At 38.5% G+C, this 288,358-nt stretch overlaps 1 protein-coding gene, 2 long non-coding RNA genes and 2 other non-coding genes across 7 annotated transcripts; all 5 read left to right on the plus strand.

The window, feature by feature from the left end:
- The first annotated feature begins 8,434 nt into the window (after positions 1-8,434).
- LOC130541230 (uncharacterized) lies at positions 8,435-23,970 on the plus strand. Its single transcript, XR_008955272.1, has 2 exons — positions 8,435-8,507; positions 20,572-23,970. It is a non-coding gene; the product is annotated as an uncharacterized LOC130541230 (long non-coding RNA).
- A 23,106-nt stretch (positions 23,971-47,076) lies between these two features.
- Positions 47,077-139,227, plus strand: LOC130541229 (uncharacterized). Its single transcript, XR_008955271.1, has 3 exons — positions 47,077-47,181; positions 80,697-80,799; positions 130,590-139,227. It is a non-coding gene; the product is annotated as an uncharacterized LOC130541229 (long non-coding RNA).
- MIR216 (microRNA mir-216) lies at positions 105,320-105,429 on the plus strand. The gene has a single exon (NR_106579.1). It is a non-coding gene; the product is annotated as a microRNA mir-216 (primary transcript).
- MIR217 (microRNA mir-217) lies at positions 111,296-111,405 on the plus strand. Its single transcript, NR_106580.1, has one exon. It is a non-coding gene; the product is annotated as a microRNA mir-217 (primary transcript).
- A 35,474-nt stretch (positions 139,228-174,701) lies between the features above and the next one.
- On the plus strand, positions 174,702-232,469 carry EFEMP1 (EGF containing fibulin extracellular matrix protein 1). 3 transcript variants are annotated; one of them, XM_003830849.5, is made up of 12 exons: positions 174,706-175,379; positions 176,155-176,195; positions 176,647-176,734; positions 180,827-180,875; positions 181,043-181,429; positions 217,339-217,461; positions 221,209-221,328; positions 222,329-222,448; positions 224,017-224,136; positions 227,961-228,084; positions 228,169-228,364; positions 231,843-232,469. In XM_003830849.5, exons 1-12 carry the CDS (start codon positions 175,038-175,040, stop codon positions 232,002-232,004), a joined length of 1,872 nt encoding a protein of 623 aa, XP_003830897.3. In that variant the 5' UTR covers positions 174,706-175,037; the 3' UTR covers positions 232,005-232,469. The 3 variants fall into 3 exon arrangements, with proteins under 3 accessions (XP_054963889.1, XP_003830897.3, XP_003830896.3); XM_003830848.5 differs by lacking the exon at positions 176,155-176,195 and having other exon boundaries at positions 175,160-175,379; XM_055107914.2 differs by lacking the exons at positions 221,209-221,328; positions 222,329-222,448 and having other exon boundaries at positions 174,702-175,379.
- Positions 232,470-288,358: the final 55,889 nt, after the last annotated feature.

Genomic DNA, 288,358 nt, shown 5'->3' on the forward strand with positions numbered 1-288,358 from the left:
GTGGCTGACCCATGGCTGGACCAAGATGCTCAACCTCGGTAGATAAAGGCCAACAGCAAAAATATGCTGGTTATTTTTTTTTTCAATTCTCAAACGTTCCTATTCTTTTTTTTTTTTTTAATACTTTAACTTCTAGGGTACATGGGCACAACGTGCAGTTTTGTTACGTATGTATACATGTGCCATGTTGGTGTGCTGCACCCATTAACACGACATTCACATTAGGTATATCTCCTAATGCTATCCCTGCCCCTTTCCCCCACCCCACAACAGGCCCCGGTGTGTGATGTTCCCCACCCTGTGTCCAAGTGTTTTCATTGTTCAATTCCCACCTATGAGTGAGAACATGAGGGGTTTGGTTTTCTGTCCTTGCGATAGTTTGCTGAGAATGATGGTTTGAGCTTCATCCATGTCCCTACAAAGGACATGAACTCATCCTTTTTTATGGCTGCATAGTATTCCATAGTGTATATGTGCCACATTTTCTTAATCCAATCTATCATTGATAGATGTTTGGGTTGGTTCCAAATCTTTGCTATTGTGAATAGTGCTGCAATAAACATACATGTGCATGTGTCTTTATAGCAGCATGATTTATAATCCTTTGGGTATATACCCAGTAATGGGATGGCTGGGTCAAATGGTATTTCTAGTTCTAGATCCCTGAAGAATCGCCACACTGTCTTCCACAATGGTTGAACTAGTTTACAGTCCCACCAACAGTGTAAAAGTGTTCCTATTTCTCCACATCCTCTCCAGCACCTGTTGTTTCCTGACTTTTTAATGATTGCCATTCTAACTGGTGTGAGATGGTATCTCACTGTGGTTTTGATCTGCATTACTCTGATGGCCAGTGATGGTGAGCATTTTTTCATGTGTCTGTTGGCTGCATAAACGTCTTCTTTTCAGAAGTGTCTGTTCATATCCTTTGCCCACTTGTTGATGCGGTTGTTTGTTTTTTTCTTGTAAGTTTGTTTGAGTTCTTTGGAGATTCTGGATATTAGCCCTTTGTCAGATGGGTAGATTGTAAAAATTTTCTCCCATTCTGTAGGTTGCCTGTTCACTCTGATGGTAGTTTCTTTTGCTGTGCAGAAGCTCTTTAGGTTAATTAGATCCCATTTGTCAATTTTGGCTTTTGTTGCCATTGCTTTTGGTGTTTTAGACATGAAGTCCTTGCCCATGCCTATGTCCTGAATGGCAATGCCTAGGTTTTCTTCTAGGGTTTTTATGGCTTTAGGTCTAACATTTAAGTCTTTAATCCATCTTGAATTAATTTTTGTGTAAGATATAAGGAAGGGATCCAGTTTCAGCTTTCTACATAAGGCTAGCCAGTTTTCCCAGCACCATTTATTAAATAGGGAATCCTTCCCCCATTTCTTGTTTTTGTTTTGTTTTGTCAGGTTTATCAAAGATCAGATGGCTGTAGATGTGTGGTATTATTTCTGAGGGCTATGTTCTGTTCCATTCGTCTATATCTGTTTTGGTACCAGTACCATGCTGTTTTGTTTACTGTACCCTTGTAGTACAGTTTGAAGTCAGGTAGTGTGATGCCTCCAGCTTTGTTCTTCTGGCTTAGGATTGTCTTGGCAATGTGGACTCTTTTCTGGTTCCACATGAACTTTAAAGTAGTTTTTTCCAATTCTGTGAAGAAAGTTATTGGTAGCTTGATGGGGATGGCACTGAATCTATAAATTACCTTGGGCAGTATGGCCATTTTCACGATATTGATTCTTCCTGTCCATGCGCATGGAATGTTCTTCCATTTGTTTGTATCCTCTTTTATTTCATTGAGCAGTGGTTTGTAGTTCTCCTTGAAGAGGTCCTTCACATCCCTTGTAAGTTGGATTCCTAGGTGTTTTATTCTCTTTGAAGCAACTGTGAATGGGAGTTCACTCATGATTTGGTTCTCTGTCTGTTATTGGTGTATGAGAATGCTTGTGATTTTTGTACATTGATTTTGTATCCTGAGACTTTGCTGAAGTTGCTTATTAGCTTAAGGAGATTTTGGGCTGAGACGATGGGGTTTTCTAAATATACAATCATGTCATCTGCAAACAGGGACAATTTGACTTCCTCTTTTCCTAATTAACTACCCTTTATTTCTTTTTCCTGCCTGATTGGCGTGACCAGAACTTCCAACACTACGTTGAATAGGAGTGGTGACAGAGGGCATCCCTGTCTTGTGCCAGTTTTCAAAGGGAATGCTTCCAGTTTTTGCCCATTCAGTATGATACTGGCTGTGGGTTTGTCATTAATAGCTCTTATAATTTTGAGATATTTGCCATCAATACCTAGTTTATTGAGAGTTTTTAGCATGAAGAGCTGTTGAATTTTGTCAAAGGCCTTTCCTGCATCTATTGAGATAATCATATGATTTTTTGTCATTGGTTCTGTTTATATGCTGGATTACGTTTATTGATTTGCGTATGTTGAACCAGCCTTGCATCCCAGGGATGAAGCAAACTTGATCATGGTGGATAAGCTTTTTGATGTGCTGCTGAATTCGGTTTGCCAGAATTTTATTGAGGATTTTTGCATCGATGTTCATCAGGGATATTGGTCTAAAATTCTCTTTTTTTGTTGTGTCTCTGCCAGGCTTTGGTATCAGGATGATGCTGGTCTCATAAAATGAGTTAGGGAGGATTCCCTCTTTTCTATTGATTGGAATAGTTTCAGAAGGAATGGTACCAGCTCGTCTTTGTACCTGTGGTAGAATTCAGCTGTGAATCCGTCTGGTCCTGGACTTTTTTTGGTTGGTAGGCTATTAATTATTGGCTCAATTTCAGAGCCTGTTATTGGTCTCTTCGGGGATTCAACTTCTTCCTGGTTTAATCTTGGGAGGGTGTCTATGTCGAGGAATTTATCCATTTCTTCTAGATTTTCTAGTTTATTTTCATAGAGGTGTTTATAGTATTCTCTGATGGTAGTTTGTATTTCTGTGGGATTGGTGGTGATATCCCCTTTATCATTTTTTTTTTGCATCTATTTGATTCTTCTCTCTTTTCTTCTTTATTAGTCTTGCTAGTGGTCTATCAGTTTTGTTGATCTTTTCAAAAAACTAGCTCCTAGATTCATTGATTTTTTGAAGGTTTTTTGTGTCTCTATCTCCTTCTGTTCTGCTCTGATCTTAGTTATTTCTTGCCTTCTGCTAGCTTTTGAATGTGTTTGCTCTTGCTTCTATAGTTCTTTTAATTGTGATGTTAGGGTGTCAATTTTAGATCTTTCCTGCTTTCTCTTGTGGGCATTTAGTGCTATAAATTTCCCTCTACACACTGCTTTAAATGTGTGCCAGACATTCTGCTATGTTGTATCTTTGTTCTCGTTGGTTTCAAAGAACATCTTTATTTCTGTCTTCATTTCGTTATGTATCCAGCAGTCATTCAGGAGCAGGTTGTTCAGTTTCCATGTAGTTGAGCGGTTTTGAGTGAGTTTCTTAATCCTGAGTCCTAGTTTTATTGCACTGTGGTCTGAGAGACAGTTTGTTATAATTTCTGTTATTTTACATTTGCTGAGGAGTGCTTTACTTCCAGCTATGTGGTCAATTTTGGAATAAGTGCGATGTGGTGCTGAGAAGAATGTATATTCTGTTGATTTGGGGTGGAGAGTTCTGTAGATGTCTATTAGGTCCCCTTGGTGCAGAGCTGAGTTCAATTCCTGGATATCCTTGTTAACTTTCTGTCTTATTGATCTGTCTAATGTGGACAGTGGGGTGTTAAAGTCTCCCATTATTACTGTGTGGGAATCTAAGTCTCTTTGTAAGTCTCTAAGGGCTTGCTTTATAAATCTGGGTGCTCCTGTATTGGGTGCATATATATTTTGGATAGTTAGCTCTTCTTGCTGAATTGATTCAGTTACCATTATGTAACGGCCTTCTTTGTCTCTTTTGATCTTTGTTGGTTCAAAGTCTGTTTTATCAGAGACTAGGATTGCAACCCCTGCTTTTTTTTGTTTTCCATTTGCTTGTTAGATCTTTCTCCATCCCTTTATTTTGAGCCTATGTATGTCTCTGCACGTGAGATGGGTCTCCTGAATACAGCACACTGATGGGTCTTGACTCCATCCAATTTGCCAGTCTGTGTCTTTTAACTGGAGCATTTAGCCCATTTACATTTTAGGTTAATATTGTTATGTGTGAATTTGATCCTGTCATTATGATCTTAGCTGGTTATTTTGCTCATTAGTTGATGCAGTTTCTTCCTAGCATCGTTGGTCTTTACAATTTGGCATGTTTTTGCAGTGGCTGATACTGGTTTTTCCTTTCCATGTTTAGTGCTTCCTTCAGGAACTCTTGTAAGGCATGCCTGCTGGTGACAAAAATCTCTCAGCATTTGCTTGTCTGTAAAGTACTTTATTTCTCCTTCACTTATGAAGCTTAGTTTGGCTGGATATGAAATTCTGGGCTGAAAATTCTTTCCTTTAAGAATGTTGAATATTGGCCCCCACTCTCTTCTGGCCTATAGAATTTCTGCCGAGAGATCTGCTGTTAGTCTGATGGGCTTCCCTTTGTGGGTAACCCGACCTTTCTCTCTGGCTGCCCTTAACATTTTTTCCTTCATTTCAACTTTGGTTAATCAGACAATTATGTGTCTTGGAGTTGCTCCTCTCAAGCAGTGTCTTTGTGGCATTCTCTGTATTTCCTGAATTTGAATGTTGGCCTGCCTTGCTAGGTTGGGGAAGTTCTCCTGGATAATATCCTGAAGAGTGTTTTCCAGCTTGGTTCCATTCTCCCCGTCACTTTCAGGTACACCAATCAGACATAGATTCGATCTTTTCACATAGTCCCATATTTCTTGGAGGCTTTGTTCATTTCTTTTTACTCTTTTCTCTCTAAACTTATCTTCTTGCTTCTTTTCATTCATTTGATCTTCAATCACTGACACCCTTTCTTCCACTTGATCAAATCAGCTACTGAAGCTTGTGCATGCATCACGTAGTTTTTGTGCCATGGTTTTCAGCTCCATCAGGTCACTTAAGGTCTTTTCCACACTGTTTATTCTAGTTAGCCATTCATCTAATCTTTTTTCAAGGTCTTTAGCTTCTTTGTGATGGGTTCGAACATCCTCCTTTAGCTCGAAGAAGTTTGTTATTACCAATCGTTTGAAGCCTTCTTCTCTCAACTCGTCAAAGTCATTCTCTGTCCAGCTTTGTTCCATTGCTGGCGAGGAGCTGCATTCCTTTGGAGGAGAAGAGGTGCCCTGATTTTTAGAATTTTCAGCTTTTCTGCTCTGGTTTCTCCCCATCTTTTTGGTTTTATCTACCTTTGGTCTTTCATGATGGTGACGTACAGATGGGGTTTTGGTGTGGATGTCCTTTCTGTTTGTTAGTTTTCCTTCTCACAGTCAGGACCCTCAGATGCAGGTCTGCTGCAGTTTACTGGAGGTCCACTCCAGACCCTGTTTTTCTGGGTATCACCAGCAGAGGCTGCAGATCAGCAAATATTGCAGAAAAGCACATGTTACAGCCTGATCCTTCCTCTGGAAGCTTCGTCTCAGAGGGGCACCCGGCTGGATGAAGTGTCATTCGGCTCCTACTAGGAGATGTCTCCCAGTTAGGCTACTCAGGGATCAGGTACCCACTTGAGGAGGCAGTCGGTCTATTCTCAGATCTCAAACTCTGTGCTGGGATAACCACTACTCTCTTCAAAGCTGTCAGACAGGGACGTTTAAGTCTGCAGAAGTTTCTGCTGCCTTTTGTTCAGCTATGCCCTGCTGCCAGAGGTGGAGTCTACAGAGGCAGGCAGGCCTCCTTGAGCTGCGGTGGGCTCCACCCAGTTCGAGCTTCCTGGCTGCTTTGTTTACCTACTCAAGCCTCAGCAATGGCAGACGCCCCTCCCCCAGCCTCGCTGCCACCTTGCAGTTCAGTCTCAGACTGTTGTGCTAGCAGTAAGCGAGGCTCCTTGGGCGTGGGACCCTCTGAGCCAGGCACAGGATATAATCTCCTAGTGTGCCATTTGCTAAGAACATTGGAAAAGCGCAGTATTAGGTTTGGAGTTTCCCAGTTTTCCAGGTACCGTCTGTCATGGCTGCCCTTGGCTAGGAAAGGGAATTTCCCAACTGCTTGTTCTTCCTGGGTGAGGCGATGCCCTTCCCTGCTTCATGGGCTGCACCCACTGTCTGACAAGCCCCAGTGAGATGAACCCAGTACCTCAGTTGGAAATGCAGAAATCACCTGTCTTCTGCATTGCTCACGCTGGGAGCTGTAGACTGGAGCTGTTCCTTATTGGCCATCTTGGAACCTCCCCCCCCTTTTTTTTTTTTTTGAGACAGAGTCTCGCTCTGTCGCCCAGGGTGGAGTGCAGTGGTACCATCTCGGCTCACTGCAACCTCTGCCTCCCAGGTTCAGGTAATTCTCTTGTCTCAGCCTTCCCAGTAGCTGGGACTACAGGCACATACCACCACATCTGGCTAATTTTTGTATTTTTAGTAAAGACGGGGTTTCACCATATTGGTCAGGCTGGTCTTGAACTCCTGACCTAAGGTGATCCACCCACCTCGGCCTCCCAAAGTGCTGGGATTACAGGCATGAGTCATCACGCCCGGCTCCTATTCCTTTTCACAGATTTAGGTGGGGAGGTTTGGAGGAAACAGTACGTGGAGCAAGACAGTACATTCTATGAGTTCATTAGAAAGCAAAAAAAAAAAAAAAGGGATTTGGGGAGGGACAAGGGCGCAGAGCAGTGGTAGGACAGACAGCTCTTCAGGAAAATATTTGCATAGCTTAGTACTTTACACCTGTACCTTCTTGGCCCTCATAGCAATGCTTGAAGTTAAGGGGAAGAAGTGTACATATGGATATGGTCTCCACTTTGCAGATGGCAGTGGCTCGGCCCTGTAAGGGGTTTCTTCAGGGTCCTTATGCTAATAAGGAGTGAGAGTGAGTATGCCAAGCCAGTCTGCTCACCCTAAGGTAGTACTCTTTCTTATACCCCAACCTTTCAAATATAAAGCCATCACAGCCCTAAATGTATTTGGCAAAAAAAAACAAAATCAAAAAACAAAAAAGCAGAGAACCTGAAGAAACACAGTAAAAGATTTTAAACAAGTATTTCCAATTTCCCAGTCCAATGCAGTGAAACCTCTGTCTCCTGACTTGGGACCTGTACCTCCTTCACCATAGGCAGCATGCTGTCCAAATGCCTCAGGGTTCTCCGCAGGCAGCACAGAGGGCTCTACTAGAGCCCCTTACAGATGACCCAAAATAGTGCATGGGTTGGGGGAGTGTCTCACATAACCTGCTCATGAGTCCTTCATTCCCAATCCTTTCATGTTCATATGTATACATCTTTATTGTCCTTGCAGCTTTGTGGGACTAACTGGTAGGTGTCATGCTATTGCGTTTATATCTAAAGAAAAGAATAATGTGTTTAGAAAATATTGATATGCTATAGACATCTCGCCTCCTATGGAGACTGCAGTTCTGTCAGTCTGTCCGAGTATTCCTTTTACACAGGACTCCATTGGCTAATTTCCTCATTTACCTTCATTGATGTCATCTGTGGAAGTGTTAAGCCGGCATGTAATTGTAATAATGGCAGCTCACACTCCTTGAGCACGTACAGCTGCTGTGGTGCTTAGTGTTTTGTCAGCATTATCTCATTTAACAGAATTATGATCCTAATATTTTAGATAATAGAACTGAGAATAAGAAGGGTTAAGGAACCTACTCCTAATCAGACAGAATTTGTATGAGGGGAATCAGATTTAAGCCCTGGTCCAGTGGATTCTCAACCTTTATACTAGCACCCTACATACTTTCTCTGGTTTTCATCACGACTGAAGAGCACAAACACCTGCTGAATGCCTGAATAGCCCCATAGAGAATAGCTATGGAAAAGCTTTATGGCAAGGTGTCATTGTGGCTAAAAGTTTGGAGTTAGGAAGCCTCAAGGTCAAATCACAGCTCTGATACCTAAAACCTGTTAATATATTGGAGCCTCTGCTTCCCTGGTGAAACAAAGGTAATGATAGTACCAATATTATAGTTCTGAAAACTAAATGAGAAAATATCTAAAACACACTTAGCTTGATGGCTGTGGTGCTGCAGAGACTTGGTAATGTTCATTTTTGTTTCTATTAAGCCAAAATAAAATAGACTACTCCTTTCTGGTCACCCCCATTAGCAACTTATGGAGACAGAAACTAATAAGAGTTTACACATTTTAAAACCATTGGCTGAAATAGAGTCATCACTTTTCAGAGCTCCCACCTTTCTCTAGCACATTTAAATGTCTACACTAAAATGACACTGCAAAGACTGCCCAGTAGGTAAAATGAGGAGCAGATATTTATGAAGCACCTAATATTTGTAAAGCTCTTTGTGACATACAAACAATTATAAATCTAAGATGTTTCCCCCATAGAATTTTTGGGCCTCGTTATGTAATAATAGGATGTTATGCAACAATAATAACAACTGCAATGCAAAAAGACAATTCAATACAGGAGACCTTGCAAAGCAGTGTTTGATAGATCCCATTTGGTGGGGTAGAAATATCACTCTTAGCTAAGGTAAGATCTTGCAAGCCAGAAAATATGTAAAGATTAAGAGGGAAGAAAGGAATTTAAGAAAAGGGTAAAGACTGTGAAAAATAAACACAGGGTACCCGGTGATGCAAAATCAAGGAAGCGAGGGGATAGAGGCGGAAAGGCAGATTGTATGTAAGTGGCAATAATGGATCATGTGTGAGGATGTGGTGGAACAGGAGGAAAGTAGATAATGAGCTTCTCACACCCCTTCTGCTCTTTACTCAGGGACCCAGCTAAAGAGCAGGAGGAAAAAAGAGCCCTATCATAAAGGGAAATAATTAAAAATCACTTTCTTTGAGAAATCTCAGCAGCACTGTGTCTTGAAAGAGACTTAGGGTGACAACTGCTCACCACCTTAAATCTGCTCTGAATTTGGAATTCATTAAGAGAAGACATGAGGCAAATAGTGAAAAGCACAGTATCAGTTCGTAAGACTGGCTGGAAAATTGGGCTAGATCTATGACCACATTTTGAAACTAATGCCCCCTTCCTACAAATTAAGGTTATTGGCCAATTAGGGGTAAAATTGTACAACCACAGGCTCCCGCCCCACCTCACCCCATTCCCCTTCCAGGACAGGTCACTGCATGCTGCAGAGAAGAAGACCATACACATAGCTTGCTCAGGTGGTTCTGAAAATAAAACAGAGGAAGGTCTCAGTGCTCCTCTCCTCCTCCCAATCCCACCAGTCAGCTATGGAGCCAGGAGAGAAGGACAGATGTTTCCCTCCCAATATTGGCCCCTGTTAGGGAGTGAAAAGTATCTTTTATAGGCCTAGTAGACATCCAAGGAGGTAGAAAAATAAGTCTGTCTCTCTGTGTGTCCCTCTCTCTGTTTCCATCTCAATAAAAGTTTGATATTGCAATAAATAACAACTAAAAGAAATACTACTTTCTGTATTTTCCCTAGGGATTTATTATTGAGGTTTTGTTTGTATCAGTTAGCTAGTATGTTTTTTAAATGCCCTTCTGTGTTCTATGGGGGTTGCATTCATTTCTGCTATTTTTCTTTGAGTCAACATCTCACTCGGTCACCCAGGCTGGAGTGCAGCAGGGCAATCACAGCTCACTGCAGCCTTGGCCTCCCAGGCTCAAGCAATCCTCACACTTCAGCCTCCCAAGTAGCTGGGACCACAGGCACATGCTACCATGCCCAGCTTATTTATGCTATTTTGAATAAGCATCACAATTTCACTTTCTGGAAAAACCAAAGTTAGTGGAATTGCAAGTGCTGTTTTTTATGCCTCAGACTTTGCAGGTTTTAATATGTTGAAATTGGGGATAACATAATTTTTGGACTTTATAAAGAGAGATTGGAAAAGAAATCATGATATATTTGAATACCAATGGTACTTGAGGATTAGCGGCTAAATTTGAACCAAATTTCAATATCCCTCCCAAAGATCAAAAGGAAATGAAATCTATCAGTGTGAATAAGCATATTGTTTTTGGTTTGTTTAGAAAATGTAACTAATGTCAAAAACCTACGCATTTATCTCTTCTTTTCCCTGTTTTCTCCTCCCTGCCCAATTTGAAACTTCACTGTCTCAATTACCTCAGCTAAGCATTGATCTGATTCCAGCTAACATTATCGAGATGACTGGTCGACAGCCCAAATAGCCCAATGTACATTTACATTCCAATGATGCACTTGTTCACTCAAGTGACACGGATGGATGGAATGTTGATCACTGGACTTAGCTAAGCTCTCTCCCAGTGTAGACCACAGTGACTCTTCTAGTCACAAATCTTCCAGAAACAAAAATTTCCTTTTAATATTCCAGTTGCTCAGGTCGGTGCCAGGGTCAGCTAAAAGAAACAGCATGGTCATGCCATTTCAGGCACAGGAACTTCAGCCTGAGACCCAGGTGGTCTAATCATTTGATTTGGGGAACTTCTTATGGTCTGGCCCTCATGAGCTTCAAGCCTCTGAACTGGGAAATTCGAACATTTCAGGTGCCTGAGGGGCCAACCATTAAAAGACGTATTTTGGAAAGAGACCCTTACCCATTTGGCTTAGATTTATGAGTATCCTGAATTATCAATCTCATTAGTATTAATATTCCAACAATATGATAATATGATAAATTAACTTATTCCACAAATATTTATTAAATGCCTACAACAGTACCTATTAAATATTAAGTATTCTGAAACTATTTATTGATGTGTAAAATATTTCTGGAGAACTCACTATATGCATACTCAGTACTATGTTCCCTGGATGAAATGATTCCTAAGTAGAAATGGGAGCCCTTACTCTGACTATGAAATCATTTGCATACCAAGAGCCTCTTCCTTCCTCTACCCCTAACCATTCCCACCACTTCTAAAGAGACAAGTGGTCTAAAAGCTTGAACATTGTGCCCATAAATCTACCTCTAAAGCTCTGCTCAACAGTGTGTCCTCCCCTGGGCCCATTACAGGAAAATATGCACCATTTGAAACCTGAACCATCCACTGTCATAGAGAAATACATGAATCAAAAGCAGCTGGCCCTCAGCAAAATCTAATGCTTGCTGGCTCAGCCTCCACATAAGGCCAATCACTGTTGCCATATTGGTTTGCTGAAGAGTAGAGTCATCAAAAGCTGCAAGGACAAAAAAACCAAACACCGCATGTTCTCACTCACAGGCGAGAATTGAGCAATGAGAACACATGGACACAGGAAGGGGAACATCACACACCAGGGCCTGTTGTGGGGTGGGGGGAGTGGGGAGGGATAGCATTAGGAGATATACCTAATGTTAAATGACGAGTTAATGGGTCCAGCACACCAACATGGCACCTGTATACATATGTAACAAACCTGCACGTTGTGCACATGTACCCTAAAACATAAAGTATAATAAAAATAAAAATAAATAAATAAATAAAGCTACTGCCCAAATAGTTCTTGTACTGCTAGGGAGCTTCAAGATTAAAATATTCCTAGTACTTCCCTCAAAAATCTTCTCAGCTGGGAACCTTCCCTGACACTCTCTTCCCCCTTTTCTTCACCAGGAACCCCTTTGTTCTTTGCACCTTCCCCCCACACTTTGAAAAACTGTCAGTAATACTACTTATCACATTCAACTAAAATTAATAGTTTGCATGCTTACCTGAGCTTCCTGAGAGCAGTTACTCTGGCTTCCTCATCACTGAAGCCTTAGCATCTCACATAATAATAGCCTAGCACGTGGAAGGTGGTGAATAAATGATTTTCAAGTAGAATTTCTTTGTTCTTAATGAGTCAGTAAACAAAATATCACTTAGCCAGAGCCAGTATACTATATAAGCATTGGAAGTCTCTGTTCAACCTGCTGTGTACTCCCCAGACAGTCCCAAAATCCTTGTCATAGTTCATCATTATATGCAAAACCTAGAAAATATTTTGCCCAGTTTTTCTATAAAATAAAACCACATAATTTTAGAATAGGTGTGTGACCTTGACAATCTTATACAAATCCCCTAATTTCACAGATAAGAAATCTGAAGTCCCAAGTAGGTAAGTCAAGGTCATACAGCTAATAAATGGCAGAAAAAATGATGAAATCCAAGGCTCCTTACTCCTTTGCCCATGCCTGGTTACTAGTCCATGATCCAGATTCAGCTTGTTGAAGTCCCATTTCTTCAGGGGCTTATGAAAGGACTTGGGGGAGCAGTGGTTGTTGAGCTGGATTCAGAAAGATCCACCAGTTGCTCTAGTTCTTTTTTCTTTCCGGGGCATTAACAATGGACAAAAGCTGTCTTAGTACAAGGAGCAAGAAAGGGAAAACGTGATGGAAATTCAGCTAATGAGATATAAGGAGGCCTTTTAGGACAGTTTCAGATTTGTAATCTGCATTCAAGATAGACTACCCTTGGGTCAGATCTTCGGTAGTGACTGAGCTTCAGAATAGAATTTTTGAATTTATCCTGGTCTGAATCTGTGTCCCTGAAAAGTTCCAGTATACTCCCCGCCTACACACACGGACACATGTGCACACACACGCGTGCACACACACACACACGTATCCCTAGCGCTCTAGCACTCAGGATCTGACACTCACTGCTAGCATGGTGCCACACAGAACCCTAAACTGACCAGAACCCTAAACTGTCAGTGCATGACTAACACTGCTTAGGCATCTCCAGATATCTTGCCCTGTGTCCTCAAAACAAAAAGAAACCATGTCCAAATGCTATGAAGCTCCGCAAAGGTCAAGATAAACACTGCCACAGAGCAGAGGAGAAATTGAGCAGCAAAAGCACTTAGGCAAGAGAAAAGACAAATTAATTTCCTTACCAAACTTTCTCCTCCTGGATAGAATGAATGTGATAGATTCTCACAGAACTAAGAGTTATTGCTTCTCTGCAGGTACTAATCTGTGATTCCAGACGTGCTCACAAATTGGTACTATATTCACAACAGTTTCGGAAGTTGAGTATTTCACAATGTTAAACAATTCATATTACTCTTAAATTTGTCTTTATTTAGCTCTAGACATAAAATACGTGGAGAATACAAAAGTTTTTTACATTGGCAACCAGATGAACTTTCAGTGTCAGAACTGTGAATAATTTTATATTTATAAAAATAGAATTTCAAAATAAATGGCAAATGTCAGTTTTACCTAGAAATTTTATGAGCATAACAATTATTTTGTTATGCCTATTGTATTTGTACTTTGCCTATTATTTTTAATAATGCTTTGATATTTTAGGAGAAATATAACTTTTAAGACATATATAATTTTTTCATATTTATATGTACTCTATTTTTGAACAAAATATAATCAAATTGTATAGTTTGCATACAGATACATTTTAGTTTTAATCCTTTAGCTCATTTCTATAAACAATTAAATTATTAAAAATATTAAGTATAACAACAAAATTAATGATTTTGCTAAAGAGAAAAAATAGATCTTATGGAATAATGCGTAATAATTAATTAACTATGCATGTTTTTTGTTTTTGTTGTTTTTTTTGAGAGGGACTCTCGCTCTGTCGCCCAGGCTGGAGTGCAGTGCACGATCTCGGCTCACTGCAAGCTCCACCTCCCGGGTTCAAGCCATTCTCCTGCCTCAGCCTCCCAAGTAGCTGGGACTACAGACGCCTGCCACAACGCCCAGCTAATTTTTTGTATTTTTAGTAGAGACGGGGTTTCACCGTGCTAGCCAGGATGGTCTCGATCTCCTGACCTGGTGATCCACCCACCTCGACCTCCCAAAGTGCTGGGATTACAGGTGTGAGCCACTGTGCCCGGCCTAACTATGCATGTTTTTTATTACTCACGCAAACAATAATGGCTTATCTACAGAATACCAAGGCATAAACAATAATAATTAAACTTAGTCATCTTTAGTGTTTTTCCAACTTTCTATTATATAAAAACCATAGCTTCACCCACATTATTTTTATTTCTTCATTAGGAATGTATATCTGTCAAAGAGGAAAGTCAGAACATGTTTTATTGAAATCGGTAGCTTGATTTAGAACTTTTATGTGTATAGACATATGGTTTGTGGGCCTCTGTTTGTCCTCTCATCCCAGCTGCTGAAATGTTAGGAGCGGCCAGTGTATGAGTCACCAAAAGTTAACATAAAGTGATTGAAGCCCCAAAGTAAGCCAACAAGGAAAGTAGGAAAATAAGTCTCTTCCCTTCTCTTGAAGTCAAGACTCTGTTTTTGTTTTGTTTTTCTTTGTTTCTGTTTGTTTGTTTGTTTTTTTGAAAGCTCCTAGTCTCAGGTGGAAGCACACAAGCACATAGGCCATGGTGAGTCAGTGTTACCATCTATGAAGTCAGTATCCAAGAAAGACCTACTGAGCTTTGCCAAATGTTCCTAGGAGAACTGGTCTGTTTGGATGGATGTTGTTTGTATCTGTGTTTAAGGGCTCCAGAAAGTACAAGGAATACAAAACAACAATGACACTTTTCATGTTTAGAGGCCCTGCCTGTGGCTTCCATGTCTTGATTGTCATGGGGACTTGAACGTGCTCTGCCCAGCAAATTCCCTGCCTGCATGTGACTGGATGGTCTCAAGGGTGTGACTCTGCAGTGTGTTCATAACGCTGTGGTGAAACATGACTGTTCTATTTTTGGTTTTCATTTCAGAGCCCTCAAAGAGAAATGCATTAATCTTTCATCTGTAGATTAATGTCTTACTTTTTATTTATATTTTATAAATTTTTTGCCATATCTTTTTGCTTCTTCAGTCTCCCAAAACAATCTTAATCGTAGATTTTACATTATTCTTCAAAAAATATAAATTATTAAAATCTGGTAAATGTTCTCTCCTTGATAATTTTTAGAATTATTTTAAACAATTGGGGCTGCCTGTGTCTGTCTTCAAATCTTATCATCTTGTATTATTAGAAGAGTCTTGTATTATTAGAAATCCATTTACCTTGAGAAAACTTAGATAAACAACAACAAATGAAGAGAGTGACAGCATGAGCAAGAAGGGAACCCTATTTAAATAGTGCAGGTGACTCCCCCTGACCTACCCCCAAACCACCCTCAACTCTGTCCCACTCACAGAGCGCATGCCTCAGTGAACTTGAGTTGGGAGCCATGAATCTGCCATGTCCTGGGAACCAAATATGATTCCAGTATTTAAAGACGTACCTTCTTCAGGCATTACCCCTAAATGTAAGCCAGCCACATTTGAGACTTAAACAGAGTCAGGATTCAGTCCCAAAGTTAGAGGAAAACAGCTAGTGCTGGGTGTTTGGAAGGCAGCATGTTGCTCTCCAAAATACTACCCTCCTCTGCCATTTTCCAAAGGTAATTTTGACTAGTTATGATTTTTACCACGTACACCAACTTCAGAAGTAAACCTTTATATACGGTATGAATTATAGTTTTACATTCAGCCCTATTCTTAGTCAGTATCACGTTCATGTTTGATTCATCTATCATATCCCTTGCAGCCCCCAGTGCAGTGCCTCAAACATGAGGTGTTTGAGAAACTGTGAATAAATAAGTTTCCAAGGATTGAGAAATACCTCTCTCTGATGGCCCCTGTAATCCATGTAACAAAGAAGTCACCAGATGGCTACTATCATATTGATACTAGCTAGTTTCTCCAAGTGTGGTGCCCAGATCATCTGCTTCAGAATTAATCAGGATTAGTTAAAAGTATTAAAAGTAAATTCATGGGTCCCACCCTATGTCTCTTGATGCAGTTCCTCTGGGAATGAGGCCTCAGAGCCGGGCCATCAGTGTATCTCTAAAGCTCCTGAGATGATCCTAACGTGCTTGCAGGGCTCAGAACTATTGTGTCAGACATTCTTTCTTCCACTTTAGCCCATTTACAATCTGTAGTATTAGCTACATTCAGCTAACAGTAGACGCTAGGGAAGAAGGGGAGAAGATCAAGGAAAGCAAAACAACGTACAAATGTCAGGTCTGTGGGAGAGCTAAACCCTGGGCAAAGTGCTGCACAGCATGTGCTTTCAAAAGCAGTCAGCATCAACGTCAAAATAACTGGCTCTCACCAGGCTGGTAAGAGAATGACATTTGATGGATGTGTCAGAAAGAGGCTCTTTGCTACCTCATGAGTATCGCCTATTAGCAATTTAAATTGAATCCATGTTGCTATTCCTAGGACTGGCTCATGGTACACCTTATTAAAGTTAGAAGAAGATAAATTAATTCCTTGTTTTAGAGAACAAAATGTTTGACTATTCCCTGGAAGAAATAATACCTATTTTGAATAAGTTACTTATATAAAACTATGTCTATTATCTGTTATATGCTTCCCAATAACTATGTTCCATAAGTAGGAAACCTACTACCGTCCTCATGTTAGACAGGGTAGAGCTGGGTGGAAAAGGTAAAGTAGCCTCCTCAAGCCACATACCTGGTAAGTGCAAGATCCCAGGTCTTCTAACCCAAATCCATTTTTTTTCTCACTCAAGCTCATCAATACAATACTTCCTGTAAAAAAGAAAAAAAGATTCGGATTACATGGAAAACTCTCATCTGCTTGCATCTCTCTTATGAAACTTATTACTTTCTCTTTTATATTTTACAATTACTTACAGAGCCAGATATTTCTGACTCTTCTACTTAAAGAGGGATGGTATATGTCTGATTCACTTTTATATTCCCCACAATATCCAGCCCTGAAAAACGGTAGGTAATGAATAAGTGTTTCCTGGGTAATTATATGAAAATAAGAAACAGATATATTTAATATTTCACTTTGTGAAACTTTATTTATTTATTTTCTTTATTTATTCTTTAAAAAAAAAGGGATACATGTACAGAACGTGCAGGTTTGTTACATAGGCATACATGTGCCATGGTGGTTTACTGCGCCTATTGACCCATCCTCTAAGTTCCCTCCCCTCACCCCCCACCCCCAACAGGCCCCGGTGTGTGTTGTCCCCCAATCTGTGTCCATGTGTTCTCAACGTTCAACTCCCACTTATGAGTGAGATCATGCATTGTTTGGTTTTCTGTTCCTGTATTAGTTTGCTGAAGATGATGGCTTCCACCTTCATCAATATCCCTGCAAAGGACATGATCTCATTCCTTTTTATGGCTGCATAGTATTCCATGGTGTATATGTACCACATTTTCTTCCTCCATTCTGTCATTGACAGGCATTTGGGTTGGCTCCATGTCTTTGCTATTGTAAATAGTGCTGCAATAAACATACACGTGCAGGTGTCTTTATAATAGAATGATTTATATTCCTTTGGGTATATATCCAGTAATGGGATTGCTGGGTCAAGTGGTATTTTTGGTTCTAGGAATCACCATACTATTTTCCACAATAGCTGAGCTAATTTACATTCCCACCAACAGTGTAAAAGCATTCTTGTTTCTCCACAGCCTTGCCAGCATCTGTTGTTTCCTGACTTTAAAAATCACCATTCTGACTGGTGTGAGATGGTATCTCATTGTGGTTTTGATTTGCATTTCTCTGATGATCAGTAATGTTGAGCTTTTCTTCATATGTTTGTCGGCCAAGTAAATGTCTTCTTTTGAGAAGTGCCTGTTTATATCTTTGGCCCAATTTTTGATGGGGCTGTTTTCTTTTTTCTTGTAAATATGTTTAGGTTCCTTGTAAATTCTGGATATTAGACCTTTGACAGATGAGTAGATTGCAAAAATTTTCTCCCATTTTGTAGATTGCCTGTTCACTCTGATGATAGTTTCTTTTGCTGTGCAGAAGCCCTTTAGTTTAATTAGATCTCATTTGTCAATCGTGGCTTTTGTTGCAATTGCTTTTGGCATTTTTGTCTTTAAGTCTTTGCCCATGCCTATGTTCTGAATAATATCACCTACGTTTTCTTATAGGGTTCTTATGGTTGGGGTTTTACATTTAAGTCTTTAATCAATCTTGAGTTAATTTTTGAATAAGGTGTGAGGAAGGGGCCCAGTTTCAGTTTTCTGCATATGGCTAGCCAGTCTTCCCAGCACCATTTACTGAATAGGAGATCCTTTCCCCATTGCTTGCTTTTGTCAGGTTTGTCGAAGATCAGATGGTTGTAAATATGTGGTGTTATTTCTGACATCTCTGTTCTGCTCCATTGGTCTATATGTCTGTTTTGGTACAAGTACCATGCTGTTTTGGTTACTGTAAACTCGTAGTATAGTTTGAAGTCAGGTAGTGTGATGCCTCCAACTTTGTTCTTTTTGCTTAGTATTGTCTTGGCTATACGTGCTCTTTTTTGGTTCCGTATGAAATTTAAAATAGTTTTTTCTAATTCTGTGAAGAACGTCTATGGTAATTTGATGGGAATAGCATTGAATCTATAAATTACTTTGGGCAGTATGGCCATTTTCATGATATTGATTCTTCCTATCCATGAGGGTGGAATGTTTTTCCATTTGTTTGTGTCCTCTCTTATTTCATTGAGCAGTGGTGTGTAGTTCTCCTTGAATAGGTCCTTCACATCCCTTGTTAGCTGTATTCCTAGGTATTTTATTTACTTTGTAGTGATTGCGAATGGGAGTTCCATCATGATTTGACTCCCTGCTTGCCAGTTGTTGGTGTAAAGGAATGCTTGTGATTTTTGCACATTGATTTTGTATCCTGAGACTTTGCTGAAGTTGTTTATCAGTTCAAGAGGTTTTGGGGCTGAGATGATTGGGTTTTCTATATATACAGTCATGTCACCTGCAAACAGAGATAACTTGACTTCCTCTCTTCCTGTTTGAATACCCTTTATTGCTTTCTGTTGCCTGATTGCCCTGGCCAGAACTTCCAATACTGTGTTGAATAAGAGTGGTGAGAGAGGGCATCCTTGTCTTGTACCGATTTTCAAAGGGAATGCTTCCAGCTTTTGCCCTTTCAATATGATATTGACTGTGGGTTTGTCATAAATAGCTCTTATTATTTTGAGATATGTTCCAACAATACCTAGTTTATTGAGTGTTTTTAACATGAAGGGATGTTGAATTTTGTCAAAGGCCTTTTCTGCATCTATTGAGATCATCATGTGGTTTTTGTCTTTGGTTCTGTTTATGGGATGAATTACGTTTATTGATTTGTGTATGTTGAACCAGCCTTGTATCCCAGGGATGAAGCTGACTTGATCGCGGTAGATAAGTTTTTTGATGTGCTGCTGGATTCAGTTTTCCAGTGTTTTACTGAGAATTTTCGCATCAATTCATCAGGGATATTGGCCTGAAGTTGTCTTTTTTTGTCTCTTCCCAGTTTTGGTATCAGGGTGATGTTGGCTTCATAAAATGAGTTAGGGAGGAGTCCCTCCTTTTTGGTTGTTTGGAATATTTTCAGAAGGAATGGTACCGGCTCCTCTTTGTACTTCTGGTAGAATTCAGCTGTGAATCCATCTAATCCTATGCTTTTTTTGGTTGGTAGGCTATTAATTACTGCCTCAATTTCAGAGCTTGTTATTGGTTTAATCAGGGATTCAACTTCTTCCTTATTTAGTCTTGGTAGGCTGTATCATCCAGGAATTTATCCTTGTCTTCTAGATTTTCTAGTTTATTTGCATAGAGTTATCCTGATAACAACTGGCATGCCCTTTTCTTTAAGAGCATCCCTCTCTGTTCCTCTTACAGTGCCACTATAAACAAAATCATTACTAACCTTGTTGCCAGTCCAGATTTTAAACACAAATGGGAATTGTATACCAGGAATCAACTACGGCTTAAGAAATCAATGTTTCAATTCCAGATCAAAATGTTCTTTCTTTTAAAGTGAAGGGACAAATAGACCACAGCTCTATCCTTAACAAAGAAAAAGGTTTAAAAAAATTATTTTGGCTGGGCACGGCGGCTCACACCTGTAATCCCAGCACTTTGGGACACTGAGGCGGGTGGATCATGAGGTCAGGAGATCAAGACATCCTGGCTAACAGGGTGAAACCCTGTCTCTAATAAAAAAAAAAAATCAGGATTTTTTTCACTGGGAGGAGTGATGAGTAGGGCTAGAAGGGGGAGTTGGAAATGATTAGTTTCCAGATTTGAATGTCAAGTACAGAGTGTACTCACTTTGTAAAAATTCATTGAGCACTTTATATTGAACTTAAAGTTCACTCCTAAAAAGAAGTGAGACTCTTGGCACCATTTAACAATGGTGAATAGTACACTGATTCAAACAAGCTTCTACTGGGTATGATGTGGGGGATCATTTCTCCACAAATTGGAGATTTTAACAGCCATGTTTCACATCTGGTCAGAATTCAGGTGCTTGTGAGATGTTCCTTTGATCTGGAATTTTTCTATATTCACATCTCACTTTCCTCTGGGTTTTTACCTATTATAAAGAGTCTCTTGATACTATCCATACTCAGTCCTCTTATTATCTCACTCACCCATGCACCAAACACTCCTCAGGGCATGGACTATATCTCTTTGGTTTTGTGATCTCTTCACCCAGCTTGGGGTAAGCCCAAATTAAGTATTTAATAAATGTTAAGATTCTGAGATCTTCAAGGGCATGGACAACATCACTGTCTGTAGAGAGACTTGTTCTTCTGTACCTGGCCAGCCGCAAGACAGGCAGATATCAGAAAGCCTCCTTTCACCTCTGGTGCCATTATCCTCTAAAATCATCAGGGCCCACAGTTCATAAATAATTCTTTCTGTTTCTTTCCAGAACCACAAAGCATTTTCAGAATTCATAAATGGATAAGTTCTTTCAAGAACAATATGAAGAATATTCCTAATCCAGTGGCTCCACATGCAAACTTTGCCTCCTGACCACCCAAGGCATCATTTTAGTTAACTACATCTCCTTCTGGAGCCTAACTTTAGAAAATGCTTCCCACATTGTCTCTTTTAGAAGACAATTTTGATACATGATGTTAGAGGAAACAACTACCTCAACAAGTTTGAAACTCCTTCTAGAAATTGCTCAGCAGCAACACATACTGCTTTTCCAGTAAAAGCTCCTATTTGACAAAGGCGAAACTCCTTGGCCCCACCTGGTGGTTGCTGAATCCAGCAAATTCACCTTTTGCATTTAAGACCCTATCAGAAGCTGTACTTTGTCCTTTGACATCTATGGGGTTATAGACATTGAATCTCCTTGGATGATGAAGTGAGGTCTCATTCCAAGTGCTTAAGATAATGAAACCTGTATGAGGACAGATGATGCAGCATCAGCAATTTTTGCAGTGCTATGAATTTCAGGTGGCGTCTTAATTCGAAGTAGGTTACGAGATAAAATACATGAAAAAGATACTCCAAATTTAAAACAGGACTTTCATGCAATAAGCATAAATGCTTCCTCTCTAAGTTAAGATCTGGGGCATAGTCTGTAAATTTTAGATGCACATTTTCCTCTTTTGATACCAATTTCTGACTATAGTAAACCAATAATTCTGAGGGCTCTGATTAAACACATTGAACCTAGCAAATATTTGTACTTCCCTCTCTTAAACCCATTGAAATGACAGTAAAGATATGCAAAAGGATAGGATATGAATAGGTGAAATAATTAGGAAATTCTCTTAAAAATGCATGGCATATGGGATTACACTAACAGATAAAATAGAACAGAGAAAAATAACTATTCAGAGTACAAGAGAAGCCGCAAGAGAAGCTGCAGTGAAGGTGGAATCTGTTACTCTATGAAGAGACCCCTGGCATTGGGAACCTGAAGGAGAGCAGACACTAATAATGCATCTGGCTAAAGAATCTGTTGGCTGGCTTTGGGTGGTGCATAATGAAGAAGGTTTATGTTTCCGATGTCAGTAAGAAAAATTAAGGGAAACTAGAAATTCCAGGAAAAAGAAAATGCTGTACAAAAATTCATGATGAAAATATGAAGCATTATTATAGGAATTATGGAGTCTAAGAAAAGAAAATCTTGACTTAGAACTTGAAATATTCTACTTTAAGTAGATCTGATTTATGAATATAAATTATATCTCCTCTACAGCTGCACTCTGGTTCTGCAGTGAATAATATTGAACAATATCATAATATTATAAATGATGTTTATCTATTTTTGCTTCTCTGAATCAATATATAGACAAGGCGATGAATACTTAATTAAAATTTCCATTCAAAATGTAAATGTTTTAAACCTTGGCAATATAAAAGTAGTGGTAGAAATGATGAACAGTAGGAGTTAGAGGTGGGAAGGAGAGATGGGAGAGCGTGTAGGAGTGACCGACTCCATATCATACACCATGATATGTCTGAAGTTGACAGAACAAGAAATAAAAGTCAAACATATTATTTAAAGTATAATCAATAGAAGAACAAAAAGAAAAAATGGGAGCAGATACAGGGAAAAACGAAGCAGAGTGGTTGCTATGAGCTGAAATAGTAATCTTTTACAGCAAAGAGTTAAAAGACAAGCTTAAGTTGGTAAGACAAGAAATAGATATTAATGTTGTATGAAATAGATACTTCGAGTTATAGTGATAATCCCTGGAAGAGCTAAAGACAGAAAACATCATGGGTGGTAGCCTCTTGAGAACCAGGCTATGGATAGTGGAACTAGACACACTTTTCATCTGGCACCCTTATTTTCTATTGAAATTTTATTTCCATGAGCATGTACTTCTGAAATTCTGATTAGCATGCTGACATTATAACATCCCAAGTTTTGAACCTTTTTGATTTTCTAATCCTCAACCAATGAGGCAGTGACTGTATATAATGATCAAAGCTTGACAGCAGGTTAAATTTCCATGGTCTTCAACTCTAAGGTGAGTGGCCCCTCACTAGAGCTCTCCAAGTCTGACATATATTGCCTTCAGAACTGTAGAAGCAAACATTTCTGAACTATTTCCAACTACCTACTTGCTTGTCCTTCCAAGATTACCAGTTTTCTGTGGATGTCATCTTCTCTTACAACCAAGCATCATAAATCCCTCATAGATCTCCTTCATGAGGTGTGCTGTTCAAGTCCGAGAATGCCTCACTTTTAATGATCAGAAAAGAAAAAGCTGACAGAACTGAAATCTTGACAATAGGAACTTTCAACTTTCAGCTCTAGCAGAGGGTATTAATTTCACTTCTGGAGCACTCATAATCTAAGAAACTTCTGGATCCTAATGACAAGGATGGAAACAACAGTTATTAAATCCCGTAAATATCCCCTCTGCCTAATTATATAGCAAAGCCAAATGCTGAAGAATCACAGGATAAAATATAATGCTATGCATTCCACTTCCAGAGATATGAAGCTGCCATTTTTTCCTTCACTCTCTGTCTTCGTCCAGCCTCCAAGCACACCCCTAGCTTCACTTGACCTTACTTGGTTCAACATATCCCCAGGATCACTTCACTTTGCTTGCTTTAACATGTTTTCATACCACGTCACCTTACTTGCTGTAGCACATAATACTGAGAGATGAATAAAATGAAAACTGCAGCTGAAATGATCAAAACTGCTTAAAGGAAAAAAAATACTGAAGTTTGCCATAGTAAGAAAAAAAAGAGCATAAATTTTGAAGTAATACAAAGCTGTTATAGGGTTTCAAACTAGGAAGTTCAAGTACCTTGCGTAAGGTCACACAGCTTGCAAATATTAGAGTCCAGCCCACAGTTGTTTTCTTAACTAAATAATGATTAGGCATAAGAGAGATGATCATCCTCGAACCTATAAATCTACTACAAACTTAATGAATATTGCCTGGCCTGAAAATTGATGAGGCACAAACTTTTTTCTGCATATTGGCAAATTTCTACTGAGGTTTATTCTAAGCCTTGATGAGGTACTTAAGTTCAGGAAAATAAAAATATGGATTTTTTCCTCATATAAACCACAAGGAGATTGGGACAAAAATCATTCCATCTAATTACACCAATCACTGAGAAGAGTAAATATAAGAGTGTTTTATTTCTGAAAAATTAGAATTATTTTAAAGGTAACCTATTTTGATTCCAACATTACAGAATTAACATAAAGTATATATTCCCTAAAACACATCAAACTTTTATCCGGTTGTCTTCTTCTTTATATAGCTAAATGTGAAAATGTAAAATATATTAACTATTAAGGGGTGCAGTAAAAAAAATTAAAACAATGCCTTAAATCTATACTAGCCACTTCTATATTAGCTACACTATTTTACCTCTAACCTTGGGATTTATATTGCTTGCTAGAATTAATCTGCAAATAGGTTACATCTTATCAGGCAATACCAACTGGTATTAAGCTGATATTAGAGCTTCACTAATAGAGCTGGTTGTTTGGAGCACTATGTTAAGAAGGAGTCTGATGTTGTCCACGTTTAGTGGCAAGGAAGACCCTAATCAATTAACAATCTTTACTATGGAAGCAAAAAGAGAGAATGACAGTAGGTGCTTATTATCCTTGTCAGGTGCTCAAATCTAGCACATTTTAAAACTCTCAGTAGTTTTGTATTTTTTAAATTAAAGCAGTCTTACAAGTTGAAATTCTATAATATAAAAACTCTCCTTAGACTCAAGAAATTACCAAAATTAGCAAACTTGTCAGGACTACTCAAGCTGCCCCAGGAAGAAGATGGATATATTCCAATACAAACAACAACGTGTCATTTGGAGTTCTGGAGGGAAAAATCAAAGGAATCAAATGACTTGGTAACCAAAGTTCTCTAACTTAGCACCATCCTTCTCTAAATCCAGTCAATATTTCTAGGAGTCATAATTATACATAGACTAGAAATATTTTCTTTAACATTTTCTTTTTAAATAATTGAGTAAACAGAATAGACAGCTCAGTAACAAACCCATATGAAACATGTGTATATAAAGTTAACATATAATCAAGGAGAGATCATGAATCAGTGGGAAAATGAAGCATGATTCTGGGCCAGCTAATTACCTATTTACATTTTATAAAAAAAGTTCAATTAGATCCTCATCTCACACATATGTCAAAATAATTTTTAGGTGGATTAGAATCCATGGATTCTATGGATTAGAGCATGTCTATTATACATTTAAATGTAAAATGTTATATCTTTTTTGAAGCCTACAAAAAAGATATAAAATTTTAATGCTCTCTGACTAGATAAATATTTAAGTTTAAATGCAATGGAAGTAATGACAAAGAAAAGATCTGAGCTATAACTACCAAAAAAAATGTAAACATATGTATATTTTAAAAACACTTGAGCTATAACTACCAAAAAAAATTTAAACATATGTGTATTTTAAAAACACCAAAGCAAAAATTGGAAGAAAAAACTAAAGGAAAAAAACCCATTTAAGTAAACTGCTGTAGTAAGAAATGTTTTGATTACCAAGAGCAGGCATCTATTCAAATGATTTCCCTGTGAAAAACTTATGGAGAATCTGACTGAGACAAAGTATAGGAAGCATAGCTGTATCTCATGAGAATAGGAAAATGGTTAGGCAGCTACCGTCTCCATCTCCATTCCTCACTGGTCCACATGGTCTCTTTTCTCTGGACCTGCGCACACTTCCTTCTTTCTTTCTCCTGAGGAGAGAAAGAAAACCATGCCTGATCCTCCTCTACAACTTTAGTTTGCATGTGGCTTTGACTGGCTTTAGTGCCAAACCTGGCTCCAGAACCCAGCACCATCTTATTGACACAGTCCTTCAGGGCCTTAGTCCCAAACTTCTGGGAAGACAATATAATAGGCCCAAATTGGGTCAGGTGTTTACATATGGTTCAGTTAGGTGCGACCACTGGGGAAGGGGTTGTCCTATGGACATAGAACTGGTAAGGCCTACCTGCTTCTCAGCAGGTCTGGGTGCAAAGCATCTTCAGTGAATGGATGTAGGAGGAGCAGACAGCAAAGACACTACACATTTCACGGAATATAATGAAGTCCACATGGAGCTTCATCATAAGAAGTTAAGTAAGAAAAGCCTACTGTAAAGTCTTATGGTCAAAATTCTCTCTGATATGTGGAGGGAGAGAGGCATGGATATGCCAGCCATACTAGACAACAGTAACTTTTGTTAATCTGATGTATTGCATTCATTTGTACTTTCCAAAGTTTTTACCACAAACATGCAGAACTCTGATAATCAGAAAAGAAATAAAGTAAGAGACCAGAGGAAGAAAAGTCAAAAGTGTGAAAACTAACTGCCAAATATACAATTTAGGTTGAGTTCTCAGGTCATTTTTTGTGACATGTTGCAACTTTCAATCCCATTACTCCCCTCTACACTTATGGCTAGACTCTAGACTCAGTTAATGACAGACACTTCCCTGAAGACCCCACCAACACTCACTCCACCATTCTTGTGGCCATGTTGACCAGATGTCCTTCCAGGCTTTCTCTGTTCAGTGGCTGCTCCTCATCCCTCATGGCACGAATGAAAGTCAGCCTTCCTCAATTGCCATTACCCCAACCCAACTCCTTCTCCTCTGTGTCTCTCAGCCCAGTCTTCCTTGGCTGTGCATGCCTCTGTCCTTCCAGACATAGTTGAAGCTGAGTTTAGGGAGATAGTCAGTCATATGAATGTTGCTTCATAAAGAAGCTAGCACAGGACATGAGCAAAAGTAGGTTCTCAATGAATGTTTTGCTGAATAAATGCTGAAAGTTTAAGGAATTATTTCTGTATTTCAGATATTTCAAATTGTCCTTATACTAAAAAAGCATTTTACCAAAAAAAAAAAAAAAAAAAGTTTGTGGCATACTCAAAAAATCATAGACTTCAGAGCCCAGCATATCAGTTTTGAATCCCAACCTCAACTCACTAGTTGGGTAAATTAAGCTTTTCTGAGCTATTTCCTCATCTTTAAAATGCAGATGACAGAGTGGCATCAGAAACATGACAGAAAAGGAAGCTCCTGACTCTCCCTCTGCCCATGGATGCACCAAATAAACATCTACCACAGACCAATTCCCTTTAACAAAAGGTCTGGCTGGGCGCGGTGGCTCACACCTATAATCCTAGTACTTTGGGAGGCTGAGGCAGGCGGATCACAAGGTTAGGAGTTTGAAACCAGCCTGACCAGCATGGTGAAACCCCATCTCTACTAAAAATACAAAAATTAGCCGGGCATTGTGGCACACGCCTGTAATCCCAGCTACTTGGGAGGCTGAGGCAGGAGGATTGTTTGACCCTGGAAGGCAGAGGTTTCAGTGAGCCAGGATGGCGCAACTGCACTCCAGTCTGGGTGACAAACTGAGACTCCATCTCGAAAAAAAAAAAAAGAAAGAAAGAAAGAGAAGGTCCAAGACCAACAGAGAGGCTCCTACCCACTGACAGCTGAGAAAACATCTACACTGAATCTGAGGCACACTCAGGCATGGACCCCATCCCAGGCACTGCACCATAAAATTTGGAAAGGAATCTCCCACACCCAGTCTCTCCCTGTGGAGAGGAGGATCTGGACCCCCAAAATAGGGCTCTAACAGTAAGTTTTCCCATGGTTTGACTCTTAATTTGCCAACTATGGGAGCCGAGGGGATTATACACACACATCCCTCTAGACTTAAAAAAAAAAAAAGAAAAGAGGCAAGTGCACACCAACTCCAGAGACTTCAAGCATCCCTCCAGCAGCCACCTGTTGGCCCTGTTTCTAACTAGCTTACAATGGGCAGTTAAAGGGACAGTCAATTATTAAACCACCACTAGCCTAGGATAAGTCTGCATTCACACCAAGTATCCTAACTTTTTTTTTTTTTTTTTTTTTTGAGACAGGTCATCACCCAGGCTAGAGTGCAGTGGTGCAATCTCAGCTCACTGCAACTTCTGCCTCCCAAACTCAAGAGATCCTCCTGCCTCAACCCCCCAAGTAGCTGGGACAATAGGTGCCTGCCATCACACCTGGCTAATTTTTCTATATTTTGTGGAGACGGGGTTTCGCCTTGTTGCCCAGGCAGGTCTCAAACTCCTGGACTCATGCAATCTGCCGGCCTCACCCTCCCAAAGTGCGGGGATTATAGGTGTGAGCCACTGTGCCTGGTCTAGCCACCCTAACTCTTATAACATCTACCTAAGGGATTGCAACCTAAATCTCCTAGCTCTGGGAGCAGAAGAGACTGGCATATACACGTATCTCTAAACAACAGGAAAAGAGTTGTGTTTTTAAATGGATATGCAAGCATCTCCAGGGATTTCATCTCCTTGCAGAGAAGGGGCTTAAGACATAATAAAACTCCCTGTTTCTCCCCAGAAGGGATTTAGGATACACATTGAAAGCTAATTTTTAAAGCTATCTCCCAAAGGACTCCATCCTAAACCTAGTAGCTCTGACAACAGAAGGGACTATGCATATGTGAGTCTCCCTTGATCATGGAACAAAGAGGTGGTTTTAAAAAGGCATTCAAACACTTCTAGGGGCTATACTCTCTTGGAGCAGTTCAGAAAAGGGGCAGGAATGTACAGCTCTCACTTTCTCTTCAATAAGGGCTTATAGCCACACTTTGAGTGGCTCCTTGAGGACTTGGTTTCTAATCAACTTGCATTGAGAGCTAATAGAGCAAACAAGCAATGGCCTTTAGGTAGCCAGAGCCAGAGCACGGTACTTCACAAGACCTTCCTCTAGCTCACTCCAGAGACAAATCCAGGCCTATTCCTTCCTTCTGGAAAGAATTGGCCATGTGGCCAGCCCACAACCTGCATAACTCCCACTCAAGGGACTGTCTCCTTAATGACCTAGCTACAGACTTTGCAATCCTAAGTGACCCAAGACCACAGAAAACCAACAAGTGGATGTATAATTATCCCAATATTAGCAACTACCCCTCTAGGATTAGAAGGTAAATCCTGACTGTGAGAATAGACATTTGCTGCAGATCCTCTCTTCAACTTACTGTACCTGCACCCAGTCACACCATGAAGATACAAAGAACTGGGATACACATCTAACACCCTAAACTTTCCAGCTACATCTTAATAACCTGGGTCCTATCATACCAGTCTCAGGTTACTATCAAGATGTGGCACATCATAAGCTCCAGTGAGCCACCAAAAACAGAGATAACAGTCTGGATAAACACAAAGATTTGAGAGGCACCTTAAAATCTCTGGCCAGACAGATTGGTGAAAACTCATATACAAAGTCAGTCTAATAACATGAAGACAGAGATAGTTATCTAATGCTCAGAAACAAAAACAGAGAATCAAGGAAGTGAAGAAACAGAGGAATATATTTCAAACAAAAGAACAAAGTAAATCTCCAGAAACCAACTTGAATGAAGTGAAGTTTTATGATTTGCGTAATAGGGATTCAAAATAATGGTTATAAAGATACTCACAAGGTCAAGACAACAATAAAAGAGCAAGCTGAAAACTTCAAGAAGAGACAGAAAGTATAAATAATTACCAAATGGAAATCATAGATCTAAAGAGTGCTATCACTGAACTGAAAATGTAAATAGAGGGGTTCGAGAGGAGACTAGATCAAGCAGAAGAAAGGATGAGTAAACTTGAAGACAGATAACTGGAAATCATCCAATCTAAAGAGCAGAAAGAAAAAAAAAGAATGAACAAGAGTAAATATAGCTTAAGAGACTTCTAAGACACCATCAAGCAGAACAACGTATGCATTATTGGCATGCCAGAAGGAAAATAAATAGAGAAAGGGAACGAAAACATAATCAAAATAATAATTGCAGAAACTTTCCCAAGTTTGGGGAGGGAATTAGAAAGCCAGATGCAGAAAGCCCATAGCACACCAAATCAGATAAACTCAAAGAGACCCACACCAGGACACATCATGGATAAACTGTGAAAACTTAAAGACAAAGAGGGAGTGTTGAAAGCAGCAAAGGTAAAAGCAAATTGTCACATACAGGGGAGTCTCTATACAAATTGTTACATGCAGGGGAGTCTCTATAAGACTATCAGCAGACTTCTCAGCAGAAATTTTGCAAACCAGAAGGAAGTGGGGTGATATATTCAAAATCCTAAAAGAAAAGGACTGTCAACAAAAAATATATGCCCAGCAATCCTGTCTTTTGGAAAACAAGAGGTGATAAGGACTTTCTCAAACAAAAGCTGAGAGAGCTTAACACTACTAGATCTGCATTACAAAAAAAATGCTAAAGGAAGTTCTTCAATCTGAAGGAAGGGCTGCTAATTAGTATCATAAAAACATATGAAATTATACAACTCACTAGTAAAAGTAAATACACTGTCAAATCCAAAACACCCTAATACTGTAATGGTGATAGGCAAATCAATTATGTCTCTATTATAAGTGTCAAAAGGCAAAACTACTAAAAACAATGCAAGCTTCAATAATTTGCTAAGGGATACATATTACAAAAAGATGTGAAGTGTGACATCAAAAACATAAAATGTGGAAGAAGGGGGAGTAAAAATGGAGAGTTTGTGTATATAATAAAAATTAAGCTGCTATCAGTCTAAATAAACTAGTTATACATATAAGATGTATTATGTAAGCCTCAGGATAACTGCAAAGCAAAAGCCTATAATAGATACACAAAAGAGAAAAAGAAAAAACTAAAGCATACCACTATGGAAAGTCATCAAATCACAAAGAAAGCAAGCAAAAGAGGAGGTAGGGAACAAATGATCTACCAAACAATTTGAAAACAATTAACAAAATTGCAGGAGCAAGTCTTTATCTATCAATAACAACCTTGAATATAAATGTATTAAATTCCTCATTTAAAAGAGGTAGAGTGACTAAATGAATTTTTAAGAAGACTCAACTATATGCTACCTACAAGGATAGTTGTCTCACTTTGTAAGGACACACAGACTGAAAGTAAAGGAATGGAAAAAGATATTCCATGCAAATGAAAACCAAAGAGAGCAGGAGTACCTATACTTATATCAGAGAAAATAGACCTTCAGGCTAAGACTGTTAAATGAGACAAAGAAGGTCATCATATAATGATAAAGAGGTCAATTCAGCAAAAGTATACAATAATTATAAATATATATGCACCTAACACTGGAGCACCCAACTCTATAAAGCAAATATAAATAGACCAAAAGGAAGAGATAGACTGCAATACAACCATAGTAGGGAACTTCAACATTCAACTTTCAAAAACAGACAGATCATCTAGCAGAAAATCCACAAAGAAACATCAAAGTTAAACTACACTCTAGAATAAATGGACTAAGTGACATTTATGGAATATTTAATCTGACAGATGCAGAATACACATTCTTCTCATCAGCACATGGAACATTCTTCAGGATAGACCACATAATAGGCCACAGAGAAAGTCTCAATACATTTTTAAAAATTAAAATTATATCAAGCATCTTTTCTGAACACAATGGAATAAAACTAGAAATCAATAAAAAGATAAACTTTGGAAAGTGTACAAATATACGGAAACTAAACAACATGCTCTTGGAGAACAAATGAGTTTTTTGCTTTCCATTTGCTTGGTAAATCTTCCTCCATCCCTTTATTTTGAGCTTGTGTGTGTCTTTGCATGTGAGATGGGTCTCCTGAATACAGCACACCAGTGGGTCTTGACTCCTTATCCAATAAGCCAGTCTGTGCCTTTTAATTGGGGTGTTTAGCCCATTTACATTTAAGGTTAATATTGTTATGTGTGAATTTGATACTGTCATTATGAAGCTAGCTGGTTATTTTGCCCATTAGTTGATGCAGTTTTTTCATAGTGTTGGTGGTCTTTACATTTGGGTTTGTTTTTGCAGTGGCTGGTAGCAGTTTTTCCTTTCCATGTTTAGTACATCCTTCAGGAGCTCTTGTAAGGCAGGCCTGGTGGTGACAAAATCCCTCAGCATTTGCTTCTCTGTAAAGGATTTTATTTCTCCTTCACTTACGAAGCTTAGTTTGGCCAGATATTAAATTCTGGGTTGAAAATTCTTTTCTTTAAGAATGTTAAATATTGGTCCCCACTCCCTTCTGGCTTGTAGGGTTTCTGCCAAGAGATCTGCTGTTAGTCTGATGGGCTTCTATTTGTGGGTAACCCGACCTTTATCTCTGGCTGCCCTTAACATTTTTTCCTTCATTTCAACCTTGGTGAATCTGACGGTTATGTGTCTTGGGGTTGCTCTTCTTGAGGAGTATCTTTGTGGTGTTCTCTGTATTTCCTAAAAATGATATAGGGGATATCACCACTGATCCCACAGAAATACAAACTACCATCAGAGAACACTATAAACACCTCTATGCAAATAAACTAGAAAATCTAGAAGAAATGAATAAATTCCTGGACACATACACCCTCCCAAGACTAAATCAGGAAGAAGTGGAATCCCAGAATAGACCAATAACAGGCTCTGAAATTGAGGCAGTAATTAATAGACTACCAACCAAAAAAAGTCCAGGTCCAGACGGATTCACAGCCAAATTCTACCAGAGGTACAAAGAGGAGCTGGTACCATTACTTCTGAAATTATTCCAAACAATAGAGAAAGAGGGAATCCTCCCAAACTCATTTTATGAGGCCAGCATCACCCTGACATCAAAACTGACAGAGGCATAAAAAAAAAAAAGAAAATTTCAGGCCAATATCCCCGATGAACATTGATGCAAAAATACTCAATAAAATACTGGCAAACTGAATACAGCAGCACACCAAAAAGCTTATCCACCACGATCAAGTTGGCTTCATCCCTGGCATGCAAGGCTGGTTCAACATACACACATCAATAAAGGTAATCCATTACATAAACAGAATCAATGACAAAAACTACATTATGATCTCAATAGATGCAGAAAAGGCCTTCAATAAAATTCAAAACCTCTTCATGCTAAAAACTCTCAATAAACTAGGTATCAATGGAACATACCTCAAATTAATAAGAGCTATTTATGACAAACCCACAGCCAATATCATACTGAATGGGCAAAAACTGGAAGAATTCCCTTTGAAAACTGGCACAAGACAAGGATGCCCTCTCTCATCACTACTATTCAACATAGTACTGGAAGTTCTGGCCAGGGCAGTCAGGCAAGAGAAAGCAATAAACGGCATTCAAATATGAAGACAGGAAGTCAAACTGTCTCTGTTTGCAGATGACATGATTGTATATTTAGAAAACCCCATCTCAGCCCAAAACATCCTTAAGCTGATAAGCAACTTCAGCAAATTCTCAGGATACAAAATCAATGTGCGAAAATCACAAGCATTCCTATACACCAGTAACAGACAAACAGTGAGTCAAATCATGAGCAAACTCCCATTCACAGTTGCTACAAAGAGAAAAAAATACCTAGGAATACAACTTAAAAGGGACGTGAAGAACCTCTTCAAGGAGAACCGCAAACAACTGCTCAAAGAAATAAGAGAGGACACAAACAAATGGAAAAACATTCCATGCTCATGGATAGGAAGAATCAATATCATGAAAATGGCCACACTTCCCAAAGTAATTTATAGATTCAATGTTACTCTCATCAAGCTACCATTGATTTTCTTCACAGAATTAGAAAAAACTACTTTAAATTTCATATGGAACCAAAAAAGAGCCCATAGAGCCATGACAATTATAAGCAAAAAGAACAAAGCTGGAGGCATCATACAACCTTACTTCAAATTATACTACAAGGCTATGGTAACCAAAACAGCGTGGTACTTGTACCAGAACAGATACTTAGACCAATGGAACAGAACCAAGGCCTCAGAAATAACACCACACATCTACAACCATCTGATCTTTGACAAATCTGACAAAAACAAGCAATGGGGAAAGGACTCCTTTGGGAAAACCAGCCAGCCATATGCAGAAAACTGAAACTGGACCCCTTCCTTACACCTTATACAAAATTAAGTCAAGACGCATTAAAGATTTAAATGTAAGACCTAAAGCCATAAAAACTCTAGAAGAAAACCTAGGTAATACCATTCAGGACATAGGCATGGGCAAAGATTTCATGACTAAAACACCAAAAGCAATTGCAACAAAAGCCAAAATTGACAAATGAGTTCTAATTAAACTAAAGAGCTTCTGCACAGCAAAAGAAACTATCATCAGAGTGAACAAGCAACCTACAGAACGGGAGAAAATTTTTGCAATTTATCCATCTGACAAAGGGCTGATATCCAGAATCTACAAAGAACTTAAACAAATTTACAAGAAAAAACAAACAACCCCATCAAAAAGTGGGTGAAGGATATGAACAGACACTCAAACATATGAAAAAAAGCTCATCATCACTGGTCATTAGAGAAATGCAAATCAAAACCACAATGAGATACCATCTTATGCCAGTTAGAATGGTGATCATTAAAAAGCCAGGAAACAACAGATGCTGGAGAGGATGTGGAGAAATAGGAACACTTTTAACTGTTGGTGGGAGTGTAAATTATTTCAACCATTGTGGAAGACAGTGTGGCTATTCCTCAAGGATCTAGAACTAGAAATACCATTTGACCCAGCAATCCCATTACTGCATATATACCCAAAGGATTATAAATCATTCTACCATATAGACACATGCAAACGTATGTTTATTGCAGCACTATTCACAATAGCAAAGACTTGGAACCAACCCAAATGCCCATCAATGTTAGACTGGATAAAGAAAATGTGGCACATATACACCATGGAATACTATGCAGCCATAAAAAAGAATGAGTTCAATTTCCTTGCAGAGACATGGATGAAGCTGGAAACCATCATTCTCAGCAAACTAACACAGGAACAGAAAACCAAACACCACATGTTCTCACTCATAGTGGGAGTTGAACAATGAGAACATATGGGCACAGGGAGGGGAACATCATACACTGGCGCCTGCCAGGGGTGGGGAGTAAGGTGATGGATAACATTAGGAGAAATACCTAGTGTAGATGACGAGTTGACGGGTGCAACAAACCACCATGGCACATGTATACCTATGTAACAAATCTGCATGTTTTGCACATGTATCTCAGAACTTAAAGTATAATTTTTTAAAAAAAGAAAGAAATCTAATTTACAATAGCTACAAAAACAAGATAAAACATCTAGGAATAAATTTAACCAAAGAGGCAAAATATCTCTACAATGAAAACTGTAAAACATTGATTTAAAAATAATCAAAGAGGACACACACAAAAAATAAAAAGATATTCCATGTTTATGGATTGGAAGAATTGATATTGTTAAAAAGTCCATAATACCCAAGGTGATCTACAGATTCAATGCAATCTGTAGAAAAATACAAATGACATTCTTCTCAGAAATAGAAAAAAAATCCCAAAATTTGTATAGTATCACAAAAGACTCCAAATAGCCAAAGCAATCTTGGGCAAAAAGAACAAAGCTGGAGACATCCCACTACCTGACTTTAAAATATAATACAAAGCTATAGTAACCAAACAGCATGGTACTGGGACTAAAATAGATACACAGACCAATGGAACAGAATAGAGAACCCAGAAATAAATCTATGTATTTACAGCCAACTGACTTTCAATGACGGCATCGAGAACAAAAATTGGGGAAAGAACAATCTCCTCAATAAACTGTTTTGAGAAAACTGGATATCTACATGCAAAAGAATGAAATTAGACCCTTACCTCCCACCATGTACAAAAATAACTCAAAAGACATTAAAGATTTAAACATATGTCCCAAAACTATCAAACTACTAGACAAAAACATAGGGGAAATACTTCAGGACATTAGTCCGGGTAAAGACTTCTTAGATTCATCTCAAAGCACATGCAACAAAAACAAAAATAGGCAAATGGGATTATGTCAAACTAAAAAGCTTCTGTACAGTAAAGGAAACAATCAACAGAGTGAAGAGACAACCTAAAGATTCGGAGAAAATATTTACAAACTGTCGATCCAACAAGGGATTAATATCTAGTGTATATAAAGACTCAGACATCAGTAGCAAAGACAAAAAAATCCAATTAAAAAATGAGCAAACACTCTAAATACACATTTTCTTAAAAGAGGCCAACAGGTCTATGATAAAAATGCTCAACATTTTTTGTTGAGGGAAACGCAAATCAAAAACACAATGAGATATCATCTTACCAGTAAAATGGCTATTATAAAAAAGACAAAAAATTCAAATGTTGGCAAGAATGTGGAGAAAGGGGAACTACTATGGACTGTTTATGTGAATGTGAACTAGTACAGCCATTATGGGAAACAGTATGGCTGTTAGCCAAAAAACTAAAAATAGAAATATAATATGATCCAGTCATTCCATTACTGGGTGTATATCCAGAGGAAAGCAAATCAATATGTCAGAGCTACCTACACTCCCCTGCTTATTGCAGCACTATTTACAGCAGGCAAAATATGAAATAAACCTGTGTCCATCAATGGATAAATGGACACAGAAAGTGTGGTATATATACACAATGGAATATTATTCAGCCATGGAAAAGACTGAAATCCTGTCATTTGTAAAAACACAGACGACCCTGGCAGACACTGTGTTAGTGAAATAAGCCAGAAAGACAAATATCACATATTCTCGCTCATATGTGGGAGCTAAAAAAGTGGATTTTATGGAGGCAGAAAGTAAAACAGTGGTTACGAGAGACTGAGAATGGAAAGAGGAGAGAGGGATAAGAAGAGATTGGTTAACAGCTACAAAATTAAAATTAGTTCGGAGGAATAAGTTCTAATGTTCTGTAACACAGCAGGGTGACTGTAGTTAACAATAATTTACTGTATATTTCAAATTAGCTGGATGAAAGAATTTTGAATATTCCCAACACAAGGAAATAATAAATGTTTGAGGTGATGGATATACCAATTAACTTGACTTGATCATTATACATTGTATATAGGTATCAAAATATCACATGTACTCTATAAATATGTACAATTATTATGTGTCACATATTCTCATTTATGGGATCTAAAAATCAAAACAAATTTTTTAATGCAGGTGACAACATCTTGCAGAACTGGTTTAAGAATTTTAAGTGAAATATATACAGGCAAAACTCATTTTATTGCTCTTTGCTTTATTGCACTTTGCAGATACTGTGTTTTTTAAAAAGAGGTTTTTTACAAAGAGGTTTGGGGCAACCTTGCATCGAGAAAGCCTATTGGCACCATTTTTCCAATAGCATTTGCTCATTTCATGTCTCCGTGTCACATGTCGGTAATGCTTGCGATATTTCAAATGTATTATTATTATGATGATGTCTGCTTTGGTGATGTGTGATCTGCAATCTTTGATTTTACTATTACAATTTTGGGGGTGCTACAAACAGTGCTCATATCAAGTGCATCATATTAAGATGGAGAACTTAATAAATACATGCTGTGTGTGTTCTGATGGCTCCACCAACTGGCCATGCCCCTGTCTCTCTTTCTTTCTTTGGGCTTCCTATTCCGTGAGACACAACCATATTGACATTAGGCCAATTAATAATCTTCAATGATCTCTAATTGTTCAAGTGAAAGGAAAAGTCACATGTTCCTCACTTTAAATCAAAAGCTAGAAATTATTAAGTTTAGTGAGTAAAGCCTGCTGAAAGCCAAGATAGACCAAAGCTAGGCATCTTGCAAACAGTTAGTTCTGAACGGAAAGAAAAAAGTTCTTGAAGGAAATGAAAAGTGCTTCTTCAGTGAACACACGAATAATAGGAGAGCAGAGCAGCCTTATTGCTGACAGGGAGAAAGCTTGAGTGGTCTGGATAGAAGATCAAACCAGGTACAACACTCCTTCAAGCCAAAGCTTAATCCAGAGCAAGGTACTAACTCTCTTCAATTCTGTAAAGGTCAAGAGAGGTAAGGAAGGTGCAGAAGAAAAGTATGAAGGTGGCAGAGGTTAGTTCATGAGAGTTAAGGAAAGAAACCTCTCCATAAAATAAAGTACAAGGCGAAGCAGCAAGTGCTGATATAGAAACTGCAGCAAAATTTCCAGAAAAATCTAACTAAGATAATTGATGATGACGGCTACACTAAACAACAGATTATCAACATAGGTAAAACAGCCTTCTCTAGGAAGAAGGTGACAGGTAGGATGTTCATAGCTAGAGATGAGAAATCAATGCCTGGCTTCAAACCTTCAAAGAACAGACTCTCTTTTTAGAGGGTAATGCAGCTGGTGACTTTAAGTTTAAGCCAATTATCATATGCCATTCAGAAAACCCTACAGCCCTTAGGAATTATGTTAAATCTACTCTGCCTGTGCTCTATAAATGGAATAAAAAAAGCCTGGATGAAAACACATGTGTTTACTGCATGGTTCACTGAATATTTTAAGCCCACTGTTGAGACCTACTGCTAGGAAAAAAAAAAAAAGATTCCTTTCGAAACATTACTCCTCATTGACAATGCACTGGTCATCCAAGAGCTGTAATGGAGGTATACAAAGAAATGAATGTTGTTTTCATGCCTGCTCACACAACATCCATTCTGTAGCCCAGGGATCTAGAAGTCATTTTAACTTTCAAGTTTTATTATTTAAGAAATTCATTTTGTAAGGCTTTAGCTGCCACAGATAGAAATTCCTCTGATAGATCTGGGCAAGGTACATTGAAAACTATGGAACGGATTCACCATTTTAGATGCTATTAAGAACATTCATGATTCATGAAAGGGAGTCATATCAACATTATCAGGAGTTGGAAGAAGTTGACCCAACCCTTATGGATGAGTTGGAGAGGTTCCAGATTTTACTACAGGAAAAACTGCAGATGTGGTGGAAATAATAATATTAGAATTAGAAGTGGCGCCTGAAGATGTGACTGAATTGCTGCAAGCTCGTGATAAAATTTTCACAGATGAGGAGTTGCTCCTTATGGATGAACAAAGAAAGTGGTTTCTTCTGATAGAATCTTCTCCTGGTGAAGATGCTATAAAAATTGTTGAAATGACAAAGGATTTAGACTATTATGTAACTTATTTTATTACATAAAATTAGTTAATAAAGCAGCAGCAGGGTCAGAGATGATTGACTCCAACTTTGAAAGAATTCTACTGTGGGTAAAATGCTATCTAATAGCATTCCATGCTACAGAGGAATCTTTCATGAAAGGAAGAGTCAATTTATGTGTCAAACTTATTTGTGGTCTTATCTTCAGCAGCTATCACACTGATCAGTCAGCAGCCATCAACATCAAGGCCAGGCCCTCCACCAGCAAAAAGATTATGACTCATTGAAGGCTCAGATGATCATTAGCATTTTTCAGCAATATTTTTAACTGAAAGTATGGTCATTATTTTTTAAAATATAATGCTATTATGCACTTAACAGACTAAAGTATAGTATAAACATTACTTTTATATGCAATTGGAAACAAAAAATTTGTTTGGCTCACTTGTTTATAGTGATCTGGATCCAAACCCACAATATTTCTGAGGTATGCCTGTAAAGTGACTGGTACACTGTAGGCACTTAATGCATGGCAGCTATTATTCATATTGGACCTACTAACTTAATTGATGAAATAGCTAGGGAATACCCAGAGAGTCATGTACTTGTAGAAAATGTGTGATATTTGAATTACTTGCCAAAGATGATTTTAAAAAATTTCATCACCAAAAATAACCAGTATATTTATAGATGTATAGAAAAGCTAGCACCTCTACAATGTGCAGAGCTAAAAATATTACGTGAAATCCTAGAAATGCTAGGATCTACAAGGGCTGTCTGACTACATTTTAGCATTCAATACATCATTTCGGATTATCTTCTAAAGCTGAAAGGCCATTAATCCATTAAAACACATTATTTTAAACAAAACTCCGATCATCAAACTGCACTACTACTGTGCCATTCTGGTAAGCGGGGTCAGATTTTTTCCTTTTTTATTGGCCTTTTTTCTTGGTTTCTCCAAAATGAAACATGACTATAAAGTAAGATAATGGGCTTCCTTATGTGATGGTAAACAAGTTCCAAAGAGTTCCTAAGATGTCTCACTTAATACCAGCACAACTGAAATGGAAGTAAAACTTCCAAGAATGACGACTCATGACTTAGTTGTGGAGGCTGGAGGTTCTGGCATGTTCATTTTTAAAGACCAATTTCAGCACTTTATAGTTCCATTTACTAGAAATAGAGTCTGAGAGACCCTATGGGTCTTATGGAGGCAGGTGGGGCAGGGGATTGTAGGGAGGCCTCCTCTAAATTATTCTGGACAGTCCATCATGCAATAGATTGACCTTCATGTCAGCCTGCAAGTAGACATTTTGAGGGTTCACAGATACAGAGCAAAGTACTTTCAGATGTTAGGAATTAAAAATCCTCAAGATATGCATGTAAATAATATATGCAGACAAATGTATCTTGGTTTGATGGTTTTTTCTCAGAGTCCCAGAAAATAAATTACTTAGTAAGAAATCCCAGCTTATAATGTGGTCTTTTAGAGTAAAAATATCTGAATCTAATCCTCCTAGAGTCAAAATTGTGCTAAGCACTGTTTATATCTAACAATATCATAAGTCTCTAATCTGTTGTATATGATATTCTATTGCCAGGCCAACTCAGTATTTATCAATTAGAAATTGGGAAAAAGCAGATTTTATTTTGCCTTTAAATGACTCTTTGCATCCAGTTCTTCCTCCTCAACAAAATTTTGCACTTTGGGGTTAGTTACAAGATGTATTTCCTCCCTAAAGCTCCACCAGGTTGCCTTCTGGTAGAAACTGTTTCTTCACGTGCCACAGACCCTGGAGGGCAGGACATCCAAGTTACAACAGTTCAAGCCAAGTGGCTGCAGGACCCATACAGCTGTGACTTCTGTCAGCTCTTAAATAAAACATTAGACGTGTGTCTATTGTTTGTGAACTGTCCATGGTCCCTTTTCAGCTGGCTGGGGTTAAAGGTATGTAGATTAGTAGGCCAGCTGTTTGGTAATTGTCACAGCCAGTTACTCAGTAACCTATAGGACAGCATTCTCTGGAGGTAATGTCTTTGTTGCTAAGCAATGAATTCAGGTAAAATGCCTTTCCCTGGTTCTTTTTGGTCCAGTTTTAGAACACAGGGTATTGGTTACATTGTCTTCTCCCACAGCCCATTCACACCTCTTTTGTTTTTCTACCCAGGCCATGAAATGAGTGCCGATAAGTTGGGACAGCCCTGTTTACTGGGACTTATCAACTGCTAATGCAGTCCAGGAGTAAGCAAATGGCTGGGCAGCAGTATTTCTTGGGATATGCTCTAAGGTAGCCACTGTCATAATGTCCCTTCCAGATCTTAGTTTGGGAATTGGCCAGTATATCCATCAGATGGGCACAAAGAAGAGCAAAAACAATGGCAGGAATGTGATGAGAAGAAAGGTAAATGGATGCCTGGTGATGTGTGCCCACGTCAGTTACCAACTTTATTATTATTATTATTTAGTTTACATTTTGAAATACATACTTGCCCTCAATACTTAAGCATAAATGTTCTGTTACAGAGACCAAGAGCACTGGGTAAGAGGGGACTCTGGCAGGAAAACCTCGGTTTAGTCCCCTCAGAATAGGTTTGAGCCATCTTCCTCCTCTAAGGAGTTTGCTGCAGACAACATCGACAACCAGCTTCTCAACTACATTTCTTCCTACCTTAAAATTTTGAAGCCATTATGACCTGATGTTACAGGAGATCATCTAAGGTAAGCCCCACTCACTATGTTGTTTCCCCAGCAGTGTTTCAGTAGAAGAGATAAAAGAAAGAGTGGTGTTTGGGTTCTCGGAAAAACCTATTAATTCAACTGAGCATTCTTACCACTTTCTGTGGAAAATCACGGTTCCTCAGAGCAGGGTGTGGGTTCTATTTGGGACTCTCATGTGCTGGGGCCCTGCCACCATCACTTCTTCCATGCGTGAGCCTCACATTAGCTATACCACACCAAATAGTTAGCAGGTAGACATTTTCCTCCCAAAAATGATATTCATGTTCAAAAGCGTTCACAAAGAAATTCCTTTCAATGGCAATCGCTATTAGGAAATTTTAAAGATTTCTTTTTTTCATAGTGAACCAACGTATACCGACAGAATATGAAAATCATGGGATACAATGTGCTTCAAGTCCAGCACAGAAGCTATGCTCTTGCTGAAGCTCTTGCTCAAGACTCCCAGCTGGCAAAAAGGGCCTCTGCCAGGCAGCCACTGCCCCACCTCACTGGGTGATGGTTAACAGCAACAGGGTCTGAAACACAACTCCACCTTTGATTTGCAAGGTGGCCTTCAGCAAATTACCTGGCCTCTCTCTGCCTCAATGCCCTCATTTTTTAAAATGGGCATAAAAATAAGGTTGGTTAAAAACAGGGTTGCTATGAAATAATACATGAAATAATACATGTGACCCCCTAAGTGCATAATAATTGCTAGCCTTGGTTATAGTTACCTCTCCTTTGGAGCCCACACTGTACCAAACTAAACAAACAAATGCCTGTTTAGTGTCCACTGTGGGCAAGGCTCTGCTTGTCAGTTAAAATCTTGTTAGAGTGAATGAAAATAAAACATTGAAACGAAGAGCACTTTTGGTATTCATTACTTAAGGTTCTTATATGATTTTTCTAGAGAAACAGACCTATAGAGAGTACTAGAGTTACACAGCAGAAACCTATACCGTGTGTGACATGCACCTCTACTTGCGCAGAAGTTTTTATGCCTGTATGTTTGCCCAGTGAGCCCACTGCGTTTGGAGGAGGCATGGGCGTTTAGCTCTGCAGCTTCCCCTCGGCCCAGCGAACCACTGGCAACAACTAATGGTCAAGAAAGATGTTCAAGTTGTTGACTTAGGAAAGGATGAGGCAGAGAAAAGAAAAAAGTAAAAAGGTCAGGTTCAAAGCGTTGCCTATGGTTTTTGTCATTTTCTTGTCTGTTTCCTTTCAAATTCAAAGTGCTCAAAGTCCTTTAGGAACTCTTTCGCCATCTAGGTAAGTTGACAGGCAATCTTACTCTCCCCAGTACGTGGATATGAGATGATTGAGAAAATAAGCAGTGGGCTGGAGCCCCAAACTATAACAAACAAACAAAACAATGAAACATTAATATCTACAAAATTCCATGCAGGTTTTCCTAAGGCCTTCTCCCAAATCTTAATTCACGGTTTCCCTTGAAATGGCAATTTAGATAAACCAGCACTTAAATGTAAAAAGAGAAGCTCTGGGTGCTTCAATAAAAGGGATTGATAAAGAGAAGAGAGATGAGTAGTATTCTGTGCATTGAGAGGCTAAACACCCAAAGGGCTGGCCACAGCTCTAACCTGCGTTAGCAGGTTGAGCCCCTCGCAGCTCAACTCCGCAGAATCCTCTGTTGGGCAGAACTTACCATAAACATGGATTAAGGACCAAGGGCCGCAAAGTAAACTCACAGACCAAAAAGACAAAAAGAATCCTCCAGCACAACTTTTGTGAAGAAAAAAAAGGAGAAATCATAGTCTGACTTCTGAGGCTTCTGACAGTTTAACTTTAATGGACTCTGTTTATGTAAGGAGTAAAGGCTTGGGTTTAAAAGAAATGTTTTAACTTCATAAAGTAGGTTAAAGAAGCCATTACACTTCTCACTTGCATGGTAAATTTATTAGTTGACAGCTCTAAGTAGAACACAAAAGAAAATACCCTGCCACCGGAGGCTGAAGCGGGCAGATCATGAGGTCAAGAGATCGAGACCATCCTGGCCAACATGGTAAAACCCTGCCTCTACCAAAAATACAAAAATTGGCAGGGCGTGGTGGCTCACGCCTGTAATTCCAGCACTTTGGGAGGCCGAGGCAGGCAGATCACGAGGTCAGGAGATCGAGACCATCCTGGCTAACACAGTGAAACCCTGTCTCTACTAAAAATACAAAAACAAAATTAACCAGGCGTGGTGGTGGATGCCTGTGGTCCCAGCTACTCAAGAGGCTGAGGCAAGAGAATGGCGTGAACCCGGGAGGCGGAGGTTGCAGTGAGCCGAGATGGCGCCACTGCACTCCAGACTGGCAACAGTGAGACTCCGTCTCAAAAAAAAGAAAAAAACACAAATACCCTGTGTAACTCACTGAATTGTTTTGTTCTTAAACTTCGCCCTTTCTTAGATTAATAATCAGTTGTGACATAGGCTCATAAAATGAAAATGGGTTTTTACCATCTTGCCACATCTTATATTAGCACTATCACCTTCTTATAATGATTTCCTCGTTATAACAATTTCCTCATATATTGGGATGCTCCTTTGGACAGCATTACCTCATAAAGAAGTCATTTTGATATTTCAGGAATAAAACCCCTTTGGATAGAGTCCAAGAGCCACTATCACTTTAAAACAAATGGCTCTTGGTGACAAATACGAAGACTCCTGTGTGTTTTAACTTAGGTTCTGAAGAATTACGTCAGAATCCTAAACTAAGACACATTTGCTTTTTTGCTATTTCCCGCCCCTGAGTATTACAAGACACAGTATTTTGACAGTGTTTTACATTTATACTTCACACAAACAAGGCGCAATTGAACATTTTATCACCACACAAAATAAACCTGGGCAAACATCTCTTTCTTCCTGTCTCGTATGTTGTCATTTGGCCATGAGGCATCATGTTTGCCTCTTTATTCCTGTTTTGTGAGTGAGTTGTGTTTTAACTAAACTTTCTTTTTTTCCTGGAGTTAGCAGTGATCAATTAGTTGCCTCCTTACCCTGAACAATTAGAGAGGATCTCTCTCTGGGTGTATCCTTCCTACTTCCTTAGCCCAGAGCTCTCCACCACTAGAAGCAATTCTTATTTTTTTTAATTTTGAGACAGGAGATATTGGGAACATGCAAATAGACAGCAAAAGGCCTCCCAAAAGTATGCTGTTTTTAGAATGCACTTATCATCAGCATGGTACACATCTACCTGATTATTTCTTATCTAGACAAAACTCTGGTGAGGGTTTTTTTGTTTGCTATGGTTTGGTTTGGTTTGGTTTTTTCTTTTTCTGTCTCACAAAAACCAAGTGTTCTCCAGCAATGAGGCAACGGAAAAAATCAATACTTGCCATGTACCATGTAACCAATAGAATAAGGGGAATGATTTATGTATGGTTGGATGCAGCCTGAATCAGCTGGGGCCTCGTACAGAGAGCAAGAAAAAGAGGGAGGAAGAGACACAGAGAGAGAACAAGAGAGAAAAAAAAACAGGGGGAGATAGCAGGGAGCTCAACTGCAATGATTATTTCTACGGTGTGGCCAGATTTTTTTTTTTTTCTGCAGCAATAATCCCCCTTTCCGGCACTACAGGACACAGGGAAAGCCTGCAATTTATGGAATATCTGATGGCTCAGCTTTCCCCTCCTTTCCTCAGAGTCATGATGCCATGTTCACATTAAGGTGCACTGAGAAGGGGAGAATGATGTATGGCCTGCAGTCCTTCAACCTTCCAGTCATCTCCACCCTAAGAAACGCTAGTGATGAGTCGGCAAGCATTAGTTGACAGACAGTCAAATTATCAACAGGATTAAAAATAAATAAATAAAGCGCTCCAGCAACGCTTCCTAAGAAGACCAGCGGGAAGGGCTTACAGACGAGAACTACTCTATACCCCAGGAGTTTCTGCTGGAAATATAGTTTGGTTAACTGGAAATCCAGGGCGCTGCAGCATTTAAAGGTATTTCATCCTGAAGGTAACTTTTAGGGTAGCTGATATTCTTACTCAAAGCTTAGATATGAACTGTAGTTATGTGCTTGTGGTGGGGAGGTGGAAGTAGAAAGCCCTAAGCCCAGCTACTTCACAGCTGGATACCTGGTACTATTGTATATTGAATTCTAGTAGTTGTGACTTTTAACTGGGTTAATCGTTTGCTTCAGGATGACATAATATATATGGAGAGAGATATATATATGTTTATTAAATAACATAATCGTTTATAAAATTCCTACTCCCTGCTTCAACCCAGGATGAACCTTGCAGGACTTGATGAGAAGCAAATTTGACTATTTCTTTGGAATATCTTTGTTTTCTGCGGTGTATTTAAATGGATCTAAATTTGTTTTCATGAGTTACCTTCTTTATACATTGTGCTTGAAAATGTAGAAAGGTTGACAGCATTTCATTTCCATCAGTCTGTTGAACAAGACTGAATTATGTCCTTTGATGAGGAACACTGATGCCATATAATTTTTTATGATGTTTTCACATTCTTTAACCCAGACACAGTACTAACACCACAGTTTGATATTCCGCTAAAATATCCTATATTCTATATATGATTCATTACACCACACGTAATCCATGGAAAGATATTTTAAAGACTGAGTATGTCAGAATAATGTCACGTCGTTAATGTTTGCTTAATTTGGAGCTGATAGTGTTAACACACAAAAACTGTTAAAATAGTTTTTCCCCTTTCAGTTGAAAGTGTCTATTCAACCCAATATTATCATAAACTCTCTTGACAAAATGCCATGCAATTTTAAAAATTTGTATGTTTGCCTTATATAAATTATCTTAAACTCTACTGACAAAATACCATGCTGTTTAAAATATGTAATGTTAACCCTATAAAAATTATCTTGAACTCTCTTCACAAAATGCCATGTTGGTTTTTTAATACGTACACTCAAAGTGTAGTGGCTGGCAATTTTTGGCATTTTTCCACACACATATTTATCATCTAATTTTTGCTTTCATTTATGACATAATTATTTTTGTGATTCTTACATTCTGTATTTAGCTCCTCATTTACACTGAAGAGTTTGTGGATTTATTTCATAGTTAAGTCTGCACGCATAGAATAAAAGATTAAAAATAAAGTGCAGATAGCTACAAAAATATAAAAAACTCTTCTCAGTAGTCCTTGTCTTTTAAATTGCTCGTCACACTTTAATACCATTTTTATAGGTGTCATTAAAGAGCAGTTAAGTTGAAGCTTTATTAGTTATAAATCAGTAAATACTCTCATGTCTGCACTTAAATATCTAGTCATTGAGAGATTTGATCTACCTTATTCCTTACAAAATTATTTTGGCAAGATTTCTATGTAAACTTCACTAAATATATATAATTTTTTTCCTCTGAACAAAATTAAGAACAATAAAAATGTAGTCCATAAGTAAACTGTACATAATTAAATATCTTTCCATAATTATAATACAGAACTGATTATCCAAACCAGCAGAAATTATGCATAATCGTTTTAAATGGGGGAGACCAGGTAGATATCTGCTGCCTCTCTCTATGTAAGGAAAGATTAGCACTGTTTTTTACATTTTGATCTTGATCATCATTCTCCCTTTCATTCTTCTATTGGCCCAAACAGGTAAAACAACAGAAACCCATTACCATCTTTACTTTTGGTTCCGCTGCCTCAGCCAAGCCATCCAGGTGAGAGTTAATAAACAGAGAAAACCTGGAGAGGTTCCAAATAAAGTGAGAACTATAAAGACGAAGGCCAACGCTGCAAACATCTCAGCCAGAAAGAACACTCTTAGCACCCTACAAGCAGGTATGTGCTTACCAGCAAACTAAAGCAAATGGAAATTAAGAAGCATGATCGCCACCAGCAAGGTGCTGCTGAACTATAAGGTAAGTACAACTAGGACCTTATTGTAGATGTATTTTTAGAGCTATGTTGCTGCCACTTAAGAAAAACTATTATCTATAGCAGAGAAAAAGCTTAAAAGCCTGCCAAAGGCCACAGAGAGAGTTGAATGAGTCTGGCCAAGTCTATTATATTATTTGAGATGGGCCTTCCAACCACAGGTACCTGGGGGGTTAGCAAACAGAATCCTGGCCCTAACCATACCAGAATCGCACCAAACGAGTAATAAACTAACTGCAGAGAGCAGATGGGTAAACAAGAAGCCCAAGAGCTGGATTTCATTGTTAGTTAACAGAATTTCCAACACATGTCCCTTTATTTAAAAAGTTTATTTCTACTAAATGTAAACTTCCCAAGTTCTAATGAAAGCTGATAATGCTTCCCAGTATGAGATTAATTTCCTATCAACATCTGGAGTTAAAATTCATAGGTTCATATATTCATGGATAAAACTCATGTTGGCATCTTACGCTGTGACAGAAAAACATATCTTCTCATTGTAAGCAAGAGTCTTCAGTGAACGCCTACTATGGTTTACATTCTCCTTCATCGGTGGTTAAAATTTCACTGATGAAATACCCCTTAAAGAGAAAATCAATGTCTGAGCTTAACCACCTGCTTTGTTTTAGCACCACGAATTATTTTAAAAACTGATTAACATGAGTAACTCACTATTTAGGAAATACAGAAAATAGTGTTTCATATTGCTATCTGTCATGCGAAAAAGAAGTTAAGTTGACATACAGTCCTTTGCTCAATAATTAATTAATCCACTTAATACAAATAAATGAAAGAACTGATCAAAAAATCCACATTTTTAAAGTCTAATTTCATCTTCGTATGATGAATAAAAATGAAAACATTCTCATGTTAAAAATAAAAATATTATTACTTTTAAATACGTCTGCTTCTACCTAAGAGATAACTTGTAGGTTCTCCATAAAGGAAGTATTTCTCACTCCATTTCTTTTTTCTGCAATTAGTCTATGGCACCCAGAGCATCATGGATTAGTCTAGTTTAATCTGAACATAATCGGATAGCAAGCTTCTATTTTCTGATCTAAACAAGCTCACGTTAAAAATACATAGAACTTGGATTCTATTTAACAGAAAGGCTAAATAAGCAGAATAAAATATGACAACACAATTCTGTACTGTTAAAATGTCATTACCTGTACTTTGCAGCCCTTGCCAAGGCATGAAAGCACAGGCAACAGTCTACTGAAAATATGAAAAAGACGTATGTCCAGACCCACACTTCACCTGGTTCCCCGATAGAATGAGGTTCTTTGGCCCTCGTCCTGGCTGTTTGCGTTTGCATCTTTATAGATTATGAGGAGATATAGATCCTTCCATCTCTCACAAAGCTGTCCAATTCTTGTCACTACTTAGAATGGTTTTACTTTATGGGCTGCCTCATTTATGCAAGCATAATTTTCTCTCATAAGATCTAAATGAGAACACATCTTCCCTCCCTACCCCCAGGGAATAATCCAAAAGATGGGAGGTTCTTAATAGAACAATTAATTGTGATAAATTTCTGATTTTTGCTCCTTCGTCCAGGGCTATTTCCATGGCAACATCCTCTCATCCTATTGTTGGGTTGTTCTTCATTCACACAGCAGGTTAAGCCCAGGGCAACCAGGGCAGGCTGATGGTCAGCTTTTATTTTCTCTGGCCCTTCAGCAAAGGTTAGTTGAGGTCATCAGAAGCCGTAGGGTAATTACTTTTCCTCCTCAGGGTTAAAGGTACACAGATTGCTATTGGGACAACTGTATGGATGACTTTCAGCTTTTAATGTTCAATCTTCTTTTCTTTCATCAGAGAACGAATAAGTATAACAATCATGATGCAACTCTCATGCCTAAAATTCCAAGTAGAAAGCCAATTTTTATTGTGTAAAATTACTACATATTAGGATAATATACTCTTGAAATCAATTTGGAAAACCCAATGCATAAAAAGGTTTCCTATCTCTTAAATTTAAAAAAAAAATCCATGATAGAAAATTGCAGCTGTTCACTGGTTTTCCTGTTCAATTAATCTGATATTCATAATTTCCCAGGCTTCAATCATTTCCTGAGGGTGCGTTAAGGCTGAGAAGAAAATGGAAGCCTTCCTGGCTCCACTTGGGGGTCTATTTTTTTTTCCCTTCAAACACCAATTGTGGCCTTAGCCCCCTAAACTGACTAAGAGTACATTAGATTAAAGTGAGTTTCCTCTCTTTGCTTCTCTATTCTCAGAGAAAATCAGCCTCTAAAATAATTGGAGGAGGTGAGTGGAATCTTTCGAGATTAAATGCTTAAAACACATTGCCCCACTCATTTGAAGAGCCACTTTCAGATTTCAGTTCTCCATTTCAATCTGGAATTTTAAAGGAATAATTGTTATGGGTTCCAAAAATGGAGCCAGACATCGGCCAGAATGCATGTGTCATTGTTCTACCACCAGGCAAAAGACACAGCTCCCTGAACACGATGGGTTTCCTAATAGTTCATCTCAAAAAAAGATGCACAGAAGGGAGCCTGAGCCCCTTCTGCAGGGAGGGGCAAGGGCCATCTGAAAAGGACCACCTGACCCACTCTAAAGCCTTACCTAGAGGGAACCATCCCTCCGAGTCTCTTCATCTTTATCCAAGAAATTGCCTAGATGAGGGAAATGAGAGCAGACCCTCCACACCCACCCTGAAAGAGGTGGAGACATTATTTCTGCCCACTTTGTCAGACTCACCTGTGTATGGCTGGAGATCAACCAGACACTTTATTTCCCTCCAGTCCCCTGTCTCCCTCAACAGCCCTGACCCAGCTGTCTGTCCAGTGCCAATTTCACAGTCTTCATATGGAGTCATCCTTCTGCCCAGGAGCTTACTGGGAACCTTCCATATCCACACCAAGGCTGCCCCTACAGATTGCTTCATCAGCTGCTCCCTCCACCTGGCTTGAACTTCACACCCCCAGCCTCGCCCCTTTGGCCACTGTGCCTTGTTCAAGCAGCCTGTAGCCCCCTCGTGTGTGATTTCCCCCTCCATGAGCTTATGCCATCCCCTCTAAATGGCAATTTTCTCTTTCAATACCTGCTTCTTCGAAAGGTTGGTTTACAATCCAGTTCCTTCAGAAATTCCTCCATTTTTATCCTCTGCTATATCTAAATTAAATAAATACATGTAATAAATATACATATGTCATATACCTGTTACATATAACATATATACATATATACACTGAAGCTATAGAAAATGCATCTAAGTATCTGAATCCTGTTAAATAGCAACTTTAAAGAAAAAACCCAATACCTTAAATTATTCCCATTTACAAATTCTGGGGCCTCTTACAACACTACTCTTTTACATATTTTACATACAAGAACAACTTAGTATTCATTTTGGTAATTTTTTTTCACTTTATTTTTTATTGTCCTTTCTACAGCTCTACAAAGTCCTCTGTGAGCAAAATATTTTGGCATCATTGTATCATAATATTCCCAAATTGTCTCCTTTTTGTTCTCAATGACCATCAATTAGTATCTGCTAAATTATTAAGTCATGTTTAAGGAAGACTACAGAAAATAAAATATGATCACATGCAGCTATATTTCATATTATAAGTGATTTCTGAAGTCTTCAAGACTCATAGAGTACAATTACAGATGTGGATGGTAGGTGATGGAGATATTTGGAAAAGGAGATCAGAAACTGAAGGAGGCATATGTCAGGGTCTGGCATGTGACCTGGCTGCATATTACCAGGTGAAGAGAGGAAGATCTAGCACTGCCCACAGCTGGTTGGCAGCAATGGCCCACTGGTAAAAGAAATTGCCCTTTCCTCAATCACAGACCAAAGTCAAAGGGACCAACTGTGTCTCTGCTCAGGGTTCTCTGACCAGGGGCATTTGATGAAGGCAGGGCTGTCAACTCTAAAAGTTGGCTCTGGTCTGGTTAGCTGGAGCTTCACAAAGTATTAGAAAGAGTGATGGATTCACACAAGGTAAACCTTAAGAAAGTTATTATTTTCCTTTCTGCAAAGTTTCCCCTCTTTCCAATCTCCACCCCAATATCCCCACATGCTCCAGTTCTCCAGAGTCCCATCTCACAATGGGATTTTAATGTCAATAGGCCATATTTCCCCAGATCTGCTAGGAAAGATGCCTGGATGAAACATTTAGACATAAGCAATGCATCTCTAACAATGGCGTTTCAGGCATTTTAATGACAGAGATATCTAGAAGTAATTATTAACATTACATTTGTGCAAAAGTAATTGCTGTTTTTGCCATTAAAAGCAATGGCAAAAATTATCTTCCTGTATTCTGTCAGATCGCTCTATGAGTGCTTTTTGAGTCACCAACAAATTAAAAGCATAGTACCTGGGATGTATTAGGTCAAAGCATCTGGCAACACAACAGGTTGTATATTTTCACTCATTTCAAAGGGGACACAAACATTCTTCCTCTTTAGGCAAGAGATTCGACCACTTGCCCTTGGCTGCTTCTGTTTTTTAAAGCTCCTTTATTTTCCCTTGATATCCAGAGACATTGAGTTCTGTGTCCATAGTAAGCTTCTCTCTTTCCTATTTTGTAGTAAAAGTGTTAATGGAAGGTTTAACATGGAGGTATTTTCACAATTACAATTGATTCTTCCTCATACTCCAGAAATAGACGTGAGTTGTCATCCCTTCTGATCATTGTCTTCGCATACAGAATGTAAGGCTCTTTCCTAAAGAGCCTGAGAACCTTCTTTAGCAGTTGTTGAGTGGTTACAGAAAATGGTAGGGAAGTGGCATGGCCCACAGCATCAGGCCCCAGTGCCAAATAAGTGATAAGTGCTCAGTTCCTGGCATCTCTGTCCTAAAGCTTGGGCTCTTCCAGGGCTAACACAGAATGGGACTTGGGAAGAAGGCTTGTAGCACAGTGCTGCTCAAATTTTTGCATGCAGAAGAAATACAGATTTATTGACCTCACCACTAGAGATGTTCAGTCAGTAGCTGGGACTACAGGCACACGCCACCATGCCTGGCTAATTTTTAAAAATTTTTTATCAAGACAGGGCCTCACTACTTTGCCCAAGCTGGTCTCAAACTCCTGGCCTCAAGCGATCCTCCTGCCTCGGCCTCCCAAAGTGTTAGGATTATAGGTGTGAACCACCTTACCCTGCCTTCATTTTTAAATAAAGATAATTCATCCAACCTCCACGATTGTTATGAGATATAAAAATATAGAAATTTAGCCAATGACTACTACAAATAGTATTATTATTTGAAATACTGCTTTTTATCCAGCTGTGATCTGGAAACTCTACATTTGTTCCAAGTTAGGATGCTATGAAGGCTATTTGAGAGATGTTGTCAGTGAAAGACCAGACGTTCTCTCCTCAGTGGCCCACGTGCAAGTCAAAGGACAGATTTTACAGAGGTCCTTCTGAGAGACCCTTCCTTCTCCCTGAAGTTCCGTGATTTTTTTCCCCATTGAAAACACCTGAAAGATTTTGGCATAATTTTCTTCATTTAAACATTTTTACCAAAAGCAAATTACGCTGACTGAATCAACAGAGAACACTGAGAGGAAATAGAAAGATACTGACCTGGGAGTCAGGAAACACATTCTAATGTCCTGGCCCTGCCACTGGGCAAATAAGTGCCTTGAGCAAGTCAGTTCACCTCACTAGATTTCTGTTTCCTCATGTGAAAAACAAGTCAGTCGAACTAGCTATCACGGTGCGTATGGTACTTATTACACACAGCTGCTGTTCTCAGGGCATTACACATACAAACTCAAGCTCACAACAATTCTATGAGCTAGAGAGCATTTTTCACCCCCACTTTATAAATGAGGAGACTGAGGCACACAGAGGTTAAAATAGTCTTGTTCAAAATCATGTAACTAGTAAGTAGTGGAGATGAAATTTGCATCTACTGAATCTATTTCAGCATCTACACTCTTAACCACGATGGTGTGCTGCCTTTCACCAAGGGGAGTTTAGATGGTACTAAAGTCCCTTTCAGTGTTTACATTCTATGGATCTATGAGTTTAAAATAACCCCTAGAGTCTCAGATTCTATATTTTAGACCAGTGGAGCAAAGAGCTTATTAAAAAACCTGTAACTTATGACTCACACTACCATCTTACACCAGTACCAAAAAAAAAAAAATGTTGCAAGTGCTTTCACAGACATGAGCACCTTAGATTGTAATTGGATCTTGTGTATGTAGGGAAGGTAATAGCACCATGCACAAGACCAGAAAAATGAGGCCCAGATTGTTCAGGACTTGACTATGTCACTCAGTAAAACTAGAGATGAGTCTTACTTCTCCAGTAAGACCAGAGGTCTGCAGGCTGGTGGTCTGGGGTCCATCCAACCTGAGTCACACATTTTTCCTAGGACTTCCTCTTGGACTCAAAGGAGAGTCACTAAATTTTGAGGTGTGACAGAGAAAGGAGCCTTCCCTTCTAAGGTTCTCCTATGTTTCCCCCTAGTCTAACCTCTCACACGGACACCAAGATGTCTGGCCTGATATTAAGGAAGTCAGCTCACACAACCCTTCAAAATTCAGAAGAAAATATATGGGGGTTGCTGCAGAATGAGCTGCCCTGTCTTTCAACTCCATTTCAGGCCTTCTGAAGAGCCATCTGACCTTGCAGCCTCTGCCAGTTCTTTTCCTCCTCCTTCCTTCACTCTTACAGGTGCCTTCTGCCCTGAACTGGAAAAAAAAAAAAAAAAACAACAACAACAACAAAAAAACTGCTCTCTCAAACATCACCTGTAACTTCCGGTTCCCAGAACCAGCTGCTTGTTCCCTGGATGCACCTGGTGCTTTCCCACCCAAGCCTCTGCTCACATACTTCCCTCCCTCTGGAACAGGCTTCCCACCATCCTACCTTCAAATCATATGCTTGTTTACAGATTTATCTCACACGTCACCTCTTCCAGGAAGTCTGTCCTACTCCTTCCAATCAGACACTATCTACGTTTTTCTTTGATCACTCACAGTACCTTTCTTGTGCCTTTCTCATGGCATGCTCAAGTTCTGCTTTTTCCTGCTGTTGGGTTTATACTTTCTTATTTCCCATCAGCTTCTTCATACCCAGACTGCTTTTTACTCCTCAGCGTGCTGAGAGCAGTGCCCGGCACTGATAAATATTTCCTTGACCTTCAATTAATCTTCAATTAGTCTTTTATTCTGTAGGATTCACTTTGTGAGAATATATAGCAAAGAAACGAGATCATTAGACTCTAGCATCTTTCCCAAATTTCACCAATTGTTGCAGGAGGTGGGGGGGGGGTAAATGTCTTAAATAAATTTCTGACTGACAGAGCTCATCCCAGAGGCGAGAACATCCTTTCTGTAACTGCCATGTAGCCTGTCTCCAAAGAGGTTTCCAAGTGTGAACACGTCAGCCCGAGACTCTGTTAATTGGATCTTCAGCTGCTCAGGGTCCTCACTGCACAGCTGCTGTTTTACTCCAGAAATGGCGAGCTGGGGATGAGGAAGCACAGGAGACGGCCTTAGGAAAATCCTCACTCTTCCAGAGAGCTCCATTTTCACTTCTGCTGGTCCTCACCATGGGAGAGTGTGGGATCAAGAGACCAAGGAAAGGCCAACTGATGTGTTTCATTCTTCTTTTTCCCCTTCCACTTTAGCATATTAGAGGAGTGTTATTTGGAATTTTGACATTTACAAAGAGTTTAAGGTTAAATTATTCTGGTGGAAAAGAAAAATGCCAATCCTTTCCCCTAAAGACAGCAAAACTGGTTAGCATGAAAATGCTCCCAGGATGTTCAAGTCTTTTGGAGTTTCTCCTTACCAATAACTCTTCATGAACACCCCTCTGTGAAGTAGCTTGAAACAATGCAACTGGTGTCTGAGTGTTTTTCAAATAGGCATATGGATCTGGAGAACTGGAGCTAGAAGATGCCATCTATGAACCAGTGCTTTAGAGATCAGGCTTGGTGGAGGAGACAGCTGGGTTGCCCAAGCCTCCCTCTTTGCCTGCAACAAGGCAAACACGGGCACCTTTGGGACTTAGACGTGATCTGCCAGCACAAGGGTGTCCATTGTTCACTTGGCCAAATCGGGGGCTTTGGAATGGTTAAGAAAAAAAGCAAAGCGGCCCTCCTTCTCCATCACACAGCAGTATACATCAACTTTTTAAAAATTATATCCCCCCTGCCTTGGAGTCTTTTTAGCCTTTTTTCTAATTGCTCCCCCTTGACGTTGTAATGCCACAGATACATTGTTTATATATCTGTTTATGTACTGTGACCCTTTGAAAGGCCACAAGCCATTGTCATGACTCATATTTTTTTGCTCCTCAAACACTGATATTTGTACCCCTTCCCTACTCAGAGGTGGGCGGGGGGGCGATATCCCTCCATGAAGAATGCATGTTGCAGGCCCACCCAGAGGGTTGACAGGACACTTCCTGACCACCACCCAGGGTTTCTTTTCATCTTTTCTCTCACTCCCCTTCAGATTTGGTAGGAGCCTGTACCTTGTAGAGCACAGAGCTAGAAGGCCCAGGTTGAGCAGGTGGCTGCTCTATGGAATGCCATGGCAACATGAGAGAATCAGGGCAGAGAGACTGACAATAGTCTCAGAGAAATGGTGTGTTTCATGCAGTGAAATATTAGGTTTCACAGTAGTAAGTGTTGAGCTAATAATTATTATAAGACATGGATTTAATGGGTAAAATTTTCAGCAATAAACGTATCCAAAGAATAGCATTACAAGAGTTCAGAAATTAGATATTCCATTGCCCCTTTTACCAGCAAAAGGGTATGAAATTGGATTTTTCCTTCAATATAATTCGCTTTTCCAATATTATAATTAACTTGACAAATAGACCTCGACTTCTGCACCTTCCCTTTTGCCTGAACACTTTATAGGCACAACATAATGATTCTAGTTATTAGCTCACTTTAGGCTAAAAATAAGAGGACTAACAATACATTAACATTTCCATTATCAATCAGAAAATGGTAGGTCAGCTCCTTGAATGATATGTTGCTCAGCACATTAAATCCTTGAACTCAGCAAAAATATATAAATACTTTTGCTCCTGAAGTTATGGTTTAAGAGAGTCATGTGGCAACATAAATTGGAAATGAGGAGGACAATCAATTTGGATTGGTCTAAATGGAAGAATAATGGATTGCTAATTTTTTTTCCTTTATTTAGTATAGAAACTGAGCACCCATGCTATCAGTTTGGTATCAAAGAGGAAGCAATGAGTAACCAATCAAAAACAAACTTCTACTTGCTTTTGTGCTGGTACCATCTGCTATACACATATCACCTTGTGACAGGGCCAATGGACATCTACCAACTGATACCATTAAAACAGAGTGAAGAACAAAGTATTCTCCTTTCACTTGGGCACCAGAGGACCTGGTTTTTCTGCTTAAAGCTAGTGCCAATGCTGTGTTTCAGTCACTGCAGATTCCACAGATTTATCATCAATCTCCTCCCACATATTCATTACTGCCAACACTTTGAAACTTCAATAGTGCCTCCATAACACTAGCTTAATAGTGTCTATAACTGGAGAAAGAATCTAAGAACTGCAGGCTAGATCCAATCATGCCCATTTGTCTCCGGCTGTTTTCCCTACAAGGGTAGTGCTGAGTAGTTGCAACAAAAACTGGCTTTTTGAACTGCCAAAATGAAAAATAATTACTGTCTGGCTCTTTACAGAAAAAGTTTTCTGACTTTGGTAACATGGATTTAAAAAATAAATAAATAAAAAGAAAAAACAAAAAAATCCTTTTCTTCTACAGTTTTCAGAGTTTTCTTAGATAGAATTGAGAGTTTAATATTATTTTTAGAGCAAAATAATTTATACTTGTTTTTCTACTCCTAGGAATGAAATTTGGAAATATAAACTCAGAAACGTAGTAAAAGCATTATTGATAATGATATGGATTTTATATTGGCCATCTGCTATTTTTATTAAAAAGTAATATTAAATTTTCTCTTCAAACAATAACTATGGATGTTCATTATAGAAGAGGCTGGCATTTCTCCAAAGCACAGTTTTCTTAAGTAAGGAAGCATATTCAAGAAATGGACGTAGGCCAGGCGCGGTGGCTTACACCTGTAATCCCAGCAATTTGGGAGGCTGAGGCGGGTGGATCACGAGGTCAGGAGATCGAGACCATCCTGGCTAACACGGTGAAACCCCATCTCTACTAAAAATACAAAAAAAATTAGCCGGGCATGGTGGCAGGCGCCTGTAGTCCCAGCTACTCGGGAGGCTGAGGTAGGAGAATGGCGTGAACCCGGGAGGCAGAGCTTGCAGTGAGCCGAGATCGCACCACTGCACTCCAGCCTGGGCGACAAGAGTGAGACTCTGTCTCAAAAAAAAGAAAAGGAAAGAAAAGAAAGAAATGGACGTAAAATAGAATTTTCACACATGAATATAAATTTAACCCTAATATCTCAAATGACCTCTTAAAGAATAGTAAGGCAAAAAAATGTAATTAGTGCTATATGGTGCCTGAATGTGATATCAGTTAAGGAGAACCAGAAATCAGAGAACATGAATATGGCAATTAGTGATTGCTCTCACCCATATGATAGTATGTTTATATCTAAATTTTAAAAATATATCTGGCCAGGCGCTGTGGCTCACGCCCATAATCCCAGCACTTTGGGAGGCCAAGGCGGGTGGATTGCTTGAGGCCAGGAGTTTGAGACCAGCCTGGCCAACATGGCAAAACCCTGTCTCTACTAAAAACACAAAAATTAGCCATGCCAAGGTGGCACGTGCCTGTAATCCCAACTACTCGGGAGGCTGAGGCACGAGAATCGCTTGAATCCAGGAGGCAGGGATTGCAGTGAGCCATGATCATGCCATGTACTCTGGCCTGGGCAACAGAGTGAGACTCTGCCTCAAAACAAACTAAATTTTAAAAATGCATCAACATATCCAATCTACTAATATTTATTAAATATCTACTATCAAATATAATAATGATATTAAATATAAGTAAGTATATAAAATTTCTACTATACAGTACTGAGAAATAAAGCTGTAAAACGCATAGCCCCTGCTGTCAGAGAACTTAAAATCTATTAGGTATACTAAGATTTGCAAACAGACTCCTTAAATTCTGCTTTACATAAATTTTTAAATTTCAATACGTTATTGAACATATAGAAGTAAAAAAACCTTCATGCTCGATTTAGACAATTATTTGATTATTACAACTCAAACAGCATGAAAAAAGCCGACTGCATGCACCTCCCAAAAAAATTACCTTCCCTTCCCAGGTATCGCAGTGACTGAAATTCTACTGAATTTTAGGAAGTCATCCCTTTAGGTTAAACATTTCCCCAATTTCCTTCCAATACCAATGGGTCATTATTTAGATTTTCCTAGGCTTATTTAACTGCTGGTATTTTAAATATAAGAATCACTTAAATAAATTACTATAATAGATTACTTTTATTTTTCTAGTAATTTTAGACCAGGCTGCCCAACATGAAGAAACCTTGTCTTTACTAAAAGTATAAAATTATCTGGGCATTGTGGCGCATGCCTGTCATCCCAGATAGTCAGAAGGGTGAGGCAGGAGGATCGCTTGAACCGGGGAGACAGAGGGTGCGGTAAGCCAAGATCACGCCATTGCGCTCCAGCCTGGGCAACAAGAGCGAAACTCCATCTCAAAAACAAACAAACAAAAAGAATTACCCCAAGATGATTTAACATGTTGTCATATCATTTATCTGTTAGATCACTTTCCACCATGGGAAATAGTACCCCTTCCCCATGAAGGCATGAGGAATTTGGTGTGAAGGATCACTGATTGGGGACCATTAAACAAAGAAGGTTGAAATCCCACAAGATAAGCTTAAACCCCTCACAATCTATCAAGACTGGGCATGTGTAAGGAGTTAATGTTTCCAAGAAAATCGAGAGTCAACAACAGAGAGAAGGCGGTCTTCTCAGTTACAGCCACACTCCTAAAAATCAATCACAGTCAATAGTCACATCGAAGTGAGATGATGGTGATAAAGGGAAAGAGGAAAAAGAGATAGATACTTCCCATAAATTCTGCGTTATTGATGACTGACCACACAGAGGCTAATGTTCACAATAAGAATGAGCATTTATAAATTCATGTGTTAAAGCCCCGTTACATTCTAATGCAAAAATAACCCTTTGTTAACTTGAGATTTTTATGTCTTGATCATAGGGAAAGCCACATGCAGTTATTTACTTTCTATTTTGTTTGCTGTATTTATGCATAGTTGACCTAATACATGTCATAATACATAAACATCTTGCTGTGATTGCTTTTCCTTTCTGTCTTTCTTTGTGTGTGTTTGTGTTTAGTTCTGTGAAATTTGGTCACATGTAAAGATTCATGTACCTATCATGTAGCTATCACAATCAAGATACAGAACTGACCCATCACTACAAATAATTACCCGTTTACCCCTTTATAGTCACGCCATGTCCCTAACACCTGACAACCACTGATCTTGTCTCCATTTCTATAATTTTGTCATTTTGAGAATGTTCTATAAATGGAATCAAGAAGTATGTAAAATGGAATCATACAGCATGTATCTTTTGAAGATTCATGTATTTTTTGAATACATATGGCTCATATACATACAATAACATACATATGTTTAATTGGTATATTCTTGCCTCAAATTTTATAAAAATGTTTGAAGTTCAATTTGATCCAATCTATAAGACATTAAAGACAGCCCCGGGGGTAAGTTTGCCAGAATGCAAACTGAAGGGTGAATCATTTCATGACGACAGCATAGCTCTGTGTGTTTAAAAGGGCTCAATAGCTCTTAGGGCTGAATTCCATCTTGAAGCTCAAAAGTAGTTAATATTAGAGTATTTTGGAGCAAATCTCTGCAGCTTCAAACTGTCTTCGGGAGGTGTCACTGTAGAGAATGCACAACGGGAAGAAAGGCAGCTTTGCTCTCCAGCTGCCACGTCCAACTTGCCTTCACTCTGGTTCTCTAGCAACAGAGAAACCCCAGGAGGGATTTTGCTAGACAAGATGAAGTTAAAGAGTTAATGACTCCTATCCAGACCATAAATTAACCTGTATTTTTAAAAATCTGAAGGAAGAGGTGTTCCAGAGGACTAATGAACACGTATGTCTAAAAATAACTCGTTTAATTAACAGCACGCTTCACAGTCCCTCTAATTAAAACTGCTGGCCAGACTGAGGATAATCATCCACATCTTTCACAGGCATCATAAAGTTCAATGAAATCATTTGAGCTTTATGGGGAAATAACATGTAGGCTACTGTGGAGAAGGGTATCAGAGGGGGATATTAACTTCATTTAAGCAAGGAAGAAGCAGTAGACAGGAAGCCAAGCTGTGCAAAAGGTCAGGTGAGAAAGGGAGGGACCAAGGACAGAACCAGAGTGGCAAAAAGCTGATCTCCAGTTCCAAGTAATTTCTACAGTTGATCTATGAAGTGAGGAGGTCCCCCCACCCCCCACCCACAACAGAGAGTAACCACCTCTGCCTTTGGTAGGCTAAGCCTGGAAGAAGAGTAGTCAGCTATCTGAAATGGAAGGATTTCAGGACCTTACTCTAAATAACAACAGCCAACATATACTGAGTACTTATTTTGTGCCAGGAATTGCTAACACTTATTATTTCATGTATTACCATAAACCATCTTACAGATGACAAAACTAATGCTTATAAAAGTTTAGTTACGGCGGGGTGCGATGGCTCACGCCCGTAATCCCAGCACTTTGGGAGGCCGAGGCGGGCGGATCACATGAGGCCAGGAGTTTGAGATCAGCCTGGCCAACATGGGGAAACCCTGTCTCTACTAAAAATACAAAAATCAGCAAGACATGGTGGTGCACGTTTGTAATCTCAGCTACTTGGGAGGCTGAGGCATGAGATTCACCTGAACCTGGGAGGTGGAGGTTGTAGTGAGCCAAGATCATGTCACTGCACTCCAGCCTGGGCGACAGAGTGAGACCCTGGCTCAAAAAAAAAAAAGTTAAGTTACCTGCCCAAGGCCCCAGAGCAAGTCAGCAGAGAAGCCAAAAAAACAGACCTAGGCAGACTGAGACACCACGCTGCCTCACTGAACAGGGACAAAACCTACTTCACAGGACCGCTGTGACAGCTCAAGAGAACCTGACACCTGCTAGGTGCTTAGGATATATTCCCCAATAATCTACCCCAATGGCCTGCATCAGACCTAATGAAATCTACCAGTGAAATCTCTTCTCTTTGGGTAAGGCTTCGTGTCTCTAAGAGTACTCTGAAAAATAAACAAGTCAACAAAAATACAGGCAGAACATTTTATATGCATATAATATTCCTGAAAACTTTATCAGATTTGAAGATGGAAAAATGGAACGATAGGCTGATACATTCTAAGAGCAGTTCCATTCTGAGAAAGCTAAAATGTTAGAAAATACACTTCCTCTTATGGACCTGGCCTTTGATGATTTGTTTCCTGCATTTGACATATACTCTTTAAGTTTCCAGCTTAAATCCCAGTGAATGACTGAACGAGACTAACAAATATTGCGCTGAGTGACATCAAACTTTATAACACTGATATTAGCACCTTTCTCACCTCCATTCATTTTTATAACATTTGAAGTAGAAAAAGCAAAAGTCAGATACAGATTCAAACTTTACCCAAATACTGACATACGAAAAGATAGTAATACTCCCAAGTCTACACTGGCAAATAGTACTACTGTGAGTCGGCTTGAAATGCCTGTTCATCACCTTAACCCAGCATGAAAAAGACAGTTAATGTACGCTAATGCTTAATATATGGGGAATGTGAGAAAGTCACAGGCTACATTAAGCCACTCCACCAATTACTACCTTTTGGGATTTAAATTTGTTAGGTCACAAAAGTAAATGATTATAGGGTCCAGACAGGAATGCAAATAATATGGCAGCCTGGTACAAGGCGTGATGGGTGAGGATTATGGTGAACTGGAGCAGCACATGCCCGTCTGGAGAGGACAGCTGCTATTCAGCTAGTGGCTGCCATTAGGAAAGGTAGGGCGCAAAGACACACACCATTTCTCAGTGTGTGTGTGTGTATGAAATTTCCTGATGTTTAAAACTAAGTAACTAATAATTTTTTTTAAAAAATTAAACATTGTGCCAATCAAAGAAAATACTTCTGAGGTTGGATGCAACCTGCAGACCAGGAATCTATACCCTCTGGGTACAAGGCAGCAAAGGGTAAATTTTGATTGGCTGAAAAGAAAGTAAAGGGTCCAGGGAGTGGGAGCCTGAATAGGCAGAGTGGGCAGTGCCAGAGACACAAGTGCGAATGCGAGGATCTCCTCACTCAGTGTCTCCAAAGAGGGGCATAGAAGGTGAAAGAAATAGAAGGTGAAGAGACAAAGGAAAGGGGCTTTGCTTTCTTCACATTGTGTAAATTGTTAGCAACGGCTTGGGATGTGTAAAGGAAAACACAGAGCAAAAAGGCCTGAGATGTGCGTGAGCATGTTCAATATTGTGAGACACAAGTCAAATGAGTGTGAGTAAGCACTCACTTTCACCACCCTTGGGTGGTGAGCTGACAACAACCACAGTGGTCGATGCTTCTAGACATCATGGGCTGTGTGGTTTACAGGGATGATCACACATTTAATCTTGACAACAAAATCAAATAGTCATACTGTCCCCACTTTTCAGATAAATAAACTGAGTGTTAGAGACATTAAGTATCTTGCCCAGGGTCATAAAGCCGGTAGGTAGCAGAGGAGGCATTTAACCCTGGACTATCCGACTCCAGTGCTGAGTTCTTAACCAGTGTCCACTGTTGTGTCTCTGCTGGGCTTGATATGGGGCCACAAGTCCGAAAAATGAAGTCCTTCTGAAATGTCATGGGTGCTCAACCTTCAGGAGTTTCAAACTCTAGAGAGAGCTAAGGAAGCTCATGTTCTCCTTTTGCTGACAATGGCCTTCTATTGGTGGCAGAGTAAGGTGGTGGTGAGAACGGTGGACCAACATTCATGTTCCATTAGCCTCCACTGCATTTTCTGTGCTGCATGTTAGCCAAGTCACCAAAGCTCTCTCTGAAGCTCTCCAGGATTCAGTTCCTCGGCTGTACAATGAGGACAATACTGCTTCAGCTGCCAAAGAAAGGAAGCCTCAAGAGGATTTCTCAAAGCCCCTCCTAGCACGTTTGTTTTCAAAAAATGTTTTCTATGCAATGCCAGCATTGCTAGATTCCTTCAGCATTTTTCTCTTATTCTTGAATGTCCCAGAGAGTTCACCGCAGTGTTCCCAATTCTCAGGCTCATGATCAAGAGCCCCTAACCCAGTCTGTACACACTTCTAAATTTGTGGGTTTTAGCTTTTCCCTCTTCTAACCAGAGGGATGGTAGAAAGTTTTACAGAGAAAATAAAATCCCAAGGTCCATGCCCTAAAGATGAAGGCTAACAATAAAGACACATATGTAAAATTGGTTTTTAAAAGTTCCTTTTAAAATTTTTTGCTATCACACTAACCAACAGCAAAATATTCACTTCGCCACACAATGTTTGATGTAAGGGAATGAGATTTTCAGAGAAAATCACTCTTAAACCTTCACAACTAGACCTCGGTGGTAACCGAGAATAGTGACAAACCTAAGTAAACCCCAAAATAGGAGAATTCTGATAAATGTATGTTGATGGCAATTAGGATAACTAACTCTATAGTTTAATTAACATTAATATATTGTGTTGTATTTAAGCTTGAGTTGAGTGAAAGGGGTTGAAGGGAATTGCACAAACCACTCTGAGTTCCTCTTGCCAGCCCCATACGTGAAATGACTCAGGCTCACCTACCCTGCTTTGCATTTGGGAGACTTCCATCCTGGAGGCACCTTTCTTCTACATATGGTTGTAATACGCAGATGTGCTGCTGAGTTTAGGAATGCATTACCCTGATTCCTGATCTTCAAAATTCTGAGACATCTGGTATATTCAACAACATCAGCAGTTTTGGGGAGCCAGATGTATTCAGCACTGCAATTTTAAAAGTGGCTTTAAGGAGCAGAGCCTCCCTTTGAGCCTCCATTCTCCTATGCCTGACAGATGCTGAGCTGCAGATGCTCATTCCCAAAAGCCCACACGTGCATCTCCACCTGAAGGATGCTCTGAAGGCAGAGCCAACTCACCTCCAAAACTGGACTTACCATTTTTCCAACCAAAACCACTTCCCATTCTTTATCTTAGTTATCGCCAGCCCTAGCCACCCACTGGCCCAATCTATAAACCTGAGAGTCATGTTCAAAGTCCCCCATCTCCCTCAATCCTCACATCCACCTACTTGTCAATTCTAGGCCAGAAAGCCCCCACCTGCCAGCGCATCAACAATGAACTGGCCTAGACTCTGAGCGCTTCAGAGGAGAAAGGGAGGCGCAAAGGGCCTGCTCCTCACTCAGCCACATCTAAACAGCCCAACCGAGGGCAGTAAGGTGCAAGGACAAGAAACTACAGGGGAGAGCATATAACGGGAAGTATGCCACTTCGAGTGACGGTATCTCTAGCCTCTCTGAGGGCCATGGCACTGTAAGACCAGGCCGAGCATAAGCCTAATACCCATCCACCAGCGAGCCCAAGCACATGATGAGAATGTCTGTCAGCCAGAGAGGAAAAAACCTATCCCACAATAGGACCAAACCACAACCTGCAGACTCCCAAAATAGAAGAAAGAGAAATGCTGAGCTGTTCTAATGGCAAAAGGAGACATTGACAAAATGTAAAAATAACAAGGAGAATAATAGTCATAACTTAATTCCTGCCCACAAACATCATCTGAATCTATGTGACAATGGTACCCATGACTCATCCCTACAAGTCAAAGTTGGAGCCAAATGGGCAAAAGAAAAAAAAATGGCATTTGATGGGAAAGATGCTTGCAACACAATTAATTTTGCATAAAGAATGTATAATTTTCCAAGGATTTGACCTAAAGCATTAAGCCAGACCGTATATTGTTCCAATCAATTAGGCCTTCCTGCATCAGCACTTTTGCCTTGCAAGCAACTGAGGCCATCATGCTCTCTAATCGGGAGGAAAAAAATCATACTGATTCATTTATAACCGTTTGTGTTTATTATTTTTCTAGGGAAAAAACAGAATAACTCTAAAACAGATTTGAAGGTCTCTGCAGCTGAAAAAGATGTTGTCATAAAATTATACCCATTTGAAAGGAGAAATAGCTGGATGCTACTTAGTGTTTGTCTTGGGGCTTTTTACCATTTTGAGATTTTAAAATGTGAATTTTCCTATATGAGAAATGCCATTCAGAATTATCCAAGTCAAAAATGGAGTCTTCAATACTGTTCTACTATCTTAGATTTATCAAAATTACAGAAGTGTATATAGTATAGCTAGAATGAGCTTGGATATAATATGTTCCATCCTTTACAATCTCCCTATGGAAATGTAGCAATTTCTGTGATAGGATCTTTATAAATAATGATAATACTATTAATTGACTATTTATTGAATACTTAGTTTGTGGCAGGCACCATGCAAAGCTCCTTATATATTTTATCTCATCCAGTCATCACCAAATCCTATGATATCGTCACAATTACTAACCCAGTTTCACGGATGATAAGACTAAGGCTAGCAATTAATGCATTTTCTATTGACTGCCTCAGTGGATGTAAAAGTATAAGGGCACTGAAATAAAGACCCCAGTACAAAATCTTTAGAGAATTGCCTTAGTCCTATACCCAAAAGGAATAACAACTTACAAGTTTCCATCTCTTAAGCCTGCGGAAAATATCTCTATTTTTAAAAAAGCTGGCCGGGCACGGTGGCTCACACCTGTAAACCCATCACTTTGGGAGGCCGAGGCGGGCAGATCACGAGGTCAGGAGATCGAGACCATTCTGGCTAACACAGTGAAACCCCATCTCTACTAAAAAATACAAAAAAAAAATTAGCTGGGCATGGCGGCGGGCGTCTGTGGTCCCAGCTACTCGGGAGGCTGAGGCAGGTGAATGGCATGAACACGGGAGGCGGAGCTTGCAGTGAGCCAAGATCGTGCCACTGCACTCCAGCCTGGGCGACAGAGCGAAACTCCGTCTCAAAAAAAAAAAAAAAAAATTGCATCCAAATACTTTCCTAAGAAAATTATAATTCAGCATCTTATTCAGTGTTTAGGTTACTTCATTACGTATTAGACTCTCCAGAATGTAAAAATACAAATTTGACTGTTTGTTTAATGTGGAGTGTCAAATTATACTAGATATTTTGTGAGTTTAATTTATTTTTCACAAGATAATCATGAGATGCTTAGTATCTTTCATATTCCATGGGTATAAACCCAGAACAAAGAGACAGACAGCTGATAACGGTTGAGACTGGGATTTAGACGCATGTCGTCTAATTCCTAAAGGAGGGTAAGGGACTAGGAGTCCAGTTAATTGGCTTGCAACTGTGGAAAAAATATTCTGTGACAAAAATACATTGAAACAAAGAGCCAAAGGGTAGATAGTTTATTGAAGGCTTTTAACTATTTGTTTGATTCCTGGATCCAGATGACAACACATAGTATATTGTCATGGTCCCACATTTCTTTTGAAAATTTCAACATGGACCACATGAGAGGTAAATCCCTATAACTGGAAACCCAGTGCTCTTGCCTTCTGCAACATGGAGTCATCTGCTCCTTGTTTCCATCCAAATCAGCATCAGGAGCCATAGAAAATGGGCCTCACATTTAAAGCAAAGAAAAAGAGAAGTGGGAAATCACACAAATGGGAACACTCACAATTCCGTTCACCGTTTTTTAATCTGTGATTGTGCCCAACACTATTATCGTGGATTTATAATTCAACCAATGAAGTCAGTAATGCTGGATGACTTACATTCTTGACAACTTGTGGCAAATGAATTCAGCATTCTGCACTTCTAATAGCAGTAGCAGCAAATACTTAGAAATGTATGGCATGAATGTATTCACTAGTATCTTCTCATTCTGAATCCCCTGAATTGCTCTCCCAGTTTCAAAAAGTGTCCCTGAACCCTAAATAATAGGTGAACCATGCAATGTAAATCAATAGATTTTTCACGTGCAATAATTGTTTCTCTCTGGGAGATTCCCATTAGTCCCAGAAGGAAAAATATTTTGATTGACCTCAAGGAACACAGCAGATGTGGATAAGCTGTGTGTGCTTCTGACCTTATCAGAAGAAAACCAGGCCTTGAAAATCACAGGGGAACACCCTGGACATGTGCATATTGGCTGTGGGAAACCAAATGGCTGGTCAAGTGTGTGTTCTGCTTCAAAACCAACCAAACCAATACATGCAGACTGTGCAAGGGAAAGGAGAAAAAATGATGTGTGAATTAACAACATTTCTTTATGTTTAAAACAGTCTCATGAAATAATAATATCAAGGGAAAAAATGGTATGTTGTGAGCATCTGGGAATCTTTGACCCATTAGTAAAAAGATTTTCTACATAAACTTCTGGAAACCGAGTTGCTTAAGCCCCTGAGTACAGAGGAGAAGTTTACTCTGTTACCTTTGAATGCCACGTTTCCTGCTCTGCTTGGGGGTTATATGGCCAAATAAGATCACAAGAAGAGGGTGAAAAATCAGCAAAATGTATTTTTCATGGAGAGTTCCAACCCAGGGGAATAGGTTAAAATACTTGAGAGAGAGAAGGAAGAAAGGGAGAAAGAATTTAGGGGATATTCGGAGAAGTCTTTACTTTGAAATGGGAGGAGTTCTTAGTTCCACTAAAATCACTTTCTAGTACCAATAAGGCCAGATCAGCCTGGGGTGGGAGCAATTCCTTGTCCCCTGCCAAGAACTAGAAGAAGTAGAGCACATTGCTAGTATAAAGGAATCTCAGGCCACTGCTCCCTGACATTTCTGAGAAAGCAGCACACTACTGGGCAAAGCACAGTGAGGAGAGTTTGTGAGGTAAGTTTTTACAATCTGAGGTTTAAATTACACCTATTGTGCATCAAAACCAGTGCACTATTGGACAAATGGAACAGATGCAGGAAACAAAAGATAAGCCTCGATTCATATGCCAGGAGAGGACTTAGAAGAAATCCAGGATGCCACCTAAAAACCCACAGCAGGTGTGGCCTAGGGGGAAATTTTAATCGTCAATGCTCCTCTTATAAACTTCTCATAAGTTGGTTAAAGGCCTAGAATAATTTTCATTTATTCATTTATTCAACTAGTATTTAAGTCAAGCCTCCTATGTGCTGAGTCAGTGTAGCTAAATCTTTGTGTACAAAGTGGAGAGTGGATAGATGGGCTGGACTGATAGACAGGAGCTAGACTGGGGTGGAAGCCTGATGGCTGGGGAGCCAAATTTGGCAGAAAGGAGAATTTTGCTGACCAGCATAGCGTTTATTACAACTTTGATCTTCAGTGCCTCCAAACAAGTCATGCACATTTTTCCAGCAAGCATAGGGCATACTATTCTGAATTCCCTTACACTGAGGCAGGTTAACAAATTTATGTTATCTGGCTGGCCTCTGGCATCATAAGCATTTGTGTTTATGATCCCTGAGCCAGGTCACGGCCAAGGGAAATACTACCTTCCCTTACAGGTCTACTGCAAACACATGAGGATGTTTTGAGTCATTCAATAACTGGCAGGTACTACTGGAAGTTGTGACCCAGAACCAAGGAAGCTCAACATCCTGCAATGTCTGGGAAAGCTCCTCACAGGGAAGATTTGCCTGTCCCCCAAATACTTAAAGCACCTCCTTTGAGAAACACTGGGCCAAGTAATGTCATGGTACAAAACGTGCACTTTAAATCTTAATATTTATTGTCTGGTTGATAATACTAGTCAGTATTATCAATTCAAGTAGAGTCCTACTTGAATTATTAACATTTCTAAATTATGAACAAGAGAACACAGATTACAAAAAGAATTCAGAAGAGAATCTTGATTTGTAATTGATGCTGAGAAAGAGACAACATGTTTTGCTATATTTTAAAAGAGGGCGATATTTTCTTCCTTGAAATAGTAGCAGTATCTGGCTTCAAAATAGAGAGTCTCTGTAAAAACAAGATGTTCCTTCCACTGCGATTTCATACAAGCACCTAATTAGAGAAACCGTAGGGAGAGCTAACCAAAACCACCTTAAAGGGGTTTAACTTTTAAATGTGAAATTTCTGTATTACCTTCCTTTGGATGGTAGGAAATGCTATTGGGATGTGAGGGGCTGCTTACTGCACACATCAAGAACCAGAACTATGTCATGGAAATGTTTCTGGTTGGCCTCGCAGGACACAGACCACAATGGGGTGGTTCAGCACCACCCATGTCGACACACTCACTCTTTCTTTCTATGTTCTCTATCCTGGTGTAATGTCCAGGAAAAGAAATTATAATGCTATAGGCAACTTCAAAGACTGTGTAGAAAAGGACAGAGGACGTGTTTCCTGGGATCCAAAGCCTATTTGCTGGTACTTTATAGGCTTTCTGACTCCACAGATATTGACAAGGGAAGGCCTGCTCCCCCAAGGATGATCCTGGGAAATTACTACCCAGGAGTGCACCCCGGGTGAAATGCATAACGGCAGATGATAATTCTGTGGTCAAACCATTACTTCGGTGTTTAAGCAGATCAAATCGATGAGAAAATGAGCCAGAGATGGGTCTTCACATAATAATAATCGTTAAAGAGGAGCAAGGGGGCATTCTTCCATTGCAAAAGAGGAAGGTTCCTGTTAGGTTTTCTGACGAAAGCATAAAACCTTAATTGCTATTTCTCCTGCCCCTGCTTTCCTTACTGTCAACCTTCTTGAAAACTGAGCCCACTCTTGATGCCCCCATTCCCTTATTCCCACTCTTATCAGTCAGGCTGGTAAGAAGATTCTCCCACCACATCCACTAAGGAGCCATCCTCCAACCCAACAGCCTCTTCCATTCTCACTGTCCCTACTGCGTTTTCTCAAATTCATTCATTCATTCACTGAATTTTTATTAAGAAACCACTGCATGCACCATTACTCCAGACCTGAGTGGAAATGGCAGTGAGCAAAAGTCCCTGCTCTCCTGGACCTTAGAGTCTAATGTGGCAGAGGGGATAGGCAGATAATAAGTGAGGGGAAGAAAATGAGTTGGATCATTTCAACTAGCAAAAAAAATGCTACAAAGAAAATCAAATAGGCACAGTAACCAAGAAGCAGACTATGAAGGAAAAAGGAGACTGTCTACTGGGGACAGACCATCTGGGTTCATTTCCTTACTCTGACACTAATTAGCTGTAGGTGATTGCATCACCTCCTTGTGCCTCAATTCCCTTGTCTGTGAAAGAAAGGGAAATTGAAATAATAATAAAATGTACATGCCTCATAAGGTTGCTCTAAGGGTTAAATGAATTAATAAGTGCTTTCTATACGTGTATAGAACAGAGTCTGGCATAAATTAAGAGCTTCTTCTGCATCTGTTGATATGATTATATGATCTTTAAGGCCCTTTCCAGTCCTGCAATTTTGTATCTCTGTTGAACTGAATTTCCACTAGAGGTGAAAAATGGATCTAGGCCAGTGGAGCTACAATATACTTTATATAAAGCCATATCCTTTCTTTCTTTATCCTGTTAATGGGTCTGCTAATTAGAAAATAGTAACCTTCTCAAGCTACATTGCTATGTTAAAGTACAAACAACAACCAAAACCTGTCTCCTCTTAAGACTCAGATTTTACCAAAAAAGAAATCTCCTCTTCTGGTAAATATGAGATTCAACTGGGAGGTTTTTCACTCCTTCCTGTGTGCAATTAACAGCAAACACCTTGTCACAAACATTTTTGAAAGGTCAAAGATGGCAACAATTTTGCTAAAGACACAAATAGTCAAATAAAACCCTATCCTCGTAATTCCCAGGGTTCAAAGAACAGCATAACTCTGATCAATAATGAGACACACAAAAGGGATTGTGGGATAAAGGGCGGGTCTAATTTGAAGTATTAAAAACTTGTGTAAGTCCTTTTTACCCCCAGCATACCATGTGTTACACAGCAGATACTGAAGCTGTAAACAGTAAATTCATACTTACGATGTTAGAAAAACAAGATTCTGATTATGAAACAAAAGGTTGTTTTCAGTTGAAGAAGTAAATAATAGTAAGAATAAGGAATTTTGCAAAAGCCAAGGTAAGAATATTTTGCCTCTGTAATAAGTCAATTACTGAGTTCAAATTTTGAATGTATTTTAATAATATTTTTATTATTGCCTTTTACCCTTATCCTAATGCAAACCATAAGTGTTTAAAGAACACTTATTTCTAAATATATATGTTTATATCTTTCATGTGCCTTGGAAATAGCATTTTTTATATATTTGCTATCTATTGTCATTGTCTTGAGAGTAAATTTAACTTTTCATACATTGAAGAGACAGGTTTCCTTTCTAAAATTTTCATTGTATGTTTTAATTTTTTTTAATGCAGGCATTTGCAGCCCTTATGGCAGATTGTATATTCCTGGCAAAAGTATTTTATCACTTAAGTTGCATTACACATTGATTATCTATTATCTGCTCATATTAAGAAGCTTCTATCATCAGTTAATGTTTACTAAACAATCAATACAATCTAAGTGAAACAAGAATAGACTCAAATAAGTGGGCTGAAATTCAGAGAAAATTGAGACCGTGTGCACTTTGGAACAGCAGTCTTTGTGAGAACTCATTTCTGCTTAAAAGATTTAATTTATCTGTTTTAATGCCATCAAAGTTAATAATGGATGACATGTCTTATAGCTTCAATGATGCAGCAATTTGTCAATAAAACAGAGAATTTAGAAAGCAATTCATCAATTCATGATTTTTAATTGGACCATGGATGGTTAATTTTAAGTCATTAGACTCTCCAATAATAAAACCCTAGAAAGGGAGAGTTAATTAATACAGAAGTGAGTAACTGTTTCCTGTCTCTTCAGTGAAGAACTGAGTTCCTATTCCACCCCTATAACAAGTGGCACTTTTTAATTTAAGCACCTTTGCGTGGGATGAGGATTAGGTGTGTGGAATGGGAAGGAGTAAAGTAGAGAAAGAGAGTGGCCTATGTGTAGTGTGTGTGTGTGTGTGTGTGTGTGTGTGCGTGCGTGCGCATGCCTACTTCCCAAATATCTTTCTCCCAGAGACCCAGAATAAGTCCAATATACTCTAGGCAAATAGGAAAGAACACAAATTTCCCTTAAATCTTCCTCTGAAGTGGGGGGTAAAGTGGCCAAAGGATTTCCCCACTTCTCAGTCTTGCACTTATTGGTAGGGCTGCATGTTGCTCATGTGTCTGTCTATTGATATTCCATTATCCATTGACTGTCCAAGCTGAAAGGGATCTTGGTGATTATCTGGTCCACCTGACCCCCTTTTACAGCTGGGGAACCAGGAACCAGAGGTTCAGGAATACTTAGAGACCTGTCTGTAGTCACACAGTTACAGACAGCGCCAGTCATTCTTACAATTTACACACCCAGCAATTATTCCACTCCACCGCACTTCTCTGATCTCTCCTGCCTAAGAACACAACTTCTCATGCTCACAATGGAGAAATTAATCAGTCTGCAAGTTAAAGATTCATTTTAAACAAATTGGTTCATTACTATTTAATTGAGGCAGCTTTGGAGCAATAAAAGCCTTGCTCACCAAAACTGAATAAGCAGCTCATGAAACATTGAGCTCAAGAAATGCAAAAACTGTCACGAGTCAATATGTGCTGCCTTTCTGTTTGATAAATGCCACCCAATACTTCAGAAGTATCAGAAACTAATGGTGTCCCAGCATTCCATAGGCATACATTAATGGGATCAGGAGCATAAAATATAAACAATAATGTACATATCGATTGCTCTGGACACTTGAAGCCCAACAAACATTTGAAAGGTCAGTCATTTTACTTGCATCAAATTACAGATAAGTCATTTGCTTGAAGCTGGAAACTTGCCTCTCCGTGTAAATTTATCTCTTGACCTATAAACTTAATCGTGCCATACTTCTACTAGCTTCCGTAGGTTGTCTGACGTGAAAAATGTACCAGAAGTGCTTAACCCCATAAAGCATATACAAATAAACAATATGCAGAAAGGATATAGTGTAAGAGAAGTCCATTCTATAAGCTAAATAAATACAATGAAACAGCATTTTACTCTGATAGAACATGTTTCAAGATTTCTGTAAAGTCAATTACTACATGAGCTTACAAATGAATATGTATGCTTTCAGAATGTTAAAAACTACAAATTTATGAAATGCAATGTTACAGTTATTTTTACTTTTTTTTTTTTTTTTTTTTTTTTGAGACAGAGTCTCGCTCTGTCACCCAGGCTGGAGTGCAGTGGCACGATCTCTGCTCACTGCAAGCTCCGCCTCCTGGGTTCACGCCATTCTCCTGCCTCAGCCTCCCGAGTAGCTGGGACTACAGGCGCCCGCCACCACGCCCGGCTAATTTTTTGTATTTTTAGTAGACACGGGGTTCACCGTGTTAGCCAGGATGGTTTCCATCTCCTGACCTCGTGATCTGCCCTCCTTGGCCTCCCAAAGTGCTGGGATTACAGGCGTGAGCCACCATGCCCGGTCAGTTATTTTTACTTTTACCTAAAAAAAACTAAATTTGGTTTGTCCAGTTTGCATTGGAGTTTATCTTTGGGCAATTTTTTTCTCCAGAAAAAGATTTCTTTCTTTTCAGAGCCCCTCCAAAACAGAATTTAAAAGCTCATTTGAAAGTTGTCTGGATATCCATGTAGAGATGTTTCTTTACTGACATTCAGCACCAAAGGCACCTCTCCCCTAGAGTTGGGCTTCTCTCTAGCAGTCTCTCTGATGCTCCTACATATGGACAAACTGGATATCAGGGGATAGTTCACAATCCTGCAGCCCCAGTTCCTTCCCTGAAGTGATAGCGTTCCTCTTTGGAGTCAGTATCCCACTACTGAGTTTGAAAAGGGTGAGTAGGACACTGAAGGGTTGAAAGAAAAGCTTGCAATTTATGTCCCCTTTATGAGAACAGCAATTTTACCTTTCCTCTGACAATGCCTCTAACCATCCTAAGCTTGGAGAGTTCCCCCATTCACTACTAAGTAAGAATATCAGAGTAAGAACCAAGCTTGCAAAGATGTCACCGACTAAATAGCCAAAGCAGGCAATGTCCTTCATTAAGAGGGCTTACAAAACGCTTAGTAGAATTTCCTCTGGCAGAAGGCATTTCTCTATGTGTAAGTGAATGAAACTACATCTGCCCTTAGGTTGACAGCTTTAATCCTAAGCATTTTCAGCTGTCTTGGTTGAGAGAAGGTGACCAGATATCCTTTTTCTGAATTTTGCATTATAGATCTTTTCCAACATTCTACAACAGCCTAAAACTAGCCATTTTGAAAATCAGATTTCTTTACCCTGTGAATCATAATGTTTTGAAAAACACTTTTTAAACTCTTGTTCCTTTAGTTTAACAGTTAGTAGCCATTGTAAAATCATATACTTGCAATTTACATTAAAAGACCATAATTGTAATAAGGAATCCAACAGAATTAAAAACCACAAAGGAAAATAATGATTTATTTGGTAGCCAAATGACCTGAAGTTAATGTTTAAAACATCATTTTATTATTCTCCAAAAAAAAAAAAGTCTATGGAAGAGATTATTCTATGTTATACTATACATAGAACCTTAAATGGACTAAAATAATAAATATCATTTTAGACAAAACCTAATTATTATACTTGGTCAAAAGAGGAAGACCATTTCAAAGACAGACAGCTTGGATTATTGTTTTTCTGCAATTTAAATTTTTAAGAGCTTCAAAAAGTGGCTCAGACATTTTTTATCACAATCAAAACTCAATTTGGTCAATAATATTAATATTTTTTGAGTGAAGATAACTCAGGACCAGAATAGTGATTATGTCTTTGATAAATAAGTTTATTCCGAAACCCAGACTGTAATTTCATTTTGTGCTAAAGCTGTTAGGAAGGAGTGTTCATGCTAAAGAAAGACAGAGATTTTTAATTGCAAACGCTATCTTTTTGGCATATTAAAAATGCACCTTTTATTGTATTAAGTTTTAGTCACATAAGATCTGCAGGCTAAACATTCCCTGAAAAGTAGTTCTCTGTATTTCAGAAGCTATTTTCTGACTTTTAAATTTTAAACTGAGGCTTTGATGACCAATAAACAAGAGACAAAAGAATCCTACTTCTCTTCTGCTTATAATAAGACAATACAAAAAAATGTTAAAAGCCATGTCTTTGTTATATTAAAAACTGTTCAAGCATCCTAAAATCCAAGCTTATGGTGACAATTAAGGGCAGAACCACTTGTCCTATCAAGCTGAAGTAACTATATGCAGCAGCTCTATCAAGGATATCTTCAGAGCAAAAATTAAAGGACATTTATCACATTCTCTCTTTGACTATTTCCTTGAAAGCTAGGCTTTCAAAGCTAAGGCCTAACACATAAACTACTTTTCTTCTACTACTAACCTAGGATTCTTTCTTTCTTAAAATGTACCATCCACCTCTCTAGACAATAACTCCAGAAGACCTAATGATTGTGTTCCAAATCCCACTCGTGGCATTTCAGTTTTAGAATAATGAAACTAGGCTATTGATGTCACCTGAGTTTCAAAAGACTGTTCTCTGCCACAGTTCCTAAACTCAAAAGATTTCCTTTTGCCGTCAGGTGTGTGGTGATGTGAAAGGGGAAATGAGAGTTCCTACTGGGACGGTGTACATCCTCACATTTGTGAGACCAACCGCCACACTCCCAGCTTTTCTTGTTCCCTGACAAGGCTTGTCCCGACCCTCTCCTGGGACGCTTTTGACGGCAATTGCAAACAACAGAAGCCAGCAGGAATATGTAAGAACAGGTGCTGGGGCCTCCTGGATACGCCTGTGCTCAGAGAAAGGGCCTCCACAGAGCTGTGCCAAGATAGCCCACTTCCAAGTTGCCCTCTTGCCCTTCGCCATTGCAGGATTTTTGCTCCTTTTCATGCGGCAGATGTTTGGAAAGATTTGCCACAAAGCATTATGGCTTCTAAGGTGCTTCTGCCAAATTTTCTTGGTCAGCTTTTAAGGGACCTTGGTTGGAATCTCTGATAATATAAAATAAGAATGGAAAAGGTCACTCTTGGGTTTGTGTTCAGATAAGGGAAATGATAATAAAAGGCCAGTACTTTTCCATATTACTCTATTATTCCAGGTGGCTGCTTTCCACTTCCTCCCACATCTCAGGAAAAGGGACATTCCTAGGTTCAGAGGATCTCTAGCATCAAAGAGGAAACAGATCACATAATACTTCCTCCACAAACAGGTCACAATATTCGTATACTCCTGCATAATAGACACCACTTTGGGAGCATCTGGCTGACTACTATTAATCCCCATCCTTTATCCACTGATTAAAATTGCTCTGTGATTAAGGGTGCTCTGTACCATGGGGACAGTCATCCATGCAACTCAACAACCACTGATACTCAGGGTGGCTGCTTCTAAAAGCACAGTCCCTGGACCAGCATCATCATCAGGATTACTTGGGAGCTTTTTAAAAATGTAACATCTCAGGCCCACCCCAAACCTATTGAAACAGAATTTAAAGAGATCCAGAATGTAACAAGATCATGTCTAAGAAGCTCTATGCTACAGCTTCTTAGAGCAACTCAGTGCTCAGGATTCAGAGAGTGAGACAATGCCCTTCTCCAGTGCAGATTTACACTGTTTCAAGAGCACTTTGGTGCATTCTTTAAACCTCACACTCTCCAGGAAATATGGGCAAGAATCAATGAATCTATGTTATAGTTCATTATTAGTGGTAGCAGGACTCGAACTCAGAACTCCCAACTCCCAACTCCTAGACTTCTGCAGTTTCTGCTCCCTCAGCAAAGGAATGCAGAGGAATGGGTGATTCCTCCACATCTTAACGTTGGGAAGTTTTTCCCATTCGCATTATTATTATGGTGTAGTAAAAAGAGGGCTTCAAGTCTTGGGTCTACCATTACTCATCCCTATGACTTTGAAAACAATCGCATCTTTAAAAAAACAGATTAGAAGCCCAAAGACATTAGGCCAGACACTGTAACTCATGCCTATAATCCCAACACTTTGGGAGGCTGAGGTGGGAGAATTGCCTGCGGCCAAGAGTTTGAGACCACCCTGGTCTATATAGCCAGATCCTTTAACTATAAAATAATAATAATTTTTTAAAGGACATTTATAAAATAAGGTTAATTAAACAAAAATAGAAAAGTGGGGCCATGATTTAGCAGTAAGTAGCAAATACTACAAAAATATACAAGTTCTAATCTAATTTGTAATCTAATTTCTGAAAATGTAACCTAAAAAAACACGCCCAAAGAAGAAAATGTTATATGTACTAAAATGGCCACCAGAATATTATTTATAACAGAAAAACTGAAAGCAACCAACAAACTCCATCATCAGGATATGGCTAATTAAATTATGGAACATTTAATCATTTAAAATGATATTTACCAAGAATTGGTAGCCACATGAAAAATTCTGGTACGATGTCAAAAGGAAAAGCAGGGTATAAAATTGTAGTACATTATGATTCCAACTATGTAAACAAAGGTACATATCTAGAAAATAAGAAAAATATTTGCAAAATGCATCATATTTTATCAAGATAAGTAGAATATAGGTAATTGTTTTATAAATTTTCAGTAGTTGTTAATTGTTTCTATTAGCTCCTTACAAGAAAAAATTTATGAACAGGAAATGAAAACAAATTAGTAACCATGAGACCTAATACAGTTACTATAAATTGTCACTAAATCTGGCTCTGAACTCCATGGATGATGATAACAAAAATGAACAATTATTGACCACTTGCTCTATGCTCAGGACTTGTACTAAAGGCTTCAACATTGCTCATTAAATCCTCTGCTGTCTGTAATATTATCACCTGTATTTTACAGACAAAAAGACGGGGCTTAAAAAAAAATCAGGATTTAGATAAACCACGGAGTAGGTTTATCTGGGTCTGTTTCTTCATCTCTGTAAGGAAGGGTTAGACTAACTGACCCTTAACATTACCCCAACTCTGAGATTCTGAGATTCTGAAAATCAAAAGCATAACAATGACAATCAAGAAAGTCTACACAGGCATTATGTAAAGCAAGGCTATGCATGGACACTTCAAGCAGCCCTCCTTAGGTAAAACCTTAAGGAAGACCAACTTTGCCTCCCTGTCTTCGCCCCTTCTCCATCTGGAGGTGCCTCCCCTCCTGCTCTCCTTTGCTTCTCTTTGCTTTCAGAATAACTGTCAGCAAGATTAATTTAGATCCACGTGTTCCCTCTCCCTGGGGCATTTGCCTTTCTTTGAATCTTCTCTCAATGCAGTGAAAGTTGTGTCCTGCCCCCTTAAGAAAGGATTTCAGGCATAAGCACACTGGTGGAAGAAGTGTTTACCAATCAGGGACCCTGTCTGCCAGCAAAGGCAGCTTCCTTCCTCAGCCGCTCCTGGGCTGAAGGGCAGATGAGGAAAACTAGGAGAAGGAGCAAAGCTCCAACTCAAACAGTACCTATTGAGACCTCTTTCAGATGCATTCATGCATATATACAGCTGAAGTTGTCTTGCAAAACTGATGGACAAAATTCAACCTTGTGATATTAGAAACTGTTACTTACGAGTTAGCTAGTTTTCACATTGCAAATAAATCACCACCTGGTCACTTTAAATAGCAAAATCACCTTCTGGACGTGCGATTTATAAAAACTATTTCACATAAAGCATTTCAGGTGTTTATACACAAGGTCTCTCAAATCCCTGCAAAATCTGCACACATGGAACATTCAGCAAAATGTAAAAAAAAGTACACACTCGTATGAATACAGTAATTAATTTAATAATACTTCTTCACAGCGTCTTCTTGACAATGTAGTTAACTACTAAACCATTAACAATTATTTGCTATGATATAGTATATCTAGTACATATATATAGTATTCTCATGAAGCAATATTTTATAACTATTTTCAGCATTTGGGAGAATTGGGAAAAAGAAACATTACTATTTCAAGTAGAATAACTAAACATTAAAATTAGGAATAATTCTGCTAAAAAGATCTCAGCTTTTTTCAGCATTTTAATTCTAAGTTACTTTTTTAAATTTGTGTTTATGGAAATGTTCTCTACATTTTTTAAGGAACTGTGTGCTAAAAATGGTATTCCAAATTAATGATTTTTAAATTGTATCTAAATTTTTTCATTAAATATATGTAACTTTTAAATGCAAGCAAAATAAATTTGTACTTTAAAAAATATGTAGCATTTTTGTAGTGGAAAGGAATGCCTTTGTGAGCTCCTTTATGTTTCAATTGATATACTGTCTTCTACACAAGTGCCGCATGAGCTATACCACACTTGATTTAATTGACTTTATTATTATCAGGCCTGTTAATGTTTTAGAATTGCTTATGCCAGGGAGAAAGGGAAAGAGTGTTTGTTCTGAATGAGATTTATTTTATAAAGCACAAGTTCAACTCATCAAAATCTCTATTTTTTAGAAAGAAATTAATTTGTTGTTCTTGCACATGTTTAATTAAACTACATTAAGAAAAAAAAAAGGCCTTAGAGTTGAGAACTTTCCAAACCATTTATTTTAGCTACAGAATTGGCAAAAACATACAAGATGATGTGCAATTTCCTTATTTTGGAGGATTAGTTGTTTGGAGTGTGGTTACGGAGTTTCTCAACCCACACTTTTTCAACGTTGATAACCATTAAGAAAAGACATAGAATACTCAATTCTGTTCACTCAAATTTGGTAGATTCTGGGAGTGAGATTCTTACCCCAACATTAGTGTTACAATGCACACGAGTTTAACTGTAGTTAGCTACTTTCATTCAGGGCTCTTGTTAGCATCTTATAGTAAAGGCGTGGATGAGGAGGGGGGAAAATAAAGCTTTGACAGATGGTACTCAGCGTTTGACTCCTGCTGAGCTCAGCAGGACCTGTGGTTTCCAAGGTTAGGGCTGTCAAAATGGCTCTGTCTATCAAGTGAATAACAAAGTGTAGACTGCCTGTCTGTTTCCTATACAAAACTTAGATTTCATTTGCCATTATTGTTGGCCTTTCTGCTGATTTAATAACTTCTAAGGAGAAGAACTAGGGGTTCTGATGCAGCCTCACTATTTAAGAAACTACTTGGAAAGGGAATTCTCAAGGGCTGAAAGAGGTAGGCCGCGATCTGATCTCTTTCTCTTTGGTTTCTCTCTAAGGCTTCAAGACTTAAAAAGGATTCAAAAGACACCAAAGGTTCACTTTTGGCTAAAAGCTAAATGTGAACCTTTCAAAATGAACTCATTGCTGTCTTCCTCTCAAAAGGGTAAAATTTTTTTTATTAAGAATCCTTGGGATAGTGGATAATTATTCAACTAGAAATATTGAGAATGAAAATGGAACTGTTTCTATTATGAAATACATGGATCTGTTTAGATGTGTTTGTCAGGGCCTGTTTTTCACCTTTCATAGCTCTTAATATTAAAAACTCTCCCATTTTTTTTACCTATTTCTAAAGCCTTCAGATGGTCAGATAAAGTACCTGATGCTGAAAAACAGGAAATTGAATCATGTCTCCAAAATTTGCCTTTTGTCATGCACTGTTACAGCTATATTTCTTGGTAAGTCTGATGTTCTCCTTTATGCATATTTTGTGATTACAAGATTGTTATTGACCTCTTGGGATTTTAATAAAAAGCTTGTGGATTCATAAACCCAGGCTTTCTATTAAGATATGCTGAAATTAGGATTGGGGTTTTGCTTCTGAATAAACTAATTATACTTCAATATTTATATTAAATATTAATACACTTAAATTTAAAACACTTAAAGTGAAACACCTGATTGTTATTTCAAAAATGTGGCATTTAAAAAATGACAGACTTAGACTTTTGTCCTGTCCCAAAACTAAGAATTTTAGCTGTCATTTTTGAGAAGCTGATAAAGGGAAATCTCGTCTCTTTTCGATGCTGGCTTGAGCAAACATTTCCACTAGTGTAGTGATTATTCCCAACCAGCATATCTGAAAAGATGACAATCTCCCTACAATATAGATGAAGAAATTTCTTCCGCAAATATTTAGTTTATATAAATCCCATAATCATAAAGGGAATGTTATTTGGAAGAATGGCGATTTATTGTGATTTTTAGCACAGTTCAGTATTTTGAACATTAAACTTAAAAAAAAATTAGGCTTTAAAATATTTACCTTCTTTTAAAACTTATTTTAAAAACCCTAACCCAGTGTTTTTTCTGAGACACAGGGCCTATACTACATATTAGGTATTCAGTAAATGTTATTGAATTGAAATAAAAAGGATAATGACTATTGAGTAAAAGATGAAAGGAATTCTTGAATTGAAATAAAAGGGAGACAACTTTTACGTCAGATTATTGTAAGAAATTATCAAATGCCAATTTAGCATGAATCCTTTTCCATTTGTGCTTGGGTTTTATCCTGGAAATGTTTGATGCTTTTAATCATCTCTGTAGATAATAATGATAATTAAACAGAAATTTCAAAAAAAATTCTAAACTAAAAAGCAGTTTTCTTCTCCCATTTTATCTCTCTGCCTTTAGCTTGCTTTGTTCAATAGGGCAGTTTCTAGGCTTCTTTCTAACAGCCTATACTATCACTACACCATCCCTGCCCCAAAGGAGGTTTTGTTAATGGTAAACTTGCTGAATCAAATTTGCTTTTTATGTGTTTGCATTTTTTGAAGAGTCTCTGAGGGGTTTCTTCATGTGTCTATGGGGAAAATGTGCTTCTGTATTTTCATCCAAGTTCATAAACTATAAGGCTCTGGAAATTAAGTCCATCTCTGGCAGGAAATCAGCAATCCTGGAGGAAGGAAACAGAACTAAAACAGATACAATGTTTGAGCACTATGATCACATACCATACTTAGTCTCCAACCAAATCCTTTCTGGTTCTAACCCACAGCACTGGCCCAGAGCTCTGGGACCAAGAAGTCAAAATATCCACTACTAACTAATATAACTAATATGTTCTAAGTGCACTAAGCCCTTCAATCATTTTGTCGTTGTTTTTAACTGTAGTAAAATACACATAAAATTTATCATCTTAATCATTTTTAAATGTACAGTTCAGTAGTGTTAAGTACATTCACATTATTGTGCAGCTAATCTCCAGAACTGTTTTGATCTTACAAAACGAAAACTCTGTACTCATAAACAACACTCCCCCATTCCCCTCTCTTCCAGGCCCTTGGGAAACACCATTCTACTTTCTGTCTTTATGAATTTGAGTAGTCTAGGTACCTTACATATAAATGGAATCATTACAGTAACTGTCTTTTTGTGCTGGCTTATTTCACTTAGCATAATGTTTTCAAAGTTCATTAATGTAGCATGTGTCAGAATTTCCTTCCTTTTTAAGGCTGAGTAATATTCCATTGTATGTATATGCACCACATTCAGCTTATCCATTCATCTGTCATTTGACACTTGGATTGTGTCTACCTTTTGGCTGCTGTCAATAAGGCTGCTATGCACATGGGTGTACAACCTTCAGTCGTTTCAGAATGTGATTACTACATGCTGCAGAGTAAATTAAGACATACCGGAGAAAATACTTGAGAAAAGTAGGCAGAAAATTGCAATAATAAAAATAATAGATAACACTTATTGAGAGCTTTCTATGTACCGGGCACTGTGCCACACACAGCACTGATCTTAACTTTCTGAGATATGCACTATTATTACCCTCATTTTGTAGAAGTGAAAACAAGCACAGAGACGTTGGTTAACTAGTCCAAAGTCACTCACCAAGTAAGTCACTGGAATGCAAATCCGGGAAATGGGGCCAGAGTTTATTCATTTGGAGGAGGAAAGAAATTACAGAATCCGTATTCATGGAGCCACAGCCAAGTACCCTTAGGGAAGATCTCCTTGACCACTGCACAGAGCATGACCTGAGCAAAAGGGCACTTTTGAATAAGAGCCAGAGAAAACAGCTCTGTCACCTGCTAGCTGCAGGACCCTGAACAAGACAACTGCCCTTCTGGCTTAATGTTTCGTCAGTGAAAGGAGAGACTGAATTGAGTGTTCTATGGCCTGTGATGTTCAGCATCCCTCATTCCACGTGAATTGTTATCTAATACTTTACGACTTGGTTATTTTACCTACTTGAAGATAAGAAAATAATTTAAAATTTTCAAATATATGCTTAAGTCTACAAATTTTGATAATGACTAATTTTCTGATTCTCATTTCATTGTATTCAAATTATTCCTTGATATAAAAAAATATCGTTTTTACTCCTCTAATGAATCTAAAAAGAAAGAATACAATGACATGGTACCAACAGGAGTGTGTGAGGTAAAATGTTTCTCCTTCAGAGGGCCCTGAGCTATGCCTGCCTCAACAAAAGCGAAGTAGAGAGTTGCAAACAGTGTTCTTTAATATATATTCAAATAATCAGGGTTATGTGACCCCCTCCCCTTTCACCCTGCCACTGAGAGAAACAAGAAGGATGAGCCTGAATTAATGTTTTCCTCTTCACAGTAAAAATGCATCACTTCATTGTATCTCTAGAAGCACGGACTGTACATAAGTATCCTTATTATAAATAATTTTACTAGCTCTTTTGGTTCTATGGTTATGAGTTTAGGTTATGATTTTTTTGTGTTCACTTTCAGAGCACAACCCTAATTCTGGGTGTAGTGATTGAATTGGATCCAAGGAAACAAAGGAAAAATATTTTTAAATAAATGTTTTAAATTTTTTTTTTAATTCTGAGTTCCTGGAGAAGAGTATTTGAATGCCACTGATCTAATTTATAAGTAGGTGCATGTTTGCAAACCCATGAAGAACACTTACCAGAAAGAACCTTGCAAATCAGGCTCAAGAGAAGACTTGAGTTGCACTTTTGTTGTAATGCTGTACAAATCAAGTGGCAAATGCTTATTTGACCAAAGTCCAAGTGTTTCAAGTAGAGTACAGTCAAGTGATTGATCAGGTCTGCATTTTTTCAGGGATGTCTGCAGATAAAGTTCAATATTAACTTAAGGGAATGTTTTCATTTTCTTTTAGCCAGCATTTATGGCAAGATAGACAATTTTATTTTAAACCAAATTATTACAATGGAAGCGCTTTCCATATTCCAATACATGAATTTGTTATTCTTCATATAGTAACTACATTCAGCCTCCAGCCAAGATAAAGAATTATGTGATACATACTTCATCTTCCATCACTGCTTTCAAAAGATGTGAATTCTGCAAACCAGACAGAAGAGGGAGCTATCCATCTGGAAATTAACCAATCCTTTCAAAAACATGTCAAATAAATATAGAAGAAAATTCTAATATAATCAAGTCTTATTTAGTCTTGTATTTTATAAAAATACTATAATTTTTCTGGTGCATTAAAAATGACAAAGAAAACAACCAGTAAAGGCAAAAACATTGAGTTAATTAATGAAAAGGCAAAATATACAAACGATTAAAAGGCCAATTAAAAATACACTCACATTTTATGGTTTGATCTCACATTTTATAGCAAAATGTAAAACCAGAACACACCTCCAAAAAGGGCAAAATAATACTCTGCTGCTATACATATTACTAATATCACCTTCCTATAGATCCTGTTCTTAAAATGGAATGCTGACTTTAAAATTGATAACATCTGGAAATAATGGCAAAAAGGAAAAACTGTTGGGCTGCATCTGTCTTGAAAATGCTATGTAATAAGATTTACTTAATATATTTGAAAAAGGAAAAATGTTTTGTTCCCCAATTTGTTGCAACATCTGAAAGTTCACGAGGTTATGACCCCTCTTTAAGAAAGCATCTCCCACCACCTGCAAATACCCCAGGAAAAGCAGTTGGAAACAATAAAACACGTGCTAGTTAACTGTTACCAGGGAAACGGTTCTGGTTCACCAATCAGAGCGCCTGTGCTTCCCAGTGGCTTTGTCCGGGGGAGACATGCGCCAGCTGTTAGTGAATAACCATTGTTATAGATCATCAGGAAATCACAGTCAGCAGGCAACCCAGCCCCACTGGAAGTTTATTTCTCATATTTGTTCATCACCAGGGCAATTCTCCACCTTTAAAACATCCTCTTAGGCTGGGTTAACTAAATAACACCCTACATGGGTAAGGTCATTTAAAAAAGGCAAGTTGCAAAATGGTCTTTTTGCTAGCAAACAGATTTCTAACTTTGATTCCAAATGCATCACCCTCCTGTCCCCTTCACTTTCCAGTGGCAATTTTAAGACTGATATCTAAAGTCTGTGCTCCTTTGAGTGCTGTTCCTCCTTCACCTAATTGGCACTCCAGGCACCAAGAGCTTTCACACCATACCCTCCAAGACCTGTCAGAGATCATTTGGCAGTTCCCATGCTGGAAAGACAGTGTGATTTGCAAACGGAGAGTTCTGAAGAGGCTGTTTGGGCTGTCATGAGGAAAGGGGCTGAGAGGACAAAACCCTGGTTCCCTCCCTCGCTAACACACACAATTCAACCAGAATAGCCCCACTTTATCAATTTTATTATTTTTATAAATTTATAAATTCATATATTTTTTGAAATAAGATGGCATTACTTTTTAAAGTTTAAAAACCAGCTCTCAACCTATCCAATCATCAGACTCATCTTAAAAAGTAAAGTCATCAAGAGTTTTAGTTTCAGGTCCAGCATGTTAGGCTCTTAAGAAGTCACCACTCTAACAACAAGTAAAAAAGCCAAACAAACTGAAAAATCAATAACTCTTCTTAGATCTGTCAGAGAAGTGAGGCCACAGGACAAATCACTGTCCCCCAAATTGGAGAGACAGACAGACAAATAGAATCACAACTTACTAGAGCAGAAGTCTATGAGTAGTCTCTTTCTCAGGAGTCAGTGCCAGGGTTAGAAAACCAGAACTGCAATTGCTAGAAGATCAGTGTGGACAAGTTTAAGAATTAAAACTCAGGAGGACCCAGACATAGTGGGTCCAACACACGTTACCAATAGAGAAGCAAAAATAAGAATTACACCTGACTGGTCCTCAGAACATGCAAGCAAGAAGAGAGTGGTGTAAAATATTTAAACTATTGAGATAGAAACTACCAGCCGAGAACTCTATACGCTATGAAATTATCCTTCAAAAGTAAAGAAGAAATAAAGGCTTTCTCAGGCAAAAATTGAAAGTATTTGTTGGCCAGTAGTCCTGCCTTGCAAGAAATTCTTCAAAGAAGTTCTTCAGAGCAAAAGAAAATTATATAGGTTAGAAACTCAGATCTACATAACGAAAGGAGCAATGGAGAATCAATCACTGAAAGTGAAATAAAACTTTTATTTTTCTTATTCTTAAATGATTTAACACAAAACTGTTCAAAATAACAGCAATGATATATTCAATTATGTATACTTATGTTTTATATATATGTGCACACACATAAACATACATATGTATGCTAATGTATGCTTATATGTAAGTGAATGAATAATGGCAATGATACAAAAGAGAGAACAGAAGAGTTAGGAATATTTTGTTATTATAATGTACTTGCACTGCTCATAAAGCAGTATATTGTTAATTGGACTTGAATTCATTATAAATGTCTATTGCAAACTTTGGGGAAAAACTACTAAATTTTTTTTAATGTGACTTATGTCCTAAGAAAGAAGAGAAAATGAAATCATATAAAATGCTCAATTAAAACTACAAAAGCAGAACAAGTGTAGAAGACAAAATAGGAATGAAGAGCAAGAAGAACAAATAGAAAACAATAACAAATATGTTACAAATTAATCCAGCTATAATAATAATCACTTTAACCTTCAATGGTCTATATATGCCTATTAACTGACAGAGATTGTCAGACTGGATTAAAAAACAAGACCCAACTACATGTTGTATACAAGAAGCCCACTTTAAATATAAAGACACATAAAGATTAAAAGTAAGCCAAGCGCGGTGGCTCACACCCGTAATCCCAGCACTTTGGGAGGCTGAGGTGGGTGGATCGCCTGAGGTCAGGAGTTCGAGACCAGCCTGGCCAACGTGGTGAAACCCCATCTCTACTAAAAATACAAAAAATTAGCTGGGCATGGTGTTGGGCACCTGTAATCCCAGCTACTCGGGAGGCTAAGGCAGGAGAATTGCTTGAATGAGGGAGGGGGAGGTTGCAGTGAGCCGAGATCACGCCATTGCACTCCAGGCTGGGCAACAAGAGCAAAACTCCATCTCAAAAAAAAAAGTTTAAAAGTAAGGGTATGAAGAAAAAAATACCATGTAACATTAATCGAAAGAAAGCAGAAAATCTGTTTTTAAAAAAGCAGGAGTAGCTATATTAATTTCAGAGAAAGCCAACTTCAGAACAAGGAAAGTTAGGAGGGATAAAGAGAGCTATTCCATAATGATGGAGGGGTCAATCCTCTAAAACAACATAACAATTTTTAACGTGTATGCACCCAACAGAGCACCAAACTATGTGAAGCAAAAACTGATAGAAAGGCAAGGAGGAACAGATAAATCCACTATTATAATTGGAGACTTTACCACTATCAGAAATGGACAGATCCACTAGGCAGAAAATCAGTAAAGACATAGTTGAACTCAACAACACCATCAATCATTGGGATATAATTGACATCCATAGATTATTTCATCCAACAACATATTACACATCCATCTCAACCTCACATGCAGCATTTGCCAGGATAGAATACTTTCTGGGCCATAAAATACATCTTAAAATATTTAAAAGGATAGAAATCATACAATGTATGCTGTTAGAACGTAATGGAATTAAAGTAAATATCAATAACAGAATGACAACTGGAAAAGCTCAAAAAACTTAGAGACTAACAAACTTTTAAATAACATATGGGTCAAAGAATAAATCTCAAGAGAAATTAAAAATATACAGTTTATCAAAATTTGTGGAATGCAATGAAAGCAACATTTAGAGGGAAGCTTATAGCATTGAATGCATATATTATGAAAGAAGAAAGATCTGAAATAAATAACCTAAGCTTCCACTTTAGGGAACTAGGAAAAAAAATTAAATCCAAGGAAAGCAGAAAAAAATAAAAATTAAAGCAGAAATCAATGAAATTGAAAACAGGAAATCAATAGAAACATGCAACAAAACCAAATGCTGGTTCTCTGAAAAGATAATAAAAGTGATAAATCTCTAGCCAGGTTAAATAAGAAAAAAAGATAAGACTAATATCTCAATGATAAGCACTAATATCAGAAATGAAGTAGAGGACATCATACATATACCACGGGCATTAAAAGGATAATAAAGAAATATTACGGACAACTCTATGCCGACAGATTTGATAATCTGGATTAAATGGACCAATTCCTAGACACAGCTTGCCAAAAGTCACACAAACAGAAATGGACAATGTGAATGGCCTATATCTATTAGTTAAATTAGATCAATAATTAATAACCTTCCAACACAGAAAGCACAAGCCCCAGATAAGCTTGCCCATGAATTCTACCAAACATTTAAAGAACAAATTATATTAGTTTTCTACAATCTCTTTTAGAAAATAAAAACAGAGGGAATACTTCCTCACTCATTCCATGAGGCCAGCATTACCCTAATACCAAAGTCAGACAAAGGCTTTACAAAAAAAGACTTCAGACCAATGCCTCTCATGAACAGAGATGCAGAAATCCTCTACAAAATATGAGCAAGTCAAATTCAACAATGTATAAAAAGAATTATACACCATGACTAAATGTGATTTATCCCAGGTAAGCGAGGATGGTTCAACATTTGAAAATTAATTAATGTAATCTAGCGTATCAGAAAACTAAAGAAGAAAAATCACATTACCATATCAATGGACGCAGAAAAAGTATTTGACAAATGCAATGCCTATTTATGGTAAAAAAAAAAAAAAATCTCAGCAAACTAGGAATAGAAAGGAACTTCCTCAACTTATAAAGAATATCTACCAAAAAAACTACAGCAAACATCACACTTAATGGTGAGAAACTCAAAGCTTTCCCACTAAGATCAAGAATAAGACAAGAATGTCTCTTCTCTCCACTGATTTTTAACACCATACTGGCAGTTACAGCTAATGCAATAGAACAAGAAAAGAAAATAGAAAATATACAGTTTGGGAAAGAAGAAATAAAACTGTCTTTGTTCACAAATGACATGACCATATATATAGAAAGCCCAAAATAATCAACAAAAAAACTCCTGGAAATAAGCAATTATAGCACGGTCGCAAGACATAAGGTTAATATATAAAAGTCAATCACTTTCCTATATACCAGCAATGAACAATGAAATTTGAAATTAACAACACATTGCCATTTATATTAACACCCCAAAAATGAAATACTTAACTATAAATCTAACAAAAGATGTACAAGATGTATATGAAAAACTACAAAACCCTGATGAAAGATATCGAGGAAGAACTAAATAAATAGAGAGATAGCCCATGTTCCTGAGTAAGAAAACTATATTGTCAAGATGTCAGTTCTTCTTAATTTGAACTATAGATTCAAAGAAGTCCCAATCAAAATCCCAGAAAGTGATTTTGTGTATATTGACAAAACAATTCTAATGTTTATGTGTAGAGGCAAAAGATCCAGAATACCAACTCATTATTCAAGGAGAATAAAATTGGAGGACTGACACAACCTGACTTCAAGACTTACTGTATCACTACGGCAGTCAAGCCAGTGTAGTATTGATGAAAGAATAGGTGAATAGATTAATGGAACGTAATAGAGGGCCTAGATATAGACCCACACAAGCATGGTTAGCTGATCTTTGACAAAGGAGCAAAGGCAATACAATGGAGCAAAGAGTCTTTTCAAGAAATAGTGCTGGAGCAACTGGACATCCACATGCAAAAAATAATAATAATAATCTAGACACAAATCTTATATCCTTCACAAAAATTACTCATAGTGGTTCATAGGCCTAAATACAAAATGCAAAACTATAAAACTCCTAGAAGATAACACAAGAGAAAACTTAGATGACCTTCGGCATGACATTGACTTTTTAGATATAACCCCAAAGGCACGGCCTATGAAAGAAATAATTGATAAGGTGGGCTTCATTAAAATTTAAAACTTCTGCTCCGCAAAAGATTATGTTAAGAGATAGTGAGTAGATAAGCCACAGACTGGGAGAAAATATTTGCAAAAAAACACATCCGATAAAGAATTGTTATCTAAAATACACAAAGAACACTTAAAACTCAACAATAATAAAATGAACCCAATTTAAAAATGGGCAATATACCTGAATAGACGTATCACCAAAGAAGATATAATAAGTAGCATATGAAAGATTTTTGATATTTTATGTCATTAGGGAACTGAAAATTAAAATGAGGTACCACTAAACATCTAAGAGAGTGGCTAAAATCCAGAACACTGACAACACCAAATGCTGATGAGGATGTGGAACAACAGGAACTCTCAGTCATTGCTGAAGGGAATGTAAAATGGTACAGCCACTTTGGAAGACGGTTCATCAGTTTCTTTAAAAACTAAACATACTTTTACCTTACAATCCAGCAATCACGCTCCTAGGTATTTACCCAAAGGAGCTGAAAACTTATGTCCTCACAAAAACCTGCACATGGATGTTTACAGCAGCTTAATTCATAATTGCCAACACTTGGAAGAAACCAAAATGTCTTTCAGTAGGTGAATGGATAAATAAACTGTGATACATCCAGACAAAGGAATATTATTCAGCACTAAAAAGAAATGAGCCAGCAAGCCATGAAAAGACATGGAGGAAATGTAAATATATATTACCAAGTTAAGAAGTCAATCTGGAAAGGCTAAATGCTGTATGATTCCAACAATATGATATTCAGGAGAAGGCAAAAACTATGGAAACAGTAAAAACCTCAGTGGGTGGCATGAGTTAGAGGGGAGGAAGAGATGAATAGGCAGAGGATTTTTAGGGCACTGAAGCTATTCTGCATGATACTACAGTGGTAGATACATATCATTATACATTTGTCAAAACACAGAGAACACCAGGAATGAACTCTAATGTAAACTGGATTTAAGGGTGGTAATGATGTGTCAATGTAGGTTCATCTATCATAACAAACGTTATCACTATGGTGGGGGATGTCGTTAGCAGGGGAGATTGTACATGGATGGGGGTAGGGTATATGGGAACTCTCTATACTTTCCACTCAATTTTGCGTGAATCTAAAACTGCCCTAAAAAATAAAGTTTACTAATTTTTTTCTTAAAAAAGAGACTTCTCCAGTCCACATCTTGTAAGTTCAGGTTCAGGAGGTAGGTCTTGGTTGGGGCTTGGAAATCTGTCTTCTCCATAAATCCAAAATGTTTCTGATGTACAGCCAGGGTTGAGAATCACTGGGTAGATCTTGGCCTCTGATCTTTTAAGATGTAACTGTACTGTTCAATTTTTTTTTCAGGTCTTTACTGTCTGCTAGTAAATTCATCTGTACTAATGTTGATGGCAGATAATGCTTAGATATTAAAAATTTGCATTTATAGAGGGGTCTTTTTCTACCTAAGTACTTAAACTAACAAGAGCCCTATATTATAGGCTGGCAGCCTCTAAACAGCCTACTCATAGAGGCAACTAAAATGAGGATTCTGTCTCAAAGCTCTGTTCCATCCATGCCTTCCCATGGAGGAAAGGAACAAACAAGATATCAACAGTTGGAGAAATGGCAACTATAATTCCATCATTCACAACTTCAGTTTTCCTTCAAGAGAACAAGTGACACTGTTAATCAGGCCCTGCAAGCACAAATAAACAAAAATAATAATTTGAGAAAAGAAAATGAATGATGGCCTAAGAAGACTACTGTTTCTTCCATAACCAAGGTATAGTAGTCTTATCCTTTGGAGCTTTAGATGAACAGACTGAGGATCATAGAGTTTCTAACACAAGCCCCTTCTTTCTATGCAACCCAGAATGATGTAGTTCTCTATTTTTAAAAGCAGCAAAAAGGATGGAAGTGTTCTCCCTTGAAGCCCAGATGTTTTCTATCTTTCTAAGCTGCAATTATTTCAACACATTATTTTAGCTACACTTACATCAGATCAGAGCCACCTGTTATATCCTCTGCACACTTACGAGAGATTTACTGTTAAGTTTCTATTTATGGTTTATTTAGGAAAGTCAGAATGCAATTGAGAGGACGCTTTTAAAGTCATCTTGAGGTCCAAGGATGTGTGTATAGCAGATAAACAGATAATCAAGACACTGTGTTGTGTAGTGTAAACATAATCAACCCTAATTTTGTGATTCATTATTACATAAATTTGGACATAACCCAGGACTAAAAAACTCATCATCTGAAATTCAACTACATGCCTGAAAAACATAATATAACATTGTTATACTTTAAGGAAGTTATTAATCTACTCCTAAACCAAGTATTACAAAAAATTGTATTATAATACATTTTATTGTAGGAGGATTCTTTATTACCAAGATTTACATATTTAAATATTCTCTCATTTTATCTTGTCTGAAATTAAATGTCACTGTAATATCAATAAAATATGTGAATATATATATATATTTCCTTTCTAATGGTAAACAAGCATTTGCAAAAAACATCCTAAGTAATAGCCAATCATTAATAAATGTTTACTGAGCACCTACTATAGGCCAGGAATTATTCCATGTGCTGGGATATAGAAGAGAACAAAATATATTAAGTCCCTGTTCTAGGAAAATGTTGGAATAAATTTATAGTTGACATTGACCCAAAACCCGACATTGTAGTGTTAATAATATCACAATATTCACAAGTTAGATTTTTGAGCTCTAAAGTAAATATTGCATATCATGCATTATTCTAGCACTTTAAAGATTAGCAGCAGGTGATGGTATTATCATAAGACCATTATTAGGCAGAAGAAAGATGGAGAGAATAAAAGTAAAAAGCACATCTCCTCATTCTACTCATCTAATCTTGTTATTACTTAGGCATAACTAAATTACAAAAGACTAAGAAACTCAACTGCAAAGTCTAACATTAGATAAAATTGCTTGAAACGCAAGGATATTTACCTGGATTGACCATAAGGCTTTTGGTGTGACTAACACACTGGTAAAATAAGCACATATGAAACAAACAGCATAATTTGAGGAAAAAAAATGAATGATGGCATAAGAAGCCTAGTCTTTCTTCCATGACCAAGGTATACTAGTCTCATCCACTGGCTGTGGCTTGGGAAACTTCACTTTTCATCTTTTCCTTCATTCTCTACGGAGATGTGTGGCAAAATTAGAGAGTATCCATTCTCATTTATGCACCTATCTGAATCCCAGCTATAACTCCTACTTCCTATCCAATTTTAATCTTGAATAAATATAGTTTTAAAATTTAGCAAGACCAGAAAGATCACTGTAGAATGACGACAACTTTTTTCTATCTTAAGTACAACTTCAAAGTGGCAGACTGGAAAATCTCTGCAGGCAAATGTGATGTCACTGAGGAAATCACACACTTACCCGTAGAGATTCTACAGTCTGACATCTTCAAGCATCGAACCATTTCATCAACTACGCTTTTGTTATAAGCAGTTCTTTGGCCTGGAATAAATCTAGCATGGCCAAAAAGCCAAGCTATAGCCCACTTACTGAACTTTAACTTCTTCTAAACCAAGGTGACTACATGCCTCGTGATGGTTGAATCCCATTAAATTAAATTTTAAAATAAGAAGGTTGTTTGTAACATGGCTTAAAGCAGTTGTTGTCAAAGTTTGATTCCCAGACTAGCATCAGCAGCGTCACCTAGGAACCTGTTAGAAATGCAAATTCTTGCACCCTACTAGAGGCCTCCTGAATCAGAAACTCAGAATGGGCCCTGCAATCTGTGTTTCAACAAGCTTTCCAGGTAATTCCGATTCATGCTCAAGTTTGAGAACCACTGGCTTAGAGAAAGCAAAAGATTATAACTGGAACACTAAAATAATCAGACAAAATAATATGTATTCATAAAAATATTGTCTAGAATACATTTCTAAAGTAGTGGTCTTAATAAGTATAAGCATTAATAATAATGGAAAGAAACATTTTCATTTAACTCTTACTTTGCCAGTAGAATTGCTCAGATGTACTTATTTCCTTAGAAATAAGGAGTTAAGAAATCTTATTTAAGAGGAGAAAACGTTTTCATGTTTGGGAGGATTAAAAGAGTACTGACATCATTCAAGTCATGAGCCATAATTCTTATTAGATTTTATTGCTACATTCTTCGCACAGCTTTGGAAAGTTATTCCTAAGAGCACAAAATATGCACTTAGACTGCACACAGAGAAGGAAAATGCTCTCACAATGAAATTATTTTAGCCTGGCCCAGTAATATTTGAAAGACTCAAGACTTGTTCTCTCTGAAACATATCCTGTCAAAATAAGAGATGTTTGTTTAAATTTATATTTTTCAACATCCTTTATAATTTTCCCTCTTAACAGTTTAATTTGTCTGTAAGCAATCCAATTTCTATATACTAAAAAAATTATTTTCCCTTCTCCTCTAATATAATAAAAATGTCATGACTAAAAGGTAAAACAAAAAATAAAAAGTATTAAAAATTATTATTGAAATTGGTCTTCAATGACAATGAATAAAAGCCATAATTTGATTTTTATATATTCATAATAATGTTATGTATCTGTTAGTATCTGAAACATTGGTATGCCTGTTAATCAATAACTTCTGGTAGCATGTTAAAAATTCATCTTCAGTTTCATTCTTAGTGAATTCATTTGGATTATTTCTGGACCACACCAATTTCCCATGATGTGATGGAAAAAATTGTAACATTCAAAAATTGAATTAGATCACACACAAAATGTCAACTCACTCAGATTATAATAATAAGGTTTGGCTTGTTCATTGAAAAGTGGAGCCCAACTATGTCTAGAGTCTGTAAACTCAGCGCTGGAGATCAACAAGATGTTTTAGACACTTCACCACTTCAGGTGACCTGAAAGAAATACATTTCCTTAGATGAGGATAAGAAGGCTCTCCAAATATCAGGTTTCTTTGCTTTCATTGGATTTAATTCAACTCAATATTGATGCAATTGCTAATCAGAAGCTCCAACTAACAGTCTAAAATGCCTTTGATAGTAACAAAAGAAAAAAATTATTAACCATATATGCAATTTGTTACACAAAATATTTCAAAACATGAGGTTTCATTAAAGGAAACAATAAAAACATTGCTAGGAATTTAGCATCCTCCCAGGCAGTAGGAGTGTTTTAAGTATTTGATAACAACGACCAATAGTCACTATTGCATGAAGCATTCTATACATATTATTTAACTTAGTTTTCTCACAAACCCAGTGAAGAAGGTATTATTGGCACTCCTATTTTATAGTCCTTTTTTTCTTCTAACAAAGACATTGAAGTTCAAAAAGACATAAATTGGAAGGAAATAAATTACCTAAATGTGCATAATTCTACATCTCAGACAAAATAGCACAGAGGAACAAGCACGGAACTACAAGTCAGGAAACTTAGGTTTTATGTTGTTTGTTTTTGTTTTTTCAAATTTTTATTTTGAAAAAACTATAGACTTACAAGCAGTTAAAAAATAGTAATACAGGGGTTCTATGTACCTTCACTCAATTTCCCCCAATGGAACATCTTACATAACTATAGTAAAATATCTAAACCAGGAAATTGACATTTATACAACCCATAGATCTTATTCAGATTTCACCAGTGTACAAGCACTCATGTGTGTACATGTGTATAGTTCTATGCAACTTGCCACATGTAGATTTGTGTAACAACTGCCATAGTCAAGATACACAATTATTTCATCACCACAAATATCCCGGTGTTACCCCTCTCTAGTTACACCTATCTCTTTACCCTCTTGATGCCCCATCCCTAACTCCTGGCAACCACTAATCTGTTTACTATCTCTATAATTTTGTCATTTTTAGAATGTTTATAAATTTAATCATATAGTAGGTAACCTTTTGAGATTGAATTTTTTTACTCAGCTTAATTCTTTTGACATCCATCCAAGCTGTTGCATGTATCAATAGTTTGTTCCTTTTTATTGCTGAGTAGTATTTCATGATATGGATGCAGCATAGTTTGTTTAATGATTCACCCATTGAAGGACACTTAGTTTGTGTCTGTGCCTTGGTATTACAAACAAAACTACTACAAACAATATAGTCTAAGATTATTGTGTGAGCATAAATTTTCATTTTTCTGGGATAAATGTCAAGAGATGTGATTGTTGGGTCATATGATAAATGCATGTTTACTTTTTGATTGTTATTACTTTTTAAAAAAATTATTTTAGATTCAGCAGTACATGTCCAGGTTTGTTACATGGATATATTGTGTAATGCTGAGGTTTGGGGCTTCTGTTGACCCTATCACCCAAATAGTGAACATAGTACCCAATAGGTAGTTTTTCAACTCTTGCCTCCCCACTCCTTTTGGGGTCCCCAGTGTCTACTGAGGAAATGTAGGTTTTCAGTATCTGATTCCCCTACTTAAATTAAGCCTCTCTGATTTTCCTGATCTTTACAACAGGCAAATTATTCACTTTCCTGCTTACTTCTCATGGCTGGTAAAATATTTGTTAATAATAAAGAACTGGAAAGATGTAGGACGTAGTCATTATGCTTAGAGTGAATGGGCAAGCTTTGAGGATAGCCTAGACTCCTGCTGCTGTTTCTCACCACCACAGTCTTCTCCCATTGCTGTGGAAACTGCAAGAGAGAGGATGCTGGTGGGAGGACTATTTTGCCTCCTAATCGGCCCCTCCTAAGGACACTGGCCATGTATCTTTGATCATTTTCCTTTCTAGGCGCAGCCATGCCTCTTTGCCCTAGCCTTAGTGATACTAAAGACACAACCCTTAATTAAGGCAAGCAAACATCTTCTCTTGAAGGACTGTGCTAGATGACTCCACATGGTCTTTCTTCCTCTGATGGGGTAACAGGGTTCCCTCTCTTTTCTTTCAAAGGATGTCAGGGTTTTCAATAAATGTGTAACAAAAATACACCAATGCCCAATGGCCTATGCAGAAGTAAAGCTTGGCTACAATGTGCCATCTCTCAAGGACCTGAAATTCCTTTCTGGATACAATCTTGACAGACATTTCAGAAGCTCCACCATTCACAGAAATCAAATCTTTGGATTTGGAAAGGAAAATAGTGGCCACATATTCCAGCACTCTTATATATTGAGCACTGACTGTATACTGGGCATTTGACATACACAGTCCCATTTAGTCCCCATAACAATGTTATATGAAGTCAGACTATTACTGGTCTCAATTTGCAGATGAAAAAAAGCTGAAACTCCTAGAGGCTTAATAAGGGCCTTGAACCAGGTCTGCTTGACTCCAAAGCCCACAATTTTAACCACTAGCTGATTTTGAGGCCCAAAAATTAAGTGGCTCCAGGACATATAGCTGGTTAGTGGTAAACCTGAAACTACAGTCCAGTTTACTTTCTACCACATGACACTTATCCCTAAATAATTAACTTGAACAGTCTACATTCTAATAAAAGTTCCTGAAAGAGTTACTCAATTTTTCATGTAAGCCAAATGGTTGACTCAAAATCAAAGCTACTAAATTATAACCCATTGGCTAAAGTAGACGCCAAGGAAGAAAGATTTATATAAATTTGACATCTATTTATACTTTAACCTCAATGGGTAAATGCTAAATGCTGTTGCTGAGAACACAAAAACAACATAAAATGCACATAGTCCTATGAAATAGATGCTTCATCTATTCCTAATTGTTACTGCCAACCTAAAAATCAAGGCAGAACAAGTAATTAATATATTATTAGCATAACAGGGATCATTTTGGGGAGTTCCTAAGACCGAGCTTGAGTTTGCATTCACAAACAGGTAAATGTTACCATATTCATTATTCATCATCAAATGTACATATCATGTCAACTCTGTATCCTGTAAAGTTTCAACTAAAGAATCCATTAAGGATATTATAGTCTATAAAAGTCAGATAACTGTCCTATTTAGCAAATGTCTTTTTATTTTCTTCTTATCATCACCCACCATGGTGGCTGCCATGGAGAACCTTCTTCAGTTCACAAATGACTATCCACTAAAGTACAAGTATGCACATAATGGAATCTGATCTAATATAAGGTGTGGTTAATTGCTATACTAAGTTGTAATATTGACTCCTTGAAGCAAAGGGCGTGGTTTTAACTCACAATTTGTTTTCCTCTGTGATACTTCTGTTCATCTTCTTTCCTCTTTTGAGACAGGGTCTTGCTGTTGACCAAGCTGGAGTGCAGTGATTGATCATAGCTCACTACAGCCTCAAAATCCTGAGCTCAAGCAATCCTCCTGCCTCCTAAGTAGCTGGGACTACAAGCGTGTGCCACCACACCCAGCTAACTTGTTAAATTTTTTGTAGAGATGAGGTCTTGCTATGTTGCCCAAGCTTGTCTACAACTCCAGGCCTCAAGTTATCCTCCCATCTTGGCCTCCCAAAGTGCTAGGATTACAGATGTGAGCGACTTACACCCAGCTTTGCTGCTTATTTTCTTTCCTTATTGATATCTGCAAAACCCAGAGCCTGTGTTTGGTTGTGGAGAAGGATAGAGGTAAAGGGCAAATAATTTCAATCCGTGTATAAAACACACCACTAATACACAAAGAATATTGTCTCTCCTGAGGCTCCAAGCAACAACTGCAGAGAACTAAAAGTCATATATCTTTGCACAGATTTTTGCTTTAGGGGGCCAAAGATCACCACGTACTATATAAAAAAGGTACCATCACCATTGTCATTATAAAGAAATATTTGCTAAGCACACAATGTGCTTGGGACAGTGCCAAAAGCTGTAATTTCTTGAAGGCTTTAAGCAGCATAGTGCTTTTAAAACAAAAAATGATAAAACAGGGATTCCTCCTTGAACCTCAATTTTTCAGTACCCTGTTGGATTTGGAAGGTGTGTTAAATTGTCCCTTATTTCAGGTTTTAGTTATAATTTATGCAGATTTCAATAGATTGCTTTTATAGAATTGGATGGATTTCAAGTGTTTTCTCCAACTCATTTTTCAAACAAGCCACTTTTCTCACTTTATGCATAAAACATCCTAACTGGCCACATTTTACTTTAAATGTCTATGTTAGAAAGACACAAATTTATGTAAGAAACTAAGCATGTGAAAACTCTGAGTAGTAAATATTTATAAAGATGGTAATGTTCCCTTTCTTGACCTGGGTGGTAGTTACGTGGGTGTGTTTACCTTGTGATAATTCATCACATTGCACACTTATGATTTGAGCATTTTTCTCTAAGTGTATTTACCTCAATATAGTAACTTAAAAGTAAGTATTTATGAAGACTCCTGGCATTCGCTCCCCAAACATATGCAAGCCAATCAGAATAGTTGAGTATGTATTGTCCCTGCCTGAGGGACGTGCATTCTTCAATCTCCATCCTAAAAGATTGTTTTTAGGACCTCAGGCCTTAGGCATCAGGTATTATCCCCTTGGCCTTTTTCCCCTATGGGCTTTCTTCCCTAAACTGAGCCCCTGTCTTCTCTAATTGGTCCTGAATTTCCCTTACTATCTCCAAAGCAGTTGAGAAAATGTTTCATTCATCTTTTTCCTCACAGTACTATGTCTAGCCACCCTTGCTGTTGCCCTATAAAGATCCAGGTGTCCTTTTACAGGTGCTTCCTAGGTGGCTTTCTTAGGGTCCTCTTCAAAAGGAGCTCTTAAAATTACAGAATGACGCTGCCTCCTGGTATCTGTCTCTTTCAGTCTCCTTTTCTCACTATATTGCTGGAACTCATGTTTCTGAAAAATGAGTTCCATGTTGCTTTGTAACTCCATGGAAAGGTATTGCTATTGGTTATTCTCCCATTTTCAGTTTGATTTCTGTAACAGCCTTCCTGATAGGGTTATTGTCAAGATTAAATGAGATAATCTACATAAAATGCTTAGTAGAAGGCTAAGAACATGGTCATCCCTAATTAAATAGCAGCTTTTGACACTGTTATTAGTACTGTATGGTTCCATGTCAGGCATTGTTAGGCATTTTATGTAAATATTTTTATTTAAACTCCCAGCAAGCCTGTGAGATAGATACTGGGATCCTATTTTTTAGTGAGAAAACTGAGATTTTGTAGGGGTTATGCCTTTTTCCTGGGTCACTAGCCAGTTAAATTGACAATGGGGATGCATTTGCTTCTAGCATAAACACCTTCTTATAGGATGTGAATCCTGCCAGATTGTGGCATGGCACTCAACTCCTCAAAGAAGCCATTGAGTTCCAGTCAAGCACTGCGAGAATTGCAGAAGAAATCTCAAACTTGGCCCCTGCCTCCAAGAAGCTGACAATGGGTAAGTCTACCCTTTTGCACTCTTGCCCAACATTCTGTCGTGGAGACTTACAGGCTTACAGGCTGCAAGTATCTAATCATCTTCCATGCTTTCATGTTTGTTGCCTTTAGCATCACTTCCATCTTCCCAAACCAAGTATCCTCTTAGAAAACTCTGACAAACAGCCAGGCGTGGTGGCTCACGCCTGTAATCCTAGCACTTTGGGAGGCTGAGGCAGGTGGATTGCCTGAGCTCAGGAGTTCGAAACCAGTCTGGGCAACACGGTGAAACCCTGTCTCTACTAAAAATACAAAAAAATAAGCCAGGCATGGTGGCGGGTGCCTGTAGTCCCAGCTACTCAGGAGGCTGAGGCAGGAGAATTGCTTGAACCCGGGAGGCGGAGGTTGCAGTGAGCCGAGATCATGCCACTGCACTCCAGACTGGGTGACAGAGCGAGACTCCATCTCCAGAAAAAAAGAAAAAAGAAAACTCTGACAAACTTAGACTGACATTTCTTCTCTGTTGCAAGAATCTTCAGAGATCTGGATTCTAAACACTGTCTCCTAAATATTTCCAGGAAAAACTTTTCTCCTTCTTTTACTGTGGATGTACTCTACCAGAGAAGGTAGGTCCAAGCTGATTCAGCCATTACAACTTCAATTCCATGGAGCAGATCAGTGGCTCATGTCACTGAAGTTAATTATTATTATGTTTCTGGTCTGCAGAAAGAGCACCTCCAAAATTTTCTTTTTTTATGAAAGAGAAGTTGGCATAAGTTTAGTCTTAAGGGTTGCAACCCAATTACATATAGGCAGCCCCCAATGACTATTCTAACAGAAACTACTTTATTTCTCTCCAATTACTCATACTATTATCATTATCCAACCTACTAATAATGGCTTTCTCTGAGGACATTACTTATCCGCTTGGGTCACAGGGATGTAGAATGCACCATATCTCTTGAAGTGGAGCTGGCTTCTTTTTAAGGCTTTGCAGAAGCTTGAACTAGAGAAGGATAAAGCCTTTTTATGGGAACCATCCTTTGTATCAGTAATACTTATGTTCTGTTGTTAATTGTGACTACCTATTCAAGAATGTCTCCACCATTCAGAATGTGGAAAACATGCCAGTGGGAAGCTCAGCTCAATGGCAGTTCCGGCTTTGGCTTTGGACTCGACACCCACTTATGCACACTATGACTCAAATTCCCTTCTCGTAATGCCTTATCTCTAGACACCACTCTCCATGAATCCCTTTCCCTGTTCGTAATCACTTCTAATCCTCATGTTCCTCTGTCTGACCTTCTTTTCCCACAAAAATCCAGAAAGTATGCACTTAATAAACAAACAAATCCATTGACAAAGATAGATGTATTCAGGGCAGCTTTACCAAAATTCAAACTGGTATTTAACACAATTCCAGCCAAAATGCTCATTTGTAACTCCAGCCAACTATTTTATTGAAATCAATTTGAAGCCAAACATTTTCCAAATGCCTACAAGGCTGCAAAAATAATAAATAATGTTTGGCTATTTTTCAAACCTTGGAGGATACAGAGTCCCAGTCCCAGAAATAACAAAAAGACAAGGTGAAAGGAAGCAGACTTGAAAAGAGTTATTGCTTGGATAGTGACTCTCAACCAGAAATCAAAGAGCAGAAGTTCATTTAGGGAAACTTCAGGTAGTTATCATAACTGCTAGGAAATTAGGATACAGAAGAGAGTAACATTGAGTGGATTCTCATGGGTCCTGTCATCTACCAGCACTTTTTCAGTTGATTTATATAGATTTTCTACCTTTGTTTTGAGTTAATTTCCAAAAAGTAGGATGCAAAAGATACTCAAATATAACAAAATTAATACTACTTCAGCACTAGCTTGAGTTTGAGTATCCAAAGACCTGAGATGTTTCAGAATTCAAGGCTGAAGTTTGAGGGAGGACATGTCTCAGATGATGGAGAGAAAGAAGAGAAAACTGAATTGCAAATACAGCTTGTATCAACTCTAGATACCATAAGGTTCAGAGGAATCAATAACATCATGTAAACTCAGAAGCCCTTCGACTTAGAGATTGAGACATCTCTTGACCTATATACTAACTACCCTAGTACATTGATAATAAATCAGTAATTCAAGCAAGATACAGAAATGGATATGAAAAAATTCTAGGAAGGAGGAAAATAACAAAAAAGACACAAGCATAAAAAATGAGTGGGATTTGGATAATGTTTGTAAACTCTAGAGGTGGAAGATTTGTAAAACTAACAGAAAAAGTAATTGAGTTAACCAAAGGACATAGGAGTAAAATTAAAACAAAATAAAATTAGCATTTATGGAGAATCTGTGTATCAGATTCTGTACTAGTTAGACATTTTCACAAACACCACATTTAGTTCTTAATCTCATGCACAAGTATTACCAACACAGAAACTGAGGCTCCAAGAAATAAAACAATTTGCCTTAAAGCCCACAGGTAGTAAGTATTAGAACCAGCAGTCACACCAAGGTCCACCTCACTCCAAAGCTCATGTGCTTCCCGACACCCCACACACCATTCCACAGCCAAGATAGCTGCAGGAAGGGGTAGTCCTCCAGGTTTTCAGAAGATATCCAAATAATTACAGCTTTGAATAAATAACACTAGTCTTCAGGGAAATAGGAAAATTGCCACCATCTGAATAGACTCAATGACCAAACTGAAATTTGTTACTCTCAAATACAAATCTATAGAGAGTCTCTAATAGAACTAAGATCACAAATGCATACATTGCAGTGCACCCAAAAGATGCATATAGAGACATCTTAGATAATATCCTCAGAATACTTGAACAGAATGTATAGATAGTGTTAGAAACAGCTTACTCCTTGATACTTTGCTACTCTATTTCAGTTTATCTGGCCTGTGGACTATCTATCCACATTAATATAGCTTTGTTGCCAAAACAACTTTGTATCAGTTTCTTCCTTTTTCTTTTTTAAATGCCCATCACAGCAACCCAGTAAGGTAGGCAAGGCAGAAATGTATATGTCTTTGCTTCCATTGAGAGCCTACCTCCCTGTGCAGTTGTGGACATGACAACTTAAGATTAATACAAAGCTGTCTCATCTTCCACATCAGCATATGATGTTTCCATTTATGATCTTTTCTTAATGTTTTCTAGCAGAGGGAAGAAGAACTACATACTCCTGTCACTTCTCTATAGTAACTTTTCACTATTAAACTTTCTAGAGAGAAAGGAAAATCAAATCTAAGATTAAGAGAAAAGAAAAAACTGAACATCATTCATGTTGCTCTGAGAAGCCCTTGCTTTTTGATTAAGATAAAATCTGCTTATTTTTAATCCTGAGCAATTTGACTCCAGAAAATAAACTTAGAACAATATTTAAAAAGTTAAATCCTAATGATGAGACATTCTTATTTTACAAAAGTAGCTTTGTACTTAGGAGTCCATATGAGGCACAAGATTATATTCAATTGTTCTTTCTCAATTGTTTTGTAACTTTATATTTACCTGACTTTCAAAATGAAAAGCCACTTTTCTAACTCTGTAAATTACCACTCTCTTAATTGTGTCAAGTCTCAATTATTAAAGGACAAGTTATGAGCTGAAATCCATAATTCTTTGCTTCAACAAACATTTGATTTAGTTTGACAAAATTTTTTTGAGCACTTATTAAATATCAGATGCTAAACTGAGAATAGTATAGTTGAGGATATAAAGATGAATAAGCACAGTGCCAACACTTGGAAGTCTGCAGTCAATGAAGGAGAAAGCATGTGAGTGAGAAAACACCATTGTGTATTACAGGTGCCAAAAAAGGGAGACTGGGGAGAGAAGGCAGTGTGTGATAGTTTTCAATGTGTGACTGTCACACAAGGGTGTGTGTGTGTGTGTGTGTGAAAAAGAGAGAGAGGAGGGAGAGAGAAAGAAGAAATAATTCCAAGTATGGGCAAACACAGCTCATTGGATTCTCAGAACTTGTTAGAGCTGGAGTCTACAATGTAGAGGAAGAAATGGTCTAGTATGAAGTGAAGCTGGAGAAAGGCAGTGGAAAATCTCCACCGAAGTGCAAATCGCAGCCACCAAAACCAGACCTACTGAATCAAAATCTAGAGGTAGGTCCTGGGGATCTACATTTGTAACAAGTTCCCTATGTGCTTCTTACACTCACTCAAGTTGAGATGCCATCCACGGCAAATGGTGGGGAAACTCTGAAGGTGTTTCCTCTTCCTTCCGTTCTTAATCATTATTCTTACCATTGATTAGCCCCACCCAGTGGACTGAGGGGCTTAGATCATGGCTCAGTCTCACTTAGCCATGACAGTGATGTGGGCAAGAGGGGAGGACATGAACACCACCATCTATGAAAGGTAACAGCCACCGCTATTGACACATCTGCCCATTTGGTGAGTATACGGTCATTACTTTTTCAATGTAATTGCTGGTTTTCTTGTCTGAGGACAAATTTTAGAGTGTTTGGCTTTGATGTTTCCAATTTCTCCATAAAGCTTATTTAAAAAATCGTTTTTAGTGATTGGTTTTACATTCACCTGTACTCCTACTTGGCTGTTTCTTACTATATATGGATTAGAGTAAATCCTTTCTAAATGCAAAGATTATACTTTTATGACATTACATGCAATATAGCGTATGCCAGAAATCTGTGAATTCAGCAAGAGGAGTAGCTTGATAATGTCTCATCAAGAAAAATGCAGAGGGGTACATCAGGGCTTCTGCTGGTGCACTCGATGTATGAAGATGTGCTTCCACCTGAGGCAGCCACGTGCCTCTGTTCATACACTTTCTCTTGCAGGTCTAACACGGATGGCTGTGAGTTGGCTTAATCTCAGCTGGCAACTGTGAGATGTTCATACAATCCCTCACAGTGGTCTCTGGGATTATGCTAAACAGAGCAATTTCCTAGCCCTCACGAATCAAAAGACTTGCATGGCAACCAAAATTAAATACCAAATTTCTATTTCATGACCAAGGCGGGGGGGAAAGTTTCGATGGTTACTGTTTCATGCTCAACCGCTTTTAATCTTAGTAAAGTCTTTTTCTAAAGTGCTGTTGTGCTGGAAAGGAAACCAGCCTTGGGAATTAATTTGCCTTTATTGGATTCGCTTGCTACTTACTGCGCTCCTTCAGTGCTACTTGGTTTTTTAAAAAATTGCAGCCAAGGGAGTTTGGGTGTTAGAAGCTGAACCCAAAATGTTTTCCCTCTGAAAGCTCCTCCCACTCTCTTTGTGGGTGCTACTCCATCAAATTCCAAACAGTCTAAAAGAGGACGATCTCCTGCCAGGCCCTCCTCAAACTTCAACTCCCCAGATTATCACATTTAATCGCCCTTCCTCATTCCTTCTGTAAGTGTTTCACATTCATCTGCCCTAAATAATATTGAAATTTAGAATCAACTATGGCTTAGGCTGAGGTTGCCATGAAACTTTTGAGCTGTACCCAACTCTAATTCTCGGTGATCCCTGGAAACAGATAATCCTTTTCCACAAAAAGAATAAGAACAAATGTAATTCTTCAGGGTGAAAAATCAAGGCCAGTTATCTTCCTCATTCACCCAGTAACACAAAACAAATCAGATGAACCAAATTTATAATTAAATGTGGGATAACTTTAACAACAAAAATTACTAAAATGCTATTTCCAAGGTCTTGACTGGCACATATCCCCTCAGGTATCCTCAGAAAGAGAAGTCTGTATATCTCAGTTTGATTAAATTACATTTCTGGGCCGGGCGCAGTGGCTCACGCCTGTAATCCCAGCACTTTGGGAGGCTGAGGCAGGCGGATCATGAGGTCAGGGGATCGAGACCATCGTGGCTAACACGGTGAAACCCTGTCTCTACTAAAAATACAAAAAATTAGCTGGGCATGGTGGCAGGCGCCTGTAGTCCCAGCTACTCAGGAGGCTGAGGCAGGAGAATGGAGTGAACTCAGGAGGCGGAGGTTGCAGTGAGCCGAGATTGCGCCACTGCACTCCAACCTGAGCGACAGAGCGAGACTCTGTCTCAAAAAAAAAAAAAAAAATTACATTTCTGTATCAAGGCACATTAGTATGACCTATTAGATTTCCTTGCCAGAAATTGATGTTGAGCAGTAGGAGGTAAGTTTGAGAACTAGTTATTCACATACTAATAGCACAAATACTGAACCATAAGCCAGGAAATAACTTACCTCTGGTAAGGAGAGGGCTTCATATTAATTTTCAGGACTCATTAAGGGCTCTTTTAAGCTGCTGCTGAAACTTTCTAAATGTTGTCTGTATCTTCCTGCTAGTTGAAATAATCATTTTTTCAAACATGAAAAAATTCCCAATTCCAATTTTTGGTGACCATTTTTCAAAAAGGGAAGAAGATAAATGTAATTAAACAGAGTAGGAAATATTTTTTGAAGAGCTGAGTACATATGATGCATCAGGAACCATGCTTGTTGCCTTGCTTGTGTGTACACTCAGTGCACTCTTGCAGTCTCCAGATGTTCCCAGCGCTCTCTGCACATAGAGGCACAGGGAGCTTTTGAAAATGTCAATATCAAGGGCTGTGCCACTGATAAATCAGAGTGCCTGGGATGGGATCTGGGCATCACTGTTTAAGAGGCACCCAGGGGATTGTAATGTGCAGCCAAAGGTGAGAATCACTGTATCTGAGCTCAACAGGGAAGCTGTGGTTGGAGTGCAGTGAGAAAAACTGGAAGGAGAGGATTAGAGGGTATAGCTAGGTAGACTATGGTAAGAATTTGGGGTTTTAGTGTGAGGGACTCCACAAGCAATTGGAGAGTTTTAATTAAAGAAGTGGCATGACTTATTTACCAGTAACACAGTTTAATAGACTTTTCTTAGAATCTAACCATGTATAAACTTTAAAGAAAAATAGTTATTGTGGACTGCAAATAACTTCCTTATCATTTAACTTTAGGAATGTAAGACCACAGGATAGGCAGATTCCAACCAAGAGGAAAGCTAGTATGAAAGAACAAAAAGGAAATTAGCTCAGAAATCAGGAGCCCCAACTCCTTTAGGCAACAGCTTGAGTCACTGTTTCAAGAAAAAAAGAAAATCACTTATCCTTTCAACACATAGATTCTGACTTTTCTTTTAAAGCTTAATAATTTTAGAATTACATCCTGGTAGTAATTAGCATCAAAATAAGTGAAGGATTTGGCATCTCTGTCAATGAGACATTCAAAATATCATTTGTTAGACTGGGTTTATGCCAGTCTTCAGTAAAAATAGAGTACAACAGGATTCCCACCCTTTTAGTAAAGAGGCTCTGTCTTGCTGATGACCGAAGACCTTGTTAGGGCTCCTGGGAACTAAGTCCTCAGCATTCCTAGCTCATCATCTCATTCACCAGCACCTAGAGCGTGGCACTTATTATCCCTTTTCCACCTGTACCATGAAGACTATGAAAGTCAAGGTGCAAGCAGCCGGCCTCTTAATCAGAGCAAACAAGCAGAACCTACTGCCAGTCCGCAGGACTAGACCTTAGATGTCTGCTGAATCTGTGATCCTGAGCTTTTGTTGAAAACCTGAATTATATTTCTGCCTGGTAAAGATGGCCCCAGGCTCCAAATGTTTTTCTTCTGTGGAAATCCAGATTAGAGTTTTCTGTGGCCCTCCCCCATGCTGTACCACTAAATGATGAACACTTATTGAATGCCCAGAAAGTCCCACTTTTCCCTCCTTTGGCAGCCTGCCCTCAGCCCAACCAAAACAATAGCAAAACAAAATAAACAAAAATGGCTTGTGTTTTTAATGATCACTGCAAGATTCACCATGAAACTCCTAAAGATGAGTCTCTATAACCGTCTTATCCAAGCCAGAGCTGTCTATCATTAAGGTAGAGCAGGACAGAAAGAGCTTTTCTGGTTACAGACTTAATTCTGTATCAGATAAGCCCCCTCAGGATCCGTAACCCTACAAGGTACCCAATTTGGGCTCGTCACCTGGCATGGACATACCAGGAGGATCTCTCTGGAAAAACTCTTGAAATACCCTGGAAAGGGTGATCCTCTGCTTTTTAGTTCTATTATACACACCTCAATTACTGGGAAATACTCTCCAGCATATACAATGTTCTAAAGATTGCTCAAAACTGTGACCTGAATTTTAGGATTCTGTTTTATAGTGGCCAATCTCAGTTGTGTTGCTTACTATCATTTTGCATTGTCTACAGGCATGTTAGTTATATTTCCAAACTCAAGTAGTGATTAGTTGGCCAGAGAAAAGCAGAGTTTCTGTTCTGTGATTTCTCTGCGGTGAAAGGAAATGAAAACAGGAAGTTACAAATGTACTCCTTAAAGACCTATAATAATATAGTGACATTCAACAAGCAATATTCTTGAACTACAATAATTACTAGGACTTAAACTTCCATAGGTGCTCAATTCTGGCCTTTTTCCTTCTAGATCATCACATTCACTTACCAAGGTCCTGTTTAAGATCACCTGTTTCCAATAACTCAAATAGTCTCTGCCTAGTGTAGGGCACTGGTTCTAAAATTACGGCCCCTGGACCATATCACTAGAGAACTTGTTAAAAATGCCAATTCTTGGGCCCCATCCCAGATTTACTAAATCAGAGACTCTAGGTGTGGGTCTCAGCAATCTATATTTTAACCAGCCTCTGGATTACTGCTCAACTTTGAGAACCACTGGCCTAGAGGACCTTTTCACCCACCGTGATGAATCTCTCCTTCCCCATCTGATTCCGTGCGGTAGTTTGTAATGAAAGATGACATTTTAATATCCAGTCATCCCAGCCAACTGTATCCCAGTCCTTGGGACTTTTAAAACTTGCAGTCTTATGCTGGACACTCCAGATAATAGCCAAAAGAAGCCTAAAATTATGACAAGGCTCCTGCCCTGTTATTTTTAATTAATGACACTACCTGAGGAAGATCACATAGAGCATATTTGCAACAATCAAATCTTAAGAAAGCCTATTCTTCACCTACTTTCACTTTCTTATCACAATTCATCCCAGCACACAAATGACACAATACAAACTGGTTTCCCAACCACCACAAGAGTTGTTAACCCAAGTCCCTAATCTGTCAAATCTTGCTGCAAAACTCAGAAACTATAACTACAGAGAGACAATACTAACTAGAGGGGAACATCATGATGAACTGGCTTCTCAGGTGCTCCTCCTGGGGTTCCTTCTCCAGTAAGGAGTCTTTAGGTTTTCTAAGACCACTCTGCTTACAAGTCTTTGGCTTCATTTGAATACCCTTTAGAAAAGATATACAGATTTTAGGGAAATGTCTGGTAAACAATTGAGATACTGTATTTGATCACATATAAAACCTCTAGAGAGAGAAACAATAAGCTAGAAATTATGTCCCTAAGATACTTTAATGTACTCCAAATTTTCACTATCTGTAAAATGAAAATGTGATTAACCTTAACTCTCAAGCCTATTTGGAATCCAGATAAATGAGACAGAAAGCCAAAAGTGGATTCTTCAGTCTCCATTTCTATGATCTTCATCTCTCAGCTCCACCTCTATTCTACTTCTGAATCCCCTACCCAATTATTTCCTACCCCTTATGTCCAAAATAGCCCATGTAAACTGGAAGTCCCACTGGACAGAATGATGAATTTGCTAAGTAATATTAGAGTCCTTCATTCATTCTATATTTGGAGGCATTCTAGAGGATCAACTAGAATTTTCTAATGAGAGGTTCTCCAAAAGATGACCAGCAAAATTATTAATAAGGTAGAAAACCAGTAACTCTCTCAGAATTATAGGTTTGGCCACCACATTCTTCAAGTTGTTACGTGCCTCCCATATGTACTAATTCTAAATCTAACTTTATCATTTCAGTGAGCTAGAATTCTAGTGTGGTTAAAGTAATATAATAAACAAGAAAACTTTTGAAAGTGATGCATATGTTTATTACCTTGATTGTGATAATGCTAATATCAGTGTATATATATATATAGGTATATATATGTCCAAACTTACCAGATTATATACATGAAGATTCTGTATACCAATTATACCTCAATAAAGCTGGCAGGGAGGAAAACATAATAAACTTATCTTGAAAATGAAATACAGTTTATCCTAATCAATGAATCTAAAATTAAACAATTCATCAGAATTTTCTCATTCAAATCCACTTGAGGGCTTTAATATTTTTTAAATTATCATTTAAAAACAGGACTGAGTGGCTTAAGAAAAGCTATTTTTAGGCTCGGCGCAGTGGCTCACTCCTGTAATCCCCACACTTTGGGAGGCCAAGGTAGGTGGATCACTTGAGGTCAGGAGTTCAAGACCAGCCTGGCCAACATGGTGAAACCCCATCTCTACTAAAAATACAAAAATTAGCTGGGCATGGTGGCAGGCGCCTGTAATCCCAGCTACGTGGAAGGCTGAGGCAGGAGAATTACTTGAACCCAGGAGGCAGAGGTTGCAGTGAGCAGAGATCGTGCCATTGCACTCCAGCCTGGGCAACACAGCAAGACTCCATCTCAAAAAAAAAAAAGCTAAGGTGGCTTGACTAGTAGGTTAGATAGAGAATTTTAAAAAGCTATTTTTAAAAAACCCTTTATAAATGCTTATTCACACTAGCACAATAGTTTGCCATGAAATAAATGTCTGTGCTAAGTTAGTCATACACGTTATATTGTAATATATCTCTCTTGGTAAATTGGGAAAATTGTTAGTATGACTTTGGATTGCTTTATTAAGTGACATTAAAAAGAGTTTTTTAAATTGCAAATTTCATATGAAGGAACAAAAGAGAATAAAGTTGTTGCATTTGGAAATAAATGATATTTAGTATAATTATTACATAGTTTTTGATGTCGCAGATACTGCATCAGGAACTGATTGGATAAGAATCAGTCACCATCAGTTCCTAATGCATTGCCTTCAGCATCTAAACAAGCACCAGTAAATACCTCAAGTTAGATTTGCTGTGATGTGTTCATGGTCATCCAATAAAATACACAGTCTTAATTTAACCCTGAAGAGAAATGTTTCTTCAAGAGAGGTGATCCCAAGATGCTAAAACACCTATCATTTACCACCGTTCTTGCGGATTTATCACTGAAATCAGAACTACAAATCTAGTTGCATGTTTATGCCTATGATACATTCGTACCTTCCTTGCTAAATACATTACTAAGTAAAACAACCTAAAGTTGCTGATCATTTTTCTGTTTTGGGAGGAAAATGAATACTTTTTTGTTGGTTTATCTTTGCTATTTTTTTAACTTAAGTGTTTATGGAGATTAAATAGGTATTGCTATTGGAATAAGGATTATTTCCCACTTGTAGCACTAAAATAAATGTTACTATAAGAAAAAGTGCTACAAAGTAATTACTATTAAAAAATACCATAGTAGCTGGGCATGGTGGCTTACTCCTGTAATCCTAGGACTTTAGAAGGCCAAGGCAGGAGGATTGCTTGAGCCCAGAAGTTTGAGACCAGACCAGCCTGGGCAACATAGCAAGACTCATCTCTAAAAACATAATAATAACCAGGAATGGTGGTGCATGCCTATAGTCCCAGCTACTTGGGAGGCTGAGGTGGGAGGATTGCTTAAGCCCAGGAGTTAGAGGTGTCAGTGAGCTATGATCATGCCACTGCACTCCAGCCTCGGCAACAGAGTGAGACCCTGTTTCTAAAAAATAATAATAATAACATGTTAAATTCTACTTTCAATGAGTCTAAATTCACATATATTTCCAGAGTTTTCTGGTTGGAAGGTCAAGGTGGCTTGACTAGTAGGTTCATTATACTTCACTCACTAATTCATTTATCAAAAATTTATTGAACACCTATTATGTGCTAGGTACTATTCTAAGCACTTGCAATAAGGCAGTGAGCAAAACAAAACAGGCACAGTGGCTCACATCTGTAATCCCAGCACTTTTGGGAGGCCAAGGCGGGCAGATCACCTGAGGTTGGGATTTTGAGACCACCCTGGCCAACATGGTGAAACCCCGTCTCTACTAAAAATATAAAAATTAGCCAGGCATGGTGGTGCAAGCCTGTAATCTCAGCTACTTGGAAGGCTGAGGCACAAGAATTGCTTGAACCCAGGAATTAGAGTTTGCAGTGAGCTGAGATCATGCCACTACACTCCAACCTGGGCAACAGAGTGAGACTCTGTCTCAAAAAGAAAACAAACCAAAGTCACTTCCTAAGGAATTTTACACACTAATAAAGGAAGTAAACAACTAAAAACTTAATTTATATTATTCTTCATAAAATCAAGAGTTTTCAGAGGAGCAACAGTCTTGAAATAAATATGCTTTGACATGGATTGAACATTATTGGATACAAGTAATTATATAAATTGTGTGGATACTTACCATATAGTATTATTTACCTACATAACAGGAGGGCTCTCTGAAAGAAAATGATATTTATTCAGAAATAGAGCATTGCAATGGAAATACATGTGCCATTGTAAACTATGTGCATATTCAGGGAGGTAAAGGAAGACAAAGGTTTGTAAAGGAAAATTGAGGAGGATTAGATAATTGTTTTAAGATAATTATCCTTGGCTACAAGGATTAATAACAATGGTGGCACTAGTCCAAGGTTGGGTAGGCACTTATTCGGCAAATGTCTTTAAAGAATTATTATTTTGTGCAAGGTTCTGGTTTTTGCAAAGTCTTTCATGATAGTTTTTGTTATTAGGCATTTATGAATGAGAATCTTCTCTTCATTATTTTTTTCCCAGCTCTATTTGTCAGGGTAGTTTTTTTAACATGAGTTACTCTATTTTTATTCTGACAACTTTTACATTTCCCCCTTTTTGATCAATATCTTTCTCCAAAAACATCACTGATCAATTATCCTATATTTAGATTTTGATATCCCTCAGTGCCTGGCCTGGCTGGATCTGGCCCAGGTTGCTGGTCTGGTCTCGTATAGGAGGGTGTGAATGGCAGCTGGGAATCAGCGTTAAAGCCCTTTTAAAGCCACATTTGAGCAACAAAGAAGGTTTGAAGGGAGAGGCTGTCAGGCTAAGTCTACCAGGAGTCCATTATTAAGTTCAATTTTGTCTGTTTTGTAGCCTTTGGCTGTCACTTCAAAGTGCTGGGACAGCATTATTCTGTTAGAAGTTGTATTTCTGAAAAAATGTAATGAGTAACAGATACAAAATTCGAGAAAGGGAAATTCAAAGTAAGATTAATAGTAATATGACAATCCCAGTTTGCATGTAGTTTAAAGTCATGAAACCTATGCTTACAGGCAACCAATCGAATAAATCAAATGACCATTATCCTGCCAAAAGAAAAAGGTAGACATTAAGAGGGGTAAGAGTCTCATCATAATATGGAATCTTGTTCTGACATCTTCGGAAAAGCTCTCTATGGTGTAAAAACTTCAACCTCTTGTCCTGGTTTTCAGTTTAAATATCTCCATTTAAGGAATTGGAGAGTTTGGTGAACTTTTTCTGGGACCCTTACATCAGGCATGAGACTTGTTTCTTAAAATTCATCTAGTTTCAGCTTATGAAGCTTCAGGAACAGAGGTTCAGTTTTTAATAATTTCAAGGAAAAAAAAGTTGAATTGGAGGGATCTGGAAGAATTCATGATCTATTCTAGTTTATAGGTTGATAACAAGGACTTAAAATAATACACAGAGCTACAATCGAATAACAGGTGTATTATAACTCTCCTTTAGAAACATAACTTTTTCTTTCTAAATTGGTCACTTAGGAATCTCAGATTTAAAAACCTCTTGAGGCTAGGAAGCCAAGCCAAAGCAGACTTTAGATTTTATCTATACTCTTAAGCTTCCTGGACTTGTCAGGAAGTGAAATTTTTAATCTATTCACTTTAATGCTGAAAACCCTTGAAGCCAGGCATTCTATGTGCATTTTCAAATATGATATTCCAGTCAAAGCCTTGGTAATATAACTAACGTTGCCAGCTATAAAGAGAAAGCAGATTTTTATTGGTTTAATTTATTTGGACATTTTCATCCAGACATGTAATTTATGTCTATTAATTCCACATAAAATAACTTTAAAATCTCAAATTATATGAAAATTTATTTATAAACATTTATCTCTTTCAAATTACCTAATTTATTTATTTTTAACAATTTTATGAAAATTACTTATGAAAACTGAGATATTAGGAAAAGCTCTAGTCATCATTTCAAGTTATTTTCCTGTTAACCATTGTTTAGCCTGTGAATATCAGGTGCTCACCTAAATAAGAATCTTAAAGTTAAATATATGGATATTTTACTGATAAATACAGCTGTTTTTATTAAGCCAACAATATTAAATTAGTCTTATCAAGCAATTACACAAACAAAGATCATTCTGTTTTAGGCTGGGTTTAGTCTTATAACCTTTGTGTCAAACCTTGACACCTTAAAACATCTAGCAGAGACAAATATGAAACTGTCTGACCAGTAGACCCTGGGAAAAATGTATACAGACAATTTTGAAGACATTTTTATTTTTATTTTACCAATGATTTTAAAACTAGCTTATTTAAAGATTTGCTTAAGTCACATGAACTAAAAGGCATTTGGGTTAATTACCATATATTTTATATGAGTGCTCCATTTATCTAAGCCAATCTGAATAGAATTTCCTAAGGGATTTCTGTCTGACCATACTAGATTTTAAAATATAGACACAACATATAACATGATATATACACATATGCATAAACATACCTAAACACATATATACACAAAGATCTTATAGCTTTCGTTTTAGAATTTTAGTCACAAGACAGTGAAACATACAAAGTCACTGGTTTATAAAAGACAATTGGATCTATATTACATTCCTGACAAAAGGTAACCCATTTATGTAGCTAAAACTATTATTTCTCCTGATAAGTAATCTAATGAAGTTTATGGACCAAAATTTGGGGTAAAGCAGTTTCTGTAGTAGTTTGATTTATTAAAAAAAATTTTTTTTATCCCTTTTTTAGTTTCAAATAAGTTTAGGGTTAAATTTTCAATGTTTGCATTTTAGCTGGAACTGGCTGAATTGTACGAGAAAAATGGATCTCCAAGTGGCCTTGAATTTTTAGTAACAAATCACTCTTTTCATTTGCTCTTCTTGTTTGCTTGACTAGTTAATGTGGGTGGAGAAGCATTTTAGCAAGGTTTTTTTTTTTTGGCTTTTTCTTTTTGGCCCCTGCGTGTCAGGCAACGAAATATTTATGCCAGACAGAGACACCTTATTTTATTGCTCTGAGCTCAAGATTTTGACCTGTTTGATCTGAGAGTCTAAGTTTTATATACATTTATGTAGTTACAGACTATCAATCCTTCAATTAACTGCTCCACTGCCCTAAGCAATTGTTAGTCAGACACACCTAAATGTACATTAAAAGGGATTGCTCTTAGGTTTAGATTGTTGGTTACCACGAAGCTGTTGTAATTTTTAAAGTCATTAATTTGAAAGCCCTCTAAGGTTTTTTTTTTAATGTTGTCTAGAATGCCACAATCACTAAGTTTTATTTCAGCACCTGTAGAAAAGTCAGCATATTCAAAATAGGCAGAAAAAAAATAGAGAAAGATAACTTGGAAAGCTCTATGTGTTAACCATATAGTTCTAGAGGTTTTTAGACAGTTTGTACAATGACCATTTGGGCTCTGAATCTTCCCTGATGTAATTTGCTCATCAGTTTAGAAATGTGCACAAGTATAGGCCATTTAGAAACGTGCGTTAAGTATGGGCCACAATATAGCTGGCTGGGGTCCCAGAAGACCTCGTATACCTTAATGTTTGAGGATCCCATTCTGTTTCTTATCAATCTCTGATGAGTAAAGAACATCCTATAAATCCTGTTATAGGATTGGACTGATGTTTTAGATGGTGGCAACTGCACTAGGGGCTTTTAATTAGCCATCCAGCACACACCATTTAAGATGTTTATTTTTGCTCTTGGAAGATTTTTAGAAGCAAGCAAGGGAAAGGAGTGAAATAATTTACAGATGCACATAACCAAGCTAAAATGAAATTAAGATAAAAGTATTCATAAAAATGTTAACCCAGGTGTGCAGATGAAACAAAATATTCAATTAGGCATACAGAAAGAACCAAAAGTAAATTCACTGGGTAAGATGTGCCTCAAAGACAGAATGTAAACTCCACAGAAACAAGATTACTCAAAACAAAAGGACACTTGCCTTTTATACCAAAAATGACTTGTCAGAAATACATATATATATATATATATCGTAGGAGGCATGTAAGGTCTTTTATGTAAGGTGATCTTGTAACCAAACCAAATCCTGAATAAAATCAAGAGTTTCTACCAAAAAGAGGGAAGCTCAGCCTGAGAAAAGACTTACCAGGGCAAGTGAGCCATGGAAGCAGAAAGCTCAAAGGTCTCAGATGAGAACTGCATACCAGCCCCAGAAATCACCTGTTCCTTCTGATAGTGATCCTTTCTCAGGTCCCACTTCTGGATGCCATTTATATCAACTTAAATGGCAATCAGAGAGAAGCTTTCTTAAAAATATGATATGAATTTGGGAATAAGTAATTGCATTCCAATGGGAATACATGTGCCATAGTAAACCATTGCATATTCAGAAGGTAAAGGAAAACAAAGATTTTTAAAGAAAAAATGAGGATTACCTAATTGTTTTGAGATAATATCTTTGGCTACAAGGATTAATAACAAGAGTGACACCAGTCCAAGGTTGGACAGGCAGCTGCTGAGCAGAGGTCCTAGCAGAAGCTTGTGCAAGGTTGCAGTTTTTGCAGTCTTTTGCGATAGTTTTTGTTTTCTGGCATTTATGAATGAGAATCCTCTCTTCATGTCCTTCCCCAGCTCAGTTTGGCAGAGGGTTCTTTTTTTGGCACAGCAACTCCATTTTGATTCTGACAACTATCACACTATATACTGTACAGATGTTATGTATATCTATTTTATGGACTTAGCTGAATATGTTCTCTGAAGGGAGAAAAGGCTACTATGCAAGATATCTGTATTCACTTTCCTGCAGGTAATGTGAAACATAAATTTAATGTTTCTTAAATATAACTGAAATATAAACCATATGGCCCACTTTCAGTGGAGTGTTGCATTAAAAAGAAATACAGGCCAATGGCCATAAGTCATTCAAAAAATTGTTTCCACTTCTATTTATATCTGAAAAAGAGCAGAAGCAAAAAACAATTTATAACCTTCAGCACTACTTCTAGGAATCTCTTCTGGTTCTTAATGCCCCCATAGTTGCTCAATGTCTATTTTCTAACCCTTAAAAGCCCCAGCCCATTTGGCTTATCTATACCTCTTTTCTTCCTCCTTTCCTCCCACCTCTCCAGTTTCCTCTCTCCGTCACTCTCTTTTTTCTCTCCCTACCCACCCTTACAGATCAGACCCTTAGCTTTTCATTCTATCGGTTCCTTCCATTCTTCCTTGCCTGCCATACCCAACTCTGTTTCATTCTCTAGACATTTACATAGCTAGCTCTTACTTTGTCTCCACACTTTTTAAGAAACACCTTCTCCAACTGCCCTATTTAAAATATCCCCTCCAATCCATCACTTTCTATCCCCTTATCTGGCTTTTTCTTCATAGTATCTATCACTACTTGACATTTGGTTACATATTTGTTTGTTTGGAGTTTTTTATTGTCTGTCATTTCTACCAGAATAGAGGTACCTAAGAGCTGGAACTATGTAGTGTTCACTATGTTATCCCTAGTACCTAGACCATTTCCTGGCACAGAGTGGGCTCTAGAAATTATTTGGATAGTAAGTGGATTCGTGAGAAACGAGTGGTTTGTATTGAAAATCATCATTTTAATTCTCCTTTCCAGAGAAATAGTATATATCTGAATATGAAAGTTTAGAAACCCTTCTAGTTAGGTCTTCAGGCCTTTTCTCCATGTACAGTCTCTTCTGAGGGAAAGTAGGGATTGGGTATTTAGTTTCATATCTTTAAATACTATCCATATGTTAATGAATCACAAATTTATATCTCTAGCCTGACTATTCCTTGTGCTCCAGACCAGTAGGGATTGGGCATTTAGTTTCATATCTTTAAATACTATCTATATGTTAATGAATCACAAATTTATATCTCTAGCCTGACTATTCCTTGTGCTCCAGACCAATATATGCAATTCTTGGATTGGACTGATTGAGAAGGAAGGGGATCCTGAATGTTACAATAGCCATAAGTAAGAAGACAGTGATAAAGCTGGGGACATTAAGCCTCTAAGTTTTGGTGAGTTTTTGTCCTCTCCACTCTTATCTGAGGAGATTAACTCTGCAGTGCCTGAGAAAAGTATAATGACCTCCCCTGAGGCAGTTGCCATGCAAGACAATGCTGAGTCTTCTCACCACTCACCCCCCACCCTCCTCTTCCCACCCCTCCACCCACCCCCGACCCCAACTCCTCTTTGCTTCTAGACCTATAATTAAACTCAAGTCCCAGCAGGCATCTAAAGATGAGGTACAAAGTGTGGCCCATGACAAGGTGTGCTGTACTTCAAAAGAACTACAGTACCTAGGTTTTCTAACTTACACAGACAGAAATCCATGGAACATGTGTGGAAAGGAATATTAAGGGTATGGAATAATGGTGGAAGGAACATGAAATAAGATCAGGTCAAATTTGTTGATATGGGCTCACTAACCAGAGATTCTGTGTTTAATGTTTCAGCTTGGGGACTTAGAAAGGGCTGTAATTGTTTGACTGGTTGGTTGGTTGACTGGTTGGCTGAAACATGGATCAAAAGATAGCCCACCATTGGCAAATTTGAAATGCCCCATATCCCTCAGTTTAATGTAGAGGAAGGGGTTGAAAGGCTTAGGAAAATTGGAATGTTGGAGTGGATTTTTCATTTAAGACCTACTAACCCATCCTAGAATGGTCCAGTAAACATATCTTTCATCACAATTAAAAGAAATAAATTTGTGAACGGAGCCCCAGCATCCTTGAAGAGCTCTGTGATTGCTCTTTTCCATAGGCCAGATTTCACAATGGGAACTGCAGTTACTGAACTGGGAAACCTAAATGCAATGGGAATAATTCGATTCTGGGATGGGAGGGGCCAAGTGGCAGCATTCAACCCCCAAAGGCATGGTAGGCATGATTACCAGAATGAACAGCAGAGTCGAAGCAGCAGTTAAAATAACATGGCTTACACAGACCTATGGCATTGGCTATTTGATCATGGTGTTTATAGAAGTGAAATAGTTAGGATGCCTACTAAGTTCTTACTTGATCTGTATAAGCAGAAAAGTTCTACGTCAATTGAATAAAAGTCAAACTTGAACCATAAAAAGAGTCACAGCCACTCAGTTGATTCCCAGACTTAACTGGTTTACAGACCCAGAACCCCTTGAATGAAGGGGAAGCCAGGTACTCTTGAAGAAAGACCTCGATACACTGCCAAAAATTAATAATATTTCTCTCAGCCTACCCCAAAGGGATCCATGGCCTTTTACCAAGGGAACTGTGAATTTGGGAAAAGGAAATAATCAGATCTTTTGGGAATTACCAGACATAGGCTCTGAACTGACATTAATTCCAGGAGATCCAAAAGTCACTGTAGCCCACTAGTCAGGCTAGGGGCTTAGGAGAAATCAGTTTAATTCAGGCCTATCTCACAGTGTGTCCAGTGGGTGCCCAAAGCCATCCTGTGGTTTTTTTCTCCATTTTGGAATGCATATTTGGAATAGACATACTCAGCAACTGGTAGAATCCCCACATTAGTTCCCTGAACTCTGGAGTAAGGGCTATTATGGTGGAAAAGGCCAAACAGAAGCCACTAGAACTACCCATACCTAGGAAAGTAGTAAGCCAAAAGCAATACCACATCCCTAGAGGGATTTCAGAGATTAGCACCACCATTAAGGACTTGAAAGATGCGGAGGTGATGACTCCTACCACATCCCCATTCATTTTTCCTATTTGTCCTGTACAGAAGACAGATGGATCCTGGAGAATGACAGTGGATAATCATAAACTTGAGCAAGTGATGACTCTAACTGCAGCTGTTGTACTAGATATGGTTTTATTGCTTGAGCAAGGTAACACATTCCCTGGTATTTCTCATGCAGCTATTGATCTGTCAAACAGATTTTTCTCAATGCCTATTAGTGAAGACCCCCAGAAGCAGTTTGCTTTCAACTGGCAAGGATAGCAATACACCTTCACTGTTCTACCTCAAAGGTAAATATCACAGTAGTTCATTACATTATACCATTATGCTGATTGGACCTAGCGAGCAAGAAGTAGCAACTACTCTACCACTTATTGATAAGACATTTGCATATAAGAGGGTAGAAAATAAATCTGACAAAAATTCAGGGGCCTTCTACCTCAGTGAAATTTCTAGGGGTCCAGTGTTGTGGGGCATGTTGTGATATCCCTTCCAAGGTGCATCTGACCTCACCTACAACCAAGAAAGAGGCATAATGCCTGTTGGGCCTCTTTGGATTTTGGAGGCAATGTTTTTCTTATTTGGGTGTGTTATTCTCACGATTTACTGAGTGCCTTTTTGTAAGATATCCCTGAAGGACAGTAGTGAAGGGAAATCTGCCCAGTAAGAAGAATACCTGGTTGTGCACTTTGCTTAGCAAGAAACATGGCCAGATGTACAACTATATACAATGTGAATGGCTGTAGCTAATGGTTTATCTGGATGCTCAAGAGCTTAAGAGGAACATGATTGGAAAATTGGTAACAAATTTGGGGAGAGGTATATGAATAGATCTCTCTCAATGGGCAAAAATGTGTAAAAATATTTGTGTCTCATATGAATGCTCATCAAAAGGTGACCTCAGCAGAAGAGGATTTTGATAATCAAGTGGATAAGATGACCTGTTCTACAGATACCAGTCAGCCTCTTTCCCCAAACACCCCTGTCATCACCCTGTGGGCTCATGAACAAAGTGACCATGATGGCAGTATGGGGGTATGCATGGGCCCAGCAACAAGGGTTTCTACTTCCCAAGGGCAAGCCAACCATGGTCACTACTAAGTGCCCAATCTGCCAGCAGAGACCAACACCGATTCCCCGATATGACACCTTTCCCCGAGTAATCAGCCAGCTACCTGGTAGGAGGTTGGTTACACTGGACCTCTTTCTTCATGGAATGAGCAGTGTTTGGTCCTTACTGCAGTTATCACTTACTCTGGATCTGGATTTTCCTCCTCTGCCTGCATTGCTTCCATCAAAACTACCATCTTACAGAATGCCTTACCCACCCTCATGGTATCCCACATAGCACTGCTTCTCATCAAAGAAATCTCTTCACAGCAAATGAAGTTAGTCACCACCGGTGCCTTTCATATGAAGTAGCAGAAAAAGGGAAGGAAAGAAAACAGTTAATATCCAAACATTGTTCTGTTCAATTGGAAGCTGAGACTCCTTGGGGCTCCTAATACCACTAGCAGGCAAGGTGTACTGGGCAAGGCCATTGACCTCAGTTACCAAGGGTAAATCAGGTTGCTGCAGCACATAGTAGGGGCAAGGAAGACTGTGTCTGGGAGCCAGGGAATTCGTGGTACACGGTTCAGTAGTCCTATGCCCAAAAATACTGATCAGTGGGAAATTATGGTAACCGAATAAAGATAAGATCACTAAGAATTTGTATCCCATAGGCATAAGGTTCGATTAACCCCACCAAGTAAAAAATTCTGACCAGCCAAAGTTCTGGCAGAGGGGAAGGGAACATGGAATAGGTGGAACACAGAATTAACGTAATGATTATCAACATAGGACTTATGACCAGCTACAGAAGCAGGGACTACAGCAGCCCCCAATTTAACAGAATTGTGACGTATGTTCCCTGGTAGAAGTCGTCCTCTCTTAGACACCAGGATCTCCAAACCCACCCAGCCCAAGGTTTTAAGGAGAGGGAATGGCTAATTAATTGTTTATTATTATTATTAGGTATTTATTGTTATGATGATTCTTAGGTATAATAGTGAAAGAGGCAATTTCTACCTCCACCCCTCAAACATGAAAACTGCCTGTATTGCCTGATGGATAAACAGCCTCCTCCTCTATAATGTTCTTTCCTCAATCTTTGCATTGGTTTGTTTCTGGACTCAGCTCAAATGTGATCTCTTCAAAGTAGCCTTCCACGACCACCTGTCATCTAAAACAATGCACTGTCTCCATCCCTACAATCATTATCTTGCTGCATATTTTATTTCTTTCCCAGTATTTCACAGGCTCTGAAATTATCTTTTTATTTCCTTGTCTATCCCCTTTCTTCCCCCACTCCACAAAGCCTGTGACTTTGTCTTATTTCTTCAGTACTTAGAGCAGTTCCTGGTACATAGAAGAAGCTCACAAAATATTTCTCAATAACATAAGGACTTCCGGCCTCCAAGAATATAAGGCAAGAGAAAACCATGTACCAAAGTTCAAGTATGAGCCCTTCAAGTATGATTCCTGCAGAGGGGACAATTCTTTTGCTACAAGGAGAAACTCAAGAGGATAGGTGTAGAACTGACAACTATTCTAAAATATTCTGTAATTATCTGTACTTTCTATCTTAAAGTGACAATGATGGAATAGGATTCAGAAGGGAAATATTTAAGCGTGCTGCTTTGACTTAATTATAGGCACAAAATGAAAATTTGGATTTTTGAGAGAAAGAACACTAGAAGCGGCCCATACTGACTCTAGTATAGCCCCTCTTTGAAAGAGGCAAAATGAAATTTGGAATGTGTAGTTTGGGGTGCTGTGTTGGAAGGACTGTAAAGAAATTTGTGAGGGCTGTGAGGACAACTGTGTCTTATTCTCTATATCATGCCATCACTCAGCAAAGCTCACAGCATTAAGGATGAGAGGTGGAAGCATTTGAGGAACTTTATAAAATGCGTTTGCATCCACATCGCAGAAGTGAAGCTGGGCTACACCCAGCAACTAATTTCCACAGTGGAAAATGCACCATCTGAGGTGCCTTTCATTTCCTGGGAGGCAAATGACAAACGACAATGTAATTTCTCACACATTTGACCGAAGAATCCCAATCCTGTTGTGTTTATCTGGACCAGAGGCACAGGATGGGCATTTCTGTTCCGCATTACTGCCTCACTGAACTAGATGGAGGAACAACTTGGGAATGGGGACCATGGCCCATGTCATGTCAATTACAGATAGCAAACCACCCACACAAGTACCCTAGTTTATAAATAATAGGCCCTCTGAGAACCCACATGACATCCTAAGTGCTGGATGGTACATCTGAAAGCACTGAGAGAGCTGAAAATCACAGACAGCCAAGTAAGTCCCTGCTGAATACATATCTAAGGAGGTTTGCATGCATTGTTTATTCCAGCAACTTTATGGAATAAATTACGTACAACAAATTAGTTTCAGATGGTAGGATATGAAGAGCTGATGTGCTGTATAAAGGAAGGTGAACTCCCACTTTTGACCCAACCACTTCCCATCTCGGGCATCTCAGACCCAGAATTCAGATGCAATTCATTTCTGAAATGCAGTGGAGATCAGAAAGTTAATAAGTGATGAGGTTCAGAGATTTCAAAAAGAAATTTATGAGTATTGTTAACTCATTATATTATCCTATGATTTCTGGTTGTTATATGTGAAACCATAGGTAAAATTGAACCCATCCTTCCTTCATTCCTTCATTATGCACAGCAAGCAAAAATGAATGTCTTCCTGACATTTCCAACCTGCACAGAAATTCCATAATAGATTCAACTCAACACACATTTAAAACCTCACTGCCTACCATACTGGGATGTCATCAGATTCCTGAAAGAGACATAATGTCTTTCTCTATTCACCCTGAAGTCATAAATTATTTTTTAAATTAACACAGTAAAATTGACTTATTTTGGTGTATAGTTTTATGAATCTTACTACATGTATAGATTCATGGAACCAACACTGCAGTCAGGGTAATAATTCTAGCACCCCAAAAATTGTCTAACATTACTACTTTACAGTCCCTCTCCTACTTTAAGCACTAGCAAACCACTGGTCTGTCCTCTGTCACTATAGTTTTGTCAAGAATGTCACATAACTTTTGTCATGTAACTTTTCACTCAGCAAAATGCCTTTGAGATTCATCTAAGTTGTTCCATGTCTCAATAATCTGTTCCTTTTTATTGCTAGGTGATACTCTGTTATATGGATATACCACAGTTTGTTTATCCATTCACCCTTTGGAGGACATGTAGTTATTTTCAGTTTTTAACAATTACAAATAGAGCTGCTGTAAACATTTATGTATGAGTTATGTTGTGAACATAACTTTTCATTCTCTTGGGTAAATACCTAGAAGTGGGATTGCTGGGTCACATGCTACACGTATGTCTATAAGAAATTGCCAGACTTTTTACAGAGTGGCTATACATAATGTCTTCTTGATAAGTAAAAATATAAAAACTATTAAAATGACCCCCGACAGCTTGTTTACTTGTGTTGAGGGGATTCCAGTAGTTATTCAACATGATAAAATATTGTTCTTAAAATAATCAGGGGCATTTGACTTCATTTCTTTCTTTTTACTTTTAAAGCTTCAATTAAGTCTTTCATATTTTAATGTGATTTTTAAAACAAAATTAGGTGCTTAACATCATAGAAGCATAAGGCCTTGAGGAAGCTACTTATACATGAAGAGATTTTAGTCAGAGAGAACTAGGAGAAAATTTCATCATAGCTAGTTTAAGCAATATAACCCAGTGTCACATGTATCAAGTCCAATTTTCAATTCATAAATAAGCCTCCCCCTCCCTTCCTCCAAAAACGTCCACCCCAAGCTAATTACAGAAGAAAAAGGAACATGAACACCAGCCAGAAAAGATTCACAGTTGCCACTCTTTAGTTGCTACTTTAATGGGAAACACATGTGCAAGATACCACCCAGGAGACAACTGACCAATGTGCTCTGAAAAATGGAATGTCACAAAAATGAGCCACACAAGATGGCTTACTCTATTGAATAGGCTGAACACATAAAAATGTTTGATACCATTTTGTTCTTATATAAATATGGGGAGGTCCTGAGGTGAGATGCTGAGACAGAAATTAATTTGTAGCAACAAAGTTGAAAGGCAATGATTTAAATTAGCCCTCGCTTCTTATCTCATCCACATGCCCCACAATAGTTGACCATCATATTTGGAAAGTACTTAGCAAAGTTTACATGAGGAGAAATCCTGCAAAGAAATTGGAAGAAACGACAGAGTGGCGATTGTTCTTATTAAATAACAACACTAACACTCATTAGCTACCATCACTACAAGTAGCCAGTTCTGTTCTGAGTGCTGTATGCACAGCATCTCATTATATCCATAATTTACAGGGTAGAATTATCTCCACTGTATTAGTCAGCTAGAATTGCCATAAAAAAATACCATAGACTGAGAGGCTTAAACAACAGAAATTTATTTCTCATGGTTTTGGAAGCCAGAAAGTATGAGATCAAGGTGCCAGCTGATTTGGTTCCTGGTAAGGGTTCTCTTCCTGGCTTGCAAACGACCACCTCCTCGCTGTGTCCTCACATGGTGGAGGGGTGGGGGTGGTACGGAGAGACATAGGGTGAAAGGGAGAGTGACAGAGCTCTCAGGTGTTTCTTCTGATAAGGGCACTAATCCCATCATGAGATCCCCATCCTCATGACTTCATTTAACCCCAATTATCTCCTAAAGGCCTCATTTCAAAATACCAATACAGTAGGCTTTAGGGCTTCCACTCATGAATTGTCAGGGAGAGTCAGGGAGGAACAGTTAAGTTAATAGCATCCACTTTACAAATAAATGGTGTTTCAAGAGAACAAGGAGTTCACAACAGCTCACTCAGTTGGCAATCAGCAGAGTTTGAACTTGAACCCAAGAGTATCAGACTCTAAGAGAAAAATATCTACTATTTATTGACTGCCCACTAAGTGTCAGGTGTGTCTATACAACATCTCTAGTCTCTACAGGAAATCAAGTTTTTCCCATTATTCTTCCGAGTTGTAGATATGGAAACTCTAGCCCCAAATACTTAACCAGCTATTCACAACCTACCATCTAAGCGTAACATACTGCATAAAATTTATCCTAGTGCTTATCAAAGTGAGGCCCCCATCATTACCTGGGAGCTAATTAGAAATGCACATTTTGGGACCAAACAGCAGACCTACCTAATCAGGAACTCTATGGTGGTGTCCACAATCTGTGTGTTAACATACCTTCTAGGTAAATCTGATCCATGATAAATTTTGAGAACCACTCGTTTGTTCTATAAATTTATTAAAATAACTAATACTTTCAAAACTCGATAATAAGTGGTATATCCAGAATTCATATACAGGTCTGTTTGGTTCTAAAGCCTGTGACTTTCTGCTATACTATACTTCTTCCATCCCAACTTTACAAAGGGAAGATCTGTGATTGCAGAGCCCAGTTCTGAATTCTGCTTTGCTGCTGTAATTCCGATCAGTTCTCCTACCTATAAAAATGTGATACAGGGAAATGTCAAAGGATAATCCCTGAGAATTCATAACGCTGCTTAATACTAACCAAGAAACACCTTTGGTTCAAACTAGAAACCAAGCTTTGTGAAATTTTTATTTGGGCCTGACAATTTTGTGTTCCATTTAGTGTAAATGAGAAACAATCCAGTATATGGAAACAGTAAGTATGGAACAAAGTTACCTCTTTTAAAAAGAAAAAAAATAATTTTATCCCTCTTTGACTGTTTTTAATCATGTTTAACCCATCTAATTGATCATTGCTTTATCTACATGTTTTCGCTGTATAATTACACCATTTTCTCCCTCCAAGGAACAAGACCATATTATATCCCTTTATACAATCTTGATAATTTACACAAAGGAATAAAAATCTGCTTATAATAGAAATGGAGATTTCTATTTCTAATTTTTGGAGTGGTAAATGAAGGTATCTGATCTCACACCAAGTGCCTTTTAAAATCATTCGCAAAATAAAAGCACTTTGAAAAGGGTTATTTCCAGTGCAAATATAGTCACCTGCTCTTGTGATCAATACACCTCTAAAACATTATACTAATATTTACAATATTAATGAACATGTGCCAGTCACTGCACAAAGCCTTTTTACACATGGTAAAACTCATTTAATCATCACACACATGTGAGGTAGCTTTTGGGATTATTCCCATTTCACAGATGAGGAAATTGAGAATCAGGGAGGGTAAGTAACTTGCCAGAGCTCCTTCAGCCAGGAAGTACAGGACTCTAGATATTAAGCTTATTAAAGAGCTCTTGCTGAACATTGATTCAGACACTGACACTTGGCTCTGGATGGATGGGCTCAGTGTTGCTCTGCATCTGGATTACTTCCAAAGGTCCATCTGTGAGCCTGCCTGACCCCCGGGATGGGGCGGCGCAGCCTTTGCAGCCTTGGCACTCCATCTGGAGAGACTGAAAGGGAACAGCAAGGTGGTGACTCAGTGGCCTTGACTGTCCCTCAGTCTCCTGGGAGACAGAGAGCAAAGTGATAAAGGGACAGAGTGGGAACTGTAGTTCTCGTTTCTCTATTTGTTTTCCACTTGATTCTTAAAAACAGACCTATTAATCATTTAGTTCATGACTGGTAATTCCACTGACTCCCAACACATTTGAGTCAATGAAGCAAAAACTAGAAAGTTGTGTGTTCAAACTTCTCAGATGGGAGAAGAATTAAAATCCTTTGAAAACATTTCACCGGCCAGCAGAAAGACTCACATGTTTTTCTGCTTCAGAGTTGTAGATGGATGTGACTTAAGCCCTAACTGGGAAAAACTTTGTGTGATTTATAACAGCAGATAGATATTCTGAGTAAGCTTCTCATACTCTTTTATTCCACCTACCAAAAACAAAAGCTGTTTTCAGCAGAGCCCAATGAGGTGAAAAGGGCTTTCCAAGGAAACTGTTGCGTGTGCTTCTTGATTCTGTCCTGATTTGGGAAGTTCATCTAAGCTGAAATTACTTTGTGGAGCTGACAGGAAGTTTGTCCAATGACTTTTGCCTTTCACAGCCCTGCCCTCCTTATCTCTACAGACACGCTTCCCACTTTCTTTCTTTTCTGGCTCCCTTCCTCCTTCCCTTCACACACACCTTCACACCTCCCATCTACTCTGATTGTATTAATTGATACCATAAAGAACACTGTTATAAAGGGAGGCACAAGTGTTGTAATATTTGAGGGGCTTTTAGTGCAGGAATTAAAGGCTAATACTTGGCCTGGCCAGACCTATCATTGCATGCTATGTCCAGACTCTCCAAAACTGTGAGAGCCTACTTTGAGTCCCTCTTTCATATCTTTGTAGCATTTGAGTTCACTGAATATGTTGGGAGCTTCAGATAGAAAAAGACCCTATCCCTCCCCTCAGGGAGCTGATGCTTGCCCAGCAGGGACAGTAGGTTAATGAGGAGCAAAGCTCTCCATAGTTAATCTGGCTCCAAGTGTAGTGTGATGGGTCCCCTACCAGGTTACTTAAGGGTATATGTCCACTGCCTGAACCTTAAAGGCCAGGTGGTGAGCTAAGGCTGTCGTGCCCAGCCGAGGAGCAGGTGTCTCTGAGAACACAAACATACCAAGGAAAACAGTCCCATCACACAGGCACAGTAGGCAAAGAGCCAAATAATTAGCTTAAATGAGAGATGGGAAGTGGGATGAATCTCTAGAGCTGTCCTGCTGCTGCCCAGGAGTGCTCTGTAAGTAAGTCTTAATAAACCCATCTACTCACCAAGCTGGACTTGTCCAAAACATTTTGGTCTCCTGATACCTTCCCAGTTTGGGGGGTGGGGGGTGGGGAGGAAACATTACAGTCCTAAGTTTTTCTCATAACACCAAGTGGATTCATTTAGAAGGCAATTTCCTAGCAAACATCAAATTCACAGCTCTCCCTGGATCAAGAGTGGTAAGCTTTCTAGTAAAATGATCTGTTTGGAATCAGATCTACTTAAGTCTAAATCCCTGTTCTGCCTTGGACAAGTCACTGAATCTCATTGAGCCTCAGTTCTCTCTACTATAAAATGCAAATGACATCTAACTTAAGACTCTACATGAGGATTAAATGAGGAAATGTTATACAAAGCACATGGCATAATTCCTGGCAAACAGGAGATACTCAATAAAGGGTAGTTTCCCTTCTTCTTCCTTCTCTCTTCCCAGGCCTCACAAGAAGAGGAGTGTGGCCTCTTAGTGAGATGATATAAAAGAGACTCTAACAATATTAAACACTTCAGTAGCACCTACTACATCCCAGGCACTATTCTAAGCACATCTGTATTTCAGCTCATATAAGTCTTCCCTAAAACCCAATAAGATAAGAGCTATTATCATCTCTACTTCATAAATGAGATAGCAGGTAACTTTCTGAAGTCACACAGTTAGTATGTATGTGATGGGGCTATGATTTGATCCCAGTTTATCTAGCTCTTAACTATCACATTATTAGGAAACAGATAGTGAGAGAGGTGCTAACTGTATCTGGAACTCAAGTACACAAAACAAGCAGTCCTCAGACAATGAGCTCTGTTTGATTTGCACAGTGTTTTAAAAATCAAGTCTATATTTCTGACTGCTCTCAAAAAAGTTGGAAGATCTGGCACTAGGCAGCTCACATACTGATGTGGCAACAAGCCTTTGACTGGTGGCTGCTGTCTGGACTGAGGTCCCCAGTTCACCAGTCTCCAGTACTCACAGTCGTATTATAGGGCCGGCTTCACTTTTGACCTGCACATACATTTGAGCTTGTCGTCCAGAATTAGGCAATGATGCTAAACCGTAAAGACACAAGAATCGTGTTCAATAATGTGCACCCAATGGTTAAAATGTTTGAATTAAATGAAGGAAAAAAATGAACGTAGGAAAGAGGTCTGCGTGAAAAGCAATCAACAACCAGGTTCAAACACAACCACGCAGAAAATGCCTGGATAAGCCTTTGAGCCCTATGTGCAGAAATTGTAAACTCCTGCTGTTCTCCATACCTCCACACCTAAATAAAAACCTGAAAATGCAAGTTTCCTTACAGTCCATGGAGCAAAGACTCTTTTGCCTTCAATGTTAAATGCGTTCCTCTTTGGCATAGCTAAAAGAGGGAGTTTAAATTTTCATGTACTACTTAACCCAAACAATATTTTTTTCTCTCTCTCTTTTTTTTTTAGCTCTTTAGGCCTTAATGATTGACATGATCTTGGAAAACAGGTATGTAGCAAAACTCTCCTAGAAACCTGAAAGATGTGGCAAGAAGAAAACATGGAGCCTTTTCTGAACAAGCCTATGAGAGAAGAAGAATCACTTCAATTTATTAAGTGTGGATTCTGGGGCTAAAGAACTTACCTACGACCACACAGCCAGCAAATTACTGACCCAGCATATTCTGAACCCAGGTCTTTATTCTTTCCAAGACTTCACAGCACCTTCCTCAGAGCATCTCTACATGAAAATCTGTATAAAGAAGTGATCTGTGGTGTCGCCATTTGTATCAAAATGGTATCACAAACTTATTTAAAAGACTTCATCTAAAAGTCTTCAGATAGAGTTTTGGCCAGGGAAGAGCTCTAATATCACACATTAATAACCTTACCTTTGTAACATGTAAATTGTTTTTTGTTTTAACATCTCAGTTTCATTAAACTGAGACCAGAAAGAGCCATCATCTTTTTACCAATTTGTAATCATTTTATTGTGTTATGGACCTGCAGCAATGCTGACTATATTTACAAATCTGTGAGTGAAATTTTAAAACCATTTTCCTCTTCTAATCTCTCCCATCCTGCCTTCTTAGAAGCACACAAAGCATCTCAACCACTCCCAAATTCCCCGTTGGAATACCCTTAATGATTCTGAAATATTTTGTTATTCCCCAAACACCTCCCTAAGACGAATCACTGGACTCCAGGCTCTTCACATTGCCAAGTTGAATCGAGTTCAAATGTTCTATCTAACCAAACTCTAACTTACAACAAAGCCACATATAGTAGATGATGTGTAAGATATTCCGAAAATACCAAGGCAACAGGGAAAAAAAATCTGTGTCATCAAGAGGTCCTCCCAGAACTTCTTGTAATCTAGAATAATCATTTTTGTCAAGCTCCTGTAACCTAATCATAGCACACATGTGTATATATGTATAACTAATAACATAAATCAACTTTCATTTTAATAATGTATAGCTTAAGTTTTCTCACATCCAAAACAATTAGTGTTGCCAAATTTAAGATTATTTCTCTACTTTAGACATCAGAACATGCACAAGGACTTGAGGAATAAACAAATCCAAGAAAACAATCTTAGCCTGATAAAGTAAAAATTTTGAATAAATTCATAAATCATTTAAAACACAATCTTATTAAATTAGCTGTTTCATAGTATGTTATGAATGTAAAAGCAGAACACAGAAAAGGCATTTTCCAAAAAGATATAGGACTTAGTAGGATTTCCTTTTATGTTAAAAAATGGCCCATGGAAGAGCAGTTTTCAGAATGACCAGGGCATAGTCAGACACCTCTTTCATTGGAAGCTTCACCAAAGGGCACACTTCTCCTGAACTCAGAGTTTTGAGTCCAGACCCAGCTCTTGCCAAAGTTCACTGGGAGTTTTGCTAAGCTTCAAGATGATCCCACCTGAAAGCTCTTTGGAGACAAAGTTAAGGTAAGTTCCCCTTAATATTTCCAGAACCATATGAACATATAAGCAAACTGTGTAAGGCTACGTAGAACTGATTGAATTTTAATTTTTTCAAACTACAAACACTTTAAAGACAAGGATTCTACTCTATATTTATTTTGTAGTACTAGCACCAAGAATAATGCATAGTACATAGTTGATACTTAATAAATTCAATACTTGTATGAATAAACTGAAAAATTCTCACAAGACCATTGGGGGCAGTTCTACTAATCTCCCTGTAGCCCTGCAATTTTCAAAGGCTTCATCACACAATTCCCCTCACAACTTTTTGGTTCACTAATCATAAAGCCACACGGACAGAAAGGAAAGAAATCCCAGAGACCAAAAAGCCGTTTGTTTTGTCCATCTGGTCACATATTTATAGCGTTTCAGAGCTAAAAGTGGTATTAGAAGTTGCCTTTGAACAGTCCCATTTTACATGTAAGAAAACTAAAGTCTAAGCTCTTGGGTGAAGTGACTGAGCCTTGATCACCCAGCTGACAAGCACCAAAGCACTTCCAGATATTATTTCCTCCATATTCCTCTGCAGTTAGCCCCCACCAACTCCACCAGAAAGTATTTGTAGACTTAGGTATTTCCTTTAAAAGCCTCAGATGACTTTACTTGGGGTGTGGTGGAAGGGACCACAATTTTATTATAATTTACCAATAGCCAGGAGTTTTGTTCCACTAAAACATATGTATTGACTGATCTGCTGAATCTTGCTTTGGGGGGAAGGTGTTTTTTTTTGAGCCCATCTGAAAATGTTAAATGTTTCATTACTCTTAGATTATTAAATGAATAACTCCAGGGAAAAAAATGTATCATTGTTTCTTATGAGTATTAAGACAAAGAGGCAAAACTTTCAATTTGACCACAAGAGGGCAGCTACAACATTTCCTGCTAGGTCTTTGGGGTTCTGAACTACGATAAACTGGGCATTTGGGGACTCAGCTTGCCATCGACTCCCGAATAATACCTTTCAACTGAATTCCCAATATGTCACAAACCATTCTCTCATGGTGTTTCCTGGGACGGTTTTTGTTTTGTTTTTAAAGAAATTATTTTCCAACTTCTTTCCAGATCTACAGAGTCCTCTGCTTTAGAACTCTGTGCCAAAGTTACCATCTACAAAGATCTTTGGAGACCAATAAATTGTTAGGCTAATTAGAAAACCCACAGAAAATGTTTTATTTTAATTAAGTTTGACCCCAGATAAAAATAAAAACAGTAATGATTATCTGATTCCACCACACTTAATAAAGCCTGCTCTAAGTGCTTCACGGGATTTGCCAAATATTTGCCTCATCTCAGCCTTCATTCATCATTCCCATTTTCATGATATCCTAAAATCTTTCAAGTCAAAATTTATTGTGGAATTTTATCACTGAGCTAAACGGTGGGAGGTCTGCAAATAAAAAAGCAGAGATTAGTAATAGCTACATTCCATATTCTTATAGTTGCACAAAAACATAAATTCAAACTTAGTTCATCTGTTAGGTGCATAAAGAGTGGGGAGTTAATTTGAAAAGTAAGTGTTAGATTTTATATGTATATATGTGCATGCATCTGTGTGTAGGTGTGGCTGTGTGTATATACTCATTAATTTTTTTTGTTTTTTCACTAGTAATTATAGATAAGTAGTTTGGAAATTTACTATTGATGTTTGTAGATTTTGAAGATGTACATAGCGATGTATTTCCTTCACATTTACCGTGAAGCCTTTCCCTTAACCATCTTATTTAAAATTGCAACCCCTGTCCCCCCCACCCCCACATATCCTGTCCTCATTCCCTGTTGTATTTTTTCTCTTATCAACATTTGACATACTTTATATTTTACTTGGTTTTTGTTAGTCTCCTTCACAAATAACCCCTCCCCAACTAGAATAAAAGCCCTATGACGAAGACAGAATTTTTTCTATTTTGTTTATTGCCATGTCTTCAAATCTTACAATAGTGCCTGACACATCAGAGGAGCTCAATAATGCAGCAGCATGGTAAATTCACAAAAATTGAAGCATTTTTACTAGAAACTGATATTTTAAAATCTCTAGCATTGCTAATTTACTTCAGTACATTTAAGGAGACCTCCTAAAAAGAGATAATAGCCCACTATCAGAACTGAAGCATATTTCCTAAAGCAAGTATCTGAAACAATACGTGGGCTCATGATTATGGCTGAGTGTATACTCTTGAATGCTTAGACTCAGCAGGTCCTGTTTCCCAGAAGTCAATCAGACCTGGACTGAATTCTCAGCAAAAGTGGCCTCCAAAAGTTGTCACAGCATCACACAAGCAACGCAGTGGGTTAAAGGAAAGAGTAGTGACCTATCAATAAGGAGCCCATGGTTCTAGTTCCGCCTCTGCCACTAGCTAACCAGGAGTTAAACCATCCATTTAAATTGTTAGTGCTTTGATGTCCTCTAAAAAATAATGGATATAACACCCTGTTTATATCAAAGAACTTTGGAATCCAGTGAAATGTGAAAGTATTTTGGTAAGTATGGACTATTTTTCAAGTAGAAGATGTTATTAAAATCAATGTTGCCTGTACTGTGCTACGTAATGCCACCATTTGGTGTGGCCAGTCAACAATTTAATGGTTTAATGAACAATTCTAGGCTGGATCCAGTTCTATCAGTCAAGTGATGGTTTGTCAGGCCCTTCTTGGTACTCTAACCCCTAGGCCTTCTTCTTGCCGCTGTTGGGTTTATTTGACCCCAGAAGCTCTGCCCCATCCTGCCTCTAGGATGAATCCTAAGTGGAAACAAAAGACACTAAGGGAGCTCTATCGCCGTAACGAGGAATTCACATCATCTCACCTTACTTAGTCCAGCCCTGATCATATGCCTCAATGCTGGTAACTGGGCATCTTCTTTCTTCTCCTTCTGATAATCAGATCAAGAATTCGCCTCCTCTTGAAAGCATTTTCACAGTAGGTATAAATATTTGCTAAATTAATGACAAAAATACTTTACACCAGTGTCCCTCTTAGTTTAGAGCTCTGCCAGGTCCTTGTCAGTACGTCCTTTAATCCCTTACCTCTTCACTCCTGGCAGTCTTCCCTGATGCTGGCTGACCATCAGTAGCCTACACCTGAGAGCATCAGAAGTACAAGATATCTTCCTCGATTCCTACTGCTACATTCATCCACCTTTAGGACTTCTCACTTATTCCATTAGACTCTGTAAAGCCCCCTGCTTTTCTGATCCATGCTTGGTTGTCATACCCAGTGGATACCACCTTCTATTTGCCAACTGTTCTCTCTCAGGGTCTAAAACAGGTCTATATCCTCAGGGCCTGCCTCACTTGGTTCCTGTTCCAGCTCGTGGCTTAGCCATACCACAGGACCCTCACTGGGTTAACTGGAAAGATGCTGTTTAGTCATGGCTACCATGGCAGAACCCTGACAGCACACAAAGCAGTGCAAGTAATATTCAACTTCAAAAAATGTTATCTTTCAAAAATATGCTTGCAAATAGATTCTCTAGCACTTGGGAATGCATGTCTCTACACCAACAACTCATACACTTCAGTAGTCATTCCTTCAAACACATTCACTGAGTATCTTCTTACTTTGCACAGTTCTTGGCACAGGAGAAGAGAAAGTGAGACACAACCTTGTTCCTCCAGAAGTTCACAGAAGAACAAAGGAGACAGTCATAGAAATGATACATATGCAAGGCAGCATTTGGAAAAATAGAGGACTATCCGCAGTACAGTGAGAACAAGAAAAAAGAGGTGAGCCCTCTGCCTGGGCGGATCAGGAAGGTTCCACAAAGAGACATTCCACTGAGGCCTAAAGAATGAGGAAGCATGCACCAGGCAGATGAGTGGAGAAGGGTGTTCCTGGTATGTGGTTGTCAGGTTGCCAGACCAACACCCAAGTGTCAATTTAACCCCAACTGTAGCTCCGCCAGTGCTGCAGGCTTATGTCAGAAACAGAAATGGGATAGGTTTTTGTAGGCCAGCCTGGGAATACTTGTTTCTGTTGGGAGATTAGCTCTAAAACCCTCAATAAAAGAGAGTTGGCCCTGGGCTTATACCAACACATATGTACCCACTGCCACTACCACCACTCATCACCTTGGGCAAACAAGAAAAGCAGTTCAGTGTCAGGAGGAACAATTCTTGCACTTTCACTTTCTTTCACTAACTGATCTTGTGAATGCAAGGTCATGAGTAAGGCCTTTTGGGGACTGCACATACAAGACAGGTCCACACTCCAAGGAGCTTAACAACAGGCTATGCTAGGCCAGCTGCAGTGGCTCACACTTGTAATCCCAGCACTTTGGGAGGCCGAAGCGGGTGGATCACGAGGTCAGGAGTTCGAGACCAGCTTGGCCAACATAGTGAAACCCCATCTCTACTAAAAATCCAAAAATTAGCCAGATATGGTGGCACACACCTGTAGGCCCAGCTACTCAGGAGGCTGAGGTGGGAGAACCGCTTGAACCCAGGAGGCAGAGGTTGCAGAAAGCTGAGATCATGCCATTGCACTCCAGCTTGGGTGACAGAGTGAGACTCTTTTTAAAACAAACAAACAAACAAACAAAAAAAAAAAACCAGGCAACAGGCTATGCAGGCAAGACCCGTGCATATAAAATAACTGAGAGTCCAAAGCAGTAGCTGCCAAAATAATGACACATTCTATAAGCACTACAGTCCTAGCCATCACTGCTTTCTGGAGAGAATAATTCAATTTAGTTGAACAAGTGTTTTACATTAAATGCCCACTAAAGATCTGTTGATTATGTAAGACTGCATTCTGAATTTCACAAGGCAGGATCCACCAAGTTCCATAAATGTAAATAAGTTTTCCTCCCAAAAGTAACAGGTTAAGTCAACTCTGGAAAGACTATGGGGAGTTTAATTAATAGGAATTCTGGTTTACTCAATACAAGAAACACATCAAACTGAATAGGTATGAAAAAGCATTTCCCACCAGTTGAAGCTGTCTGAATTAAAATGAACTGCCTTGGGAGGTAATAAGTTTCCCGTCAAGCTAGATAATTACTTGGCAGTGATTTGGTAGGGGTGATGCAAGCATTCAATGACCAGTAGGCTCCCTTCCAGTCCTGTGATTGTGTGAATTTCTGCAGCTCCCCCTTGATAACACAATAAACAAACCTGGGAACCCACACTGCAAGGTTATCAATGTTGAAGATTAGCCATGGGTTAGGCTTATTCAGGGTACCAGAGCCCATTCTGAATGGTGGTGAGGAAACAGAGAATGGGAAGGTCGAACTTCTACCAAGAACCTGACCAAACTCCCAGGGTGCTAGTCAGTATCTGGGGAGAGCTTCAGAATGCCAAAACTCATTAGTGCTCAAAAAAGGTCATAGTTATTAGACAAGGGCACTCCATTATGAAGTCCTAACTAAAGAACTAAAAAAAAAAGCCCCTTGAAGACAAGATGTGTAGGATTCTAGAGTATTTTGAAAGGCTCTTCCAATGCTGACCCGAGGGGCCCTCATGAATGTTAGCACATCTAGATTCTTGGGAAACTCCAAGCAAAGCTGTTGTCAAAGATGTGCCCAAGAAGAGTACCTCCAAAAGTAAACAAGCAGGAGGTAGACAAGACAGTTATACAGGTCTCCTGAGTAAAGTATACAGGACTGAGATGGTGAATGCAGAAGAGGAGTAACAGCCTGAGGGGTCCTGGACAACCAAGAAACTGGTTGTTTAAAATCCTGGCATCTTGTAAATTTGTTTGAGTTCATTGTAGATTCTGGATATTAGCCCTTTGTCAGATGAGTAGATCGCAAAAATTTTCTCCCATTCTGTAGGTTGCCTGTTCACTCTGATAGTAGTTTCTTTTGCTGTGCAGAAGCTCTTTAGTTTAATTAGATCCTATTTGTCAATTTTGGCTTTTGTTGCCATTGCTTTTGGTGTTTTAGACATGAAGTCCTTACCCATGCCTATGTCCTGAAAGATATTGCCTAGAAAAAAACAAACAACCCCATCAAAAAGTGGGCGAAGGATACGAACAGACATTTCTCAAAAGAAGACATTTATGCAGCCAAAAGACACATGAAAAAATGCTCATCATCACTGGCCATTAGAGAAATGCAAATCAAAACCACAATGAGATACCATCTCACACCAGTTAGAATGGTGATCATTAAAAAATCAGGAAACCACAGGTGCTGGAGAGGATGTGGAGAAATAGGAACACTTTTACACTGTTGGTGGGACTGTAAACTAGTTCAACCATTGTGGAAGTCAGTGTGGCCATTCCTCAGGGATCTAGAACTAGAAATACCATTTGACCCAGCCATCCCATCACTGGGTATATACCCAAAGGATTATAAATCATGCTGCTATAAAGACACATGCACACGTATGTTTATTGCGGCACTATTCACAATAGCAAAGACTTGGAACCAACCCAAATGTCCAACAATGATAGACTGGATTAAGAAAATGTGGCACATTTACACCATGGTATACTATGCAGCCATAAAACATGATGAGTTCACATCCTTTGTAGGGACATGGATGAAGCTGGAAACCATCATTCTCAGCAAACTATCGCAAGGACAAAAAATGGTCTTACTCATAGGTGGGAACTGAACCATGAGAACACATGGACACAGGAAGGGGAACATCACACACCAGGGCCTGTTGTGGAATGGGGGGAGGGGGGAGGGATAGCATTGGGAGACATACCTAATGTTAAATGACGAGTTAATGGGTGCAGCACACCAACATGGCACATGTATACATATGTAACAAGCCTGCACATTGTGCACAAGTACCCTAAAACTTAAAGTATACTGAAAAAAAAAAAATCCCAGCATCACGCAGTACCTCAAAGCAAATTGCAAACAATGTCATTCGCTGAGCTCCGGGTATCCTGTCTCTGAAACGATGCCACTGTGTAAGAAAAACAGCCCATGTTTGGATCCCTATTAAACCAATTCTGGGCTCTGTAACTGATACAGGTTTTAAACTCCCATGGGCTTCAAAAATCAGGGGACTGAATTAAAAAGTTTTCACAAAGTCCCTATAAGTCCCTTATAGATCCAACTCTAGGATCTATAATCCCCATACACAAAAGAGAACATGTTATAGGAGAAGAAAACAGTTACCAGCAGGTCATTCCAAAACATGCTGGAAGAAACTAAATAAAGCAAAAAATCTTGATTTTTGATTTTGTTTCTATGACTTCTCATTTTTTTCCATTTTGGGACTAAACTGTGGTTTAAGTAGTTAAGCCAAATGAATAGAAGCGAAAACAATATACTACACACCAGCAGCATTCTTATTTTTGTGGAGAAAGAAAACAAATATGTGCTATTTGATCGTGTAAGAAAGATAAATCTACCAAGCTTCCACAGACAAAGCCCATTAAATCAATAGGGGTCTGCCCAGTGCCCAGGGAAACCCATCAAGAGGAGCCAAATTATTTCGTTTTTTTTTTAAAAAAAGCTATCAACTTAACATTACAAATCATTTGCTGTTCTCAAGAGAATTGCCTAGTATTGCAAAACTTGATAATTACTGATTCATGACTGATTTAGGAAAAACATCGGCTTAAGTAATCAGGCCAGAGTACTGCTGCTGACCGCAAGGCTGGCAGGAAACCTAGCTTTTCTTTCATGAATGTTTAACATTTTACAAAATTTAGCTTTTAGCATATCACCAGTGGTTTGATTTTTCAAAAACCTGGGAATACAGAACATACCAGTTATGTATTATCAAGCACCTATCTTTTCTCTAACTTTTCTTCAAGTATCACTAACCAGAAACGCAGTGAATTATGAGAAAGTGATTCAGAAATCAGACTTGACATGGACTGTTTGCTATAAAATGGTAGATCTTAGACTCTTTGAAAGAACTCTACAGACACTATAAACCAACAGTACATTCTGTATAAAATAGCAGGAAGAATTTAATTAATGTTCTGAGCCAATCCTACATACCACAGGCTACACATGCCTACATTAGGGCAATACACAAATCTCTCATGTAAGCTTTGCTAAAGAGTCACTTCATGTGGCCAGCAGATAACAAGTATATCAGAAAATGTTCATCTGTACGTGCCCTTGGGAAGATATTTTCCGTAAGGATACGTGAATATCGTATCCCCATAAAGAAAACTATTCTCTCTCTGTTGGAATTGTTTTTCTGCTTAAAATTAAGCAATTAAGAATGTTTTCTTATTCTGCAGAGGAATCACAGAGAAATGCTATCCTACAGATTCAGAAACTGCCTCTAATACCATAATAAATTTTCTTTTCAGATCTTTTCTTTTTTCTTTAAGATTCTGCTTTCAAGTAAACATGCTTTTGTTAGTAAAAGCCAGATTCTTGTCAACTTAGTTTCTAACAGAAACTCTCTTTCTCTCTCTCTCTCTCTCTATATATATAATAATTTTATGTATTTTGTAATATATAGAGAGATATATATTATAAAAATATCCAAATTGTAGGTCTCGTCACTAAGAACACCTACATCATCAATGTTCTTGCAGGAAAAAAGTCAAGTATTTAAATAACAGAAAATTAAAGTAAGCATTTAAGGGCAGTGGTAAAAGAAGTACTTACAAACTGCTGATGTACAATTTGGTATAGAACCCCATACAAGCAAATTGACAATATATATTAAGATGTAAAATGGTTATACCCCAGATCCAAAAATTCCACTTTGAAGGAGATATTATTTTAAATACAATTACAATAGGAAAAACTTTGTGCACAGAGATATTTACTGCAGCATTATTTGTAATAGAAAAACAGAGAAACAGCATATACGTTGAACAGCAGGAAAATGATTAAGGAAAAAATTATATAATCTCTCAACAGATTACTATGTAGCCATGAGAAATACCTATGAACATTGGTAATAACGTAAAAATGCTTATAATATTAAAAAACAGAAAATAAGCCAAAATTATAGATACACATACATATATAAAAATGCTTGCTTATAAAAATAAAAGAAAATCCTTCATGTAAAAAAAAAGATGAAAGGAAATATTGGATGCTTTTTTCTCTTCTTTCTTTTTCTGTATTTTCTAAATTTTCTTCAATAAGCTCCTTAAGGAAACATTTTGAATAAAACAAGAGGAATTCTAAACAGACATGGATTAGAACTGATGCTTAATATTCCTAACCAAAATTATATTAGGTCTGAGAGAGGGCAAATGTGAAGAAATTTTTGTGGCATTACTGTTTACTGAATTAATTCATAATTAATTCATTCAATGAATAGTTATATAAATTGTCTGAGGGAGAGAGGGAGGGAATCATAGAAGTCATTGCTAACCCAAGAAAATCATCTAGTCCACATTACGCAGCAGCAGGAAGAATGAACCCTAGGGGGACTGAAATGTAATTTAAGAATTGAAATAATATAGCAGCAGAGAAGTCATATGAAGAGAAACTTCGGACAAGGCAGAGAAGATCAGAAATATTAGTACTGCAGAGATGCACTGAGGTCAAGGAAAACAAGGAGAAACAAAAAGGCACAGGAGTTAACAAGTTAAAGACTACTTGGGAAACTAAAGCTAGAAATCAAGTCCTGGAGGGTGAGTGGTGACAAATTGGAGGCAGTGGGTGCAGATTAGACCCAGGGTCATTTGCTTGGTCCTTTGCAGCACAGGGGAGACAGGCATGAGTTTGGAAGCAAGAGGAGGGAAGAGACAGAAGATTGGAGATGTGGAAACAGCCCAGAACCATCCTGTCCCCTGCATGCCCCCGACCATCAGAGGCTGCCCATGTACCATATATGGCTGTTCCTGACACGGAAGTGCACCTCAGCTGGCTCTAAACATCTTTGAGACTTTATCTCTAAACCATGCCTCACCACAAGTCGTCTCTCCTAATCAAGCCATTCTTGTGCTACTCCCCTCATGCACTCACATGGCCTTCTCTACCTCTGGGAATGTTCCTTCTCTGCCCCTTTCTCACGTTCTCATTTCCTGCTACCCTTCACTGTCAGGTTCCAGGGCTCATCCATGGTTCTTGTATTAATCTTCTAGGGCTGCCATAACAAAATACCACAGCCTGGGTGGCTTAAAACAACAGACATATTCTCTCACAATTCTGGAGGCTAAAAGTCTAAAATCAAGGTGTTGGCAGAACCATGCTGTCTCGGAAGGCCATAAGGAGGAGCCTTCCTTGTCTTCTCTTACCTTTTTGGAGGTCCTGGAAATCCTTTGTGTTCCTTAGTTTATACATGCATTACTCAAATCTCTGCTTCTGTCTTCACATGGCTTTCTCCATTGTGTGTCTGTGTCTCTGTTTTCTCTTCTCACAAGGACACTAGGCATTGGATTAGGGCCCACCCTAATCCAATATGACCTGACTTTAACTTAACTAATTACAACTGCAGAGACCCAATTCCAAATAAGGTGACAGGATATGAGGGCGATATGGCTGCAACATCTGTCACCCCATTGATCACCAGGGTTGATTTGGCTGATCTGGCTGGCTAGGCAGGTGTCCTCTTCCTCCCTCACTGCTCCATGTGCATCCCTCCAGAAGCTGCGCACTCGGGGGAAGAAGGTGACCATCTGGATAGAGGAGGACCAGTCTTTGGTCAAGGATATACAAGTAGCTGCACTCCCCTGCTAGAACCTCCAAACAATCCCAAATAAGGTAAGAATCTTAGGTTCTGGGTAGACATGAAATCCCGGGGCGGTGAAGGGAGGGGACTCTTCAACTCAGTACAGTCCTCATCCAGTCCCAGAGAGTGGCCATTCCACTGTGGTCTCATCTGCTCCCAGTCCATCTATTCTCTGCTTGTTACTATGAAATCTGTATCCCTGGCCTTAAGCTCAATGCCGCTCTTTAGAGCTATGCTTCCCACTGCCCGCTGGACAAATCCACAGGCCCTTTAAACAAAACAGCCACTTCCAAAAGAGAGTCCAAATCCCATCATGGCTCCTGTGTTTTCTATTTTAATTCATAACAAATCTATCTGGCCTCCCAAGTTAAGAAGCATTAGCATTATCTTCAACTTTCTCTTCTTCCTAATCCCCTCCCACCACATCTGATCAGAAAAATAGTCCCTGTGGATTCTATCTCACAAACCTCACTCAAATTTGACCTCTTCTTTCTACTTCCATTGCTAAGGCCTTAGTTTGCTCTCAGCCCTTCCTTAGACTATATAGGCAACACAAAGGCTCAGTTCAGTAAAATATAGCACACCTATGTGCTAGGTGCTGGGCATACCAAGAGGAATTCAACACAATCTTGCCCTTGTGTAGCCCTCAACCTCTTATCTGGTCTCCCTGCCACTAGGCTTAAATGCATTTTCTTGTCAGAAAACAAATCTTATAATGGCATGTTGTGGCTTCCAATTCTCTTTTCACTCTTTTTCCTAGAAGGTGAAATGCAAATCCTCCTGTAGTCATGGAAGATGTTTCACAGTCTGCTTCCCCCTGTGCCGCACCCTTCACATCCAGCACTTCATCTCTGCCATGGTGGGCTTCTCATTCTTTCCAGATTTATTCCTGGGAGCAGTGTTTTCTTTTATCCAAAGAGCCTTTTCTCCCTTCTGTGCCCTGGGAAGCTCCTACCTACCTTTAAAGTGCCGCCCAAATGACCTGTCCTTTCTTACCTCTTATCAGAATCCAACAGGGTTCCTCCATACTCCGTGCCCCTACAAGACTTTGTTCAAATCCCTGTATAATCACATTTGCCACATTGTTGAAATTTATCTTTTTCACTGTCTGTCTCCGTCACTAGACCAGGAGCTCACAGAGGACCAGTACCAGGCAGCACTCATGTATCTCAGTCTGAATGAATGGAATTATGAATGCACCCTGCTCTCTTTGTCTTAATCCTACCCAAGGTTCCAGGCCTGGCTCAGTCCCAAGCCCCTTCCCTGGACTTTCTCAGCCACTGACTCCAGGCTATGAGTGTCTCCCTTCTCTGAAATGACCACAGTACTTACTCTCTGTATCACCAACTTGGTGCTTATAACATGGTACTTTGTGCAATTGAATGTCCCAGTCTTCCCTTTTGATGCACTTCAAAGTTTCTTTTCCAAACTTAGTCCAATAATTTGCACCATAGTAGATGCTCTGTAAATATCTGCTAATTGTTTATTCAGTTTGGGCATGAGGGGGTGGAGTCCTAAAGAAAATGAGAAAGAGTGAGTTCCAGGACAGGTGGTAGTTTTGGCTATAGAATAGGTAGAGTATATTTTCTCCCAAGAAACTAAAAGGAGGGGAAGAAAAATATAGGAAAATTATAGAGGAGAATACAAAAGTCCTAATTAGGACAGCCTTGGTCTTATTTTTAAAATAAGCATGGAAAAATAATATGCTGATTTAAGTATGCTACATGAATCTTAAATACAGCCAAATAAAAACAAATCAACATTTACCATCTACAGCTAGAGAAAGAGAAGGCAAGAGTGCAGGTAATTTATCTAAAATGGAACACATCATGTACACACTTCATGTAAACTTGCCTCTACATGATTATTGGAAAGGATGTGAGTAAAAGAACTGTAAAGTGTAGGCAGTTCTGCCCTCTATTCCATTGAAGGAGCATTCTCTCCCCATGTGCCCCTTGTAGTCTAAGCAGCTCCTGATGCTGATAAAGCCAAGCCCACTTCTTTAGTGATCTGTGTCTACAGCAAAGGAAACACTAACTGTACAGCACTTGCTGAGAGAGAGAGTGTTAGTATCTAATGTAGCACATATTTGTGATGGGATATACTAAAATTTATGAGCAGTTTAATAGGCTTTCAAGGATATTGAGTTTGCATAATTTTCATATTGTATATTGACTTTAGTACCAAACCCCTAAGTAAGATGTGACTCCACTGTTTAAGTCAACTGGCCTATACTGATAGGTAACCTGCATTAAGAACTCTTACAGTATTTGCTATTTATACTACTCATTTTGGCATTTAGTTGTATGTTTAATTGCTGGAAGTTCAGGTGTAAATATGATTATGTTATCTAGACTGTAAGTTCATGTTATCTAGACTGTAAGTTGGTGACTGTAACCACATCTTAAGCTTTTATACCCCACAGTGTGTATGGCACAATGCCAAGGACCAAACAAAAGTTCTTAATTACTGAAAGGCCATTTTATCAATGTCACTTTCTCTCTAATCAAACTCTGAATCTAAAAAAATAACTAAACATGTCTTATATTCTCTGTTATGCTTTCTAGGGTCCATTTTTAAGGAAGAGGCCTTTGTTTAACTCAAAGTTGCTTCTTAAATATTAAATAATTGGCTGTTAACATATTCGATTAGGAAGGCATGAAGAGGTTCAGTACAAAGGGTAATTTAAAAACTTATTGTCATCAGCATTTTTCTAGAAAGATAATAAAAATCACTTGGGAAACAAGCCTGCCTTTATTGGTGGCCTGGGAAGAAACATCAAATCAAGCTAAGACCCACCCACTGCTTTAGAGAAAATATAAAACAAGAGAGTAAAATCTCCATGGAATAATCAACAAAATACAGATATTTGAGAAGATGAATCAGGATTTCTTCAGGTTTAAATAAATTATCATGTATCATCTCTAATTTAAAAACAACATTTTTAAAGTAAAATGAGCCTTTCATTGCTGATTCCTAGCATATTATTTCCTTAAATCCTTTCATTTCATTAATATAGCTCAGTCCACAGTGCAGCAGGGACCAGATGAAGATTGAGCAATTACTGAATGTCATGGGATTATAAAGATAAGCTATTTGGATAATTTAAGCTAAAAAAATAACTCTTCTTTATCTCCAGGGTGGGTTTGGGAACTTTGGTTATTCACTGAATTTGGCCAGCCTACATTTTATATTACCAGAGAAAACATTCTAAATGTGCTTCCAACATTAGAAAATTATTTCTGTTTTCAACATGTTCTGTGATAAAGAGATGTTAGGTTAAATACCATCCCAGTTAAAAGTAAGTTTGTTGCCATTTTTACTATATTGGTCAGCTAGCTTTTTTAAACTCTTAAGTCAAAGTTTGGGGCATTAAAACAAATAAATTCACTGTTTTTTCAAGCATAAATGATATGCAATAAGCCTCAGAGAACAGAGGTTACTCACTGTGGTTATGTTTTACTTTCTTGCAAACACATACTCATGCTCAATTGAACTGCCTCCAAGTGATTTTTAAGTATTAAAGGTGAACACAGCCCTCATTTTTCAGGGATATTTTGGGCAGCTGTTGTAAAAAAAAAAAACAAACCTGATGTTAAATTAAAAAGTTAAAAGGCACTAATCAAGAAATTACCCAAAGTTTAAGCTCACATAAAAACAAACTAAAATGAATGATGTGTAACATTGAACAGGAAAAACATTTAGAACCCTTGACAACGGGTTCAAATTTCCTGACCTGCTGGACAAACTCCCCTTTCCACATCTTTCCTAGATTCCATCAAATCCTGTTTTTCTCTCTATAATAAACTGTCATTTATCTAGAATGCAATCAACCAGAAAGTTAAAATAAACAGGGTGGTGTTTTCCTATGCTCCCTTTTCCGTTAATTTGCAGGTGTTTATTGAATGCCTACTATGTTCCCAACACTGTGTTGGACACTGGGCATATGAAAGATGTTGCAACTGTTGCTTAGAATTCTAGAATTCTCAGAATTCTTAGAATTCTCTTTAATGAGGAAAGAATAACAAGCAAACAAGCTTTCAGAAACGTAGTCCATAAAGCAACTTCTAATATGTCTGTAAAAGCAATCCTGTTTCCATCCAACCTCTAACTGCCTTGTTCACCTATAATTACCAGGCTAAGCAATAACAGTCAAAGTTCTCTGACTGTAAGTGGAAAATACTATAAAATCCAGAAGTGCCAAAGAGGGTCAAGTCTCTTCCATACACTTTTAATTTCAAATGTATTTCTATTTTTTGACCTTTTTTATGAGATTAATCATTCATATGTTCTATTAATAAAACTAACCCGTTCTCCCACCTTATAAATATATGAGGATTGAAGTCTCTTCCCATTCAATGCAAGGCCCAGCATGGAGTTTCAAAGGATCAACAAATAATTGCTGAATGATAGAGATTATGCCCATAATGCAAAACCCATGTTATTCTTACATGGATCTGTGGCAATGTAAGCTACAAGTTTCAATTGGAAGTTAAATTTTACTTCTCACTACAGTGAATTTCTAGTTTGCATGGAAATAATTCCATGGGTAAAGGGAAACTTGACAAAAAAGCGCAAATTTAATCTATGAGGAAGGGCATAATAATATTCCATAGGGGTTATCCATGCACCTCTGTCTCCATCTTCATAGCCGTCATTCCTGGGAAAATAAGAAAGTCCAATTTTCCCCATCCAAATTAATACATATCTGTTTCTAGTTCTCTACTAGATCATCAATAATTATGTCACAATGGGTAAATTCAACATATACAAGATTCTGATTTTAGAAAAACAAAAAACATGGAGTCAGCAAAAAATCTTTTGCTCTCCAGAGTCTCCTATTTTAATGCTCCATTTTATAGTATCCTGGACATTTTTTAGAAAAAAAATTTCTGTTAGAGAAACTGGTGAATAAACCAAGGAATTAAAAGTCCACCCTCTTTCAAAGAGTACAAAGGAAATCAACATACTTTTAAAAAACACAGAATTATTCATTTTCACAATTGGTTTTCCATATTACGCATCTAACAAGTATGTTTGTAACTTCGACTGAAACACAATCCTTTTCATTACTAGTTATACCTTTAGCCATTATTATTTTATATTTCTATTTTTTAACAAATTACCTAGAATGTTGGGACAACAAGTTAACTATCTGAGAAAATAAATAAAATTAGATTCCTACTTTTCATGTTTCATCGAGATTAACTCCAAATGAAATAAATATTTAAACATTTAAAACATAAAACCATGCAACTACAATAAGAAAATGTATTTGAACATTTGGATACTCTTGAACTGGAGCAGGACCTCCAAAGCTTAACACCGAAAACAAAATTTATGAAAGAAAATATTGATACACCTGACTACCTCAAAGTTTTAAACTTCTAGGTTTATAATTCCAACAATATGGTGCATCCCAAGGAATTTTTCTGTACAGGATACCTAAAAATTCTGAACAAAACATTTTTAAAAACCTTTTTAGAAGCATAGCTTAGATGGCAAGAAAATAAAGGAATTTTCAGAAGCAAAAATGATTTAAAAGCTAGAATCTGAAAAGGTAACCAAGCACTCAACAGCACAGTTGCCTGGAGGCATTTGCAGAAATCTGTGATTTCTTACAGTTTGGAGATATTGATTTTAATGAGGAATAGGAGACAGGACCAACCTAAAACAGAAATTAAGATCAAGACATTTCCACAAAGCTGAAATAATGAAAGGAGATATTCTCAATGAAAAAGGTAAACTAAACAAACAAACGAAACAAAACTATCCCACTGACTCACGAAGCAAGGGTTCTGGATTCTGGTTTCTGCATAAAGGAAAAAAAGAAGAGAATTCCTAAGAACTCATAGTCTCAGGCAAACTTTCACTTTGGTTTGGTAACAGGACTCACATTATCTATGCAGAGGAAAACAAAAAGATTACAGACTAAAGTAGCTCTTGCTTTCATTCCCCTGTTGGCTTGCAGAAGCAAATTTAAATTCTCTCTATAGAAGATAACTTTAACCCAGGCCTCAGATTTCCCACTGATAGAGTTCCAATGATTATGAGCTCACAAATAAAAATCACAAAACAAATAAGGAAACAAGCCACTATGAACAACAGTCAGCAGAATAATTATGCAATTCAATCAGACTCACAAAAATTGCTGGTATTGGAATTATCAGATATTATATTTAAAAATACATGAGTTTAATGTGTTTACAGAAAAAAATACTGAAAATGATGAAGAAACAAGGGAGTATAAAAATAGACAGTGGTGAAAAAGACAAAACGTTAAACTGGAAACTATCGTAATATTAGAAACCTAATTGTCAAGCTAATCTTCAAGTTAGAGCTGAAGAGAGAACCCATGGGTTAACAGATAAATCTGAGTACCCATATGCAGCAACAAGAATCAAAGATTGACATATAAATGAGAGGTCAAGAGATTGGAGAAGAGAGTCAGAAGAGAGAGACATATTTAATAGGACAGTCAAAGATAACGAAGCAAATGAGGAGATGCAAGAAAGTTGCTAGAATTGTGGAAAGGCATAAATCTTCAGATTCAGAATTATAACAATGCCAAGAAGGAAAAGTGAAAATAAATCCGCACCTAGAGACATCATGAGAAATTACAGCATACCTGAGTTCAAGAGATCTTAAAAGAAGCCAGAGAGAAAAAAGAGATTATCTACAAATGAACGATTATTAATAAAATTATTGCTGACATCCATGAGCAACCATGAAAGCCAGAAGATTATGGAATAACACCTTCAACATGCCAAATAACAATAACTCTCAATTTGGAATCTTATACCCAACAGAAGTATCTTTCAAGATAAGCATCATGAAGACATTTTCAGACAAGCAAAAATGGAGTTTACCACCCACGTATCCTTTCTAAAGGAACTTCTAATGGAAACACTATAGAACAAAGAAAGATATGAAATCCAGAAGGAAATACCAAGAGAAAATATACTAAACATGTGGATGAAGTCAATAAAAATTCACTGCAATGATAACAATGTCTAAATTGTGGGATTTTAGAAAGATAGAACAAATATAAAATAATAGTAAAGGAAATGGTTATCAAAGTTAAAGTGTTCTAAGGTCCTGAAGATAGCGATGTCCTTTGAAGATTTTTAAGCTAAATATGCATAATAAAATTTTTAAGATAACCACAAAATTAATAGAAACAGTAGGTACAACTAAAAACTAGAAGAGGAAAAAGAAGAATGGAAGAAACAGCATAATAACAAACCAATCTGAAAGAAGGGAAAAAAATAAGGCAAAGAGAAAATGAAAATTAAGATGGTAGCGATAAATTCAAAAGCAGCAATAATCACTGTAAATGAAAATGACTGAACACTCTCCTTCAAAGAACATACCAGACATGAGGAATAAAAGACTACAAACTGGCCAGGTGCAGTGGCTCACGCCTGTAATCCCAGCACTTTGGGAGGCCAAGGCGGGCAGATCACAAGGTCAGGAGATCGAGACCATCCTGGCTAACACGGTGAAACCCTGTCTCTACTAAAAAAATAGAAAAAGTTGGCCAGGCATGGTGGTGGGCGCCTGTAGTTTCAGCTACTTGGGAGGCTGAGGCAGGAGAATGGCGTGAACCCAGGAGGCAGAACTTGCAGTGAGCCAAGATAGTGCCACTGCACTCCAGCCTGGGTGACAGAGCAAGACTCCATCTCAAAAAAAAAAAAAAAAAAAAAAAAAAGACTACAAATTAAGTTCAGTGTATACTGCTCAGGTGATGGGTGCACCAAAATCTCACAAATCACCACTAAAGAACTTACTCCTGTAACCAAATACCAACTGTTCCCCCCAAAACCTATGGAAATAAAACATTTTTTTAAAAAAGAACATATCAGACAAATACTAACCAAAAGAAAACCAAAAGACTCAAGTCATTGCTATATAATGATAAGAGAGACAATTCGTTTTTATACAGGAAAAAATGAAATTGGATCAATACCTGTATCAGTTAACTATTGTTACAAAACAAACCACCTCAAACTCAGTGGTTTAAAGCAGCAATGGTTTATTATCACAGAAAACTCTACAAGTGACCTGGTATTCAGTTGAAGTCAACTGGGCTCAGCTTAGGCTGTGTGGCTGGTGTAGCTCACCTCTTGGGCCTAGTGGACTAGCTCAGACATGTTCTTCTCTGAGCAATGGAAGAAGCAGAAACACACTAGGCCTCTTAAGGCCTAGGCTCAGAACTCATGTCTTTCTTCTCATTCTCTTGGCCAAAAAAAGCCATGTGACTAAAGCCAAGAGCTGGAGAAGTATCATCTAACTTTACAGGAGAAACTTGAAACCGCATGCCAGAGGATATGGTTACAGGGACGGGTGACAAATTGGGATCAATAATACAACTACCACAGCATGTGAAACCATGTACAAAAATTGCAGATGTGTAACAGCAATTAAATAGTATGAAATAAATTAATGTGAAAGACAAAATTTTACATCTTTCAGGAATAAACAGAAGAATATCTTTATATCCTCAGGGTGGAAAAAGGCTTTAAACAAGAAATCAAAAGCACAACTCATGAAGTAAAGCTTGATAAATTAAAGAACAACATCAAAAGATATCAAAGGAAATGGAAAAAATAACTCACGAACTGAGAGATGGCATTTTCTGTGGGGGGGTGTGTGTGTGTGTGTGTATGTGTGTGTGTGTGTGACAGAGAGAGAGAGAGAGAGTCTTGCTCTGTTGCCCAGTCTGAAGTGCAGTGGGAGTGATCACAGCTCATTGCAGCTTCAACTTCCCAGGCTCAAGTGATTCTCTAACTTCAGCCTTCCGAGTAGCAGGGACCACACCCAGCTAATTTTCAAATTTTTGTAGAGATATTTTTATATTGCCCAGACTGGTCTAAATCTCCTAGGCTCAAGTGATCCTCCTACTTTGGTCTCCCAAAATGCTGGGATTACAGGTGTGAGCCACCAGGCCTGGCCAGATGATATTAGACCATGGTCATTGACTGGGTTTATATGCCAATGAGGCATTTCTGGTTTACCAAATTTATACAAATCTCGCTTTAATTGATAATCACAGATGCTGTAATTTAAGACCTCCAGCTATAGAGCTTTCATAGTAACTGCTGATATATTACGGTAAATCATCTGAAATAACCAACTCCTGGGAGCACAGCAGAGAAGGAGGAAGTGCCTCTGAGAGCGACTCTCTCCCAGCCTTTTTCACACATAAAACTGACTTAGGATTAGTATCCAGAATTTATGAAGAATACCTTGGAATCAGAAAAGAAAAGGGGAAAACAAACAACCCAGTAACAAAGTGGTCGGTCCAAAGACATGAAAAGGTATTTCTCAGAGGACCAATAAATAGATGAAAAAGATGCTTGTCTAATCAGTAATCAGAAGAATGCAAAGTAAAACCACCATTTTACAGCCACCACTGATTTTAAAGTCTGAAAATATCAAACATTAACAATAATGTGAAACAACAAGAACTCTTAAACACTGTTGGTGTAAGTATAAAATGATACAAGCCCTTTGGAAAACAATTTGGCTATTTTTAAAGAAGAAAATATGCATATCTTATGAGCCAGCAATTCTAATCCAGGAATACATCTTTTGCACATATGTGTAAGAAAGTTTATTGTTGCATTTTTGTAATAGAAAAAAAACTGGAAACAACAGAATGAATAGTGATATGACCATAGAGTATAATAACATGCATGCATTAAAAGGATGCATCAACATGGATGATACTGAAAGGGTAATGAATTTCAAAAAAAAAAAAGAAGTCGCAAAAGAATTTGTAAGATATGATTCTAGTTACATATAGTTTAAAAATGAATAAAATTAAATAATACATTGCTTAGGAATTATCTATATGTGGTTTCTAAAACAACAAAGACAATAAGAACAAAATTCAAAACATCTATTATCTCTGGAGAGAACAGGAAATGTGATATAATAGGAGTTCATACAGGCTTCAAAGTTTTGAAAATGTACTATTCCTAACCTGGGAAGTGAGTATAGGGTTACTTGTTTTATTATTATTCAAAGAGTATATGTATGTTATTTATACAGTCTTTTGTATAATTGATATATTTAATTTTAAGGTAAATGTTAAAAGTTTAAGCTGTATATAAAAATATTACAAACATCAAGACAAATGAAAAACTGAAAAATTTTTATATAATGTCTAATAAAGAGTTGTTACTTTTGAAAATTCTACAAATAGATTCAATAGGAAAATAGGCGAAACACTGAAAAAGATCACCCTTAAAAATTACAGCTATACAAGTAAATATATGAAAAGGCATTCAACCTAGTAATTAATGAAATAGAAGTCAGACCAACCATGTATATGAGTAAGTATGAGTGATGAGTATGAGTGAAAATGGCTTTTGCCATTTTCAACTGTGAGAATATTTTAAAAAGAAGAGTATGGAATGAATGATCACTCATACTCAGGAGGAGGGATTATCCACTGGTGTAGTATTTCTGGGGAACAATTTGGTGAGATAGCAAAAGCCTTAATATGTGCTTAATAACCTAGTAATTATGCTTCCAGAAATTCATTCTATGAAAAAATCAGTTAAATGCATAAAATTCATGTATAAGAACAATGATTAGAAAACTCTCTAACAATATAAAGTTGGAAACGAATCTTCAATAATTAGGGATTGGCTAAATAAATTATGGCAATCTATACATCACATTACACAAGCATTAAATGATAGCAAAGATATGTAATTGTGGAGAGGAAAATTTATTGACAATAAAGAAAAAAATTGCAATATAATAGGCACAGTGTGATGACATTATTTTTTGTTTGTTTATTATTTTTTTTCTTTAGTATCTAAGTACTTTTATTTTTTAAGCCAATTAATTGAGCTCCTTTATATATTTTTACTAGTGAAACATTGTGTACACAACACATAAATACATAGACATATTAGGCACACTGATAGAAGTACATCTTACTGATTTATAAAGACTTTTTCTTTCTTTATCTCAGACTTTCAGATTCTTTTTTTTCTTTTTATTTTATTTTATTTTATTTATTTATTTTTTTTTTATTTTTTATTGATCATTCTTGGGTGTTTCTCGCAGAGGGGGATTTGGCAGGGTCACAGGACAATAGTGGAGGGAAGGTCAGCAGATAAACAAGTGAACAAAGTTCTCTGGTTTTCCTAGGCAGAAGACCCTGCGGCCTTCCGCAGTGTTTGTGTCCCTGGGTACTTGAGATTAGGGAGTGGTGATGACTCTTAACGAACATGCTGCCTTCAAGCATCTGTTTAACAAAGCACATCTTGCACCGCCCTTAATCCATTCAACCCTGAGTGGATACAGCACATGTTTCAGAGAGCACAGGGTTGGGGGTAAGGTCACAGATCAACAGGATCCCAAGGCAGAAGAATTTTTCTTAGTACAGAACAAAATGAAAAGTCTCCCATGTCTACCTCTTTCTACACAGACACGGCAACCATCCGATTTCTCAATCTTTTCCCCACCTTTCCCCCCTTTCTATTCCACAAAACCGCCATTGTCTTCATGGCCCGTTCTCAATGAGCTGTTGAGTACACCTCCCAGATGGGGTGGTGGCCGGGCAGAGGAGCTCCTCACTTCCCAGTAGGGCCGGCCGGGCAGAAGCGCCCCTCACCTCCCGGACGGGGCGGCTGGCCGGGCGGGGGGCTGACCCCCCACCTCCCTCCCGGACAGGGCGGCTGGCCGGGCAGAGGGGCTCCTCACTTCCCAGTAGGGGCGGCCGGGCAGAGGCGCCCCTCACTTCCCCGACGGGGCGGCTGGCCCGGCGGGGGGCTGACCCCCCCACCTCCCTCCCAGACGGGGCAGCTGGCCGGGCAGAGGGGCTCCTCACTTCCCGGTAGGGGCGGCCAGGCAGAGGCGCCCCTCACCTCCCAGACAGGGCGGCTGGCCGGGCGGGGGGCTGACCCCCCCACCTCCCTCCCGGACGGGGCGGCTGGCCGGGCGGGGGGCTGACCCCCCCACCTCCCTCCCGGACGGGGCGGCTGGCCGGGCGGGGGGCTGACCCCCCCACCTCCCTCCCGGACGGGGTGGCTGGCCGGGCGGGGGGCTGACCCCCCCACCTCCCTCCCGGACAGAGCGGCTGGCCGGGCAGAGGGGCTCCTCACTTCCCAGTAGGGGCGGCCGGGCAGAGGCGCCCCCCACCTCCTGGACAGGGCGGCTGGCCGGGCGGGGGGCTGATCCCCCCACCTCCCTCCCAGACGGGGCGGCTGGCCAGGCGGGGGGCTGATCCCACCTCCCTCCCGGACGGGGCGGCTGGCCGGGTGGGGGGCTGACCCCCCCACCTCCCTCCCGGATGGGGCGGCTGGCCGGGCGGGGGGCTGACCCCCCCACCTCCCTCCCGGACGGGGCGGCTGGCCGGGCAGAGGGGCTCCTCACTTCCCAGTAGGGGCGGCCGGGCAGAGGCACCCCTCACCTCCCGGACGGGGCGGCTGGCCAGGCGGGGGGCTGACCCCCCCACCTCCCTCTCGGACGGGGCGGCTGGCCGGGCAGAGGGGCTCCTCACTTCCCGGTAGGGGCGGCCGGGCAGAGGCGCCCCTCACCTCCCGGACAGGGCGGCTGGCCGGGCAGGGGGCTGGCCCCCCCACCTCCCTCCCGGACGGAGCGGCTGGCCAGGCAGAGGGGCTCCTCACTTCCCAGTAGGGGCGGCCGGGCAGAGGCACCCCTCACCTCCCGGACAGGGCGGCTGGCCGGGCGGGGGGCTGACCCCCCCACCTCCCTCCTGGACGAGGAGGGAGGACGCTCCTCACTTCTCAGACGGGGTGGCTGCCGGGCGGAGGGGCTCCTCACTTCTCAGACGGGGTGGCCGGGCAGAGACGCTCCTCACATCCCGGACGGGGCGGCAGGGCAGAGATGCTCCCCACATCTCAGACGATGGGCGGCCGGGCAGAGACGCTCCTCACTTCCCAGATGTGATGGCGGCCGGGAAGAGGCGCTCCTCACTTCCTAGATGGGATGGCGGCCGGGCAGAGATGCTCCTCACTTTCCAGACTGGGCAGCCAGGCAGAGGGGCTCCTCACATCCCAGACGATGGGCGGTCAGGCGGAGACGCTCCTCACTTCCCAGACGGGGTGGCTGCCAGGCAGAGGCTGCAATCTCGGCACTTAGGGAGGCCAAGGCAGGCGGCTGGGAGGTGGTTGTAGCGAGCCGAGATCACGCCACTGCACTCCAGCCTGGGCGCCATTGAGCACTGAGTTAACGAGACTCCGTCTGCAATCCCGGCACCTCGGGAGGCCAAGGCTGGCAGATCACTCGCGGTTAGGAGCTGGAGACCAGCCCGGCCGACACATCAAAACCCCGTCTCCACCAAAAAAATACGAAAACCAGTCAGGCGTGGCGGCGCGCGCCTGCAATCGCAGGCACTCGGCAGGCTGAGGCAGGAGAATCGGGCAGGGAGGTTGCAGTGAGCTGAGATGGCAGCAGTACCGTCCAGCTTCGGCTCGGCATCAGAGGGAGACCGTGGAAAGAGGGGAGAGGGAGAGGGAGAGGGAGAGGGCTGTTTATTTTTTAGAGACAGGGCTCTCACTATGTTGCCCAGGCTGGTCTTGAACTCTGGGCCTCAAGCAAACCTCCTGTCTTGGCCTCCCAAAGTGCTGAGATTACAAGCGTGAGCCACCATGCCTGGCCTCCACTTTAAAAATATATATATTTATATGGATAAATAGATATTAAAGGATGTATTTCAGAATGTTCGCGCTTGTTACCTCTGGATGGTGAGATTTGAGATGATTTTAACTTATACCTTTTGGCTTGTCATCATCTTCTGCAATAATCACGTATAAAGAATAACTTTTGTGATGTTAAATATAGTACTTAGGAAAATAATATTGTGGGTAAAAAGTATCAGAAAATACAACTTTTTAAAACTTCACACTTGTCTTTAGAGTGAATCTGGCACTTTTCAAAGGGAAGAACTTGAGGCTCAAGAAGGATTGTGGAATTTCAGAATAACTACAGAACATAATGAAGGTTACCAGTGAAATGATTTTTAAATGCCCTAGCATCATATGGCCACAAATTAATATAAAGGAGCCAAGAAGTCATAAAAATTAAAGTTCACTATCAGGGAAACATTTAGAAAATCTGCAGAAATTTAGCAAATTTTAAAAAAAGTTATCTAGAGTTCAATGATGGCATGTATTAAATATGAGCACCCTAAATATAGAATGAGGAATTATTCTAAGTTATAAATTGGTTATACATTGTGCTTCCATAATGGGAGTTTGATGTATCCCTTGATAAGACACTGTTAATAGTGTAATGAGAAGAAAAACAGAAGGAACCTAAGATTCTAGGGAGATTAGTAATAGGACCTATGGACTTTCACTACCAGTTTATTGTTTGGAATTCAGCCTAGATCAACAATGACTTAGAATTATAGCCTGCACTTCATTCCCAGCAGCTGCATGGTCCCCTGCCCAAAGAAAAAATATTCAATCCAAAGAGCTACCTACCAAGGTGGTTCTTCTACCAGTACCCCACAAACACTGTAGAAATAAAAAGGTCAATCCTGACTTTTGCCCATTCTCTAAATAACTACACATATGTGAAAAGAGGAAATGAGGACATGAAAAATTTGGTGTGGGTAGCATAAATTCCAAGTAATACAATCATCAGTTTTAACTTTTCACATGAGTGTTGGTAACTTTTCAGAAAACCATTCAATGAAAATGAAACAATTTTCATTCTAAACCGTGCTGTAATTAGAAGACAAACCTGGTCAGTTCAAATACTCTTTTTAGAGGTCATTTCAAATTTGATGCCCTACCATAAAAAGTCCAAGCTTTCTACTGCATTTAAAGCATGGCATAAACTCCCCAATCATTAACTCCCAAAAAGTATTCCCACTCACATATTTTATATTTCCATAGCAAACATTTTCCCAATTGAATTAAAAGTTTTTTAAATCAGATAATGAACAATCATACTGCAACTTGCTAATAAACATTCCTTAAAGACCCAATTAGTTGAGTCCATTTGACTCATGCTGGTTTTTTATTCAGAGACTGAATTTATGTGGTTGAGACCTGTTCTTTCCTACAGATATGACTTTGAATGGTGATTGAATAATGCAAAGTACACATGGCTAGGATCCCAAAATCTGACAAATTGAGATTATTGCTTGTAGAAATTTAAATTCCAGCTGAGAGCATCTCACAGTTCCCAAGGGCCATCACGAACTGTTATTTATCCATGACTAACTAAGGCAAAATTAGAAGGTAGGGGATTAGGGGACAGGGGTGGGAGGTTATTGGAGGGATAAATCTGTCAGCTATTTAGGGTAAATATAACATTCAGAAGCCATTCTTTCAGCTATAAAATGATTTGGTAAATTTCTAACAGAAGACTTTTTTTCTGGTTATTTACCAAATACAAAGACCTAAAAAAGTATTATAGAATAACATTATAGAGTGCCCTCAAAAATTTACTGGTTTCAAACCAGTATCCTACCAAACTTCTCAAAAAAACTGTATAATCAGAAAAGAAAAGGAAAAAAGACAAAATCAACTAAACCTACTTAAAAGAAAGATGTTACTAAAACTAAGTAGATTTTGCCTGACCCCGGATGTTGACTTTTTATTTTTTTCTAAAAATCAGAGCTCAAATTTGAAATGTAAAAATGAACTGTACTTGGAGTATCGAGTGCTCTTTAAAAATAAAAATATTGCTGGGAGAAATTGGGAGGAGGTAGTTTAGCAGTCTGGAAAAGGCCTGTAACAAACAACAAACCCTTTCCAGGCTTCTAGAAAGCATTCTGAAGACCAGGGACCAGCCTGAAAATACAATCACCACACGAGGATTCAACTAAACATACCCTTGGTTCTATAGAATAACACAACTCCATTTAGGCAATATAAACACTTTGATGGCTAGGCAAAAAATGGGACGAGCGGTTCTTCAGCTACTCATGGATGGCTTTAGAATAAATGAGATTCCTACGCTGGTTATGTCTACCACAAGCCCTCCTCACACTGAGTATTTCAGTGACAAAATCAGTCTTAGGCTGTTTGTGTGACAACAGGTAGCTGGGTCATATAAAAAAACTACTCAAGGGGATTTTTATTGAATGTTTTATGTTTCTTTTTCCCATTACCATAGTTAATTTGGCCCCATTTCTTTCATTTTATTTTGTCTGGACCCTTCCTTTCTTAAAAGGTTCATTTCTTGGTAATCATTCAAATCTACTAACAAGATTCTGATTAGGGACAACCAGTGGATTTTTGGGTTGTCTGATGCCCTCTTAGGTGGAAAACAACAAAACCCTTCTGGTACAAAAAAGTAATCTAAAATGTGCCAAGGTAATAAATTGTCATTCATATATGCCAATAATGCCACAGATGGCTCACTCTTAAAGAGAAGTATGCCTGGAGTCCCTTTTCCTGTGTGGTCATGGACGTGCCCTGAGCCAGCCATGGCCTCTAATAGTTCCCTCTGACCAGAGGCACTTGACTTTAGGTCCAGTCTCTGTGAAGTTAAGTTTCTTCAGGTATCAAACAGACAACACTGACCATTTTAACAGTGTATATTGACCATTTGAATAATATTATACACAGCAAAGTTGAACACATTCTTAACAGGCAGGCTCAGAGTCTCAGTCTACAGGCCTCAGCTTCCTTGCCTGCATAATGCAGATAGTAGAAGGTCCCACCTCATAGCATTGCTGTGATTAACTGATGCCTAGCAAACAGTGAGCCTCAAAAATTGTGGGCTCTTCCCAGATAACAAAGCTATGCAACAATAAAATAAATTAGTTATAGGAATTTCTTCCTTTCTTGGTTTTCAAGAATATTCTCTACTGGTTAGCACCTGTTGAAAACTTAAATATGTTTCTCCCTTCAGCAGTCGACGTCTGTTTTCTTAATAAAATTCAAAGTAGAAGCATTAAATAATTACCTGAGATTCTCTAGTCATTGTCTGTTATGAAGAAATCAGGGCAGACCTAGGTTTTTATGGGTTTGAAGCATATGCAATTTGGAGGCCCTCTTTCTTTGTTTTTTGTTTTTTTGTTGTTGTTGTTGTTTTTGTTTTTGTTTTTTGAGACAGAGTCTTGCTCTGTCTCCCAGGCTGGAGTGCAGTGGCGCGATCTCGGCTCACTGCAAGCTCTGCCTCCCAGGTTCACGCCATTCTTCTGCCTCAGCCTCCCGAGTAGCTGGGACTACAGGCACCCACCACCACTCCTGGCTAACATTTTGTGTCTTTAGTAGAGACGGGGTTTCACTGTGTTAGCCAGGATGCTCTCGATCTCCTGACCTCATGATCCACCCACCTCGGCCGCCCAAAGTGCTGGGATTACAGGTGTGAGCCACCGTGCCCGGCCTGGAGGCCCTCTTTAAGAAAAAGAATAAGAGATTATAAATACAAAATTAGGTGCAAGGCCTTAGAAATTAGAAATACAAAATTAGGTACATACAAGTAAGGGGCCTTGAAGTTTCATTAACTTCATGATAAATCCACCCCAACAGCAGTTTTCACATTAGAAGCATCATCTATTAGTTGCATTTTTTAATGCTTATAACCTGAAAAAAGATAATTTGTATTGAAAGGTAGACAACATAGAACCTGCAGCACAGGTAGGCTGCTTTGCATAATATTATGAAAGTGGAATTGTTGTTAATCAAATAATTTTACATATATAAAAGAGCCAAAGAAATTCTACAGCCAGTATCTTTTATAATGTCAAAAATTCTTGCATGAAATGAGTAGTCTACTTTCAACAGTTAGATTTCTATGACTTATTTTGTTTATCGCTGTGACTATATTCTACTTTTAAGTTCCCTCAATTAGTCACTATGAGACAGAACTTCATGGAAACTTATTTAATCTCATATGCATTATAATTCTTAAATAAAAGACATTAGCCTTGATCATAAAAAGATACTTGATTTTGGAAGAAACATTTTTATCACCTAATTTTTTAAATAATAGTCTTGGAAAATAAAAGTGGCATACATTAAGAGAGAGATTTACATCTTCTTCAGAAGTGGTCCATAAACTCTGACTCTGAGCTTATTTATTTCAGGTCAGCATCCTCCATTCTCATGCAGTTAGAAAAACGATTAAAATTAACAAATGACAAGAAACTAATACAAACTATTGTGTATGATGGTAGACCTATCATTTGTTATTATAGTCAACCTATAGTTCCATACCTAATTCTGAACATTTCATGACATACCAACCTTAAATATTTCATAAATCAAACAACTTCTGGACTTGACAACAACCACTGTCTTTACTCCATCATTTTTTATTCACTCTTCAACCTGCTACACAGTCTGGTTTCCACTCCCAGTCCTCCATACACACAAACTGTTCTCTTCAAGGTCAACAGTGGCCACTGTTTCTAAATCTAGTCTATACTTTACAACTGAAAAAAAAAATCTCCTGGAAACCCACAAAATCACCCTTTCCTGGATCTTCAACTCCATCCTCCACTATTCCCCTTATCTTGCACCTATATTTAAACAAAACCCAATACAGCACCTATACAGAACCATGCAGCCCAGGTTGCCTAGTTTAACAAATAAGGGCCTTCATGACCAGCCCCAGTTTATTTCTCTGGCCTTAATTCCCATTTTCCCTTCCTTAATCTCTACTCCATTCACGACGAACTGCTTATGGATCTCCTGAAGGGTATCTGCATCTTCATGAAGCCATTTCCTCCCTTGGCCTGATTGATGGTTAATATTGAGAGTCAACTTGATTGGCTTGAAGGATGCAAAATATTGTTCCTGGGTATGTTGGTGAGGGTATTGCCAAAGGAGATTGACATTTGAGTCAGTGGACTAGGAGAGGCAGACCCACCCTCAATCAGCTGCCAGCACCATCTAATCAGCTGCCATCATGGCTAGGATAAAAGCAGGCAGAGGAACATGGAAGGACTAGACTGGCTAAGTCTTCTGGCCTCCATCTTTCTCCCGTGCTAGATGCTTCCTGCCCTCAAACATTGGATGCCATGTTCTTCAGGTTTTGGACTCTTGGACCTACGCCAGTGGTTTGCCAAGGGCTCTTGGGCCTTCAGCCACAGACTGAAGGCTGCACTGTCAGCTTCCATACTTTTGAGGTTTTGAGACTTGGACTGGCTTCCTTGCTCTTCAGCTTGCAGAAGGCCTATTGTGGGACTTCACCTTGTGATCATGTGAGTCAATGCTTCTTAATGAACTCCCTATCATGTATATATCTGTCCTATTAGTCCCGTCCCTCTAGAGAACTCTGACTAATACACCTGGATAACTTGTCCCCTAGGACTCCTCTTAGATGTTCCTCCTTATGGGAAGCATTCCCTGGACTCCCAACGTTGAGTTGATTGCCTCTTCCTTGCACTCTCTGTGTTAGCCCCATCAAACTGAGTTATAATTGCCTGTTCAGATGTTTGATAACCCCTCCAGACTGTAATATCATTAATAACAAGGTGGTAAACCCTGTGTTTTCCAAATATCTGTAGGAAAACTAAAGGCTCAACAAATTTTTAAAAAACAGACAATTGTAAGTATAAGTAAATAACACAAGTACACACACACACATCATCCAGATGATTTTACATAGACATTTGACTAAGTTTTAATTTCTACTCATAAAATTCAATTACGACAACCAAAATATATTTAACAATTTCAAATAAAATGCATTAGCAGTTAGCCAGCACATAATCACCTAATTAATTCTGATTATCAAATTAAAAGTGGTATCTCTGCATAGCAGTAAAACCAATAGTTTAATCTACATGACTGCCCATAAATAGTTTGACTATTAGGTTTTCTTTTTCACAGAATTTACTGACTTAATAAGCTACTTGAAGGTCATACAGTCATTGGCTTTATAATGATTTTATAATCTAGGAACAGTCTATTAATCAGTTTCAAATCTATGACTCAGAGCTTTCTCATATAAACCTTATTTCCACAAATTGGAGGCTAGTCAGACTTAATGCATTACTGCTTACAAATAATATCAGAAATACACGTTCATTTTAGTTTGCAAAGGACTTTTGCATATGGGCGTGTCTTAAACATTCTATGTGTTTTAAAATCTCACCATTGTCCAAATGAAATAGGGATTCAAAAGAATAAGACACATTTGGAAATGTGTACTTTAAGAAATCTAATTGGAAAGACTAGGCCGGGCATGGTGGCCCACACCTGTAATCCCAGTACTTTGGGAGGCTGAGGTGGACGAATCACCTGAGGTCAGGAGTTCAAAACCAGCATGACCAACATGGTGAAACCCCATCTCTACTAAAAATTCAAAAGTTAGCCAGGCATGGTGGCAGGTGCCTGTAGTCCTAGCTACTTGGGAGGCTGAGGCAGGAGAATCACTTGAACTGGGGAGGCGGAGGTTGCAGTGAGCCAAGATTGCGCCACTGCACTCCAGCCTGGGCAACAAGAGTGAAACTCCAACTAAAAAAAAAAAAAAAATCTAATTGGAAAGACTAAAACATATACAAATTAACACTACCACACTTCCAAGATCCATTAAGCATTAAGCAAGCAGTCTCTTCAGGTTTTTCAATATTTCAAAGAAAATGGTACCAAACTGGAGTCACAAAAGGAAGATGATAAGCATTTGTTGAAGTTAATTAACAAGGGAATGGGATAAAGGAAGCAGTTTTATTGACAATATCCTTGTGTTGTGCATTCTGTGAGATTCTTCAATGAAACCACAGCTTCTTAGCTAAGTAGACAAACCTAACTAGTCATTCAATAATTCATCCAATAAATTTTTGTTGAGAACCTATTTCATGACAATGACACAGAAGTAGACAGGACAGAAACAGCCCTTGCATTCACGGAGTTTAGATTTAGAGGTAATGAATATCTGACAGCAGCTTATTACTGCAAAAATCAAACAATCTCTTGACTCTTAGTCCAATAGTGTGCCTTTATCATTTTACTCTGTTATTATAAACAGTTCCTCAGGGCTGGATAACTATCTTTCAAATGTATATTATGTGTCTTTTTTTTTTTTTTTGAGACAGGGTGTCACTCTCTCATCCAAGCTAGAGTACAGTGGTGCAATCATGGCTCACTGCAGCCTTGACATCCAGGGCTCAAGCAATCCTCCTGCTTCAGCCTCCCTAGTAGCTGGGACTACAGATACACACCATCATGCTGGGCTATTTTTATTTTTATTTTTTATAGAGACAGAATCTCACTATGTTACCCAGGCTGATCTCAAACTCCTGAGTTCAAGTAATCCTCCCACCTCAGCCTCCCAAAGTGCTGGGATTACAGTTGTGAACCACCGCACGCAGCCTATGTGTCTTAAAGCCAGTATTTTAGACCCATTTCCAATTGGGAGAACAAACAGTCCTCAGTGCTCATGAGACTTCAACAGCTTTTCTCTCTTTCTCTTTCATTCCCAACTCTTTTTCTTGTCTGGTTCTTCCTCTAGTCTAGTGGCTAATAACACCACCGTCCACCTGTTCTCCTGAGAAAGAAACCCAAGAGTCATCTGAACTTTCTTCCTCTCACTATCTTCATGTCCTGAACAGACTGCTTCCTTAACATACCCCAGCTCTGACATCTTCTCTCCATCCATCACCTGAAAATTTCAGATAGGTTTCCAACTGCCTCTAACTTCACACCTCTTCTCAAGAATTCACCCACCACTCCCCCTACCAGCAATGTAATATTTATAACATTTAAGTCTGAGTTATCAATACCCTTTCTAAACTCTTTAATGGTGCCCATCAACCACAAAGTCCAAGCCATTCCTCAGGACCCACTAGTTCACCCTTTCCTGGATCTTCAACTTCATCTTCCACCATCCCCCTCTACCTTGCACCTATATTGAAACAAAACCCAAGTGTTCATGGTTCCCCTAAGAATGTTACAATGTCGTTGTGCTTTTGCACATGCTGTTTCCTCTTTCTAAAACATCCAACCCTAGAGGGTTTGTGTGGTAAAACCCTATCTTCCTGTGAAATCTATTTATGAACATGTTTGAAAGAAGACTAAGTGAGAGAAACTCCACATCAAGCATCACTTGCTCTACTAGCCTTTGACTCCTCAAATAGAATTAAGCATTGTCCATCTCCCCTTCCAGAGACTGGGTCTTCTTTGTATCCCTCACACTCAGCTGAGGGCCTGGAGCAATGGAGATACTCAAAAAGCCCTCAAGAATGAAGAGAGGGATGAATATTATATGAGATAAGAAGCAAGAAAACGGGATTCCTGACACAGCTCTGCTATTAAATGTGAGTGGGTATGTGTCTGTCTGTCTGCCTATGTTTCAGAAATTCGATACAATGGAGGAGTGGTATTAGAGCCTTCAGCTCTGAAGTCAAATCATAAAAAGAATACTAATGGCATAGGAGGACAAAGAATTAAAGATCTAGTGCCCGTTTAATGTTGCTAGGCCTTTGATAAATATGAGAACATTGGAATAAGAGGGGTCTGAAAAATGATCCTCAGGCTGAAATACAGGAGACAGAAAACCAGCTCCCTTTACACAACTATGAAATGTTTTATTTCACTTTAATTAGTAAGTTGTTCAACTCTAGTTTCAAGGTTATTTGTAGAGAAAGAAGAAAAAAGGAACAAAGGTAGCCTTATTTTCTGTGACCCAGTTGTTACTTATCCCATGTAGATACAATGATGTTGGTTTAAGAAATCTGGCATTTAGGCCGGGTGCAGTGGCTCATGCCTGTAATCCCAGCACTTTGGGAGCCTGAGGCAGGTGGATCACAAGGTCAGGAGGTCGAGACCAGCCTGTCCAACATGGTGAAACCCCGTCTCTACTAAAAATGTATAAAAATTAGCTGGGCATGGTGGCATGGGCCTGTAATCCCAGCTACTTGGGAGGCTGAGGCAGGAGAATTGCTTGAACCCAGGAGGTGGATGTTTCAGTGAGCCAGGATCGAGCCACTGCACTCCAGCCTGGGAGACAGAGCGAGACACCATCTCAAAACAAACAAACAAACAAACAAACAAAAACCCCAGAAATCTGGCATTCCTCAACAGCTAGTAGAAAAATTAATGAGGGGATAAAAGATGTTAGGAAGGAAAGACACATAGACGATGCTATGAAAAGAAGGAAGATATAGTGATTAGGCACAGCAAGTAAGAGCCAGCATATAGCCAGAACAGCAAAACTTCTCAAAGATAATCTAAACAGAAGTCTAAAATTCACAAATATTCAAAAGCTCTTCACTCTGTGATAAAAGTTCAAAATCCTATTTTTTATCACCAACTAATAGGTCACTTTGCAGACTCAAGTATAATTTGATAGAGATAGTTATACCATGTTTTCCATTATAATTCAGACATATGAGTTTGAATTGAACCAGTGGTGTGGGCCTGCTGCAAAGTGATTTGCATTGAGAGACTTGGAAACCTCTTCGGGAAAACCCACACTTAATTCAATAACAGACACAGCTGTTGGGGAGGAGGAAAAGAAGGTAGCACCATGAACTGAGTGCAGTATCATCACCCGGATTTGTTCCCCTGGCCAAAGCATCACACAATGGTTCTTAAGGAAAGGTGCTTATGAGCCTCTAGGTTCAAGAAGGTGTTTCTGCTATTGACTATGTAAATAGTGACGTCTAATGCAACGCCACTTTGGTGCCCATGTGAAAAAGTCACATATATACATAGAATAAGTATGGAGAGAGAGAGAGAAGGAGAAAGCCAATGGAAACACATAGAAAGTCTGGAAAATATACAACAATGTTAACAATGGTTAATAGTATTAAGCCATTTTTATTATGGATGATTTTAATTTACAGCTTTATACTTTTGTATGTTTTATAAAATGTCTACATTGAGCATTTGCTACTTCTATAATCAGGAAAAAACAAATATTGCTAATGAGTCAATAGGAAGAAGAAAGCTACAGAATGTTTAGAAACATAAGTTCATTTTTAAATGTTGGCAAGTCATGGAAAATAAACTTTTAATCAAGGTGGTCATTTTTAAGCCTATTGTTATACTTGCTTAATATACTTCAGAAGAAAAAGAAGTACTATTTTGTCTAAAATATAGCTTATTCAAACTTTTTTTTAATTTGGTAGTTATTAGTTATTAATTAGCTCTAGCCCAGGATTTCTGGAAGTGTTTGAAAGAAGACTAAGTGATAGAAATTTACCATGTATGTTTAGTATAACCTCATCTTCTTCACTGATTTACATAATTCCTTAGAGAGAAAATAACTCCTTAATATAGCATAAATTTACATTCAACTAAGTCTTCACAATACACAGAGGAGGAAATAAAAACAGTTATTCCTACAATTTTCCAGATATTTAAACCAACTGTCTGGAATTTTAAGACTCAGATTAAGTTTTATTTATGAATCTGAGTGTGACCAATTGAACCATAAGCCATTTTATATCACACATGGTATGTAATATGGTCTCTCCTAGCTAAACGTTCAATTAAAAAAAATGAGGAGGATGACGACAAATATGACACCATGAAGTATCTTTATGATTTATTTTCACAAACATTTGGGGAGTATCCACCAAGTGCCAGGTCATATGCTTTTGCTCAGCAATACAAAGATAAGACTATCAATTTCAGCTCCCAGACAGGTGAGGCTTGGGCATTAGTGAGGACTGGGGCCAATGTCCTGGAAGTTTGCAGCAGGGGCAGACATAAGGGTCACTAGCCCAAGGTCTGCAGAGCAGAGAATTGAGCGACAATAATGTAAAAGGTCATCTCTAGGAGAGATGCCAGAATTAAAGCCAGGCTGGCCAAGTGAATTGTCTTACAGAGGGGGTATAAGATGAGAAGAAGACTCCTAGTAGGAAGCAATGGGACAGAAATCAAAACAGACAACAGGATTCATAGTACAGGGTCAGGTGGAGAAATTTCCCAAGGCAAAGTGCATTCTGCACGAAGCTTTGTTGAGCATATACTGTAATATGGGCTGCTAAGGAGGTAGAAAAACATAGTCCCTGCCTTCCAAAAGATCACAGCCTAGCAGAAGAGAGAGATAATATCCATTTCACTCATGTCTACTCCACCCAACAGCTCCCTAAGGGCTGGAAACATTCCTCAGTCAAATGTGAGTTGGATGGATGGATGGATGATGATAATGAAGATTAATTATGTCAAATCAACAAAGGAGGCTGTAAATAAAGAGATAGGGCAGGGAAGTGGGGAAGTGGAATGCTCCAAAAATGAGGAGTTAAGACTTGTGGTCCTACTCTTGGTTCTGCCACTTACTAGTGTTAACTAGTTGGATAAGTCGTCTAAGCTTTAAATTTCAGGAGGGAGTTGGAGAAAATGGCTGCCAAGATCTCCTTTTTGTTCTCTTTCTTTTTAATCATAAAATGAAATTCACCAATTTAAAAATCAGATTGAAAAGTTCTTTCTGATCCCAGCATTTTTCCAAATGAATTGAACATATTCAAGTGTTTTATAACTCTTGGCCCTTTTAAAAATTAACTATAATTGAAGCATCTTCTTGAACAGAGTTCTTTACAAAACACACACACACACTTAAATCCAAGCAATTTCCTTGCAATATCTCTCTGTGGATATATAAACTTTTAACCTCTTACCTTGAATAGAGTTTCTACATTTGCCCTATTTAGTCAACAATAAAAGTCAAATATGCCATTTTTTATAAATTATCTGCTAGCAGCATATTATAAATTTCAAGCAGAAAAGTTTGTGGGTTATTTTTTAAGCCTTTCCACATTCTACAGTGAGAAAAGTTAGAAGTTAATGCTAGTTTATCAAAATAATTTATGCTTTAAAGTTCCTTGAAGAGCAGAGAGAAAATAATAACATCCATTGCATTTTTAGGCTTTGGTCTCAGCAGTTCCACTGGTATAGGATATGACATACTAAGAGAAAAAAGTAACAAATCAGTCTTATTAATGCTATATATTTTTTAATTCTAAATGTCGGCAAATACAAAATATCTATGATTTTGTTTAAACCATTGTTCTCTAAAAATTAATTTAAATATTTTCAAAGATATTTTAAAATCTGTTTTGTTATCTGTAATCAGCATCAAGATATAAGATTAACTGTTCACAAAAAGACAGATGAAGAGCATTTCTGTACTTTTCATCCACTAAGTGAAGGAAAAAATAATTCAAGGTAAAATAAAGTTGGAAAGTAGAACAAAGAAAATTCTAAAAATCAACAAAATATTATGAAAATGTTCCAAATTGACAAAAGTGGAGTGATGATCCAGTTCTTTAAATTACATATAGAAATAAAATTACTAATTTTCATGGGTATTATTTCTAATTTCATGCTCCATAATACAATCATCCTGAAACCCCATCAGCCTTGATTAGCCAAATGAAGTTTCCGGATATCTAAGTTTGAAAGGAGAGAGTGGGGAACTTGTAGCTGAAAACAACAATTAAAAAAAAAACAGCTTCACATCTGTGTTCGCATCTGAAGTTGCTCTGTAAGATCTGATAACTTGTTAGAAAGCAATCTTTTTTGCAAGGCAGTGGATTTACATCATACATTTTTCTCTCTCCAAGGAAATTCTAATTACTGGTTCCAATCATTTCTGATTGATTTGCTTTTTATTCTTCCAAGGTATTCTCTGCTTTATGATGAAATCAAGCCTTCAATAAAATTCCAAAAATTTTAGAACAATTTACAAGCTCCAGATGACTGAAAGTTTTCTCATGTCCGTTTGGCATTCAGAAAGAGAGTTTCACCAAATATATTCTGAAGAAGAATACATCTGGCACTCACTAAAACAAAGAACTCACCAGTGACATACTTGAGGCAAATTAATGTTGCGTAAATGCAAATTTGCCAATATTCTTTGAGGCCAAAGCTGCAATCCAACCTCCATATATTTCAATGAGTCCTCTTCTAATGCGCAGGCCACCAGTCACATGAGTGAATGTTTGGGGCATATTTTAGCAATCAATTTAATAACTACACATTATCTTCTATGTACAAATTTAAAATTGCTTATGTGTAATGTGGATTTTTTAAAGAAAAGACTTAGCATCTGTTGAAGGCTTGCCTAAGTTCATGTCTTCTCTTGGCCTGATGCAAACTCCAAATCATTGACAAAAAGACAACATAGAAACAAAGAATTTTAGCCCTAGAAAAAAAATTAAAAACCATCTCTTTCAAAGACTTGTTTCAGTAATATAAAGCATATCAGAAATCCAAATGTGTATTCATCATAGGAATATTTTCATGGATAATGTAAATTCTGCTATTCAAAAACACTGAATTTTTATGCATCAATAAGAAAGCAGTCCAAGAAAATAAATAATTTAATCAACATTATTCTTGCAAGAGTCCATTACAGGGCTATCAGTAGTGAATGATCCATTTTTATCAATTCAGTAAGAATACTAGTGTTTTTAAATGAATTCTTTCTGTAAGAAGGAGAGGGTTTTTTCCATCAGTTCTGGTTCCAGCCTTGGCTTCTCCTTCAGCAGTTTCCTAGGAGAATATACTTTCACAAATCAAGTGGACCCAAATGTTGCCTGGTTTGGATACATGGCCAGAAACTGTGGGCTAATTCTGTGATTCATATCTTGGTCTCTAGCATGCCAGGGATGCCCACTGTGGGTCCCTGTTGAACACAGTTATTCTACACTTTGATTAAGCACTCTTAAGACTCAGCCACACTGATAGTACATGTTTGATTCAGACACACATTCCAAAGGATACAGAGACATAGATCATAGTGCTCAGGGTGTGATCATCAACATCTGTGAATCTCTTCTAAAATTATGACTTTGTCACCACATACATCTTCAAATCTTCCTTTTTTTTTTTTTTTTTTTGAAACAGTCTTGCTCCGTCACCCAGGCTGGAGTGCAGTGGCGTGATCTTGGCTCACTGCAACCTCCTGAGTAGCTGGAATTACAGGCGCGCACCACCATGCCCAGCTAATTTTTGTATTTTTAGTAGAGACGGGGTTTTGCTGTGTTGACCAGGCTGGTTTTGAACTCCTGGCCTTAAGTGAACCACCTGCCTCAGCCTCCCAAAATGCTGGGATTACAAGTGTGAACCACCGTGCCCAGCCCAAATCTTTAAAATCTCAGATTCCTCTGAGCTCAGAGCAATTTTAGGAAGGTGAATTTACTGCAATTTCCACTTGCATTCTGCTCAATCCATGCATCCAGTTTGAATCCATAAAGTTGGACTCCATTAAATAAATCATCCAGCAGGGTGCAGTGGCTCCCGCCTGTAATCCCAGCACTTTGGGATGCTGAGGCAGGTGGATCACAAGGTCAGGAGATCGAGACCATCCTGCCCAACATGGTGAAATCCTGTCTCCACTAAAAATACAAAAATTAGCCAGGTGTGGTGGTGTGCACCTGTATTCCCAGCTACTCAGGAGGCTGAGGCAGAAGAATTGCTTGAGCCCGGGAGGCGGAGGTTGCACTGAGCCAAGATAGTGCCACTGCACTCCAGCCTGGGTGACCGAGGGAGACTCCATCTCAAAAAAAAAAAAAAAAAAAAATTATCAAAATTTAAAATGTTTGCTCTCTAGAGACAGCATTAACAAATTGGAAAGACAAGACAAAGACTAGAAAGAATGTTCGAAAAATGTAAATCTGAAGAGGACTTGCAGGAAGACTATTTTTAAAAACTCTTACAACTAATAAGACCAAAAAATAAAGAAATGAACACAAATTTGAAATAAAATATATTGATGGACAATAAGCATACGAAAAGCAAAATTCAACATCACTGGACATCAGAGAAATGTAAAATAAAACCACAGTGAAGTACCACTTACACACCCACCAGAATGGCTAACGTTGTAAATTACTGACAATACCAGAAGTTGGCAAGGATTTCAGGCAAATTGAATCTCACATATTGCTGGTAAGAACATAAAATAACACACTCACTTTATAAAACAGTTTGACACTTTCTTATACTGTTAAACATACCCCTACCATATGACAGCAATTTCACTCCTAAGCGTTTATCTAAAAGAAAACATATCCCAACAAAGACTTAGAAGTGAATGTCCGTAACAGATTTATTCATAAACAATCCAAGTATCTATTAAGATGTAAACAAACAAATCAGGGTATATACACACAATGGAATACTACTCAGCAATAAAAAGGAATGTGTTTCTCATACACCTAATAACAAGGATGCATCTCAAGCAACATGCTGAGTGAAGGAAGTCAGACCCGAAAGAGTATTTACTCTATGATTCCATTCATATGAACTCCCACTGCAAAAAGGCTGCAGGGGAACAAGGTTGTAAACAAGGAGACCAATTAGGAGGATGTTGCAATAATACAGGTGGAAAATGGTGGTGGCTTAGACCAGAGTGGTTGCAAAAGAGGTGATGAGAAGTGGTTCCATTCTGGATATATCATGAAGGTGAAGCCAACAGAATTTCCTGAAGGATAGAATGCAGGATATCTCAGAAAAAGAGAAATCAAGGATGACTCCATGGTCCTGAATCTGAGCAAATAGAAAGATGAAATTGCTTTAACTGAGATGGTGAAGGTGGGTGGAGTAGGTTGGGGGATGATAACAGCAGTTGTGTTCAGTTTGAAACATCCATTAGATGTCCAAATGAAGATAGCAAGTTGGCAGCTGGATATATAGGAACAGTTCCGGGCTGGAGATATAAATTTGAGAGTTTTCACCCCATTTTTCTGGAAAAGTGGCTGGGAACAGGTAGAAAGAGTTTAAGAGAAACAGGAAAAACCATGTGCACAGATCTTCTTACTGTACAAAAAGTAAAGATCCATTTAAAAAAAATCTGGAGGTCATTAATGACTTGGGGGAAACACTAGAATTTTGATAGTAAAAATATTTGATACAATTACCAAAACCCTGTATACTCAAGTAAGGTTTAGGGAGGGTTGTACACCTCCCCTCTGATCTTGTCCAATACTGTGTGGCTTGCTACCAAACTGGCAATGTCTAGGTAACCCACACTGGATACCCCAGAGATAAAGAGAGCAGCTTCCACCTGATAACCTCCCTCTCCTGCAGTCGCTACCACCCTCCCACCTTGGGTCAGCAGGAAAGGAAAGGAGCTTTTCCTCTCCTCCTGAGCTCTGCCTCCTGCTCAAGGACAGAGTCAAAGTTTTAACCCCTTCAGTTTGTAAGTTTTCTCATTCATGAAATTGTATTTGGCCATTTGCTTCTTAGAAGACAGCTGCCTTGGAAGCAAGCTATTAGTATGACTTTAGAGTTGGAGCCTTCAGAGGTAACTGCAATTTGTGTGGTATGATTTGATAAAAACAGAAAAAAAGATTTTTCTCTCCAGATTCCTGAAATTCCACTGAGTATGACAGGTGAAAGTGAAATGCCCAACTTTGAATGAGCAATATTGGAGATTTCACTAAGTCAATAAGTGAAGAAAAGAGAAGCTATAGATGAAAAAAGAAACCCATAAAAAGGGAGACTTTTTATTATATATTGACAAATTATAGTTGTATATATTAATAGGGTACAAGGTGTTATGATTTTTTAATACAATGTGTAATAATTAAACCAAGCTAATTAACATATCCATCACCTCAAATATTTGACATTTTTTGTGATGAGAACATTTGAAATTTACTCTCTTAGTGATAATGAAATACACAGTACTCAATTATCAGCTTTATTCACGACACCGTGCAATTGAACTTTAAAAAAATCAAACTGTTCCTATCTTTTTTTTTTAGATGGAGTCTCACTCTGTCACTCAGAGTGGTGATCTCAGCTCACTGCAACCTCTGCCTCCCGGCGTTCAAGCGATCATCCTGCCTCAGCCTCCCGAGTAGCTGGGATTACAGGCACGTGCCTAATTTTTGTATTTTTAGTAGAGATGGGGTTTCTCCATGTTGGCCAGGCTGGTCTTGAACTCCTGACCTCAGGTGATCTGCCCACCTTGGCTGCCCAAAGTGCTGGGATTACAGGCATGAGCCACTGCACCCAACCCTTATTCATCCTATCTAATTGAGGCTTACACTCTTTGACTGTTATCTCTCCATTCCCTGCAACCCTAGCCTCCGGTAACCACCATTCTACTCTCTGCTTCTATGAGTTCAATTGTTTTAAGTTACTTTCAGATACTTGAGAATATGTGGTATTTGTGTTTCTATATTTGGCTTATTTCACTGGGCATAATGTTTTCCACTTCCATCCATGGTGTCACAAATGACAGAATTTCTTTTTTAAGGCTAAATAGTATTCCACACACACACACACAGACACATAAAATGGAATACTATTCTCTTTTAAATTTTGTATGCCTAATAATTCATGGTTAAAGGACAAGATAATAACTATTTTTGAGTACCCCGCTGTGGAGACACGATCTCCTTTGATCCTTGCAGCAATGTATAAGGTAAGTGGCATCATCTTCCTTCTATTAATGGTAGAACTGAAGATCAAAGAGAGTGTCTAACTTGCTTAGGGCTACATAGCCAAGTGGTGAAGCTAAACTCAGTCTAGGCTTACTTGATAGTACACTAACATTAAATGTCTAGGAGTAAATACCTAAAACAAACTGTAAGTCTTCTCTATTTACCATACAAATTATTCAAGTGAACTGCCATTTTTGCCTGGCTTGAAAGATACTTTTCAGAAGAATGGGCTCATATACACATGCACGCGTGCACACACACACACACAATGGAATACTATTTAGCCTTAAAAACGCATATATATCTAAAATATGTGTGTACATATTTTATATATATGTGTTTATATATATAATATATATTATATTTGTATACACACACACATATATGCCACATTTTCTTTATCCATTTATCCCTTGATGGACACTTAGGTTGATTCCATATCTTGGCAATTGTGAATAGTGCTGCAATAAACATGAAAGTACAGACGTCTCTTCAACACACTGATTTCAAATCTTCCCAGTAAATACCCAGAAATGAGATTGCTGGATCATATGATAATTCTACTTTCAGTTTTTTGAGAAACCTCCATACAATTTTCCATCATGTTTGTACTAATTTACATTCCACCAACAGCGTACAAGCGTTCCCTTTTCTCCATTCTTGCCAACACTTGTTATCATAAAGGGAGGTTTGAGAGACCATAAAACAAACCCCACCTCACAATTTTGTTAGTGCAAGTTCTATTTGGCCTATTCCCAACACTAAGCACACAGTAGGTGGCAAATATTTGTTGAATGGATGAATTCTCATTTTTCTCCATTTGTGGAAGCAGACACCTCCTCAAAAAAAAAAAAAAAAAATCCGAAAGAAAAGGTAAAGGAAACAGTTCTATGAATGGGGGTTAATTTACTCTCCTAGCATTCACTTATTGGGAAAAAAAGTAACAGCAGTTTCTAGAACCCTCTGGTCTCTGAGGGAGATGCTGTGTTCCCCTCCTCAGAGAAGAAGAAAACGCACTAGAGAGTGGGAGCATCCCCAAGGCTGAAGCACATCCAGGACATCACATGTCAACGTGTCCTCTCTGGCCTGGGGTCCCCGCGAGTCTGGGAAACGAGGAGCTGGCAAGGGGGGGCAAGCGGGGGCGGCAAAGAGGGCCCCTGGAGCAGGGGGCGCGGACCTCGCTGCGCTGCGCGTTCTACCGCCGGGCTCGCAACGCTGGGCTCAGCGCTTGCGCCTCCCTCAGCTCTCTCCTCCGCCCCCCTTCGCCCTCCCCCTTTCCCTCCCTTTCTCCTCCTCCTCCTGCCGCCGCGGCCGCTGCCAGACTTCGCCAGATCAGACCCACGGGGCTGCCCTCCCCTGCGCACTCCCCTCGCTGCCCGGGCCCGGAGCGCAGCGCGGCCGCGCAGGTAGGAGCCCCCAACGGGGGGTCGCCCCGAGCGAGCCCAGTACTCACTGGGCCGCGCGCGGGAGAGTAAGTGAGGTGGGGTGAGCTGAGGGGTGTTGAGTACCCGAGAACTGCCCTGGACTGTGCAGGGTGTCTCGGGCAGAGAGGGAGGTGGAGGTGTGCAGCCTCGGAATGCGATCTGTCAGCAAGTGCGAGTACTCGGGTGACATCTGTTGGGATGGGCATGTGTGTGCGCGCCGACAACCAGCCGGCAGGGCTTTGCCCATAAACGTGGTTTTGAAAGTTTAGGGGACCAGTGTGCGAGATTTAAGCCGCACCTGGATTCCATAGGAGCTGGTTAGAAGCTGGGACGCTGAGCAGCTCCAGGGGACCGCCGCGTTAGCTTGCTGTTAAGAAAGGGGACCTCATCTCCCTGCCGGGCCAGGCCGCCCGCCCGAAACTGGTACCTCGGGCTGCGGTGCGATCCCTGGTTCCGGTCCTAGGCAGCCTGAAACCGAAGGTAGCGTGTCGGGGACCCAGACTGATAAGACAAAAGAGAATCTGTCGCTTTGGGCCGCCCCTCCACACAACCTGGGACTTTTAAACAAAGCTGTGCGCAGAGAAAGGCGTGGAAATGCCACTTTGAGAGTTTGTGCTGGGGGATGTGAGAAGCTCTGAGACATGTGAGAAGGTCTAGTATTCTACTAGAACTGGAAGATTGCTCTCCGAGTTTTGTTTTGTTATTTTGTTTAAAAAATAAAAAGCTTGAGGCCAAGGCAATTCATATTGGCTCACAGGTATTTTTGCTGTGCTGTGCAAGGAACTCTGCTAGCTCAAGGTGAGTATACTGGGAAAGCCTTAACGTTCTAGAGAACAGAGTTTTGCAGCCCCACCTCCATCCCCCGGGGTGTGGGATTGGGGGGCAGGAAATGCACCGTCTCCTTTGAAATGGATTACTGTTTTTTCCTTTCGACCCCCTCTTTCTGCAGCCTGCTTTGTAGGTGCAGTATAAAATGCACGCTGAATGTCTTTTGTATGTAAACAGCGTAGCAGGATGGAGTAACGTGAAATGCAATTCTACAGCAGTTTTTACGTCTTTGCTGCCTCGTTCGTTGGCTACCGAGAAGGTTCAGGAGGGGGAGGGGAGATGAGAAAGGAGATTGGAAGTTGAGTATGGTGGAGCCTCAGCCTCTCCCACCCTCCTTTCCTCGCTTGTGCTCACTGCTAAAGTTTTGTTACTTTCCCCGCAGCAGATACTAAACATCAGTTTCTCCTGTATTTTCTTTGAGATTCACAATGTTGAAAGCCCTTTTCCTAACTACGCTGACTCTGGCGCTGGTCAAGTCACAGGACACCGAAGAAACCATCACGTACACGGTAAGGGGTGATGGAATTTGAAATAAGTACGGTTCAGCGGGATTCTGTGACAAAAAAAAGACTTTACACACCCCTGCCAGTGTATTTGGGCTATACTCTGCTGAGGGTGATAAATTAAACAACACTTCATTCATGCTTCATATCTAAGATTCGTTGTAAATTGCCCCCTTGATCCTTTCAAAAGTTCATTGGGCTCACCACCTAAGATAGGAACCAATATGTAATCATTTGTGCAAGGCTAAAAATGGGATCCGTTCAAAAACTAAAACCAAAGAAAGTTACATGTTTCCAAAACATTCAACAAATTAATGGGTGTAAGGAACTGGAAAACCTGGATTCCTACCACATGCAGATAAAACCAATACGTGCAGAATAAGACTCAAGTCAAGTAAGAACGTTAAACACCATAAAGACACATGGCCTTCTTTGTGTACATGACATACATTCTCAAGTAAGTGGCCTTTATTGAATTTATAAAGGCTATATATTCATTCTTTTTGTATAACTTGATAATTCTAATAAATAAAGGCAGACAACAGTTTATGTGTTACCAGGATGCATATTGGCTAAAGTGGTTTTAAAACGTAATGTGTGCAACTCCGTTTTGCATTTTCTAATTAGCGTCTCTGATATTTCCAAGTAATATTTGATTAGTTAGTTGCATAGGTGTAACCAATGTTTAATAAAATATTAAAAAGATCACCTGACCCCTCCCACTGCTACAAATAGTTGTGGTGAGAACAGAGAAGGACAGTACTGACTTCACTTCTGGTGAGTTTGTTTGCACCTCTGTTCTGTGTTTTCTTGTCTTTAATCAGTGTTAGGCAAATGACATTTGTCCTGGATTGGAATATGAAAAACACATTTTTCTACTGCTCCCAGTTTAAAATTAAGTAATCCTACTCGAAAGAATGTGAAAAATTTTTGAAAAGAAAACTCTTAAAAATGAACTAATGTCAATTACTGATAATAAACATTATCTCACTTTTTGGTACCACATTATCCCTAGAATGTTAGTATTCATCTGGCAAATGTTCTTTTCTGTTGTTCAGATCCACTATAAATAAAATAGCTTAATACAAATATTTTGTTAACTTCATGTTAAATGCAGTTGCTTCCTCTGCTGAAGATAAATTAAGCAAGAAAAATGAAGGCATGTGCTGTTTATCTTAAAATGAAAATGTTTTGTTATTCAGACTAAACTTACTGCCTTCTCAGGGAGCTAAAATTAAATTCACTACCCACTTTTATAATCATCTCATAAAAGATTTTACTTCTTTTCCAGTTGCTTATCTTCTATGCCCTTCCCTTTGCTAATCACCTAAATCTTCCTCATTTTTACCAGAGAAGGTTCCCTGTGGCTTAAACATGATAGTTTTAAGACCACTAACTAGGGTTCATTATTATTGTAACAAATTTTCCAGATATGATACCCTTTTGTGCTAAGATTGGGCCTATTCTCCTTTAAATTTTATATGCCTAATAATTCATGGTTAAAGGACAAGATAATAACTATTTCTGAGTATCCCGCTGTGGAGACACGATCTCCTTTGATCCTTGCGGCAATGTGTAAGGTAAGTGGCATCATCTTCCTTCTACTAATGGTAGAACTGAAGATCAAAGAGAGTGTCTAACTTGCTTAGGGCTACATAGCCAAGTGGTGAAGCTAAACTCAGTCTAGGCTTACTTAATAGTACACTGACATTAAATGTCTAGAAGTAAATACCTAAAACAAATTGCAAGTCTTCTCTATTTACCATACAAATTATTCAAGTGAACTGCCATTTTTGCCTGGCTTGAAAGATACTTTTCAGAAGAATGGGCTCGTATCCACATAATAGCCTCATAGTCCTCTTCCATATTAAAGATGGTGTCCATTCAGCTGTTTACTCAACAACTATCTGCATAAGCAATTCTCATCACTATTAAAAGAATTTATTTGTTTACTAAGAAAATTCAGTCTCCTCTTGGAGAATTTAGCCTGGGAAGACAGTGTTGAAAACTACAAAGTTCCTAAGCAAGGACAAATGATACTATTATACAGATTATACAAATTGCCAAGGAAATAGAAAAGCAAGGAGGTGATTAATGTTGGTGCCAGCATATTAGAGGAGACAGAACTCTGTGCTGGTTCTTGAAGGAAGTGATGACCTTGGTTGGATTGATCTAGAAAGGCTGAAGAGGCACCTGAGTCAGAGAGTGGCATAATCAAAAGCTAGAGCTGAAAGCACCTGAGACCAATCCAGGTGGTGATAAGGTCAGATCAGCTGGAACTGGGTAGTGGGAAGAACCCAGAGATGGTGATGTTGAGAGATCTGCAGGTCACTGTGAGGTCTCAGAGAGAGGAGCAACATAACCAAGAGCACAAGAAAGATCATGGGGTCTGTATGCAGCATGTAGAGATGCGGGGCCTTGCCTACTCATGGGCCAGCAAAAGCCTTTCTCGGTAGACATGGTAGAAATGGACACAAAGTCAGCAGAGATGGAAGGAAAATAAGTGGAGCATTCAGCACTGATGTTAAAGTTGGAATCCTGGGTTTCGAAAAAGGTAGTGGTACCTTGAACACTGTTTGGGAAACAAGAAAAAAATTAGTCTGAGAGACAAAGTGAATTTAGTTCTCGCTCCAGTAAGTTTCAGACATCAGTAAAATATCTAAATGGATCTCTGGGCTTCCATTCAGCTATTTCCTTGTCAAGCATCCATTGTGTACATAAGCAGCTCTCAGTTATATTAAAAGAATTTAAGTTTATTTGTTTGTTTACTCCACTTTTGCTCAATCCTTCCTTGGGCTTCTTCCTTACAGTGACTTTCTCAAATGAGCATCTGATCAGATTGTTTCCTGAGCTTAAAAATTCTTCAGAGGCCTCTTATCGCCTGTAGCAACATTTCTCAAGAAGTAGTTCCTAGACAACCTGTATGGGAATCGCCTGGGATACTTGCTAAGAATTTAGATTCCAGGCCCCCTACCCAGACCTACAGAATCAAATCCTTTGGGTGGGCCCAGGAATCTTCATTTTAACAAGAACCCTGAATGATCCTTAGACACAATAAAGCTTGAGATTCACTGACCTTCAGGGTAGAATTCAGGCTTCCATTCCTAAAGAAAGGCTTTCTTGTTTTGGCCCTGCCTACCTCTGTAACCTCATCCTCCACCTACCCAGAACTCCTTGCAGCTCCTTCCCTTTTCAAAAATTTTATGCCTTTGTCACAATAGCCTCTCTTCCTAGAATTCCCACATTCATCTGGAAAAATCCTGCTCATCCTGTAAAGCCTGATTTACTGTCACCTCCTCTGTCAAGTCTTCCCTTCTGCCCTGCCATGCTCACCCATGCCCCCGGGCAGAGTCCATTACTCCTTCCTGCATACACTTGTAGAAGGCACCTGCCATCTTGCTGCAACTTGTCTACCTATCTGTCTCCTCTTCTGGTCTTTGAGCTGCTTGAGGACAGGGACAAAGTCTGCATCATCTTTGCATCCCCAGGCCCTAAAACTGCCTGGTTTCAGAAGGTGATCCATAGGCTGTTTGTTCAGTGGGTGAACTAGAGAGGAGATTGAAGCTGGGAACTGCTAGGAGGAACACCTCTGTTCCTTAGGAGCTGAAGGTAGGGAGCAGGTCAGGGTGTGAGATGGAGGTGCTTGAATGCTGTAAGAGGATTTAGAGAGAGAGAGAAGAGTCCAGGGCTGGTTGGGGGCGGGGGCGGGGGAGAGGGCGAGGAAAGAGAGAGAATTTGGTCTTTTTTTTTTTAACATTTCCAATGTGGGAAAAAAGGCAAATTAATAAAGAGCAGTCAGAGAAGTTGGAGAAGATTAGTCTCAAAACAGAAAAGAAGATGGTACTGGGCAACTGTACCAAAAAGAACAGAAGAGTTTAGGCAGCTGATGGTTGAGAATGGACCCCCGAAGCTGTCCAATGCACAGACTTGTCTTTTGAAAAAAAAGCGATAGAATGTTAAACCACCCATCTCATCATATATCTAGGACTTTAGCACAAGGATTGTTGCCATAAGAATGAAGCTTTTAGAGTGATTTCTTAGGGAATGGACACACCAATTAACTGTCTCCTGGCCCCACCTTTGATGTTTTCTTCACAGCAATGCACTGACGGATATGAGTGGGATCCTGTGAGACAGCAATGCAAAGGTGAGCCAGCTTCAAAGACTTCCATGTGATCATTGCCTTCTGTCTCCATCTCTTGTGTCACTCTTCCTGTCCTGTCTGTGTTATACCAAAAAGGCATGAGCATTATATTTACATGTTTGATTTTTCCCTCTTAGAAGATTCCTGACTTATTTTATTACTGACCACAGATATTGATGAATGTGACATTGTCCCAGACGCTTGTAAAGGTGGAATGAAGTGCGTCAACCACTATGGAGGATACCTCTGCCTTCCGAAAACAGCCCAGATTATTGTCAATAATGAACAGCCTCAGCAGGAAACACAACCAGCAGAAGGAACCTCAGGGGCAACCACCGGGGTTGTAGCTGCCAGCAGCATGGCAACCAGTGGAGTGTTGCCCGGGGGTGGTTTTGTGGCCAGTGCTGCTGCAGTCGCAGGCCCTGAAATGCAGACTGGCCGAAATAACTTTGTCATCCGGCGGAACCCAGCTGACCCTCAGCGCATTCCCTCCAACCCTTCCCACCGTATCCAGTGTGCAGCAGGCTACGAGCAAAGTGAACACAACGTGTGCCAAGGTAGGAATAACTTATTTTCCTAACCATTGAAAGCTTTTGCCCAAGTGCACCTCGTGGTGAGGATGATGATAATTTATTAAGGACTTCTCGCGTGCCAGACATCATGCTAAGTGCTTTGTCTGCATTATATTTAACCATCACAATATTCCTAAAGGGTAGTTGCTGTAGTTGTCATCATTGCTTTACAAATGGGAAACTGTGGCTTAGAAAGTTCATCAGTGGTTCCCAACCCTAGCTGCCCATATTTAGAGTCACTTGGGAACCTTTAAAACTTCTCGATGGCCAAGCTACACCCCAGCTCAGTTAAATCACAGTCTCTGAGGTGGGTTCCAGGCATTGGCTTTTTTTTCGGTTCCTCATGTGCGGCCAAGTTTGAGAACCAGAGGTCACACAGGTGCTAAGTGCAGAGCTGACCTTCCAACCCAGGAAGGCGGGTGCCAAAGTCACAGCTGGCAAAAGTCACCGTCAGGTTATTCACTGGGAATTTGAAATTATGCTGTCAAGCTACTCTACAGATGTACCCCTTTGGTTTCTCAAGTTTCTTTTCATCGAACTTGCCACAGACTTATTTTCCTCATTCAGGAGTAAAGAAATGGGGCTCCTGCTTCTCATTACCTTGGAGGGATTCTCCCCCACTCACGTTTATATCTCTTTTAAGCTCTCATTTGACTACGTTTCACTTATATCACTTGCACCATGGCATCATCTGCCTAGGGTTTTCTGTTTATTTTCACAGAGCATACACATCACTGTGTATTCTAGAAACAGCTGTAGGCTCATATTAGCAAAGTGATAAGAATCTGGGGCTTTGAAGACATGTAGGATATTAGCTAACTGAACTGTGCTATGAGATTGTTTCCCTTTCTTCTTGGCAAACCATTTCAGAGCAGCCTGGTGTGGAGACTGTGTTACTGAAATGAGGCCATAGGAGCCTCCAGACTCCTTTCTCCCTGCCAGAGGCTGATTAGGTAGATCCCATAGTGCAGAACTCCATGTCACCACCACATACGTGTATGGCACACGTGGGCCAATGGAAAGGGTCCAGGAGTTCTTACTTTCTAACTGGTCATGTGTAAGGAAGAGAGCACCTTCCTCCCTTAACACCAAGGGTTTCAATAGAGACCACTGAGCTGCTACATTAAATGTAAGATGCATTTTCTTGTGCCCTGGGATGCTGCCCCTTATTCACCCGTGTTTAGTTTTATCTTCTGTGTAAAAGATACTCGAGTTTAAATGGCTTAAAAATGAAGCAAGGGGCTGGGCACGGTGGCTCACGCCTGTAATCCCAGCACTTTGGGAAGATGAGGCGGGTGGATCACCTGAGGTCGGGAGTTCAAGACCAGCCTGGCCAACATGGCGAAACCCCATCTCTACTAAAAATACAAAAATTCTCTATGAATGGTGGCACATGCCTGTAGTCTCAGATACTAGAGAGGCTGAAGCAGGAGAATTGCTTGAACCTGGGAGGTGAAGGTTGCAGTGAGCCGAGATCATGCTACTGCACTCCAGCCTGGGCAACAGAGTGAGACTCTGTCTCAAAAAAAAAAAAAAAAAAAATGAAGGAAACTTGTCATGCTCTGACTCTTATTTATTTCATATTTTGTTTGTAAGCTTTAAGTACCCCACATCAAGACCTAACCCATGTTGTGATGGTGTCACTTTTCAGAGGGTGCATCGTATTAGCATCTGTTTCGTGTTACTGTCATGAGTCAGAATTCCAGTATTGATGATGAATGCTTCAGCATCTGCTTGATATTCTGATATTGAATTTAAGGATTATGTCAAGGAGATAAAATGATGAGGTTATTCTTATACATGTATTTGGGTTAATACTGATAAAAAAAATCTTGAGTTTATTTAAGATAGACCAACTTTTAATTGTGTTATTTAGTTATATAACTAGACTGGAAAGTTTGGTAGTATTTTTCCCAAAATCAAAAAATTTTGCTGAAAAATTCTTAAGTATCAACTTTTATATACTGAATTATTTTGAATACTTTAGATGTATACTTTAATGGTACTTGGGAGAAAAAAAAACCAGATAAATGAATGAGTCATTTCCCAAAGTAGTTTGTAGACCGTCATTGACATTTATGGTTGAATTCAAGAACAATGCCCAGAACTAAATGAAGAGGTCCTAGAATAAAATATATTCAAGACTTACAACATGTATTGGTTACGGTAGAAACTGTACTGTGATTAATGAAAATAAAATGCTATTTAACTTTTCTAGAAAATATTTAGACTACCTAACAAAGTAAGTTACGTTTCACATAGTAAAACATTTATAGTTCTTTCTTCTTTGGGAATTTTTTTTAGTTATAAGCAGACTATTAAGTGCCTTGCTTATGGAATATGCTAAATACATACCTGTTGACTGTGTGCACACAGGTTATTTCCAACCCAAATTGATCTGTGTAATTCAGCCAGTTTCTAAAATTTGGGATTGGTGTCTATACCATTGAAAGCAGGGTTAAAAGTTTTTTGGAAGGCTTAGGGCTTAAGTTGGATTTCTTCCCACCTCACAGTTTTGCAAAGTGCCCATAAATGTGGATTTACTTAATTGTTGATAAAAGGGGGTTATTTCATATGATAACAACAGGATAATCTGTCTAGGGAATTTGACTAACATAAGTCGAGTCACACTTGTGCCCGTTTCTTATTGAGCTAATCAAACATGCAGTCCAGCTTCTTCTAATTGCCTGCAGATGTATGACATTCTCATTCCAGGCCAGCAGCACAAAATAATATTTTATAACCAATGTGGAAGTATGGGGACCTGTTTAGAACAATAATGTGCTCTAAGGACCTATATTATTGACATCATCATGGAGTTTGAAGAGTCTTCTGTTTTAATAAAGATCTCCACTCCCTTTTAAATGTTGCATATTTATGCCCAGTAATCCAGACACATTTCCTATGGTCTACTGGATAGAATAAATGAATCTTACAGATGAGTCTTATTTGCATAAAAATTATTTCTTTTTTCTATGTATATTTTTTAGCAGGTATAGTTTATCATTATATAACCTAAAACTCAGGACATTTTAAATGTAAGAACTGAAATCTGTACTGTGTTTCAGTCTTCAAATCAATTGTGCCTTTGAATGCACTATACCAGTCACAGATGGCTTCTAAATAATTTAAATAATACCACTAGACATTTTAAATGTACACTATTTTATAAATATATCCTTTAAATAGCTGTCCATTTAACTGTTTAATGAAAACATGATATGTTTATTCCCCTTCATGTATTTTTGGGGGTGTTTTCAGTTTTGTACAAAAACAAGGAGTTTGAAATACAACATAACATTCAAAGATCAGGTCACAGTGAGCAGGTTTTTTTCAGGTAATTTTTTGCTAAATGAGGATCATGCTGTGGGAGCCAGTAACGCTGGGAGTTTCCCATGACTGACATTATTCTTGGCATCTATAAAATGAAGATCATTTCAGTGTTACATACCTGGGGCCATGTATAGATAGAGTTTTCGAAATTAATTGTTTCCATTAGATATCATCTGCCTCAAAGACAACAGATACTCATCTACACCAAAAAGAAGTTGAATGAATGGGGAATATATTATAATCTGTTGATGGCTCACTTTAGTTTTCTACACCTTTATTGCATAGTCTCTTTCTCCTTTTTTTTTGAGACAGAGTCTCACGCTGTCACCCAGGCTGGAGTGCAGAGGTGCTATCTTGGCTCACTGCAACTTCCACCTTCTGGGTTTAAGCAATTCTTGTGCCTCAGCCTCCCGAGTAGCTGTGACTAAAGGCGTGCACCACCACGCCCTGCTAATTTTTGTATTTTTAGTAGAGATGGGGTTTCACCATGTTGGCCAGGCTGGTCTCGAGCTCCTGACCTCAGATGATGTGCCCACCTCAGCCTCCCAAAGTGCTGGTGTTACAGGCCTGAGCCACTGTACCTGGCAATAGTCTCTATATAATCTTTCTAAAGGAGATGGAGTTAGAAATCACTAGATGAAGTTGAGAAAGGATTTTTTAAAATCATATATAACTTTCTAAGACTTCCATTCCTGTATTAAAAAAAAAAAAAAGTAATTTGGGAACTGACAAGAAAGAGAAAGCATTGATTGCCCCAATTGAAGAAACTTGTTTGTTTAATTGAACTTTAAAAAAATTAAAACACATGGTATTTTGCATAGCTGGTAATTAAGCCACTACTAAACCCTGTCAGGACTTACAGGCATGACTACTAACTTGGTAAAGAAACTGTGCCATCGAGAAATGAACTCAGTACGAATGCCCAATAAAGTTGATTGTAAAACCAAATCGAGTACAGTACCTGGCTTATATTGTATAAAGTATCATTGAGAAATATGAAAAAAACATACCCTAGGGTTTCCACCATCTCTGTCTACCAGAACTGTCCAGTTTCAAAACCAAAAGCTCCATGTTCCTGGAAATGCCTTTGTCCCAGGCAAATAGGATGGTTGAGCCCCTAGCATACCCACATAGCCAAATCGCCTGCACCTCACAGACAAGAGTGAAGAAGTCCTAATGTTAGAGCCATTTTTTCAGGTTGAGGCATTGCTTGTCCAGTGAGACTATTTTTACAATTTGTTTTGTACTTTCAAAAGACAAACTGCATTGATTTTTAAGTAGTTGGACAGAGTCTTTCTTTGCAGTTGTCGGGATCCCATTTGCCAGTGTGCCAATGAGCAAGTTTCTACATTGTTTTAGATGTTTTATGTGTAGGATGCCTGGACATTAGAACCTGCACACTTAGTTATGTGTCATATGTGTCATACCATGGGAAAGTTAGCAATCTTTTCACATTCCCACCTAGAAAAAATTTCACCACACAGCCAAATTAAATACTATGTTTCACCTATAAATTTTTCAGTTTGCTAAAATTTTTATTTTTTCCAACTTTCAGCTATATTTTCAATCATTTTATTTTGTCATTATTACATGTGATACAGGAGTGATTAGAACACTAAAAAATACATATTTGCCTCCTGTAAAGTCTAAAGGAACAAATTACAGTGTACATAGGGTTCAAATTTAAAAACCTCTATAGTCTTAGGCATCATCCATTTATATTCTACATATTTCTTTATAAACTTAAGGGTAACTAAACTACTCTTTTGAAAAAGGAAGAAGTTATTATCTGTACATCTACCTTTGCAAAGAGGAACTTGAAGTAACATATACAGCTTCTCAGATGCTAGGGATATCTTTCTTTGACTTCTTTCATTTTAAACTTAAGTGATCTTATATCCAGAAGAGAATTAGAAAATCATAGTGTAACCAAGTGGCTTAGATACCTGGCATTGTCATTACCAAACAGCTTTCAAACACTGCCCTTTTGTTGATTCTCATTAATGTCATTAGGGTCGCTGGCTGCATGGGTTAGTTTTGTGAGGAAATGCCTAATTTTTCTTCCATATAATTATACAGCCCAGTGAAGACCTGTGATCTCAGAAAATAGATATTTTGCAAAAGGAAGACTATAATTGAGTAAATTATGATGTTAACCTTAAAAAAAAGTACTTTAAGCAGTAAGAAAAATGGGCATTTAGCCTGCTTACAGTTCTTCATTGTTTTTAGTTGTTAATTATCTCAAGTACCTGAAAATTCTCTTAAGTTATATAAATGGATAAGAGTTGAGTTTACAGGGGAGACAATTATTTTTCAAATAAGCCGATGCAGTGTATGGAAGTAATTGATTTACTCCTAAAAAAAATCTAGCATTGTTTCATAATTTACTTTTCAATATGCTGCAGCCATTAAATTTCTAGTCAATTTATGTCATTTTCAATACGCATTTGTGAGCAGTATTTATAGGTATCTGATTCATACACAGTCAGAAAGTGTTCTTAAAATTGCTTCATAAAAATTGAATGACAACCGTTAGAGGTGGAAGGATAGAAGAGGTCAGTATGATCACTCTCCTGCAGCAGGACTGTGCTACACACCTCCCTAATTCAGTGGTTCTCAAAGTGTAGTCCCTAGACCAGATGCATCAAGCATCATCAGGTAACTTATTAGAAATGCAAATTTCTCAGGTCCCACCCCAGACTGACTGAATCAGAAACTCTGGGGCCAGGACCAGCAATCTGGTTCTGGGATTATACTGTTTTAACAATATATTATATAACATATATTGTTATAATAAGACAATTAAATATAAGACAATATATTTAATATATATAACTACATATAGCTATATAACATGTAACTATATATTGTTTTAACAATCCCATAATATGGATGCCTACTCAAGTCTGAGAACCAATGCCTTAACTTAATCTTAACTTCTGCTATATAAATCAGAGGGCAGGGTCAGAATACTTCACATGGGATATGGGAAGCAGTGAAAAGAAAACATCAAAAATATACATTCTGCCTCTAGGATAAGTTAGTATTTCTATTTTACTTTTCTCACTCTTCTTACTGTCATCACCAATACTCCGATTCCTAAACATGGGTGGCCATGAGTCCTGATTAAGACTGTATCCCTGAACCAAGGACATGATGTATGCAATCTAAAGGAAAAAAGGACATATTAACAAGAAAACAGGATACACATCTCTATAAAACCTACAAATATGCAATCATATAACTATCCTTAAATTGTCAATAGGTGAGACTCTAATTTTTATTCTGGCTATGGCAATGACTGATGCTAAGTGATACCTATATCTTCTATAGGGCTCCTCCTTAAGTTCATGGCACAAACTTGTGAGATGAGGCAATGCTGTAGCGGTTCGGTTTGTGTAGAACCACAAAAGAGAAGGAGATTGACTCTGACTTTGACTGTAAAGTATCCTTCAGTCACCAAAGTGATATGAGATCCTTTCAATATCAGATGCACAGCTAACCATCTCTTTCCATTTAGACTCTGTAAATATCAGATATTTGAAGAATGTTCACATAAGCATCTTCTTTCAATTTAAACTTTATCAGAAATTTACTTCCCATCAAAGACGAGGAGATTCTTTTTAAGACTAGTTAACACTTAATCTGTGGAATGAATTTCCTCCTCCCCATTGAAGCAAGAAGAAGGAGATTAGAGTAGAATTGCAAGCCCGGGTAACTTCAGGAAAGTGCACTGGTACTGGCTCATTATTTATTTATCCAGCAGGAAGTCTCAAGCTATATTCCCTGAAATCAACAAGTCGCCCCTTTTGTAAGGATTGCCTTTGCACGTGTTGAATTGCTGGCACAATTTTATTCTTTGAAACCAAAGAGTAAACAAAAATTTTCCCAATGTGTTTGATTTTACATGAATGTACAAATAAGTAATTCACACCGCATCTGAAATTCATTAGCATGTTGCTTTTTCCAGGAGGTAATTGCAAATCGCACACTCAAAATAAAACTGATCAAGAAAACTGCATTTCAAATATTGGCAAAAGAAAATGCTGTTATTGCAAAAATTTAAAAAGAATTGCAGGTTTGTAGTTTAAACTGAAATGATTTGTAAACATTTAATAAAAATGAAGTGAATAAATGACATGAAAGGAAGGCTGAATGCCGAGCTGTTAGCATAACTACAGATTAAAAGAAGAAACAGCTAATCAATGTATATAAATGTGTACTAAGTAGACTAAAAAGCTTGAGATTTGCACTAAGTCAAATTCTAAAAGTTCAACTACCTTTCAAATGATTGTACATCTATCCCATCCAGGGTAACTAGGCAGTATTGCAAGTGAAATTGATCAAATGGAACACAAAACCATTCCATTAGAGTTCAGTGAATTCAGTCAAATTTGAGAACCACTTTCTGCTGTAGCTTAATAGAGTCAAGGTAGAAGGAAGGAATGCTCATAGTCTTTAGGGAATTTGTAATAATTGTCCCATGAGTTATCAAAAAATAAAAGAAACAAACAACAGTTCAATAAAGTAACATGAGACATCACTAGAAGTACATAATGAATTGCCAAAAGTAGATGTAAAACTAGTATGTGACACAGGTAGCACCACAATTTACTAAAATACATATTTGGACAGAAAAAGAAAACGAGTTCTCAGAAATGTGGTTAAGGACAAAAGTCTGTTTCCTCGCTGGAATGGGGCATTTGGGAGAGAATGATGAGGGGACATTGGGAAATCTGACAAGGAAATTAGCATCCAAATATCAGAGGAAGTAATCATACTGTAACTGCACAGAACAAGTGAGAAGCATTGTATCATGTCCACATTCCATCTGTCCTAGAATGATTTCCCAGGAGAGGTCCCCAGAAACAGTGTGTTTCTGATTGGAATGCTAGCAAGATAAGGTGGGGAAGAAAACCAAATCAGAAAGAACAATTGATGAACCACTTTGCAGAGCAAACATCTATGACTGGTTCCATCCTCAGTAACTCCACCAAAATGCTAATAAATTCATTTAGCTCTGTCTAAACATATTCCAGAACTGCATTCTGTTTTACTTATTATTGAATAGGCAATTAGTATATGTTGTTTGTATAAATGAATAGATTTTAATCATCGGAGAACTCAGACTTAAACCATCCTTGAAAACAAGCTACCAAGTACCATGTGTATATAAGGTATATTTCCCAACTATAAATGTTATACAATATTAGTGTGGTCCATCAGTAATTATTGAAAGAGACTGTTCTGTCCCTTTTAACATGGAGGTCTCAGATACCTTGTCCCCGTTTTAAGCTTATGCTACTTGAAAGAAGGATTCATAAAACCTATTCTTTATATCCTGGATTACTAGGTTTTCTGTAAATATTAGTGACTAAACAGGTTGGTGTTATTCCTAGAGCAAGACTAGTAATTGGGAACACTAGAATTCTTTTTTATTTTCCAATAAGCCATTTAACCAGGGAATGCATTTCTGTATCAAATACATCCTTTCTCAGAAATCTCATGGTGAATAATGAAAATACACTTTGGTTGGGAAAGTGTTAATATTTATGATACTTGAGGTCAGATAATCATAAGCCTGAAAAATATTTTTGTTTTTATAATTTTATTTTTAATTGAAAAATATACATATTTATGGGGTGCAATGTGATGTTTTGATATATGTATACACTATGGGATGATTAAATCAAGCTAATTAACATAACCATTACTTCACTTGTTTTTTTGCAGTGTGAAAATTTAAAATCTACTTGCTTAGCAGTTTTGAAATATACACCATATTATTATTAACTATAGTCACTATGCTATGCAACAGATTTCAAAATCTTCCTGTTTAACTGAAACTTTGTACCCTTTGATTAACGTCTCCCCATCTCCCCCCATTCCCACCCTCAGCCTCTGGTAACCACATTTTTCCCTCTACTTCTATGAGTTTGACTTTTTCAGATTGCACATTTAAGTGAGATCATGCTGTAATTGTCTTTCTGTAAGGGTAGAAAACATTGATGTGAGCTCTCTGATACTGTGAAGAAACTCAAGGCTTTTGATGAACTTCTGTAAAATAAGATCAAGGGAGAAGGACTCTGAGCAGTCCATCTTACCTTGGACATTTCCCTGGCTAGAAATTATCCTTCTCAAATTTGTTTTTAGAATCCAAGAAAGTCACTTAGTTGTGTACAGGTGATTTAAAAGAAGAGTTTTCTGATCTTGTCCCAAAGTAGAGAAGCTCGGGGGAGCTAGATAAGTGAGAAGAAAAAGTCATAGCTCTCAGGAACCCAGGAAGAAAGAACAGAGGTTACTGAGAGCCCACTGAGAACTGTTAACTAGCTGAGACTTGAACTGTAGGTGAAATAAGAGTGACGTAGGGAAGGGAATCCAAGACAGCCATAAAAACTGCATGTGCTTTTATGTGTGCCTAGTTAAAATGAGAATCATGACAGGAGCTGGAACTGCATGTAGTTAAATCGTTGTGGGGAAGGTGGTGAAATAAGTTTTCACTCTAAACAGCCTTGTGTGTTGCAAGGAATCCAATCCTACTCCCTTGAGTGAAGCCACAGAACACAATCCAAAGTGGGAAACAACTCATGGGGTCCAACTCACTGCCCACCTTGCAGACCAAGTCTCTCACAACCCGGGTTAGGGAAGAATTTTTATTCAATGATGATGTTAGATTTCCCTTGTGAAATATTTTGCAGCAAAGCCCTCCTCTTGTACATACATTCACACCAGCATGCCATTAAATTAACATTTTTACTATTTTCTGAAAACTTATATATCCCAATATTTTCTAATATACCAGAATGACAAAGGGCAGTGTAAGTCTGTTTTTCAGAGTTTGCTGTTGAATCCTCAGAATCGTATTTTTACAATTTGTAAATGTATGATATCAAAAGATTCCACTTCTAAAAAAGAAAAGAATATCCCAAGAGAAATAACTAAAAGACACTTTAGAAACCTGCCTACGTAGGCTAAATACCCCTTTTCTTGCCTAGTTTATTCTAACTATTTATGCCCACACATGTGCGCACATACAGATACCTATTCAAGTACATGCCTATACACATGCATATGTACAAACATGTGCACACATTATTTTCAGTAGGAAGGTACCATGTACCAAAATGAAACTGATCATAGTTGATGATGCTTCTGAAATGACTGAATGCAGAGAGAGGTTTCCTCTCATTATTCCTGTAACATTAACACTGGAAACTGCTTTCTGAATACATATGTTTACCTATCACAAGAGAACAGGACACCCTGGACAGTTAACTACACTTTTTGCTGAACAAAGAATTGTGTTAGATGGATTAAATAGAAAGTGTTGACAAAAAAGAAGTGAAGGTGCTGAGGTATAACCTCTGAGGCTTTGTCATCATATACTTCTGCAGCAAGATGATCATTTCATTACTAATCTTTCTCAGAGATTTGCCTGGATTTCATCCTGACCCACTATTTTATATTGAACAACTTAATTTTTGGCAAAATTGACATTTTTGATGAACTATCATTTAAGGTGGATTCAAAAATGACTTATCTGGGACTGAACTGAATCTCCAGGCTTTTTCATTCTTCAGACTTTGGTAAATTATATAGTCAGGAAGTAGTCTGAAATAGAACTCCACTCAACAAGCAAGGCAGAAAATTCCAGTCATTCATTATGAATTAAACTTTGCAGTAAAAGCTGTGGGCACCTTTTGTTAAAACAGTTCATGTCCTGGAATATCAGAAGAATCTTAATCCAGGGAGGGAGCCAGAAAAAAAAGTCCTCCCATACAAGCTGGTAAAGATGAAGGGTTTTGGCTGGGCATGGTGACTCAAGCTTGTAATCCCAGCACTTTGGGAGGCCGAGGCAGGCAGATCACTTGAGGTCAGGAGTTCGAGACTAGCCTGGCCAACATGGTGAAACCCCGTCCCTACTAAAAATACAAAAATTAGCTGGGCGTGATGGCACATGCCTGTAATCCCAGCTACTTGGGAGGCTGAGGCAGGAGAATTGTTTGAACCTGGGAAGCAGAGGTTGCAGTGAGCCAAGATCACACACTGCCCTCTAGTCTGGGTGACAGAACGAGACTCCGTCTAAAAAAAAAAAAAAAAAAAGATGCAGGGCTTTGTTCTGAACTTCAATCATATGACCTCCCTCCTTCAGTGATTGTCGTGGGTCGGGGTGGGGGGTAAGCTAATGGTAAAAAGAAACTAAATGGAAGAAGGAAATTTAATTGTCGTGCAATTTAAGCAGATAATAATAGTTCTGTAAAACAGGAAAGATTAGTGAATAGCTCATTCAAAAAAATGTTAAATAGCAAAACTATTGTAAATTAGAGCTCAACTCTAAGTAAACTGAAAAATATTTTCATTGATTTTTCAATTTAAGCAGAAAAATGGATTGTGTAAGCATGCCAGAGCATTAGTTTCCAATAAACCAACCTATCACAGAAGGTTAATACACCAAATGGACTATTAGAATGTCAGTCTGTTAGAAAAAGAGCTTATACTATCTAATTTCATTGTAAAAACTTGGCTACAAACAGTATTAGGATTCTAATAGAGCTTTAAAGAATTATTGGAAAATCAGGCTGGGCGCGGTGGCTCACACATGTAATCCCAGCACTTTGGGAGGCTGAGGCAGACAGATCACCTGAGGTCGGGAGTTCCAGACCAGCCTGACCAATACGATGAAACCCTGTCTCTACTAAAAATACAAAAATTAGCCAGGGGTGGTGGCATGTGGCTGTAGTCCCCAGCTACTCGGGAGGCTGAGACAGGAGAATCGCTTGAAGCCGGAAGGTGGAGGTTGCAGTGAGCCGAGATTGCACCATTGTACTCCAGCCTGGGCAACAAGAGCGAAACTCTGTCACACACACACAAAAAAGAATTATTGGAAAATCTGTTTACAGTATCAAAGTCAGGAACAGGCAGACTTTACACATTACCAAAAGTATTATAAACTTATTATGAAATTTTCTTAGTAAAATACATAGTTTCTGGTTTCAGATTAAAGGAAAAGTTTATAGTGACAAGAGAAAATCAGGAAGACCTTAATAAAGAAGATTACAGTAATTATTTATTTAAAAATGTGAATGGTATTTTGCATTTTCTCCATAGCTTAAAAAAATTGAGTAAAAGTCCTGAGAAGTGGATAAAACTAACTGCAAGCAACAGACCTGTTTATTTTTCAGTGTAAATCTTGATAGGCTGAGAAGATAGGAAAAGAAGAATCAGTGCAGGTTCAAATTCATACCAAGCCTTTGCAGTTGGAGATCCTAAGTTTTGTAATTATTCTAATAGGTAATATATTATTGTTATGCCAAAGCTGTTGCTTAGCAAAAAAAAAAAAAAAAAAGCTACTATCCCTTAGAAGAGAAGAAATAATTTCTCTGTCACAGTTAGGTGAACCTCTGTATTTAGTCAAGGTTCTCCAGGAAAACAGACCCAATGGGATACATGCAGAGGAAAAGAGGGAGAGAGATTTACTGTGAGAATTTCTCATGTGATTATGGAAGCCAAGAAGTCTCATCATCTGCTGTCTACAAGCTGGAAAACAAGGAAAGCCAGTGGTGTAATTTGGTCTAAGTCTAAAGGGCTAAAAAGGGTGTGGGAGATGGGAACTGCTAGTGTAAGTCCCAGAGTCCAAAAAATCTGAGAACCAGGAGTAGCTCCAATGCTCCTTTCTTAAGGGCAGGAGAAGATGGATGTCCCCTTTCAAGAAGAGAAAAAGAAAATTAATCCTTCCTCTGACTCTTTGTTCTATTTGGGCTTTCAATGGACTGGATTACATCCACCCGCTTTGGTGAGGGCCATCTGCTTTACTCAGTCAATTCAAATGCTATCTATTCTGGAAACACCATCACAGACACACTCAGAAATAATATTTTAACAGCTATCTAGGCATCCCTTAGCCCAGTCAAGTTGACACATAAAATTAACCATCACAAACTCTTAACCACAAAGATCACAACTGGGTAACAGCAATTGCTGAAAATTCATGACTTGGTGTTGCTTGCCTATTGGTCAATTTAAAAAATATATACTGCATGCTATTATCATGAAAAACTCAAGCTATTGATGGTACTTCCTGGATCTTCTGCAAATCTCAAGTTTCAGTGGCACTCACCCTCTAGCACCACCTACCACCACCACACAGCACTCAAGTATGAAAATCAGTCTTCTAAGGAAAAAGCAAAAATTCAGGGAGTACCTGCTAGGGTAGGGGCCAGGACTATATTCAAACATACATTTGTGGAGAAAAAGCAAAAACGGAGCAAACAACCGAGCCATACCTTTATCTTCCAGGCGCTGCCTCTTACCCTGAAAGACAGGACCCCCTGTAAGAGAAATGACAGACAGAAAAAAAGTTGTGGAATGTAACTGGGAGGGAGAAAGAGAGCAAGACAAGGGAGTTGAGGACAATGAGCAATCACAAGACTATACCAATCAAAAGTAGATTCTCCTAAAGTATCTCATAAGATATTGTAATTACCAACTGTCCACTCATATATGTATGTATACATATATATGTATACATGCATATATATTTGTATAAGTGCATGTGTCCCTCAAAAGACTGATGAAGGAAAATAGAAAAGGTGACACCTAATAAATCGGTTTTGCTGTTTTTATAAAATTGGCTAAAGAAGTCTTTAGATTTGGGATTCAATTGTTTAATATGTTTTTTAGAATCTCCTGTGTGTTATGCATTATAGATTAGTGCTTCTCATATATTAATGAACATATCAGTTCCCTGGGGAAGCTGTTAAAATGAAAATTCTGATTCTGGGTAGGTCTGGGTTAAGGCATGACATTATACATTTCTAACAAGCTCCCTGGTTTTGTTGATGTATGCAGAACCTGTCTTCCAGTAGCTGACAGTATCCTTCCTACCAAGAAACTGATATGTCTAATGGATTCTTCATCCTCTACTTTCTGCAGCAGCAAATGGGGTATAATCTGGATAGAGTCAAATTTGCATGTGGTTACTTTTCAAAAATACATTTTTCTCCTTTGGTTAGATACTGTTTCTCCAATACAAATTACATTGTAACAGCTATAGCTATAAATCACAGATATTTCCCTCTCTTACTAATTAATAGAATTTTCTCCTGTAGTGGAATGTTTTTATGCTTGAATGCTCAAGAGGATTCCAGAAAGTAGTCTTTGGCAGCAAAGGGTGGTGGAAACCCCATGAAACTAAGCAATAGACAAAAGTTCCCATTTGGGTCTTCCCCTAAATGACTTGCTGACTTTATTAAATCAGTTCATCTTGCTGGATAGTTTTCTCAGCTATTAAAATTAAGAGTTGTCCTTTCAGCTCTTACTTGAAATTATTTACAAAGAACAGGAAAGAGAAAGAGACAGAGAGAAAATGAGTGCACTTTGTCTAGGCTGTAAGCCTTGTGGATCTATGGTGATGATATGGTTCTTGATTGATATATGCCTGGCATTTAAGCTGTTTCCATTGATAGTTCATCTTTGCCTTTTGGATGGCATTTTTATCAGGAAAACATACCGAGGCAAGTCAAAATCCACCTTGGGAAGAATGCAGGTGCATTCTGTGATTATAATAGCATTAATGACGCAGAAGCAAAAAACCAGCTGGTTCTAATCACCTGAATCTTTATTGACAAAACAGTTCACACCTACTACTAGTTGTTTGCTAAAAGTCTGCACCAAATCACTGAAGCTTTAAAAGCTAGATCACTGCAGTCTTTTCCCCAGGCACTGACATGGGTAATTACGGTATTGTGGTTCATGCCACAGCCCCAGACTTCATTTCAATCCTAGCTTGGAAAGGAGTTATTTTTATTTTGGTGCACAGGAAATAAACTTTTTGCATATATTAATATAACCCCATGTAAAATGTAAAGGTGCCAGCACTAAATGTGACCAGCCCTTTGTTATGTTCTTGATTCTTGAATTAAGGTTTCCCATCTTCACTGGAGACGAGTGCCTTTCGGCAAAGAACTATCTGTTTAAAGTCTATGAATTAGTTCATTTCACCTTTTGGAATTTCTTTCAGCCTCCAACTCAAACCATGCTTACAACCAAAGCCATGAGTCTTGCCTGAGTTTATGTATTATTTTCCATCACATATGAACCATAAGGAAGTCTATGTGCTAGTTAATCTGTTACTGCATAACAAATTACTCCAATGCTTAGTGACTTAAAACAACAAACATTTATTACCTCACCTTTTCTCTGGGTCAGGAATCAAGTTGTGGCTTAGCTGGGTCCTCTGACTTTGGGTCTCTGACAAGGCTGCAGCTCATTCAAAGCTTGACTGGAAAGGATCCACTCCCTAGCTCAAATACTAGTGGTTGCTGGCAGGATTGACTTCCTGCCTCTGTTTCTCATAAATTCTTCCACCTTCAATTCCTTGCCACATACACTTCTCCATAGAGCATCTCACAACATGGCAGCTTTCTTAGCAAGTGAGGGGGCAAGAGAAGCTTCCAGCAAGAGAGAGGATGCTAATAAGACCAAAGTTAAGAGTCTTTAGTAACCTAATCATAGAAGTGGCAACCCATCAATTTTGCCATATACTGTTCGCTGGAAACAAGCCCCTGGTGTGAATGCCAAGATGTTGGCATCATTGAGAGCCATGTCAGAAGCTGCCTACCACAATCTAGAATTAAAATTCTCCCTGAGTTGACTCCAACCATTTAGAGTTAAACCTAGAATTTTAAATGATTTCAAAAAGCAAAATAGGAATTCAGAGCAAAATATACCCCCTCCCCAGCAGTGCAAGAGGCTGTATGACTCATGCAGATAGGCAGCCTAATGGGTGTGGTCAGTAGCACAGGCAAAGAAGAACCTGGCTGTTTCTAGAAGCTCCTTTTGAGTAAACGTAGCCTTTTCTTCACTGACCTGAGTCTTCTAAAATGCTATCAATCCTCCTCAAAAACACTCATAAATGATTCCATCTCCTTCGATTTTAAAACTTGTTTAAAGTCTTTTACTCCACTCAACAAGTAATTTTCATAAAACAAAAACTTTAAGGACAAGCATAAAAACTCTTTATTGCTGATTAACATGTACTCACATGCTTGTTACATAAAAGACATTTAATAAACACTGCTCTTGCTTTATGTTACCTTTTGTCCTAGACATTCCGATATTTGTGTTTGTTAGGGAATCATGGATATCACATTCTCCATCTCTCTCCTAGAAATCCCTGTTCTGTTCTGTTCTGTTCACATTTTTCTTCCCACAGTCTATTCAAAAACCTGCTCCTAGAATCATCACCTTTATGTTTAAATATGTTTACATCGTTTCTTTTGCCCCAAAAGTCTACTAGAAGACATGCACTGAACATATCCTAAGATTACAATAAATAGGTTGTTTAAGAGTTAAAACTTCAGAAGCAACAAAATCTAACATGAATTTTCTTGGGGTCCCAAGGAATAGGTATCTCAATAAGAGGCAGGATAGTGGCTTATTTTTCAACAAAGCGGCACTAATGAAGTAGGATAGCACTCTGAGGAAAAGAGGAAAGATATATGACTAAAAATCGGTAAAGGTAGAAACCAATTTAACAATAATAGCAGGACCTATAATATGAGATGGTGGCATGAAGGGACAGCTGCCAGCCACATCCATTTTCCCCATGAAGAATACTCTAGTAGCCAGATTGTCAATTAACCACAGAGAGAAAAATAGAGAAAAGGCTAATTCAGCTATTAGAAAGTATAACTAAAATCCAAAGCAAAGTTTTGGGTTTTTTTGGTAAAGAAGATAGAAACAGACCAAACATTCTTAAATTGCTTTTAAAAGTGCATAATATAGCTCTGTATGGAGCACAGTACATTTTCTCCTTAGTTTACTCTCCCCCAGATTATTTTCCAGATTTCTCCAGGTGTTTCTCATGCCAATAATAAAAACCTCTGTGAGCCAGTTGAGTGGGTTGTGGGATAAATGGGTGCCTCACAGCCAGGTAGAGGCCAACCCGGAGCATCCCGGGAAGGCTGGTCTAGTCCACGAAGAAGGCAGTGAGAGTTGGTGGGGGGGATCGTGGGGGCAGTCAGATCTGATTCCCTTTACAGTGAAGCCCAGAGGGGAAAAAAGCATTCTGCTCATAAGATTTCCTCATATTCAGCCATCCATTTGCTAATATATTCTCTTGACATAAGTAGCCCCACTAAATTCCTCTTTCCTCATCACCAACTCTAAAATGACAGTTTAAGGATTATCCTTTCTGCCACTTACCACGAAACTCAGCTCCAAGCCAGTTTGTTGTAGGTTTCTGAACTTAACCGCATAGCTCACAACTGAGTGTCTAATCAATCATTCTATGACTGAATCCATCTGGAACAAATTTGAAGAAGTGGCCATGTAGGTTTCTTTAGGGGAAAAAAAAATTAAACTGAAACCAGAGTTGATTTTTTCAAAAGTTCAGAAGAAAAAAAATTATAAAACTTAGCAATGACTTCCCCCCCAGAAATTGTTCATGCTCTCTGAATAAGACTTATTCTGTCCTACCCCATTCTGCATTGCATTTAATCCTTCAGAGAGGTGACCTGTGAATGTGTTGCAGCAGAGTCCACTTTCCTGATAATGAGCTCATGGTCACTACTTGGGTAGAAGGGAAGAGGGATATGGTGTGGCCAGGTGGTCACCATAACCTCATGTTGCTCTTAAATTCCCAAACACACAGGGCTCAACTGAGAGATTATGTAACCAAAAGAGCCTGTTTCTGGTCAATTCTTGCTAGACCACTGGTTTTTGCCCCATACGCATTAAAGGATAATTTAAATAATGCAGCCAGGTAGATTTAAGTACTAGATGGTTTTTAGAACTCCATCTTTCCTTTCCTTGCTAGGCCCAAATTGTTAATGTAAGTTTAGGATATACTTCTCCATATATACCCTTAAGTCTGCACCATCCATGCATTTGTTCAATTTTTAATGATTTATTCATCAGTTCATGCATCAATGCATTCAATTAACACGTGTTCAAATTGTACTAGAAGCCTAGGCACACCACCTTTCTTACAAGGACTTTCTAGTCTGTCTGAAGATGTAACATAAGGTCAGACTTTTAAAAATTAAATGATACAAATAATTCAGCTCAATAATTCAAGTCAACAAACCCTAGTTGAGAGCCTCAGTCCCCACATCATCAGTGGTAAGTGGCGATTACTGAAAAATTCTGGAGAAGGCAGAGGAGGGATTGGTGCTGCCACCAGGTAGCCAGTTAGGACTTTTCTGAGAGAATGGATGTGATGCAGTTAATGAAGGATGAATCAGAGGTGAACAAACCTGAGAAGAACAGGACAGGCTTTGGTGGGTGGACACCCTAGGTGCAGCATAATGGTAACAGTATTGTCCTTGTGTATCAAACTCTCCTTTCATGCCTCTTGCTAGCATAGTTACCGTACGTACAGTACTTGAAAGTAATGCAATTCTTTTTTGAGAAACTCACTCCCTTTTCCATAAATCATACTGACGTCAGCCCTCACCACCACTGTTCCCCACCCCAGTTCCAGTGTCACTGTTTGGGTTGAGGCAAGGCAGGTACTGTGGGTGCAGCAGGAAACAAGATCGGAAAATTCCATTGGAAGACAGTTGAGGTAGGACCCAGAATTCTTGGTTAAGCCATTTAGATTTATTACTGTCACAATTAGTGACAGATTTTGAGCGAAGAGTGACATAATGAAAACCCTATCTCCAGACAGGTGTAGGATGAGGAGGAAAAAAATACATTTACACATATGGTTAAATGTGTTAAATCATCTTAATGGGACTGAGGTGGGGAGCATTAGTGGTGAGGGCCTATGTCAGTCTGATTTATGGAAAAGGGAGTGAGTTTTTAAAGAAAGAATTGCATTAACTTTCAAGTACTGTACATAAAGTATGCTAGTAAGAGGCATAAAAAGAGAGTGTGCTACGTAAGGACTATTTTCTGGATCATAATAATTAGTTTTAAATTATTTATAATAGATAATTCATTATTTTGCCACAGAGCAGCTTCTGCTGTGTGAAACAGTGATTCTAAACAAGTTTGACTCTAAGTAGGGTGAACAGTTTGTTTCTAATATTATTGAGCAATATATTTATTCATAGGTATTACAAAGATAAACATCAATTACAAATTAACAAGATGGTGTAATTTCACCCCCCACACTTCATGAAATAACCAATTTGGAGTTAAATAGGCCCTTCAATGGTCTACTGAACAATCAGCCTCTCTGCTTCATGCTCACATTCATTAAACTGTAAAATGTTCGTTAATCGTAGTGTATGACTGAAGGAATATGGAGCAAGTCTCTAAATATAAACTATGTCTAAACAGTCTGTTAACAACAATTACTCTTATTTTAGCATGTTTAAGGCAGTCACCCTGCAAAATACGATGAATTCAACCTAAGCAGAGTCATTGTAACAAGGTTTTTGCAATATTGGAAATTATGGCAGGAGGCAATTATCCATAGGCCCATTCTACCCCACAACCCCCCTACCATCCATTCTGCAAATAAGCATGAACTAAAAAGTAATCTGGTTGTAGACAGAGGAAAGCAACAAGTTTTCCTGATACATTTAGGGGAAACATTTTCCAGTTAAAGGTTATTTTTATTTAAAAATAAGAATTTAAAAGGGGTACAGAAAGAGGTTTGGGAGTAGGGGTGAGGCTGGACTGCCAAGCTAATAAAACAAGAATTTAAGAACATAAGAATAGATGGTTTAGTTTATGGATTAATCCAAAAGAATTTTAACTGGATTTCGATCTCACTTCACTAAGTCTTGACTTTTTTTCTTGGGAGACCCCACAGCTAGTTTGGAAAGGTAAAACACCTGGTTTATCCATTTATTGACCTATTTAAGTTTCCATTCTGAAACACTTCATTAATAATAGTCATACCTGTACTTTTCCTTCTCAATGGTGGGGGTCTGCTGGAGATGATGTGTTCATTATCTGGAATTTACTTTTTTAATTTTCTATCAGATTTAGGAACAATAAGATCGGGGGGAAATTGATATTGCTTTGTTAGTTACAGCTGGGGAGATAGCACAAAACCCCAGACTAGGTATCCTGTAGCTGGATCCCTAAACATCATTTCAAAGTGTGAGACTATTCAACAAGCCTGAATTAAGTAACTAGTAAATGCAAAGCATAGTGGGTGCTGAGAATACAAAGATAAAAGCTTATGGGGCCTACCCTCAAAGAGTTCTCAGTCTATGAGGAAGCAGACAGTAATTACAGTGTGACATTTTAAGTCCCATTTTAGTGACTTCCTAGAGAAGGTGACACCAGGCCTCCGTCTTGGCAAGTTGTGGCATTTAGACTTTAGAGAAGTGGGGAAAGGAGAAAGAATGTTCCAGGCAGGGGGAGCAGCATTTGCTAAGGTCATGAGAAGATGGGAAAAGGGAAGAGCAAGTTGTTCTGCATAACTTCAGTGTGCAGTACATGAAGATAGACAAGAGTCAAATCATGAAGGGCCTTGCCAGTCATGTTTTAAAGTTTGGGTTTCATCCTGAAGGTGGTAAGCAGTGATGTAATCAGCTTCCATTTATACAAAATGAAAGATGCCCTGTATCAGTCTGAAACTTGTGTATGCAAATCCACATGAAATGTGCCCTCTTTGCTCACAAAGGAATTAAATGCATCATTTACTTTTAAAATGTATTTCTGAGTTCTCATTTGTTAACCTGTCTGGATAATTTTATTGTAACTAATTACAACTGGTTTTATTCTCTATTTATAATAGTTCTACAGGGGCAAATTAAATATAGATTTCATTCAAGAAATAACACATTTGTATGTGTTAAATTTTTATCAAACATAAGGAGTAGGGAAAATATTTTAGCTCAAGGAAAAGCTACAGAAGTCAAACTAGCCTTAAAAATTGAATCAACATGTAATGCATCGTTTCAGGCCATTTCTAGTTTTTCTCCACATAGAATATAACTGCAACTCTTAAAAGATTTTTACTGTTTGAGGTTTGCTCCATTTTAGAGTCTGTGCTACCACTTACTGGAACACTGGTTTGAAAACAAAATTGTAATTCAGCCTTTGCAGAAGTTGCAAGGAAGTTTTACACATTCACGTTTTTTGTCACAACATCTCCTAATCTTGTAAGACAGTGTTGTAATGATGATATAATTGTGTAAATACTATGGAAGCATCAAATGTTATTTATCCGAACTGTTTTGCCAGTTTATAGTATAAACATGCTAGAATTTATACATCCAGCCTAATGGATATCTCAATTGCTACCTTCAACAAGTTGAGGCTATAAAATTATATAGGCCACTGATACGTGCCTGGGGTTATCCAGCTGTTAGTTTCCCAGTGGAGAATGCCAGACTTTCGTGGTCAGAGCAAAACTCGTTTAGGACCCTGAGCCAGCCAGACAAGGTGCTTCATCCTTAAGGGGGCTTTAATTAAGGATGAGGTGAGGAGCAGCCATTGCCCCAAGTCAGTAGAGTTTCCAGAGATAGTGAGTTTGCTGCAATTGTCTTTCTTAAAAAAGATAATTTGGCCGGGCGCGGTGGCTCACGCCTGTAATCCCAGCACTTTGGGAGGCCGAGGCGGGCGGATCATGAGGTCAGGAGATCGAGACCATCCTGGCTAACACAGTGAAACCCCGTCTCTACTAAAAATACAAAAAATTAGCCGGGCGAGGTGGCGGGCGCCTGTAGTCCCAGCTACTCGGGAGGCTGAGGCAGGAGAATGGCGTGAACCCCGGGGGCGGAGCCTGCAGTGAGCCGAGATCGCACCACTGCACTCCAGCCTAGGCGACAGCGAGACTCCGTCTCAAAAAAAAAAAAAAAGATAATTTGTGGACACAGCTGTCCTAAAGGTCACCTGAACAAGCTACTTTCTGTGGTGACCTGGAGTTCAGCTGGACCCCCAAAGGGAGTCTTTACTGGTAAGATAGGGAATTTAGAGGGAGGCTTACGGACAAAGGCAGACAAGTGGCAAGAATGTGTTGCACGTGGCAGTAGGTGGCCTGGCTGATGCAGAGGGCCATGTAAGATGGCACTGATGAGATGGAGCCCAAGGAAAAGACAATTTTATGTATGGAACCACCTGTTATGTGGCAGTGAAGATTCAGACCAATCATACAGGACCATCTGCATTTTGTTAACACCCGTGTGCACAGTCACAGGCAGGTCTTGGAGCCCTGGGAGCCTGGCAGCAGCCCAGCATCACTAGAAAGGTGAAGATGGCAGGGACAGCCCTGCCAATCCTGCAAGGAGTGCACTAGAGAGCCTCAGCACTGGGCCAGGGAAGCTGCCCAAGAAGCAGTGTCCAGGGCCCACATACCAATAGAAGGCAGTCTTCACACCATTTCAGAGGTGGCAGCAGTCAGAGTTCTCAAGTTGGAAGAATGGTCTCAGGGGCAAATGCAAAATTCAGTATTTAAGTAGGAAGGGGTCAGAAATGTAGGATGATGATTGATAGGCTAGGATGACAACAGAGAAGGAGTCAGCCTAGCCACGTGATTCATCACCCTATTACCATAAGCATGGTGCTTTTCCTTGGGCCTTAAGTTCTTTCATTTTTCCTATTTGTTAATACTCTCTTACAAGAGTAACAAGAAACAGTCACGTATGTACATATCATTTACCTTCAGCTATAATGAAGGCATTTGAAGAAGGTCATTTTGTATTCAAAGAAACTATAATTAACTTTCCAAAAGAATACTTTTCTAATATGCCATGGTTTTACTATATTACTAGCACAGCATTTAAAAAACAAATATTGGCCCAAAATTAAACTCTCCTATCTGATATGACTGAATGAATGTTTCATTAAATACAAGTGGTGTAGATCACCATGCTGCTTAGTGAAGACTCTGCCAACCTGCTTATTTGAAAAGTCAGGCATACAACATTTTCATCTTAAAGTCTAACTCTAAGCTTTGTTCTTAAGAACAAATGACCAGAAATCCTTGTCCTGGCTTTATATGCATTTAACTCTATGAGATTTGAAAATATTCCCTGTTTTTTCATAGTTCTGATTGATAATTTTATTAGTCTTGAAAGATGGTGACCACAATGTCCTTAACATTCTCAAAAAAATAAATAAATAAAAGTTGCTGCTGAAATTTACATTTTTCATATCTTTTTCATAGCTAGAACTTGTTCACACAATAGTTCTCTCTCAGAGTTACATGTAGGTTCTAATTAGAGCTCTAGTTAATGTTATGTGTGCTAGGTAGTCTTTATAAATATTAATACTTCATTGCCATGAAGCGATCCTGTAGCCAGCAACAGTCCTTTCCTCTGACAGGACTGATTTTATGGAATCAAATATTATGAAATGCAGAAGATACTAGATTTGTTTTGTTTTGACAGATTTTGTTTTGTTTGAATGTTTTCAATTTTCCTAATGAGAAATAACTTTTAGCAAGAAAGGCTGTGTTTGCCTGTTCTTGTATCCATTCATCTGGAATATGCCAAAGGAGGGGAAGGTCATACCATAGATGCTCCTGTTGATTGAGTGTTAGTCATAAAGACCATATTGAAAACATGACACTAAGCAACAAAACAAAGGTAGGATATTTAATAATGTGAAAGTATATAGAAAATTACATTAAAAACCCCAACTTCCTGCAGTGTTCTTGCTTCCTTCCATCTGTATATAGCAGAAGTACCACCCTGATCCCAATACCAATTTAAGTCTTCACACTGTTAAGTATAATTTATTGAGCACTTACTGTGGACCAGGTACCTCCATTTTGAGTGTGTATTGTTTTAATTGTCCTCACAGTATCATTTTGAACTGAACATTCCCCCACTTCATAGATGTGGCAGTGAGATTTGGAAGAGTAGAAAAGTCAAATAACTTTCCCAGGACACATAACTAAAACGTGATGTTGCTTGGATTTGAACTGGGACCTATTTGACTCTAAAACCTGTGATCTTACCCACTCTTCTGTCTCAAGCATATTTGTGTCAGTGAGTTGTATAAGAGAAAGAGTTATTCTGTGACTCTCAGACTTTCTAAAAAGATCAACAAGTCCTCCCCTGAACTCCTAATTCTTGGTATAATAAATTATATATAAACATTAATTCTTGGTATAATAAGGCTAGTAAAAAAAAGCTAGCATAAGCAACTACAGAAAGATACAATCTCAAATAAAATAACTTAGAACTTAAAAATACTAGCTGTTAGAGAATAGTATGATTCCTCTAATTCTGAAACTCATGAAAAGAGATTCGTAATTGAAGGTCACTGACAGGGTACCCCCTTACACCTATCTGGCAGCCTCACAGTCATCCACATTAACCACATATGTGCCTGAAGCCAAAGGTTTTCACTTAAAAGTTTCTATAAACAAATTATTACATTTCTAGGGGAAAAAATAATCCTAGGCTAATTTTAAAATTAACAATCTGAATTGCTCAATTTTTCCATTTTCTTTCAAAATGAAAACTTGGAATATGATAGACTCCATGGATGTGCTCCATACAGTAACCATTTTAAGTATATATAACAGATCTAAGAACGTAGAGTTTGGTTTTTTTCATCTGTTTATTCATGCCAAGAAATTCTCTTTAAGATTGACTTAGTTTGGCATCAACCTTTAACACATCAACTGCATAACTGGCTTGGGTCTACCTGCCTTTGTACTCTGCAGACACACAAACCATGTATAGGGCATGTTTCTCCACCAGATTTTCTTTTTCAGAATTTGCACTGCCAAACAGACATTAAGCTACTCTAAATTCTTGACAAGTATGTAACTTTATAGGTACACAGTAGTGTATTTAAACATTGAAGAGAACTTTCTATTCATCCCACTCTTCTAACAGAGCCATTTAATCCTATCCAGAAAGATGAGTTCATTTTCAGACTCTCCTTTGATCCTACAGATTAGAGGGAGAGAGAAGTCACCACTGAAAATTGAAAAAGGACGCAAGAAGAAATGGAGATCCATGACCATGGCCCCAAGAAAGCAAGAGCATGTTACTCAGGTTTCCCAAGATCCAAGTTAGAGAGGGGAGAAGAGATTAGAGCTAGAAAACAAATACTTTTAAAAACAGCATTTTGGAATTTATCAAAGTAGGCTTTAATGTCAGATTCATAAAAATGAAACAGATCTCAGAGAATGTATTTTCTGAGAAACTTATTTCTGTCCCCAATGGAAATGTAAAGTAAAATGCCCCAGACTCATTTTAAAGTCCAAAGACTATTTTATATGCTAGCTTTGAGAAGCCTTTAGAATTGCAACACTCACAGGGTCAGAAGTTTTTTTGAACAGATTTTCTTTTGTCCCTTATGGCCTTTAGGCACTCCTTGAGCTAATATTCAGGAGTTATTTGAATGCTGTTGCTTCACAACACTGAAAGTGTTTTAACATAGAGGGAGGAAAATCCCACAGCCTATGTCAACATAATTTATCAACAAATTAAGTCCAAGAATGCATGATAATTTATGGATAACTTGGAGGAAATGGTAACTATGGTATCAATTTGGAACAAAACCAGGAAGTCAGATCTCACTTGATTTAATGTTATCTGAAGGATTTGGGCACAAGTTTAACATTTTGATGACGGAATAATCTTATGCCTTAACATGATGAAGACTGAGTCTTCCTTCCTGAAAAATCCTTAATACAGGACAAGAAATAATGAGTCTAAAATTTCATAACTGTTTTCCTGCTCAAGGAAGAGAGAAGGAATAAATAACCACTGACAATGAAACCTTTTCTTGCTACACTTCATCATGAGGCAAGTATTTCAGATGTTGGGAGATAGATTGTAAAGGTATAAAAGTTAACTTCACAGCTATACAAAGCTATACGTATGTGCACCATGTGTCAAATGAGAGAAAGTATAGATATTCAATGTTGTTGAATCCTCACAATTTTCTATATTAGAGTGGATGCAGCATCTGTTTTTCAATTTTTAATCATCAACATTGTCAAGCTTAGAGAAAAGTTGACTGTACAGTACAATTAACAAGGAACACCCACCGTTCAGATTCAAAAATTATTAAAACTCTGTCATATTTGCATGTAGCATGTTAACACTGTTTTTAAACACAGATGACTAGTCAAATCCCCCACCTCCTGCTGGGATCCACATTGAATCGTTTGTGTATTTCCAGTGATAGGAAACTCATTATCTCCTAATACATCAAAACAAATAATAACCACATTTTCTCTTACACTGAGCGAAAATCTGCCTTTCTTGCATTTCTAGCCATTTATTCTATTTCTTCTTTTTGGAAATACATGGTCAAGATCTTTTCCTCTTCCCAGGGAGAAGAGCAGAAAAAATAACTATTGAGTACTAGGGTTAGCACCTGACTGACAAAATAATCTGTACAACAACCCCCAGTGACACAAATTTACCTATATAACAAACCTGCACATGTACCCCCAAACCTAAAATAAAAGTTAAAATAAAAAGATCTTTTCCTCCTTCCCTAAGCTCCCTTTCATAACCCTGAAGATGATCTCAGATATAGATCTCATCTATGTTTTCTTCTCTTGTAAATTGAGTACAAAGAAAAAGATAAGGATGATATGAGGAGGTAGGGTAGGGCTATGGGCCTTCTTATGGGCTGGCATTTTTTTTCCATAAATTTTGATCTGTAATATTTTCATTTTCATTCAGTTTGAGATTTCTCAAATTTCAATTTAGCTATCTTTGAACCATGGGTTGTTGTGAAGTATGTCTAATTTTCCAAAAGAAGGGCTTTTTCTAGTTTTGTTGTTGTTGTTGTTTCTATCTTATTTGCATTGTAGTTGGAGAACATAATCTGTATATTGCAAATTTTTGAAATTTATTTAGACTTACTTTAATGCCAGCATATAGCCATTTTCTTTTAATGTTCCCTCAGTATTTAAAAAGGCTATGTATTCTGTACTGTGCTCTATACATGTCAATTAGTTCAAAGGTTTTAATCACATTTTCTATTCATTTCTGAAAACATGTATTTATTCTTTCAATTACTAGGAGAAGTGTGTTAAAATCTTACTGTAACTGTGCTTGTCAATTTTTCCTTTTAGTTTCATTCTTTTTTTATTTGTCTATACTGAGCCTATATGATTAAGTGCATTTAAATTTAGAATTTCTACATATTCCTGGTAAACTGAAACGTTTATCATTATGTAGTATTTTTTTTATTCTCTAATAATCTTTTTTTTCCATAAAGTCAACCTCTTCTAATACTAATATTGCAAAGCCAACTTTGTTTTGGTTAGTGTTTGCATAAATATTTTCCATCTTTTTTATTTTAATCTCTGTGTCCTTGTATTTAAATTATGTCTCTTCAAACAGTATATTTGAGTTTTGTTTTTTAATCAATTTGACAATTTTTGGTTTTTAGTGAGTGCATTTAGTCCATTTACATTTACTATAACCACTGATATGTTTAGGTTTAAAACTACCTACCATTCTATTTGCTTTTCATTTGTCCTGCACATTTTAGTTTCCTTTTGTTTTCTTGCCTTCTTTCTAAATTGATGGAGTATTTTGTATTATTCTATTTTCCCCTCTATTAGCTTTGTAGTTTTTTTTTTTTTTACCACTCCTTTATTGTTTTTCGTACAGATCATTTGAACATGCATCCGTGACTTATCAAAATATAAGATAAATTAGTACTTTTAACTCTTCCTGCGTGATTCAAGGACCTTAAAATATTTAAACTCTATTCCTCTTCCTGCCAAACTATATATGCTATTATTCTCATGTATTTTAATTCTAAATATTTTATAAATCCCAAAATACTTTACTATTATTGTTTTAGGCAGTCAGTACTTATTTAGATTTATCCACATCTTTATTCTTTTTATTGTGCTGGAATTTTGAATCAAAAAGAGAACAGAAAAAAGAATTTAGTGCAAATAAGGGCCCTGAGGCATATGGAGAAACATTGCGCAGAAAGATCATAAGTAAGATATAATGAAATGGGCAGGAAAATACACACAAGAAAGTAACATTCTCTGAAGGCAAGAGGCACAAAGATATTCTTTATTGAAAAAGCTTTAGGCAGTTAATGAGTTGGAGAAGTATTGCCAAGTTACACTCACCAAATTTAGTAGTATGCCTCAATTTAGTGGGCACAAAAGCTGCTTATTGTTGAATGAACAACAAGCATAATGTAATTGGTTTCATACAATTAGGAGGTCAGCAAGCCATGCTTGTTATAATTGGCACTGCCATAGCCAGGGGCTTATGCGACCTCAAGTGATGATTTGCCTGAAGGAATAAGCCAGGAATGTGTGTGCTTTGGGCTCCAGAGACTTGACTAATCTGGCTGCAAGGCCTCAGGGAGGGAGGCCAAGAATCAAATCACAGTGCTCAGGCAGGGCTTGGTAGACTCAGTTGAATGTAGTCAGTCTCCATTCAGTTCATCACTCACCAGTGTTTGATCCGGAGCCGGGGAAGTGGGAGATAGAGGAGAGGAGAGATCAAGTGGCCGGGAACCAGGAAAACACAATTGAAATGTCAGTGCAGAGGCATCCCATAATAGGGCGGGATCTTAATTCCTCCCAAGGCCATCCACTTTGAAGCAGGTCTCCAGCCTGTGTGGCATGGGCTTAAACCTTCACACAAAGGGTCTTTAATTTCTAGTACTGAGCCACTCTGGAGCAAAGACTGATGTTGCTGTTTGTTTCAAAATACAGGTTTACCTCCACAAGGTAGCAGACTGATGAATGGTTGTTAATATCCCAAATATCAGGGTTTTCTTTTCCCAAACATTTTCTAAATTAATAATTAAGTTTAAGAAGGCCTGTAATCCCAGCACTTTGGGAGGCCAAGGTGGGTGGATCACAAGGTCAGGCGTTTGAGACCAGCCTGGCCAACATAGTGAAACCCTGCCTCTACTAAAAATACAAAAAATTAGCCAGGCATGGTGGTGGGCGCCTGTAATCGCAGCTACTCAGGAGGCTGAGTCAGGAGAATCGCTGGAATCTGGGAGGTGGAGGTTTCAGTGAGCCGAGATTGCACCACTAAATGCTAGCCCAGGCAACAGTGCAAGACTCCATCTCAAAAAAAAAAGAGTTTAAGAAGGAAAAAAAAAGAGTTTAGCTGGGTATGACATACTCACAAAGATGCCAGAAAATACTCCTAACAATTAACAATCATTTAACAGTAGACAATGTTGTTTCCTTGAGATTCTGAAAGCATAAGCTTCATGTTGCCAGTGGGCAAAAACAGCTGAAGAATGAGAGGTAAAGCCTTTGTTTCTTTGCTCTTCCTCTGTTTCAGCCTATGACCCATTGGTTCATCTGGTTTATGTGTAGTACAGATGAGTCACAGATTGGTCGTTCACATGCATTAGTTGGTTTTCTTCCCCCATGTTCATGAACTGTATGCCTAACCTCATCCAATCATCTGGCAAATGAACACTGTTGTCCACAGAGGAAGCTACGTGAGGGGGGTCCATTTGCAATGCAAATCCGTCATCATTGCTAGAAAAGCAATTCGAAGTAGCATGATTTTTTTCCTATGAGAACAGCATATTGTAAAGTTCTGATAGAACACAATGCAATGCCAAGGGCTTCTAGGACACTTGATTTCGCCACTCTCTAAAACAAAGAAATGAACTATCAGGGAGGCTGATAATTTGTTGATTTTGGTGATATTTTTGTTTATCATTTAAAGCACACCAAATTGTTAACAATCTGTTTTGCCAGAACTGATAAGAATCTAGAACTATAAATCTACTGCTGGCCATCGATTAAGACAGTTCTCTCTTGTTACTTAATATTAGTATTTATTTTCTCCACTAGAACTGCTTAGCTTGAGTGAATTCTAGCTGATAATTTCAGAAGGGTGAAAAGCTAACTAGAACTGGGCATTTGGCCCAGATAAATCTGATTCCAGTACTATGAAAGAAACAGCAAGGGAACTAGAAAGTCTTTGACAAAAAAAATGTTGATAATTGGCTAAAAACTGGGGAGGGAAACAGAAAACTTGGAGAGCTATGAATGTTATTCTAAGTAGAAGAAAGATGCAAGGGAGGAATCAAGATGCTGTGACATTAACAACCCTATCTTTAAGGCTAAAAAAAATTAAAAACACCTATAATTTCACTTAAAACTACTCTCCAGAACTCATAGGAAATAAGTCTTCCTCAGGACCTAAATTGCAGAAACAAAATGGAAATCTGGGGTTTGAATCTCTGCTCTGTGTGACCCTGGGCAAGTTCCCTCAACTGAGTCTACATTTCAGTGACATCCTTTTTTTTCTTCATCTGTAAACTGTGGATGAAGTAACTACCTCTTCCACAGGGCTATTAGGATTAAATAAGAAGCTTTGTAATTCTGCCTTCCCAATCAAATAATAGATCTTTTTATATTGCTAAGAATTTACCTATTTTTATACCAATTAATTTTAGAATGTTACCAAGTTTGTATATGAATCTGTATAAAATATTATACACTTTTTTCTAAATCAGATTTCAATCTACATAATTTATCATATTAATTACTCAGGTTATCATTATCAATAGCAAATACTGGATGAGTAAAACAGTAGTAAACTTCAGTGCCCTCAGGTCTTGCTGAAGTAATTCTTACCTTCCAGGATTATATTGAAAAACAAAATACTCCAAATACCTCTAAGACCTTCACTCAGTGAGTCCCTTTTATTTAAAAAGTTTCAGAGAGTAAGTAAAAAGAGTACTTTGGTAGGAACTAGTTTATCACCCTGTCCCTAGAAAGGATTGGGAGCAATCATTTTGAGCAGGTGGGTATCTAAATCATTAAGAATGTTGGGAGGAAGGAGGCCAATGGTAAAGAAGCTCCTCCTTCTAACAAACATGAATCCTTTACCTTGACCATTTTTCTACTTTACTCCATTTATGAGATTAAATCAGTTTGATTGAGGAAGCTAGGTATAATAAGGTTTTAAATCCATACAGATCAAGAAGTATCACCAACTTGAATTTAACCACTATCTTTTCTTTAACCACAAGAGTTCACAGGATAGCACCATTAAATAATATTTGCAAAGCATGCACAGTGCCCCACACAGAACTAGTAAAGATACGGTTATTTTACTCCAGGGGTTTACAGTCTGGAAACAAAAAAAGTATATTGTGAAGAATCTGAATACTTTTAAAAATCTGTGTGTTATTGTTGAGGATAGACTCTATTTCAGAGATGGAGAAACAAAGAGAAAAAATTGATACCATGACCCTAGATCACACAGGGAGTGACAGATTCAAAATAATTTCAGTCTTCTTTGTCCTATTACTAGTGCATTCTCATCACTAGTCTACAGTGGCTTATTCAAAAGTAGTTCTAAATTATTTCTTAAACCAAAAGCAGCACAAATTATAAAAGTCTAAATGGTACTCAACACCATTCAAGGTGCAGATAATTTTTGCCCATGAAAACATGCTAAAGGGACTCCATGTTGTGGTAAGTTATCAAATTATGGAAAGAACATTGCAGAGATTAAAATGTTGCATAAGAGAGAGAAAGCAGCATGAGTCAGGGGTTTGGGAAATATGAGTCAGACTGAAGGGAAGGAGCCAAAAACATAGAGAATGAGGGCCTAAGCAGGGACTTAATGGACACCACAGAGATGTGGACAAAGTTGTCTCCATTAACTTTGAGAGAAAATCAAATGTGCAGTTCCCTAGACATGGGGGTCGGTGTGACAAAGAGGCTAGAAGAGCTGAGCAAAGATTAGCCTGTGTTATTTAAAGCAACTAACGGTGCCAAAGTCAGCAAGAGAGGGACCTACAATAGTATAAATCACTAGGAGGGAGCACGTGGGCACATTTTTGAAAAATGAGGGAATCACCAAATATTGCCATTAGCTATTGTTAATGTATTAGAATGACGAAATGTGTTGTGATATTTTAGGAAGCACTATCTATTATTTTGTTCTTTGGTAATGTTAACATTAGGCTCTGTCTACATAGTTCAGAGAGACTCCTTATGTTGTTCAATCCAGACTCTCTAATCCTGCCTTTAAGGCCTTGAATTTTGTTCACGACAGATCTAGCATTTCATGATCCTCTTCAACCAGGCACTGCACCAGGCTCCTCACACAGAGCCCCGGCAGCTGTGCTGACTCCATCTGTCTGCCATTCTTCTCATGGAAACCAGTTTTGTCTTATCAGCATTTTCTAATGTGAGCTGCTTTCTGCCTAGAAACAGCTTCCTTTTCCTGGCAACCCACGTATCTCGTCTTCTTCAAAATGCAGTGGAGAACCCACCTCTTCTGGCGAATCTGCTTTATACCTCATAGCCTCTGCACTCCTGGACTCACTTGCTCAACATCATTTTTCTTTTACTAACATCTTACTGATTTTGCTGTGTTTCTCAGATATACCTGTTACTCTGCTTCATACATTTTTAGCTCCATTAGGTAAAACACTGATCCTACTTTTCCTGAAACTTTAGGTACCAATTCTCAGCAAATGGTAATAACTCATTTATCCATTTATTGCACAAATATTTATTGAAAATCCACCATGTTTCATGCACTATCCTAGGCACTGGGAATACAGGGGGGAAAATAAGACATAGATCCCCCATCCCCACCCAAAGAGCTTGGGTCCAGGTCCCAGGAAATTTATTAACTGACTGCCTGAAAAACCAAGTGAGCTTAACTGTCAAGGATAAATTATAATCATGCAAAAACAACAAAAAATTTCTCCCCATAGTAATTTGTCCTAGATTATCAGGAAAATCATGGCTGACCTGAGTAGTTTCCCTTATAAATAAAGCATGGCTTTTGCTAATGCAGATATTCTCCCATACAAATGTAGGAAACAGATTTTTCTTACACACCATGGAGATACCTACAAAAGGCTGTGTTTGCACTATGGGAAGTCAGGAGCAAGTAGAGGGCAGTGGACTGTCATCAACACTCCTGGGAGAGCCAGCTTTTCCAGAGCATCTGCACAGGGATGGGTATTCTGCTTTGAGTTTCTGACATCATTGTCCATTTTAGTAAATTTTGTATCATAGTGAGCTTTCTGGTATTTATGACAAATGGAAATGCATAGAAGTAGAAAAGCCAAACATAACGGAATTTAACAATGTATAATAATTTTATATGACTTTGCATAGATGTGTAAATAAGTAATTCCAGGATCTTAAAGTATAATTTTCAAAATAATATTGTGTTATTTAAATAAACTAATAAATTGACATTAACGTAATTGAAAATAGGTCAAAGAAATTCAGTCTGTTTATAGCCTTTAGCATTAGATAAACCACCAACAGCAAAGGAGACGATAAATATTCTAAACCACAGCCAGAGAAGCCATAAATGGAAATGTAGTCAGTAGCTGCCTCCTGGTCACAGAGGTCACTTTTTTGACAATTTTATGAGTCCCGGTAAGTAAAATGTGTAATCACCAGTCAGTCCTAGGTGAGGCAAGTCTTGTTGCAGCTTTGTTTGGGTTTTGGTGGAGAAAGGGAAGGAAAGTAGTGGCAGTGAGCACAGTGGTATTTGTTTTTTGTTGTTGTTTGTTTTTATTAATTTAACTCACCTAATATTTTTATTAAATAACCCACTCAGAAGGTAAACAGACCTCATTCTTAAGAAGGAGTAGCACAGGTTTTTGTGTTTAAAATCTACTTAATGATACATTAATTCCACTGGAAATGTTAGCCTATTTATCAGACACTAAGAAATGAGCAACAAGAAAGTAGGAAGGAAGTCATAGGGCATCAGTTGTAGGAATGCAGCGGGGTGGAGGCAGTTTGCAGATAGATGTCAAAAAGAAAAGCCTCAGTCACTGCTGAGGCCTCCCTTAGAAAATGCAGCAGCCAGCCCAGGGCCTTGATCTGCTGCCAGAGGAAACTTGCCACATCTGAATCTAACATTGCCGTATCTCTCAGGACTGTTATCACTGCAAATGCTGGCAAATGTTCTTGACATAAAACAATAGATACTCTGCTGTCATTTCTGCATTAACGAGCCATAAAGCTCTGAAGAAACCCCAGTAGAAAGGTTTTCATCAAGTGCATCTGAGAAAATAATAAAAGACACAAAAACAGCAGATAATTTCAAAGCAGGATTGTTGCACCATCGCATAGTACCTAAAAAGGACAGTTTGTAATCACTGACTTGAAAATAATACTAGTAGTAATTATAATAAATTTCAAAACAAAACAAAATAACAAAAACCTTAGCCAAAACTTTAAAACCAAGTTCAAAGAATTACGTAAGTGGATGCTTTATAGATTATTATCCAATAAATAGCCATACATCACTCAAGTATTTTTCATCTCCCCTCCCTCTTTCTTATCGAAAGAATCTCTCTTATCGTTTCCACACCCAGCTAAGTGAAGCTGATTTCTGAGGACAACCCTTTTACAATCTCAACTTCATATATTATTATACTGCATAGTGTAAATGCGCAGTCCTCCTTGAAAATACAGAAAAGTGAAAGGCAAACCAACCTCAGGGTCTACTCTCAGAGATTCTTAGAGGGAAGACAGAAATTGGGTGAATTTTTTATTATTGATTCTTTCCCTACTTTTTCTTCCAACATACTACCATGAGTCTGCCACAGTGATGATCTAAGACCCCTGAAATCTGCCTCAGGGGTCTTAAATCATCACTGTGGTAGACCCAGGGTAGTATTTTGGTTTTTATACAAAAATTGTCATCTAGGAATCACAAGTTTTATGATATTGTTAATGAAGCTTAGAGTGGTTGTTGAAGAATGATGAAATTATATGATCCTTTTTTGGGTACTACTTAACTTCATGATATAGGAGAGCCGAATGAATATAAAAGTGATACAGATAAGGCAAAATTAGATTTTACTTATAAATTACTGTAAATATGAATGTACACACACAAATTTATATCACCTTTTGATCTGAAAGAAATTTCTTATAACTAGTTCATTATGCTATCACTGAGCATTTTTTACTTTTCTAGAACTGTAACCCGCATACTCATTAAGGCACATTTAGTAAATTATTCCAAGAAGTACACTGCTTTGAGAAAATATGGATTTTTAAACTACACAGGCTAGAGGAATATGATCAAATTGAATCCTTTGCATTCTGAAATTTGCAATGAAAGATTTATACATACATGTTGCCCTGCTGTTTGCAAAAACAAACAGCTACAGGGAACGTATAATATTAAAGGTTGATTACACCCAGTTATTGGTTAGATTTTTAGAAATTTGTCAATGGAAATTATCTCAAATACAATATATTGGATGGAAAAGCAAGTATCATACAATCTATTAAAATTTTTAACATACAAAACAATACCATATGTTCTAATGGATGCATCCCTGTCTAACAAAAGTACAAAAACATCTCAGGGAAGGATTCATTCCTACCGAGACAGTGGTAGCTGATGGGTCAAGGGATGAGGATGGTGTGAGGCTTTAGCTGTATCTGAAATGTTTCTTAACAAAACAAAATGAGCCAAGACCAACATGACAAAATGTTAGCATTTGTTAAATCTGAGCAGTACTCACTGGTATTTGCAAAATTATTTTCTGAACACTTGAAATAATTTATAATTTTAAACATTTCCAATGTAAGAACATTATAAACTTTTAAGAATAAAGTAAAAATTTAGCTTAAGAAGTGGCAAAAGGGAGGAAATATCAACATCTTCACAACTGACAATTCTTTCTGTGTTGCGTGTCTCTGACAGACATAGACGAGTGCACTGCAGGGACGCACAACTGTAGAGCAGACCAAGTGTGCATCAATTTACGGGGATCCTTTGCATGTCAGTGCCCTCCTGGATATCAGAAGCGAGGGGAGCAGTGCGTAGGTAAGTACCATAGTGCAGTGAGCACGGTCCTGTCTTGAGTACCTTAACTGTTTCAACCTCAAGCATTCCAATCAAAGCATTCATGTTTCTTTGGAGAGTGGTAGCCAATAATTCGTTATTCTTTTATAGACTACCAATCCATTTTCCACAATAACAAGAAACAACCTTAAAGGTTGAGCTATTCTGGATAACAAAGTGTTGGTTAAATGTTAGACGAAGCAAGAGCAGAAATTTGGGGTATGAATGGGACAATAAAAACAACCACAAAAAAATTTAAATTTGCTGTTTTGGGGGCCATCGCGCTAACACACTGGTACTGTGGGCTTCATTCACCATTCACTGCTGCAGAGCATAGCATAGCACAGCACATAGAGCAAATGGTGGAGATGCATTCCAAGCACCAACCCCAGCTCACTTTGAGACTTTGAGCAAGTTACTTAAATCCTGTGCCTCACTATGTTCACTTGTACTGTGGAGATGATACTAGGCCCTACCTCCAGAGCTCATGTAGGGAATGCTTAGAATAGTGCCTGTCCCTGTCCAGTAAAGCTGTTTGCTATCATTGTATTCTGAGTCAACAGATGGGTATTAAAGGCTCTTTATACTGCAAGCCTTTGTAGGGTACCATGAGTACAAAGCCAAGTTCAGCATGTGCCTCTGCTGGAGGGCCTAAGAGCGTGAGCTCCCTGACAGCAAGACCAGGTCATCTTGTGTCACTGTGGTCTCCCCAGTCCCTGAAGTGTGCCCACCATGTGATGGAGGCTCTATGCGTGTGTTTTGAGTGAATGGAAGATCAAAGTATGAGGAAGCCAACTGGCAGATAGTGAAGTAAAATACAGTACTCTGGGCTCAATCATGAGGCCCAGCACTAGGCATGAAACTCTGACTGTCCATTTATTTACATACCCCCTCTTACCACAGATCAGTGAAAAAGCCTTATTTCCTCTTAGGAACAGAGGGTGAGGATGTGGGGACAGACAACCAGCGTCAGTTTTCGCCTGAGAATGTGAGCTGTTGATGTTCACATGTCAACACTGAGTTCCATGTGGGCCCCAGCCCAGTTCTGTCTGCCATAGGGCTGTGCCTAGATGCTGGGGTTAGTGCCCAGCCTCTGAGGAAGGCCCAGGGTTTGCTATAAATGAAGCTGTGATTTAAAAGAAGAGTGTGTAGAAAACTCCAGAGATAACAAAGTTTGGCCATTGTATTAGACAGGAAAATAAATATTTGAGGGCATAAAAAGTACAGAAAAAAGAACTAATCCAACTTAGTGTGGGGTGAATCAAAGATAATGGAACATACGGTCACAGCCCTTTTAATGTGGTAGGAGGAAATATTCCTAAACTCAGATCTAATCATGTGTCTTCCCCTCCTGCTTCCCTCACTGAGAGAATCAAGTCTACATTCCTCGACAGAGCATGAAAGGTCTTGCTCAATCTGATCATTGTCCAGTTCTGTTGCATAAACACCTCTCCCCCACCACAAAATATTACACCCCAGCTTTATTCCACCAGTTCCCCACACACATCACACAGTGTTACTTACACTTTGGTGCCTCTATACAAGCTCTTTACACAACAAAAACATTCCCTCCTGGCAAATTCTTATTTCACTGTCAAATCCTAGCTTAGGATCACTTCCTCTGGGAAGCCTGCTATGATTTACCCAAATATAATTAGTTGCTCCTCCCCTGTGCCAGTACTTCTCAAATTATGATGAAGGATACTTTTTTGTAAATTTCCAATCTACGGCAGACCAATACTTCTGTAAAGCACAATAAAAATAATGTTGCGCTAATGTCAAATTGCTATTTCTAAACATGTACTCTCAGTTTCTGGATTTATTCATTGCAGACTGGTCCAAATAGCCCATGAACCAGCAGCAGTCAGCAGGCCACACTTCAAGTAGCATGGTGCTCCCTGGGTCCCATACACTCCTTTCTATTGTTGATCTTCTCATTCCATGGAATAATTTGTTTCATGCCTGTCTTTCATACCAGACAAGGCAGAACACATGTATACTGATTATCATTATAAACTTGGGGTGCCAAACACAGTACCAGCAAATAAGAATGGTTCAATGAATGTTTATTAGTTAAGAAGACATGCATCACGTATTCACCAAATAGTTATTGAGGGCTTACTGTGTAACAAGCATTGTTCTAGGCACTGGGATAGTAGTAAACAAATTTTACAAATTCATAGCCCTGGTGGAGCTATTAGAAAGTATAATACCATTCATACAAATTAGCTATCAATACTAGCACCTGATGATAGTACTGAGGACTAGGAAGCACCTATGCTAAAATTGCTCTTAATTAGTGTGAAGTTTCGATTTATTCGAATAATGTTTATTGAACACCTACTACTATGCCAGGCCCTATTCCAGATCTAACAATGAACAGACAAAAAACCCTCTACCTCCACCTCAAGGGGAGAATGCCATGCACTATAGTGAGGGAACACACAAGAAGCAAATAAACACATAACACAATGTCGAGTACTGTTAAGGACTACAAAGAAGTCTAAAGCAAGGTAAGGGAATAGATAGGGCAGAAGAACCTATTTGATATTGGTGGGAAAGGTGGCCACCCTGAGGAGGTGACATTTGAATGGACACCTGAACCAAAGTAAGGGGAAAAGCCATGTGAATATCTTCTTACTATTTATTTCAGTATTCAAGTTAAATCAAATATATCTTGCAGCTTATTAGCTCCCATTTATGTTTACTTGCTTGGTGCCAGTAACTTTGCCTACATTATGTCTTGTAACCCTCCCAATAATTCTACTTACAGAAGAGGAAATGCAACCTCGAGAGGTTAAGACCAAGCTAGTAATTGCCAGAACAAAGATTCAGACTCAGGTTATCCTGAGGCCACTTGAGCACACTACTTAATTTTAGTTATTAAAGTACCAAAAGAGCCCAGCATAAAGGTTTGTTTTGTTTTGTTTTGTTTTACCACAAGGCAGTGTCACTATATAGCATTACATTGTATATGCATAATGGTTGTTTTAAATTACACATGCCATGTTGAAGTTGTCACAAAGTGTAGAATCATGAATTAATGAAATTTTATTATGCTTCTAAGATGTTAGTCCCACTTAGCAAGTTCTTAGTTGAGCATTTTATAGTTGAAAATATTTATATGAGAAGGACACAGGCTGGAACACTTCATCAAAGTGTCAAAAGAGCACTCTCAAGAGGTAACTTATTTAGCATCCAATTCTTCCACAGTGTTCTTTTATTTGATACACAAAAACGTCCTAAGATACACATGGCAAGCCTTGCTATCCACATCTTATAGAAGAAAAACCAAGATACTGAAGGCGTAAGTGACTTAGCCAAGGTCACCAGTTGAGCACAGCCCACAACTCTTTCTTCTTTGTTTTGTGCTGCACCATGCACTTCAGTAGTTCTTTTTTACTTCTGTAATTATATATAAGCTTTTAGCTCCCCAAACTGACATCTTATATATATATGCAATAGTCTCAATTATTTTGTTTTCTTTAAATCTCAATCCACCCACCAAGTTTATTTACCACTGAATGGCATGAACATTGAGTCTTTGTTCTTAACTTCTTAACTCAGAATACAAAGTATATTTAAAATACATATACCCTAATTTTAACAAAATAGGAAATTATTACTTCTAAAAAGAGATTTTCTCTACATAGGTTTTCTAGATAATGCTTTTCAGAGAATGCTAATTCAATAATTTGGTTCTCTTTGTGTGTGTGCCTGATAACCTAGACATAGATGAATGTACCATCCCTCCATATTGCCACCAAAGATGCGTGAATACACCAGGCTCATTTTATTGCCAGTGCAGTCCTGGGTTTCAATTGGCAGCAAACAACTATACCTGCGTAGGTAAGCCTTTTGAGAACTTGCTGATTTCTGTCTTCACAAAAGGAAACCCCATGCCATGTTGCAGTATTTCCAGTTTTCTATGTTCTTGAGTAAATAGTTTCCATTGACTTCCCTTCAGCAATCATAAAGCTTAAAAGATAATAACCAATCTGTGTCTTAAAACACATCAAGATGTGAACAGAAAACTTTTTAACTTTGGTTTTAGTTCTCCTCTGTGGATAGATCAACAAATTTAAACTACAAATCAATTGATATACATACGCCAGTCAATCAGCAGTGTGTGATATAATGCTGAAAGTGCCAAAGGGGTTACTACAAGTTCAAGTATATAAACTTTCCACTGAAAGTGCATCTGATTTTTACATGCCTCTTCTCCCCTTTCAGAATGCAATGTCACGGCACACAATTAAAAGATTGGCATGACATGGAAAAAATCTAGTGTAGGAAAAATGCCTTTTCACAATATTTTCAGTGCTTTAGAGCATTGCAAAACTCCGTATGGGTCTCAAAGGCTTATGTTATAATTGTAATGGAATTTAACAGAACCCATTTAAAAAGTAATAAATAGCACAGATAAATCTTCAGTACAGCATGCTGAGAGACCATATCAGTATAAGTGTCTTATATCAATTATTTATAGAATTGGCATTTTGTATCTGAACAACAAAAGAAAATCGATACTGGAATGTATATTTATTAGAAGCATTAAATTCCTTTGGAAAGATTCATCAAACATCAAACTAACTGTCATTCCTAGAAAAAATATTTTGGTATTTCCAAAAGAAGTATATGACAGACGTTTGAAGTTGTTCCAACAAATATGAAACCTAAATGGATGTTCTCCAGTGAGCTTCTGCAGGGCAAATAATTCAGCTAGGGAATTACTCACTTGTCAGCAGATGACGTAGGTACAAAAGAGTAAGGATATGTTTAAAGTCTATATATATATGTGTGTGTATATATATACATATACATATATATATATAAAACTTTTTTTCAGATATAAATGAATGTGATGCCAGCAATCAATGTGCTCAGCAGTGCTACAACATTCTTGGTTCATTCATCTGTCAGTGCAATCAAGGATATGAGCTAAGCAGTGACAGGCTCAACTGTGAAGGTAAAACTCTTCCCAGATAGTATGGAATAAAGTCCAATTCCTGTGACTGCTGTTGTTTTATCTGATTATGTACCCGTTTATGAAAACAAATGCTTACCCATGGGAATTCTGTTCTAAAATCCAGTTAATGTAGTTCAGTTGTTACATTGCCTTTTTAGTGTGTTGCCAAGAAAAAGGAAAAGAAATAAAAATAACTGAAATATTAGGTGCAGGCTGGCTCTAATAATTAGAAAGGGTGCTCTAGCATGTTGCGTCTCAGTGTGTTATCCAGTGACCAGGTATGTCAGCACCTCCTGGGAGCTTATGAGAAATGCAGAATCTCAGGCTGCAACCCAGACCTCCTGAGTCTGAATCTACATTCAACAAAAACTGCAGGTGACTGGTGTGCACATTTAAGTTTCAGAATAGCCAAGTGCATGTCAAAACATTAAAATAAAAATCAGGAGATCTGGTTTCTGGTTCTATTCCTGCTACTGTGTGACTTGGGCACATTTCTTGAGTTGCCTGGGTTTCACTTTCCACATGAACAAGAGGAGGGCCATTTAACTAGATTCATGACCTTCAGGGTCCATTGCATGTGCACATTTCGTTATATAATTCAAAAGGCATTAGACATCCTGAGGGGGATGCCACAGACACTTGATGTCCCTGACCTCCTCACGTTTCACTCAGCTTTACACAAAGCTCAAACCCCACCGAGAGAGGCCTCACATCATGCCATTACACTCAAAACTGAAAGAGGCTACCTCAGGACAGCTGCCTCTGCCCTTCTGAGTAAACTGTAGGGACATCACTATTCAGAAATGCAAAGCATTCTTCCCCTGAAAGCCAGATCCTGCCAAGCTGTCATTCTGGAAGCTTGCACAGGTTAGGGGACTTGGCATTCAAAGCTCAAATGAACTTGGCTTCAAAGTCACCCAATTTCTGAGAAGACAAACATGAACTCTGCATCCTGGATGGGTCTGCAGAGTCCAAAATGAAGGCCGTCAACCACAAGCCAATTCATTCAGTAGTGTAGTTAGGTCCAGGATTAGCCAAATTGTCAGCAATGATTCAGTAAAAGTCATGATAAGAAAAAATTTTGTGCTATGAAGTCATAGAGGGAAATAAGCTGATATTGTTAGAATTTGCCTTTTAGCTGCTTATAAAGTTTTGTATTTCTATTTCAGAATTTGCAATATTTTTACTCTCTTTAGCTCACCTCAAAAGTGTATTACTTCCTCTGGACTGTTGAGCAGAACAAAAAAATATATATATATATGTGTGTGTGTGTGTGTGTGTGTGTGTGTGTGTGTGTGTGTATATATGAAACCCAGGCAACTTAAGAAATGTGCTCAAGTCACACAGTAGCAGGAATAGGACAAGAAGCCAGATCTCTTTATATATATATATAGATAGATATAATTTTTCCTCCTTAAAATATAAATAATTTTAATTATATATAATTATTTTAATATAGATATTTTAAATCTTACTCTATATATATATATATATATATATATATATATCCAAAGTAGTGGTGCACAAACTTTTCAACTCTGTGTCCTTTCTCTTGTCTAATTCAACAGACATTGATGAATGCAGAACCTCAAGCTACCTGTGTCAATATCAATGTGTCAATGAACCTGGGAAATTCTCATGTATGTGCCCCCAGGGATACCAAGTGGTGAGAAGTAGAACATGTCAAGGTAAGTTTATTTTTTTTTTCATATGTTAGGTATTTAGTTTTAACCAGGAAAGAGACAAGAGGAAGTTATAGGATTCTCCTATAGACTTTCATTTTTCCCACTTTCAATATACAATTTAAGCTCTTTTTTCCCCTGTTCATCATAAAATATATACATCTCATAAAGAGGTGATTCTATGCTAATGCCGACATTTTTCGTCCTTAAAAGATAAATAATTTTAATAAAATATTGATATGTATTCTATGCAACCTACATAATCTCTTTGAGATACATCTTCAAATCATCCACTGGAAAAGATTCAGTTATTAAAATGTTTCACCTGTGAGTTTGAGTTTAGAGCATAAGCTCAATATGTGAGTTAAACATACCTCCATCCAGTCTTAGCTCTCTAAAACACAAGGATTATAAATTGCGTAAGAATGTAGGTGTGAGAAAAGTCAGCCTAATATGTTGTAAAATATACTTGAATATTTTAGAGAAAACTACTAGCCCCAAAATAGCTAATGACCTTGGGTCCAGTTTCAAAATAAACATTCAGATGATCTTCACACCTATACGTAAGTGGAAGAGGCAGCTCCCCACAATGGTATGATTTCAGAGTTTCTCAGGAAGATCTAAAAAAAAAAAAGACCCTACCTCCAATGTTGCATGTAGTTGAAAATTTTCTTAACAGGGAAAGGACTGTCAGATAAAACCAAAAACGAAGAAAATCCTGGAAAAGCTAGTACAAACACTTAAATTTACACAAAGCAACAAAAGAATGAAAAAATGACCAAACTTGACAGAAAACCTGTTTGAATCCCAGCTCCACTATATTCGGTCTGCACAATCTTGAACAAATTATCAAACTACTCTGAGCCTCAGCTTCCTCATTTGGAAAAGGGAGTTGTGGGAATTTAGTGGAATAACATACATAAAAATAATTTGTAAACTATAAAGCTTGTACAGGTCAAGGTGTTTTTATGAAATTTACTTACCAATGTAAGTGACCAGTAGTACATCTTCTGTAGAGAGTCCTTTTTAATCAGATTTGGAGTGAAGGCACACAAGGACAATAAAGATCCTGTTAAGAAAAGAAAGATCAAGGAAAGGAGACACTGGGGATTCTCAGTCTATATCATGATTTTACAGGAAAATATTAACTTAGAGGAAATCCATTACCTGGGATTTTATAATAGGCACACAATTTTTCGACTAGACTCCAACCACTGAGTATGAGCATAATCAGAATGTAGTTCATTGCACAATGAACATCTTTATAACCCTTTCCAGGTTACTAGAGACTTTATAAATGTTAATTATGGGAAAACATTGCATTCCAATGATTTTACTTACTGAACCCTAATTGAGACTTTCAACATGCATATTACATGCAAGAAAATGTTAGCTAGTGGAATGTCTTAACAAATTTCTCTGGAGTCCTTCAAACAAATATCTATGTGTTTCTGATCAAAAATTGATTTGATGCTCAGCAAAAGACAGAAGCAGATTAATGCACGGTGGGATCCGACCTGCCTAGCCTATCTATCTGGAAACATTTATATCTATTGTAATTAAAGGTGGAAAATGCACCAAAATTGCAAGTGGGGGATTCCTAAATGTTATATGTTGAAGATATGCAGCTTCAGAATGTTTGGTTAAGCCAAAACACTTTTTGTGAAAAAGACTTAGCATTCTTCTAAAGTATAAAGCAATTGCTTTCTCCTACGGAAATCATTCCTTCTGAGCCTTGTCCACAGGAATAAAATGAAATTGAAAGTTTTGGGTTCTTAACTTTCTCTAAAAGACTTATTTTGTGGATGAAATAACTGTTCTCATTTCACAGGCCTATACAAATGAAAACTGTGTGTGTGTGTGTGTGTGTGTGTGTGTGTGTGTGTGTGGAGAGAGAGACAGAGAGACAAAAGAATACACATACACATAGACACACACTCATCAAATATTTTGAGAGTATTAATTTCTGAAAAATCTTCCAGAATGATTAAGGTGATGATTATGCTAGGCTGTACATTAATGGAAGTAATAAATGAAATTATAAGGTTGTCTTTTGCTTCTGTTGGACTCCATATAACAAATAAGTATTAGTTTTACCTGTACCTAAACAGCATCTTTATTTTTCAAAAAAGTGGAAAATACTGAAAGGATAAGTCAATTGTGATTTCATTTGAAGAATCTAAGTTTTCTTTCTTCAGCCATAGCCAGCCCAAGAAGACACTTTTTGTAACTGTCTCTTGGAGACTACCTAGCTTTCCCAGTCTGTTCTTGAGTTCCAGATAACTTTAGCCAGTTTGGAAGCTAAAATACTTTTTTTTTCCTCCAAAGTCAAGGCATGAATTATTTAGAGTATATGAACTTGAATGAGCCACTAAACCCTTCTTTGTTTTTCATCCATATCAAGTGGAAATATCTTTCTCACCTACCTCCACACAGTTTGTGTGAAGAGCAACTTAGTTCAATTTAATATTTCTTAAAAGCCAGATGCTCTATTGCATTAATGCTAGGTGATGAAAGGATTAAAAGATGGGTACAATAACCCTTGCCCTCAAGGAGTTTACAAGCTAATAGAAGGGTTAAGCTAGACATGCAGATTGCAATAATGCAAAGCAGAAAGCAATAAAGGCCCTTAAAAAAGAACACCGGGTATGAGAATTCAAAAGAGATCATATCCCAGCACCTAGCCCATGCTTGGCTTACAGCAAGGATTCAGTAAATTACTTATGGAATGAGTAAATTCATGAATAAAAATATCTCATTGTGGAGAAGGAATGATTCAGAAAAAGTTTACATTGAATAAAATATAAATCACTATTCAAATGTAAAGGGAGACAGACATAGAGATGTAGATATTAATTTTATTTTTATTGTTGTTGTTGTTGTTATAAATGTAATGGCTCTCTAGTAAAACTGTTCTCTCAGATGTCATCTGGAGGCTTCTGATTCCCAAATTTAAAGTCAATCTTTGTCCAGCCTGAGGTAAACACAACCCTTCTTCCCAGGATTCTCTCTCCCTCTGACTTCTTTGGCATTGCCTTTTCCTGGGTTGTCTCCCTGCACTGACAGCCTCTTCCTTAACTTCCTCTTTTTCCTTACAGTCCTAAAATTGCTATGCTCTATGAGGTGGAACACTTCATAGTTTCACTTCTTGTGCTGTGCTTCCTCTGGACAGTATAATCCACTCCCAGCATGCTTCAGCTTACTGAAACCACATTTCTAGCCTTTTCCTTTCTCCCAAGTTCCTGAAAGAGATGATAAGCTGCCCTCCATAGTTTATGCTTCCTGATTTCTCAGCTTGGAAAGCCTTCCCTGCCCCAGCCATGAAAACTCCATCTAACCACCACCCTTCAAGGCCACGTTGAGATGCCTCTTCCTTCCTTCAGCCTTCCCTAATCCCCCTGGCAAAATTACCCAACTCTGCTCCACATGCCCCAGTATACTTATCTATCTCTTACTTAATTCCATTTTACTTTCTAAGTAACCATATACACATTCCCTCAATTATAATGTCCCTGAGGACAAGAACTGGTGTTTAACTTTTACATAGGCAGAGTCAGTGGTTAACATTGGGGTTTGAATTCAACAGATGAACAATAGGTGCTTGATAAAATATCATGAAATGACACCTATTAATCTGCCTAGAATGTCTCAGCTCTGTCTGTCCTGAATTCAATACAATGAACACCCAGTCTTGTGTCTAAAAGCAGGTTGAACACAGTCCAGATGCTCTCACACCTCCTTCCTTGCAAACAGAATCTGCCAGTTATATGATTTAATTAGATCAGTTCATTAGTTTAGTTAGTAAACTCTTTGACCCTACATCTCTACAGATATAAATGAGTGTGAGACCACAAATGAATGCCGGGAGGATGAAATGTGTTGGAATTATCATGGCGGCTTCCGTTGTTATCCACGAAATCCTTGTCAAGATCCCTACATTCTAACACCAGAGAAGTAAGAAAAATCAGAACTTTTGAAAGTGAGGATTTTCTGGTCTTACCAAGCCAAACTGCTGAATACTTTTGTTTGTCTCTGCAGCCGATGTGTTTGCCCAGTCTCAAATGCCATGTGCCGAGAACTGCCCCAGTCAATAGTCTACAAATACATGAGCATCCGATCTGATAGGTCTGTGCCATCAGACATCTTCCAGATACAGGCCACAACTATTTATGCCAACACCATCAATACTTTTCGGATTAAATCTGGAAATGAAAATGGAGAGTTCTACCTACGAGTAAGTATCCCGAAGGCAGCCTTAACTATTGAGAAAGATGGGAGTTTGTTGTTGTTGTTGTTGTTGTTGTTGTGTGGTATCCACATGTGGAAGGAAAGCAAACATTTAAAGCGTCTTATGTGTAGGCATTGTGTAAGGCCTTCCAGCTACATTATTTCATTTATTCCTCTTGGTAACACTGCCAGATAGATATTAATATTCATCTCCATTTTTTACAGAGGAGAAAAGTGAGATGCAGAAAGATTAAGTAGCATCCCTGAAATCACTCAAATATTAAGTTTGGCAGACTCTGATAGAGTTGTGTGTGACCACGAAAATACAAGCCTCCCATCCCCCCGCCTCTGCCCCCCCCAACATACCCCCCAAGTAGGTATCACTAATCATTGATGGTTAATTAATTATACATAGACATACATATAATTCAAACCCAAAATAATTCCTGGAGCTCCTAAAGAGTTTTTCAGACATCATGAATTCATCATTGTTACATTCACAAGACAGTTTGTGTTCACACCGAAACTAAAACCTGTAAGTATGTGAGAAGTGACCCCACCTCCCCGCACAGTATATGGCAGTAGTTGTACCATTCTTGCCAACTTCTGGGCTGGCAGTATGGAGTCATCTCGCTATCTTTCATTGCCTGTGTGAAATCTACTTTCTGAATTCTGCCATTTCCCTCTTCACACTGTCTCCTGGGTTATCTTTGCTTCCTCACATCCCTATCTCTCTTCCTATAAACTGGCTCCCGTCACTTCCATGATCCCTTCAGTGGCTTCTGAGCTGGTCTCCCTGACCCCAAAGCCTCAGCCTTCCAGTCTCCCTACAAAATCTCAGCAAGTTCATTTTAGGTTAAAATTTGGACATATTTTAAATACGGCTCACCACTTCATGTGAAAATGATGGCACCCTACCAAGCAGTTTGCAGAGTTACGGTAACTGTTCCATGCTAATGATGTTATTCATCCAGTTACAATTTTCTCAAAACTCCTTTGGGCACTCTTTATTTTTAATCAAATTTCAAAGCCAATATTTCATTTTGAGAATATGAATTAAATTGGGAAATTCATCCTTGTGGTACAGTTTACAGATTTTTAATGTTTACCCATTTATCCTGTTTTTTGATATATTAATTTCCCATATAGCTCCAGAGTTATGTGATATTATTTCTTTGCCAGTATATTAGAAAATGATTAATTTCTCATGACCAACTTCTGAAAAGAAAGACCCAATGCAAAATGCAATCTATTACAATTATTTTTTCGAATAAAAAAGAATATAGTTCTTTAACATTTGATATTTTAAATTTGACATATTCTTGATATTTGTAAGAAATTTCCACTGAATGAATTTTACACAATTCAGATACTACCAATTAACTAATTCTAGCCTAAACAAATAACATTATTTTTAAATAACAAAATCTTTAAAAATAATTTTCTATTTTGAACTTTTAGCCATAATGTAAGAAAATAAAATTTTCTAGCAGAATAATCAAAGAGTGAAACAAAGTTCCAACATGTTTTTTCTTTGCAATTAAACATGGCACTTTTACAGTTATTTATTATTCATATCAGTGCATTTACCGACTTCATATTTTCAAATCAAAATACAGTGTTTTTCTCCAGTGAAATCCTTATTCTCATGACTGATAGAAAACATTGCCAATTTTGATAGTTCCAGAGTTAATGTTAAATTATTTGAAAGAAAATTATTTAAAATAATAAAAATAGACATTTCAAGACTATTTCTTATCACATAATTCAAAAAGTACTTGGATCAAATCCTACAGAGTTTCTCCACTAAAATTCTACTTGTGCAGAGGGCATTGAAACACATGAAAATCAACAGCAGGTTAGTTAGGTTAATTAATTAGGTTAATTAAGCACCTACTACATGCTCAGCTCTATGCTAGGTGTCATGAGGAATTAAAAGGACATGTAATGCACATTTTCTGATTTCAAGGAGCTTTAAATATTATTGTGTAGAAAAAGTTAACATCTATGAAAATAGAAGTGGGGCAATTTTGTGCTTAATTCCATGGTCCAGATACATCAAAAAATCAATGTGGGCTGTCAAAGAAGGTTTCTTGATAGTCATGAGTCAGCCTGATTCTTGAAAGGATATGTGGAATATAAAATTTTATTTATATTCCTTTTGAGAAAATACTGAGAAAACCATCTTCCCTGGAAAAGAGAACGTATTGTAAAGAAAGTACATGAAATTGAAGGTTGAATATCCAACATCCCCCACACTGCCCCAGTGTCTCTGCTCCCTTACTGAGCCTTACTATTATTCTTCATAGCCCTATCACTACCTAGTCTAGTATTCACTGAACTATGTCATCCACTAGAATATGAGCATAATGAGAGCAGAGACTACACCTGTCAGTTCACTATTCTATCCTCAGCACATAGAATGGTACCTGGCACATACCAGATGCTAAAATAAAATTTAAATGAATAAATTAATTCAATCAACACCTTCAAGGTGTTATTATTACCTACAACTATTGTTTACAAGAGGTATGCACCGTGGAAGATCCTGGAGACACGACAATGAATAAAGCCAAGCCAGTTCCTGCCCCCGTGGAGCTTGTAGTCAAGACATTGAACAAGTGATCAGAAAGATGCTGACTGCTGCAGCAGAGGGTTGCAAGCTGCTCATGAGTATATAACAAGTAGCCCTAACCAAAGCATTCTCTCCCTTGGTTTAATGTCCACCCATTGAGGTGACTGCTAAATCCTAATCCATGACTCTATCCCTTGGCATTCAAACTCACACGTCCACTTACCTGCCTCTCCAACCTCATCTCCCTCCACTCACAAGAGCCCATCACATTATTCATCAAAATGAAACTGCACCCAGTTCTTCTGAACATATTACTTTACAAAACTTTCATTTATGCCTGGTGACTCTCATCAGGCATTCAAAAGCTTTCCCTCAGTGCTTCAGGGCTCTTCCTTTTCTTCCCTTTATACATACACCTTTATGTATCTTCATACGTACCCTGCATAACCTCATATATCTTAGCATTTACCATATTCTGTTGAAAAACTGTTTCCATTTCTCTTTACTTACTAGAATGTAAACAGATGCACAATGTTGAGAAAATGAAAAGTGACAGCTTTGTTTACAAGTTTAGAAATTATCAGATTCTCACTTAAGCTCTAGTCTCTGTAAAGTCCACAACTACTCAATAAAAGTGAAGAAAAATGTTAACAGAGAGGGAGGAATCAAAAACAAAGAACTATTTAAAAAAAAAAAAAAAAGCAAGTCCTTGAAACTTGGAGCTAATGACTGTATTAGACAAGGGATAAGAGCCAAGAAGAGTTGAAACCAAGAAGGGACCAAGTAGTGGCTCTTTTATACCACCTTCAAAATTCTCCCCCTAATTCTTATAGGAGGCATACTAACAAAGCATAGAAACTCCAATCCAAGAAAATTATTCTCTTCCTTTCTCTATTTTCTTTTATTTTAGCAAACAAGTCCTGTAAGTGCAATGCTTGTGCTCGTGAAGTCATTATCAGGACCAAGAGAACATATCGTGGACCTGGAGATGCTGACAGTCAGCAGTATAGGGACCTTCCGCACAAGCTCTGTGTTAAGATTGACAATAATAGTGGGGCCATTTTCATTTTAGTCTTTTCTAAGAGTCAACCACAGGCATTTAAGTCAGCCAAAGAATATTGTTACCTTAAAGCACTATTTTATTTATAGATATATCTAGTGCATCTACATCTCTATACTGTACACTCACCCATAATTCAAACAATTACACCATGGTATAAAGTGGGCATTTAATATGTAAAGATTCAAAGTTTGTCTTTATTACTATATGTAAATTAGACATTAATCCACTAAACTGGTCTTCTTCAAGAGAGCTAAGTATACACTATCTGGTGAAACTTGGATTCTTTCCTATAAAAGTGGGACCAAGCAATGATGATCTTCTGTGGTGCTTAAGGAAACTTACTAGAGCTCCACTAACAGTCTCATAAGGAGGCAGCCATCATAACCATTGAATAGCATGCAAGGGTAAGAATGAGTTTTTAACTGCTTTGTAAGAAAATGGAAAAGGTCAATAAAGATATATTTCTTTAGAAAATGGGGATCTGCCATATTTGTGTTGGTTTTTATTTTCATATCCAGCCTAAAGGTGGTTGTTTATTATATAGTAATAAATCATTGCTGTACAATATGCTGGTTTCTGTAGGGTATTTTTAATTTTGTCAGAAATTTTAGATTGTGAATATTTTGTAAAAAACAGTAAGCAAAATTTTCCAGAATTCCCAAAATGAACCAGATATCCCCTAGAAAATTATACTATTGAGAAATCTATGGGGAGGATATGAGAAAATAAATTCCTTCTAAACCACATTGGAACTGACCTGAAGAAGCAAACTCGGAAAATATAATAACATCCCTGAATTCAGGACTTCCACAGGATGCAGAACAAAATGGATAAAAGGTATTTCACTGGAGAAGTTTTAATTTCTAAGTAAAATTTAAATCCTAACACTTCACTAATTTATAACTAAAATTTCTCATCTTCGTACTTGATGCTCACAGAGGAAGAAAATGATGATGGTTTTTATTCCTGGCATCCAGAGTGACAGTGAACTTAAGCAAATTACCCTCCTACCCAATTCTATGGAATATTTTATACGCCTCCTTGTTTAAAATGTCACTGCTTTACTTTGATGTATCATATTTTTAAATAAAAATAAATATTCCTTTAGAAGATCACTCTATCTTTGGAGGTTTTTCAGTGTAGTCAGTAGCCCCCAATATAATTTTTATATCTGGGATAAACATCAGTTATAGGTGCCAGCGCAAGAACTACCATTAGGTTTTTTTTTTAATAAATAAACTGGGAGATGAGGAAGCAAAAATACAGTTAAAATCATGCCACAAAACAGCCAACTTTTTCTTAAGTCTAGTTTCACAGCATATATGCATAACCTCTGTCACCAGGTAATCTTGCTGCTAAAACAAATACCTCTCAAAGAGTTGACTCATGTGCAGAAATTGCCAAAAAGAAAGTTCAGCAAAAGCCCAAGGAACAAAACACAAACTCCTTCTGTGAGAGTAGGGGATGGGCTCTTAAAGGTTAAAGGGGCACAGAAAGAGTGGAGAGAGAACAGATCTGACCAAGGGACAGCACAGAAGCAGAGTCAACCACCAGCCACAACACAGCAAGACTGTTGAGTTCATTCCTCTTACCCTGTCTACATGATTGCTTACAGTCAAGATAAATTACAGCTTGATCTAAATGTTTCCATTTTTAATCAATCTAGTGATTTTCCTACATACAAAAACAGCTCTCAAGTGAGAGTTGGGAATAGCAACAGTTAAAGAAAAAAAGCCTAAGACCTTCTTCCAACACATTTTTCCCTCTTAAACAAGAAAACCGGTCTTGTCTATGGCTCCCCAGGGAATTGTAGAAGAAACAGCAATCTCTGAAATGTTTATGCTAAGCCCTGGCCCTCAATTTTCTACCTCCAAATATATATATATATATATTTATTCTGGGCCTGCAGAAGCCATTAACTGCAGACAAGATGTTTGCCCTTTTATCCCAAAGCCTAGTCCTACCCACAAATTACAGACACAAGGAAGAGGGTTGATACTGAAGTTTCACTGAGGCAATTTCTTTGTTCTGTTGTGATAAAATTCACCATTTTAGACATTTTAAAGTGTACAGTTCAGTGGCATGGAGTACACTCAGAGTGTTGAGCAAATATCGTCACTATCTAGTTCAGGGGCCCCCAACCACTCCCCCAACAACTGGGCTGCAGACTGGTACCTGTCCATGGCCTGTTAGGAACTGGGCTGCACAGCAGGAGGTGAGTGGTGGACGAGCATTACCACCTGAGCTCTGCCTTCTGGCAGATCATCCCAGCATTAGATTCTCATAGAAGCATGAACCCTATTGTGCATGCAAGGGATCTAGGTTGTGTGCTCCTTATGAGAATGTAATGCCTGGTAATCTGAGGTCTGAGGTAGAACAGTTTCATCCCCAAACCATCCCCTCACCCCTCCCCACCCTCATCCCCCACTATCCCCACCCATGGAAAAATTGTCTTCCACCAAACCTGGTGCCAAAAAGGCTGGGGACCACTGATCTAGTTCCATAACATTTCATCACTCAAAAATAAACCCCATACCTGTTAACAGTCACTCCCATTTCCCCTTCCCATAAGCCCCTCTGGGAGTCAACATTAATCTACTTTCTATGGATTTGCCTATTCCGGACGTTGTATATAAATAAGATCATACAATAATATGTGGCCTTTTGTGTCTGGCTTCTTTCACTCAGCATGTTTTCAAGGTTTAGCCATGTTATAGCATGTGTCAGTACTTCATTTCTTTTTCCAACTGAATAATATTCCATTGCATAGATCTATCGCACTTTGTTTATTCATCAGTTAATGAACATCAGCTGATAAGCTGTTTATACCTGTGATTATTGTTTTTCAATCTTGGGTGTCAAAAAGAAACTGTTTCCTAGACTATTCATCCACTAGTTTCACAGCCTAAATTCACCCATTTTTAGTTTGGCCTTTGACTAAAAAGAATAGCAAGTTTAAAAAAATTGTTTTAATTCATGGAAGCAAAAACCTGGAAAAAGCTTTGAGAAGCTAATACATGAGTTCCTTTATAGGTGCAATCATCCTCAATAAACGTAAATATCTCATGCTCTCTTAATTTGAAATTGAAAATAAATATCATGTCTAAAAACAAATCAAAGCAGTAGGACAAAATTCTGCTGTTTTCAAACTACACACGATTCTTTCCTTCCCTCCATGAAAATCACTGATTTAAGCCTGCTCCCATAGATGAAAATTATGGAAATAATTTATTGTCACAGTCATTTATTATCATAATTGTCTCAGCATTTATTGAGAAAATTCTAAAGTAATTCCTTCCAATGTCTAATAGTGTGATGGTATAGAAGAACCAAGAGTCTATTTAGTCTTGATTCTAAAATAACCAGCCAAGAGATCTTGGGGAAGTCACTTAGCTTCTCAGTATCTTGCTTGGTTTCATCTATAAAAGTGGGATATTGAAACAAGGTGTTCCTCCAGCTTTGAAAACCAGGTGTGGTGGCTCCCACCTGTAATCCTATCACTTTGGGAGGCCAATGCAGGTGGATCACTTGAGCCAGGAGTTCAAGACCAGCATGGACAACATAGCGAAACCCCATCTCTACAAAAACATACAAATATTACTGAGGTGTGGTGGCATGTTCCTGTAGTCCTAGCTACTTGGGAGGCTGAGGTGGGTGGATTATTTGAACCCAGGAGGTAGAGGTTGCAGTGAGCTGTGAGTACACCACTGCGCTCCAGCCTGGGCAACAGAGCAAGACCCTGTCTCAGGAAAAAAATTTATCTATATCTATATCTATATATCTCCCAGGAATGCACCATTGAAAGAAGAGTTAGCTCTATTTGCCAAATCTTTGAAAGCATCTGAGTCTTCTTTGTACGCAGTGACTATTAGAAAGCATTATCATTGGTGGAAGAAAAAAATGAATAGTGCCCACCAAAAAAAACATATCTTTACTTTATGGTCTCATTATTAACGCTGAGCACATAAGAAATAATCCAATTTAACTATGTTTTTTAAATTGCAATTCAAACAACAATTACTTTTAGTATTCACTCTTATGCATGTTTTTGTTCCTTTCCACTGAAACTAATTGCAATCTGATTACTCATGTTAAACTGGAAGTCATTTTACCTTATTTCACCAGTGGAAAAAATGGCCAGTCATGAGTTCCCACACTTCCAAACATGCTTTCAGGGAAATGCCTATGTTTTTACTCAGTGAGCCTCAGTAATGAGGACTGACGTAGATGTTTCCAACACTTCACTGTTGTAATACCTGTGGCCTGGGCTCTGAGACTTCCATGCTCTCTGACTGGACACAGTTATTTTTTTACAGTGGTTAGGAAAGACCTCTTGGTTGTTAAGCTCTCTAAAAGAGAATAATTTAACTTCAGCTGCCAAATTTCCCTCTTAAGTAGTTTCTTTAACAACTGGCAATCTCCATCTCCTCCAAATATAAAATATCTCCTATTTCATACCCTTATTTTTAATAATAATAGGATTCTAGAACTTAGATACCATCCTGTAAAAAATCTCTTATTTTTAAGACTTGCACAACATCGCAGTTTGTTGAGCAAGAGTGCTATGCCTAGAATGCAGTTCTTATGACTTAGATTAGGGCTCTTTTCATTGGCCATACTCCAAATTTCAACACCAACAAGCAATCTCTTTCCTTTTAAACCCCTTCTTGAACAGTGTCCACTCCACATCATGGGCCAGCCTTTCTGGCTGCATGACTTTTTCATCGCTGCTTTCACATGCAATCGGATTGAAATAACATAGATACCACCAACCTGATTCTTATAACCTTCTTGGACTGTAGTTTATTGTTCTCTTTAACTCCAGACAGGCAGAAGTAATTGTGTTACCCAAAATACTCCTGAATTCTGGAAACTGAAATGCAAACACCAGTCATGTAGACCTCACTATAGTTGAGAGGACAGCAGTTTCCAGAAGAAAAGAGGCCATTAGTAGAGATCCAGATGGATCTCTACCAATAATGGGGAGCTTTGAGAGCAATAGTGATTGATATGGTTTGGATGTTTCTCCCCTCCAAATCTCATGTTGCAATGTGACCTCCAATGTTGGAGGTGGGGCCTGGTGGAAAGTGTTTGGGTCATGGGGTGGGTCCCTCATGACTGGCTTGGTGCCCTCCCTGCAGGAACACATTCACATGAGAGCTGGTTATTTAAAGAAGTCTGGCTCCTCCTCCTTTCCCTTGCTCCTGTTCTGGCCATGTGATATACCTACTTCCCTGCTTCGCTTTCCACCATGATTGTAAGCTTCTGGAGGTCTTCACCAGAAGCAGACGGTGGTATCACATTACCCGTATAGCCTGCAGAATCATGAACCAATTAATCCTCTTTTCTTTATAAATTACCCAGTTCAGGTATTTATTTATAGCAATGCAAGGGCAGCCTAACACAGTGGTGAAGATAGAATGAGTCTAACACTCCCCTGGTCCAAGAGCTGGACAAAAAAGCATACAGCGTCCTTCCTGCTGTAAGGATTATTATAAAGCCAAGGGTAAAGAACATTGCCGTTCCTTGACACTGGTTAACATTCATTAGGTGATTTTCGAAGGTGCAAATATGTACAAGGAACATCATCACCTAACAGCTTCTGTTTTAGAGGCCTAGAGTAAGACAAGATATGACACTATTAAGAACTCAGTCCTCAATGGGGTTTTAGGTTCTTGCACATGTGAAAATGGCAAAAATACATAGGTATTTTTTAAATTATAATTTTAAAATATAAGTATTGAAGAGTAGAAATCAGCTAGAAACCAATCCCCATATCTAGTACATGTACTAATTTCTACCACTCTTCATTTACAAGGGAGATGCTTTAGTGAATTCAAGTGATGGAAATGGAAAGATTGTTCAGTACCCTAAGGCCACCTGAACACAGCCCAGTGGGATTATTATTTTTGGGGAAGCTTCACAAATAAAAGTTTATTGTTGAATCTTGTTTCCATGACTTCAAGCAGTTGCTTGTGTTTTGAATAGTTATGTATGCTTCTAACTTTCTAACGCTCCTTTTAAAATATAGAACAGCTGCTGGTCTGCTCATATGTTATGCATAAGAAGCCCACAAGGGACAAGGCCCTCTATTAATATGTTGAATTATTTTTAACACAGTTATATTTCTATCCCAAATCATCATCTCTAAAAGATGGCAAACTTCCATCTTCCCAGCTGGGGGGAGCACCTGCAAAATTCAAACCCAAATTGTGACACATCTGGTACCCAAAAACCAATCTTGTTTCATCTGGCCAGCAGACTAAAATATCAAGATCGTTGAACAGAAACAAGGCAAAAAGTTAACTGCCTCTTATATGCAGTCAATGCAGATGTCTAGTTAAGCTGTTTATATAGTAAGCGCATGTGTATGTTAACGGAGCACAGACCCCTTTAATAAGCCAGAGTTGGAATATAAATGCAAGAGAATTTTAAAGACCTGAATGCAATAATTCAGTTCTTTTTTATCTTCCCATAGAAACTAAAGTAGTTTCTGCAAAATCTCAGCATGATATTTAAACAGATGCATATAACACAAACAAATGATTTTGTTGAGTTGAGTATCTCCAAATTGTTTATTTCCTTTAAAAACCCCATTTTATGTTTTTGTATTTTAATATTTACATTATGTTTCTTTAAGTGGTAAATTACTTGCAAATGGCTTAAACAAGGTGTCTTGGTTTGTGTTGCCCCAGATGCAGATTCGGACATAAAAACTGAGTTCTGGTAGGTTGAGAGGTTCTCTTGGGAAGCAAACTTGAGTGAGTGGGGAAAGTGAGCCAGAAAGAGATGCCAATGAATTCGTGAGTAAATGAGTGGATCACCTCTGTGAGCAACTGTAGCTCAATTCCTCTGATAAATCATACGGAACTCACCTGAGAAACATTCCACTAGAGGCCACATGGGCTGCAGCATTTATGTACCAACTCCCGTCCCTGTGGTAAGTGTTGCCCATACACACTGCCTGCAGGAGGGTGTGCTTCCTCATACTGGAGAAAGCCCTCAGGCAGAGGGTAAGAAAGATAGGGGTTTGATAGAGGATGCTGTTGGCAAACTAGAAACTGCTACTGCACCATGCAGTAAACTCATATGGCTAAGGAGATCTGCGGCAGACATCAACATTTGCTGACTGATGCCAGTGCAATGCTAGATGATTCTGACAAATGGAGCTTCTGTTACTTACTGGCTTGATGGCTTCATATCACATAAATCTCTTCCTTGACCTTTGTCTGTTCATTCTCCCATCTTTTCTTCCTTTTCCTCTCTCATTCTCTTCTTCTGCTCAGGCACTAACCATGTCCAAGGCTAATGGACATGGTTCAGCCAATGACACTGAATTAGATTCAAGGACACATATAATACTATGCAAAGTGGTACTGTATAGTTAATACCATGAGCCTATCTGATTCTAGAGCTCATCACAAGTCCAAATGCAGAGTACTAAATAGAATGAGTAGCCCTTCAAAAGTGAATGTTCAGGGAAGCTAATGAAGCTAAAGCTTCAAGGCTCCTCCCTTGCACCAGCCCCTTCCAAGGTCCTGAAAGGGACCCTATGTTCACATAGTTATATATTTTTGTAAAATTTGTATAATACATTTTAGCTGTATTGGTTAGAATTACTCTTTCATCTTGGGCTCCCCCCAACACACTTCACATGTCACGTGGCTCTGAAGTGTGTCAAAAGTATGTTTCAGATCCAGCCTGGGAAAGTGGAGTTAGGAGAGTGTATTTAGTTTGGATTTAGTAGGATATATTTATATAGTTAACATTCATTTCTATGTATGGTTAATTTGAGCTCCTGTCTGGGGTAGGAATAGCCTCTAGAAATATTCCCACCACCCTCTGTGTTGACCATAGCTGACAGCATGCCCAAAAGTTCAGGGCCAGGAGTCCCATCACACTATAACATTCTACAGCATCCAACAATGGATGTAAATAGCAGAGGAAAAACAAGTTTTGAAATATGCAGAGCTATAAATTAATCTATGGAAAATCCTTCCATTCACCAGACATGTAAAATAATAAGCAGAGGATGTGGTTTTAATCAATGCCTACTCATGAATATACCTAATTATGCAGCATATACAACTATAAATGCACCATACCATGAAAATATTTTCATATATTTCTCTAGGAACTCACCAGAAATTATTCTGATAATAAAAAGTGAGTTGTAACCAAAAAGATGTTCAGATAATACCAAAAGTGATCATTTTTGAGAAGAAGAAATAAATTTCAAATAGAAGTAATAAATAGACTCTTGAGTTGATTAATAAATTAATGGAGAGGACTATGAATCATATGAACACACTGGGGAAGAACATAAATGTCCTGCTACTTTGATCTAGAACACTAATATCAGTGAAGGTAACAGAAAACTGGTAATTATACACCACAACAGGACATCAGAACTCACTGGCTAATGAGTGTGACCATTTCAAAGGATATTTAAGAGTAGTCCCTGCACAAGAACACTTGGAGTGATCTGAACTCGTATAGATCTGATATGACAGAAATCTGATAGAGGTTCCCAAATCTGAGAGCAATATCAAAAATTTGCATGATATTGTAATAATGAATTGTGAAATCAAAGAAACTTTTATAAACTACCAATTTAAAAAAAACTTAACCAGGCTAGAGGAAAACCTGGTTTATTTTACTGTTCTTTCTACAGAAAATAATACAAAATTGCATTTACTGGCAACCAGAATATGCATTAAAAAAGTAGGAAAAATGTATTACAAAGGAGTGTTAGGCAGTTAATTAACAAAAAATGTTATTTTCCCAGACTTTGAGATTTTTGCTGTATTTATCAGCTTTTAAAATGTATAATTTATTGTAATTTCTTACATCATTCTAAATAAAAATTTACTTTTGTGTCTAATTTTGTACTTACAATTTTATATTTTTTTTCTTTAAAGTGAGCCTTCAAATACATATAAGCTTCATTCAAAACCTGGATACATCCCTGGAATAAGAGCACAAAGCAGTTCTGCCACTAGCTTAAATAGTGCTTTTGTGCAAATTGGAAAGGACACATATTCTGGGCCTTGCAATATTTGACTAGGCAGAAAAAAGGTACATATTGTAGGTACAGGAAGTGGCCCTTTATTTCAAACTTTCCCCACTGCCAATAGCAACATTTACTCTTGTTAATAGCAATTGTAGATTAAAGAGTTACCGATGTCTGGCTCAAGCTTAAGAGTTGAAAAATATATTTCAACCCTTGGTCTCCACAGATGAGTTTTTCTCATGGTGCTTCAACATTCTATTTCCCCTGCTTGTCTCTTAGCAGTGATTATCTGCCTTGACTTCCCTTTAAGATCTATTGACCAGCCATTAATAAAAAGGCAAAGACCTCAAAGAGGTCAATCTGTGACTGTCTAAACCCCTGATCATACCCCAGCTCCTGGATCTTGCCTTATAATTCTAGTATCATTCACTTCAATAAACATTTTACTGGGCATCTGCCCTGTGCCAGGCACTATGTTAAGTACTAAGGAAGCAAAGATAAAAATGGCATGGTCTCTGACCTCAAAAAACTTACAATATGGTGGGGAAAATAAACAATGTTTTGGGTTCCATTTTTTTTAAAGTCACTATTTCTCGACCATCTATTATTCATAAGCTGCTTTCAACCCCTTATCTGACTCCTCACATTCACCCTGTGAAGAAGGAATTATTAGTTTCATTTTACTGGTGAAGAAACAGATTCAGTGATTTGTTTAGGCCCAAATATCAAGCAGGGGCAGAACCAAGACTGGAAACAAGATCCGTCTTTCTCCAGAGACTGAATATGTTCTTAGGGGAGCATAGCTGAGGGCAGTTAACCCTGATCAGAGCAGGTCAGTGAAAGCACCCTGTGCTGATCTTAAAGGTAGAATAGGATTTCTTCAAGTAAGGAAAGGGTGTTTCAGCAGAAAGGAATTTATGCACAAAGGCAAGGAAGCAAAACACAACAAGCAACATGTCAAGAAACCTCGTAAACCTCGTTGTTCCAAACACTCAACCAAGATCCTGACTCCTAATAATGAATCATGTGGTGAAAAATCTCACTCCATCCATCAGTTTATTTACCTAACCTTTTTTCTCTCTTTCCTTACTCCTCTTCATAAACATGGACACAATGGCTGTTTAAACACCATATCTACTTTTAAGGAATATACAGTTTATTGGAGAGACAAAGTAATCAAATAATCTTACAGATGAATGTAATTTTAGAAATTACATGTTAATATACTTTGCACATTGCAACTGTGACACGTGCTACAAAAAAAGGAACATGGTGCTATAGGAGCCTATAAGGAGAAACTCAAATGACCTACTCAAGCCTCCCTGGAAAGTGTCTCTTGAACTGAGATCTTAAAGATGAGTAGGAGTTAACTACATAAAATAGGTAGGGAAAAACATTCAGAAAGGGATCTGCTCATGCAAACATCCTTTGGAGGGAGGGAACATTTTCTGGGACCCAGTCCAATCAACCAAAATACCAGTGTAGCTGGAGCCACAGATAAGGCTGGCTACAGTATAATCTATAAAGAGTAAAAACACAACTTTAAAGTAAAGAAGTAGTAAAGAGCAAAGTAAAGAGTAAAGACACAACTTTAGAGTAAAGAAGTTGTGTCTTTACTCTTATATCAATGGGAAGGTATTTAAATATTTTAAGCAGGTAAGTAACAATCAGATTCACACTTTGGAAAAATTCCGTTTAGCCTGGAGATAGGTTGGAAGTGGGCTCAGATGGATGCAGGTTAGAAAGCTATTGCAGCAGCCAGGGGAAAGATGACATGTTAACTTGGGCAGGAGTGTTGCTAGAGAGCATGAGAAGTGAACAGATTATACTGTATATAGGAGAGGAAAACTAGGACTTAACAATGGATTGGAAGCAGAAAGTGAGGCAGAGGAACATGTTGAGAATGAGTATAGGTTTCTGGCTCCCATAATCTGATAGGCAGGCAATTGTTTCCAAGTAGAGATTCATGGATCTATCTGAGCTTCTCCCATGTTGGAGCTCTATCACCTTCAACAGCTGACTTCCAAGGTCACTGTGCTCATCCCACATCAGGAGGTGGGTGGGAAAAAGCATGAAGGATAGAATCTGAGAACTTGTTAGGGGGAAGGTGTGGAAGGTGCTTACATCACTCTGCTCTTCTTCCTTTGGCCGCAAGGAAGGCTGGGAAACAGAGTCTGGCTATCTCTCCAGGAAGAAGAGCAAACAGGTTTGGTCACTAGTTAGCAGTCTCTGCCTCAATGGGCAAGCTAGAAAATGAGCATATTCTTTATTCCGGTCATGGAAGTGTTCCATGGGGACAGAGAACAGTTTTCTACCTTTCGGATTTGTTTACTTTCACTTATTTCTCCTTATCCCTATAGCTCTTTTCTTTACAAAAGTAACTAGAGTTCCACACTTGCATATATTCATTTTTAATGGGGGCAAATCACCTTTCCAATACTATTTATTTATTTAGTAGATATTTAGTTGTCTGCTATCTTAGCCTAGTTGTTTACTTCATGTCTAAGGACGGCAGGAACAAAGACAACTAATATTTTATTCTTAAAAAGTGGGGAGGAGAGGGGTAATTAGAACTGGGTTTTTAATTTATAAGAAAAAAGTAGGCACAAATATCATTTCCTTGGTGTTGTTTCTAATGACCAAATAAACAAAAACAGTTTAAATGTACATAACGAGAAATGGCTAAGTTAAAATTACGGTACACCTGTATGTAGAATATTGTGCAGTGATTAAAATCATATTTATAAAGAGAATTTTTAGAGTGGGGAATGTTTACAATACAGTGTTAAGTGGAAAATAGCAGGAAGTGCTATCTCACTTACATAAATATATATATGTAAAGAAGATAGCTAGAAGAGAGGATTTTGAATGTTCCCAACACAAAGAAATGATAAATGTTTGAGGTGATATATATATGCTAATTAGCTTGATTTAATCATTACACATTGTACACATACATCAAAATATCACTCTGTACCCCATAAATATGTACAAATGTTATGTGTTAATTAAAAATAATAATTTAATTTTTAAAAAAAGAAGAGTGCATAACCAAATGTTAACTGTAGTTATTAGGTTGGTGCAAAGTAATTGCAGTTTTTGCCATTAAAGGTACTGAGGTAGGATTATATTTCTGAGGTAGGTTTAAAGGAACAGTATATTCCCCTCTCTGTACTTTCCTATGTCAGAAACTATTTTGCAATAAATTTCAGATCAGATTTAAAAGTTCTTTTTAAAAATTCAAAGAAATTCAAGGAAGCCATAGGAGATTGAAAATATGACAGGAAATCACAGCCGGGTCATATGCATGCTTCCCAGGCAAAATGGGCATTAAACTAAATTGGAGGTTCAGTCCCAAATCTTCCATACCAGAATCTTCCATATGAGTGCTTGTTCAATACTGTTGTAGTATGGAATCCACCAGTCTCATTAACTGAGGACTTTAACATCATAGTGTCATGCATGGATTCCATGGACAGATCCATCAGTTCTGACCTGGCAGGGAGGGCAAAGTAAAAAACAGAACTCAGGCCGGAGGGTCAGTCTTTGTGATACGTTTTGGATCTCTGTCCCCACCCAAATCTCATGTTGAATTGTAATTCCCAATGTTGGAGGTGGGCCTGGTGGGAGGTGATTGGATCATGGGGGCAGTTTCTCTTGGTTAACACCATCCCCCTTGGTGTTGTCATCAGAGTGAGTTATTGCAATATCTGGTTGTTTAAAAGTGTGTGGCACCTCCCCACTTTCTGTCTTCCCCATCCTGCTCCAGCCATGTAGGACGTGCCTGCTTCCCCTTCGCATTCTACCATGATTGAAAGTTTCCTAAGGCCTCCCCAGAAGCCATACAGCCTGTGTAACCATGAGCCAATTGAACCTCTTTTCTTTATGCATTACCCAGTCTCAGGTATTTCTACACAGCAGTGCAAGAACGGACTGATACACTTGGGTAGATGAGGTGGGGTAAAAATGCCAAACTCATGGTTAAGGAGAATCAAGGAGAAAGGACAGAGATTGGCTACAATAGAACAGTCAAGAAGTACCAGACACCAAACAAGCAGATCCAACAGGCAAAAGCTGTGGGAGCATATTGAATTCAGAAGTGTTAAGTGAGGTTCAGGAGCAAGGATTCAGGTGCTGGGCAGTTCACATTAATTTCCTAGGATGAGATTTAGGCTAGTGCCTAACTTAAATATCTAAGGCCCACTTTTTCTTGCCTTCAAACTTCATACAGAAATGGCTTAGTGTCCAAATATCTGAGTAGGCATTTTCCAAGAAAGGCATTTCTAATGCCTAGATATTTAAATAGTAATGATAATAGCAAACATTTATTGAGCACCTATTATGTAGTGGCCTCACACTGTGCTAAAGGCTTTCTGTGCTTTACAGATACTATCTCATTTTATTACATGAGCACTTCCTTCCCATTTTAAAGATAAAGATACTTGGTCTCAAAGAAATAAAAGACTGCCTAAGTCACAAAACTAGATATGGGTGGAGCCAGGTTTGAATCCAGGTCAGTTTGACTCCATAACCTGCAGTCTTAATCATGTCTTTAATGATCAATGGCTAACTCTTTGTGATCATTGATGTTTTCTGAGTTTCTTTTTAAAAAATTTTGATGTGAAAGTTGTCAGAATCAAGATAGAATCACTTATGTTAAAAAAAATAATAATAAACCTCACAAATACAGCCAAGGAAGTTCATGAAGAGAGATCTCATTCATAAGTGCCTAATAAAAACTATCACAAAAGACTGTGAAAACTGCAAACTTGCACAAAAAAAAAAACTTCAAGGTCATTTGCCCAGCAAGTGCTTGTGCAGTTTGCATTGGTGTCACCCTTGTTATTGATCCTCATAGCCAAGGATGCTTATCTCAAAACATTTATGTAATCCTCCTCATTTTTCTTTTAAAAGTATTTGTCTTCCTTTACTTCCTGAATACGCACATAGTTTATTATGGCATGTGTGTTTCCATTGCGATACCCTATTCCCAAATAAATATCATTTTCTTTTGGAGAGCCCCTCTCTGTTCTTTATTTAGATTGACATATAAATGGTGTCAGAAATGGGACCTGGAGGAAAATTACTACTAGAAGGAATAGATGATTCTTGAAATGTGTATGGAGTACTCACATGAGCCCTTTGAGCTCTCTGCTTCCATGGCTCACTTTTTCTGCCCTGATGGTCTTCTCTTAGGCAAATCCTCCCTCTTTCTGGTAGAAGATCTTAACTTCATTTGGGATCTCATTTGAATAAGGCTGCTTTAATAAATGACTTTACATCCATCCTGGGATGATAAAAGACATTTTGTATTTTCTGGCAAGTCTTTTCTGGTATAAAGACAAGCGTCTTTCTGGTTTGAGTACTCTGGTTTCTACAGAATTTACACCCTGTCTGTAAGGCATGTCTTTTCTGCTGAATTTACTCTTGGTTCTTCCTGTCTGCCTAATTTAATATTTTGTTTTATTCACATACCTAGGTTAAAATTTTTGTGAACACTCTTATCTTAGTTTCCTTTGGTTTGGTTACGTGCATCTGTAAATGATTTGTCTCTTTTCCCTTGCCTGTTTCTGAAAATCTTCTTAGAGCAAAATAAACATTCTAAATGGTAGATGCAGGATGGCTAAATAAAAGCAACTAGGTTGGTTGCCATCATCTTGGTCCAAACTCCTGACATTCTCTAACAGAATATACAGGATTTTATTTGCTCTTGAGAGATTAGTAAGAAATAGAATGGTATTCCTAAATATTAAGGCATGCCAAGTTTTCTGGAACTCTAGCTGGCTACATATATTGCTCATTCTCATACACATTTTTAAACTGATGGACAAATTACATTGAGAGAAATTGAGAACTCAGATGATTAATGTTCAAATTATGGTTTTAAAACCCTGCAGCTACAGAGTTAACATGTACAGCCTTCTGAGTTCTTGTCTACTCTACTTTTTTTCTGCCTACTGTGAATATGCTGATGTTTTTGCTGGTATTGAGATAAAACTCACTGTTTATGGCATTTCAGCAAAGAGAGAGAGGGAAACAAGTCTTAAATAGCTTTCAAACCAGTTACAAACTATTACAGCTCCATAGTAATCAACAACCCAGACCTAAGAGTCATCGCCCCCCCCCTTTTTTTTTTTTTTTTTTTGAGACAGGGTATGGCTCTGTCACCCAGGCTAGAGTGCAGCGACCAGATCATAGCTCACTGCAACCTCTAATTCCTGGACTAAAGGGATCCTCCTACCTGAATCTCCTGAGTAGCTGGGACTACAGGTCCATGCCACTGTTCCTGGCTAATTTTTTTATTATTTTTGGTAGAGACAAGGTCTCACTTTGTTGCCCAGGCTAGTCTTGAACTTCTGGGCTCAAGCAATCCTCCCACCTCAGCCTGCCAAAGTGCTGGGATTACAGAAATGAGCCACTGCACCTGATCCATCCCTTTTAATGTAAATTTAGGTTTGCCTAGCTAACAATTTTTTAGGGGGATGGAAGAGTTAATTGAAGAATTGACAGTCTTAAAAAGAACTAGATAAACGCTTATACAAATTAGGCTCTTGGATAAAGCAGGTCAAAATCTTGAGCTCACAGCAATAATATAAGGTATCTCTGTTTAGCATAAAAATTGCTTTTGTCTATCATGCAGGAATCAAAAAGAAAAAGGCAGAAAAAAAAACCCTTTTAAAATACTTATTTACCTGCATTGATTAGTCAAGAAAAACAGACTAGCAAATAAAAAATAGATTCAAGGCTACTTGAGAATGTTGTTTTTTTATACAATTCAGCCAGTCTCAACTAAAATGTAAACATTGAAAACTTAACCCTAAACTCATCTGAAACTAAAAAAATGTTGGGGGGCCAGCTTTTAAAACCAAACTGGTGTGGTAACTGCTTTAGTCAGGATTTTAGTCCATAACTTTCATTACATTATCTATTGGAACAAATGAAGTTTAGCCATGTAAACAAGCTTCTTTTTTCAGAAATATAATTTAGATCCAACTATCTTTTACAAACCAGTGAATTTGTACATATTACTAAAATTCGAAAATGAAACCGATATATTTATGTGCATATATATATGTTTATGTGTGTTTATACATATGTACATGTATTATATGTTGTGTCTACATGGTGAAATAGGGCATAGTTGGCCAAAAATTCCCTAAGGAACTCTACTTAGATTGGCTTAGATAAATGAGCACTCATATAAAATAATACTAATTAACAAATGCATTTTAGTTAATGTGACTTAAGCAAATCTTTAATAAATAAGCTGGTTTTAAAATTATTGGCAAAATCAAAATAGAAATGTCTTCAGAATTGTCAGCATACTTTTTTTCCTGGGTTTACTGATCAGACGGTTTTATATATTTGTCCTTGCTAGAAGTTTTAAGGTATCAAAATTTGACACAAAGTTTACAAAATTATAAGCCCAGCCTAAAACAGAATGATCTTTGCTTGTGCAATTTTTTGATAAGTAACACTAATTTAATATTGTTGGCTTAATAAAAATGACTGTAGCTTCTGAGTTGTCAACAAAATACCAATGTATTTAACTTTAAAGTTCTTAGTTGGGTGAATATCTGATATTAACAGGCTATAAAAATGGTTAACAGGGATAACTTTAAATGATGACTAGCTTTGTCTAATATTTCAATTTTCACACGTAATCTAGGTAAATTTTTAAAAAACAAATAAGTTAGATAATGTAAAAGAGATAAATGTTTATCAATCAACTTTTCATGTAATTTGAGATTTTAAAGTTACATTGAATTAAGCAATAGATATCCACTAAATGTCTGGGATGAAATTTCCAAAGAAAACCAAAGCTAAAACATAAATTTCTCCAGCCTGGGCAACATAGTGAGACTTCATCTCTACAAAAAAAGAAAAAAATTTAAGTACCTGAGCATGGTGATACATGCCTATAGTCCCATCTGCATGGGAGACCGAGGCAAGAGGATTGTTTGAACCCAAGACTTTGAGGCTGCAGTGAGCTATGATCATGTCACTACTCTCCAACCTCAGCGATAAGAGTAAGACTGTCTAAAAAAATTTTTTTTATACCCTTAAATTGCTGAATATAAATATAAGGGTTTTTATAGAAATACTAAATATATTTGCATTTATTAATAAACGTAAAATTATGTTGTAATTATAAAATGGTTCTCATCTATAAAATACTGATATGTGACAAAGAGTTCAAAATTACTCAGGACCTTAAAGTATGCAAGACTACTAAGAGCTAAAATTCTAATTAATATATATAATTCTGTATACAAAGTGTACCAAAAAAATATGGGATGAGAAAAGTTATAAGAAAGTCATTAAAAAATGTGTTCTTATTAGAAAGAAGTAATTTTGTCTAATTCAGAGGTTATTTAAAGGTTGTTTCAAAATACAGAAACAAGACATAAAGAAACCAGTAAGTAAGAGTGAGAGATATGAAGAAAGTTATGGAGTTTAAGATGTATTTTTAGCAAGGAAGTTTTTTAAAAAGAGAACACTTTTGTGTGAGGAAGAATCTTGTGTGATAAATTTTTGTCCTAAAGTAAAATGGTTATTTATGAAAGAGGAAGTACAGGACAAAGCAGAAAGTCTAAACATGTCACATAAGGTCTCAGTAGGTCATAATAAAGTTTATGAAGGATGGATTATGAATTTATGAAAGAATTTTGTATATGATCTAATTGGCTATAATCAGAAAGGAATTATTTATGTCTTTCCAAAGGTTGCATTTGATATTAAAAATACACTAATACGAAACTAAAACTGTGGTCCTCTGTGTTACAACAACAACTTTGTTTTTGAGACAGAGTCTCACTCTGTCGTCCAGGCTGTAGTGCAGTGGTGAGATCTCAGCTCACTGCAACCTACGCCTCCCAGGTTCAAGGGATTCTCCTGCCTCAGCCTCCTGAGAACAACAACTTTTCTTAAAGTATTGATCTGCTCATAGTAAAGTTGCAAGAGGTTTTGATTTTAAAATCTAAAATCTGTTTCTTTTATGGCCATCTTCTAAACTGCAGACAGTTTCCATTTCTGCCACATTTCTTTCCTGAGCTCAATTTTTAATTTTCCTAGTTTCAGGCTGGGAATGCTGTTCTCTTCATTTAGAATGGTACTTTCATTTATTCCGGTATAATTTTCCTCATAAGCTTCTCCAATTCATATCTCAGAGGTTCAACTTTTGCTATATCTCGAAGCACGTGGTTTACAGGTTATGCATCATTGCCTTCAGCTCTTTCTCCCCTTGAGAAGGCCCAGGATGATAACTTTCTCCTTCAACCTTTCATTAGCTGGTGGAACGTCTTTTTTCCCACTTCTAACTCTACTGTTATCACCTGACACTAAAATGCTTATCTTGAAGGCCCAGAAAAGCAATGTTTTGCTCCAGTATAACTTGATTCTGGACTCTGGCATTTGTTGATGTATCTGAATTTTCCATGTAACCAGTAAATATCCTGTGCTGTTACTAAGAACCATATATTCCCCTGCTCAAAGTACTAGTTTTCTTGTTTACATTCCTCTATAGTAAAGTGTACACTTATGACCTTGGACATACTTCTTCCTGTGTCTGATTAAATTCAAATACTCTTTTTTAAAAATCAAGTTCATCTTCCAGTTTATCTAAATAAGCTTCCTACAAGAAAAAGCAATCACATTGCAGGGGATTTTTCTTTACCTTTTTTGTAACTGGCCTTAAAAAAAAGAATTTATATTTCATTAGGATAATTTCCTGTGTCCTCTTTATTAGGTTTTTTATTACTTAGAAAAACTGAGCTTTGAAATGGTTAAGGTTTTGCGTACACCTAATTTTCTGTGCTGTTTTCAAAGACTTTTGTTATCACTGTTTAAATAAATGACTTATTTCACCATGACCTGTGATCCTCTTTTGAGTGGGTATTTTTGACCTTTTAATATTTTTGTCAGGCTTACCCAGGATCACAATTATAAATCAAGCCTTTTTGATCTAGAATTCACTTTGGGATTTTCCAGTTGAGCCCCTGGAGAGCCTCAAAGGATACATCTCTTATCTTGTAGAGATATTAAATGATTAGTATTATTTGGTAAATTATATAGGAAACATTGTCAAATAATAGGTGACTCTATATCCTCTTTCAGTTACATTTATGGGTATATTATTGAAAAAAGTATTTGGAAAATTATATAAATTCATAGAAATATAATATGTTAGTGATAATTTTGGTTATGTTAAATTTTCATAAAAGTTATATTTGTGTTGATATTGTTGATGTGAATACTCTAAAGATTATATGGAATTTATAAAAGTCTTGATGTAACTCAGTCATGATTCTGGTTGTTAATCTTAAAATACGTAATGGAAATAACTAAGTTTCCTTGCCAATTGTGAACTCTCATCAGTTTTAACCATGACTATTCTAAGTTTTTGTCATCCACAGTTATTGTTTTGATTTTTCTCTAAAAGCATCTGCAATCAGCTATAATTGCTTTTCTTTTTTATTTTTTTTGTTTGTTTTAAGACAGAGTCTCGCTCTGTCACCCAGGCTGCAGTGGTCTGCAGAGCCACAATCTTGGCTCACTGCAACCTCCACCTCCCAGGTTCAAGTGATTCTCCTGCCTCAGCCTCCCAAGTAGCTGGGATTACAGGCACCCGCCACCATCCCTGGCTAATGTTTGTATTGTTCATAGAGACAGGGTTTCACCATGTTGGCCAGGCTGGTCTAGAACTCCTGACCTCAGGTGATCCACCCACCTATACCTCCCAAAGTGCTGAGATTACAGGCATGAGCCACCACAACTGGCCTATAATTGCTTTCCATGAAAAAGATTCTAACAGTATGTTTAAGATAACACAGGTTTCCAATAACTTTAAGATCAACAGACTAAATAAAATTTTCAGAACTATAATAAAGAAATTGAAGAATTCATGAAACTGCTAATGAAGATCAAACAGAACAAAAATTAATTATGCAAGATTAAGTAACTAATGAAAATAATGTTTTTATTACTGTTAGTAGAAACATTACTGGTTCTATACATAAATGTGTTGTTTCCCAGATTTAAGGAAATTTTCTCTCTTAAGCTATCTATAGTTTACAGCAATTTGGTAAAATATAATTTTGTGAACAAGAATGAAAGCATTTGCTTTTGCTCCTTACTTGATTCTTCCAAAATTCAGAAACTATTTGTAAGTATTCTGATGGCAATATGGTTACTTGTGTAACTCTAATAAAAAGCTGCTCTCTCTTTATAGCAGGTTACAATTGGAAATATTGGTTATATTGCCAAGATTTTAGTGTCATATTTGAGAATGTGCATAGAATACCTGGCTTCCCAGCCTTACAGCGAGTACATTTAAAAATGTCACTCTCTGACAGGCCCAGGAACCTGAAGACTGTAGATAAAATCTAAAGTCTGCCTTAGCTTGGCTGCCTAGCCTCAAGAGGCTTGTAAATCTGAAGTTTCTATGTGATCAATGTAAAGAGAAGAAGTTATGTTTCTAAAGAAAAGCTACAATACACCTGTTATTAGACTGTAGCCCTGTGCATTGTTTCCAAGTTCTTGTTATCTGCCTATAGACTAGACTATCTTCTCTTTTTAAACTTTGTGTCTGGTACTTGTTAAATTTTTGCAGAAATATAACTCCTAAATGCTGTCCCAGTACTTTGAGATGATGGGAAAAGACTATAGAACAAGGTTAAACTTAATAATGAACTCCAAGTAGGCTTAGCCTGAGAGCCTCTCCCTTCAAATCTCCTTTGTTGCTCAAATGTGGCTAAAAGAGTTTTAACACTGACTGCTAGCTGCCATTCACTCTCTCCAATATGGGACCAGACCAGAAACCCAGGACAGGCCCATCCTGGCACAAAGGGCCATCAAAATCTAACTACAGGATGATTGATCAACAATGTGTTTGGAGAGAGATCTTGATCAAAAGTGGGAAATGGGATAGGTGCAGTGCTCACACTTAAAATCCCAACACTTTGGGAGGCCAAGGCAGGAGGATTGCTTGAGGCCAGGAGTTCAAGACCAGCCTGGGCAACATAGAAGGAGCCCATCTGTACACTATAGGTGTGTTGACACACACCTATAGTCCTAGCCACTCAGGAGGCAGAGGTGGGAGAATCACTTGAGCCCAAGAGTTCGAGGCTACAGTGAGCTATGACTTTCCAGCCCAGATGACAGAGCAAGACTCTCTCTCAAAAAAAAAAAAAAAAAAAATGGCAGCAGTGGGCGAAAATATGAGAGTTGTTAGAATCAAAATATAGTCACCCGTGTTAAAAAAAAAAAAAAACCCTGACAAATAAGGCCAGGAATAAATATGGAGAGGGCAGTTCTCATTCATAAATGAATGATAAAAACTATCACAAAAGATTCTGCAAAAACTGCAGACTTGCACACACAAAACTACTTCTTCGAGGACATTTCCCCAGCAAGTGCCTGTCTAACTTTGGGCTGCTGTCATCATTGTTGTTGATCCTTGTAGCCAAGGATAATTATCTCAAAACAATTATGTAATTTTCCTTATTTTTCCTTTAAAAAGTTTTGTCTTCCTTTTACCCGCCTGAGTATGCACATAGTTTACCATGGCACATGTAAAGCAAAGGTTGCCTCATCAAAGCTAAAAAAAGACTGTGCAATTCCCATTGCAATGCTCTATTCCCAAATAAATATCATTTTCTTTTAGAGGGCCTCTCTCTGTGATTTAGACTAACAGTAATAAACCAAAAGTAGGGCTGGAAGACATCATAAGTAAGTAAACTGCATTAAGGTCTTTGGTCTCTGTTAAAGTAATTGTACTAATAGAAAACTATTTATGAAAGTTAATTTACAAAATACAGAAGTCTTCTCAGCACCCCTAACATCACATGATGGAAACTGGAGATGACTCTTCTTCCCCATCTCTAGACAAGGCAAATAAAGAAAAAACTAACTTTACATTAGGAAGTGCGTGCCTCTAGTCCCAGCTACTTGAAAGGCTGAGGCAGGAGGATCGCTTGATCCCACGGTTCAAGGCTGCAGTGAGCTATGATCGTACCACTGCACTCTAGCCTGGGCAACAGAGTGAGACCCTATTGAAGAAGGAGGAGAAGGAGAAGGAGAGGAAGAGGAAGAGGAAGAGGAAGGAGAAGGAGAGAAAGAAAGAAAGAAAGAAAGAAAGAAAGAAAGAAAGAAAGAAAGAAAGAAAGAAAGAAAGACTAGGAATATCTAGGCAGCTATTAAAATTAGTCTGTTTTCATGAAGGATCTAAATGGAATAGGTAAGGCATTAAGCAGTTACAATGTCTAATTTAAATTGAAAACACAATACACATACCTGTGAGATTCTTTTTTAGATCACTGAAATGCACTTCCTTTAGACCAAACATCTAAAGGACACTGTTAAATATAAAGTTTAAACATAAAAATCCCTTATAATGCAGTAAACATTTATGTGGGCTGAAGAATATATTCAATTGTGTAGGACTGAAGAATTGATAAAACAGTAAGTACTCCTTTGTATGCTTCTTAGAGATTAATGTAGAGCTGTTGAATATCAGTTGCAACTTAATAACATGCTCAGATTTTTGCATTTTTTTTTTAATTGCTCAAGATTTGGCACGTTTTTTTCCGTTGAGTGAAAGCCCATGCATGCAATTACCTGTGAGGAAAGCTATAGACACGTTAGGGCCACTTTGCCTTAACAGAAGTAGCTGTACATTATGAATTGCATATTCTCCATCTCTGGTCCTAAATCTAGCAGGCCATTACAAAAGCTTCCATGGGGGCTTCAGCATATATCATTTACTTCCTGTTCCAAAAAAAATAGTTCCTTAGACAGCAATTCTCTTCTTGTTCCCAAAAACCGTTTCAAACACTCTGTGATGAAATTATGCAAAGGAAACAAAACAAGTGATCCTTTGGATGTTACAAAATGGCAGTCAGGAAGTCTAATAGCAGCCTATGACCACTTGGGAGGAGGATAAAATTAAACATCTGCTCAAAGACACAAAAGAAATTTTGTTGACATTGTTTTTTTAATGGTCCAAGAGTCGATCTGAGGATTCCATTTTGAAGTCACTGAAGTTATATCAAGATACATTTTTTATTCAATGAGAGTGCTCAGAGGTGGGTGGGGCAAGTTTCCATGTCACACAAATAAAAATAGATGATAAAAAGAAGAAATGAAACATGATGTAATACAAAGCCATTTAGCTCTGCCAGATGCTTCTGTAGCAAACAAGGAATACCAGCACGTCAAATGCATGTCCTGTTATCTTCCCATAGCTTCAGTAATGAATTATTTGGTGTGAAAGCAAGCTTGGGCCCCAGATCTTGACAGTTTTATAGTCCTTGGTCAAAGTTTTCAACAGCGTTTGGGGCAGGCGTGACTAGGCAGCTAGATTACACATACTGAATTTCCACTTACAGATACACAATGTTTACTTTTCAGGGTGAGCCAGTAAACCAGCTCACCAATTAGGCCACACATTCTTTATGCCTCATGAAAGCTAAGCAAAGACTGTGGATGTAAAAGCCTCAGAAACACATGCAGCTGGAATTTCCTCCAATGTGCCGTCATATAATCTCCATGAAAAAGACTCTTAGTGACCAGTAGCCTTCTGTATCACAAGCACAAGTGTCTCTCGAGTGGAGAGTTCTAGTTCTGTGGGTTCTGAAGACCCACATCCAGGCAGATGAAAGGATCAAACTTCAGAAACAGAGGCAAAGTTTTACCAAAAAATCACCTAAACTCCTTTATGCTCCCTATCATTTAGCCTGTCATTCAAGTTTCTCCGCAATCAATTGTTCAACTTTTTAAACCAAACTTTCCTTAAATGAATCCTATGTTCCAATCAAACTGATCTTCTCATGGTATTCTAAATATGCAGTATGAATTTCTACCTCTCTGTCTCTGCTCAAACCATTGGCTCCACTCAGAATGTCATCATCCTGCCCTCCCTATCTCTTCTTCCTCATCATAAATCTAACACCTGCACCTAGACCCCATTCAAAGGCAACCTCCTCCATGAACACTTCTTGGCTATAGTGATTTCTGTCTTCTCTGGCCTCTTGCAGCACTAACTTCTTTTACACAAATTTGATGCTAATACTGCTACATGAACATCTTCATATCATCATAGAACTTTTTATGTATGTGTATTTTGCCCTCCCAAAAAACTGCCCAGCCACCTGTAAGCCACTTCTACTTGGGTGGCAGTCATACTGCAAATTCAACAAATCTACACCAAACCTATATCCTTCTTAAATATCTACTGCCAGAACCATCATTCATACATTTCAGCTAGGCTCAAAATTATGAAATCACCTTTGATTTTTCCATATTCCCCATATTCAATTAGTCACCAGGGCCTGGGAATTTTAGCATTAACATATCTCTTGCAACCACCGCTTTTTCCATTTCTGCTGCCAACACCCCTGTTCAGGCCTTTATTTCTTCATCTGGACTATTTCAATAGTCTCCCAATGCCCTCTCTATCTGCAGTTTATCCACCACCTCCAATCCAATCTGAGCATACAACTAGACTAGTCTTCTCAAATACAGCTCTGACTCACATGATTTATCTGTGTAAACATCTCCAATGGCATCCCAAGGCCTACCAAATAAAGCAAAACTTCCTCAATCTGGCCTGAAGTGGGCCCAGTGTAGTGGATGTGGTAATGCCACCCAGATCCTCCTCTACCAGGATAATCATTCCCCTAGATACCAGCAATGTTGGCTTTTGCCAGGTCATAGTTGAACCCCTTGCCAGAAATCGCCCTTGGCAAAGGAGCAGTTTGTCCTGAGTTCGCCCCCTCCCCAGAGGTAGCCCACATTCAATGACTGATTGCTGTGAAGATACACAGCCCCAGCCCCTTGCCTCAATTCAGAACTTTGTAAGGTTATGCCAGCTTCTAATTACCACATGGGATCAGCTGAGAGCCCTGTTGCAATTTCATTTCAGTTCAACTTCACCTTCTGCCATATCCTGCCCCTCTCACTCCCTCACTCTTTCACAGGAGTTAATCCCAAGAGCACTCCCCAATAAATTGCCTGCACTGGAATCTTCATCTCACAGTTTGTGCTCAGGAAACCCAGTGTAAGACACCCAACCACCTTTCTTTCATATCTTCCACTCTTGTCTTTTGTATATCCTCCACTCCAGTCAGTCTGGGTGATCTGCCATTCCTTTAAGCCATCTCATGCATTAACACTCACTCATTCATCCAAAAAGTGTCTACCGATTATCTAGAATGTTCCAGACTCTATAAGGAGTATTGGCCTAAATGAATATAGACAAGTAAACAGGCCAGTAGGATACAGTAGAAGCAGTGATTTCCCAGCTAACACCAGAGAAAGAGCAAGGGAAAAGAGTGTGCTAGATAGGGAAGAGTGTGCATGGAGTCTGAGAGATAGGAAAACCTGCCTGGTATGTGAGTGAACTGCAGGTGCACTTCAAAATATCTGAAGCTCAGGGAGCTTGAGGAGTGGTGGCAAGAGATGAGGCAAGAGAGGTCAGCAGGTCCAGAATGAGAAAGACAAGAAGCCTTATTAGGGACCTGGACACTATCCTTAGAGCAAAGGGAAGATATTAGAGGGCTGTAAGGAAAGAAAACACAATGATCGTATTTGTGCCTTAGAAAGATTCCTTTGGCTACAACGTAGAGAAAGAATTACCTGGAGGGAAAGTTGAAGGGAAATGGCTACTGCAGTCATCCAAGCAAAAGAAGATGGTGAGCTGACCCAAAAAGGTAGCAATAGAGATGGAAAGACCTGGACAGATACAGAGATATAAAACAAAATAAAATATAAAAGATCTAGTGGTTCTTTACATGGAAGGTGTTGGGGAGGGAGGAGTCAAGATTATACCATGGTTCTGAATTGAATAACTGGGTGTACATTATTCACTAAGATAGGAAACTGAGGAAGATGCAGATTTGGGGAGAAAGATAATGGGTTTGGTTTTGAACATGCAGAACTTAAGGCATTTAAGTAAGAGCTGTGTATATGAATGTGCACAGCAGAAAGTTAGCTATATAGGTCTGAACTTCAAGAGGGCAGCCTGGCTAGAGACATAGGCAAGGCATCATCAGTATATATATACACTCATAGAAACCTGGAGATGAGATTGACAAGAGTCATCAGAAAAGCGGAAGTAAACACAGCAGAATGTGGTGTCTGAAGCCAAGAGAACACTTCAAGATGAAGCAAGTGGACAACAGCATCAAATATTGCTCAGGCCAAATAGAATAAGGACTAAAAAGAGTGTCCACTGATTAGAAAAGCCACTGTGCCTTTGCTCAAACTATACCCTTGGTTTGGAATGTCCTTTCCCACAACCAGAAACCAAAGAAACATTTTCCATCTTTCAAGGATCTGCTCAAGTTACCTCACATTTGCATATGGCAGTTTAGTGAACATCATCACGTTACCTCATTTACTGACAGTAAGATCTTGAGGGTTAAGACCATCTCTTATGCCTCTTGGCATCCCCTTCAGCTCATTAAAATGTAGATGCTGTAGGTTCAGAAAAGGAGCCAAATGTGCAAGAAAAGGTTCATCAAAGAACAGAATCTAAGGGTTGGAAGAGCTGATCCACAGGGCAGAACCATTGCCTGTCCCTGCCAGCAAGAGGGTACACATAGGACAAGCCGCTGCCCATGTGGGAAGAGTGATGAAGAAATTTCCTTTACTGTTTAGAAAGGAACTCTAAATAGTCTTTATCCTTATATGCAAACTTAGTAAATGAAATGGTAAACAAGACTTTCCTGGCTTTTCATTGTGACATTAATTTTGTGGACCAGTTTAGTGCTAGATCTGGAACAAAATACCCACATCTTCCAAAGCCTGGCTGACATCACTTACCCAAAAGGGAGGCCATGAATAGCCACTGCTAGCAGGCATTCATCTTCTGAGTTTTTTGTTTTGTTTTGTTTTTTTCTGGAGCGTAAACATCTAAAAAGGAAAGGCTTTTTGAACTAGGTGCAACTGACAACTTCATTTACCCCCTCATATTTAATGAGCCTATTTTGCTTTATGAGTACTTCAAAAGAGCTGACAGAGAGGAGGAGGCTATGAATAGAAAACATGAAGCAACTTGCTGAGCCCTCATTGTGAGGTCGACAGCTTGCTTTGTCATACCCTTGCAGACCTACGTTTTCATGATTCCTTTTTCAAACACTTATCGAAATCCAAAGCAGAAGAGAATTCTTGATCTCCTCCAAAGTGTCAACATGAAAGAGAATATTTTAAGGCAGCCTGAGGGAGATGCGGTCACCAGCACAGTAACAACAATCAAGGTGGTAGTAATGCGGTACATTTTTTTGGAGGCATTAAGCCCAGTCCTCCAAAATTTGCTGCACAGCTGCAGGGATAGGAAATATTCTGCCCTTCCCCCATTCCTGCCTAAGCAACATTCCTGTTGAGTTGTCAAGAGGCCCTGGCATTTAGAACATTGGCAAATATTTACTCAACACCAGTAGAGTACTTTAAATACGGCGAGTCCTCAATGGTGGAGACACTCGACACCACTAACAAATAACCCTTTGAGCAGTAGCTTTTTATAAATGTAGGGAGGACAGAGTAGAGGAGATAAAAATTAATAAGGGTAGGAATTCCCAGCAGCTTCAATCTGGAATATGATGCCTAAAGGAATTTCAAGTTAGTAAGTTTGTAAATATGTATTAACACTAAGTACTGCAGGATTCTGGGTGGCCGCCTCTTTTCACCACCTCATTTTGCCATTTTGGCACTGCTTTCCTATTAATGTTGTGTATAATACTGCACACTTCAATTCTGGGTGTCTTCACCCCTTATATTGTGGTTTCCACTGACAACCAGAGCAGGTTAAAAACAAATGATCCACTTCACACTGATCTATCCCACAATTGCTCAAGGATGAATAGCATCATAAACGTGGAACAAGCTGTATAAGGAGAGCACTTCAGGCAGGAGAAAGAGTCAGCTAAATCTGACACCCAGGAAGGAAATTAGGATTTAGTCCAATGCCAGCATTTTACATCATTTTTTTTTAACTTAACAAGCGGAGACATGAGTTTTACCAAGATCACATAATTATAAGCGTCTTCTCAGAATTAGTTTTACTCTCTGTGTTTCCTCTGTTTTTAATACCTATAATATTAGAACTCGATCGCAATATAACTGCATGCTACACTTTACAATCTTGTTTAAAAAAACATTTATTTTAGGTTCAGAGGTACATAGGCAGGTTTGTTATCTAGGTAAACTATGTGTCACCAGGGTTTGGTATACAGATTATTTCATTATCCAGGTAATAAGCATAGTGCCAAATAGGTAGTTTTTTTTAATCCTCTCCCTCCTTCCACCCTCCCTCCTCAAGTAGGCCCCAGTTTCTGTAACGTGCAGTATTTGATATTCTGTTTCTGCATTAGTTTGCTTAGGATAATAGCCCCCAGCTCCATCCATGTTGCTGCAAAGACATGATCTCATTCTTTTTTATGGCTGCATAGTATTCCATGGTGTACCACATTTTCTTTATCCAGTCTATCATTTGATGGGCATTTAGGTTGATTTCATGGCCTTGCTATTGTAAATAGTGCTGCCATGAACATATGTGTGCATGTGTCTTTATGGTAGAATAATTTACATTCCTTTGGGTATATACCCAATAATGGGATTGCTGGGATGAATGGTAATTCTATTTTAAGTTCTTTGAAAAATCACCACACTGCTTTCCACAATGGCTGAACTACTTTACATTTCCACCAGCAGTGTATAAGCATTCTTACTCTGCCATCTCCCTACCATATTATTTTTTTACTTTTTAATAGTAGCCATTCTAGGCCAGGCATGGTAGCTCATGCCTTTAATCCCAACACTTTGGAAGGCTGAAGTGGGTGGATCGCTTGAGCCCAGGAGTTCAAGAGCAGCCTGGGCAACATGGCCAAACCCAGCTTCTATAAGAAATACTAAAATTACCCAGGTGTGGTGGGCATGCACCTGTAGTCCCAGCTACTTGGGAGACTGAGGTGAGAGGATTACTTGAGTCCAGGAGGAGGAGTTTGCAGTGAGCCAAGATTGTACTGCTGGAGTGCAGTGGTACAATAAAAAACAATAATAATAATAGCCGGGTCCATTCCAAGATGGCCAAATAGGAACAGCTCTGGTCTGCAGCTGCCAGCGTGATCGATGCAGAAGATAGGTGATTTCTGCATTTCCAACTGAGGTACCTGGTTCATCTCATTGGAGTTGTTTTGACAGTGGGTACAGCCCACAGAGGGCAAGGCAAAGCAGGGCAGGGTGTTGCCTCACCCAGGAAGTGCAAGGGGTTGGGGGGATTTCTCTTTCCTAGCCAAGGGAAGCTGTGACAGACAGTACCTGGAAAAACGGGACACTCCCACCCAAATATTACGCTTTTCCCATGGTCTTAGCAACTGGCAGAGCAGGAGATTCTCTCCCGTGCCTAGTTTGGTGGGTCCCACACCCACAGAGCCTTGCTCACTGCTAGTGCAGCAGTCTAAGATTGACCTGCAAGGCTGCAGCCTGGCGGGGGGAGGGGCGTCTGCCATTGCTGAGGCTTGAGTAGGTAAACAAAGTAGCCGGGAAGCTCGAACTGGGAGGAGCCCACCACAGCTCAGCAAGGCCTACTCCTCTATAGACTCCACCTCTATGGGCAGGACATAACTGAACAAAAGGCAGCAGAAACTTCCGCAGACTTAAACGACCCTGTCTGACAGCTCTGAACAGAGCAGTGGTCTCCCAGCATGCTGTTTGAGCTCTCAGAATGGACAGACTGCCTCGTCAAGTGGGTCCCTGACCCTTGTAGCCTAACTGGGAGACACCTCCCAGTAGTGGAGGACAAACACCTCATAAAGGTGGGTGCCCCTCTGGGACAAAGCTTCCAGAGGAAGGATCAGGGAGCAATATTTGCTGTTCTGCAATACTTGCTGTTCTGCAGCCTCTGCTGGTGATACCCAGGCAAACAGGGTCTGGAGTGGACCTCCAGCAAATTCCAACAGACCTGCTGCTGAGGGACCTGACTGTTAGAAGGAAAACTAACAAACAGAAAGGAATAGCATCAACATCAACCAAAAGGACATAACACACCAAAAACCCATCTGTAGGTCGCCAACATCAAAGACCAAAGTTAGATAAAACCACAAGGATGGGGAGAAACCAGAGCAGAAAAGCTGAAAATTGTAAAAACTAGAGCACCTCTTCTCCTCCAAAGGATCACAGCTCCTCGCCAGCAATGGAACAAAGCTGGACGGAGAATGATGTTGAGGAGCTGACAGAAGTAGGCTTCAGAAGGTCGGTAATAACAAACTTCTCCAAGCTAAAGGAGCATGTTCTAACCCATCACAAGGAAGCTAAAAACCTTGAAAAAAGGTTACACAAATGGCAAACTACAATAAATTGTATAGAGAAGACCTTAAATGGCCTGATGGAGCTGAAAACCATGGCATGAGAACTTCATGATGCATGCACAAGCTTCAATAGCCAATTTGATCAAATGAAAGAAAGGATATCAGTGATTGAAGATCAAATTAATGAAATAAAGCAGGAAGACAAGACTAGAGAAAAAAGAGTAATAAAAATGAACAATGCCTCCGAGAAATATGGGACTATGTGAAAAGACCAAATCTACATTTGATTGGTGTACCAGAAAGTGACGGGGATAATGGAACCAAGTTGGAAAACACTCCTCAGGATATTATCCAGGAGAACTTCCCCAGCCTAGCAAGGCAGGCCAACATTCAAATTTGGGAAACACAGAGAACACCATAAAGATACTCCTTGACAAGAGCAACCTCAAGACACATAATTGTCAGATTCACCAAGGTTGAAATGAAGGAAAAAATGTTAAGGGCAGCCAGAGACAAAGGTCGGGTTACCCACAAAGGGAAGCCCATTAGACTAACAGCAGATCTCTCGGCAGAAACCCTACAAGCCAGAAGAGAGTGGGGGCCAATATTCAACATTCTTAAAGAAAAGAATTTTCAACACAGAATTTCATATCCAGCCAAACGAAGCTTCATAAGTGAAGGAGAAATAAAATCCTTTACAGACAAGCAAATGCTGAGAGATTTTGTCACTACCAGGCCTGCCTTACAAGAGCTCCTGAAGGAAGCACTAAACATGGAAAGGAACAACCGGTACCAGCCACTGCAAAATCATGCCAAATTGTAAAGACCATCAAGGCTAGGAAGAAACTGCATCAATTAACGGGCAAGATAACCACCTAACATCATAATGACAGAATGAAATTCACACATAACAATATTAACATTAAATATAAATGGGCTAAACGTCCCAATTAAAAGACACAGACTGGCAAATTGGATAGAGTCAAGACCCATCAGTGTGCTGTATTCAGGAGACCCATCTCACGTGCAGAGACACACATAGGCTCAAAATAAAGGGATGGAGGAAGATCTAACAAGCAAATGGAATATAAAAAAAGCAGAGGTTGCAATCCTAGTCTCTGATAAAACGGACTTTAAACCAACAACGATCAAAAGAGACAAAGAAGGCCATTACATAATGGTAAAGGGATCAATTCAACAAGAAGAGCTAACTATCCTAAATATATATGCAGTCAATATGGGAGCACCCAGATTCATAAAGCAAGTCCTTAGAGACCTACAAAGAGACTTAGAATCCCACACAATAATAATGGGAGACTTTAACACCTCACTGTCAATATTAGACAGATCAATGAGACAAAAGGTTAACAAGGATATCCAGGACTTGAACTCAGCTCTGCACCAAGTGGACCTAATAGACATCTACAGAACTCTCCACCCAAAATCAACAGAATATACATTCTTCTCAGCACCACATCGCACTTATTCTAAAACTGACCACATAATTGGAAGTAAAGCACTCCTTTGCAAATGTAAAAGAACAGAAATCACAACACACTGTCTCTCAGACCACAGTGAAATCCAATTAGAACTCAGGATTAAGAAACTCACTCAAAACCACACAACTACATGGAAACTGAACAACCAGCTCCTGAATGACTACTGGGTAAATAACGAAATGAAGGCAGAAATAAAGATGTTGTTTGAAACCAATGAGAACAAACACACAACATACCAGAATCTCTGGGACAAATTAAAAGCAATGTGTAGAGGGAAATTTATAGCACTAAATGCCCATAAGAGAAAGCAGGAAAGATCTAAAATCGACACCCTAATATCACAATTAAAAGAACTAGAGAAGCAACAGCAGACAAATTCAAAAGCTAGCAGAAGGCAAGAAATAACTAAGATCAGAGCAGAAGTGAAGGAGATAGAGACACAAAAAACCTTCAAAAAATCAATGAATCCAGGAGCTGGTTTTTTGAAATGATCAACAAAATTGATAGACCACTAGCAAGACTAATAAAGAAGAAAAGAGAGAAGAATCAAATAGATACAATAAAAAATGATAAAGGGGATATCACCACCAATCCCATAGAAACACAAACTACGATCAGAGAATATTTTGAACACCTCTATGCAAATAAATTAGAAAATCTAGAAGAAATGTATAAATTCCAGTACACATACACCCTCCCAAGACTAAACCAGGAAAAAGTTCAATCTCTGAATAGACCAATAACAGGATCTGAAATTGAGTCAATAATTAATAGCCTACCAAACAAAAAAAGTCCAGGACCAGTTGGATTCACAGCAAAATTCTACCAGAGGTACAAAGAGGAGCTGGTACCATTCCTTCTGAAACTATTCCAATCAATAGAAAAAGAGGGAATCCTCCCTAACTCATTTTATGAGGCCAGCATCATCATGATACCAAAGCCTAGCAAAGACACAATAAAAAAAGAGAATTTTTACCAGTATCCCTGATGAACATCAATGCAACAATCATCAATAAAATATTGGCAAACCAAATCCAGCAGTACATCAAAAAGCTTATCCACCATGATCAAGTGGGCTTCATCCCTGGGATGCAAGGCTGGTTCAACATATGCAAATCAATAAACGTAATCCATCACATAAACAGAACCAATGACAATAACCACATGATTATCTCAATAGATGCAGAAAAGGCCTTTGACAAAATTCAACAGCGCTTCATACTAAAAACTCTCAATAAATTAGGTATTGATGGAATGTATCTCAAAATAATAAGAACTATTTATGACAAACCCACAGCCAATATCATACTGAATGAGCAAAAACTGGAAGCATTACCTTTGAAAACCGGCACAAGACAAGGATGCCCTCTCTCACCACTCCTATTCAACATAGTGTTGGAAGTTCTGGCCAGGGCAATCAGGCAGGAGAAAGAAATAAAGGGTATTCAATTAGGAAAACAGGAAGTCAAATTGCCCTGTTTGCAGATGACATTATTGTATATTTAGGAAACCCCATCGTCTCAGCCCAAAATCTCCTTAAGCTGATAAGCAACTTCAGCAAAGTCTCAGGATACAAAATCAATGTACAAAAATCACAAGCATTCCTCTACACCAATAACAGACAAACAGCCAAATCATGAGTGAACTCCCATTCACAAATGCTACAAAGAGAATAAAATGCCTAGGAATCCAACTTACAAGGGATGTGAAGGACCTCTTCAAGGAGAACTACAAACCACTGCTCAATGAAATAAAAGAGGATACAAACAAATGGAAGAACATTCCATGCTTACGGATAGGAAGAATCAATATTGTGAAAATGGCCATACTGCTCAAGGTGATTTATAGATTCAATGCCATCCCCATCAAGCTACCAATGACTTTCTTCACAGAATTGGAAAAATCTACTTTAAAGTTAATATGGAATCAAAAAAGAGCCTGCATAGCCAAGACAATCCTAAACAAAAAGAACAAAGCTGGAGGCAATCATGCTACCTGACTTCAAACTATACTACAAGGCTACAGTAACCAAAACAGCATGGTACTGGTACCAAAACAGAGATATAGAACAATGGAACACAACAGAGCCCTCAGAAATAATACCACACATCTACAACCATATGATCTTTGACAAACCTGACAAAAACAAGCGATAGGGAAAGGATTCCCTATTTAATAAATGGTGCTGGGAAAACTGGCTAGCCATATGTAGAAAGCTGAAACTGGATCCCTTCCTTACACCTTATACAAAAATCAATTCAAGATGGATTAAAGACTTACATGTTAGACCTAAAACCATAAAAACCCTAGAAGAAAACCTAGGCAATGCCATTCAGGACATAGCCATGGGCAAGGACTTCATGACTAAAACACCAAAAGCAATGGCAACAAAAGCCAAAATTGACAAATGGGATCTAATTAAACTAAAGAGCTTCTGCACAGCAAAAGAAACTACCATCAGAGTGAACAGGCAACCTACAAAATGGGAGAAAATTTTTGCAATCTACCCATCTGACAAGGGCTAATATCCAGAATCTACAAAGAACTTAAACAAATTTACAAGAAAAAACAAACAACCCCATCAAAAAGTGGGCAAAGGATATGAACAGATACTTCTCAAAAGAAGACATTTATGCAGCCAACAGACATACGAAAAAATGCTCATCGTCTGTGGTCATCAGAGAAATGCAAATCAAAACCACAATGAGATACCATCTCATGCTAGTCAGAATGGCAATCATTAAAAAGTCAGGAAACAACAGGTGCTGGAGAGGATGTGGAGAAATAGGAATGCTTTTACACTGTTGAGGGGAGTATAAATTAGTTCAACTATTGTGGAAGACAGTGTGGCAATTCCTCAAGGATCTAGAACTAGAAATACCATTTGACCCAACCATCCCATTACTTGGTATATACCCAAAGGATTATAAATCATGCTACTATAAAGACACATGCACATGTATGTTTATTGCAGCACTATTCACAATAGCAAAGACTTGGAACCAACCCAAATGTCCATCAATGATGGACTGGATTAAGAACATGTGGCACATATACACCATGGAATACTATGCAGCCATAAAAAAGGATGAGTTCATGTCCTTTGCAGGGACACAGATGAAGCTGGAAACCATCATTTTCAGCAAACTATCACAAGGACAGAAAACCAAACACTGCATGTTCTCACTCATAGGTGGGAATTGAACAATGAGAACACTTGGACACAGGGTGGGGAACATCACACCAGGGCCTGTCAGAGGATGGGGGTTGGGAGAAGGATAGCATTTGGAGAAATACCTAATGTAAATGACGAGTTGATGGGTGCAGGAAACCAATATGGCACATGTATACCTATGTAATAAACCTGCACTTTGTGCACATGTACCCTAGAACTTAAAGTATAATAATTTAAAAATAATAATAATAATAATGGCCATTCTGACTGGTATGAGATGGTATCTCATCGTGGTTTTGATTTGCAATTCTCTAATGATTTATAATGTTGAGTATGTTTCCATATGCTTGTTGGCTGTGTGCATGTCTTCTTTTGAAAAGTATCTGTTCACGTCCTTTGCCCACTTTTTAATGAAGCTCTTTGTTTTTGCCTGTTGATTTAAGTTCCTTATAAATGCTTGTTACTAGATCATTGTCAGATGCCTAGTTTGCAAATATTTTCTCCCATTCTGTAGGCTGTCTGTTTGCTCTGTTGATAGTTTCTTTTGTTGTGCAGAAGCTCTTTGATTTAATTAAGTCTTGTTTGTCCATTTTTGTTTTGTTGCTATTGCTTTTGCCATCTTCATCATGAAATCTTTGCCAGGGCCTATGTCCAGAATAGTATTTCCTACATTATCTTCCAGGGTTCTTATACTTTTAGGTTTTACATTTAAGTCTTTAATCCATCTTGAATTGATTTTTGTATATGGTGTAAGGACAGTGGCTAGTTTCAATTTTCTGCATATGATTAGCCAGTAATCCCAACACCATTTATTGAAGGAGTCCTGTCCTCAGTGCTTGTTTTTGTCAACTTTGTCAAAGATCAGATGGTTGTAGGACTGCGACATTATTTCTGGACTTTCTATGTTGTTACATTGGTCTATGTATCTGTTTTTGTACCAGTATCATGCAGCTTTGGTTACTGTAGCCTTTATTGTTTGGAGTCAGGTAACAAGGTAACATAATGCCTCCAGCTTTGTTCTTTTTCTTTAGGATTGCTCTGCCTATTCCGGCTCTTTTGTGGTTCTCTATGAATTTTAAAATTTTTTTTGTAATTCTGTGAGGAATATCATTGGTAGTTTGATAGGAATAGCATTGAATCTGTAAATTGTTTTGGGTAGTATGGCCATTTTAACAATATGGATTCTTCCTATCCATGAGTATAGAATGTTTCCCCATTTGTTTGTGTCATCTCTGATTTCTTTGAGCAGTTTTTCATAATTCTCATTGTAGAGATCTTGTACCTCCCTGGTTAGCTATATTCCTATGTATTTTATTCTTCTTGTGGTTATTGTGAATGGACTGCATTCTTGATTTGGCTCTCAGCTTAGATGTTGTTGGTGTATAGAAATGCTACTGACTTTTGTACATTAATTTTGTATCCTGAAACTTTGCTGAAGTTGTTTATGGGATCTAGGAGTTTTGGGGCAGAGATTTTGGGGGTTTCTAGGTAAGAATAATGTCATCTGCAAGGAAATTGGCCTGAAGTTTTATTGTTCATTGTCGTGTCTCTGCCAGGTTTTGGTATAAGGGTGATGCTGGACTCATAGAATGAGCTGGGGAGGAGTCTCTTCTCCTCAATTTTTTGAAATAGTTTCAGTAGGAACAGTACCAGCTCTTCTTTAGACATCTGGTAGAATTTAGCTGTGAATCCATCTGGCCCTGGGCTTTTTCTGGTTGGTAGGCTTTTTATTACTGATTCTATTTCAGAACTCATTACTGGTCTGTTCAGGGATTCAATTTCTTCCTTGTTCAATCTTGGGAGGTTATATGTTTCCAGGAATTTATCTATTTCTTCTAGGTTTCTTCCAGTTTGTGTTCATAGAAGTGTTCATAGTAGTCTCTGAGAGTTCTTTGTATTTCTGTGGGGTCAGTGGTAAAGTCCCCTTTGTCATTTCTGATTATGTTTACTTGGATCTTCTCATTTTTTTCCTTTATTCATCTAGCCAGCAGGTTATCAATCTTACTTATTCCTTCAATGAACAAACTACTGCATTTGCTTATCTTTTGTATGGTTTTTCATTTCTCAATTTCTGTCAGTTCAGCTCTAATTTTGATTATTCCTTGTCTTCTGCTAGTTTTGGGGTTAGTTTGCTCTTGTTTCTCTAGTTCCTCTAGATGTGATGTTAGGTTGTTACTTTGAGATCTTTCTTTTTTATATAGATCTTTTATATAGATCTTTAGCACTATAAACTTGCCTCCTAATACTCCCTTAGCTGTGTCCCAGAGATTCTGGTATGTAATATCTTTGTTCTCATTAGTTTCAAAGAATTTCTTGATTTCTGCCTTAACTTCATTTTTTACCCAAAAGTCATTCAGGAGCAGGTTGTTTAATTTTCATATACTTGTATAGTTTTGAGTGATTTCTTAGTATTGATTTACATTTTAATTGTTCCATGATCTGAGAATGTATTTCATATTTCAGTTTTTTTGAATTTGCTGAGGACTGTTTTATGGCCAATTGTGTGGTTAATTTTAGAGTATGTGCCATGTGCACATGAGAAGAAGAATGTATAGTCTGTTGTTTTTGGGTGAAGACTTCTGTAGATAACTGTTAGGCCCATTTGGTCAAGTGTCAAGGTCAGGTCCCAAATATCTTCATTAGTTTTCTGCCTCAATGATCTGTCTAATACTGTCGTGGGGTGTTGAATTCTCCCACTATTATTGTGTGGTTATCTAAGTCTCTTTCTAGGTCTCTAAAAATTTGCTTCATGAATCTGGGTGCTCCTGTATAGGGGGAAAATATATTTAGGATAGTTACATCTTCTTGTTCAATTGAACATTTTACCACTATATAATACTCTTCTTTGTCTTTTCAAATCATTATTGGCTTAAAGTCTGATTTGTCTGAAATTAGAATAAGCAACCTGATTTTTTGTTTCCCATTTGCTTGATAGATTTTTCTCCATCCCTTTACTTTGAGCCTATGGGTGTCATTGCATGTGAAATGGGTCTCTTGAAGATATCATACAGCCAGGTCTTGCTTCTTTATCCAACTTGCAACTCTGTGCCTTTTAATTGGGGTACTTAGCCTGTTTACATTAAAAGTTAATATTGATATGTGCAGATTCAATCCTGTCATCATGTCATTAGCTGGTTATTATGCAGACTTGATTGTGTGGTTGCTTTATAGTGTTAATGGTCTATATACTTAAGTGTGTTTTTGTGGTGGCTGGTAATAGTCTCTTGTTTCCATATTTAGCATTCCCTTAAGTACCTTTTGTAAGGCAGGCAGGTCTGGTGGTAACGAATTCCCTTAGCATTTGGTTTTCTGAAAAGGACCTTATTTTTTCTTCACTTATGAAGCTTAGTTTGACTAGATGTGAAATTCTTGGTTGAAGTTTCTTTTCTTTAAGAATGTTGAATACAGGCCCACAGTCTCTTCTGGCTTATAGAGTTTCTAGTGAAAATTCTGCTGTTATCTTAATGGGTTTCCCTTTGTATTAATAGGTGACCTGCCCTGTCTTTCTAGCTGCTTTTAATATTTTTTCTTTCATGTCAACCTTAGAGAATCTGATTATATGTCTTGGGAATGATCATCTTGTATAATATCTCACAGGGGTTCTCTGCATTTCCTGAATTTAAATGTTGGTCTTTCTAACAAGGTTGAAAAAATGTTTGTAAATAATATCCTCAAATATGTTTTCAGAGTTGCATATTTTTTCTCCCTCTCTTTCAGGGACACCAATGAGTCATAAGTTTGAAATGGTCATTGCAAAATTATACCTGAGACAGTGAAAGAGATCTGACCTAACCGAATCCATCTTGCCTCTAACCTCCAAGCTGTCCTTGTTCATTTCTAGGCATAGGCCAAACTAACTTTGAGAGGAACTTAGTTTATAGTTCAGCTTTGAAACAAAGATGATAACGCTCTTTCCCCAAACAAACCCCCTTCCTACCTGGGGAATAGACTGTCTTTGTAGGACTAACAAATAAGCCACATGATTAGAAATTATGGTTTAGGAGTCATGCAGCTGGAGGCTGCAAGATTCTAAACCTCCCCAAATTGCTCCTGGGGATAACATCACTATTATAAAACCTAAGATCAGTGCTTGAGATATTTTGCAGACCCTGTACTAGATGGATCAGCTGGCTACACCTAGATCAATAAACTGGACCATCTGGTCTGACTCAGGAACTGACTCAGCACTAGAGGACAGCTTTACCTCCCTATGATTTCATCTCCAACCTGACCAATCAGAACTCCTTATTCACTGGCCCCACCCCCACCCACCAAATTATCCTTAAAAACTGCAATCCCCAAATTCTCAGGGAGACTGATTTGAGTAATAATAAAACTCTGGTCTCCCGCACAGCCGGCTCTGCATGAATGACTCTTTATTGCAATTCCCTTGTCTTGATAAATCAGCTGTTTAGGCAGCAGACAAGGTGAAACTGTTTGGTGATTACAGGTTGGGTCTCTTCACATAATCTCATATTTCTTGGAGGTTTTGTTCATTCTTTTTACTCTTTTTTCTTTATTTCTGTCTGACTGAGTTAAATTGAAGACCCAGTCTGAGTGCTGAGATTCTTTCCTCAGCTTGGTCTATTCTGCTATAAATACTTGTGATTGCATTATGAAATTCTTGTAGTGTGTTTCTCACCTCTATCAGATCAGTTCTTTCTTATAATGGCCATTTTGTCTTTCAGCTCCTGTATCATTTTATTGTAATCCTTAGATTCCTTGGATTGAGTTTTGACTTTCCCCTGAATTTCAATGATCTTCATTCCTATCCATATTCTGAATTCTATGTCCGTCATTCTAGCCATTTCAGCCTGGTTAAGAACCCTTGCTAGGGAACCAGTGCAGTCATTTGAAGGAAAAAAGACACTCTAGGCTTGAGTTTCCAGAGTTCTTGCACTGATTCTTTCTCATCTGTGTGAGCTGATGTTCCTTAACTGTAGTGTAATTTGAAAATATAATCAGCTGACTTCATTTCTGAATGTTTTCAGCATGCCAAAGTTTTGTGCAGGGTCTTTATTTTTAGCTGAATTCTTGTCCTTGGTTTCATGAGGGGTTGTATTAGCAAAGTATTTTTGGTGTTGAACTTTAGACTGCGATCGGGTAGATGGCGGTTAACGTAATGGCCAGTAGGTAGGCTCTTGCTCAGTCACATGGCTCTTCTGCATCTCCTCATGTTTGCAGCTGTGCTTTCTCTCAGTTCTCTTAGAGTGCGGGCTCCTCTTCCCCTCAAGTGCTGGCTGCAGATCTTGGCTTGACACTCCTGGGCTGCACACTGCAGGCCTCGAGCCAGCTCAGGTTTTACGTTCCCTCCCCAGCTTGGAGGCAGCGGGGGAAGGGACCTTGGCAGTGGTGTGGCAGAGGGCCTTTCACTTGTGTCTTGGGGATCCATCCCAAAGAAATGCAGAGCCACTACCAATTGGTGCAATGAGTCCAGGGTGGGGCAGCCATGTTGTGGGCCCAAGCCTGGAGGCCCTCCCTGGTGATGAGCAGGAGGGTGCAGGCGGCTCATAAGGGAGGTGGACTGGCTTCTCCTTAGGGCAGCTGTGGCTTGCTGGAGGTGTAGGTAAAGCAGTTAGGGTCTTTGTTCCTTCCTCAGTCCAAGGGAAGCAGGAGCAGTACCACTGCAGTGGCAGTGGCAGAGGGGCTTTCAGTTGCCTCTGGGAGCTCCACTTCAGAGAAATGCAGAGCTGCTGCCAATGGGAATGTTCAGTCAGGGGGTGGGGTGTCTGTGCAGCTGGCCCAAGGTAGGGGGCAACTGGTGAAGAGCAGGCAGTTGGGGGTTCACAGGGAGCGCAGACTGGGATCCCCTTCATATGGCGACTTTGACATGCTGGTGCCACAAGTAAATCCCTCAGGCCCTTTGTTCCTTCCTCAGTCCTAGGGCAGCAAGGGCAGAACCGCTGCAGTGGCAATGGGGCTGTCGGGGCTGTCGGTTGCCTCAGGGAGCTCCACCCCAGGGAAACACAGAGCCACTACCAGTGGAAATGCTCAGCTGGGGGTGAGGTAGCTGCTCTGTGGTCCCGAGCTGGGAGGCCCTGCCTGGTGAAGGGTGGGAGATAGGGGCTCACAGAGAAGAGAGACTGGGCTCCTCTCTGTATGGTGGCTGCAGCATGCTGGACGTTCCAGCGAGGCAACCAGGTCCTTTGTTTCTTCCCCAGCCTGAGGGCAATAAGGGCAATACCACTGCAGCTTCAGTGACCGAGGGACTGTGGATCATGTCTGGGATTTCCTCCCCAGAGAAACGCAGAGCTGCCACCAACGGAAGTGTTCAAGCAGGGGCAGGGTGGCTGTGCTGGGGTCCCAGGTCAAGAGATCCTGCGCAGTGAGGAGTAGCAGGGGCAGGCACCCGCATGGAAAACTGTCTGGCTCCTTTTCCGTAAGGCAGCTGCACTGTGCTGGAGCCCCGCGTGAGTCCCTAATCACTGCACTCCTCAGCCTGAGGGCAACAGGAGCAAGGGCTGTGGAGTAGCGAAAATGGCGACCCACCTGCTACCTCTGGGAGCTCCATCTCAGGGAAGTGCAGAACTGCTACCAGCCCAATGGTCCAAGCAAGGGGTGGCTGGGATTCCAGGTCAAGAGGCCCTGCCCAGTGAGAAGGCGCTGGGCTGGGGACCCATGTGGAAAACAATCTGGCCGCTTTACTGTAAGGCAGCTGTGCTGTACTGGGGGTCCCTGTGAGTGCGTAATAACGGTGCTCCCTCCAGAGCCTGAGGGCAACAGGAGGGACTGCTGTGGAGCAGCGAAAATGGCGGCCTGCCTGCTACCTCTGGGAGCTCCGTCCCAGGGAAGCGCAGAGCAGCTAGTGGCCTGAGAGATCAGCTGGCGCTGGGTGGCTACGCTAAGGTCCCAGGCCAGTGGACCTTGTCTGAGGAGGTGCAGTGCAGGTGAGCCCTGCAGTTTGTCCACTGCACAGCCCCGTGGGTGTGGTCTCTATCTTGGTGGTGTGGGAAGGAGCCTGACCTTCCCTGTTGCCGTAACTGCAGCCGCTGGTGTTGGGGTGCCCTGGGATCCAAGGCCACCAGCACTCTGCATGTGCCTGAGTGGCGGCTCCACCCAGACTCCACCTAGCTCTCCCTGTCAGTCTGCAGGCCCCGGTTGGGAGAGGTCATGGGTGTTCTCCTGAGCCCAGTGTTGCAAAAGTCCCCTGGCAGAAGTGTGGGTCCCCAGGCACTCTGACTCACTCACCATTTCCCCATGTTGGGGGCCTCTCCTGGCTCCGTACCACTCCCGGTGGGAGGCTCTCCTGTCTTACTCGTCTTTGTTCTCCGTGGGTTGTGTTGTTTCCTCGCTGAATCCCAGAGTGTCCACCTGGATGATCTAGTTAAAGAGCTAAATTAGCCAGGCGTGGTGGCGGGCGCCTGTAGTCCCAGCTACTCCGGAGGCCGAGGCAGGAGAGTGGCGTGAACCCGGGAGGCGGAGCTTGCAGTGAGCCGAGAATGCGCCACTGCACTCCAGTCTGGGCGACAGAGCGAGACTCCGTCTCAAAAACAAACAACAACAAAAAAAAGAGCTAGTGTCCGCTTACCACTTTCTTCTGTTTGTGAGAGTGGCGCACACTAGCTGTTTCTAGTCAGCCTTTTTTTTTTTTTTTTTTTTGACACGGTCTCGCTCTGTCGCAGAAGCTGGAGTGCAGTGGCGAGATCTCAAGTTACTGCAGCTTCAACCTCCCGAGCTCAAGTGATCCTCCCGCCTCAGCCTCGGGAGTAGCTAGGACGGCAGGCACGCAACACCAGGCCTGGCTTTTTTTTTTTTTAATTTCTTGTAGAGATGGCGTTTCCTTTTGTTGCCCAGGCTACTCTCGAACTCTTGGGATCAAGCACTTGTCCCGTCTGGCCTCCTAAAGTGCTGCTGGGATTGGCACGAGCCACCGCCCCTGGCCTAGTCAGCCATCTTAAGTAGAGGGATCCACAATATATTTTCCATTTTCTAATCTTAATCACACCAAACACACACACAGCCCACAGCTGACTCAGAGGCCTTTAGGAAGAACATGGACATAAAGATTAAATAATTTAGGCAGGAAAGAACATTCTCAAGACACCAACTATATGTTAAAATGAAGAGAAAGTTATTTGGATTAAGCCAGAGCATTCTCTCCTATAGCTAGCAGTAATAATAATAAGTAGAAATTTTTAGATGCATTATGACATCTAATCCTGACTAAAATCCTGTGAAGTAGGACTGTTATCCCCATTTTAGAAATGACGAAGCCAAAGCTTGAAGAGGTTAAGTAATTTCCCAAGGTCTTGGAGGTCCTGTAGCTGATAAATGAGAATGCAAGCATTTGAATCTAATCAGTCAGGCTCCAGTAGCTTCCTCTTCACTACTAGGCTGCACTGCCTAGGTTTAGGCTTAACATACACAAGTAAACAACATACATGAAAGTGATTTGCAAATCAGTTTCCCAGAACTTCAAAAAAGTTTCATTCTACATACAGAATTTGGAAATTTCCTTATTTTATAGTATGTCATAAAATTTCTGACCTAAAACAGTAGAATAATTTCGACTCACAATTCTCAAGCGGCCTTTTCTATTGATGTGCTGCATTTTATTTCAATTGCTAATTTTTATAACTAATTAATATGATTGCTCCCAGCTTAAGAACTATAGCTCTGCACTTATTTTAACATTTTTCAAGAACTTGGATTTTTTTCTTTACAAGATTGCTTTTTTTTAACTAAACATTTAGCATCTGTATCTTTTGGTCATCATTCATAACTTGTTGTATTTCTCATAATTTATTAGTGGAAATCGTGCTTAGTTTCAGAACAACTCATGCAGATTGGAAATGGGTTTACTTTCTGTTAAGAGTAAATGAAAGATTTTGATAGTGACCACTTATTTTATCAATGGGAAATTAACTATCACTCTAGGTGAGCCCTTTGAAATGGAATATGAATTTTTTTAACGGACAAAATAGGAAATGACTTCTTTGTCAAATACTTATCTTGTACTTTTAAGCTGATCAGAATCCTCCAAATTATGAATCACTGTCAAAATTTTTAAGTTCACTTTCAAAATAATTTAATTCAATGGAATTTATTAGATGACTATAATGTGACTAACTAGTAAATAGCAGTCCCAAACAAATATCTACATTATGTACAAGCAGAAATAAGAGAGTTACTTATTGATTAAATGTTAAAGATCAGCCAGTTTTTAGCTCTTCCTTTCCAGGTTGGCTATGGGTCCCGACTAGTTAATTTTTTACTAGTTTTCCAAATAAGATAAAATGAAAACTTGACTTAAAGAAAAAGAAGTAAACTAGGCATGCCAATTAGCAAAGTACTTGTGATGAACAGGACCTCATATTAGATGCTGATAAAATATACCTAAAAATTCAAAAATAGGTCCCAAATAATTTTACCACACTGTTTGAGTGTTGTCAATTTTACTCTGCATTTTTTATTGCCTTAAAATTGTATATAGCTGAAGTATACAACTTGATATTTTTATATACATTATGAAACAATCACCATAATCAAGCTAATTAACATATCCATTCCCTCATATAGTTACTTTGGTGTGTGTGTTGGGAGTGAGGGGCTGAAAAACATCTACTGTCTTGGAAGTTCAGGTGTATAATACAGTATTTTTAACTATAATCACATTGCTGTGCATTAGATCTCCAGTAATTATTCATCTTGCAAAACTAAAACTTTATACCCTTCAATCAACATCTCTCCATTTCTCCCTCCCCCGATCCCCTGGCAACCACCATTCTACTCTGCTTCTGTGAGTTTGACTATTTTAGATATCAGATATAAATGAAACCATGCAGTATTTGCCTTTCTGTGTCCGGATTATTTCACTTAGCATAATGTCCTCCAGGTTACTCCCTATTATTGTAAATGGCAGATTTTCTTCTTTTCTAAGGCTCAAGAATATTCCATTGTATATAATATAGACCACATTTTATTTATCCATTCATCTCTCAGCAACATTTAAGTTGTTTCCATTTCTCCGCTATTGCGAATAATGCTGTAAAGAATATGGGAGTGCAAATATCTCTTCAAGATACTGATTTCAGTTCCTTTGGATTTATACCCAGAAGTGAAATGGCTGGATCATATGGTAATTCTATCTTTAATTTTTTTAAGGACCCTCCATACTATTTTTCATAATGGCTATGCCAATTTACATTCTCACCAATGGTGTACAAGGGCTCCCTTTTCTCCACGTCCTTGCCAACACTTGTTATAGTTTGTCTTTTTGATAGTAGCCCCTCTAACAGGTGTGGGGTGTTACCATATGGTTTTGATTTGCATTTCCCTGATGACTAGTGATGTTGAGCATCTTTTTACATAGCCATTGGCCATTTCATTGTCTTCTCTTTGAGAAACATCTGTTCAAGTCCTTCCCATTTTTTAAATCAGGATGTTTGTTTTCTTGCTATTGATTTGTAAGAGTTATTCTTTATATATTTTGGAAATTAACCAGTTATCAGATATATAGTTTGCAAATATTTTCTCCTATGCTCTAGATTGTCTTTTCACTCTATTGGTTTTTTTCTTTGCTGTGAAGAAACTTTTAGTTTGATGCAATCCTACTTGTCTATTTTTACTTCTGTTGCTTGTGCTTTTGGTGTAATATCCAAAAAATCATTGCCCAGACCAATGTCAAGAAGCTTTTTCACTATGTTTCCTTGCAGTAGTTCTGTGGTTTCAGGTCTTACATTTAAGTCACTAATCCATTTTCAGTTCATTTTGTATATGATATGAGATAAGGGTCCAATTTCATTCTTCTACCTGTGGATATCCAATTTTCCCAACACTGTTTATTAAAGATGTGATCCTTTCCCTATTGTGTGTTCTTGGCACCATTATTGAAGATCAGTTGACTATAATGTGTAGATTTAGTTCTGGTCCCTCCATTCTATTTCACTGGTCTATGTCTGTTTTTATGCCAGTACTATGCTGTTTGGATTACTATCAGTTTATAATATATTTTGAAATCAGGAAGTGTGATGCCTTCAGCTTTGTTCTTTTTGTTCAAGATTCCTATTGTTTTTCAGGGTTTTTGTGGTTCCATATAAGTTTTAAGATTTTTTTCTATTTCTTTGAAGATTTTAATTGGGATTGCATTGACTCTATAGATCACTTTAGATAGTATGCACATTTAAATAATATTAGTTATTCCAATCCATAAACACAGGATGTCTTTTCATTTATCTGTGTTTTATTTCACTTCCTTCATTAGTTTTATAATTTTCAGTCTAAAAGTGTTTCACTTCTTTTTTTAGTTTATTCCTGTGTATTTCATTCTTTTGCTGCTACTGTGAATAGAATTGATTTTTCAGTTTATTTTGTATGCAATTCATGGTTTGTGTATAGAAATAGAACTGAGTTTTGTATGTTGACTTTGTAACTTGCAACTTTACAGAATTCTTTTATAGTTCAAATAGTTTTCTAAGTCCTTAGAATTGTCTACAGATAGAGATGATTTTACTTTTTCCTTTCCAATTTGGATGCTTTTTATTTTTTTCTTGTCTAATTGTTCTGGTTTCAACTTCCAGTACTATGGTGACTAGAAGTGGCAAGAGTGTACTCTGTGCTATTTTGATCACCTTTTTATGGTGAGAGATATACTGAAGTAAATTTCACTAAATCATTATAATTCTTTTTTTTTAATTTTATTATCATTATACTTTAAGTTTTAGGGTACATGTGCACAACGTGCAGGTTTGTTACATATGTATACATGTGCCATGTTGGTGTGCTGCACCCATTAACTTGTCATTTAGCATCACGTATATCTCCTAATGCTATCCCTCCCCCTTCCCCCACCCCACAACAGGCCCCGGTGTGTGATGTTCCCCTTCCTGTGTCCATGTGTTCTCATTGTTCGATTCCCACCGATGAGTGAGAACATGCGGTGTTTGGTTTTTTGTCCTTGTGATAGTTTGCTGAGAATGATGGTTTCCAGCTTCATCCATGTCCCTACAAAGGACATGAACTCATCCTTTTTTATGGCTGCATAGTATTCCTTGGTGTGTATGTGCCACATTTTCTTAATCCAGTCTATCATTGTAGGACATTTGGGTTGGTTCCAAGTCTCTGCTATTGTGAATAGTGCTGCAATAAACATAGGTGTGCATGTGTCTTTATAGCAGCATGATTTATAATCCTTTGGGTATATACCCAGTAATGGGATGGCTGGATCAAATGGTATTTCTAGTTCTAGATCCCTGAGGAATCGCCACACTGTCTTCCACAATGGTTGAACAAGTTTACAGTCCCACCAACAGTGTAAAAGTGTTCCTATTTCTCCACATCCTCTCCAGCACCTGTTGTTTCCTGACTTTTTAATGATCGCCATTCTAACTGGTGTGAGATGGTATCTCATTGTGGTTTTGATTTGCATATCTCTGATGGCCAGTGATGATGAGCATTTTTTCATGTTTTGGCTGCATAAATGTCTTCTTTTGAGAAGTGTCTGTTCATATCCTTCGCCCGCTTTTTGATGGGGTTGTTTTTTTCTTGTCAATTTGTTTGAGTTCATTGTAGATTCTAGATATTAGCCCTTTGTCAGATGAGTAGGTTGCGAAAATGTTCTCCCATTCTGTAGGTTGCCTGTTCACTCTGATGGTAGTTTCTTTTGCTGTGCAGAAGCTCTTTAGTTTAATTAGATCCCATTTGTCAATTTTGGCTTTTGTTGCCATTGCTTTTAGTGTTTTAGACATGAAGTCCTTGCCCATGGCTATGTCCTGAACCTTATTGCCTAGGTTTTCTCCTAGGGTTTTTATGGTTTTAGGTCTAACATATAAGTCTTTAATCCATCTTGAATTCATTTTTGTATAAGGTGTAAGGAAGGGATCCAGTTTGAGCTTTCTATATATGGCTAGCTAGTCTTCCCAGCACCATTTATTAAATAGGGAATCCTTTCCCCATTGCTTGTTTTGTCAGGTTTGTGAAAGATTAGATAGTTGTAGATATACGGCATTATTTCTGATGGCTCTGTTCTGTTCCATTGTTCTATATCTCTGTTTTGGTACCAGTACCATGCTGTTTTGGTTACTGTAGCCTTGTAGTATAGTTTGAAGTCAGGTAGCATGATGCCTCCAGCTTTGTTCCTTTGGCTTAGGATTGACTTGGCAATGTGTGCTCTATTTTGGTTCCATATGAACTTTAAAGCAGTTTTTTCCAATTCTGTGAAGAAAGGCATTGGTAGCTTGATGGGGATGGCATTGAATCTATAAATTACCTTGGGCACTATGGCCATTTTCACAATATTGATTCTTCCTACCCATGAGCACAGAATGTTCTTCCATTTGTTTGTATCCTCTTTTATTTCATTGAGCAGTGGTTTGTAGTTCTCCTTGAAGAGGTCCTTCACATCCCTTGCAAGTTGGATTCCTAGGTATTTTATTCTCTTTGAAGCAATTGTGAATGGGAGTTCACTCATGATTTGGCTCTCTGTTTGTCTGTTATTGGTGTAGAGGAATGCTTGTGATTTTTGTACATTGATTTTGTATCCTGAGACTTTGCTGAAGTTGCTTATCAGCTTAAGGAGAATTTGGGCTGAGATGATGGGGTTTTCTAGATATACACTCATGTCATCTGCAAACAGGGACAATTTGACTTCCTCTTTTCCTAATTGAATGCCCTTTGTTTCCTTCTCCTGCCTAATTGCCCTGGCCAGAACTTCCAACACTGTGTTGAATAGGAGTGGTGAGAGAGGGCATCCCTGTCTTGTGCCAGTTTTCAAAGGGAATACTTCCAGTTTTTGTCCATTCAGTATGATATTGACTGTGGGTTTGTCATAGATAGCTCTTATTATTTTGAGATACGTCTCATCAATACCTAATTTATTGAGAGTTTTTAGCATGAAGGTTGTTGAATTTTGTCAAAGGCCTTTTCTGCATCTATTGAGATAATCATGTGGTTTTTGTCTTTGTTTCTGTTTATATGCTGGATTACATTTATTGATTTGCGTATGTTGAACCAGCCTTGCATCCCAGGGATGATGAAGCCCACTTGATCATGGTGGATAAGCTTTTTACGTGCTGCTGGATTCGGTTTGCCAGTATTTTATTGAGGATTTTTGCATCAATGTTCATCAAGGATATTGGTCTAAAATTCTCTTTTTTGGTTGTGTCTCTTCCAGGCTTTAGTATCAGGATGATGCTGGCCTCATAAAATGAGTTAGGGAGGATTCCCTCTATTTCTATTGATTGGAGTAGTTTCAGAAGGAATGGTACCAGCTCCTCCTTGCACCTCTAGTAGAATTCGGCTGTGAATCCATCTGGTCCTGGACTTTTTTTGGTTGGTAAGCTATTAATTATTGCCTCAATTTCAGAGCCTATTATTGGTCTATTCAGAGATTCAACTTCTTCCTGGTTTAGTCTTGGGAGGGTGTATGTGTCGAGGAATTTATCCATTTCTTCTAGATTTTCTAGTTTATTTGCATAGAGGTGTTTATAGTATTCTCTGATGGTAGTTTGTATTTCTGTGGGATCAGTAGTGATATCCCCTTTGTCATTTTTTATTGCATCTATTTGATTCTTCTCTCTTTTCTTCTTTATTAGTCTTGCTAGTGGTCTATCAATTTTGTTGATCTTTTCAAAAAACCAGCGCCTGGATCCATTGATTTTTTTGAGGGTTTTTTGTGTCTCTATTTCCTTCAGTTCTTCTCTGATCTTAATTATTTCTTGCCTTCTGCTAGCTTTTGAATGTGTTTGCTCTTGCTTCTCTAGTTCTTTTAATTGTGATGTTAGGGTGTCAATTTTGGATCTCTCCTGCTTTTCCCTGTGGGCATTTAGTGCTATAAATTTCCCTCTACACACTGCTTTGAATGTGTCCCAGAGATTCTGGTATGTTGTGTTCTCATTTGTTTCAAAGAACATCTTTATTTCTGCCTTCAGTTCGTCATGTACCCAGTAGTCATTCAGGAGCAGGTTGTTCAGTTTCCATGTAGTTGAGTGGTTTTGGATGAGTTTCTTAATCCTGAGTTCTAGTTTGATTGCACTGTGGTCTGAGAGACTGTTATAATGTCTGATCTTTTACATTTGCTGAGGAGTGCTTTACTTCCAACTATATGGTCAATTTTGGAATAGGTGTGGTGTGGTGCTGAAAACAATGCATATTCTGTTGATTTGGGGTGGAGCGTTCTGTAGATGTCTATTAGGTCTGCTTCATGCAGAGCTGAGTTCAATTCCTGGATATCTTTGTTAACTTTCTACCTCGTTGATCTGTCTAATGTTGACAGTGGGGTGTTAAAGTCTCCCATTATTAATGTGTGGGAGTCTAAGTCTCTTTGTAGGTCACTCAGGACTTGCTTTATGAATCTGGGTGCTCCTGTATTGGGTGCATATATATTTAGGATAGTTAGCTCTTCTTGTTGAATTGATCCCTTTACCATTATGTAATGGCCTTCTTTGTCTCTTTTGATCTTTGTTGGTTTAAAGTCTGTTTTATCAGAGACTAGGATTGCAACCCCTGCCTTTTTTTGTTTTCCATTTGCTTGGTAGATCTTCCTCCATCCCTTTATTTTGAGCCTATGTGTCTCTCTGCACGTGAGATGGGTTTCCTGAATACAGCACACTGATGGGTCTTGACTCGTTATCCAATTTGCCACTCTGTGTCTTTTAATTGGAGCATTTAGTCCATCTACATTTAAAGTTAATATTGTTATGTGTGAATTTGATCCTGTCATTATGATGTTAGCTGGTTATTTTGCTCATTAGTTGATGCAGTTTCTTCCTAGCCTTGATGGTCTTTACAATTTGGCACGATTTTGCAGTGGCCGGTACCGGTTGTTCCTTTCCATGTTTAGTGCTCCCTTCAGGAGCTCTTTTAGGGAGCCCTGATGGTGACAAAATCTCTCAACATTTGCTTGCCTGTGAAGTATTTTATTTCTCCTTCACTTATGAAGCTTAGTTTGGCTGGATATGAAATTCTGGTTTGAAAATTCTTTTCTTTAAGAATGTTGAATATTGGCCCCCACTCTCTTCTGGCATATAGAGTTTCTGCCGAGAGATCCGCTGTTAGTCTGATGGGCTTCCCTTTGTGGGTAACCCGACCTTTCTCTCTCACTGCCCTTAACATTTTTTCCTTCATTTCAACTTTGGTGAATCTGACAATTATGTGTCTTGGAGTTGCTCTTCTCGAGGAGTATCTTTGGTGTTCTCTGTATTTCCTGAATTTGAATGTAGGCCTGCCTTGCTAGACTGGGGAAGTTCTCCTGGATAATATCCTGCAGAGTGTTTTCCAGCTTGCTTCCATTCTCGTCGTCACTTTCAGGTACACCAATCAGATGTAGATTAGGTCTTTTCACATAGTCCCATATTTCTTGGAGGCTTTGTTCATTTCTTTTTATTCTTTTTTCTCTAAACTTCTCTTCTCACTTCATTTCATTCATTTCATCTTCCATCGCTGATACCCTTTCTTCCAGTTGATCGCATCTGCTACTGAGGCTTGTGCATTTGTCACGTAGTTCTCGTGCCATGGTTTTCAGCCCCATCAGGTCCTTTAAGGACTTCTCTGCGTTGGTTATTCTAGTTAGCCATTCGTCTAATTTTTTTTCAAGTTTTTAACTTCTTTGACATTTCTTCGAACTTCCTCCTTTAGCTCAGAGTAGTTTGATCTTCTGAAGCCTTCTTCTCTCAACTCGTCAAAGTCATTCTCCATCCAGCTTTGTTCCATTGCTGGTGAGGAGCTGCGTTCCTTTGGAGGAGGAGAGGTGCTCCGATTTTTAGAGTTTCCCGTTTTTCTGCTCTGTTTTTTCCCCATCTTTGTGGTTTTATCTACCTTTGGTCTTTGATGATGGTGACATACGGATGGGTTTTTGGTGTGGATGTCCTTTCTGTTTGTTAGTTTTCCTTCTAACAGTCAGGATCCTCAGCTGCAGGTCTGTTGGAGTCTGCTGAGGTCCACTCCAGACCCTGTTTGCCTGAGTATCAGCAGTGGTGGCTGCAGAACAGCTGATATTGGTGAACCGCAAATGCTGCTGCCTGATGGTTCCTCTGGAACTTTTGTCTCAGAGGAGTACCCAGCCGTGTGAGGTGTCAGTCTGCCCCTACTCAAGGGTGCCTCCCAGTTGGGCTACTCGGGGGTCAGGGACCCACTTGAGGAGGCAGTCTGCCCATTCTCAGATCTCAAGCTGTGTGCTGGGAGAACCACTACTCTCTTCAAAGCTGTCAGACAGGGGCATTTAAGACTGCAGAGGTTACTGCTGCCTTTTGTTTGTCTGTGCCCTGCCCCCAGAGGTGGAGCCTACAGAGGCAGGCAGGCCTCCTTGAGCTGTGGTGGGCTCCACCCAGTTTGAGCTTCCTGGCCGCTTTGTTTACCTACTCAAGCCTCGGCAATGGTGGGCGCCCCTCTCCCAGCCTCACTGCAGCCTTGCAGTTTGATCTCAGACTGCTGTGCTAGCAATGAGCGAGGCTCGGTGGGCGTAGGACCCTCTGAGGCTGGTGCAGGATATAATCTCCTGGTGTGCTGTTTGTTAAGCCCGTTGGAAAAGTGCAGTATTAGGGTGGGAGTGACCCGATTTTCCAGGTGCCGTCTGTCACCCCTTTCTTTGACTAGGAAAGGGAATTCCCTGACCCCTTGTGCTTCCTGGGTGAGGCGATGCCTCACCCTGCTTCAGCTCACGCATGGTGCGCTGAGCCCACTGTCCGGCACTCCCCAGTGAGATGAACCCAGTACCTCAGTTGGAAATGCAGAAATCACCCGCCTTCTGCATCGCTCACACTGGGAGCTGTAGACTGGAGCTGTTCCTATTGGGCCATCTTTGCTCCACCCCCCAAATCATTATAATTCTTTGACCAAGTTTCTGCATACATACTTACAGTATTTCTAATATTTCCATTTTTCTTTTTATTTTCTGATACTATTTTTTATCAGGTCCATTCTCTTGGGGGTAAATTTTACAACAAAGATTTTTTTCATTTATGAGGTTTTCATCTATATCTGGTTTTCCTGATTCTACTGATTTTATCTTTGGCCATTTTGCTTTCTTTTTGTGACTGCTTTTTCATACCAAGTAAGAATTTTGCGATCTACGTTTTGCTAAGAATATTTTATTTATCTCTTAAATTTAGTAAAAAATACATTTTATCTGTGATGTTTTAATTATTATAATTATTTCTTATTCATTATGTATTTCTGTAATATTCATTATTGCTTAGAAATAACTGTTGATTCATGATAATATTGTGAGAAATTTCTCTCAACTAATCCAGGATTGACCTGTCATTAATGGTTAGCCAGTTGGGTGGTTTGAATACTTCTAATCACTTTTGTATCCTGTGAACTGACTATGTTACTGACTGAATTATTTTGGCCAAGTTGCTTAACCTAACTACCTGACTGTGACTGAGTTTTCTTATCTATAAAATCAGGCCAGTAATAGTGTATGCCTTATCAAAAGTATTACAAGAAAAAAATACATGCAGAGCACCTAGAACAGAATCTGGTGTGTAGTAAGTACTTAATAGATAATAGCTATTATAATTCTTAATATTGTTATTAGTGGTAGAGAAAAGAGTAGATGGAGGGGTCAAAATGTCCTCAATGTAAACATGATGGAGTCAAAATAACAAAATCAAAACAGCAAGATCAAAAATTGAGATCAAAATATCCTGTTTCATTTACACATGATATCTCATTTGCAAGACCCCCTTGAAAGAGAAAAAGAAGAAACTCTCATTATTATCTTCTCTATCATAACTTAGCAACCATTTCAGTTTTAGGAATAACTCTATACTAAGTTCATTAAGCTAAAAATATAATGCAACACAGTAATTCATAGCAAAAACTGCTACCTCCGCATGCTTTTTTTCCTATAATAATTGCTCAAGGTTCCTAAAAGTTTCAATAATAATGTCTACTTGTTTAGCAGTCTGCCCTTCTCAATATGTTTCACACCTGTGGCCCCAGTTGATCCTCACAACCACCCTGGAAAGCTGATGAGGGCATTAGAGAGATATGATAACTGGACTTCGGGGAAATTAAACATTTGCCCAAGGTGCACAATTACCTAGGAAGTAAGCCAAAAATGGATGTTAGCTCTTAAAAAATATATCTCAGTTTCAAATGTTTGAGGTCCTCTAATAATTCTCATGATGTTTCCTACGACATCAATGTAAAATATTTTTGACATGTAAATCTGATCACCTCTCCTAGCCTACCCCCAAAAGTACTTTGATGGCTTCTCATTGTTCTTAGGATTTAAGACTAAAATAATCTGTAACATGGCCTTTGTGCCCCTGGATGACCTGGCCCTGCTGCCCTTCTTCTTACTGTCCCCTGTGGCTGGCTCATCCTCACTCTATTCTAGCTGCACTGGCCTGTTCTCTCCATCCCTCCTATCCCAGAGCTTCAGCACTTGGCCACTGCCTCTCAGGAACTGCTCACCCCAACCTGCAACCTCCAAGTAAGTCCTCTTCTTCCTTCACTTTTCTTCTATCATCTCATGACTATGTCAAACCCACATATTATATGCTCAAATAGCTCCATGTACTTCCCATTTTTAGCCCTTATGACTGATAGAATTTTTCATGTATATTTGTGGTCATGTGGTTACTGTCTTGCCCACTAGACTATATATTCCAGGAAGGTGGGAGCACCATACCTGGCTTTGCTCACCATTGTTCGGCACTGTTTAACAATGTGCCTGGAACAGAGTATGTGTGCTATGGAACAAACAAGTACATGAATCGCCTCAAGAAAATAAGTAGATTCAAATTGATGCTTATCTCTTGTGGTATATAACTCTGCAGTCTCCCTTTCCAGTAGCTCCCATCTGGGCATGGTTTCATAGAGGCTCCAGCTCTTTCACCCTGAATGAAGTCTCACCAGAGGAATCCCAGGGAGGGCATGGCTTGCTGTAGATATTGATGACCTCTAATTTCCCAGGAAGGCTTAAAGTTGTCATATTGGTGAGAAAAGCCAAGGTGTGCTAGAGAAAGGCCTTTTAGTTACATTCAGAGTTAATCCCACCACAGTTACTCTCCCTTCTGAGAGTTAATCTCCTCTCAGATAATATAAGGATTTCTGACCATCTGATAGTATTGATCTTTTGGTCTCTCTAAAAACAGCTAAATCTCCTTATGGCTTGGGAATTTTTTTGTCTGTTTGCTTTTCAGTTCAGTGGAACTTATGAGGTTCAACTATATTTGAGTTGGAGAATCTAAATGAACAAAAAGAGCTTACCTGATCCACCAATCTGAAAAGTATTTCTTCATGGAATCATGGTATCCTAAGGGAAGAATGGACCTAAGAGAGATCTTAATCCATCCCCTTTCACACCTGCAAGTCCAAGTCATTCCATGTCTCACTAGAGTTCCCTTGAGCTGGGGCAATCTGTTCCATGTACTTTAGGGGGACTTGGAGCAAAACTTCATGACAGTTCTGTGATAAAAGAGCAAAAGAAGGTTGTGTCTTTCCCCAAAGGTCTAGAGAAATTAGAAGAGAGGGTAGAGAAAGGGAGGGTATGTGGAAACAGGAGTTGAGGAATGGATAATAGGAAAAAGAACAACTAGGGAAAATAATAAAAATGGAAAAAAAACTTTTAAAAATTCTGGAAACATGTGCAAATTGAGATAGCCCAGGATATGAGTCAGAGGTGGCTGGGTTTAAAAAAAAAAAAAAAAAAAAAAGACAACTGAAGAAAAATAAGGAAAATGGTTTGCTGTTTTTGTTGTTGTTGTTCTCTTACAAGTGTAAGTTTATAGTTATTAAGCAAAACAAAAATTAGAATTGTTACAAGGTATTGTACATGTAGGGGAAAATTTTTGAGGTAAAATATGAGAGTCTAACAATAAATGTAAATCATATTTTAAAAACTGAAGATGCAAAATAAATATATCTTACATTTGTTTTTAAAGAAATCACATTGAGCAGCTAAGAAGATCCCTTCCAAAATGTTTCAGTTTCCTTCTCTTCACTGGCTTCCTCACAGTGTGTTCACCCACACACCCTGATGTTATTGGCACGTAAATCAAATCTTTCATAAAAATCAGAAATAAAAAGTATATGAGCACAGGAGGTTCCTGATATTGGCAAGCCTCCAATCCACACATACTCCTGGGCCTCATCCACGAACATACTTTAAGAAGTCCGTTTGTTCTTAATTCAATAATAAGGAAGGTGTTACCAGCCCTAATTTATGTGTACTAATGTACTCTCCATAAGTAGCAACATTTCTCTAACAAATTATTATAGAATTGTCATATGAGATATTGCTGCAAGGTGTATAAATGCTTCCTAACTACCAATTTGCAAGCAGGCAGTGACTGAAGCATCAGAAGATTTGGAAAATCTGGCTCTATGTGTTTGTGACCAACAGTAACATAAGAGCCTATGAAAGGATGTACCATTGCATTGGGTGTGACATCAGAAGAGTGAAAAGTCATCTCTTATGAGAA

This window comes from Pan paniscus, chromosome 12 (assembly GCF_029289425.2).
Source record: "Pan paniscus chromosome 12, NHGRI_mPanPan1-v2.0_pri, whole genome shotgun sequence".
NCBI lineage: Eukaryota > Metazoa > Chordata > Mammalia > Primates > Hominidae > Pan > Pan paniscus.

Coding starts and splice junctions, on each gene's coding strand:
- EFEMP1 (XM_003830849.5), top strand. CDS start 175,038: ATGTCAACGTGTCCTCTCTGGCCTGGGGTCCCCGCGAGTCTGGGAAAC. Junction 221,329..222,328: donor AAACAACTATACCTGCGTAG/GTAAGCCTTTTG, acceptor ACTTTTTTTCAG/ATATAAATGAATGTGATGCC. Junction 224,137..227,960: donor GAGAAGTAGAACATGTCAAG/GTAAGTTTATTT, acceptor ACATCTCTACAG/ATATAAATGAGTGTGAGACC.